At 35.9% G+C, this 243,793-nt stretch overlaps 1 protein-coding gene across 1 annotated transcript; it reads left to right on the plus strand.

Annotated features, from left to right (window-relative positions):
* Positions 1 to 121,914: 121,914 nt before the first annotated feature.
* Positions 121,915 to 225,252, plus strand: LOC103052535 (N-deacetylase and N-sulfotransferase 4). Its single transcript, XM_007433780.2, has 13 exons — positions 121,915 to 122,895; positions 153,551 to 153,638; positions 170,019 to 170,173; positions 182,060 to 182,245; positions 185,362 to 185,490; positions 210,096 to 210,278; positions 215,788 to 215,884; positions 216,398 to 216,521; positions 218,100 to 218,274; positions 219,515 to 219,685; positions 221,672 to 221,781; positions 222,985 to 223,087; positions 224,840 to 225,252. The coding sequence occupies exons 1-13, from the start codon at positions 121,915 to 121,917 to the stop codon at positions 224,957 to 224,959; spliced, it is 2,622 nt and encodes an 873-aa protein (XP_007433842.1). The 3' UTR covers positions 224,960 to 225,252.
* Positions 225,253 to 243,793: the final 18,541 nt, after the last annotated feature.

Genomic DNA, 243,793 nt, shown 5'->3' on the forward strand with positions numbered 1-243,793 from the left:
GAAGAAGAACTAAAGAGCCTCTTGATGAGGGTGAAAGAGGAGAGTGCGAAAGCTGGCTTGAAACTCAGCATTAAAAAACTAAAATCATGGCATCTGGACCCATCAATTCCTGGCAAATAGAAGGGGTAGAAATGGAAGCAGTAACAGACTTCATTTATTTGGGCTCCAAGATCACTGCAGACGGAGACTGCAGCCATGAAATTAAAAGATGCTTGCTCCTTGGGAGGAAAGCTATGGCAAACCTAGATAGCATATTAAAAAGCAGAGACGTCACCTTGCCGACAAAGATCCGCATAGTCAAAACTATGGTTTTTCCAGTAGTAATGTATGGCTGTGAGAGCTGGACCATAAAGAAGGCTGAGCGCCGAAGAATTGATGCCTTTGAACTGTGGTGCTGGAGAAGACTCTTAAGAGTCCCCTGGACTGCTAGGAGGTCAAACCAGTCAATCTTAAAGGAAATCAACCCTGATTGCTCATTGGAAGGATTGATAATGAAGCTCAAGCTCAGATACTTTGGTCACCTAATGCGAAGAGAGGACTCTTTGGAAAAGAGCCTGATGCTGGGAAAGACTGAAGGCAAAAGGAGAAGAGGATGGCAGAGGATGAGATGGTTAGATAGCATCACTGAAGCAATGAGCATGAAACTGAGCAAACTCAGGGAGGCAGTGAAGGACAGGAAGGCCTGGCGCAATATGGTTCATGGGGTCATGAAGAGTCGGACATGACTTAACGACTGAACAACAACATTCCTTTTGTATAGCAATAGTATCATGGTGGTAAATAAATTGAGGTAGCAGCACAGTTATCTACAGTTCCAGGTTTTCTGAAAGTCTGCATATTCTTGCCAGATCAACAGTATAATCAATAAACACTGGTTAACACTGGAACCCTTTGAAAATCTAGAAGCCTAAATATTTTCTATATGAATTAACCAGGACAATTCTTTCCTTCACAGAAAAGGAACAATGTAAGCATCATCCCAAGGCTGAAGGAAAAATATATATTGTGTTGCCTGTTTGTTTTAAATTTAAGAGTCTATAAGGTGAAAGAGAAACCATATTATTTTAAGTGAGAACGCCTCTGATTTCTGCCAAAAATTTTCCTCAAGTGCATCCTGCTTGCTGGATTTCCTCTGGATTTTCAGCAGGGTTGACGGGGATATCTTGACACTTCTTTCTTCTTTTTAACCTGGTTAATTTCCAGCTTCAAATTTTCTGCATGTTCCTCAGGATGGTACTTTGAAAGTTCTGCTTTTCCAGCATTCTTCTATTCCTTGGCAGGCTTTTTTCTTTCTAAGGTTTCTGAAGCAGCTTGTTGTGGCAATAGAACATTCCTTTGATTACTTTTTAGAAGCATCCACTTTTTCTCTTACAAAGAAATAAATTTTGCATCTTAGGAAACTGAAGCAAAAGTGTTTTACAAGCTCCCGCCTACAGCCCTAGTACCACTAAGCTATAACCAAGTCCAGGTGCAATTCAACCCCCTATAAAGCCCTTTATGACACTGGGCTAGTTTACTTGCAGGCCCTCATATCTCCAGCTGACTCTGCCTGTCTCACAAGATCTGACATGGTAGGCATGCTCCAAGTCCTCTCCATCAAACAGTGGTATCTGGCAGGACAGATGAAGCATGCCTTCTCTTTCATAGTGCTCTCCCTCTGGAACAGCACACTCTCCAAGATTCAGATAACCCTAACCCCATTGGTCTTTAATATAGACCTTGAAGACCTGGCTTTGTGGCATTTGGCCAGGGTATTGGGTGACTCTGTCTGCAATGGTTGGAAAGTGAATTATTGTAAGTTGGCTTCAGTTATGGTATGCTATGTTTCCATTTGTTGTTGTTGTTTTATCTTGTTTGTTTATGTTTTGGATCTTCATCCTATGTTAGCCACCTAGAGCAGTATTTCTCAATGCTGGCTGGGGAATTCTGGGAGTTGAAGTTCACACATCTTAAAGTTGCCAAGGTTGAGAAACACTGACCTAGAGTCATTATTTGATTCCCCTGCTCTGATTTCTGCCCCTGGCATGTTATCGAAGGCCCCCAAGACCCGAGACGGTGCAACTACGGTGCTCTAAACCCCAGCGTGGCTTTCCTCTTAGCTTCAGCATGCTGCATTTTCTCCTCTCTAGTATTTCCTCCTCTTTTCAAAGCCAAAGGTCATTTTACGATGCATGAACATGGCCGTATTCAGAAGAAATGAATGCTTTCTTGCCAGGCCAGACTGACCCACTAGTTTAATTCAGCCCATATCCATTTCCTACCCTAACCTAGAGTCATAATTTGTGAGTTGGGTGGCCATAGAAATCAGATAAATAAATAAAGCAACGCACCATCTCTTCCTATCGTCTCCATTGCTGGTTAATCTCAGGCCCACATTCTTCATCATTTTCTTCAACTTCAGCAGTTACCCCCCTCTATTCCTAATATGAGCTACATTGCTATTCCCATGACAGAAATAAGAATGACCTCCTGAAGGATTTCCTATTGTGATGAAAATTAACTATTATACATTAGACTTTTAGTTTAAGCAAACCATAACTATCTTAGATTAGCATAGTGCACAGCTAAGGTGATGAGTCACACATTGATCATGAACTTGTGTACAGGGCCACTACTATTGCTTAAATGTCACAGAGTGAATTAGCTAACAGTCATTACCAAACACGTTTTCTGCCTGTATGGAACAATTATATATGATACTATTAGCAGCATCAATTAAGGCAGATAAAGTAATAGTTTAATTGAATGCTTGAGGAGTTTAATGGGTTTTGCTTTCCCTTGAAATGGATTGCACTCTATATTCATGGACTTTAAGCTAAGCAAAGGATCAATATTTTCTTCTCCTTAGAAAACCTTGTACCCTGGAGGATAACCGATATCTAATTTAGGAGTCTTTGTTGAGACTTTGTTCAGTTAATCAGGGAACAATACATCATGGCATAAAAAAGTACTTTTTTTGAAGGGGTAATTTTCTTATCATTACTTTTGGGGGAATGTGGAATTAAATTTACATTTTCTTCTTAGGTTCCACTAATATATTAGTGCCTATTAAAGTAAGAATCTACGTGTATATGAGACCCAATTTGTGCAAAATTGTTTTGGGATTATGTGTACATCTATGCCCTTCACAATCTGTAGCTGCTGTTTTCAAATAGTCACTAAGGTGAATACTTTTTTTTTATTTTTGCAGTGTTTGAAAGTTCATATCATACATGGGCAGGAAATGAACATCAGCATGAACACTAAATGGAAAATTAATTCTCTGAGTATAGAGCATTACAAAGGCTTAAAGGAAACCAAGCACACCTGAGAGGTATAGCAACAGGTTTGTAGAAGTATCTTCTCAAGGTTTGCAGAGGGGAGGGGGAGACTCAATGAGGTCTTAATATGGTCAGTTGTTAAACATCTGTATGTTGCAAGATGAGGAGCAAGCATATGGAGAAAGTATTAAATGAAATGTATTTATTTATTCATTCATTCATTCATACATACATACATACATACATACATACATACATACATAGACTTATCCCTGCCCATCTCCCCGCAATGGGGGACTCTGGGCACTTTACATCAATTTAAAACAATAAATACATAATTAAAATTTATAAAAGACACATCTACACAAATGGAAAGAAGAGAGAGAAAAAAATCCAAGAGGCCGATGGAAGCCACACTAGGCCTCTAGGTGGCTAGCCAACCCCATTTCTGACAACCTCCCTCCCCGCCCAAGACCAGGCAGAGCCAGGTCTTCAAATCCCTCCAAAAGGCCGGGAGTGAGGGGGCCTGTCTCACCTCGGGGGGCAAGATGTTCCAAAGGGCAGGGGCTACAGCAGAGAAGCCCTGCCTTCTGGACCCCGGTAGTCGGAGTTCTTTTGCCAAGGAGGTCTGGAGCATGCCCTCTCTGTGAGATCGGGTGCGACGGGTTGAAATCGTGGGGGCGAGGCGGTCCCTCAGGTAGCCTAGCTCCATGCCATGTAGGGCTTTAAAGGTGATTACCCACACCTTGAATTGGACCCAGAAGCAAACTGGTACCCAATGCAGCTCACGGAGAAAAGCTGTTATATGGGTCCTTCTTCGGACCCCAAAAATAGCTCGCGCGGCTGCATTCTGGACCAGCTGAAGCTTCCGGATACTCTTCAAGGGTAGCCCCATGTACAGTGCATTGCAGTAGTCTATCTGGGAGGTAGCAAGGGCATGAGTGACTGCTCAAAGGGCATCCCGATCCAGGAAGGGCGTAACTGGTGCACAACCCGAAGCTGTGCAAAAGCCCTCCTGGCCATGGCTGCCACCTGCTCTTCGAGCAGGAGCTGTGAGTCCAGGAGGACCCCCAAATTATGCACTGGGTCTGTCTGGGGTAGTCCTACCCCATCCCGCACCAACAATGACAACGTCCCGGATACAGAGGAGCCATTAACCCACAGCCACTCCATCTTACCAGGGTTCAGCTGGAGCCTGTTGTTCCCCATCCAGACCCTCGCAGCCTCCATGCACTGCGAGAGGGTGGTCACGGCATCACTTACCTCACCAGGGATGGAGAATTGAGTATCATCAGCATACTGATAATACCTCATCCCATGATGGCGGATGATCTCACCCAGCAGTTTCATGTAGATGTTGAAAAGGAGCGGAGAGAGAACCGAACCCTCCAGTACCCCACAGAGGAGGGGCCGAGGATGGGACCTCTCGTTCCCTATCACCACTGACTGGGACTAGCCCCGAAGAAAGGAGGTGAACCTGCACAAAACTGTGCCACCCACCCCCAGATCCCTAAGCCGTCCCAATAGGATACTGTGGTCGACAGTATCGAAAGCCGCTGAGAGATCAAGGAGAGCAAGGATGGTCACACTTCCACCATCCCGCTCCCACCAGAGATCATCCATAATCCGACCAATGCCATTTCCGTTCCATAACCAGGCCTGAAACCTGACTGATAAGGGTCCAGATAATCTGTTTCCTCCAGGACCTTTTGGAGCTGTGATGCCACCACTTTCTCAACCACCTTCCCCAAGAAGGGGAGGTGGGAGACTGGACGAAAATTGTCCAGTACAATAGGATCCAGGGAGGACTTCTTGAGGAGGGGGTGCACCAACACCTCTTTAAAGGGTGCTGGAAACACTCCCTCCTGCAAGGATGCATTAACCATCACCTGGATCCAATCACATGTTACCTCCCGAGCTGCTTTCACCAGTCAGGAGGGACATGGGTCCAAGTGACAAGTGGTGGCCCTCACAGTCTGGAGGATCCTGTCCACTTCCTCAGGAACAACAGGATCAAACCATTCCCAGATAACTGGGCAAGAACGATCCCCTGGTATCTCCCTAGACCCTGCGCCATGCTCGGAGTCCAACTTGGAACAAATCCGCAACATTTATATAATCCGCAACATTTTTAGAAGCTCTCCTTATGTTCTATAAATTATTCTGTAAATTAGAACTGGAGAACCCAGTTGTTGCTTTGTATAAATGTTTATTGGCTTCACTCAAAAAGAGGCAAGACCAGACACAATAGTTTCATTCAAATTGCACCTGATTGCCAAAGGTTCCCTTCCCTATAGTAAGCAGACAGTCCCCAAATATTGTATTTTAGCTCTAAAAAAGAGAATTTGATAAAACAGTGAGGAAAATGTATTGCTAATTTATATATGTTTATTTGTATATCATATTTTCCAAAATCAACTGGTGCTCAGAGAAATTAATACCACACAGGAATTACAGTCTCCATTTATTTATTGCAGCGCAGTATTAACACACTTAGAATTAATTTAATGCTATCAAAAATGTGAAGCAATTTAAGGCACTTGTAGGAAAGAGGAAGGAGGTGAATTTCCTTCTTTGAGACATGAGCAACTTTGCATTTAACCCCCAAGTTTTCACATTAACTGCAGAATTTACTTTATGGGCATGCTACTTGATAGGGAAGTTATTAGTCCAGTTTGCATTTTAATGTCAAAATCCCCAATTCACAATTTTAAACATGGATTTAAAATGCAGTTAGTCTCAATGATTTGCCATTCTCTGAGTATTCTGAGTAAGTTTTTCTATTGTAAAAATGTGCAAAAAATATAATATATAATATATTAAATATATACATGTAGATATTATAGAAGATTGCTTCCAAGCCTGTGAATTAGGGAAAGGGAATGCAAATATACATATATATTTCAGCCATCAAGCTAACACATGATTTCATTTCAATAATCTTAAAGAAAATACATTTAATTTTCCAAACATTTCTTTTCTCACTAGGAACAACTAAGAAAACTGCTCAGCTTAAGCAGTGATGGGTGCCAGAAAATTTGCCTGTGTAACATCTCTGTTTCAAAGGCTGCACTGGTTATCAGTTTGTTTCCAGGTACAATTCAAGGTGCTGACTGTCACCTTAAAGATGTTCATGCTTCAAGACCTTGGTATCTATACTACTGCCTTTTCCTAACAGTCTCTGCCCTTCATTTGAGATCTGGAAGAAAATACTGTCTCTAGTCCTACCCTTAAGGAACATCATCTTCAGGGAACCCAGGATTGGATCTCCTTAGTTCCTGCTCCATTGCTCTGGAACAGCTTTCCTTGGATATCAGATGGGCCCCAATTCTGCTGGCTTTTTGTAAAAACCTGACTTTTTCAGCAGAGTTTGATATCTACGTTGTTCTTATCTATTCTGGAGAGGATTATGGACAAGGCAGATCAAAGAGAAAAGTGATATCTCTGGACTACCTGCCAGAAATTAATGGATTCCAAGTCTCCCAGCATCAGTGATATCCAATATTTTTTTCCAGCTGCTGCCAGGCCGCACTGGATCTTTCTCACCAGGGTTACCTGGACCCAGTGAAGATGGTACAGAAAACACATACCAGTAAGTTCATAAATATTTTCATTATAATTTCTAAAGGACATTATAATTGTCCTGGCATGATAAAAGACAAGGTAAAGAAGAAAAATATATACTGGAGAAAGAAGATACAAGAAGAAAAAGTGTGACCATACAGAAGAAATGTACAAAAGCACTATAGACTGCTTATACTACTGCTGAGTTAGGGCCAGACATCCTGGAAAAACAAAGTTAAATGGGGCTTAGAAGATATTCCTAACAAAGCTGAAGGAGTTGATGAAATACCAGCAGAATTGATTAAAACTTTGCAAGATGTGCATTTTAACTGTTACTTGCAATTTGTTACTTGCATTTCGAGCGTTGCTTGCAATTTAATACAGAAAACAGCAATGGCAAAGGGACTGGAAAAGATCAACTTATATTCCACCACCCAAAAAGGGCAATCCAACTATCAACGATTGCACTCACCTCACATTATAGTACAGTGTTTCTCAACCCTGGCAACTTTAAGATATGTGGACTTCAGCTCCCAGAATACCCCAGCCAGCCATGCTGGCCAGGGAACTCTGGGAGCTGAAGTCCACATATCTCAAAGTTGCTAATGTTGAGAAACACTATGATAGTAAGATAAGGCTCAGGTTTTTGCAGCCCATACTTCAACAGTATAAAGAACAATCACCACCAAATGTACAAACTTGATTCAAAAAAGGAAGAGGTACCTAAGATCGCACTGTGAACATAAAGGGATAATTTTTGGAATTTTTGGAAAGTCAAGGAAGTTCCAAAAGTCACTTATTTTCGCTTTGGTAATTGCATCTGACTGAGTAGGCCACAACAAATTGTGTATAATCCTTTAAAAGATAGGTAACTGGGCTTCCTCGTCTGCCTACTGAAGAATTTGTATGAAGATAAAAAAGCCAAAACAAAAAAGTCAGAACAAATTTGGTGCAACAAAATGGATTAACATTAGGAGACTTGCATGCTGTCATCTTATTTGTTTAAGACTTATGCAGATTATATCATGAGAAAACCCGAAGTACAAGAAATAGAAACTGGAATTAAAATACATTGGTATTTTGATGTCTGCGAGTAAGGAATCTGCAAGTAACCCTAAGGAATCTGTTGTAGGTAAAAAGAGTAAAAAGTCCTCTACTCAGTATTAATGCCAACCCAAAGCAGCAAGAGGAAAAGAAGTTGAAGTGCAGGTTGTAATACATTTCAAAACACCGCAATTATGCTGCTCTTCATATGACATTGCATGACACAATATAGATTTGAATACTTGTTATACATACCATCCAGGAAAAGCAATATTTTAGATACAGCTTCAATAACATCAAGGATTTTGTCCTAACATTTAATGGGTACTTCTATGGCTATTTGATTCACATGTGGCTAACTTCCCACTTGTACCACATTTACTGGACACTTACAGGACAGCCTCAGTTTGATAAATGTGATATACGTTTAACAGATGCTAACAGATTTTAGCTCATGGCAATTTGGTGGAGTGCCTAAATCAAGTGACTTTCTATAATTAATGTTTTACTAAAATATCCTATTAATTTAAATGTATATCCACAACACTTCTTTTTTCTTCAGACCCTGTCAAATGTGATGGGATGCTTATTCAAATGTAGGTGGAGAACTTACTTACTTTTACATTGAAATGTTGCCAAGCCCTGTAGGCTTGAAAATAGTCTACTTTTAACTTGTATTTTTAAGCATGCATATACAACCCAGCATTGTACTGGATGTTCACATTCATTCAACTATCCTCTCATATAGAACTTTGAAAAGGTAAGGTAGTTTGAGTTGAAATCAACTTTCGGTAAATGCATTCATGCAGTTTTCTTATCAGTGTTATGGAATAGTTTGCTTCATATACAGACTAGACCATATTGCTAGAATTTCCCAGTATGCCCCATCCATATACTAACCAACACTTAACTTCTCAGATTAGCAAAAATTAAAAAAAAAAAAAAAAAGAAACCAAGTGGCTCCTGGAAGTGACAGTGCTCACATAATTAATCATTGAAATTATGTTTCCAAGTTAAATTGAGCATTACTTACACATGGCTAAAATTAACCTAAGCTCCACGTTGTATTATATTTAGTAGAGAGCTCTTCCCACAAAACCTAGCCATTATGTTTAGCTGTTACATTTCCTTTTTTCCCCAAAAATAACTGAGGGCAGAAAAGTCGCTGCTTTATGAACATGCTAATCAAGTAAAAGTGTCAGATAGATAATTGTGGAAGAGCAAGATATCTGGTCTTTTAATCTACGAAAATTACTTGAGAATTCTTGACTAGGCTATACAGTGGTACCTCGGTTCACTAACGCTTCTGTTCATGAACAATTCGGTTTACGAACAGCTCCGTTCGCAAAATTTTGCCTCTGTTCACGAACGCCGGATCGGGTTACGAACAGAATCCGTGGCCATTTTCCCTCCCTTGACACGTGGTTGCGGCTTCCTGTAGGGAGGGGGACTCTCCCTCCAAGCAATATCCGCCTCCCTACCCTCCTTCCTGTCCTCCACGCCAGAAGTCGCATCGAGCAAGGTTAGCTCTCTCTCTCTTTGTGCTGTTTTTTTTTTTTAATCTGCGCTCAGTCATTACCGACTCTGCAGTGACTGCTTGGACGAGGCCTTGCAGTTTTCAAGGCAAGTGTTTCGGAAGTGGTTTTCCAGAGCCTCCTTCCTAGAGCAGAGCCCAGCTGGCGTGCGCAGGAGGCAGGGTTTCCGTTGCTTCGTGCCCTTTTCGGGCGAGCGCGGTTTCACGCTTACCGGCAACTGCTCCCAGCTCCTTTTTGCAAGGCGCCGCCAGCATTTTTCCTCCCACCGGAGTGAGAGTCCCCATTTATCTACTCAAGTGAGTTTTCGAACTGTTGGGTTGACAGGAACTGGGGAGGAAACAGGAGCTCACCCTGCTAACGCGAAGGCTGGACTCGAACCGCTGAAGCGTCGACCATTTCTGGCCAGCAACTTTCAGCGTCATTAAGCCGCTGCGCCACTGCGTCCCCTCTTCGTGCTGTACTTTGTGTCATATTTTTGCGGTTTTAAAAAACAACAACATATGGTTCAGAACAGATTAACCGTAATTACATTGAACCTTATGGGGAAATTTGATTTGGTTCACGGCCAATTTGGTTCACGACCAGAGTCACGGAACAAATTAAGTTCATGAACCGAGGTACCACTGTATATTGCATAATTTCTTCTCCATTTCTTTTCATAGACAGGAAATTTAACTGGAGTGTTTGATTTTATTCCTGTTACTTTTGTTACATTATTCATATTTAGAATTCACAGCACACTATATTAATTAACAACATGCGTGTATTCTTTAAAAAATGCTGTTATCTGTTCTCATACCAAACATTTTAAATGTTTTATTTATACTATAATGTATTCATTTATCTATTTCAATTGTTATGATGTTTGCTTAATTTGTGCATTATACATATAATAATGAATGTATTTATTGGTTTATTTTACCACTATAGAACTTATTTTGGGATAAGCAATATCTAAATGATTAAATAGCATATCCTGAGGATTGCTAAAATCAAATCCACTGCTTGTAAAACTAGTTCTGAAAATTATATATTTCCATGCAATTTGAAGGTTAACTGGCCTACCTTGCATACTGTATCAAGTTCTGGGCACCACATATTGAGAAGTGCTAAGAAAAAAGTGGATGGAGGTTCAGAAAAGGATAACAAGGATTACTAGGAATACTAATTCTGTGAAAAGTGATTGCTGAAACATGGCTTATTTAGAATTGAGAAGAGTAAACTGAGAGAGCATATTATAGCACTTTCAGATACCTGAAGGTAACCCAGAGAAGAAAGTCAGCTTCTATTCTCTATAATTCCAGGGTGCAGGATATAGAAAATTATTGTTGGTCGCACAGTCAACCAGCTGTTTAAACTGGATTTGGCATTTTTATCCACCTATCAAGTGGCATTTGGCATTTTTATCCACCCAAGGACCTGAGATAGGCACATGTTGTTTGATGGGGTTAAAGATATTGTTGCAAGATGTAAGCTGTTACAAGTAAAGCTGCCTTTTGCAATTGACTGAGGGTGATTTTGTCAATGCCAATGGTCTTCAAGTGGTGCTCCAGATATTTTAGGATTGCACCCAAGGTAACTAACTTTGGTACTAACTTTGGTAACTATTACTATTGGTACTAACGTTGCTTTCTTTTGCCACAGTCATTCTACTTCTATTTGCAAATCTTTGTATCTTGTGATTTTCTGCAGTTCTTCTATTCTGCTGTCTCCAGGTATTGAAATGTCCACTGTTCTTAAGGTTTGGTCTTGCGCAGCCAGAATTAGTGTCTCTGTCTCTTTCTTCAATTTTCTTGCTCTTTAGCCATTGCCAAGTCTTCTTGTTATCTGCTTTGCCTCTAGGTTTGTGTGTGTGTGTGTGTGTGTGTGTGTGTGAGAGAGAGAGAGAGAGAGAGAGAGAGATTATTTTATTTATTTTTATTTTTTTATTTTTCTAGTCTTCCTATCCAGGGCTTCTAGTTCTGCTTGAGTCCAGTCCACTATTCCTGTTGTGTATCTAATGACTGTAATTGCCTTGATGGTATTTCCTCCACTGAGTTTGGACTTCAAGATCTTCTTCACTCTCATGATGTATTCACTACTAACCTTCTTCTTGACTTCAATTTGCTTGATGTTGTCAGATTGAACAATGCCTAGGGATTTGTAGTGATCTTCTTCAACCAGATTCTTGATGTTATTTCCATAGGGCATCTTGATTCCTTCAGTTTTCACTCTTTTTCCTCTGCTGATGGTAAGGGTGGCACATTTGTCCAGTCCAATCTCTATTGCATTATCTTGGCTGTACATTTGTACAGTGTTGAGCAGTGATACCATTTCAGATGGTGTTTTTCCATACAATTTCAGACTGTTTATGTAAAGGAGGTGGGATAGCCTGGCAGATGTTTTTGATGTTTGATAGCCATGGCCTGACTTGTTCAGTATTGTTGATAGAGGAATCCACCAAACAGTAGTGGTGATAGTGAATCTCCTTGAAAGTTTCCTTTCTTGATATTAACTCCTCCAAGTCTATCACCATTGATCAGCGACTGTGTCTTCCATTGTGTGATTGATCTTTGCACAAAGCTTCTGATGTTTCTACTGACTCTTATTATTTCTAGGCACTTGATTATCCAATCATGTGGCAGGGAGTTGAATGCCTTCTTGTAATTAATCCAAGCTGCATAGTGAATTTGGAAATTGTCAATTTGGAGCTGATCTTTTGTTCTTCTGCTGTTCGGGCAGTTTTGTTTCTGTTCAGGTGGAAAGAGCTTGTTTTCATCTAGATGCTGTTGGACTGCATCACCTGCCACACCAGTTAGCAATTTGAAAGTTGTTGGTAACCAGGTAATTGGCCTGTAGTTGCCTGGTGCTGCCCCTTTTGTTGGATCTTTCATTATCAGGTAGGTTTTGCCAGATGTTAAGCAATCTTCAATTTCACCTCCTTGCAGTATGTTGTTTTCCAGTGAGTGGGTGCAAACCCATCAGATGTTTCAGCCAAAAACCATGCAGTTCATTTTTACTTGGTGCTAATTCTTGATCTTCCTTGCCCTTTTCTCCACCATTTCTGCTGTTATTACAGGTTCCTTCATTTCAGCTTCATTTTTATTCTTATCTATCTCCTTTATCCAAGCTGCATTCTTCTTGTATTTCTTTGGGTTGTCCCATAGCTATGCCCAGAACTGCACTGTTTCTTCTTTGTTAGGTGTTGACTGGTTCATTGTAGTCTGTTCATTGATGGATTGGTAGAAACAATTCTGCTTCAACTGAAATTGGAGATTCTGCCTATAGTGTGCAATTCAAGCTTCATATCTGCTGATCTTCTTGGCTATGGCTGTTATTTGCTGCTTTATTATTTCCAGTGCTTCTTTGATCTTCCTTGTTTCTAGCAATATTTCTTGATCAGGTATTCTTTCTTTTCTTTCACCTGTTCTAGCTTGCTTGCATCTGATCTTAGCATGCTGATCTTGTTTTCCAACCTGATCTTCCATTTTGGTGGTACATTGTTTGGTTTTTTTTCTTGTTTGTTGATTTTGCATCCAAGGTATTCAGTTATAACTGCAGCCGCACTGTACATTAGTTGGTTTGTTTCTTACAGTGAGCTGGCACTTATATCATCATCATCATCATCATCATCATCATCATCATCATCATCATCATCATCATCTTATATCATTAAGAAGTCTGATTCCACCTGAATGTTAGGAGGAATTTCCCAATGGTAAGACCATAAGAGACAGAATCAGTTATCAAAGGATATGATGGGCTTCCCCACACTAGATATGTTCATTTAGAAACTAGACAGCCATCTGTCTGGACTGGTATAATTCATTAATATAAATTAGCATAATAGGCTTATCTCTAAGCATCATACTTAAATTCCAGCTTTTGTGAATCTGATTAATGACTTTGGCCAAACTTTAAGATATTCTATTACCTGATCTAATTAAAAAATGATGTCTATTGGGACTTTTTGTGGGAAATAGAAAAAAATGAAATTATGATATATGGATTTTATGATTAGTAAAATTAACAGACTATAGAAAAAATGGATGTTAAGTTGTAATCCTAGAGTAAGAGTTTAATGTAAGTTTTATTTATATCTGCTCTAAAAGAAGTCGGAAGTAATTTTTTTTTTTTTTGTATTTCTGTTTCTTCCTTTTTTTTCTTTACCTTTCTGCACTTCTGTTCTCCTTCCTTCTCTTTATTCTTTCTTTTCTTCTACTCTTTTTCTTATTAGTTCTTGTTAGTTTTTATCTTTCTGTTTTAAAATTTAATAAAGTTATAAAAAATAGAATTGATAGCTATTAGGAATGACATGTTTATTCATACATTAAATGATTATCATTTTTCTATATGTACTGAATTCATCAGTTATCATATTGTTAATATATTGTTATATAATATGATGTAATATTACTACATCAATGATTACATTATTATTCCAAATGATATTTCTCAAATAATAACAGTAAATTTACATAATATATATATAGGGATGTTTCTCCAGGCATTGATAGATGGGAGTCATTAAACCTTATAAGGATAAACTCTCTTAAAATGAATGTAATTCCCAAAATCTTTTATATTTTGCATATAATTCTTATAGACATATGCAGAAAACATTTTGAAAAACAGAATATATTGTTTTATAAATATCTGTGTTGTTCCTCAATTCTGAAGATATTTGAAAAAGGTGGAATTTTTGGTTAAACATGGGGGTTTTGGTTTTCTGAATCTACAGTTATGCTACTATGGATATCTCTTGACTAGGAACACATTTTGGACACCTCAGCTTAATGCAAATTTTCCACTCTGAGCTTAATACCTCAGCTTAATGCAAATTTGCATTAAGCTTAATACCTCAGTTTAATGCAAATTTTCCACTCTGAGCCCTTTTTGGAATATTGCTATTTAATATCTTTAGTCAGCTGGACTTTTTTGAGATTGGCTATATCTCTTCTAACAATCATGTTGATTCAAAAACTGTGGAATATCATTTCTGTACAAACACTTTTTTATCTTTGTTCTCATGCTAAATTGAAGCTATGTGGTAATCCAGATCTCAAAACTGGTTAAATAAAATTGATTTACAGAAAATCTGGATGTTCCTGACTAAGGAACTGGAGACTCCATTTTCCCAATACTCCAATATATCCAAAATCTCGTTATATCTTTGATTGCAGCTTATACAACAAAAATACTTTACATTAAGGGATGATAATGATGAATGTTATCATTTTCTGTCTCAGAATATAATTTTTTATCTTTCAGAATATAAATACTAATTGTCAGTTGCCACCCACTGGTAGTATTTATAATTACAATATTAACTGACATAATTTGGACCAACAATATTTTCAGCCTCAGAGACATCTACATTTTTAGATGGTATCTTTAAGTTCTATGTGATCAAAAATCCCACAGTCTTTATAAATATGTGTTATCAATTAATGTAATAAACAAATTTTAAATTTGACTGAATTGACTAAGGAACTGGAGACTCCATTTTGCCTAAACAATCGGAAATGTTTTTTCCCAATACTCCAATATATCCAAACTCTCGTTATATTTTTGATTGCAGCTTATACAGCAAAAATACTTGGGCTTATTGAAAACCATTGTATTATACCAAAAAAGAATGAGTAAATCATAGTGTAGGAGATGCAATCACAATAATGCTTTATTAAAACATGTTTTTGCAATGTCCTAAAGTTACTATGTTCTGGTAAAAAGCAATCATATATACTTATTTATTACCATGAGACATAGTGCTGGCTATCAACTTGCTGGCTTCAAAAAAAGAGTTGGACCAATTCATGGAAGTCATGGGAAATCAATGGTTATTAGCCTTGATACCTCTAAAGGCTATCTGCTGGGAGGCTAGGCTAGTTTCTTTGTACAGTTAGTGGGCCACTGTGACAACAGACAGCTGGACTAGATGGGCTGGGGGTCTGACCTAACAGGGCACTGCTTATGTTCTTATATATGTTCTTATTTGATTTTGAAACAAAAATTAATGTTTTTGGATAAACATATTATTTTGAACTACATGGAAATTGACCTGGACAATAAATATGGATTCTCCATTCCCTTATAATTGCTGAGAAATTAGTTCTTCAGAAAGACTGAATAAGGGTTCAGCTTGATGGCTTAAATGACACCTTCCAACCTATCATCCCCTGCTTTGTATGGTTTTGTTTTCAGCCTTTTAGTTGCTGATAAAACTGTAGAGTGGCCTTTCTCATTTTTTAAAAGATGACAAGCATCTGTTCCATATAAGCTTTAGACATGTTTTCATAACATTTGAAAAGCTCTCAAAAAACACTGTAACTAGCTCTTAGCAATTGTGCAGTAGTTACCAAACTGCCCCATATCTTTTTAAAGGATCAGCAAAACCTCAAAACTGATTAGCATAGCAATAAAAAAGGAAGGAAGGAAGAAATGAGTTGGGAATTTTGTTATAAGCAGAACTCCAAAACCCATTGCTTCCAGGGGTAAGCCACCTTTTAGCCAACTACCATGTTCAACAAATCCCCTTTTCTTCAGATCTTGACAGATTCCAAATAACAGGGATAAAGACGAGATAGAACATGCCCATCTTGAACAACCCCTTGTTATGAGCATGAAACTCTCCAGAAAAACCAATATAAGTGCTTTTCCTTGGTTATATGAATTTACTAAATAAATTATTTCTTTATTTAGATAATTTTATTAAAGAAATCTCCCTCTGTTTATGCATGTGGTCATTATAGTCTTATTCAGTGCAGATATTTCCTCCTTATATCTTACATGCAGCTAAAAGAAGCAACCTGGAACTTTGGTGGTCATTTGAAAAGATGACTTAGTAAACTGGACCATTAGTCATACTGAATAAGAGTGAGAAGGGTGGGAGAAATGAATAATTTTATCATCTCTTTCTGTGAGTAATTATTCTTTTACGCATTTCTGATTGCCATAGTCTTTTTGCAGAAGCACCGTCTGTCTCACTCAGTAAATAAACCCTATTTATGTCCTTAACACATTTGGCACAGCTGTATAACAGTGTTTATACTCTGATAAATAGTTTATTGCACTTAATGACTGGGTTTCTGCACTACTTAGTAAATTACTGTTTAATTTTTGGTGGAAAACAATTTTGAAATGAGCATTCCTTGTTTGTATATTGTGTGTGTAGTGTGTGTATTTTTAAGAAGCAGCTTTTATATAATCTATGAAACTAATTAACAAAGCAGCTTGGGTTTTAATGATAGGCTATTAAAAGCATGCATAGCTCTAAAATAAAGGCTCTTTAGAAAGCCTCAAGAAAAATGACAAGTTTGGAGCAACTTAGTGCTTTATCTTAACAATCACTTCCCCATCCTTACCAGCTCCACCATTTTCATCTTCAGTTTTTCCTACCATTTAAACATTCTTTCAAGTTATTGTTTCTTTTGCCATCTACTGGTAATGGCATGGCATTACTTTTAAGACACAGCTAAAAGATATCAGGGAGCTTCATACAGTATTCCAGCTTTGGCCTGTTCAGGGTATTTTAATAAAATCTGTTAGTGAAACTTCTTGTAGAAGCTTCAGTTTCAAATGCTGTGGCACAAATACAATTCCTGTCTGTGTTATTGTACTGGCATGAGTGAAGCAGTCCTCTTTCATGCACAGAAGCAACTATGTCCTTGGGAAGGATTAGCATGATTGTTTCAAGGTCTTTTCTAGGCTGCTTGAGTGCACATGTGCAGACAGTGTTTCCACTGGGACTATTGATAAAGTGCAGTGGCTTTGCATGAACAAACATACAGAAACACACTGAAAAGCCTCCAAAACAACTGCACTGAATCTTCTGGAGAACATGACTGCCTTGAATCTTTAAGGAAGGGAAGGAGGAGGAGGAGGAGGAGGAGGAGGAGGAGGAGGAGGAGGAGGAGGAGGAGGAGGAGGAGGAGGATTTTTAGAATTTTTTTTTCTCCTCCTTTCTTGTTTTTACAAATAACTCAAGGTGGCAAATACGACCAATTACTCATTCCTCTTCCTATTTTCCCAACAACAACAACCCTGAGAGAGAATGACTGGCCCAAAGTCACCCAGGCAGCTTTCATGCCTAAGGTGGGACTAGAATTCACAGTCTTCTGTTTTCTAGCCTGGTGCTTTAACCACTATGCCAAACATCAGTGTACTTTGTGCAATATTCCTTCAGAGTCTTTATGTAGCCCTATTATGGAGAAAGTGACCATCTCTTGATATGTTATCTATACTCAGAACAACATGCTTTACCCCCACTACTGATTCACCAAGGTCCAATTTCTTTTCTCAACATGCTGCATCCTCTCTAGCCAATCATCTGACATCAGAATAGACTTTAGGAAGCCAAATTTGTCAAACAGACTGTTTACAGCTGATTGACACATCACCCAAGGAAACACATTGCAAGTTGTATATTTTTAACTATGCAAAATGTCATTTGCTACCCAAATGTTGTCCAATGTGAAGTGTGACAGTTTTGGGGTTTTATTTTAAAGAAAAGTGCCATTTTTCTTGATCACATATTTATTTTGATTGCATGCACTGGAATACATATTAGAACACATTCCTATAATGAACCTTAAAAGCTTCAACATGCATTTTAAACTGTTAAAGTTCCTAAATATAACTGCCTGTTTAATACTATTAGTTAGCAAGCCAAGGAAAGCGGATGTCATTCCAAACATCATGTATATTTTATTTCATAAAAGTTAAAAATAATTATCTCTTTCTAAAAAGAGCTATAAATGAAACTGTAGCATATGTTATTTTCCTTCCCACCATGGCCTGCTTATTCTCTTTTTATATGAAAGATTCTTTCATATTGTTGTGGTATCCTTCTCTCCTTTTTCCATAGAGAAACTCATGGCCAAATTTCTGCTTGGACATGAAGATAATTTGCTGAGAGCAGCCCAGTTATTATATTGTAGCAAATCCAAATGAAAGGAGAACTACCATATACACTGTTATGAGTAGATTAGATTAGATAATTTTATTTTGATCAGTTACCAGCTTAAAACAAGTTAGAACAAATTCAGCCATCGAAATGAAATGGTTTTAAGTAAAATTATATAGCAAGGCACTCTATTGGCACTAAGACTAGAAACTAAAAGCTAATACTTAAGATTAGATCAGAACTGTAAAATTAATTATAAATCAATTCTACATACTCAGTACACTGTACAGTAAATTAACAATGAAAGAGAAACTGTACTGTGAAATGTAATAATCTAATTTATTAATGATAACTTAAAATTGATAGTTGATTCATACATGACCAAGGATTGATGGAGCAAATATGAAGATTACTAATGTAGACATGGAGTCTGTTGCTTGTGCATACTCACAGCTGCTGTGGAGAACTTAGCTATATTATACATATCATGGTTTTTCTACATTATGTGTGAAAAGGATTGGCTACAGTACATTATACATGCTAAGGAAATTAGCATAGGATTCCTCAAACTGGCTTGGAGATTGTTCAGAATATACACTTTGTCATGCTAAACTAATTAAGAAAATAAAACTGTACATGCATGAAACAGTTAATGAAATAATGTAACTTCAAACTTAACAATTACAATTTTCAAAATAAGCAAAAAAGGAAGAAAAAGAAAAAAAACATCTTGCAAAATATTTTATAACGAGAACAAGTCCAAACACACTATCTTGCCTGAAATTTTTCTTTGCTGCTGCTTTTTTGGGAAAAAAAAAGTTAATTCAGATGTTTACAGAGAACATGCATCAACAGTCCACTGCTGTAGATTAGGTATAGATTTCTATTTCCAGTGCTATATCATCATCACCACCACCACCACCAGCAACCATTCCTGCTGTCCAAATTATCTACAGTTCTTAATAGGTTTCCAATACTGGGGGTATAGTGAAGAAGAACATACTGTACATCCTGTGATTCATCCAAAGCCGTATTAACAATTCTATTTACATTGGTCCAAAATGTGGTGCTAATAGGACAAAACCAATCTATATCAGTTAATGTCCCATCTCTTGGAAGAGCAATGTCATATGAAGTTTAATAAATATAACTTGCTGAAATTAGTCTTCCAGTTTCTACAAATTTTCTTTTCCTATGGAACAGGGTTTTGCTTTTTTCCCCTCAATTCCAGAATACATTAGAATTTTTTCCAAATTATGTTTCCAGTTTTTTGGGGGGGGTTTGTAACATGGCAGAGGATGCTGCTGTTGTTTATTTTTTGGTACTCATCTCCATGTCACTCTAAGCCTTCCTGAATTCATTGCTCTTTCTGATCTCAGAAAGCCCAATGAAAGAATTTCTCTCTTAAGACTAGTAATGAATTCTACTAATAAAAGGCCTTTATACCACTTGTTATTGACTTACTTGAACAAGCAACTAAGTCCTATGAAGCCATCCAGTTGAAAACACTTTCTTAAATCTTACATTTAACGATGTGGAAAAAAGTATTCCCTCCCTCCCTCCCTCCCTTCCTTCCTCAGCTTACACCAGAGCACTTCGACAGCACAGAAGTTTGCTGTGTTTCCCCCAAAAATTCACATTAATATTTGGAAATACTAAGTCATTTTACATTTTAAAATTTCACTTTTAAAACTAACTTTAAAGTAATTATATAGAAAAGTAATATACATTTGCCATATAATGTTGTTTGTTGATTTCTAAATACACTGAGGAAAAAGTGTATTTCACCTGCTGGAAGTGAGGTCTATAAAATTAAATTGAATATAGCAGTATTATGAATATTATGAATATAAAGGCAAAGAAAGGTATTTCCTATAACTAGTTATGATTTCTCATTATAGAAATGTGCCATGAAGAGTCATATTCCTACAGGGTTATTACACCCAATAACTATTGATCACTGGGTCACAAATTAAAATCAGCCATATCTACAGCTCCATTTAAATTATAATACCCCTTGTATTTCAGGAAAGAATCTCATCATGAAGACCCTAATTGCAGATTGCCAACCTCATACATGCATCAGACAAGTTGGATTCAGTTTAAATTAAAAGTAGCACTTCTTTCATCCCAATCACATGATGTAAGTTTGTTCATTAAAATATATTTCACTACCACTAGTGCTCAAAAGCGCATTTAAACCAGAATGTTTCATAGCTTTATGAAAAATCAGCAGGATGAGGCTGAACAAACTTCAGGATGTAAGCTACTCCAAAATATTTTTGGGACACTACTGAGAAAGTCAACTTCTATCCCTCATCCCCTATAGATGGGACCTTAAGTATTCTCTGCTGGGTATGGTCATCTTAAACAAAGCTACCAGATGAGAATCTGCAAACACAGTATCAACAGACTACTGTATAAACTCTTTGTTGTCATATAGCCACGGCATAGGCCTGGACATGAAACACATAATTGTGTTTAGTCACATTCACTCTTTGCCTTTTTTGTCACTCTGAGCACATTCTAAACTTTCTATCATATGGATTTTTTGTTGTTTTTCTTTTTTAAAAATTTTGGCCTTATAATGATGTAAAACAGGTATACTAAGTCTTCACAAGACCTAATAGACCTTGCAGTCTTTTAACATCCCCAAATCCTCTAAAGGGTTGAAATATTTTACCCCACCTACACACAGATTGACTTATTCGGTATGCCACCATGGTCCCTGCAGAGGGACAATCATTCATAGATGGATGGATGGATGGATGGATGGATGGATGGATGGATGGATGGATGGATGGATGGATGGAGAGATAGAGAGATAGAGAGATAGAGAGATAGAGAGATAGAGAGATAGAGAGATAGAGAGATAGAGAGATAGAGAGATAGAATAACAGTAAGCTTGATTTTAATGTTTTTTATCTCATATAAGTGGTAATATGCAGAATAGAATATGTAATCCAAAAAGCTCAAAGATCTGCTCTCCAAACTTTCTTCTATACCAAAATGGTACCATATATTCCTGCTGCACTCCAAGTATATTCAGCCCAAATCTGGTCACAATTATTATTTGGTGCACAGATAGATCCATACAAGTCATTTGCCTCCCTGGAAAGGGTACAGACCAAGTTTCTCAGGATCTTATCCCAAGTCCTGTGCTGAGTCTCAAATACAGTTGCTGTGAAGCTGGCATTAGTAAGTTTGAAGCTAGTGCCTGGATGTATATTTTCACATACTGGACTAAACTGCTCTTCTCCCTGGCAGGTCTAACCCCTCAGGTCCTTTCTGACAAATTTGCTCCCTCCTGGGCTATGGCGATATATATTAAAAAAAGAAACTTTTGGGTTTTTCCCAAAGTGAACATGGTGGTGCAAGAATGAACAGTAGAGGCAATTAAGCAGCGTCTCAAGGACACTGATATTGAAATAGGCTTGATGTCTCTCCCCAAAGACATATTTTTAAATAGCTCTTGCACTCCTTACAGACCTGCTAGGTATTTAAACCAAATCACTGTTTCTAAACTAAGGAGAGCCCTAACCTTAGCACAGTTCAACACACTTCCATCAGCGGTTTTAGAGAGGAGATACAAAAGGATTCCATTTAAATCCAGACTCTGCCCATGTGGTGAAGAAGCTATAAAAACGTCCAAACATGCCTTATTGTACTGCCCATTTTATGCCAACACTTGTCATGAGCTGCTAATTCCATACCTAATTAAACATCCTGGCCACTCTGATCAGTTCTATTTAAACCTCTTACTCTCAGATTCAGATAACTCTATTTCCTTAAGTGTGGCCAAATTCTGTCACATAATATGTAAGATGTGCAGCAGTTTCACTGATTAATATGTAACTTAACTGGCTAATCAATATCAATTTTATGTATCCAAGTGTTTTATGGACTAGTCATTGACCACAATAAAGACTCTGATGCATATGTAGAATAAATTATGCCCTCCCCGAAAAGTGTCTAGCATCAACCTTACAAATTTTTGATGCTGAAGAAAAATATTTTTATTCACCAGAACATTTTAAATGCTCTAGTAAATAAAAATAATATATCTTTGAAAGCCTGAAAATGTGTTTTGGTGTTTTTGTTTGTTTTTGTTATTTGTTTTCGCTTTTCGTTTGTTGTTTGCTGTATCATTATATATAGCTAACAGACTTCAATTAGGATTAAGGCCAGAACAGAAAGAAATGGATGAATAATCACATGTAGAAATTAGGTACCATACTAGCTTCAAGTGGAATCCAACACCATCTTACTGTTTTTTTTAGAATAACTTTTTTTAACTTAGGCCCTCAAGACATATGGACATTAGTAATATCCAGAGTGATCTGCATTAGGAATGTCAGCTGGGAATTCTTAAACTTGTATCAATTTGTGTGGAGGGCACCTGGAAGTGGGGAAGATTTTGTTTCAAGACAGGTGTATGTAACTGAATCTAGCCTATCAACTTTCATTTTCCTTTTTACCAGCTAAGTAATGCCTGCCAAGACTGAGTGACTGTAGGTTCTGCGGTCCCCTTGTCCCCAAACTGGAATTCATCTATATTTAGCTGGGGTGGTGGAGGCACTCCCTCATTCACATCAAGTGCACAGTTTAGAGGTCCTCTTTGACTTCTAGATCTTACTCAATAAGCAGGTGGAAGCTGTGGCCAGGAAACCCTTTGCACAACTCCATCAATTCTAGATGCTGGTTATAACCTATAATGCTCTTTATGGTGCAGGACTGAGTTATCTGAAGTTGTTTCTGCCTATCCCACACACGCCAAGGTGTCTTCTCTGAAATAATTCTATTTATTGGGACCTAGGAAGTGTGCCTTTTCTTTTTTCTTTTTATAATATTTTTGTTAAAGTTTTACATATATGAAAGTTAATACAGAATTAAAAAGATGTACAAACAAAAAAGAAAAAAAAGAAATATTAAGAAAGAGAAAAAGAAAGAGGAAAGAGAAAGACATATAAAAAGTGACTTCCCCCTCCCTCCAAACAAGTATAACCATTTACAGTAACTTAACACCTTCTCTAATATTACAGAAAAAAAATTCTCTTCTTCCCATTTCTCAACCCTAAACAATAGCCAAATGACTGATAAAAATATTCATCAGTCAGCAAAAGCATTAAGAGTACCAGTAATAATAAACTATATATTTTAAGCTTAAACAAAGAAATCTATTTTGCATTTTAACTTATAACTTTTTCTAACAAGTAAAACATAGAAGATCTATCCTCCATAGGCATAAGGAATACCAATAATAGTAACATGTATATTTTAAACTAAATCAAATAAATCCCTTTTGCATCTGTAAATCATTGTCTTACAATCCTGGTTAAAAAAAATCAAATAACAACAACCTAAAAGCAGAACTTATACAATTTAACCATGATCAGATAAGTCCACTTTCCATTCCTTTTTTTTCTTTTTAAGAGGCTCAATCTTCAGTTGCTTCTTCAAATAAGGTCCCAAATAATAATCTCTATCATTTTCTCTCTGTTTTCAGAAGCAACTTCAGAGATTTAGTGTTTCCCTTCTGTGGATCCAAAGTAAAATAGCTGTCAAAGTCACTCTTCTGATTTATGATCCCTTTGTTGTTGTTGTTGTTGTTGTTCAGTCATTAAGTCATGTCCGACTCTTCGTGACCCCATGAACCATATCGCACCAGGCCTTCCTGTCCTTCACTGCCTCCCTGAGTTTGCTCAGTTTCATGCTGATTGCTTCAGTGATGCTATCTAACCATCCCATCCTCTGCTGTCCCCTTCACCTTTTGCCTTCAATCTTTCCCAGCATCAGGGTCTTTTCCAAAGAGTCCTCTCTTTGCATTAGGTGGCCAAAATATCTGAGCTTGAGCTTCAGTATCAATCCTTCCAATGAGCAGTCAGGGTTGATTTCCTTTAGGATTGACTGGTCTGTCCTCCTAGCAGTCCAAGGGACTTTTAAGAGTCTTCTCTAGCACCACAATTCAAAGGCATCAATTCTTCAGCATTCAGCCTTCTTTATGGTCCAGCTCTCACAGACATACATTGCTACTGGAAAAACCATAGCTTTGATTATGTGGATCTTCGTCGGCAAGGTGATATCTCTGCTTTTTAATATGCTGTCTAGGTTTGCCATAGCTTTCCTTCCAAGGAGCAAGCGTCTTTTAATTTCATGGCTGCAGTCTCTGTTTGCAGTGACCTTGAAGCCCAAATGAATCAACTGTTACTGCTTCCATTTCTACCCCTTCTATTCGCCAGGAATTGATGGGTCCAGATGCCATGATCTTAGTTTTTTTAATGTTGAGATTCAAGCCAGCTTTTGCACTTTTCTCTTTCACCCTCATCAAGAGGCTCTTTAGTTCTTCACTTTCTGCCATTAGGGTGGTATTATCTGCATATCTGAGGTTATTGATGTTTCTCCCTGCAATCTTAATTCCGGCTTGTTATTCTTCCAGCCCGGAATTTCTCATGAGGTACTCTGCATATAAGTTAAATAAGCAGGGTGACAATATACAGCCTTGTCGTACTCCTTTCCCTATTTTGAACCAATCAGTTGTTCCATGACCGGTTTTAACTGTTGCTTCTTGGCCCACATGCAGATTTCTCAGGAAAATGATCCCTTTAATTATTATTAATTATACAAACTTTCCTGGTTGATGGTTTAATAAATAATGATCCCTTTAGTAATTATTTATTAAAATATCAGCCAGGAAAGTTTGTATATCCATTACAAATTCTTTCTCTTTGTAGTTAAACATTTTTAAATCCAGTTTCACATCCATAGCATCTTTTTCCATATCTTCCATATCTCTTTTATAGTCTGAGAATGTTTTAAAGTCCATTTTAAAATCCCTATTCAAACCATTATCAGCTTCTGTTTTATCCAGTGGAATCTTTTTTTTTTTTCCTATAACTTCTGTTAGATCCAGTTTTAAGAATAGGTCCTAAACACATTGTTCCCAAACAAATTTTAATTCTTCTATACAGTAGTAAGACAATATTTCTCCATTATGTTAACAAGTAACTTTTCCTTTAATTGTTTTCTTGTTTCCTCTAGTTAACCCTCAAAGCCCAGTCTTATCTTTTATTTATTTTCAGAATGGAAACTTTCCCACCATAAAGTTTCTTAGAGTTAATTCCAAAATCATCACCTATATTTTTATAAAATTCAAAACAATCCATAAAAACTATTCTTTCAGATCCATCTGGCCCCTTAACTATCCACAGTCAATATTCTTAGCTCACTTTCACTGTTTTCTAAAATTTAAAAATTTTATTTTTCAGCTTAAAACTTACTTAAATCTTCTTTCTTCCAGGATAGAAGGAAATTCTCCCAGTGTGCAGCAACTTGCCTTTCAGAAAGGTTTTATTTTCAAAATAAAGCTGTAATAAGTAGTTTCTGAGAGTAATTAAAAGAGGCATTGAAAGCAAATCTAGTGTCCTTTTGCAAGCTTAGCATCCTGGCTTGGGCTCAGTATTTCCCTCAACTCCCAGAGCACTCAACCTTCTGGGGATTGCAAATTTGCAATCTCTTCACAGGTAGCCTCTATAAGGAGTGCTTCTGGATGATCCAGACATCCCCTTTATCCAGAGATGGTTCTGAAGAGCCAGGCCTTTTGTCAGCTTCTCTTAACTGCCATGGCCATCAGCTCCATGGAAACAGAGTTGTCCTCAATCTGCTATTACTTTCTCTTTTCAACTGTCTACCCTGTGGAATTATCCCCCCCCCCCCCCCCAAGATTTGACTGGCCCTGATCCTGCTGGTCTTCAAGAAGGCTTTAAAGACCTGGATGATCCCTCAGATGTTGGGGCCAGAATGTGAGGTGGATTTGTTCTGGGAGATTGAGTTTATGTGGTTATGTCCTGACTGTGTGATTTGTTTTTGTTTATTTCTTATTAAATCAATTTATATAGCTGCCCATCTCACCACAGGCAACTCTGGGCAGCATACAACAAAGCTAAAAACAGTAAAATACATTAAAAATATATAAAACAAAATAAAACAGAGAATAAAAGGAAGTTGTTATTTATTTATTAAATAAATAAATTTATTTATATATTAATAAATATGTGTGTGTGTGTGTGTGTGTGTGTGTATATATATATATATATATACATACATACATATATACATATATACACACACACACACAAATAAAAATTTGTTGCTAATGATGAGGATTCTTGACGTTGTCATTGGGATATTGTGATTTGTTTATGGTTGTACATGGCCCAGAATCACATTTTTGCAAGTTGGGTGTCATATAAATCTTTAAATAAATAAATCCTACATTCATGAGTCCATATTTTGAGTCTCATGCTAATTAATCAACAAGCTCCTTAACTTTTCACAATGCAGATTAAAACTGAAAAATATGATAAAATTATCTTTTTAGTACTTTGATGAAGATAAGAGTGGGAAAATATATTAGACTACAAATATTCCATTATCGGCCTTGCCAATCTGACAATCTGATAATGTGTGGCCCACTTCACTCATAAAAAGCAGACAGCATATTGGGACAGCAATGTGTACCTTGGTAGCCATTAATAAAAGAGAGAATATCCAAAATCTGAAAGCTGAGTATACACAGAGGTGAGTGAATCTGTTTCAAGTAAGCCTTTATGTGCTATTTGGTCAGCTTTCTGATATTCAGATTTCCCATAGAGTTGTTGCAGATATCTTTCCTCAGAACAAGAAATATTTAGGTTTATAAAGTTGCTTAGACTAATTTGTTTTAACTTTCACCCATACTTTACAAGGATAATATGTAATTAATGATATTAACTGATGTAGTCTGCCTTGTAAAAGAGTGTCATTGAGAGAGTTATTTATAAGGCTTTTAGGGTTTTTAGTGCTATTAGTATCTTATCTGAAAAAAATTGCCAAAATGTGCTCTTTTACTAGTAAAAAGCATGGCTTCAGACTTGATTGCACCCTTAAAGTACATCACTAAGGTATTTTCCTGCAGGCACAGAAGAGCATGATGAAACAGTGTAAATTACAGACTCAGGATACTTATACCAAAATACAGTTCTGAAAAAAGCAGCATATTTTTCAGTGGAAGTGTCACTAAAACAGAGTTATGAGTAGAGTTGAGCAAAATGCTTGATAATTGCTTATAATTTTCAGTGTTTGGAAAACAATTTCCTGGCCAGATGATTTTTCATTGTGCTCAATGTTCACTCTCTGCCAAGTGCTGTACATTTATTTTAGTTTATGGTTCAAGGTGTTAATCATATTCAGTCTTTCAGAATGATTACCTGGTAACATTAACATACAAATGTATAATGATTATCTCTGCTCTTCAATTTTTTTTCTTTTTTGCATTTTCAGGAAATAAAGGGAAATAAAAGAAATAAATCAGTCTTCTTCAGCTAGCACGTCATCAGGTGAAAGAAACAGAAAATAAACTTATCCTGAATTCTGGGTTGTGAAAATTAATGAGTCATCAAAATGAAGCTTCTGAACTTTTTTTCTGTCAAACTTTGTGGTGTTAAAGAATCAGCTCAGCATATGGCTTTATCTTCATATTGCCCATGTTTTTATATAGCTTTATTACATTAACAACTTTAAATTGGTAATAGAATAAACTGCATTGTAAGACTATGCTGATCTTCAAATGGGTATTTCAATAGGTCAGAGTTTTGATCAAAATATGAAGCTGTGAATTAAATCAGCCCAACTTTTATTACAGCAGGGTCATCTAACCACTTCGTCTTGTTCAATAATAGCGGTTTCTGGGTAGGCACAACCCATGTACTTTCAAAGCAAAGTAACTGATTGATGCACGTATGTAACTGCAGGATTTGCATGATAATGTCACTGCATATGTGTCTTCATATTGTTGTCCTCAAAGTTTGATGCAGATGTTGCTGCACCAGGCTGTACTTTGTGTTGTTGTTGCTGCTGTTATTTAAATTTATTGGTGGTCCACTCCAATGGACTGTGCAATGCTTTGCAATGAAAGCTTAATGGAACTACAAGAATCTACATGATGGCATTCCTGTAACAATTATACTTTTCAGGTCCTTTTGAGAAGTGACCCTAATCTTTACTCAGTATATTAAAATTCAGCAGAGCCTGCTATCTCTGGATTAAAAAAGCAGAATACATACAAGAACTTTAGTGCTTACTTTTCTATCTGTTTTTCTCATTAGACTGATACCTGCTCTAGAAAACAGCAAATGGCTGCTCTTATCAGGCAGAAAGCAGGATGCCTAAATGCAAGCTTACTAAGTGTTATTCAAAAGTTCTATTTTCAGAGGAATTTGATTGATAATATCAAAAGAAGGCATACATAAAACAGGTTTTATAATTTGTTTATAAATTTAATTTTTTTGCAGATTTTTACCACTTGACATAAATATTTCTAAATTGTGTGTCTATGCTTAATTAGCCTTTGCTAGACTATGATAGAGGATATATTTCAAAAATTTCCATTCACTAGTTATATGCTTTTATTCTGAACAGTACTCTTTCTATCAGCAATTTGAATTACTAAATTATGTAGAATGTGGCTTTTAACATGAATTATTCCTCCAGAGGAAGGTCATTTTCGACAACCTGAAGAGAATCTCCACATTTTGAAGTTCCAATTCTCTATAACGATGCTGAAATATTACACAGTTTGCTTAATTAACTTTTAACTAGTGCACACCTAAAATTACTCACAGTTTTGTTGATATCAAGTCTGCAGTGTATCTGCTGGGCCAGGAGCTATTGCCCATGGAAGAGAACAGTCTCTGGATAATGGCCTTTTGTCTTTTCAGAACTGGAGGGGGTTGGAGGGAAGATCAAATATTCTTTATTCTGGAATTAAGTTTGCAGTCTCCATTTTGAGATAGATTTAGCTGAAACAGGTGGTCCAGTTTTGGAGCTTTCTTTCATCTTTCCTTGCTTTCCATAATAGGCTCCTTAATTAAGCATTTTGCAAAACATGAATTCTTGCATGCTTTATGAGACCATTTTGGTTAGTCCTTATAAAGATATCACCAAGCGATGGTTTTGCCTGTTTGTCACATTTACCCAGTTTAATCCATTCAGTTTTCTTCCATCCTTACCTCCTTTCCTTTCCTTTCCTTTCCTTTCCTTTCCTTTCCTTTCCTTTCCTTTCCTTTCCTTTCCTTTCCTCTCCTCTCCTCTCCTCTCCTCTCCTCTCCTCTCCTCTCCTCTCCCTCCCCTCCCCTCCCCTCCCCTCCCCTCTCTCCCCCTTCCCTCTCCCATCCTTTTCTTTCCCTCATCTGATCGGATTCCCCCCTTTCTTCCCCCCCCTCCATTTCTCCTGGAAGAAGGGAGCAAAAGTAAACAAGTACTTGCTTGTTTCTGCTTGTGTGTGTGTGACAGAAAATGCTTTGCATAAACAGATGAAAAATTCATTTTCTGATGGTGTCCTGTTTTGGATGGAGGGATCATACATGTGCACGTTTGGCACATTATACCTTTATTGTTTGTGATGGAGAGGGAAATCTGTAGAATTGGATTCAGCTACATAAGGTAATATTACATTTCTATAGTAGGGAAATGAGACATTGCATATATTTTTTTGTATTTATAACTGTTTGTCTTTGGAGGTTGCCATCTTAAAAGGTTTCCTTTGGGGTAAATGCAGTGTTTGTTATTTTTTACCATCTATCTCTCATTTCTACATTGAAAGTAACATTGAAAGAAATCACAAATAATAAAAAGTAAAAATTTCAGACTCTTCAAAACAACCTCTTCTAAATCCAGTTTAGAATGCATCTGTGATGTTTTCACTATTTTCAGATTTATTTGCAGACCCTTTGGAATCTACAGCTAGTCCAAAATGCAGTGACATGAGCAGTAACAGGTACTTCTCACACCCATGTGTCATCACTTGTATGTGAGCCACATTGGCTATCAGTTGGCCTCCAGGTGTAATTAGTGCTCAACTGTTGAATAATCCTGAGTACTTCAAACTACTCCTGTGCACTGTAATGACAAACTACTGCTGCTTTCCAAACACTTCATCCTAATATGTCAATAATTCTGTATTGGGGTTCCTTCATTTAATGATACTAGCATATTGCTACAACTGGATTCCAGGAGTAGGGAGGTGCAGGAAAGCAATAATCTCTTCAATGAGAGCACAGGCCACTCTTCAAGTACATAGCAATGATACCTTCTGTTTCTACAGCAATGTCTGCTATCTTGAAATGGCATTTCCCTATCTATAGATACATCACTGTAACAGGGAGAGTTTGAAATTGCTAGCAATTTTGCCAACACTCAGTTATGACATGATGTGATCCTCACAGACTCATTTTGATCTACTGCTGGAACTGTATTTTCATCTAGAAGATCTCTTCTATCCAATAAATGGTTTGATATTCCTTTTAATCTCCAGCAACTATTTTTTTTTCTTCTCACCATCTCATCATTGCAGTAAGAAATACATAGGTCCAGACTGTCAGCAAAGTAGAACCCTTATCTATGAATCTTGCAAAATTTCACAAGGATAGTTGTGCAATTCTTTGCAGAAAGAAGCCTTCAGATTTTTTTCTTTTTTGGGGAGGGAGGGGGATGCAGCGCTAGTCAGTGAGATGATGATGATGATGATGATGATGATGATGATGATTCAATTTGCATGAAAATAACATATAGCATAGAAATATCTCTAAGCAAGAAACCTGCAAAATGTCAGTAGAAGTAGAAGCTAAGGAGTTAAGAGAAAAAAATCAGTCTAATTTTCTGTGTGCCCTGCTCAAACAGCACCAAAATTGTAGAATTTTCAATAGGACAGGAGTAGGTAACAAATATAAAATTAGCAGTAGCAGACTCAGAAAGACTTGGATATCCAGCATATTATAAGCTGGATAACCTCGTACCCAATGCTTACATTCACATTGGTTCAATGGTCTCATGCAATATTTCTGCTTCCAGGTGATTAGGAAATAACGCTGTGCATATAGTTTTGCGATATATAGTCCCAAAATCTCTTCTCCAAAGCACTATAGTTGAAGAGCCTTTATAAATCCATTCACTATAAGTAAAAATTAGCAGTATTAATAAAACAAATAAACAAAAATGGTGTCCTCTTCCCTCTCTCATTCTGGAGTTACATGGAAAATGCAAGTAAAAATGCAGTAATCTGTCCAGTGATAATTAATTTGTATTTGGTTATTTGCATTTTTATTCTGGCTTTTCTCTAGGAGCTCAAGGAAAGCTAAAGAGACAGAGTGGCCAACTGAGTCAACTGAACTTTGTAACTGAATGTAGGCTTAGTTGAATCTGATTTTAAGCAGACCATGAAGATGGGTGCCATTGTGAGAACTGCAACATGGAATACCCTTTAACATATTTACATTTTTTTTAGATGACATTATTATTATTATTATTATTATTATTATTATTATTATTATTATTATTATTATTACTACATCCTTCTTTCTGGCAAAAGTTCAGTTTAAGGATTGTGGACAAAGTCTGCCCATAGTGCCAACTTATTAACATTGATTGCAATGTATCCTGTGAGCAGTCATTGTAGTTTTGGCAAGAATAAGCAACCTTGTTCCTGCCAGTTACACACAGGTGTTAAGATGCATCACCTGGAAGATTCAGTGGGCTGAAGCTTAACAGCTTCAGTGGGAAACATTTAACAACTGTTCCTTTGGCGTCTCTGTCCAGTGAAGCAGATTTTAGTAAAATTTATGTAGTTATCTTATTTCTCAGACAAGAAACATGAAATTGCTCTAGTTTTTGTAAATATTAATAGTAATAAATGAGACGTTTTGGCAGTATGTCATTATCGTGCCAGAGGATTTCTGCACTATTCTGAGAGACTAAATCAGGACACTATATCAGAACCTTGTTCACTTATTGCCCTGATGTATAGCAACCAGCAATCATCCTTTAGGTAGAAGTTGGAAAGGAACTGAAGACTGAAAAGGCTTCTACTGAATGTAATATTAAGAGGAAAGATCAGCAAATAATGTGCAGACTGGCACACTGCCTATGACAACAATTAGGTCTTGGGTTGGTGAATCATTTGGCAGTCTCTTTCACTTCTTTGCTGGCATCAGAAAGGGAAATTATATCTACTACTAGAATAAAGTGTTATGATCCTTAGGCATGGCTGGTAGCATGGAAGTGTGAGATTACCTCCCAAGTTTGCATTCTTTTTTAAATTACACCACTTTGCTTATCAGGTAATGCAAAAGAGACTCTGGTAGCTTCAACAACAGGCATATTATTATTACTTCCAAACAAAATCCTTAAGCATCTCAATTCCTTTCAACCCAAATGGGAAAGGCGCTGAATGCTAGTTGGTACATGCTTCAAAAATGATTAGGAATATCTTGCATGAACTTAGCACAACCCTGATATTTATTAAAGAAGCCACTTATTTTTTCAAGCTTCCATACAAGCCTGAAAAAAGATGCCACTATTTTAAGATTTGCTTGAATTAAGTAAATTCTTTAATGCAGCAACATCTTTTTTCCAACCCATATAGACTAAAAAAAAAAGTCATGGCTGCTAGAATTTATAGCAGAGAGTCTATGCTTACATGGTAATACAAAGCACGTCTTCCTTTCTTAATGTACTATTGGCTGCTACATCGTTTTGAAATTTTATAAAACTGCCTATTTTATTATTTTTGATCCTGTATAATTCAGTTCTGAAAGGGTTCGAATTTCACAGCCATCAGATGTTTGTAAGAAATTATGTTACAGGTTTTTGGCTATCTTCATACTGTTGCCTATTAAAAGCCACTGACAGCTGTTAAAACAAACTAGTGCATCACTGACGGGTTCTTCACTATTAGAAGTCAATCCAATTGACCAGCAGGGCTTATCCTTAAGTAAATGTGCACTACCACAGCTATGCTGTTTCTCAAATCTGTTATGTTCCAAGTCTTAAGGAATCATGTAACATATCTCCAAACACTAGAGTTAATTAAATAGAAAAACAGGAGACTGTAATTTGTCTTCTGTGTCTTGGTTGCTGCAGGTAGGCATGCAGCTTTCTATTATCGGAACAAGCAGGTTTTTCAAACATCCCTTCTACTGAATCCATCTGTAGGAACACGACTTGAGCATGGTTAAAAAGTACTGATCAGTAATTTCCAGGAAACAAAGTATCACATTTTCAGTAGCCACCTATATATCTTCCTTTTCCAGGGAAGAAATAGTTTTGCTTTGTACTGAACTTTCATCCATTAAGATTTTTCAACTAGACTAATCTTTACAAAGCCAACGACTATTGAAAGACTATTGGAAGACTATTCAATGACTTGAAACAGTCTTCCAAGTTCTTGCTGCTGTTGTTATGTGAAAAGTTTACATGTCTCTTGCATTGCTACATTTTTCCTTTGGGTGGATAAATCTGAAATTTTGCATAGGAGTTATTTCTATCCTTATGATAAAGAATTTTAGTATGCTCTTATTTTTAAAAAGTGAGTGAAATTGTTATCCTATCTGTGTTGGCCAAATTCATTATGTGCAATTTTCTCAGCATGGAGAAGATAAGCAGTAGCTTGCTTTTAAAGATGAGAAGCCTAGAATTCAACAAATGGCTATCCAAACCTTTGGAGGCCATAGGTTCCTAAGTCCTGGCATAGAAGTAAGGATTTATCTGTTTCCATATTTTTCACCTTCAATTAAAAAAAGGGTGGGGAAAATATTATTTTTATCCTGAGAAAGATTTGCAAATGCTTAAAAATCTGTATTTTTTTTTAAACTATTTAAAATTTCACATATTCCTAGCTGTCCCATTTAGTTCATTGAGTCTTACCCCCTCCCCCCCAGTAAGTGAGGCTTTAGTCTCTTTCATTATGGATATCTAAACTAGAAAAGTATAGTTTAAAACATGCAACAGCTATTTAGCAATTGTACTTCAAAATTAATTCATAGTTTGGTAGGAAATCTGGGGAATAATTGAGAAATGAAGTAGTTACTGAGATTCATTGTTAAGAGATACACATTTCAGACTGTAAAACAGTCTGTTGCCTATTTCCACTGCCAACCTATAGCTGCTATTTGTAGGTGTGATTTAGAAATGGAACGAGTTGCTGTCTTCTAGGCTTCAATTTGAAGGTCCAGTTCAAAGAATTGACTGAATCATTACTTTGAATTAAATGGAACTGGCACTTCAATAGATTTTAACTTGAATTGTATTAACACACACACACACACACACATTTCAAATTGAATCAAAGCTTTGAATTTATTCAAGCTGACAAGTTGAATCCAGTTGATTAACTGAATTGGATCAAATCAACAATTCATGTGGGATGATGCCTGATTCCCACAGCCCTATTGCTTCATGCCTTTGCTTTTTCAAAGAACTTTCTCCATCTGTAGTTCCAATGTGTAAGAAGGAACTAATGCTGATTTTTTTTTATTTAAAAAATTCACATAAGTAAAAGATAAACATGAAATTATATAGAGTGAAATTAAGGGGGAAAAGGGAGATAAAAGATAAAAGAATAAATGGAAAAGACAGTGAAAGTAGAAAAGGAAAGGAAAGGAAAGGAAAGGAAAGGAAAGAAAAGAAAAGAAAAGAAAAGAAAAGAAAAGAAAAGAAAAGAAAAGACTTCTGATCTTCTTTATATCAGTTACAAACAAATTCATTCTTTCTCCTGCCTCTTTAAAGTTACAACATGGTTCTATTCTTCCCATATTCAGCCCTTTTTACTCAGAAAATCCATAAATCACCAATTCATTTTTTCCCATTTTCATCAAAAAGTCTACAAGAGGTTTCCAGTCTTTTATAAAAGTACTTGTTATCTTATTTCTGATCAAACAGGCCAATTTTTCCATTTCCACAAGTTCTGCCATCTTCACAATCCACTCCTCCATAGTGGCTATTTCAGTGTTTTTCCATCAGAACGAATACTGATTTTTCACTCTAGTAGTCATGTGGCATTCAGTGGCTCTGAACCAAGCTAAATATAAGAAAGAATTGACTTTTCAGAGAAGTTGACAGAATCTGCAAGTTCTGATGTGAATTAATCTGATCTGTATTTCCTAGAATATACAAACTGAAACATAACTTGCATTTGTTTTTTTTTCCCCTTTTCTGAAGTTTACAGTTATTATTTGAACTCCTTATGAGGATAAAATGAGTTGGAGACCTCTGTATGTATTGCCTTAATTCCTTGAGAAAGATGGGATATGAGTGAACATAATAGCAACAGTACTATATAATTAAAAGAAATGCATAATTACTGAACACACATCTTCATGACATTGCTTCTATCTGACTGTCAGCCCACTGCTTGGGCAACCCAAAAAGGCTTTAGGTATTCTGGTGTGCAAGTATTTTTGTCCATGCTGTGTACAAGATACTCCATGCCAACAGTCTAGGCTGCATGGAGAAAGCAGTTTGAAATGATACAGTTAAAGTCAGCAATCTGCTCAGCCCCAATTGGTCCACAGGTCCAGTCACTGTGCACTGCATCTGTTCTTCAGTGCTGTTTTGGCTGTAAGGGAACCACAACCTGTGTTCTACAGGCTTCCCCTATCCCACCTCCACTTACAATTAGGTTAGCCAACCAACCTAAAAGTAGTTGCTGCCTTGATCAAAGACTGGACAATCCAAAGCATCTGATAGATGGACACTGCACACACATCTCTCCTGCTCTTGAAGATCTACTTAAACAGCAGCAGCAGTCCTTGGGAAAAACAATTACAAACAAATCTGATTGGGTGGAGCATCCAGACTGTAAAAGCACTAGCCCATTCCACATTCTGTTCAGTGACTAGTGGCAGCTTTTCCTGTGATTACTGACATTTAAATTTCAGTCAAGGGAAGCTGTCAGTCACTGCTCTTCTGTGGTACAGCTGTACAGACAGCAGCACAGCAGACCTGTGTTCCAGATGATTAGTAAGAGGGTGCTGGCAGGAGATTTAGGGTGACATGAGTCATTTCTGGCTCCAGGATTGGAAGAAAACATGCAAAAGCAGATGAGTGGATGATCCTTAAGACATGAGCCAACTTTTTGACCTTCTGTCCTAGTGTTGCCATGAGGTGGGTCACTGATTTACATCTTTCACCATCAGCTTAAAATTACTATTCCAGACCTCTTTATTTGCCTTGGTAGTGTAGCTAGGTTTTTAGACATGGGATGGGTAAAAAAAAATAGTTCAAATTTCAATAATGAGACTAAATTCAACATTTTACCAGTAACATTAAATTCAAACATTTAATTTTAAATGAAAAGCTGTACTTCAGATCAGCCTTAAAGAAAAAATATATGGGAGGGGTGAATCCAATTATTTAACATCATTACTTGCATTTCCCCAAATTTAGAATATATAGAGCAGCCAACTTTATTCCTGCTGTTAACTCTACAGCTTTCTTTTAGAGAATTTTTCAGTTCATACCTTTTAGAATCTATTACCATTGATGTCAACCCTTTTTTCTTTTCAGTTTATTCTGTTCGCATTATATATTATTCTATTAATTTTTATCTCCTTCTCATAGACTTTATGGCCTTTTAATCTTCTGCTCAAACTCTTCCCTATTCATTTTTGCCCAATTCTTAAATCAGTTTTGGTAAGGGGTGATCCTTTTCCAACCAATTATACACATTTATGTTTCCATGACTATCCTTTGGCACCACTATGCCTATCTATACTATTAATCTTAGATGAAAAAAGTTGCTCCTTTAAAATTTCTAGTTACATCTTTAACTTCTGCAAGTTTGACCTTAAGAGCCCTTTTAGAAGACTATATTATTCACCTAATATCCATACATGAGAAAAGTTTCATAGTTTGGGTATTATCTCTCATGACAGTAACTGCAGGGATGGTCAAAAAAGGCTAGATGGACAACCCTGTGCATTTTTCATGTACATTAACTTCACACACACATACAATTAGGTGGGGTGTCAAGCATACAGTTGTGATCCCCATCTTGAATTTTTTGATCCCCAGATCTTCCACCTTTCAAGTCAAATATTTTATGCATTCCAATACCCAGTATAATCCAGATGAGTGAAAATGTGAGTATTGCTGAATCCATTGTACATGATTTATTATAATATGATTGGGTTACATAAAATACATTCATTTGCTAGTTTACGTAATGCCACCAAATGCAAGGGAACCTTTATAATATAAACATGGATTGCCATAGTTTTATGTGGGGAGGGGAGAAGATATGATAATATAATATAATGTATGCCGCCCAGTCACCCGTTGGGGGAGATGGGTGGCATACAAATTTAATAAATAAATAAATAAATAAATAAATAAATAAATTCTGTATTTATCATTAGGAAATGAAAAAGTTTACTATATATTATTTACTATTTACGCTATTTTTCAAGACTGATTTGAAGGCATCAATACCTAGTCTACTTTACAGCTCTGATTATGTCCCAGCACCAGAACTAGGCCCAATCGTGCTTGGCTTCTGAGACCAGACAAAGTTGGTTATATGGTACCATCAGCTGAACTTGGTTTGGGATATACCACCATGTCCCAGATGAAAATGAAGTGCTTATACCAGCACCAGATTGAATAATGAATAAGTGTTAAGTTTTCTGTTACTGCAAAAACCTTGCTTTTCATAGCAAATAAAAAAATGCACATTTACTAACATCTGGACTGATATTGACTGATTATGTGTCATCGTGTTGGTGTCGATATTTTCCAGGATCTAGACTGTTTATTTTGCGGGTTTTTTAATAATTAGTTTAATATTATTTTAAAAGAGGAATGTATGAAGTAGACTTGATTCATTAAATCAACACAAGTGGGTACCACCTTCTGAGGACTTGTTAGAGATGAGCTGTGCAAAAGTTGTGATCAGATGAACTTGGTTACTGATCAGCACTTCTAAGGTAATTAGACCTCCTCAAAATTGCGCTTTTCCAAAGCAGTGTGAAACATATTCTCAAGAGCCTTCCAAGCTCTGTATGGTATTGTGGTAACTGTCAAAACCCACAACTATTCCATTAGACCAGATTTAGTCCATGTTCTGTCCACATATGGAGGTAGTTGTCAAAGAAAGAAATAAAATCTGGAAATATGTGGAGCAGAATTTCCATTCCCTGATCAAGCATCATTTCAAGCAAAGGGTTCTCACTGGTAAAGTAGGCTTTATTCTTTTCATAAAAATACTGGTTTTGTATTTTGAAAGGTATACCTTTTATCCCCCACCTCATAAGACAAGTCAATAGAAATAATGTAGTTTCATTAATATGGGTTGGGAACAATTAAGATTGACACACTTAAATGGCTAGTAGAACCTGCTGAAAGCAAAAATATGATCTTTGACTTCTGCCTTTGTAAAATTCTTTAGAGCAGCCCCTGTTTACACTACCAATGGCAGCTATCATTTAGTCAGTCAGATGTTCTGAAATTAATGGGGAAGTGTATAAACTTTGGGGTATTAAACTAATCCTGATGCAAAGGAAAAGGGTGAAAAAACTGAAGTGAGGTTTTGTCTTAGACAAAAGAGATCTTGTCCAAATTATACAGAAGATTACAAAGCATTTTTCCCTTATACATATCTTTTACATGCTACTAAGCTACAACTCAAGTGAACAGCGTTTTGTTTTGTTTTTCTCTGCATTCTTACTGACAAGGGGAAAGGAACATACTAAAATGGTTGCAGAACCCACTAGATCTATGAAAAGGATATGGTTTGTTTTACATAGCCTGTTTTCTCTGACTAAATCAAGCTTAAAATATTTCATATGTTGCTTATTAAAGCATATGCTTTGGAGACTGAAGGGTTTCATAACAAAATGGCTACTAACTTATTGCATAACTGCTCCAAAGCAAGAAAAAAAAGTATTATTTTTCCTATTTTATTGCTTCTTTTTCTCATCTTTACAATTCTTACTTTAGAGCAAATGTAGGGAATATTTCAGGGGTTGGAGGCACAACACCCTGTCTTAACTTTTTGGAGAGCTGCAGGAAACTATGATGACATCACAGAAAGGGGTTGGACTAAGTGTTTTTCTACACACATTTCATTTGTCTGGAGTTTTTTAAAAAGTGAGAAGGGAGCTATGAGGCCTTTAGGAGCCAAACTGTTCTGTTCCCCCCCCCCCCCCCCGCAAATAAAAACCATGGAAAAATAACCCAAATTCATGCCACTGATTTGGGGAAGAGGAGAAAAAAATGCAATATTTGGCCCCAAGATTTTAAGCCATTTTTGCATTTTTGTGGTGTTTCAAGAATGGGACTAAAATGGTTTTCCTCCTAGAATTCAACCAGTTCTATTTTGCTCTTGAATTTGCAAATAAAAACTATATAAAACAAAATAAAAATACTGATGAATATCAGATGTTTTGCCACAGCCAATTTCAGTAAGCAGTCTTAGAATGATTGTGGCCAATAAGTGTAAATACACTTCCAAGCAAAGAGTAGTTGTGTGTATTTCGCAGCTGCAGATCTGCTCTAGAATTATAACTGCATCTTTTAACACTTATTGGTAGTTGATTCATCTAGCTTGGATGCTGTACAAGTAGTGAAACATCATTCTTTTTGATAAGCCTGATGGCTGACTCATGGAAATTTATCTTGGGTCTAGAAAGAGTTATTGTGTTTGAGTTTCACTTGTAGTTACTGAACAGTACATTTGCAAAATATAATGACATTGGCTTAGAACAATACTTTTGGCTATAAACCCAAGAATACCAAGAAACAATATAATGTGATTGGAGGATAAGACAACAGTACCAGGGGCTTGATACCATTCAGAATATGAAGCCGTATTATTAGCAATATATGATGGATAAGTGGTATCAGGGTGCATTCTGAGTGCACACAGATTTGTACACATTCAAGGGTCTCTAATTTTTCTGTCTGCTACAGAATATGCATGGTAAGAGGATCACTTACTCCCATTACTTCATCCTCTTTCCTGACTCTCTCATAAATTTGGTCCTCAAAACCATGGCATGTTAAACTGGATATCATAAGTCTGCAGTCTAGTATTTTCTGTGATTATCATAATTTTAAAATTCTGGAATATTCTAAGTTGGTAAAGTTGATTGAATGTAACAGCTGGTAGCTCAGAGTTCCTGACTGGTGTCAAGTTAACTTGAAATGTTAGTGTTTTGCTAGATTAGCACTGAGCACCAAAAAAGCTCAGCAGAATTGTAAATACTTTGATAAGGTATTATCCCACCAGGTAATCAAGGGCTATAGGCAAGACTAAGGGGGAAAAAAACTATGTATCTCAGAAGAAGGCAATGGCAAGCCACTTCTATATTGCTACCAAACAACTACATGAATGTGTTTTTACTGTCAGTAGGAAGAATCATGATAAAGGGAAATTATACCTTAGCCTTAAAACATTTAGAGAGCACAAAGATAAAAAAAAAAAAGATTACAGCTTAAGGGAATGATATTGCAATTTTTTCCTCCCTGCAAAGAAGCAATCAGCTTCTTTCCTTAATCCATCTATTCTGGGTGGTTTTGTAACTACTGTATACCTTTAAGTATGACAAGACAAAACCCCTCCAACTTTAGTGTGTGTGTGTGTGTGTGTGTGTGTGTGCCATTTATTATAACAGACCAGCCAGATAAGATGCTTTAGTGTGTGGCATTCCTCTGGTACCTCTGTGCTCAGCAACATTATCCTTTCTTGATCCAGACTGAACATCCACTCCCGTTCTCTGCCTCTCCTGCAGCACATATTTAGGAACGCCTTCATCATGTTACCATAAATCTACTTCCCCACAAACAGCAGGGATTTGCTGAGCCTCTGAATGCAGGAGCATCCTCTGTGTGAGCTCTGCAAACTGCTCCCCAACTCCTACTCCTAATGCTTATGTTTGGACTCTAAATTAAATCTTTCATATATCAGTGTCACCTATAAAATTGGAAAATCTGCAGAAGTTGTTGTGCTGTGATTTCTTTATTATCTCTGAGTAATGCAAATATATTTCAAGGAAAGAGAAGCAAAACAGTCTAAAATGACTATTGTTCCAATCAGAAACTCCTACATGATTGTTATAATCCCCTCTCCTCCTGTATAAGAAGGAATTAGTTTCTGCATTTAAAGAATTGCCAGTCTAGTGTCCTCATTTTCTTAGTTATCCATTCTGTATTATGCTCAGGTGAGAAGTCCTTCAACCTCAAAGGTCACGGTGCTAAGACAGTTGTTAATAGTGTCCGTGTGGTAGAATGTGCTTCTTCCACACCACTAGCTGCATATTGTACAATGGGGATTAACCATATTAAGGATCTAAAGTATCAAGCCTTTCCAGTCTTCAGCATTAATTGACATTAATAGGGAACTAGAGAAGATGGCTTCAGAAGTAGGAATCAGTGCAACAAGTTGTCTTAAACTAGAAAATGGAAACTTTATTGTGTTGTAAATTATACTTTATTTTAAATATATGCTGTATATCAAATGGTGCCAGAAGCTATTATCAGAGCCAGCAGCATATTTGGGGCTCATTTAGTTTACCTGTTTTCAGTGGTGTTTGAGAGAAAGGATCAAAAAAATCAAGATGGTCAACATTTTTTCCATTCTTTACATGCATGGATGAAGTCATGTTTCAGACAGCTCTTTTATCAAACACAGACTAATTCTGGTCTACCAGTGATCCAGCTCCAGGCCCCCAGGCAGAGAGTGGCCCAGAAATGGAAATGTCCACCAAATTGCTGGTCCCCTTCTGCTGTTACAAATTCTTACCATAGTCCCTCTGCCCATTACCATAGAAATTTTGTGCCCTATATCTGCTTACACCGTTTCTTTTATCATCAACTTCATTCTACCAACCAGCTACCACAACATAACAATAATGATTAACCAACCACGCCAGTGGGAGGAGGTTGCTTTGACAAGGATTCTAGTATACCCACCTTTTATTCTAAGAATCCCATCCAACCTTCGATTTGTCCCATGAATGATAAGAACAGAAATTGAGTCCTTCTACCAAAAACCCAGACACCCCCCTCTTGTAGACTTTCTCTCACAAGACCAGCCCTGGAAATGGGGAAGCCTTCATCCTTCTGTTCTGTTATTTCAGAGGAAGGGGTCACACAGTGTCTGTTTCCTAGTCTCTCATTTAGGGAACTGGATGATCCAAATCTGCCTCTTCCAGCACAATCCTTTCATTTTCAGAGCCAAGTCCTAAAGACCCTCATCGTTTCACTGCTCAACCACTGGACAGTTTGATCAAACTGACTTTTAACATCAAGAAGTTGCTTTAGGCTTCTCCACCAACCAGTACAACTTTTACCAAATGTCCATCTACACTGGCCTAACCCCAGCCATCCGTCCTGTCCAATCCTATTCCTCAACTGACTCTTTTTTCTCAGCCACTCCATTAAAAATGGTAGCTGCCACTTTGCTTACTCATGAACAACTGCTGTAGCTTCAAAGGGAGATATAGGATCTCCCATATTACACCACTGTTGTGTGAGCTGCACTGGCTCCCAGTCTCTTTCTGGGTAAAATTCAAGGTGCTGGTTACCACTTTTAAAGCCCTATATGGCACACGGCCAGGTTATTTGAGGGACTACTTCTCTCTGCCTCTTCCACAAATACTATCTCTTTATTCATTCTCCTAACTTTCTTCCATCTGTCTCCATTCTAGACCAAAAATAATTTTACTTAATCCATTTCCTTTTTACATTCTTCCTCAAAACATTCTTCCAACTTTCTTCCCTAATATGCCCCAAGATATACACCAACAGACTCTGAACAAAAATAACTGACTACTGTGCATTATCTTCAAACAACGACAAGGAAATATCCTATATTTTTTCCTCTTTTTTAATGTTATGGATACTATGAATGTACCCCTTGCTCTTAGACTACAAGTAGGAATTGCCATCCTCTGCCAATTAGTTCAGGAAACAATATCTTTGTCTTTATCTCAGTACATAGAGAGTATGCTGGGCTAGTAGTTTTCATTTCAGAAAATGCAATATCAATATCAGAACCTACCACATACTTGTAGCCTTTTTAGTATAGTAGGTTTTGTTGGTTTTCATATTCACCATCCTGTTTTGGCAACTTCTATTGGATAGACAGGAAAATGGCAAAGCTATCACTGAAACTGAAATGAAGGGCCCAAACAATTGAACTAACATTAGCCAGTTGGAAATGCTAGCTTCTGGCCTTCAAGAAATATAATATGATGTAATTCATTGTCATTTAATAGCAATAATTCAAGCTGTTGGTTATCATCTTTAAAGCCCTACATGGCATGGGTCCAGGTTACCTGAGAGACTGCCTCACTCCCATTACATGAACCTGTTCCACCTGGTCAGGCAGAAAGGGCATGTTGCGGACCCCGTCAGTGAGAGCATGTCAGCTGGCAGAGCCCAGGAGGAGAACCTTCTCTGCCATTGCCCCTGCCCTTTGGAATATCCCCCCCAGAGGTGCAGCAGGCCCCTACCCTCCTGGTTTTCCGGAAAGGACTTAAGATCTGGCTCTGCCAGCTTGCATGGGGCAAGAAGACTTGTAATCAATCATGGGGGTGGCTGGAGCCCTGATGACACTCCCCAAGCTGTTCGCCAAATTTTATCATCCCTTGGAATTTATTTATTAATTATTTAATATTGTTTTATATTGTATTTTAATTGATTTTATCTCTTCTGTAAACTGCCCAGAGTCGCTTTTTAACAAGATGGGTGGTGACAAATTTGATATATTAAATAAATAAATAAATAAATAAATAAATAAATAAATAAATAAAACTACTAACTGGGTTTGTATGTCATATTATGTTAATGTTAAGCCTCAAATTCTGATTCATATGTGATACATGGCTGGATTTATATATTGTGCTATGCCAAAATCAAATGAATAACTTCTTAGTCTAGTGTGATCTGTGTGCTCAGAAATGAACTACTGCTATCCCTTTGGTTTATATATCTGGCTGCTCATTTAATGAAACATTTCTTTGGATGGTTTCACACATGCATTTTGGAAAGGGATGATGTTCTACAGCTGAAAGAGTAACAGAATTGTGGATACCATAGATATGTTTGACTACAACCTATTTTAGGTTTTTGGGATTTTTTTATGCCTCCATTAACATCAGTGGAAAAAAATAAGTGGTGCAATGTAGATACAATGTAGGTGCAATGTATATTCCATGACATTTCGTCTCTATCTTTAGGACCATCAGACAGCAAAAAATAAAGCTGATCATATAACAGCCCATATGCCAGATGATGCTTCTTTCAAACCTATCATTAGAGTATCCACATTTCACCAAGCCGCAGATCAAGAGCAGCTTTTGGTTCACCTTAAATCGACTTTTTATTTTCTCTTCTTACTGATCACCTAATTCTAGAAAACTAAGAAGCCCTGGAGAGCTCAGAAATGGACTACTGCTATCCCTTTGGTTAAAAGGGTATTAAAGAGCAAGAAAGGAAGCATAAGTTGGTCTATTCTGAATTCCATCCTGTTTCTCTCATCACATATACTATAATAAAGACATCTGAAGAATTTTAGGAAAACACATTTTACAAGAAGCACGCACATTTGGTACAGTAATATTGATTATGTTCCTTATGTAAGGAAACAATATAATAGGAAGATTTTGAGTCATTAGATTCCCCACCTAGACCATCTCAAAAATAGATAATATCACCCATAAGTTTGAAAACTTCTCCCTTTGAAAAATAAACTACATCCACATATTCCTGGGGATAAATGGAAAAATTACGATTTCTAACAAACGGCACGCCTTTTCTTCTTCTCAAAAAAGGAATGTACCCAAAATAGTATAGAAAGAAAGGACAGCCTTCACAAAGAAAAGGAACAATCCAGGATGTCACTGGGCGGAAAGGATGTATATAAGCACCATTCAAATATGGCTACAAATTGGCAATGTAGTAGTCATGCATTATTGTTGTTATTATTATTATTATTTTGATTTATATGTCTACGCATCTCACATGCATGTCTATGGGCAGCTTACAATAAAATAGATTTAAAAAATACATAATATAAAGTAAAAACAGAGCAGCCAAGCATCATAAGATAACCATAAACAAAGCCAAGAAACATTTTAAACACACACACACACACACACAGATATAGATATAGATATAGATATAGATATAGATATAGATATAGATATAGATATAGATATAGATATAGATATAGATATAGATATAGATATAGATATAGATTAAAAAGGAGATAAAAACTAATGCAAGCTAATATAAAGTAAGGAAGAAAAAAGGAAAAAGAAATAAATAAAAAAGGTAAAAGTTCAAGAAAGGGAAAAATGTAAAAGGAAAATAGAAAAGAAAGAAAAAAGATACAAAGAAGTGGCTTCCAATCCTCTTTACAGCAGTTATAAATACAATTATAAATTTACCTCTTACTTTAAAGTTACAACATGTCACCTTTACCTGTTTTAAACGTTCTTACATCCACTCCTTATTAAGCTTTTTGCCAAAAGTTTTTAAATCTTTACAACTTTTTTTTTCCTTTTTAGTCCAGAAAGAATGTTAATTCACCAAGTGGAATTCTCTTATCCTGCCACTCACAAAATCTCTCTTTAGTTGTAAATTAATTACATCCAAAAGTGTTTAAGAAAGTGAGCTTGTGAGAACCTTGTGTCCATACGTACTGTATAGGCTGCATCACAGCTGTAGCCTATTCACAAGAAGCAGCTGTCTGGAGTGCAAGTGGGGGATCTCATGATCTTTCCTTTATCTAGAAAGACAGCACTGGCCATAATTCATCATCTGGACGCCGATCTCTGCTGAGGTGCCATCGCCGCTCCTTCAGAGATGTCTAGTCCACCATAGATCTTCACCTGGAAGCCCACAAAGCCAAAAGACAGGCTCTATCACACATCTAGGTCCCGAGGCCTGGGCACAAAACCAAGTTTTTAGGGCAAAAGACCAGTAGGGTTGGGGCTAAGCTAATCTCAGGTGGAATGATGTTCTACAGGGTGGGTGCCACAGTTGAAACGGCTCTTCTCCTGGCCCCACCAGCTAACACTCCTTAGCCAACAACAGCCAGAGCATGCCCCTCCTGCCAGGTTGGGTGGGACAGGTAGAAACAATTGGGGAGAGGCGGTCCCTTAGGTAGCCCAGTCCTAAGCCATGAAGAGCTTTAAAGATGAGTGCTAGAACCTTGAATTGCAACTGAAAGAATACTGGAAGCCCATGCAGTTCTTGGTGGTATCACATGTGCTGAAAAACCAATGTCCTTAATTGCCCATGTTGCCACATTCTGCACCAGCTGAAGTTTCTTTATAATAAAATGTACAGGGCCTGAATTGAAAATTAGTACCTCAATCCCAGGCTTTTCTCAGTTTTGACTAAATGAGATAAGAGTATGTTACTCTTCAGACAAGAACATCAGACAAGTTCAGATAAATGAAAAATGCTATTTCATTCAACCTTCTCCAGCCCGAAACCTTCGAAATGCATTGGACCACTCAGTGATTTATAGAAGAATTGTAACAGAAGTCTTATAGCCCAATATTTTTAAGATACTAGGCTAGGAAATGATGTCATTAATGCCTCGTTAATAAGGAAAAATGGCAAGCTTATACATTCGTATATAAACATAACCCTGAAAATTTAGGGTTGTGGCCCTAAAATATAAAATAATAAGGATTATTGACTTCAAGAATTTGGCAATAGCCTTGGATGCCCTAGTCTTGGCCTCACCAGAGTAGTTAACAGTAGTGCAGGAAGCCATCTTATCCCAGGCCTTACTGTTTTCCCATTTAGCTAGACTGTACCTGAATCCAATGTAATCTGGAGATGTCTGAGTTTGAGAGTGGGGCTGTCAGTGTATCAAATATCTTCTCTGCCAGATGAAAAGCCTTTTGTCTGTTGACCCTTTCATTGCCGTGGGTGTCATGTTGGTACTTTGCCAATAGCTTTTCATGGATCAGATGACATAAAGGTCTAATAGGATGGACTGGATTCTATACAGTTATTGGCTAACCTTGCTTCCTAAAAGCTAGATCAAACCGCCCCCCCCAACACCCCCAAAAAGAAGATGCAAAGTTAATCAATTTCAGACCACAAGTTTTAGGTTAAATTAAGGGACACTTACAGCTCTGGAAGAATTGATAGCAACATGGCAACAATAAAAGAAAAGAAGTGAGTGAGTGAGTGGAATACCAAGAGAAGCTTATGAAATGTTAATTGGATATTTGATTTAGATTGCCTTAAAATGGAATATACCTGAAAACACATAATTATCAAAGTGAATTAATTCTCCATTGAATCCATTTCTTTGCATCCTACCCACTTATGTTTGCTTGGAGATTTCCATAGAAGTTTCAGTAAAGGGGTTAAAGGGGTCTTGTGGCTAAACCTGTTCACCTGCCCTTCTGCAATAACAGGTATCTTGCATCGTATGTTTCTTTTACTTTCCCAGCTTTTCCAATTTTTCCAGCATTTTGAATAATTAAACATTTTCTGATGACATTTTTATTTAATGTATCAGTTTGTCAGAATCCTCGCAAGATTTAATAGTAGATTTTAGTGTTGGCTAGTTGGTATTTGCTTTTTACATGCTGTGGTTCTGCCATTGTAAAAGGTGGGAAAAATGGATGAAGCAGTTAGAGGCAGATGGCTCCTTATCACAGGCGCTGGAATGCTCAAGGCCATATCAGCGGGAAAATCAGGAGACTAAGGAGGCAAGGGGGGTGAAGGAGGGAAAAAGTAAAAAAACAACTTTTGGCGCCCACAGGCTTAGTCTCAGCAATGCTTTGGAACTGTACACTTGTTCTCAATAAATGAACTTTCTTTTGAATCAATATTGGTTGCAAGAGAAGTTACTGGACTTGGGAGTAGCGGGTGACAGATCATTACACAGTTCTTTATAAAAAGGAAAATGCCAGATATTTTTATCTCCTCCTCCTCCATAGTTTCAGGTCTATTCCTTTCTTGTCTATCGAAAAAGTATTTGTAGCTGGCTCCACTAAACTTGTATCAGCAAAGTTCATTTACCTGAAACTCAATAATTCCAAGTACTCCTTCATTCAATATACGTTGACTTGCTTGTTAAATATGAATGATATGTTTTACTGAAGTCTGTTGATCTAGAATTTAAATATAACAGTAAGTTAGCAAAATCTCCTGGCTTTGGAGGATATTAAATCAGTCATGCACTTCTTCAGATTAAAAATAGTGCCAGGAGTAATGAGCTAATTTCACCTAAACATTTTTTTAAAAGTACAAGTTGGAAAAAAAGTAATCTGTCTTGCTTTTGATAGGATTCACATTTTATCTAGCATATTTGCTTGTTCCATCTGTTTTTATATTGGTTTACATTAAAAAAAAATCCTCTGTACAATATTTCATAGTTATTTTCATGCACACAGAGATGTGTATACATTACTGCCTGAAATTTTCCTCGTATGCTCACTTTTTGCAAACATTCTCTCCTGATATATGCTTTTCAAATATTATTTCCCTAAATGGCAGATTTTTGTACATATTATTCCCTTATGTAGGCATCGTATGTATTATTTTAATGAGAGAATTGAATTAAAGAACTGAATGAAATACATAAAAAAACCCTAAAAGATCATTTGTCTTTTGATTTATATGTTACTTTGTAATTCACAAAGTATAGGTTAATTTTAAATGTAAGCCAAACAAATCCATCCATCTTCTTAGGAGATTCTTATTGATAATTTGAAAAAAATCAGGAGAGCATTTGGGGGGGATGAAAAAATCATTTCAACAATATTTGTGAAAGTTCTCCACACATGCCTTTAAAATAACAATATCAGCAAAAAAGCGAACTGCACATTCAGTAGACAATATTTATGAAAATTAATTTCACACTTATAAAACCATTTCTTAAAGTTCTAACACCCAATAAATTTAATTATAGAAAATAAAATGCTATGAATCAGATAATCTAATGACACCATACACCATACACCATACTTTGGATTCAACAGCAAAGAGACAGCTTATAGTGCACTGGCCATGAATGTAACTGCAACTCCTTAAAGCAGCCGTACCATTTCTGTATGTCATGCAGAGGCCTTATGCCAGTGTTGTCCAAACTTGGGCACTTTAAGATGAGTGGACTTCAACTCCCAGAATTCCCCAGCCAGCATGGCTGGCTGGGGAATTCTGGGAGTTGAAGTCCACTCATCTTAAAGTGCCCAAGTTTGGACAACACTGCCTTATGCAGATTCCACTTGGTTCCCAAGAAAGACCTGTGTGATTTTAAAGAGTTACAGAGAGGTGCTAAGCTCCAAAGTACCACACAACACAATAGCCTAAAAGTAGTAGGAATATCATGTGTAAATGTAAATAGATATCAGGAGTATAAAACAATTAAACAAAAATAGAGGCTAAGCCATGCAGAATGATTTCTAAACATCAAACAAGAAAACTAAGTGTTAAAAACTAAAGCTCAGTTACCAATCCTCTGAAAGTGTCCTTCCCCTGAAAAAGGAAACTTCAGGTTTCCTAACTCATTGTCAATTTGCTTCAGATTTTGTTGTTGTTGTTTGTCTATTTTTTTCATAATGACAGTATCGGTGTTATTTTTTCATCACTCTGTAGCCTCCCCACCAGACTAGCTTCCCAATATAAAGTGTTCTCATCATATCCAACATAAGTGTTGGAAACCTGGGAGGCAACAGGATGCTGAAAGACAGGATATTTAAAAATTTCCCTTGACCATGTTATATCTTATATAACTTTAATGTTATATCCATTAAAATTTCACCAAACTATTCTTCTCCTTAGAAAAGAAAAATAGAAAACGAATTTGTTCCCATCAGATTCAATGAAAATGGTCAAAACGGTGAAGAATAAATCTTTGACACAGGACTATTAAGAACCTAGTATGCTGAGCTCGACAACTGTATTCTCACACTTTCCTTAATCCCTTTAGTTGCAGCTGAAACACAGCACAAGCAGCAAATCTTTGTTATGTTCAGTATGCATTATGGGGCACCCACTGTGAAACCATATGTCAAATCTGTGACTAACGCATCACAATTTTAGTTTAAACTCACCAGGAGGTCTCTGTTGGTATCTGGCTCACTGCTAGCTGGGATAAGACATCTCTAATAGTAATAATATTGATAAAGGAAATTTTTGGGGAAGTTGGCTTAGTTTTATATGAACTATTTAACTATTTACCTTCTCTTAAGCTTAATTAGATTTTATTTACATCAATGTGTTACTTATTTAGTTACTTACCTGAAGGACTATCTGTTCTGGAACAGCTTTCTTATTACTTATATGTCACCAAATCTAGAGGTCAGGTCAGGCTTATCTATTTATCTTTCTGCTCTGAGTTAAGAAAATTAAACCAATCTACACAATATTAATCTACAATATATAGGAGATGAGTAGAGTTGTAGAAAGTTCTCAGTCCCACTGAAACTCTTCTGGCTTCTCTATAAATTATGCAGACTGTGTATTAAACGTTGGTAGAAAACACTTTGAAAGTCAGGATGTGCATCTGTACTTGTTTGTTTTTAGCTTCTAGGTTAGGGGCATTTTGTTTTATGGCAGTACATTTAAAATAATAGCATAATTTCTGAGCAGATGCTTCTCTGTTATTGTTCGCAAACACAGGCAAGTATAAAAGTTGCTTGGGACTTCAAACACGTTAGCCTCAGACTGTATTTGCTCTGAATGGTACCTTAATACTCTGTGCCAGGGCTTCTCAACCTTGGCAACTTTAAGACAGGTGGACTTCAACTCCCAGAATTCCCTGGCCAGCAATGCTGGCCGGGGAATTCTGGGAGTTGAAGTCCACACATCTTAAAGTTGCCAAGGTTGTAGACCATAAAAGCCAAGAAATGCACAGTTTGAAACCTGTGACTAGTGGAAATACTGATATTTGTAACCTAAAAACAATATTCCAGTTGACAGGATTTTTAAAAAAGGCTAATGAGGTTAGAAAAAAAAGAAAGAAAGAAAGAAAGAAAGAAAACCAAACAAGAATAAAAGAGATTCAGCTTTAATATGAATTAAAAAGAATATGGAGAAAAATAGAAATCAGACAATATTTTCTGAATAAAGCCATTCTGCTAATAGTTTCCACATATTTACTTACAATAAGCTACACTGAATGGAATTTATCATTAAATTCCTATTTAATAGTAGCTACTTGAAAAAAATGAAATGTGTTTACAAAGATGTTAAGTCATGGATATAATACATATATATAATAGAACCGGTGTATTCTAATTCCTAATTATAATCCCCAGAAACATTAAGTAGAACCCTAACCCTAACCTTAATAAGGTCCTTGGCTCAATGAGGTCTTGAACCTGGTTCTTTCAAATTCCAGTACAACTTTTCTTTTCATTAGATTTCACTTTTGTTGGTATTCAATATCTGTATACTTCTTTTGGGGAAAATGAGTAGAAAAGTAATGAAAAAGATGTCAAAATAAGTTGTGAGTGTGTGTGTGTGTATACACATACATGTTTGCACACATATGTCATAGGTTATCCAATCTCCAATCCATATGCAGCATTTGATTTATAATCTACCAAATGATTCATCCCTTGGGAGTGAAAATGTAGCCCAACTTGGTTTATAAGTAAGCCAGTTTAGAAAGGTTTTGGAAAAAGAGATAAAACCTAAAATGTGCTTAGCTGGTTTCTCACCAGCATTTGACCTAAATAGACTCTCCAGCAGGCTTAGCTTTAACAAAAATACAACACGCCCAACCACTGTGCTGAAATATATTCCTTCTTCCTCACCATCACACATGAACCTAATTCAGTTCTTATGGGTTGGTGGCTAGTCCTGTAATTTTCATTCCAACTCCCTACCATATAAAATCATAACAGGAAATAACTGAGGAATGTAACTAAGAATCTCAGCTTCATTGCTCTTTTAAATATATTTATTTTGACTTAAAAAACCTCCACATTTCCAAGGCAAGATCAAAACTTCACTACAGAAGGCAATAAAACAGAGGCACATGGGGTCTCCCTTTTAAAGATTAGTCACCTTGGATTCTATGCCGATTTTTCAAAACAGTTTACAAACAGCTAATGCAAGTTGTAGAGCTCTGAATACATTCTTGATTGTGTATAGCAAATCTTACAAAGAGCTACGCTGGTTCAGGCAATTATTTCTCAGGTATAAATTTGGCACAGAAAATACTGCATTGCTACTAGAAAAATATCGAGCTTATTTAAGTTAAAAAGTGTGGTTATGTAATGTTACCAGACTTCTGCAATAGCACGGGAAGGTGAAAACAGTGTAAATTACTTTCTTATCATATCAATCAGTCTACCTTCCACCAAGCAGTATCATGTACATGCTGTGTTGGCTTATTACTGATGCAGAAGAATTTGATTATACATCCCTGCATGTCTTTTTTAATAAAGTTGTTCATATGAATTTTTTTTTCTCCCTTTGAGGGTGGGAAAGCAAGTCTGTTTCATGAGGTTTCAGAAAAAAACGTTCCTAGTCAATGTTCACAATATCAATATCAGAGACTGTAAAAAGGAAGCTTTTAGATGGTGTTCTGGGGAGAGATGCTGGGAAAGTGGTTACTTTGCCTGTCAGTAAACCTCAGATGCTCCAGGAATGAAGGGAAATCTAATCTGGTGTCGAACATTCATTTCGCATGTGAAGTTAAAAATGGAAGGCAAGGACTTTAAAAAAAGAGAACACATAGGAAAGGATAAAAGTATGGCATAGTGATTAAGGCGAGAAAGTAGGTCTACAATGACTCAGGTTCAAATCCATCTGCTGCTATGGAAACTCACTGGATGTCAGGGAATGAAGAGTTTAATTAATTAATTAATTAATTAATTTTAGGATAGGGATAGGGAATGGGGAAAAGATTACCTACTCCTATGCATGAAAACTAAATTCAAAAGAACCCTTGGTTTTGTTTAGTACTAAGCAACCCGTGACTCATTGGCTCATTGTTTCAGAGGTATTTCCTTATCTAAACAGAGAAACTTACTTCCTTCCTTCCTTCCTTCCTTCCTTCCTTCCTTCCTTCCTTCCTTCCTTCCTTCCTTCCTTCCTTCCTTCCCACATATAATATAGGCTTGTGCAATTTGCCCTCTCCTCACAACCCTCAGGAGAGGCTGGTGAAGCTGCCTCCTCCTCCTTGGCTGACCTGCAGAACTGTCTGCTACTTTTCTGGGGAGAGGTGGAACAAAGTGAGCCATGGACTGCATCCATGCTCCTCATTCTGGCATGTCCCCAAGGGCCCCTTCCCATGAGGGAGGAAGAGGGCTCACCCATCGACCACAGGTGCCCTCCAGGCAGCCCTACCTTGCCAGCAGGCATCCAAGTCACTCCTACATCCTTCCCTCAATGCCCACCGCCATTAAGAGATTTCAGATTTCTGCCTTGTTTCCAAAGCAGCCAATCGCCACTCATCTGTCATGCTTTGCCACCAGCCAATTGGGCGCAGGGGACAGAGGGAAGTGGGAAAGTGGTTGGGGATATGCCCATGAAGATCACATGACCTGGGCTGACCGCAGCGGTGTGGCAGCATAGCGGTGCTGAAACAGCCACAAATTTCCCAAATTTCAATCTCAAGGGAATAATGGATCCCAGATTTTGAATGCATTCTGAAAGTTAGCCCATTTGAGATACCTCAGTTCAAATATTGTTGCCATATGACACACTGTTTCACCCACTTGAAAGGTACAGACACAGATTTTGATAGTACATAGATAAGATAGGATAGAGGAAAAACTTTCAAGATACTGTTATTCTACTTTACTAGAATAACAATTACTCATGGAATTCCAATCAAGAATTCCATTCTTGACCTGACCTACCTCAAAGGGCTGGCGCTAGGTATCTTTGGGCCACCCCAACCTATCCTACAGGGTTGTTGTTCCTATGTGGATAAAGTGAAGGATAAAGCTGCTAAGGCAGCTTATGCAAGCTGCCTTGAGCAGCTCAAGGAAAGGCAAGTTATAAATCTAAAAAATAAATAAATGAAAAAGAGAAAAAAGTGAAAAAGAAAGTAGAGCTTTAGAATGCTTTTTTAAGATATGAGAGTTTCATTCTATTCCAAAGATTAAGCTTTGTTTTAGTTTAGTTTTAAAGAATAACCTGAGACTATTCACATATAGATTAGGGCAGGCCCAGGATTTTTGAACATGTTTGTTTCATATTTCACAAATGACATTGTACAAGCCCTAGCATATATGTATATAAATTTGTACACAATTCACACATTTCCAGCCAGAAGATTGCAAGCAAAATGTTGCAGCCTTTTACTGATGGCAGATCCTTTAAAGAATGGGGTGTGAAAGAACTCCTGATTCCCATATCACCTCTATCATGAGATGTGATATGGGAAGCCTGAAGCAAAGAGAATTGGGTGAAGTAGGTGGGGGAATGTGGGAAATAATATCTTGGATGAGTAGAGCAGAAATTATGACCAATTCAAAAATGGCACTTATGTGACATATTCATTATCACTTTTCTTGGTATTCTGTTCAGAGAAGGAATTGTCTTTCTGTCTTTCACATTCTTCTGCTGTCACTATTATTTATTCTTCTCTTGCTATTCATCATCTTTAAATAGAATGCTTTAATTTCTTTCTAAAACAAAATGATAAAAGATGAGTGGAGAATTTCTATCTGAGCCATAGAAATGGCTCCACAAATGCCCATTGTAGCAAACTGTGTAATATAGGAATAGTTCTTCCAGAAATAATTTCATGTAAAAGCTATGTAGTAATTTATTTAAAAATGAAACCAGGTAATGATATATTTTTTAAAAAAACATAGGTATTACATGAATTTCTTTGTCAAAATTTCAGTATCATTTGGTTCAATAGATTCTAGAAATTTGATATAATCCATTCACTATGTCACCAATCCTTTCCCCCCATTACCTCTGCAGTAACATTTAATGATTTGCATATATTCAACAAAGACATAAACATATTGATTCTACTGCATTCTTCTGATTTATGTGACTTCTGTGAGATTCTGTGATTTTAACTGATTTTGCTGCCAATGTTTATGACATCTGATTTTTTTTGAAAAAAAAAAACCTGTTGCATTGAGGAAGAAACTTATAATGACACCAATTGTTAATATAAACATTTTCAAATGCCTTTATCAGAAAAGTCCATGTTACTTCATTAAACTAACAAATTGGTTTGTATTTTATTTTCATGTTGTACTCTGGGAAGGACCCAATACTTTATTTTTAATTGATTTAAGATGCATCATACAGTATTACTTTTTCTTAATGTGGTGCATGAGAGCTTAAAAACCAAAGTCAATTAAGTCTCCTCAAACCCACTGGCATTCAAAATTATGGCCATTAATTTTCAATCACAATTTTGGCTTCCATTCCATGACAGCACTGGTTGACAATAGTTTGGGAAAGATTAATCCTTGGTTCTCTCCAGGATGGAACATAAATTTAACAAACTTTATTTGAGTCCCATGGAAATAACTAACCATAAGAGAGAGAAACCACTTCCTACTGCAGACTGAGATTTAGGCTTGCAATAATTATTCTTCTCTGTATGGGATCCATTATAATGCCCCACCCTGGAGAGAAAAATGAACCTCAAAAGAAGCCTGAATATGCACCTTTATCTATCAGTCCCTTTATTTGTGTCTGATATGCTTCTGTATTATCCATAGTCTTCTTGTTCCCTTCGACCTTTTAGACTAGCCCTTTGTATTCTGATTCATCTCCTTCCTCAAGCTGGCTAACTCCTTGAAGCTAGGCTATCTTTATGTAAATAGAGTCATAGCTGGCATACCAGTAGATATGGAGAGAAATTGGGTGGAACAACTTTTTATACGAACCCAGCTGATGTTTTTAGAATGTATACGAACATGTGAATGAAGTTAATTAATCATCAGGAAAACTCCTAGAGTCAGGCTTTGAACTTGGTTCAGGAAAAAAATTAGGAAAAAAATTAGGAAAATAGCTGCATTTTATGTAGTCTGAATCCTCAGCTCCAGTTAAATCTCATATGCCTGGTTAAGGTAAAGTCATTTTATCAGCAAGCAGCATTTTCTTTCTGTTACATAGAGTTTAGGGAGCAAAAGAGAGCTACCTTCAAAGGCTCTCTCTTTTCCCCTGGGGGAATGTCAATATTCAGACTGACATCAAAACATTATAGACAACTATTATTAGGGAGATGTTGCATAGAACCCCTATTTTTATAGTTACACAGAAACAGAATTCATTCTATATTAGAAATGTAGCCCAGAGAATTAATAGCAACTTCCACTATCCATATTCACTAGGTAGCTCAACATCAGATTTAGAATTTCAAAGTTTTATTCTGAATCTGTGCTAAACACAAACTGAAGCTCCCTTCACAATTACACATGAATGTGTATTTCTTATATTTTAAAAGTTTATATAGATTGTAAAATGTGGAACTTTCTTTGATATGAAAATCAGTTGTGATTTGATTGGAATAATCAGTCTGATATAGATTGTCAATTTGATTTTATTTGAATCATTAATTTGATTAAGAAAATTGAATCGGATTGATTTGGAAAGTCAATTTGATTTGGAAATTTGATCAAATTGGATGTGTGTCAGACCACTGAGCGGAATGTTTGCATAGTCCTAAAAATGGCATTACTGTTAAAGAAGCTTTGGATGTCATTGTGCTTTCTAATGAGATTCAGAAACTTCTAAAATCAAGCTACACTGTGCCAGCCATTCTGAAACAATATATCTATACAGATCGCTGGCTCTGCTTTCTGCAAGAGTCCTGCTGTTTCTATTTTAAATGGAGATAAAAAAGCATGGAACTTCAATAGCTGGCAAGCCTTTTGTGCAGCAGTATTACAGCTGCATCCTGTGAGCCACTCTGGGGACACTGAAAGGGTGAAAACTGGAGTGTATCAGGAAACTGGCAAAAGTCAAGCCTTTCTAGCCACTCCAGAATGGCTTGATTGCTTCTCATCTGCTTTAATTTTTCCCTGATGACAAGCCGTGCTTCAGAGTAATAACTATGCCACAAACTAAATACCTCACAATTGGCTGTATGCATAATGGCTTTGGTGGAAAAAAAATCAAATGGATTAAGCTTCATCAACTTACAGCTACTGATTTCCCTGCCAGCAGACAAGTGTGTCCAAAAAAAATCTTACTTTCTTTGTTTTCTTTGTTTTTGCTTTCAAAAAGATTCTCTAATCTTTTCCAGTATCTAATATTTTTGTAGCATTAAAATGTTTTACATGATTTAATTATTTAATGATATAAACAATTAAAATATTTAAATTATTTAATTATTCATAAACATAAATTAATTGGGACCCAGTTTGGTGCAGTGGTGAAGGTATCAGGCTAGAAACCATGAGACTAGGAGTTCTAGTCCTGCCTTAGGCACAAAATCAGCTGGGTAACCTTGGGCCAGTCACTCTCTCTCAGCCCTATGAAGGAGGCAATGGCAAACTACTTCTGAAAAACCTTGCCAAGAAAATTGCAGGGACTTATTCATGCAGTTTCCAAGAATCAGACACAACGGAATGGATTAAAAAAAAAAAAAAACACTTTTTGCAGTTAATAAGCATGATTATACAAGATATTGCTAGCTCCAAAAATGAGAGAGAGAGAGAGAGAGAGAGAGAGATCTGTCTCAATAGTGTGATTGCTTATGCATATAGACATAAATTTTATAATATTTGGCTACTTTGTGAGATATTGGCCATTTCAAACAGAATTAATTATTATGGAAGTCAATGGGAATTAGCTAGTCTCTTTTGGGGAGGTGCCTTGACACTGACTAGTGCTATATTGCTGAGCCCTAAAACGATGCAATCAATTATAAAGTAAGCAATAGTATTGATAGACAGAGGATATATACTCATCCCAGAGCTTCATATATCTAAAGGGGTTATATCTAAGGGGTTAAAGTTGACCTTTAAAAACAACAACAATAAAGTGATAAACAGAGAAAGAGGCATAGTATGTTGGGCTCCTTTGTAAAATAACAATTTAGAAAATATTTGATTTTACATAAAATCTAGTGTTATTGTTATCATTGTTTGATTGTATCTTGATTGTTGTGATGTATCTCATGGTTAATTTACTTGTTTCTTTAAATAAGTTATTTTATGTGTAAGCCACTCACCAACTGTAATTATTGTGCAACATCCAAGTATAGCATCTAGAAAATGTACCAAGAAACACAATTAGCTCAACATTGGCTCTATAAAAGTTGAAAACCATTTAGTCTGTGCTTAATTCAGAGTCCCATTTCAGCCTCACCACCATTCTGACAGTTCTGTGTTTGGTCGTGGGATGGGTTCCAGTTTCCTCCTCCACTTCCCAAACACATTATAGGGGTTTTCATTTGGCCTGCAACACATTCTTCACTTTACAAATATCTATGGAGGAAGTAGGAAAAGCCAAGGAGATCTAACTTTCTAAGCAGTTTTCAAATGCTACAAGGACCTTATGGGGTGAACAGTGGGAGTTTTCTATAGTCTACTTCACATCAACACTATCCCAATAATTTTAGAAAAAATTAAGAATGAACAAGTATCTGAAATCCCTTTTGTTATCATGTAAAAAGAACTTAGCATATGCTAGCCAGCAGAGTATCATTGTTAATATTCCCACACCACCAGTATCCCTGAAAATATTAATAAAGCTTGGGACCTATTATTCCCACAAAGAAACACTATGAAAACTTCATGGTTAGCTTATGTAATAATTTAAGCAAGACAGGAATGTTTAAAGCACCACTGTCACCAAATATGAAATATTCCACCAAATCTTTATGGCCTTTAAACTGAAGGGAAAATCATTTTCATAGAATCAAGGGGGAAAAAAACTTCTTTTCTTTATGTTATCTTACTGCTTATAGTCAATAGGGGGTGCTTGTTAACAGGAGATAATAAAATTTGCCTATTTTGGCAACGTTTGAAGGTTTATCTGGCAGGGTTTAAAAGGGAAAAAACTGAACAAATTTGCCTGTTTTGTGAGTATATTTTAGTTGAGTGGTGTTCAAAAACTGTATGACAGTGTGGGAATTGATGCTTCCCACTGCTGTCCATGGCTATTACTTTTTAAATGTATTTTTCACCCTTTTCTATTTTCACCAGTGTAGTGGTACCCTCAGAATGTACAGAGAAATGCCATTTATCTGTTTCAAGCTTATCATTAAGAATTAAGCACCAGAATCTGCATAATTAGGAGTAACCTCAACCTGGAAAATATCATAATGACATTGTCCTTGAAATCAATGGAGGTGAAAGCTGTATGTTACAGCACATTTCTATAAGCTTTAATGTAACTCTGATTAGGATTTTATCTCAGCATTATAACAAAGAAGTAATGTTAATTTTAGTAAATTTATTTCAAACACTGTATGATCTTACATAAAACATTCACTGAAAACAATGAAATACCATGCATTTTGCTCAGCCTTTTCTTGATTTAGGTACTTTTAACAAATAATTATTCTGGCCAATTAACTATTTCTGTGATTTTAGTAAGAATAAGATTTGCAATGTATTTTGCATTCATAAGGACTCTAAAGCATAAGGACTCTAAAGATTGCCAAAAACCTTAACAGAGTTAATAGAGTTTGGCAAAGTCTATGCACTAGGTCTATATGCAATAGACCTTCCGTACTGGATGAGTTGTGTACAAATTCAAAAATATTTTCTTATTTATTTATTTTATCAGGTTTAAACATCATTCCAAATTATTCCTGACTCTGAGCAACATACTACATATCTATAGATAGATAGATAGATAGATAGATAGATAGATAGATAGATAGATAGATAGATAGATAGATTATATAATATATATGAATAAGGTAAAAACAAAAACTGGTAAACAATTACAATAAAAGATAATGAAAATAAATACAACTGCAATGCAATGATATAATCATAATAACATCTCCCTTCACCAATAATCCCATAAATTTGGTTTATAAAAGGAAACTTAGTTCATTCAGATGGAGATTCAATGAAATGCTGCCACAGAAAGAAGTGATGGTGAAGGATTGTAAAAATAAATTAAAAGAATTCTTTGAAAATAATCTTAATAAAGGCACAGATGTAAGAATGGTTTGCGATGCAAGTAAAGCTTTCATTAGAGATTGTATTGTCGAAGGCTTTCACAGCTGACATACGATGGCTGGTGTGGGTCTTCCAGGCTCTGTGGCTGTGTTCTGGAAGTTTTGTTTCCTAACGTTTCGCCAGCACCTGTGACCGGCATCTTCAGAGTGCAAGAGCACAGACAGGAGCAGTTCTCTCTGTGCCCAGGGTGATGTGGCCCTTTTGTGGGTATTTATAGAGATCTGGGGGGGAAGGGGGACTTGGGGGAAGGGGCTTGGGTTACTGAGTGGCTGCTTGTTTTGGTGTCAATTTCTGTGTGTATCTTCCTGGGGATTAGGCAGGGTTTTTTCTTCTATTGAATTGCTAACAAGGGGCTGCTGGGGGTGATTAGCAAGTTCATTGTGTGAACTGTTCACACGTCCTGGTGGTTGAGCTGAGTTCGTTGACCTTTTGCAGGCTGTATTTTTCAGGATTGGTAGCCAGGTTTTGTTGATTTTTAGACTCTCCTCTTTTTTATTGAAACTGTGCTGGTGTTTGTGAATCTCAATGGCTTCCCGATAAAAGACATTTATCTGGAAAAATAGACAAACACTTAAAGAAACAAAATCTACCCAGGATTACAGAGGAACAGAAACAAATTATAAATGGACCTATAACAATAGAATTTTGTGAAGCTACAACAAACATTAAAACAGAAAACCAGATGGATTACCAGGATCTTATTATAAATGTTTTGAGGATGAACTTTTACAACTTTTACAAAATACGACGAACCCTATCCTACAGGGAGGAAAGATCCCAGAGAGTTGGAACGAGGCCAATATAGAAAGAGGCCAATATAGCATTAATACCTAAAGAGGAACAAGATTTGACTTTAACAAGAAACTAGCAGCCAATACCATTACTGAATAATGACTGTAAGTTGTTTACAACAATTTTGGCTAAGAAGTTGAAAATAATTTTGCAAGAATTTATACATGAGGAACAATGTGGGTTTTTATCTAAAAGACAGTTAAAGGACAACCTTAGGAATGTGTTGAACATTTTGGAGTATTTGGAGCAACATAATGAAAAAAAGCCACATTGATTTTCTTAGACTCAGAAAAGGCCTTTGACAATTTGAATTGAGCCCTCCTGTTCAAAGCTGTGGAAGATATGAACTTTGGAGAAAAATTTATTACATGGGTAAGATCGATTTATATGTCACAGACAATGCAAATAAGTTAATGGAGATCTAACAAAACCTTGTGAGACACAAAAAGGAATAAGCCCGCTGTCCCCTCTCTTGCTTATTTTAGTTCTTGAAACATTGAATAGAGATATAAGACAAGATGAGAAATTGTGGGACTAAACATTAAAAAATAAACCTATACATTAAGGGCATTTGGTGTTGGTTTTAGAGGATCCTTTAAAGGTAATTGAAATAATAATGGGAAAATTAAAAGAATGTGGTACATTAACAGGTTTTAAGATTAATAAACAGAAGATGATATTAACAAAAAAACATAAAAATAGAACATCAAACAGAATTGATGAAGAAAATGGGTTTTAAGACTGAGAGTTAGATATTTGGGTATCACCATGACAAATATGAATTGTATGTTATTTCAAAATAATTATGTTAAGACATGGAATGTAGTTTAAAAAGACATGTTAAGGTGGAAAAAATTACAACTGTCATTGTTGGGGAGAATTTCTGCAATAAAAATGAATGTTTTTGAATAATGTTTTTGTTTCAGACAATACCAGTTTTGACACCACTTAAATGCACCATTTGATGCGCCATTTAAACAGTGGCAAAAGGATATATCTAAGTTTGTATGGGAAGGGAAAAAACCATGAGTTAAATATAAGGTGTTACAAGATGCAAAGGAAACTGGAAGATTGGGTTTTCTTGATTTAAAATTGTATTTTGCAGCTTGCTGTTTGGTTTGGATGAAAGAATGGTTATTAGTGAGAAACAAAAGGCTTTTGGAGCTAGAAGATCATTACCTGAGATTTGGTTGGCATGGATATTTGTGGTATGATAAAGTCAAGGTCAATGTAGATTTTAAAAATCATTATGTTAGACATGCCTTATTTAGAATATGGAATAGATACAAATCCAGGTTATGCCTGAAAATACCTTTATGGTTCTCAGCACAAGAAGCATTTTATATATCAGAAATAATAGGCAAATACAAATGGTTAACATACCATGAGATATTACAATTCTGTCAAGAGGAATACAAAATAAAATCAAGAGAACAACTCATGGCAGAGAGACATAGTTGTCAATGGTTTTCCTATTTACAGTTATCAGGAAGATTTAAAGTAGTCCGAATAATTAATGATATTGAATATTCTAAGAATGACTAAGAAATGGAATTGTGTATAAATGATGAACATGTGATTGCTAAAAAGTATAAACTTTTATTAAAATTTGAAACAAAAGAACAAGTGGAATAATGTATGATAAAGTGGGCTAAAATTTTTGGTTACAATATACAGATGGAACAATGGGAAAATATGTGGTTGAAAGGATTGAAATTTACACTATTATTTTTACCTTATGAAAATAATATACCATTGGTATATGACACCAGAAAAATTATCTAGAATGTATAAAGGTACTTCAAACCTATGTTGGAAATATGTACAACAAGAAGGGTCATTTTATCATGCTTGGTGAATGTGTAAAAAAGAAGATTTGGGGTTCAAATGCATACCCTGATTCAGACAATTTTAAAGATTAATATACAATTGAAACCAGAAGTTTTCCTCTTGGGACTGGTATACAAATGTTGGAAAAATGTCATGGGATTTTATTTTATATATTATAATCACAGTAAGATTATTGCATGCACAAAGATGGAAAGACTTGCAATACCTACAATAGAAATGGTTGGTGAAGATGATGCAACTCTCTGAGATGGCCAAATTGACTTCTTTAATTATAGAAAAGACAATATCTACATTTATTGCTGACTGGAAACCCCTTATGGACTTTTTGCGTAAAGCAAAAAAAAAAAAAGAACTTATGATATACGGTTTTGATGATTAGACAGGATAGATTATAGAAAGAAGAGAGTCATGTTGTAACCGTAGAGTAACAGGTAAGTTTATAATTGCTCTTATAGCTGCTGTGAAGAAGATTGGAAGCCACTTCTTTTTATCTTTTTTCTTTCTTTTCTATTTTTTCTTTCTTTTCTTCATTTTCCACTTTAGCTTTCTCTTATTTCTTACTTTTTCTTTTTTTCCTTCTTACTCTATTTTAATTTGCATTAATTTTATTCCTGTTTTTAAAACTTTCAATAAAATTATATTTTTAAAAAAGGAAACTTATTTCTGCCAGAAAGTGTTGCAAAATAAAAGGGTTTGGACATCCTTCTAAAAGGGTGTCCAAAGTTCTGAATATGTCATATTTACTGTTTTCTCATGTTGAATCTGTAACCAAGTGCACTTAAATATGTCATGTTTAACTTTGGTTACAATATCACCTTTGGTTGATATTGACATTGATATTTGACATTAGGGATGCCTAAATTTGTCCATGCAATTGTATAAGATGCCATGGTATCCCATGATAGGATGAATAACCAGCCAGTTTTCTTAACAGTATCAGTCTCATATTCGTAGGTCTCCACAGATGTTAAGAGTCTGCTTGAGGTCATGATTTTCATGTATGTTTGTTCTGATATTTATGTTTTGGAAAGTAATGGTGGAATCCAGAGATTGGAGAATTCAGTAATAGGAGAATAATTTTCTGTGCTGATATGTAGATATGAAGTGTTTACATAAAAGGATCTAGGACCAGTGTAAACATAAGATGCTCTCAAGCATTGATCTGTAAGAGCGAATCTTGTGGACATTATCTGGCTGTAACATGAACAAAATCCATTTTTAATCTTGATTTTTCTAAAATTGTTAAATGGGAAAAATAGAGCCCAGTTCAAACTAGTGAAAAATGAATTTAAATTTTTTGAAGCAGATTGGAGGGAGTGGTATGGATTATCAAATATCCTTGATTTTATTTCCCAATGAAGCCTTAACCACAATCCAGAAACCATTTCTTAACTGCCAGATCTTACTCAAATAAAGTGAATGGGTATGAAATCAGTGATTTCAATGCAGTTGTTCTTGCTGATTACCTGTAACTGATTATTTGTAAAACAAAATCATTGCAGATGAGCTATACAATAATTATTATGATATATATTCTTACCTTTGAGAAGGCCTCATTCAGAATACATAAAAATGCTAGGAAATCAAATGGGAAATTCTTCAGAAACTTCATCTTATGCCATTTTGTTACAAATGTAACTTCCCAAAAGTCAAACAGAAGAGTCAATGTAGTTTCACACTTCATTTGTGATTGCAGCTAGAAATATATACAATATTCATCTTGCAATATAGCAACAAAGTCACATCATGACTTAGAAAATGAACAGCTCTGTTTTGTCCAGTGCAATGGAGCCTCTTGACTTCTTCTGGACATCTGTGATTAATTATCAGGGGTTGTTTTCCACTTACATTGTTTGCAATCTGCTCTCTAGCTGTCACAAGACATTTCTTTGAAAAATTGAAATATGTCTTTATATTTCAGGTAAAATCTTAGATCAGACATAACATGTCACAACTGACTAGAATTGGCTAATAATAGCAAAGCCCCTGTGAATAATGGAACTTTAGAGTAGCTCTCTCCCTCTCCACTTCAATCTTTTTTTTTTTTCCACATATCCAAACCTGTTTTCCAAGTTCTCTAACTGAACCTATTCCATCCATTGAATTATCAAATATATATAGATATTTCTATCCATCTCGAAGAGGGCAATACTTAAAATACAAAAACTAGTGATTGTTTTAAAGTATTCATTTCCAACAAATAATTATGCTGTTCAAAAGAGTTACCTACCTTCTACAAAACCCTTTATATAATAGAACATAAAATTGGTGAAGTTCATGTATATGCCTATCTCTTCTCTCACTAAAATCAATAAATTTACATTTAAATGTGGCTACTCAACCCGTGATTAAAATTTGGGAAATTCTATACATTTCTAAAGAATTCCATTATTGGTAGATGGATTAGGTATTAAGTGCTTATTTCTGACAAAATGATAGAACTGAAGAAATGTGTTCATTCCTGTGTATTTCTCAAGGGATGCCTCAAGAAATAAGGGTTTTATGCCAGGTTTAATTTAGGTCAGTTCAAAAAGTTTCTTTCCAGGTCTACAACTCCACTTTGCTGCAAAAGTAAGAAGAAACTTTTTGCATATATTAAATTAGACTAAAGAAATTTGGATTACTTTCTTGGATTGAGGATTTACATCATTTTAGCAATAAAAAAGTGCTTTCTCTCTCAACTTGTTAAACTTCTACCTTCTTTTTTCTTTCCTGCCCTAAATATTTTTCATTTTAATTTCTTAAATTATATTTAATCCTTGCCATAAAGGACAATCTATATCAGAAAGGAAGCTATTCATAATCAGTGGGGGCTCCGAACACACCAACCAACCAAACAACCAACCAAAACAAGATAGGACAAAAACTCAAAGGGTACATTTCTGGGTAAGTGAACATCAACCTGTGTATTAAGATTTTTGAAACAAAATAGTAACATAATTTGCATTAATATCAAGGTCCTATAAATGGGGATCCTGGGAGAAAATACTTCCCTGCCTTTGCCCTTTTCTTTGCCAACCCCTACACATGGCTAACTTCTTTAGATGCCTCAGAGAATGAGAGGAACCTTATTGGAGAAAATTTGCTGACACCACAGGAATATAGCAAAAGTATGTAGAGTAAGCAAGAAAGGAAGGGGGGGGGGGAGAGAAAAAGAAAATGATCCTACTTGCTATCACATTATCTTGCTGAATAAGAAAAAAGTGACTTCCCCACTCCAGGAAGTGCCCCAAAGTGTTAAAAGTTTTTCATTCCAGTAGCCCCCCTCCCCCCCCACACCTTTTCACCCTCTCACCCTTTCAAAATATGCTGAAAAAGTTATCTTGAGGATGTTCAGCACAGGCTGACCTTAATGTTTACCCACATTAAAGTGATGCCTAAATCTCTTCCTCAGCAGAACATATACCACCCAACGTTAATATTGCCCTCAGGTTTTGGTAACATCTGACTCACAATAGGAATTTAGCTAGCTTCCAGTATGCAAATAAATTTTGACAGGGCAAGCTCCCTTGCCCATTAAGATGGTCTGTTGCTTGTAATTAAATCAAAATTGTGATGAGGTCATGGACCTATTTTATTTTTGCACAGTCTGGACTTCTTATGCTAGGTTGCTATGCATGTTGGTTGGTTGGCAGAAAGAACTGGACCATTTTTTTCCCCAGTCCTATGCTTTGAGTAATATTACTACATCACTGCCACACCCTTGACCTCCTCAGTCACAGATGAGAAGAAAGCTGGCAAGTCTTTCTTTGGGAGACACCATCGCCACCTAAAACTTGCCCAAAGTGAGTTCTTCATTATTAAGAGAGGGAGTCAAAGTGCTCAGCTGCCTTTCCTATTATGTATATAAGATGCATATTATATGCATGTGCTTCTATTAGCCCAATCTGAATCAGAAATACCATATCCACAGAAAGAACTTCTAAACCTTCTCTCTTTCCTATAGACATTTAATTGTGTAATTTAAAAAAAAAAAAAAAATTATTACAGGACTTAAACTTTAAATTCCATCAAAGATCAAGTTATTAAACTTGCTTTGGTTTCTTAATATGATGCTAAAATAGTCCCAAACAATACTGCAGTCAAATGACATGAACTTGTAAAGCTTAACTATTGCAAGATAAACTGGATGTAGTTTCACTGTGATTCCATCATGCTTAAAAACAGAAGTATAACATGAGAGTAATTTGTGGCATTTGGGGAAGCTATAATTCAAGAGACTTCTCATGTAGTTGAAGCAGGAACTGCCAGTACTTCAAAGGATATTGTAATGTGTAAAATATGTCTGGCTCTATAAGTACCTTTTGGGAATTTAAATGAGCCTGCATCATAAAATGCTCATTTCTGCTGGCGAATTCTTCTTCCAGTTCTACAGCTAAAAGTCCCTTTACAGTCTTAGTAAAATTAAATGTATTTTAAATGTAATTGTTTCCATGCAACTTCTTTTTCAGACCTGAGTTTAGATGAGGTAGCTCTAACCGCCGACTCTTTTATAGGAGAGCATTTAATTTAGCATCATTTTACCTTGAAAAATTGGCAAGATACTGTATTAGGTATGAAACAGTAATGTAATAGGTTTGACTATAAACCTGATTTTTAATGTATTTTAAATTCATGCAATGGCTAGAAATCTCAGCTTTTCTGAATTACTTTGTACTGAAGTAAAAAGAACATCAAAAGTGAAAATATGTAGTTGCCATAATAACAAAAATAATGATGTAGAAATAAATAAAATATAAAACCTAAGTAAAAACCTAATTTTAAAAAACTTCTATGCAGAAAAGCATTTTTATAAATTAATATAGCTTACTATTAAACATTCTAGTATAGCTAAAATGGAGAATAAATATAATTAAAGGGTTTTCAAGACTATTGTGTTTATTTTTCAGCCAAAGCTATTTTTGCACACTCAGTATTTTGTACAATAGTCAGATAGACAAATTTATCATTAAAAAGAACCCACATTGTGGTCAGGCATTGGAGTGGGAAACACACTTGAGCACAATGAATGGGAATGAATTTCAGTGAGTTCACACTCATAGAACAACTAAGTAAAATCCTCATTTTAAAAACTAATAGGGAACTGGAATTCATTAACATGCCACCCAGAGTTGTGTTTTAAAATGGGTAGCCATGCAATTCTTTTAAATAAATTAATTAATATAAATTAACATTTGCATTTTTCAGAATTCAGCAATGAGGTCATTGAAAAATGTCTGCCCACAAAAAGTATATTAAGGGAAACTATTGGAAAAAAAATTATGTGGTAGACAAAAGACTTACAGTACAACATGTTTACATTTGGGGGAAAAGTGCACAAAAACACATGCTAATTTCCATGTGGATGGTTGCTTAACTGAAGTTGCCACTGAAATTGCTAACTTTGTTGCCAGGAGTATCTGGGAACACTTTAAAAGAGTTGTAAAACTGAGTCTAGGAGTCTGTGTGTAATCCCACCTATTGATTTTCCCCTTATGTATACATCTCCTTAGTCCAAACCTCTCCATAGTCAGAAGAGCATATGCCTTGTGTTTGTTTAATCTAGAAAGTGCCCAACTCCATAAAGACTCTGGGCAACATACAACATAAAAACAGTAAGCACAAGAAAATAAGAAAAGAATGGTGTAAATCCAGAAGAGAAGCATTCAAACTAACAGTTGAACGTGATTAGAATATGTAGTTTTAGTTCTGATTACCGTATTTGTCCATGTTCTTAGATACAATCCCAGCAAATATGAGCAGAACTGAGTTCAGCCTTGCCAGTCAAATCAAGATCTGGGCTGAGAATAAGACTTCCCTCTGACTGGGAATATGGGAATAATACGGGAATAAGGCTTCCTCTACTGACTTAGTGCCCTCAAATTTTCTAGTACAAAATAATAGGGCTTTAAATTAACTGAATTTTTTCCCTACTTAATAAACATCTCTGTTGTTTAAACTAGACTTAACAGTGTACTTAGAAATCATATTAACAGCTATCTCAGTTTTCAAAATGCTATTCCTTAGACAAGGAAGTGGTGCTTCTAATATACAACAGAAGGGTATCAACAAACTAAGGGGAAAAAGAAGCATGAAAGAAAAAACAACTACCGTTTCAAGAAAATATATCTTTCAAGACTAAATTTAACTCAAGTGAACTTACTTAGGAGGCTTGTGCTTTTAGTTAGTACCTGCTATTCAGTGAACAAGGAGACATACTTCCATTTTTGACAGTTAGGTACCAATACTGTATGTCAAGTAGCTAGAGTAACATCATTACTGGATGTTCATGATGCCTTCTCTTGGGATTTGATGGAAATGTGGGAAGCAATGAAGACAGCAGTCTATGGAGACATTATTATACAATGAAAGACAGAACAAACATTTTCATTCACATTCCTTGACCATCTAGTCTGTAAATAAATATAAAAGCAAACAACCATGATAACTTATAGAAAATTATTTTCTGCTTTGAAAGATTTTCTAACAATTTCTCTTTCACTAAATTTAATAAGAAATGGGATTGAAAAAAAGTAAGAAAATTTATCGGCCTGACACTAATACAATATGCTGTTAGTGTTGTGTAAACTTAAGGACAAAAGCTTACACAATAATTATGGAAAGGTCTTTTCTTATTCTAAAGAAGTATCTTTAGGTGTGTTAAAAGAGTATACAGATCCAGTTAAGGATTATCTTGGCCCCTTCCCTTAATCAGTGTGAAAATTCAGTGAAAATAAGCCTACATAAAAATTAATATAGCTATTATTAGGCTCCTTCAACAACTGGACTTCCATTATTTTTAGGTTTGTTTCATTCGGGGGGGCGGGGGAACTATTAGAAAGTTTATATGCTTAAAATAAAATGCCAACATATAGCATCAACTTCATTTTGGCCTTAAGTTGTTGGTATACAAGCCAGGATCCTGGAAGGCTACCGAAAGCATTGCTGGTGTTCAGTGATTGGTTGTTCTGTTTGATTTTTTTCCCAGTGAAACAAATGAAAGTCAGGTTGCTGAAACAGCCTAATTTTTGAACAGGCAACCCCCTGTGGTAGCTGTTTATGAGGACCAAGAACATGTTCTCCCACTCTGAGATTTATACAATAGCCTAAAATAGCCACTTACTTCTGGCAAGAGTAATGAAGTTTCTATTAAAATGTTGATTCCTGGTGTGTCGTTCTTAGGAAATCTGGCTCTATGTCCAACTTACCATTTCGAAAATAAACTTCCTGAGAATGTGTTTTAATTAATGACTTGAAATGATTATGGAGGCCCAACTGCTAGAATTATTTTCAAAAACTCAGTTGGGAGAAATCAGGTAAAATTAGACATCCTGGTCGGTCATAGTTACTTCTCCCAATCCAGATAAATTGCTATTCACATAACTTCAGGATTTATGAAACTCTGTATAGTTCAGGCTGTATGTGTCTGTCTGTAGTCTGTGTGTATGTGTGTGTGTGTGTAGAGAGAGAAAGAGAGTTAAGATAAAGCATTGGTAAATCCTAATAAAACTCTAAATGAATTTTGCATTCAAAATTATATCAAATAGTATTAAAATGTGTTTGGGGTTTTTTTGTGTGTGTGTGCTCTCAGGTAAGTTTTTAACTCCTGGCGACTGCTGAACAAGTCCCTGCAGTTTTTTTGGCAAGGTTTCAGAAGTGGTTGGCCATTGCCCCCTTCTTCGAGCTGAGAGACAGTGACTGGCCCAAGGTCACCCAGCTGGCTTTGTGCCTATGATGGGACTAGAACTCACAGTCTCTCGGTTTCTGGCCTGGCATCTTAACTACTACACCAAACTGGTTCTCTATTAAAACATTACAAAATTAAAACAAACACTATATAGCTCTATAGTTCCATATAGAGCTATGAAAGAAGTAGGTGGGCCTTTCAATTACGACACTTATTGTTTACTTTGCCAATCTTTCCTCATTACAGTTTGATATATGCTTTCAGCCAGGCATTTAAGTTTGTATTACTGTTGTTATTTACAAGTGAAACTGAAATTGGAATTTTTATTATTTTTTTATTTCTTTTTATTTATTTGTCATATGTATATAGCTGCCCATCTCACATAAGTGACTCTGTTAGATATCTGTGTCATTATGACTGTTACATATCTGTGTCATTGGGCCACATTTGTTTTTATAAAAGAATATATTATTCCTATTGTACACCATCCAGATCCAGTAGTAATGTAGGGCTGTGAGAGCTGGACCATAAAGAAGGCTGAGCAAATTGATGCCTTTGAACTGTGGTGCTGGAGAAGACTCTTAAGAGTCCCCTGGACTGCTAGGAGGTCAAACCAGTCAATCTTAAAGGAAATCAACCCTGACTGCTCATTAGAAGAATTGATAATAAAGCTCAAGCTCAGATACTTTGGTCACCTAATGTGAAGAGAGGATTCTTTGGAAAAGACCCTGATGCTGGGAAAGATTGAAGATTGAAGGCAAAAGGAGAAGGGGACGGCAGAGAATGAGATGATTAGATAGCATCACTGACGCAATGAGCATGAAACTGAACAAACTCAGGGAGGTAGTGAAGGACAGGAAGGCCTGGCATGATATGGTTCATGGGGTCAGAAAGAGTCGGACACGACTTAATGACTGAACAACAACAACACCATCCAGAAATCTCATAAATCAAAGGACAAGCCTTCAGCTTCACTGGGTTAATATTAGTATGAGAATCGGTTGCAATATGGTTCTTCCTTTGTGTTTCCAGATTCCTGATTTAGCCAAAGGAATGGAAGAAAAATTGGCACTAATCATCATAAAAGTTACTACAATAATGTGAATGTTGAATGGGTCTTAGTCACATTTCTAAAGTAAAATTTCTATTCTCCAACAATATGCTTTATTTATATATATTTATATTTAAATAAATATATATTTATTTAAATATTTCTCCAAACAAATATGTTTTATTTACTATGTAATCTGATTTACATTTTAAAAAGCATCTGAAGCTACTAGATCTAGGCTGCAAAAATCCAGTTGGAGTTTTCTGTAACTCTTTGCTGCCATCTAGTAGTCATCCAGATTTTTGAAGACTAGATCTGGGGCCCCTAATCATAGTAAAGCATAATCCTGATTTTTATCAGGAAAGTAGAATTATCCATATTGACCTGTAATAAGTTCCAGCCATGTTTGGAGATCCCAGGGGTTAAAGCTGGAATTTTGGGATCTAACAATTAGAATGCAGATTAGGAAAGACCCAATTCAGATCCACACATAGTCAGAGAATCTCACTGAATCACTTTAAGTTTGTCACTGTCTTTCAGTCCAACCTAGCTCACAAGATTTTTGCTGTAGGAAATAAATTGAAATAGGGAATAATAATATGCCACTTTGAGCACTTGGAGTAAGGTAGAATAGAGATGTAATGAATGAATAAACAGAAAGAATAGTCTTCATAAGCAGCTGCTGAACACAGTATTTTTTTTCTTTAGAAAAGCCATAGTAACAAATTAACGTCTGGATGTGGGGACAGATAATGTACCTAATGCTTGGGGTAGATCCAGAAGTGTAGCCCACTTTCTAGTATGCAATAATATTCCAGTCACATGAAAGACAGATTGTTTTTATCTAAAATACATTCTAAGATATTTACAAACCAAAAACTATTCTGAAGCATTGGGGTATTGAAGTATAGAACATATAGTGGAGTGACAATAGATGATGTTTAAATTGGATAGGGGAAGGAGGGGATAAAACAGGGTGGTTGTGCAAATAGAGGTTAGATGTAAGACAGGTTGCAAGTACCTTATCAATTATCAGTTACAATGTGTTAAAAATCCACTTTGTTTGTTGACTATCTGGCCAACTCATACATCAGAATTCACAAAGGCTGAATTCATTATTCCACTACATCCTTGTTTCAGGGTAAAACTGTTCCTTATTGCCTAAGGCTGTGATTACTGTGATGTTATGGACCCATTAGGGCAGAAAGCAGCCACAATGAATGCTTTAATTTGTTTTGTTTTAAAGGAGAACACTAATTACATTTGATACCATGATTGTACAATAAGTAGCAGCTGTCACGTGTATGTGCTATTGGTGACAACAGTCTTAGGTATGAAGTGCTCTCTATTTCCTTCACACCTGCTGAAAATCACTCTGAAGTCATGCTGGGAAGAACCTAACTCTTTCAGAAAATGGTTGGAGACTGGGGCCCTTCCATGATTTAGTTACATTAAACGTGTCAGGCATGAATTATGAAAAGATAGGGGTTTTTTTTAATGTTTTATTGTCTTATAAGATGCAATAAATACATTATATTATTTGGGTGCAGTGGTATTTATACAATATTAACTAAAGATAATTAACAGTATGATGATTTAGGTAACTTAAAATTTTAAAGATAAGGAAAAAGTTTATATCAGTATTAACCATGGTTTCTAAAATGTTAATGTTAATAAACAAGGTTGCTTAAATTGTACATCTAGAGCTGAGTGTAGCATTAATAAACAGGTGCAAAGTACATTAAATTATTTTGTTATATAATAAAGGTTCCTATATTAAGCTTAATACTTAATACTAAGGCCCTCGCTGTATTGCTACTTCTTGTTTATACATCTTAGAAGAGGGGGAAAAAATGAAAAAAGTAAAGAAACTGCTCAAAAAAGTAAATAGGTACTTGGTTTCTAACTTCCCCCTTCTTTATTCCTTGACCAATTTGCAGTATTTATAAACATTTAAGTGTCCTTAGAAACCATACTGTGTTTATATTTACCTTGCTGCATAATATATATCATATACATAGGAGCCATTCTTGCTTGAATTCGGTTAAGTTTCTGTTGTGAATATATGCTGTTAATTTTGTCATTGCTGCATATTCTCCATATGCATTCAATAAAGTTTAAGTTCCCAGTCAGATGTCATTGGAATTGTGTTTTTTTCCAGTGTTGACCAAAATTTATTCTAACTGCTATTAACATATATCAATAAATTATGATGTTTCTTGTCATATATATGTTGATATATTCTGGAATTATACCTAGTTAAAAATTGTGATTTCATAATTTAATTTCCAGTATTTAGTGAATAGTACTATGTATACCTTTCCAATATTTTTTAGTTTTTTACCATGTCTACTTCATGGGATAAAATCTGTTTCATGACATTTTCAACATTTACTACTGTATGATTTGGAGATCATTGATGTAGTTATGTGCCATCTGTAAAGCATTTTGTACAAGTTTTTTTTTTTAGATTGTAACTCAGAGTAAATTTTATGGATTATGTCCATAATTCTCCCCATTGTTGTTGTGATGGTTTCTTTAAAGTTTTGTGTACATTTTATCATGCAATTTTCTATTTGTTCTGTCTCTGCATTATAACTAAGTAGGAGTTTGTATATGCGCCCTAACAGATGTATTGGGAAAAAGGCAAGTTTGAGCTTGTACCAATTTGTTCCCCAGTTTTATCACATGTAAACTAAAGGAGGAGTTTCATGCAAGACATGACAACTGACCCAAAAATAAATGAATTGCTTTAAGTTAATTTCTTTAGTGAAAATAAAAGGAAAGAAGCAATAGATTTTCTCTTTATCTCCCGCAGCAAGTTAGATTTGCATACATATTTGTTATTATATACTGTACAAATGTAAAGTTAATCTTCTTCCCAAAGTCATTCCATGTGGATAATACTCAGTTACCATTGCAATTATTGCTCTCATTTTCCTTCCAGAATATTCTGTTTTATTCAATTGCTCTAAAGCCTACATTTTCATTCCTCTTTACAGGATTTAATTTCTTAATTAAATCCATTATATTGGGAAAAAAAAGTCTCCCAGTGTAGTTACTGATTTGGTTAAATTGAATCCAATCCAATGCTATCAGGAAAAAAAAAAAAATCTGGGTTCTGCAAATTCTCTAGAAGAGCAATTATGTAAGGTGGGAATGGTGAAATCCAAGAAGAAGGATTTCTCTGCCTCTGCCTATCCTGTGGGCTTATGTCATCAGATAAGCCTAAGAATACAACACAAGTGCTCCTGAATCAGGCCAATACCTTAGATCTTTGTCCATAATCTGGTTCCTGTGAAATTAACCAATGCCTCTGAGTGTTCACAACAGAAAGTAGAAACATTCCCCTTCCGTCATTGTTCATATGGTATCTGGAGGTATCAGCGAGTTCTCAAGGCTCATAGCATTTGAAACACCTATCCTGCATTTATCAAATTTCCTTCCAAAGCTGTCTAAGTTAGTTGCCTTTATCATAATTGATTTCTTTTTCTTTCTTTTTTTTCTTACTTTATATTAGTTTGTATTAGTTTTTAATCTTCTTTTTTAAAACTTTTAATAAAATTATATATTAAAAAAATAAAGAAACTTTTCCCAGAGTCTCAGAGAACAACATAAAGTATTCCAAGCTTTAGAATCCCCTTCTGAGTGCTACATGATTTCAGCTAAGGGCTTTTTCTTAGTTTAACCCCCAATTTAAATTTCTGGGTCACAAATTTTCCAGGTTGATTCTACTTCCCCAGACGAATTACTAGCCTCTTTCGAGCAGGAAGGTGTAGAGCAAGGCATCCTGTTTCCATGAAGTTTTGTTTGAGTGACTCTTTTTCATGTTTTATACTTGTGATCTCGTGTTTGGTGCTAGCTTTTTGTCCATTTCTGATTTGGGGGTATTTCTTTGTTACTGATTGATAGTTTGTACTGGAATTTTATTATGGCCTCTCAATAGAATACAATAAAACCTACATCTGAAGTATTAACTGGACTTCCATATTAACAGCAATATAAGAACAGATTGCAACCATTATTAGTTTCATCTGCTGGCTTATTTTCCATGTTTGCTTTCTGTTTTGCTCTTTGATCTTGCCTGCTTAACTTCTCAATTCTGATTTTTATCATCTTGCTTAAAAGGTTAGTTCTTAATCATTCTTCAGTCTTGAGTCCTAATTCAGAGCTTCCAACTTTCTCCATAACATTACCCATGGTTCAACCTTGATGTCTCTTGTCTATGAATACACATATACATATATAAACATGCACACAAACTATATATATATATATATATACACACACACACACACATACACACATATACATATACATATATATACACACACACACACACACACACATATATATATATATATATATATATATATATATATATATATATATATATATATATATATATTTATATATATATATATATATCTGTATATATATATATATATACATACACATATATATATATATACAAATACATATATGTATTCTGTAGGGTTAAATGTGCATGCCATTTTCTAACATTGTTACAAATGGTTCCCAACCTTCTCAAGCACATTTTGATGGGACTTGGGGCTGTCAACTTGTGCAAAAGGCAATCATGACAGTCAAATTTGGGGCGGGGTGGGGATATTCCTCCTTCAGTATTACTCTGTGTGCATGTGATTGACTATATTAGAAATATAATGCTATTACATCTAATAAACCACATGTGTACCTCACACACACTCTTTTACATTCAAGTATAAGTACATATACATATGTGATTTAAACAATTATATGTTATGGATTCCTACACTGTATAGGACATATGCTAGATGATCTTAAGGTTCATTCCAAGCCTCATATTCTCTGATTCTCTCAATATAAAATATTCATGATATATATATAAAATATAAATATTTAATATTAATTTTAATTTTAATTGTTAATCTTAAAATAAATATAAATATTCCCATAATATATTAAATCTGATGTAGTACATGTGTTATAATGTCTAACCCCTGGATTATTGATAGAAAAAGGTTCCAACAACTCCAAATATGGTAAAATGAAACTGTTCTACCAGATGACAAAGCACTGATGGAAAGCAAGGAAGTTAGATCAATCTTTGGTCTAAATATTCAAGGGAATCATGAATTGGAGTTGCTGCTGAAGAGGAACATTTGGAGAGAACTTTATGGAATCCTTGTTGTTGTTTCTATTTTTGTATATCTATTGGGTTGTACTACCTTAAATCTTACTGATTGCAGTGGGTTAACTCAGAATACAACTTAACATTGGATATATTCAATAGTTTTATGTAATAAAATGAAAGAAATGGGACACAGTCTGCTAAGCCTTCCTTGTTGCATTTGAGATCCTGTATATTTGCAAGACAACCAGGGACAGAAACATGCTTAGTTTTTCCAGAATAAAATATGAACTAGTAACAAAATGGTTGGTTATTTACCACTTAATGCTTGTCTTTGACCTAAGGATATTTGGCCAAATTTAATAGTTCCTTAATTTAATATGAAGTGCAATATGCAAAAAAGCTCCTGGATTTAAAAGGAACTCTGGAAAAACTGCTTTTGAATTTTTGAAAAGTTATTGCTACTCAGATAGGATATTTTTGAAAAAGAATAATGCATTGTTTTTCCCATTATAAAATGGCTTTCCAAATGTACACAGAACAATTGCATTTCCTCTATTTTATGTCTCAAGTGGATCAGTGCAGTGCAAGAAGATTGCAATGGAAGACTCCTTACATTATTCTTTTCTTTGAATTAAAATATAGGAGATGAATGGTAGTTGCATCTTAACCAAAGTATGAGGGAACGTTTTTGCATATTTTTGATATGTGATCTTATCAACAAACAGCATTTCCCCCTGCTGTACAATAAATCCCTATAATTCCCCAGTATGGAAACTTGACAGTACAGAAAGTAATTTTTATCATCACTACAAGTCTTTGAGTGGTATGTATTGCATATTACAACATCTGCTTATTAAGAGCATAATCATTACAGAATATTAATTTACTTCTGGACAGTGAATAGCAGTAGGTAATATGGGAAAATGATGAGAACACCTTTCCTTAACTGCCAGTTACTTTTTAGTATTCCAGGAAAGATACAATATTTTCTTTGCTATGCATTAGGGATCTTTTAAGAAATTACGAACTGCAGAGACCAACATATAGATCTTGTGATTCAACTAGTTAAATCTGCCTACCATAGGAGTTTAAGATACTAGACTTTTTAAGCAGATATTTTATCATTGCAAGATGGCTCCCTAAAGACTATCTTGTAGTACTTGTATGCCTTATAATATTTTCCCACTTTTTATTTCTAATTTTCACTTCATTGCCTCCATGTGTAATGATCTCATTTACTTCCCTGGTTAAATTATTCCATTACCCGACTGACCTTAAGATTAACAATTTTTTTCACTAATGTTCAATGTGATTCTTTTATTTCTTACCTGCAAGCCATTACATCCTTTAAGTACCCAATCATTCCTTACCATCATTAAGCTTCTTGTGTTTAGACACTGATGGGACCTGCTTCTTGTGAAAAATCACAAAAAAGTTGTGCAATTTTGAAGTAAGGTATCCAGTAAAGTTTATCACACAATTTTTCAATAATTGCATATCTTCTTCTCTTTTCTTTGTTTTTCCCTTTGAATGAACACCTCTATTTTGCTGTTTTGAACAAACATACTTTTAATGCAGCTGACATGGACTCTTAATTCATAGATATGTTGAAAAATAATAAAGGATTACAGAATAATTGCAAGGCTCTACAACATTTAAAAAATTGGGTTTGGATTGATTATGTCATCACATTAAGATATTCCTGGGCATTGTAAACCATAAAGTTGCATTATGCTGGCTAATCTTTGCTACCATTAATGATGTTGTCACTTAAAATGATACCCCTTTACCAAGTCACATTTATGCACATACTTTTGGCAATCAGTATACACAGCTTGATTGACCCATTCATGAAGCTACAGTGTGAATTATTTGTCTTCCATATGTTCTGTGATAATCCAGCTGTTGCAGCTTGTAAACCATGCTTTATAGATTAGCATGATATGAACAAGTCAAATGTGGTTTATTCAATAAATCATGATTAAATAGACCATATCCATCTAGCACAAGAAGAATAAACAGTAGATTGTATAACATAGATAATGCTGAGAAGATTCTCTGGGAAGGCTGTATCAATGAAACTTATCTAGGAAGATATTAAGAAAACGCTGTTAGCTGTTGGTCTAGAGACATTCCCAACCTATATCAACAATATTCAACATGATAATCCATGATGGCAATGTGAATGTTAAACATTTTATTTGTTTTGATGTCTCAATATTTTAGTTATCAGGTACAATCACAAAATTCTGCTTTCTCTGCTTCTGCTGGCTCCTCCTATTTCATCCTTCAATCTTACAAGCGATATCCTTCAGTACAGGTAGTCCTCAGGTTAAGAATGCCTGGCTTACAGGCCACCCATAGTTAAGAACAGAGCTTGTTATAGCAAAGTTCAAGTTAAATGCACAATGATTCAAGTTAAATACACAATGGTTCAAGTTAATTGCACAATACTACTTATACAGTATTATTGTATAATACTGTTTCAGCTTACATACAAATTCAACTTAAGGACAGACCTTGGGAATGGAACTCGTTAAACTGGAGACTACCTGTACAAAAAAAAAACTTATGTGCATGCTAATTTTAAGGTGTCTTCTGTTACATAGTTTCATAAATTCTTGTAACCTAATTTTATTTTTGATTAAGCTTTCAGTTCTATTACATTTATTTATTTTCTAAAGATTAACAACTACTATCCCTTTACAAAATGCATGTTTATGCTATTTATTTCCTACTTTCCTAACCAAAAAAAAAGAAGAGCACCCAATGTTATTAAACAATTCAGTACAAATTGGGTAACAAGTCATTAAACCTCAAAATGGAACAATTAAAAAGTAATCAAATATATATTAAAAAAATAAACAACACTTACCAGGTTAAAACTTGGTTTCAGCAATCATCAGTTTCATTTATAAAGACTGATGAAAGGGTAGCAGCCACAAAGCTGGCTGAATCTTTCCTGCTGAGAATACTAAGGCCTGGAAGAGTCTCTGTAAAGGCCAATCCTCACTTCACCATCAGATACGGTCAGGGTGGTTGGAAGGCATTTCCTGGGCAGGCTCATAGGTAGCTAGTAAAGCTATAGCAATAGAGAATTGCATACACTGTATAGCCACTTACATTCAATAATCTGGCTATCGTAATCGGGACTAGCTGAAATTTCATTTTCAAAGACAGACCCCCAAAATCATAGCCAATGTTAGACAGATCCGTTAGATCATTGTAGCAGTGAAAGACATTTTTTCAGGAGTATCTGAAGAAAAGCCTGCATAGACATTAGTTTAGGGAAGGGCTCCACCTCAACATTTTTTTAACAGGATGATCCATGATGGCAGTTGGGATGCAGCTAAGTAATGTATCACATGGTGGGAGCTGATGTCTTAGAAATAGGCACTGCTGATACCGTAACTTAGACTTTGTAATCACATTCTTGGCCATCAGTGAAATCTAGGCATCCATGTTAATGGATGAATTCAGGGAAAACTGCAGACCTGAGTAGTCAAGGTGATGCAATCTCACCCAGCACAGCTTGAATCCATATTTTTAATATAAGTTGTCTGGAGGCAGTCATGCAATAATCAATCAATACATGAATATCCCTTGATAAGTCTTGTGCTTGTTGCAGAACACCTCTGACCACATGAACTTTCAAACTATAAATTTCTCAAGAGTGAAACTGGGAGTCCAGAGAACAATAAAAACATGGCATAAAGTGAAACACTGAAAATACTCAGATGGTCTAAAAAGGAGAAAACAGCAAGTTTGTCAGTAAAATCAGATAAAGAATGAAAGGGCCTGGATCAATAACTTGATATGAAATGCCAAAGTACATTTTGTATAGAGACTTCTCCAGGAAATGCATTTCTTTCATACCCTTAGTTTATGCTAAAGAAGTGTGCACCGGAACAACTTCTGCAGAACACAACTGCAGAATTCAGGCAGAATTAAGCGGAAGCCCTAGTTTAACAGTTCCTAACTATAGTATGTTATTGTTAGCAACAGTGCAGTATGCAAATGCTTCAGACTTACCAACTGATAGAGGAAAGCAATGTTTATTTTATGTGTGTACACACACACATACACACACACAAACACACACTCAAATATGAATTAGATGTCATGTTTCCAGATTACCCCACTCCATTGCATTGGTTAGGAGCCCTAGAGTGCTTTTGACAGGCCTCAAATCAATCTTGCACTTTGCTGTTATTATCAAATGACTGGAGTTTTGAAGCATGAATTTTGGAATCTCTTTAAGTGGCACAGATGTAAACAACAAGACTCTTTCCTGGGAATAGTTCTTGCAATCTGTTCTTGAACCTGACGGTGGAATTTGATTTCTTTGGGCTGAAGTCCTTCTCATCTTTACATTTCCCCTTTGGTTAACAGCAGGAGCAGTCCTTTATTTTCAGCCTGCATACACCCTAATACAAAACTGGAAAATAACCAATTGCAAATTCCAAACCATTTCACTGATGCTAATTTCAGTTACTCATTGGCTAGTCTCAAGATACGGTATTTGTAATGCAAACCAATATATAAAATATCACTGAACTGTTAAAAACAAAACAGGCTTATTCTGGTTTAAAACTAGCAAGTTAATCGACACCTTGTTATTATAAAACTAATGGAACTGCTTTCCATGCCTCTCTCCCCACCCCACTTTCATATTTGACTCTCTTTAGCCAGTTGCTGGTTGTTGTAAGAGACAGCTAAACTGTGCATGCAACTTCACCATAGCTTTCAAATGATACTAGTTGCTGGATTTGAATACTTTTATTTGTACTGCTAGAACAGCACTCAGTATATAGAAAATTTAAAACCTGAGAACAGTATAGTATAGTATAGTATAGTATAGTATAGTATAGTATAGTATAGTATAGTATAGTATAGTATAGAATAGTATAGTATAGTATAGTATAGTATAGTATAGTATAGTATAGTATAGTATAGTATAGTACAGTATAGTTGAAGTAAGCTTCAACCATAAAAAATTCCTAACCAGCATGGCAATTATTGAGAATTCTGGAGGTTGACTAGTCTGGGGTATGATACTGTATATGGGATCTTTCCAAAGCTAGCCACACTTAAGTTCTAGTGAAACCAAGGAAACTCACTAGTGACTAATAGTCCCATTAATGATTTTTAAAAACATGACAAACTGCTTGTTAATTTGCGACCAAGCCCTGTAATAACTATAAGTTGCCTCTTTTATTGCCAAATATACAGGACATGTCATTGCCAATAGAGCTTTGGCATGACGGCCACAATTATTTTTCCATTGCAAGAATGATGGGATACGTAATTCATATGAGCATCAGTATCAATAATCCACTTCAGAAAGGGCCAAACAACATGGTACACGGAATATATTTTGTGAAATTGAACCTTTCTTTTTCTTACTTGAAAATAGCCATGTATGATCCCAGAATCATCATTCATAAGAAGAAGAGATGCAAAGCTCATAGATTTGAAATTTGCAGTTCCTGTAGCAACTTTTTGAAAAGTTGTAAAGTTCCTCCCCCTATGTATGGAAGTTCAAACATGAATCAATAATACACACATTTACCACAGGTGTGTTATGTACACATGAACCATATAGAAGCTTCATTACATTCTTCAGGTCAGAGGATCTGAAAATAACTCTACAGAATTCTCAGCATGTTGAGCTTAACACTTTTATGTAACAGGGATCCCTGAAAAGGTAAAGCTCCAGTCTTAAGTGTTCTGTAAGCCATGTCATCCATCACTCCCCAAAAGATCACCTGTATCATCATCATCATCATCATCATCCCCCAGTGAGGCACTATCTTGATGTGGTTGTGGGGCTTGCATGCTCTGAGGAGGATGAGAGCTATGTCAGAGGTTGAACCAAACTGGACAGATCTCATCAGAAGAGCCAGATGAAGAATGTATAATATACACTCTTGTAATGTTATAACTATAATAATTATAATGGGTATAATGATACCTATGGTTGGAACTCACTTACAGAGCATAGTCAGTGGCCCCTACTCAATTGTCAGTTTTATCTATCCATTCTCTGAATTACTTAGATAAAGAGCAAGATATGAACGTGTCATATATATACAATTCCATAATAAGTCTTTCTTTATCGCCTGTACAGCATTATGTAAAAAATCTGTCTAAAATGCTATATAATGAATCTTGAACATGGATAGATCTTCACATTACAAATGATTCACAAAATGCCATTTTATGTAATTCCTTATTAGTTTGAGCAGTTAACTTTAATAATGATGCTATCTTTGTATTTATGGCCATTTATCTGATGAAAAACTAAAGTTAACAAGTGATTGTTTATTCTCTATAGTCTGCTTGTGAGTAGTCTAAAAATTAATTTCCTTCACCTTTAATGAAGCACTATTACGTGGTTTTCTATATATTATTATATGTATTAGTCATAGCTTCACTAAGTGGAAATGCAGCATCCAATTTATTGTCACAGACATTTTCTTTAATGTACATTAAAAGACAAATTGATACATAGCTAGTTCATTTGCGGAAGCCAATATCTGATGCAAGATTGCCCTCTATGGGAGCACCAGATATTTTCTAGATCAGTCATAAACTCCCTGTCTCTATTTGTGCAGTTGCATTTGCCAAATCGCTCTTATTGTTAACACCTGCTTGGGGAAAGAAGCCAATTGTTCTTTTAGCTGATTTCTTTCAAAAAATGTCTCTTCCAAAACAATCATACTGCAGCAGAAATTCATATTGCATTTTAGAAACAAGGGAAGAATAGGCAGGTACTGGGAAGAAAATGCAACCAAATTCCATTTTGTGTATTTCAAACTCATTTGCAGACATGCATTAAGATTAAGAGGAGAAGCCATAGGCTTGGAGCAGTAGTTGGGAAAAATGCGGGCACTTTTCATCTTATTTTTCAGAACTAGTACTCAGAAGTGTCTAAGAAAGAAGTTGCAGAAAGGCTAAGTATTGCAGGCACGTACAAAATGGATGGGTCTTGCATCATGATGGGACAATGAAAGCTTCAGATCCTACTGGTGCCTCTATTTTTTTTCTTTCCATAATAACTGTTAATACCCCTGATTTCTGATGATAGCACAAACCATAAATTATACTGTATGTCCAGCAACAAAATTGGTATTTCTGTAAGGGATGCGTGTGTTAAAAACAACTCCACTAGTGGAAATAAGAAGCTTTATGAATGTGAATAGAGTTGCCAATGGGATGTGTGTCTGTGTCTGTGTGTGTCTGTGTGTGTGCCTTTGTTTTTCAGAAAAAGATGCTTCATCAGAAAAAGGCAAATCACAAGATATGTCCCATCACTGGTTCATTTCTGGAAAGCTCACAAATTCGTGCTTCAGTTTAGCTCATATTTTACAAATTACATAATGAGGAAAAGTGGAAGAATGCAACAGAATGATTTGAAAAATGGAAGCCATTGTCTGAGCGTAGTACATTTAATGATATGGAGACATATTCTAGGAGGCATATTGTGATGAAAATTGTATACACATCTTTGTGTGATAGTCATTAGTCATAGGCTATTTTTTCAAGGAAAAATATATATTATTTTATATATGAATAGATTTAATCATTATCGCCATCTCTTTTTCCAAGTATCCCAGTTTTTCTCCTTCAGGTGAATAAATTATGTGACAATAATGACTTCAACAGCTGCATCTTTGAATCCATATCTAGGCTTCACACACATTTATACGTTGAGCCAGTCTTTTTTCTTTTAATTGCACTTCCATGATTTTAATGTAATATAGTATATGCTTTGGGTGGATTTTCTTTTTCCCTGAATGTCAACATAGATAGATTTAGGTCATTATGACCATTATAGCCTGGGGGAAAAAACCAAAATAAGTGGATTATCTTAGAGTTCCTAAAAGAATATGGCCATTGAAAAGTTTTAAATGTTGAATGGGATGGTGTCACAATTGCATTATGTAAGAATTCTCTGGCTTTGTTTTTGAGAAAGACAGAATTTGCAGATGCTGACTGATAATCCTTAGTGAATGTGCAGATCAGAGCCAAGACCTTCTGTTGCTCACAGTGAAGTTTTTTTTAAAAAAGTTGTCTATATATGAATGTCTTTGTATGTGTATGTGTGTGTGTGTTATATTTGAAAGTGTATCTGTAAACACACAGAGCCAGTCAGAAAAACTTTGCTGTTCAATAAATTTACAAATTGTATTGCTCTGTTTCCACCCAAGAAATCACCAAACTTTGATGAATCACAGATTGTTCACACTGTGCAGTATTCTTCATTTTCACTACCTCTACACAGAACAACAAAAACAAGTTAATAAAGTCTGTGTTGTGTGAGGAGTGGGGAGAGGGAGCCTAGTTTAACTGATAGGATGAAATAAGTAACATAAATTCTTTTGGGTGGCTGAAAGGGCAGTTATATGGAAGGTATTTTTTCCTAAGTTTCAAATTAGATTCCTTAGTAAAGCCATCCTTGTAAGAGCCAATGCAGAATGAAATGATCAATAAAATGCAGTGGAAGCTTGAGATCTGAATTGCAGTGAAAGGAAAAGGAACAGATAAATGCTTTTGTAGTTTCACCTTTGAAAAAATGCCGTTTGTAGATATACTTTTATTCAGAAGTAGCCTAAGTTATTGAAAGATCTTCCTCCCAAATTCCTTTGGGATTTCTATAATCTAATTAAGGCTATTTCTAAGTTCTTCAACATATTTGAATAATTTAGGTAGAAGGAGGGAGAAATAGAATGAATCACTTAATCACTTAAACCAAGAACTCTTAGGGTAAAGCCATTTGATTTTTGAACCATCAAGGCACAATAAAACTTCCCAGATTGTAATTACATTCCACTATTTGGGTTACAGAAAACTTCTGTTTGATGTGAAAACTGGTTTGCCAAAAGCTTCTTTTGATTTCTGTTTATTACAAACGATGTGCCTTTAGGCAAGTTGTGACCACACTAGGCTTCAGTTCTTTAGACCATTTGTTCTCTTGTGTGAGCTTTTGACTGTTTGCTCTTCAAAGAACACATCTAAAGTATTGCCATGTGCTTTACCCACTTATGGAACAATGCTCTATAGTGATACAAGCAGTTGGTTTCTCGGTTTCTCTCTTCCTGTTCTTACATGGCTCTTCTGATGGACATGTAACTGCTGAATATATCAGTGAATGATGTTTAGCTTTTCTATTTATTTTCCACACTCCTAAACACTCTGATATCAGTAGGATAGGAATGGCAACCACTCTTTGTTTCATCTTAGTTCTCAGCGGTTGTGTGTGTGTGTGTGTGTTTTAAAATAAGGGTTAGGATTATTCTCTTCTATTTTGTTCTGTGATCCTATGCACATTTATATGATCTCATTGACATCAATGGAACTTCCAAGTAAGATTAGAATAAGGTTTTATTTATATTTATTTAGTAAATGTATAAGCTGCCCATCTCATATGCACGACTCTGTATATCACTTTTCATGCAATAGGCTCTGAAACAAAGAACGGCATATTAAAATACAATAAAAATAAAATGTAATAAAGTATGTTATACATATATACACTATCAAAGCCCAATTTTTTTTATTAAAAAAATTGCATTATCACAGGTCAAGAATGAAAGTGAAAAGATTTCACTTTCCAAAGTAAAACAATTAAGAATTGCTCATACCATCTCACCATCCCATCCATATATGGATAGACATGTGATAGTTCAGGAAGGTTAAAAGAATCAGTAACAGCCAATTCCCCAAAAGAAACCTATTTTGCAGTGTTAAAATGCATGTAACAAAATGCAAATATAAGTCTTTGGGATACAAGAAAGGATAGATTCCAGATTGTAATGTTATCCATATTGTGGAGCCAGTTTTCAGACTTACACAAGAGGAGGCTTTCTGGATGACTGACTCTCCTGTTGGTACAAGAATATTCAACTATTTCTCAGACAGCTACAAATACTATTTTCTGTTTTTCCATCCATGCATTCTTACATGCATATGCTGTAAAACAGAACTTTGACATCATTTCAATATCTTGGTAATTATGGAAAGTTAATACAATGGCAATGTTAGTATAGTGATTTAACTAAACCCCAAGGTATCTCTCAATATTATCAATACCATTGAGCATTCACTAAAAAAGAAAGAAAGAAATCCTCAGCATCTAAGGCAGAAGGAATCTTATCATCAATGATTATTATATTAAGCATTAGAATTGGGAGAAAAGTTTTCAGACACTTTAATATTACATAACATGAAAGCCTTTTGTGGTTTATAGGTCTCTTTACATTTTAAAAGAAGGGGGATTTGTACTGACATCTTACAAAAGAGAATGTGTCCAGGGAGGGAGGGAATCATGAACATAAATGTAAAAGACCCAATGGCATTTATTTAAAAAAGAAGTTACCAGACTATTTTGTAAAAGTAGCCTATATCCAAAGACAACCTGAGCTAAGTGAATTAAACAGCAATATAAAGTTTTGCCAATGAACAGGCACAGGGAGCAGAATCACATAATTTGTAGCATCACTAAGTATTGTCCCTGTCCATCTTCAATCCATGAAAACGAAGTGGTTTTCTTGCAGAACATTCTTTTACTCTTTCTGTAAAAAAATAGAGAGTAAAATTTCAAAAAAAAAAATAATGAAAAAAGACAGTCTTCCTGTACTAGGAGGTCTTGTTATTTTTTGATATTTTATATCTTATTCTTAAAATACTTATTGTGTTCAATAGCTACAGTATGTAATATTTTTGGAAGCTGGCAGGATGTAAGTTAAGGAGCTATAACCAGGCCTTTCTCCTTCCTAAGTTTTAAAATAACATTCCCTTTCACTACACATTTAGGTCAGTTTTATAATTTCTCTATGGGACAGAGGAAATGGGGTAGGGAGGAACTGGAAGACTAGATTTGCAGATTTCTTCTGCCTCTTATAATTCCCACCAGCATACATGTTGGGTCTTTCCAGAGTATCCCAACAATCAGTAGGAAAGAAAGCAACAAGGGGGATCTGATGCTGTAATTGCTCATCTGAGGTTGGAACCCTCCTAAATTTGGTGCAGAAAATCTAATCAAACCTATGATTTTGTCCTTGAGACACTGTGTGGTTTAAAGATGAGCATATTTTCCCATTTCATTCATTTATTCCTCAGCCCCAGCCCCAGCCCCAGCCCCAGCCCCACCCCCAGCCCCACTTAGTTTATTCTGCATTCTACTTTTCCTGAATTCTGGTATGAAAGAGAATAATTGATTACATGAGCACTTTGTTACAGCTTCCTTCATTTACATTAATCATATACATGTTTGGGGGAGGGGTGAAATGTAATAAAAGCCATTGCTACGTGTCAATACTGAGCAATATAAATAAAGATAGAGATAGATAAGAGCCAGTTATAATGGTTAAGGTGCTGGACCAGGACTGGAAAAACTCAGACACTAATCCTTGATTAAGCATGGAAGCCAACTGGATGACTTTGGGCCAGTCTTTGAGCCCTAGATTGGGGGATTGAAAAATATCTATTTACAAACTTTTAATAGACCAGCATGATAGATTATAGTTATAACTTTCAATAAAGTGGCTTTCATCCTGTAGTATACTGAGTTTGGCTAATAATAATATATAATTGCATTACATTTTTTCTAAAATATTAATAATGGATGAAATCATGACATAGAGCACATTAGAAAATATATACAACGTTAATTTTTATTTTAACAAAATCAATATGTCCCCCCCCCACCTTGCACTCTTTTATTAATGGACTTTTTATTGATAAAGAATAAGTGAGGGAAAGGTGCTTATGAAAAACTAAAAGCTGTGGTATTATGTTTATATACACTCTCTAATGTTCTGAATATACTTACTATATGTATTAATAGGATAATGATGTTCCTCATACATCACTTCTACTTCTGAATCAATAGTATTATGAAGGATACATTTGGATTTGAAAAAACATCAGAAGGTGTTAGAAAGGTTAATGCTCTGAATGAGCTCTGTTTGGCAAAGGTTGTTAAAAACAAGAAAAACAGCTTTTCTGTATATATTCAATAGAAAAAGAAAAGAAAAAAAAAGAATTAAACTGCTCAATAAAGATAGCAAAATGCTAGAAGGTTAACAAAGAGATAACAGATCCTCTCAAAATCAATTTTGGCCCAGTCTTACCCACAAGAGAGTATATATTCCATCATGAAATTGTGAAGAGAAGTATGAGGGCAGGATTGAATCCTGAGATTGACAGATACATGGCCAGGGAATACCTCTTTACTCTGAATGAGTTTAAATCTCAGGGCCAAATGGTCTGATCAAAACTTTACATATTATCTTTGAGAAATTCTGAAGAACTGGAAAAGTACCAAATGGTAAATATTGTCCCTATCTTCAAACAAAAAAGAAGAAACTAGGGAACTACATATCAGTTAGACTGGCATAAATACCTAGAAAAATTCTAGAATATATCCTATTCAGATTGACCTATAAGGACCTTGAAAACAATGTGGTAATTACTAGAAGTCAGTATGAATTTGTCAAGAACAAGTGCTGCCAGAATAAGCTTACCTCTTTTTAAAACTGAGTAGCTTTCCTAAGAAATTGTGGGAATGTTGTAGGCATAATGTTTCTTGATTTTAGCAAAACATTTGACAAACTACCCCATGACATGCTGATTAGCAAGCTAGCTAAGCATGTCCTGGATGGCATGATAATTAAGTAGATATACAGCTTGCTTGAAAATCATGTTCAAAGAGCACTCATCAACAGACCCTCATAAAACTGGAAGAAGGTACCAAGTAGCCTATCACAAGGTTCAGTCTGAAACCATATACCATTCAACATATTTATGGGAATTCTTACACGAATAAGCAAATTCTAATCACATTTGCAGAAGACCAAAAATTGTAAGGAAGAAATTTAAAAATGATATTGTTAGGTTAGATAAATTAGATAAAAGAACAGAATGAAATTTAATAGACAGAAATGTAAAGTTATTTAGTTAGGAAATCAGGTATGCACATACAGAAAGGAAGATATATGGTTTGATAATAGTACTTATGGAAAAAAAAACCTTGGAATTGTAGCTGAATGTGCAGCTTGATTCAGCTGCAAACACACAAATAAATGCACACATACACATATACACACACAACTATCATTTCCAAATAGTAGAAAATTATAGTTCCATTCTTCTTTGCTTTGGTCAGACTCCAGCTTAGGTTTTATGCTTAATTATGAACACCACATCAAGAAGGATCTGATAAAATGTGTCAGAGAAGGATGACAGAGCTGATCCGTGGGCATCCAGGATAGGAATGTACAGAAGTGGCAGGCTTTGACTGCAATATAGAGCCTGCCCCTCCTCTTCCCACATGCTGTTAGGCTAATCAGAGGATTAGAAAGCAAGCCCACTGAAAACAGATTGAAGGAACTGAGTGTGTTTTAACTTTGAGAAAATAAAACTGAAAGAGAATAGTGTTCTTCAAATATCAGAAAACATCATACAGAAGAAGGTTATGTCTTGATTTTCATCAATTCAGAATTCAATATGTGGAATAATTAATGATCAATATGTGGAGTTATGGTCACATTAATGATCAATTAGAAGAATAATGTTATAAATATCCCAGAAGAAGGGAATGACAAACTACCTCCATATTATTCCCAAGAAACCTGCATGGACATGTCTTCACTAGGAATAGAGTTCAGCTCGAGGGAATCTATCTCTTCTACAATCAGGGGATTGGACTACTTCCAACTCTATTATTTTAAGATTCTCTTGAGTGTGTGCGCATGTGTGTGTAATGTCTGTTTCTATGCAATGGGTTACACTATCTTTAAGCTTTTAGGTTCTTCATCCTGTCAGACAGTTAGTGCATGACTGTTGGTCTGTAACACTCCTCCTTCTGTATATGGAAGATTATATATAGAATACATTTTTTCCAAAACTAATTTGATGGATTGCATAATATTGTAGGTTTTCAAAAAGGATTTACAAGGAACCTGGACATAAGAACTGTTATACAACAGTCAATTGTGTTGTGAAAGGCCATCTCTGAGAAGCTCATAAAAGAAAAATAATTATATTAGTATTTCCAACTACTTCTTTTCCAAAATGCCATCATGAAATCAATGTTAGGAGCTGTTCTCCCTCTCTTTCAAGGCTTGAATATGTGTACTATTTTTCTTTGGATTTAAATAATGAACAATAATGAAACTATCTAAAGTTGCTTTCCCCTGCCTGGTGTTTTCCAGTGGTTTTATGCCTATAATTCTCAGCCAACATGCTCATAGTCTATGCTGGCTGAAGACTGTAGGGATCTAACACTTAGGAAGGGCACCAGATTGGGAAAAACTGATCTACATTAGGTATAAACCAATAAACCGGGGGATCTTAGGTTCAAATAAGCAAATAAAAAAAGAAGATGAAAAACTGAAGTTCTAAAAGCCAGTTCAAGCCATTTGTGAAATAGTGCCTGGAATCAATTTTGGAAATTATTATTTTTTAAATCTATAGAATCTACAAGACTTCATTAAAAGATACATTATTGCCTGGTGCAGATACATAAGCATTGTGATTATCAGAAATCTCATAACTTTCCTATTAATGGAACCAAAATAATTGAGGAAAATAATGAGCAAATTGACAAAAATCCAATGACTATAGATTACATCCTAGCTAATCAGGAAATGCATAATCTATCTGACATCTACAATAGTATAATCATAAGCTTATTTATTGGTACTTTCTGATTCTTTTATGTTTGTTTTTGTTCTAAATGACTTCTGTATGTTTTTGTGAAATCTGTATGTTTTTATGAAATCTCTATAATAAATTGCAAATAATGATTTTTAATTATTTTTTATCATTGAAATTGCCTTGCATGATTACAAAATTGTTACCAGCAGTGTTATACTTTAAAAAGAAAGGAAATTGTTCAACATACAACCTAGTGTGATTTTTGTGCCCTGACTCCAAACTGTAAAGCAACCTGACAAAAGTGTTAGATAGTTGATTTTAACTATTATATATGCAAACATTCATAGTTATTAAAGAAAAACAGACCTTGTATACATTTACTACACACTTATATTAATATTGTGAGTATTATATTATATTGGTTTAAAAATAGCTAGATTTATCTGGAAGTGTCCATGCCCTCAAGTGACTAAATCAGTTTCAAACATTCTGATTACGATGATCAATGCATATTCATTGTGGCTGTTAAATCTATTCTTTCAGTCGTAGGCATTAACAAGTAACTGATGGAGAAGAAATTACAGCATGCACACAGTATTGTAACCTTCACCCTTTCATGCCTGTATCTTCAATCTACATGATTTCATTTCCACATCTGAATGGAACTAGATGTATGCCACTGCACACTGATCCTTTACAGACATAGAAACAAATATGTATAGATCAGGGTGGAATCTGTAGCCACAAAGTACATTACATATGCTAAACTGGAGGTTAAAGCTATGTCTTATGAAAATTATGTAGATAACCCTCCCCTCCTATTTATTTTTACTTTCAACTAAGCATGTGAAATTGCAATCTAGATCTGAATTCCTAAATAAGAAATGAGGAATTCCAAATCTTACTTCCTATTTATTCTGAAGAACTCCTATCTCAGTGGCCACTTAAAAGAGAGAGGAAGAGAAAGTGTGCATAACACTTGCAGGATTAGTGAGTCTGTTCAAATGGATCTGCCAGCCATGGTTATATTTGTATCCTGTTTCTGGCCATGCGATCACAATGCCTTTTCAGCTTCACACTGTTTACATCCTAAACAGGCTATATAAATAGAGTTCTCTTTACTGAATTTAGTTCTAAACCATTCGAGCAGGGAGCAGTATACTGGGAAAAGCTAGAAAGCATCATGGGTTTTATGCAATGAGCTTTTTGCTTTTGGGCTATGTTGCTAGACCTGGCTACATAAGTCTGTTGTTCTGGAATTGGGCTAGCAGAGATCAGCATGCCAGCCTGTAATCAGATATACCATTTTTCTCATTCTTAAATATGTTTATATGTATGTATACTGTTGCTTACTCTGAACTGCCTCAAATTACTGCTGACCAGCTTGCTATTTTGCACAGCACAGTCAGTTGCCCAAAAGACCAAAGAATATCATATACCCATTTTCCATCTGATAAATCAGGCTTCACAGTTGAATTCATCACTGAACAATATGAGACTTTTTCATTTTCTTTTTAAATCAGGTTTATTGTCTTTATAGTCTAATGTATGCATATTTTCAGAAATGTGTTGTTTTAATGCTTTATCGTTCTCTACAACTAATGAAATATAATTTTAATGTTGACTTTTAATACTGCTCATATTCATTGCATCCCTTCTTGTGTTATTGTGGTATTCCTTAATCCTCCATCTGGAATTCTTATATATGAATGTGTATGTTTGTGTTTCACATATGTATAGTTTAGGCCAACCATCCCTAATGTGGAACCAGAATATCAGTGGTGCAACTCCTTAGCCAGCTAAAAATTCCAGATTGAGGCAAACTGCTTTTGATTTTATTCCTTCATTATTCAAAAGCCAGATTCTTAATTAAACTATGGTATCAAGTTGGTCTTAGGTTGGTATGATGCAACCTTTAAAATAAAATTAATTAATAAATTATTAGTTTATTTTATTAAAAACATTTAAAAATACTGAAATTACTATGGAGTAATAATTAATCTCTACTTCTGTTTCTTTTTCTTCCAGAGAGTTCTGAAAAGAAGGCATATTATTATCTTTTTTTTTTATAAAAATCTACTCATGCCAGTGGATTGCAGTGTGGCATACAGCAACAACAATAAAATACAATAAAAAATAACATTGTATTAGACATAAATCTAAATGGCAGCAAAACTATAAAATTGCAGAAAGGGCAGCAAAACCAATGTTAAGAAAATATTCAATGTCAGTCAGATTTTTTCAAAGGAAATTGTTCTAAAGTTGGAATGCTAACTCATGACAAGTCTTTTCTTCAACCATGCACAACGCAGCTCTGTAATGAACTCATAGAATAGTACAATCAGCTAGAGATTCTCATTAGATGACAGCTCACACTATTGACCCATAGACTAATTTCTTCTATTTCTAGTGAGTTAAGTCATCAGGAATGGTTGGCCAAATCCCACAGTAATAACAACACCTGTTTTCTTGAGGTTAAATAGTGAGGAAGGAAGTTGCTGGAGGTTCTTGTTGCTGGCTGTGGAGAAGGAAAAAGCAAGAATCTAAGCTTCAGCCTCTGAACTGTGTGGCGAAATCTTTCAGCACACAGGAAAGAATCTACCCAGACTTGATAGTGAGTAACTAGATAGAGTGACATTAGAGTTTGGTTTTGTTTTGTTTGTTTTCAAGGTGAGCATCTACTTTCAAAATAATTTTTAGTATTGTTAGTTCTTAGTTACCTCTATTTTAAACAGATTTTTTGTGGCAATTTATGTTTGGTTGCATGCTTGACCTCTTCAGGTTGTTTAACAGGGAGTGGCATAAACTGCTCTTGCATCTTATTTCTTCTTTTGATTGTACCCCTCTAACTCTGGTTGTGGTAGGAGCAAATACCAGCTGAAGGAAATAACTGCTGCATCAGGTGGGCTGTCCTGGGTGAATTAGGCAGACTCAGTAGTAAAGGCACCCTTTTAAAGTTCCTGTTTTGATGTTCTTCAGAAAACAGCTTTTTCTGAAAGTTGCAAGGGCAGGGTAATATAAGAGAAGGTGCTCCTTCAGGTTATTTTAGCCTTAAATTGCTTAGAACTTAAAAGACAAGTATAGCCCCTTGCACTGGTCCTGGAAATAACTTAGCATTTAATGTAATTCTTTAAAAACTAAAGCTAACCAAGTTAGAATGTTGTTCTTCCTCAATGTCAGCCCTTCATATAATGCATTATAGTAATCCAGCCAAAAGTTTTAAAGATGTAGACCAGGGTATCCAAGACTTTCTGTCCAGGAACAGCCATAGTTGGGCCTCCAATGGCGATGCTGGTTCAAAGTGTATCCCCAGATTTTGTAGATCCTTCCTGAAAGTAGATTCTGTAAAGCATTGATACAATGTCTTTTATCCCATTATAAGTTACTTATAAGGTCCTGGACACCATTAGTACAATTTATCAGACAAGCTGCTTTATGTAAGTTTTTTTTTCTCCCAATATTGTAGGCTATTCTGCTAAGGAACAAAGCTTAGGGACAGACTAAAAGTATTGATTTTAGTATCTAAATTAAAATAAATTTCATAGAACAAGCTTAGCCATTTGGCTGAAATCCCTCAGCAGGAGCATCTGTGCTATTGCATTCTATTGATGTCCTATTAAATTCAAAGGAATAGCATGGTTTGTGTCTAACAAAACTTGGCTGAAAAGCAGGACAACCTTGCCAGATCTTGGAATCTTGTTTTCCATACCAAATGAAAAATGTTGATCTGCATAAAGGTGTGCGAAATTCAGATTTCAGTGGAAAGTGACAAGGGATTGCAGCTGGGAGACAGATAAGATTCAGGACAGTCAAAAATTTAATTGATCTGCAATACATTTTGACTTGCCAGAAAGGAAAGGGAAAAAAAGAAAAGAAATATATTTAGAATATTTCCCTTAATATTGTTGTTATTGTTAAACCTAATAAATTTAAAGTTACAAATATGAGAAAGTCTATGCCATTTTACTCTCCTCTCACTCAGATACCAGTCCTTTTTTAAAAAAACAGCCAACCAGTTTGTGTTCATAGGCCTATTTCAATATTTTGCAACAACACTTTTCCAGGTCACATTAATATGTTTGTCAAGGAAACAAAACATTAAGACAATAAAACTAAGGAGATAACATAGACCTCTTCTCCAGTCTTGCCCCTTCTGGTTCATCTCCAAAATTTGTTTGTGTGACTAAAGATGAAAAGAAGGATAAGCATGAGTGGAAGATTCCTCACTACAAGGCATTGTCTTTGAAACAAGTTGTTACTTTGCCTATGATAGTTTCATAACTGAGTTCCCCTGCCCCAAGTTCCTGTTTCTCAAATGATTTTTTTGCTAACAAGAACAAAAAGTTCAAGGCAAATTCTGTGTATTGGAAATAGATTTGTAAAGTTCATGAATAAATATTTAATAAAGGTATAAAGATAATCAATTCATATCCTATATTTTCACAGGTAGGATGGGACAATGCTAATTACTTTTGTTCAGTTTCTCATTTTTTCAAACCTTACTTGAATTTGATTGGTTTCTGCAACAATTTGGATTAAAACCAAAAATCTGTACAAAAGCTTTCATTTATCAATTTTGCCAAACAATTTTCCTCACTATAATCTTATTACATAATACATAATTTTATACATCTGCATTTTTGTGAATTATTTTTTCCTAATAAATCCATATGTATTATACATTACAATACACATCACAAAATTTGGAAAAATGCAGACAGTGAAGTATGAATGTAACTTAGTTGCCATATTTTTCAAAAAGTTATGTATTCATGAGAATTTTTAGGAAAACCTACTTCATATTATTTCAGAACGTGTAGCAGAAAGACAAGATGTAAACTTACCACTAAAGAAACATTTTTTTAATTTTTAAAAGAAATTATCTCTTATATTTCAAAATATCAAATCTTCCACATTTATACAACAACAATTAAAATTAATCCATCAGGTTTGTGTGTGTTTATGTTTGTGTTTGTGTATATGTGTGCATGGTTGTTTGTTTTTGGTGTAATTGAGAATTTCTGAACATATGTGGTAAGGTTTGTAAGCACAGTCATATAAATACATGTGGCGTTCTGAACATGTGTTTATGTGACTGTGCTTACAAACCTCACCACATATAGTAACCTTGATAATAGAGGAGTCCCAATTATAGAGAAGCTTGTACATGCATTTAGCTGAATGTCTGGCACTATAGACATTTATTTAAAAAACAATTTAAATAAATATGAATATATTTGGCACCAGTGTAGATACACACATCTCAAATGGCTGTTGTTCCTCCAATTGAGCTGTGTTACAGTTTTTATATACCATAAAAATTGAGCATATAATCTTGTGTTCGCACATAGCATATCAACAGTTCGTTCATGGCAAATACAAATATTCCCTGATGTATATTGTGCATGTTCATTCAGCCATTTGAAATGTTCAATCTTTTTTTTTTAAGTATCTAAGCAGTTTTAGTTAAAAGTGTTTAGGCCACATCAGCTCTAAGGAAGACAGACAAATATCTGACCTGCATTTCTAATGGTCCAGGTGCTAAATTTCTGCATAATGTTTGATTCGTGCCATGGACAGTACAAATCTTATGTGTATAGTCTTGTTCTCTGTAGTAAGATTGTAGAGAATGGCAGACTAATAGTAGCAGAATGATAATGAATGCCACTATTTTTACTAACTATTTTAGAGCCAAGTTACAGAGACATTGTAGGAGGACAGCTGTGTTAGACTACAGTGGCAAAATATCAGGAGTTTGGTAGCACCTTTTCTGATTAACAATTTTTATTAAAAAGCAGAAGCTTTCGTGAGCTGCAGCTCACTTCATTAGAAAAGCTTCTGCCTGTTAATGAAATTTGTTAGTCAGAAAAGGTGCCACCAGGTTCCTTCTAAAGTTAAGAACAGTTCGTGTCTTTCCTCTACCACCAAGCATCACAGGTTGGCATGAAAACAATCACCAATAACTCTCTCTAAAGTGGGGATGAAAAGGGGTGGGACAGATTTAGATGAGGCTTAGAATGGAAGGTTTAGTGATCTGCCAAGTTGCATAACAGATGGCAAGCACTAAGGGGAGGGAGGGGGAACAGGGAGACATAGGAAGGATTTCTCCCAATGCCCTTGCTAGGGCAACTGCTCCTCTGGCCTTTTCTGAAAAAGCACTAAACCCATGTTCAGAAATAGCCCAACGGATGCTGGGACGAGGTCATAAGGTGAAACAGAAAGGGGCAATGAAGAGAAAGTGAGCTTTGTCCGTAACTAGTGCTACAAGGGCATGGTTGTGAAAGTCACCAATAAGCTTCAGTTCTGACCTCATGCCCAGGAGCACCCAGGAGCAGCTGCTGGTGCTACCAAAGGAGGAATGGAATAAGCAAAATTGTGCTGATCCTCCCATGACAACATACGTAACTATGCTGCATTGCACAAAGAACCAAGAGAACTGGACTTGACAGTGTCAACCAGTCAGGGCATCAGTTGTGGTGTGGAAAAATGTATAAAAGTAGTAAAAACAGTAAAAGATATATATGGCTCTAAGAAACTCATTGTCATCCAAAGCATCAGAAAACCTGTAATGCACTGAGTGATGGCAGAATTAGAAACACGTAGCTGGCAGAAGCCAGCTTTCCTTCCAGTTTAAAGTGACCTTTTGTGCAGCACAGGATTCACACCCTCTTTCAAAAGAATATTAAACTGGTGTTGAAATAACACATTTAATGCTCGTTCTGAAGGCCACAAAACCCACATTTAAAAGGAGCATGACAAGAAGTACAGAAAGCCCCAGTGAGGCTTACACAGACAGACACCTCTGTGAAAGCCGGATGTCTGGTCCTGTCTGCCACTCCAGCCAAAAGGACCTTGGAAAGCATGCCCAGACATCAAAGGGGACAGACATTAGTTTGAGAAGCTAACAGGAACTGGGCAGATCCCCACTACTGACTATGTCATCAATAAAGTGAATGAGCCAGATCCTATCAGAAGTGGGAAATAGTGGAATATCTGAGGATGACTTTAGGCTGCATCAGGTATTAGCTGGGATGTGACAAAGATAATGCCACCGGGACATTGCATTAAAAAGCAGTTTCCATGTTTATTAGGGGAAAGTGAGGAAGACCCCTGTATGAACCAGTACATGCCTGGTATTTAAACTTGAAGGATTTATAATGTGTAGATCAAAGGAGTGGCAATCCTTTGAATACTGTGCAAGATCAGTAAGATCTTGTCAATCTCAGCCAAGTAGAATTCTTCCGCTCTGTTCCAGCCCCACCCCCATGCTTTGCATTTGTCTTTTTGATGACAGGAAAATCACTCTTCAAACTTTTCATCTCCCTCTTTAAAAAAAATAATAAAAATTAAAATAAACAACGCTTCAGCTCCCCAAGCCTGCAAGTAGCATTTTCACTCCAGGACCGAACGCAGGTGGGTCCAATGTACAATGACAGATTATGCAAATCCTGCAGGGACGGCTAATCAATCACCGGGCGGGGTGTGAGCGGAATATAGTTGATCTCTGAATTAGCTTCTGTCGGAATGTGTGTTGCGCGTGTAACTCCACGCTCGCCCGGAGAGTCGGAATGACATCACAGCGGCTCCTAGTCCTTGAAAACCTTGAGGGTGATTAGCTGAAGAAACGGGCTGCTTCTGCCCGTCATCCTCCTCCAGAGCCGCCTCTATAATTCTATGTAGACATGAGGAGGGGGGAAGAGGCAGAGAAAAAAGCAGAGCTAGGCAAGGCGAAAGAAAACAGCCGCCGCCGCAGCAGCAGCAGCAGCAGCTGTTAGACGGGTGATTAAGTAATTCTCCTAGCCTTTTCTTTCCGCTCTCGCTTCTTCTTGCTGTGCCGAGACTGCTCCCTGGTGTAATTCCGAGGTCCGAAAAGAAAACGGCATTTTTCACGGCGTGCTGGAGTGAGTGAATGAGCGGGAGGGAGGGAGGGCGGCTCGACTCATTCCAGGCTGGCTTGTTTTGAAAAGAGCAGGGCATGTCAATAAAATGTGACTGTTCTGGAAGAGTTCAGCGGAGAAAAGATGGAGCAGAGAGGACCTTCCAGGAATAGCATTTAAGCCGAGGTGGGCAAAGGTTGATTGGAAGAAAGCATACGGAGCAAGCGAAGAGAAAAAAGAAAAATTACATTACTTGAAGTCAAGGGAAGGTATCGCATCCTCTTTGGACCATTACTTTAAAAGACAATCTCTGTGGGTAAGTTTATTCCATAGTTTGCACAGGACGTGGCTTAAGACAAGTTGCAACATTCTACTTGGGATGGATTTATTTGGACCCACCCGGCTTTCAACTTCAAGGATAACGCAAGTAAAGCAGGAAGCTTTTTGAACGAAAATAAGTCAATCAATAAAAAAAATCTGGGGGACCTGGCATGGGGGAGGGGTTGGGAACCCTAAAGCTCTGCATTTAAGTTTCAGAGCTGGAGTTTTCCCATGCAGTCGACATAATAATGGTGAGCATAAATTAAATATGCTTATTTTTCCCATTGATTACTCTGTCTGCGTGTCTCCGAGCTCAAAAATGTAGACTTATTTATGTTAGCAGTAAACTAAAGAGCGAGACAGAGATTGCGGGGGGGGGGGGGGGAGCCTTGAGAACATTGAATAAAGTTGTATTTTATGCTGCTTACCCTATCACTCTTTCACGTAAATGACCCACATCCCTGCCCAATCTGAACAAGCAGGTTAAAAGAAAAAAAGTTATGTTTACCTGGGACAATAACTATTTAAATCTGTTTGCCTTGACAACTGAGCTAGTAGGAAGGCAAAACAAGCATCTTTGTTTGGTTCCACAGGTTATGTAGCTGAACAATGACTGTATGGGATGTTAAGAGAAACTGATTGTTCCATGTTTGTAACTTAGCACCAAATGTTTAGACTGTAAGAGAAGAATGCAACAAGATCTTAACAGAAAGTACATTCCTCTCATTATGCAAGAAAGCAGGTATTGTAGCAGCCTGATCTTCTAGTTTCAAATTGCTGCTGCTGCCAGAAATTAAAAAAAAAAAAAAATCACATGTTCCTAGAAGGGAGTCATGTTCTTCTTGCTAGCCAGAAGTCAGTCTTGCTGTAGGAAGACCACTACAGCAATTTCTGTTATATTTCCTTGTATGTCAGCCTCTCATTCTTCCAGAGAAACTGCTGTGCAAATGCAAAATCCAGACAATATAATAGCTTTTAATCCTCCAGTTCCTGTTGCACGTTGCATGTTAGTCAGATGTTAAGTTTCAATGTTTCCCAAATAATGGGACTTATTTGTAGCTGACTGGATACAAGGATGGTTTAGAATGGTTTTCCCCTCCCCCCACCCCTCAAAATATCATTTTCTTGAGAAGAAGTGGATTCTGAGAAGATGATCCAGGACTCTGAGAGTTACTGTTTCTCTGTGTTGAAGTAACCAGTTCAGAATGCAGACTGTGGCAGATTAATCTCTCACCCTAAAGCAGTTCTACTGTGTTAGAGGAGGACTGTAGCCCAAGTCCCACCAAAGTGAAAAGCAATCTTTAGCTTTCCAGTTGCTATGAATGACTTTCAAATTGCTATGAATGATTTTGCAGGGATCCTGTCTAAATGTTCTTTTTAGTTTGCCTTCAACATTTCTATCCAGAGCTAATGTTGTAGCACACTCTGCCACCACTTCTTAGATTGAGAGCCATGCTTAGAACTATTCTTAGATCCCCAACACAAGTTTATAGTCATCAGAAAGCCAAACATTCACATTTTAACACCCACCTGACACAGACGGAGTGCATCCTGTAATGCTGCTGAATTGTTCTCCCTATCTCATCACTATGACAGAATTAAACAAAGCATGCGAATTAGTTTTAAACATAAATAGTACTGGCTGAGTCATGCACTACTTGTTTGCTATTAACTCCCATCTCTCTTTATAAAAATTATATCTTAACATGTGCTTATTAAAGCATACAACTCATAACATCAGCAGTTCCAATAAGCACTTCCGGGCTGCCTAGACACTGTCATACCTGCTGGATGGTTTGATAAAGTGATCCTCAGTTTCCTTCATTTACATTGTGATGCAATTTCTGGAAAATCTTAGATGGTGGGTTTTAAAAATGTATGCAAGACTCTAACAATCTCTTGACATAAGCAAAACTAAAATATTATCCTTGTTGCATGATTTACCTGCAGGAGACCTTCTCAGTCACTATTGCTGTGGCAAAATGTCTACTCTGATAAATAAGTGTTTACCAGTTGGAAGTCCCATAACTTTTCACTATGAGTCTCTTAGGTAGTTATATGCAACAAAGGTCATAGTAGAAAGATGTCCAGCTTAATGTTCTACTCAGTAAATAGATTTGTTTCATAAGGTTAGTGTTTGTATTGTTTCACTATATTGATTTTGTTATATACAGGTTAACTTATTGTTGTGGCTGTAGTCTTAGGCATGTTTGCCTGGGAGTAAGTTTCAGTGAACTTGATGTGACTTCCTTCAAATATCATGGCCCGAGTTATACCATAGGCTACTTAATGCTCTTTCAACATGGAACCATTAGGATTGTGCTGTTGGACTGTGCAGACTTTCTTTAGCAAACATCCAATATTCTTAAAATGATTTTTCCCCTTGGGTAATTCATCCTAACTTCTGAAAAGTTTTCCAAATTAAGTAAGAATTTGTACAAGGCAAGTATTTCTATCTCTATAGAAAATTAACAGCAAATTATTTCTTTCCGATTTTTGTGTCCTCCTTGTTTGCAATTAAGATACAAAAATAAGACATCTGAGTATTATTTTTTATTTGAGCAAGTGTAGTCATACTGCTCATAAGAAGTATTTGATCAACAGTTATCCCACTGGACACTATTACTGAGTTCAACCTTGGTAGGGCTAAGTAAGTTGATCTTTTCAAAATTTAACCAGACTTTTAAATGCTGAATTATATGCTATAATGAAAATTTAGTCCCTATGGGGGAAAGAGGAACCTTCATTAGTATAAATATATTTTGAATAATATTCTAAAAATAAATCATTATCGGTAAATAAAGATATGGCTGAATAGCATATATCCTTATATACATACATACACACACACACACACACACACATACTAAGCTACTATGGCTTGCTCACAAACTATAGTTAAAACAAACCATGTCTTAGCACAATGTGCAAACGTAGTCATTTTCTCAACAGAATGAATCTCTCTGTAGGAAAATACAAATGAATTGTAATATGTAAGTTTGGCCTGAGGGTCTTTTTTTTTCTGCCATTGCAAATGCAGAGATTAGACAGTTTATACAGCTGGATTTCATTTAGCTTGTCAATTTGTAGATATCATTATCTTTTCTTCCAATTGGTAGTTTAGTTACATAGTATGTGAAGTTGCTAGTAAAGTGTAATTGTGTGTTTATAGATAATATAAACCAATGCTCCTGTTGGATTTCTGAAATACAACAGAGAGTTGAACTTTTATATAGCTCAGGAAAACATAGGTTGTCATTTCCTATTTCCAAATTCGGTAGAGCCTCAACTAACAAAATCAAATTCTTAATGGCTGGCTGGGAGCCAGACCAGGCAGATATTGCTGCTGGAAAGAATGATTTCTGGGCAGAATTTCATTAAAACATTATGTAAAAGCATGCTATTGTACCTGAGCTTTGTCTCGGAAGAGTTTTCATTTCATATTGGCAAATCCACCATTTCTGCTAATGAGAAGCTAGCATGGTTTTATTCAATAGGGGAGGGGGAAAAGATTCTCCTTCACACAAAAGACATTCACAACAGTATATGCCCATGAAAAGGAAAGGAAGAGCAAATGTCTTAGTATCATTGTATACAAAAGTAGAATTTAATCGATAAAAAGAGACAGTAAAGAGAATGAATATTATGCATTCTAAAACAAACAAGAGAAAAGTTTTCAGCAGCTATTAGAACACAGCCACAGGCCCCATGCTTTAAAGTTGCCTTACGTTCAAAAATATTAACATTCAGTTAGGTTATTTTATGTCATATGTTTCCCAAGAGAACATGTTTAGATGAGGGCATTGCACGTAGGCTCCTCCTGCTTCATTGGCTGTGTTGTCTGTAATTATGAGTATGGGCAATGTATGGGGAATCTTGAGTTCAGATCTCAGTTTCTGTAATAGACAGTTGGGTTGGACATGCACTTGTCTCTTTCTTTTTTAACCCATCCTATTAAGCCCTCTTCGGATGTTCTCAAGAATAAGGTCTACAGGTATGGAAGAGTAATAGGGAGAAAGTTCTCATCAAAAATGCTGTCCTCTTTTTTGTATGAAATTCATTCCCTTTTATGGAAAATCATAAGGAGGTTAATTGGGAATACCACTATGGTAAGATTAAACTTAATTTCTATATAATTATTAATCCACCCTTTTTCTGTCTGCATGCAGTTCATCCTGAGTTCTGTTTCTTGGACACAGAAAGTGGAACTGACTATTATGTTAAGTAGAAGTACCTTAGAAAGGAAGGAATCTTATCACATTGGGCTTTTATGCAACAATGAGCCACATAACCTGTACCAACTCAACTACCCTCAACTAAGCTATTTATATTACTCCTGTAGAGCTTGAGCTATTTCCACATATGCATTTCCAATAGCCTGGGAACCATTTTTTTAAATGGTAGTACATTAATAACTTGCCTGTAAATACAGTTCCTAAAGAGTAAGAAAGACCTATTCAATTATCATATTTATGGAAAGTTCTGTACTTTTATGTATTTCTTCATGCACAAGTAGATTCTATACCACTTTGAATATGAGGAAACAAGGCTTTGTATAGGATCAGTTGTAAGGGGACGCGGTGGCGCAGCAGCTTAATGACACTGAAAGTTGCCGGCCAGAAATGGTCGACGCTTCAGCGGTTCGAGTCCAGCCTTCGCGTTAGCAGGGTGAGCTCCTGTTTCCTCCCCAGTTCCTGTCAACCCAACAGTTTGAAAACTCACGTGAGTAGATAAATGGGTACTCTCACTCCGATGGGAGGAAAATTGCTGGCGGCGCCTTGCAAAAAGGAGCCGGGAGCAGTTGCCGGTAAGCGTGAAACCACGCTCGCCCGAAAAGGGCACAAAGCAACGGAAACCCCGCCTCCTGCGCTTGCCAGCTGGGCTCTGCTCTAGAAAGGAGGCACTGGCAAACCACTTCCGAAACACCTTGCCTTGAAAAACTGCAAGGACTTGTCCAAGCAGTCACTGCAGAGTCAGTAACGACTGAGCACAGATTAAAAAAAAAAAAAAATAGGATCAGTTGTACTGAATTTGCTTACCAAATCTGTGATTCCAACCTAATGATCAATATTAATTGTGTTGTTACTATAATTTAAGTTGTAGGCCACATATTATATGGCAGGCCATATATTCTTCAGAACAATCACTCTAAAAATTATAGGGCATCCTTGCCTAGAAGGATTTGAGGCACCTGATACTGAGTACAGAGTTCTAAGGAGAGTAACAAACCTGCATTTGGTAGTTTCAGACATTTATACTGTAGAACTTTAACATTGCAGGCATGTCTGCTGGCCATGGAAAAGAGGTAGAGATGTTTTTGTAATGCCACTATTGTTTCCTGGTCATAGAGCCTTATGCATACAGACAGATCAACTAATAAACAACTGAGTGCAAATATTCTGTACAATAACTGATGAATTTGAAGTCCAGTTGCTGAAATCATCTTAGAACATCTTAATATTGATTTCCCAGTTGTTATCGCCCTCAACTCCTATTTATCACAGTTGGGATTTATGGGACCTGTAGTCCAAACTCCTCTAGGAAGCTGAGATTGGGAACCAGAACTTGGAAGGAGAAATCCTGGATTTTAACAGATTATTAGGTAAAATGGTCCATTAATTGATGTCAGTAATAGATCGTGACCATAGATCCATCTGATGAGGATTCTTCACTAGGTTACATCTGTAAGAAATTATAGCTTTTAGTGTCTGTCTACCCTTTAATATCTAACTGCCCTCGATTCCTTGAAAAATCAGAGTGACAGTTTCTTCTCCAGGTGATGCCATATTTCTCTCTTATGTGATTCTCATTGTTTTAAGAGATGGTTATGTCTGCAACTTTCTCTTGTCAAAGTAGTTCTCAAAGCTTCCTGACTATTTTTATGTTGCCTAATTCATCTGAAATAGACCGGGACATATCCTAAAAGTGTTCAGCCTTAGGCTAGGCCTGTTTTTTGTCTTTGAACAGAACAGTGATCGTGATAAATAAGGATGTTCACAACTTTGTACATAAGCCCAAAATAGGGTTTTTCTCATCCATCCAATTCAAAATGCCTAACTGCCAATGATACATTGTACATGAGTAGATATACATCTGAAAGTGTAAATAGTTTGAAATCCAAAATCAGATGTCTGAAATGGGCTTCTTTCTCTCCCTAGTGGTGGGAATGGCCATTCAAATCTGTTCCCTATTATGTAGCTAATATGTCTGGCAATGTACTGGAATATCACTTCTGTATTTAGAAGCAGTTAGTAGCAAAATGTTTGCGTAAGCTTCACTAATGGGAGAATGAAAGATGCACTATCTCCTTCAATTGTTTTTATACAGTTTTGTGGTCATAATATGGATTGGCTTCTTCAGCTTAGCTAAAGATGTTTAGTCTAAAGTGAAAAGCAACATCCAATGTGCTGTTTTTCCACTTTAAGCAAATCCTAATGGAAAAGAGATGGAGAACAAAGTATCCGATCTTGAATGCCATGAAATGTGTGAAGGAGAACATTTGGCATCCTTTAATAGCACCCAAGAGTGTGCTGGAAAATGCAGCAATCCAACACAGTGTTGATGCACTGAGAATGACTTTATCATTCAAGAAGTTGAAAATGTAATAGGGTGTGGTGAACACAATCAGTGGCAGAAGCAGTGTGCAGTAGCCAGAAACTGAGTAACATAACTCTCAAAGCTCAGGATGGCAAAATAGGTGTGAGACATTCTGATTTACTTGGGATGATGTTTCTTGTCCTAGAGAGATAATTTAAGTATATGTTTACCCTTCAACTCAGCCAGTTCTCTATTGCGAGAATTGGTTTTTAGCACTGAAAGGGCAAATAGTACTGTACTGTTTTGTTAATCACAAGATTTAATACAATATATAAAGCCATAAAACTGGAGAAGAGCTTGTATGGTTCCAGGATGGTTTAGGAAGTCGAGAGATGTTCCTTACCAGTTGTTGTCCAGCCTTTGTTTTTTGTAAGCTAGCAAAGGAGAGCCAACCATACCTATTGAAAATGGGTTCCACAGTCAAATTGCTTGACTTTATTATTGTTCGAACAAAATCTATTCTCTGTAATTTCAGCCCTTTAGAAAAAGGCCGTTCCCTTTTCTGTCTTACATGTCATAGATCTTCAGATATTTGAAGGGCCCTATTTAACCTCTGGGTTAAATATTCTTTGAAATATATCTCTTAGGTGTTATTGATCTTCTCTCTTCCTCTCCTTTGAACCTATTACAGTTTGTTAACTTTTTAAACTGTAGTTCCACAACTGAACAAAATATTTTAGATAGGGTCTGTCCTAGTGCATAATGAAGTAGAACTATTATTTTTGTGGCTTGTAAATTGTGCTAATGTTGAAGAAATCTAAAACTGTATATGTCTTTGAAATAACTGCATTATATTACTTATTCATATTCAACTTCATGCAATAAACAGTACCTGAAAATTAGTAGTTACAATCTCAAGTCCTTTTTTATATACACTGCTGCCAGCTCTGGTACAATGCATCTGTTCATTTGATTATTATTATTTTCCTAAATGTAGAACTTTGCATTAGACTCTATTGATTTTCATTTCAGTTCACTCTCAGACCAGTTTCCTGTTTGGAAATAAAAAGTTGTTTCTTCCTGGAGGTAATCAATATGTTCCATATCAGGAAAGTGCGAGTTTATACATCTCATGCTGAAGTATTCAGGTTATAATTTTACCAGACTGTACATTATTGCAGACCAGCTCACCTTATGATATATTCAAATGAAACGAAGTCAGCCTTTAATCATAAATCAAGGTTGGGATGATGGAACGTTATGCTAGGATTTATCATATTGCTGCCTTAGGAGATGAGACATTTTTTGATGAAAACCAAATACCTTGATTTGATATGTAGTACTTTGGATCAAATGTACAAATGTACATTTGAGCACATGGATCATACATCTTATTTTCCCATTCAAGTTAGGAGAGAGACAGTTTTAGACATGGAAAGAAACAGCTTTGGATCACAGTGTTTTTGTAGAGTGATTTTTTTTTTTCACAAGAGTGACAAGCTTGGGTGCACAATGAGCTCTGGGTCACACCAAAACACAGTAATGAGCAACTAATGTCTTCAGGGACACATATTTTACAAAACCCTCCTTTAGCAGCCTCCAGAGCCATTTCTGACCTGGAGTATAGTGTCCATGCCATTTTGACATGGGAATCATTCAAAAACTCTAATCTAAGCTAAAAAACAGAAAATCCAGCCTTTGTCCATTTTGGCCTTTTTTTTTTTTTCAACCGCTGTGAGACACACACACACACACTCACACACACATAATTTTTCAGTACAACCCTGGTGATCAAAATTTTGCATACTCCTGCACAAGTGTGAAAACACAATTTTAAACATATTTCTTAAGAGAGCAGAATTTCAGAAATACGTAGAGATGCTATGATGTTGTGCTGATTTTATCTGATTTTTTTTTTTTCACTAGAGAAGAAATTAGTAACTGGTGTCATTGGAAGCCTGGTCTTCTGGAGGCCAGGGAGACAAGAGAAAAAGCAAAGGTAAAATGTGGCTGCAAACACACATCTCTCTATCAGTCCTGCAAGGCACTCACTGAGATGTGCATGCATACAAATGCCAAATCTGATCCACAACTACTCAACATTCAGCTGCCAGTGCAACTGTACCATATCCATACTCATGGCAATTAGTCTGCAAAATGGAATTTTCTAGAAGGAAAAGACAACCATCAATGAATTTATATGGATTTTAATTTTAGATGAAATATTTTATAGATGTTTCTTCTATTAGATTTTTTTTTCAAAAAGTGATATTTACTGCTAAACTTCAGAACCAGATTTTCCCAAGATTTAAAGTTATTTATTCTCTTGTTATTAAACAAAATTTGACGACAAATAAGCAGTAATTTGGGGATTTGATTTAATTAGGAACAGACCTTAGCCCAGTGACAACTCAAGCTGTCATTCCAAGATAGAAGTCCCAAACAGCTTTCAAAATTTGAAATACAACAAAACGTAATTATTTTTTTTAGACATTCAGGAAACTTTATGTAATAAAGGGAAATTCAGTCTTTTTGTAACTATAAAGTAATTAGTGGATTATGTAGTATTGCAATCATAGTGCCTTCATATTTTTAGAGTATTATGAGCTTATTTTTTAATATATTCATGGGCCCCTTTCTTTGCAAGCCATGGTAATGATAAACATATACAATATATGCATTGTAATATTCTAGTGCACTCTACTAGTGATAGGCAATAGGATTCATGAATGATTCACATATGTATATATATTTATATTCTGTACAATATAAAGGTCTGCAGGTTTTTATAGTCACTATGATGATGCAGACTATTTTGAATCTGAAACATTCTGAGTCCAAAAACCCCTTGAGCTGGAAAAAGATGTTCCAACCATGCCACAAATATAATCAGCTTAGAACAACCCCACTTTGAGGTCAACACAGCTAAAAGAGGGGCATTCTGATTTCTGGGATAGTCAGGACAATGAGAACAACCTGTTTCAGATTGTTTTGAGATCAAAAGTGTTCAAATCCAAAATGTTTTGCAATCCCCTAACAATTTCTAAGAGATGAAATAGGGACAAATTTAGTTTCAAGCCTAGCAACCTGAATCTCAGGAATCACTACTACCCTTAGAACTTTTTTTCCCCAAGACATTCTAAATTACAGTACTAGGGATCAGTTTAGATGTTGGGTAGCAGTGGCATGAAAAAAACATTTTCCTTTTTATGTCTCTCATTCTAAATTTCTAAGGGGTATGCAGTATGCAGAATATAGATAAAGTCTGCCGAACATATGGCCTTCCAAATTTTGGACACCAACTTCCAGCAACCTTGATCATGGGCTATGTTGGCTAAACTAATAGTTGTTTGGGTCTAGACATCTAGAAATCTGCAGCTTTGCCATTCTTGGGAAACAGGAATTTAATCAAATCCTTGTTCAACTTGCAGATTATCTTAATGTATAAAGCTCTACTGTTGCATTTTTTTTAAAACAAAGAAACTATTCATCTGGGAATACTGTAGTGAGTGTGGACCTAAACCATGCTAAATTCTTCTGTTTCTTTCTTTTTTTAATAGTAATTTTATTAAAAATTACAATAACAAAGATAAAAACTAATACTAAAAAACGAAAAAAGAAAAATAGAAGGTGCAGAAAAGAAAAAAATGGAAAGAAAAATAGAAAAGAAAGAAAAAAGAATATAGTAAAGAAAAATATATATATAAAGAAATGACTTCCCCCTTCATCACAACAATTTTATTAACTTATCCTCTCTTAAAATATAACAATTTATCTCTTCTTCCCATATGCCATCTTTTATCTATAAACAAATCCTTAAAGCCTCGTAGTTTCAGTCTTGATCAGCAAAAGTCCATTGAGTTACCAGAGATAACACCATATCTATTTTAACCTTGATCAAATAAACCAGCTTAATATTCTTTCCTCTGACTTTTAACAGTCTTGATCTTTAGTCCCTTCAAGTCCTAGAATTTGATTTCTTTTCATTTTTTCTTTGTCACAAAATTCTTCAAAACCTTAACAAGCCTCTGTTGTAAATCCAGTATTGGAAAATTATCCAGGTTGCTCTCTTTCTTTGATATTTGTATATCTCTTTTAATTATTAAGATATCAGCCAGTTTCTTTTATATGTTCAGCGTAGCATCTTTTTCCATTTCATTTGTGTAGTCTGTCATTTTTCAGATCACTCTCAATCTTGTCAGGTAAAACTTGTTCCTCTTCCATACCATCTTTTAAACACAGTCTATCTGTAGAGACAGACACTCTTAAAATTAACTTCTAGATCAATTGTTCAAAAATATACCTCAATATGTCCATTGTTAAAATATTTTGCTTCATTCTGTATTAACAAGTCAAATTTAAGTCTTCTCCTTTAATTATAATCTTTAGTTCCTTCTGGTTCCCTCTAGTGTCCAACCTTCAAAGTCTCATTCTATCACTTTTTTAAAAAAGAATATAAAACAAAAGCATTATGCCATGGGAAGGATTCTTATAATTAATTTCAAATCTTATTTCAAATCCATTTGGACCCTTTCCATTTGTAATTTTCCAAAATCAAACTTCTAATCACCGTTTTGCTGCTTATTCCAAAAAAAAAAAAAATGAAGTCCTTAAACCTGTATTTAATACTTCTTTCACTAAGGATTGAAGGAAAGTCACCTGGTTTTTTAGACTTGTCAATCTAAAGTGAAAGTGATTAGAAAAGGAGCAAGATGGATATCCCCCATCTTCCAGAGCTATAAGCCCACCACAGACTTGCAGTCTCCTCGTGAGCAGCAACTGTCTGAAAGACTTGTGGGTGATCTCAAGTCCTCTTCTTATCCGGAGAGGAATTACAAAGAGCCGGTCTACTCGCCCGCTCTTCATTCTGCCCTGGTCATTGGCTCCGGTTTTAGTGGAGCTGTCTTCAGTTTACCATTTCTTCCCCAGAAGTGAGCTAAAATTCTACTGTTTCTAATAATGCTCTGTGCTATCCAGATTCTATGAATTGGAGAATACTGTGCCCAATGAGACGATCTCTAGAAAAATATCCCCCAGCTTTTACGAAATAATGTTGAGTTGTTTGTACATCTTGGATTGGTATGTCTCTCACTTTCACTCACTGTAGCTGTAGGATATCCAGATCTTATGCTTTCTTGTCCAGCGACATGCAAGGAGCTTGCAAAATGAAAGGAATTTATATGATGTCACAACAAGCACTACATGGTATCATATATCTTGTTCTGGGAGATTGTAGTATAATGAGGTAAATTCTTCTCCATATGTTATTGTCCATTTTATTGATAATGCATAATAAAAGGATGTTGTCCTTATTTTGAAAAATAGAAATTTAAGAGAAAAGAGACAATAAGAACCAAAGTAGTATTTATCAGAGGTATTTTTCCTCCTGTTTTACTTTGATTTACCAAAGTCGTTCAGTTGTCCACTGTGCTCCATAAAATCCATTGAGAATGTGTGCAAACGAATGCTGCTGTTTGAGACTCTGCATTTCCAATGCCTGCCCCCTTTTATTTTTAACAGAGCAACCTTAATGTTGCATTAATGCAGGTCTCTTGGCTGCAAGCGGAAAGCAAATAATACCTCAGAAACTTGATTGTGTTGTTGGCAGCCATACAAAAACAGCAGTAAATGTAATATATATGGACTTCACAGAAGCATTTGATAGTGTCTCACAAAAACTTACTTGCAAAATTCAATTAAATCAAATTGGCTCAGAGCAATGGCTTGACACATGGTCCAGAATGGAGCCAAAACCCATTTTCAAATCCCAATGATACATTTTAATGTATTGACTTGTAATATCTTGGGATTTGTCTAGGTGCTTGGCCACAGTTTTGTTTAGTGATTCAGCCTATGTCTTTATTACTTATGAGGGGAGAAATGGTTCAGAACAGAATTATTAGATTTGCAGATTTTAGAAATATGAGCATAGACATTAAAAGGAATCATGGGACTGAGTCTTTTTGATAATAAAAGCAATAAAAGAATTGTATATTGTGCCAAATTTTGCTCATCAGTTATTGATCTCTTGCAATAAACTTCAACCAATTCACTGGCACAATTATTCAACTACTTCAGAAGGTGCAATCCAAAAAGAGTTCAATGCAGTTAAACTCTTAACAGCATTGTGGTATTTGAGAGTATAATTTTATATATAGTTTTCTATATGTAATGAGAGGAAGTTCTATAGAATACAACTAGATTATTATCCTATTGGCTAGGCCAAATATCCTATCCAAAAGGATATTTCAAAAGGTGCAGTCCAAAAAGAGTTAAATGCAATTAAATTCTTAACAGCATTGTGGTTTGGGAGTATAATTTTATACAGAATATCATTTTATATATATAATGAGAGGAACTTCTGTGGAACATTATTATTATCCTATTGGGCTAGGCCAAATATCCTATTATTTGTGAAGTGGCTACTCTTTCAAATATAGAAAGAAGAGCAGAATTGTAATCTTTAGCCCAGTTTTTCAATTCAACCTCAGAGTGCAGAAGATGGATACAGCAAAACAAAAAAGTTTGCTTTTTTGGATACCACTATATGTATTTGGGCTCTGTGCAGTTAGGAAGCTGAGTTTATCATGCATGGTAGACATGTAAAAAAGTCAAAAAAAAATGGGATCCAAATACATACATTAATTCAGAAGATTTTAAAGATTAATATTTGATTGATTGATTGATTGATTGATTGATTAAATTTCTCCCCCACCCATCTCCCCCCAATGGGGGACTCTGGGCGACTCACACAAAACATTAAAACCATAAATACATATAAATACATAAAACATCAAAATTTAAAAACATTACTAAAAAAGAGGAAAAAGAGAGTCCAAGAAGATGAAGAATCTGGGGCCAAAGACAACAGGCCTCTATGGGACTAGCCATCCCCACACTTGAAGTATAATATACAGTATATATAGTATAACTGAAGCCAGAGATGTTTCTTTTGATGTTTCAGAGATGTTTCTTTTGGGACTGATTGACAAAGAATTGGAAAAAAACTCATGGAACTTTGTTTTTATATACGATAACAGCAGTGAGACTTTTATATGCACAATGGTGGAAAGTTTTGACATTACCCACAGTGAAAGAATGGATCATAAAGATAATGGAGTTTGTTGAGATGGCTAAATTGACAGCTTTAATTAGAGAAAAGACACTGATTACGTTCAATGCTGATTGAAAACCCCTTTTGGACTTTTTCTGTGAAACAGAAAAAATTGAAATTATGATATATGGGTTTGAAGGTTCTAAAAAATATTAGATGATAGAAAAAAATGAAAGTTATGTTGTAACCCTAGAGTAAGAGTTCAGTTTAAATTTATACCTATAACTGTTGTAAAGGAAAATCAAAAGTCATTTCTTTATATTTCTTTTTTCTTTCTTTTCTTTCTGCACTTTTGGCTTTGTTCTCTCTTTCTTTTATCTCAAATATTAGTTCTTGTTAGTTTTTATCTTTCTTGTTTAAAAATGTAATGAAGTTATTACCAAAAAAAAGGAAGCTGCATTGTGATTAATTCCTTTATTTATTTATTTATTTATTTATTTATTTATTTATTTATTTTTATTTAATCAATTCATTAGCCACTTCACTCACAAATGCACTTCTAGGCAGCATGTAGGGAACAAAGATTAGAAACAGGAATGCAATAATAGAAAGCAGCAGATATGTCAGCCTTGGTTGAGGAACAACATCACAAAAACAGTAACTAAGAAGTAAACTTACACATAGTTCTCTTCAGAGGCTGCTGGAAAAGTCAGATCTTGAAAGCTCTTCTAAATCTCAGCAGGGTACACGGACTAATTGGTTGGCGAATCTCCATACATGTATAGGCAGAACTCTTAAGATACTTTTGTACTTACATGTTTGTTTCTTCGTGGCCTACATTTCCATTAAAAACCATGAATACTATAGCTACATAAGTATCAACCAGAACAATATTAATCAAATGTGTATATCTTAAGACAGGACTAGTGATTATTGCTGGTGGATTTGGTTCTATATTCCCTTCCGTGGGATCGTTGTATGACTTGAATGGATTTTTATTTTAAAAAAAGGTTCAATTATGCCAAATGACTAATTTAGAAATTACTATTTAATCAATGTTCAGAGAACCAAAAGTGGTATGTGTTAAAAAAAAAAAAAAAAAAAAGTCTAGCCATATATTTTGCAGTGTTCTTCATGTCTTTGTGAACTAGATTTTAGTTTTTCTTTTTTATAAGTTCAAGACACCAATACTATTTGTCTCCACAAAGAAGCCATTTTCATTATGCAAGAAAAGGCCCACGTGTGTCTGTGGATTTTATTTTTTGATAATAAATTAGAAAGCCTTTAGAAATCCAGTGTAAGTCCATTATTACAGTTGCTAAGAAGGAACTTACATGATCAATTCTTGAAGAAAGTGGGGCTTTCTCCAAGGATGGAATATATTCATGAGATCATAGGTTAGGAAGAGACTTTGAGAGTTGTTGAGGCTCACAACTTCAATATCCTTGAAAAATGGCTATGATAGCAGTCTAGTGAAAGCAATCTGGTTCCTTATCCTGTTGCACATAAATGCTGGAGAAGGCAATATTGCCAAGAGCGATTCAAAATTTATTCTAGTGCAGAGCTGTAACACCGTTGTGTGTTTTCATTTGGAGGGGAACATCTTCTGAACTTCCAGTTCATGTAAATAGACTGTGCAAGGTGCAAAGAACAAACCCTAACAGCTTGGTTTGCAGAGTATCCTAAGCACAGTTAAATAAATCGTATTATCATGAACAAGTTATGTGAACTAAATAAATATCAGGGTCCATACTAGGTTCAGAACCATTATGTCCTGTATTTCCTGACCCAGTACTTTCTCATTCTGCTCCCTTTCTTTATCCTGACAACTGCTTTGACTTGGTACATGATAGCTAAGATGAATAAAGAAAGCTTATCTAAAGTAATTATCTATATTGTGCAGCCTTAGAGACGCCACCCTTGAATCTTTAAGTTGCCATTGCTAAAATGGTCTCTCTTCATTTGAGTTGAACTGCTTCTGGTTAAAAAAACAACAACAACACAACACTGAAGGCAGCTATTCCACTTTTGAGCCTCTTACCTTTTGTTGTAAGAGGAAAGAATTTAACGACTTATACTCTCCCTTTTCAAGCTTAGCCCTGTATTAAAGTAATGTGTAGTTTATTCATTGTGTCCTTGGTTGTTTGCCCAGATCTTGACTTACTGTTGTGTATAGAATTATGCTAGGCAAGGATGGGACCAATACCCTGAGGAGAATAATGTTTTTTTAGTTGTTGTAGAATTAGCATCTAAACTACAGCCATTTGCTAGTATCCATTAAAATGAGAACTAAGTGAACAGTGGTCCCTTGGTCTAAAAATCCTCAAACTTTTAACATGCACAGGAAGTTTATAAATAGAGTGTGGATCACATAACTTACTGAAAATAGCTAAAACAGTTTTCCATCTTGCATGTGAAAGAATGATTCCTTCCTCAACAGATGTGAAATCAATGAGACAGAGAGGCCTGTTTAAGATTCTTTTCCCAAGTACAGGTAGTCCTCACTGTCTGAACACAATTGGGGCTGGAATTTAGGTGGCTAAGTGATGCTGCCGTTAAGTGAATTATCACATGACCACGATTCTCGCTTAGCAGCAGCAGCTGGGAGTGCTGGGATTGTGAAGCGTCCCATAACTTCTGCAAGCTGGCATCCCATTCTCTGGATCCTTCAGAAACCTTCCGGTCTTCCCCAGGTCTCACAAGAATGGGACGCTGGCTTTAGGGAAGGAAGGAGAGGCGTGGCTTGTAGAAAGTATGGAACTTGTGGCTTTGGGAAGGAACGGTACAATGGGATGCCGGCTTGCAGAAGTTATGGGATGCTTCAGGAAGAAACAGGATGATAGGATGCCAGCTTTACGGAAGGAAGGAGAGGCGTGGTTTGCAGACGGTATGGGATGCATGGCTTCAGGAAGGAAAGGATGACAGGATGCCAGTTATAGGGAAGGAGGGAGAGGTGTGGCTGGGGAATGGCAAGAGGTGGTGAAGGCCAGCAGTGTGGGGTGTAAGGCAGCATTTCTCAGTGGCAGTGGTGACACTGGGGCTGAAGTCAAGGCCTGGGGGCAATGGCAGCTGGCTGAGACTTCTGATGGCATCAGGTATCTATTTCAGGCCCACCCCCAATGCTGCCACCAACAAGTGCCTCTGTGCAGGGTGGCCAAAACGGCATAGATGGGGGGGAGATAGGCAAGTGGGGGGAGTTGCAGTGCCCCTACGGTCATAAGTGTAGGCGGGATGCCAAGCACCCAAATTTTGATCACACAACCATGGGCTATATCTTTGGGCACAGGTTATAAATCCATTTTTTTCCGTGCTGATGTAATTTCAAAAGGTTGCTGAATGAATAGTCGTTAAGTGAGGACTAGTGTAAAGGAAATGTTCTTGACCTTGTGTGGCGATAAAGGGATAGTTTCATTGTGTCTCATAACAGTTTTACCTTTTCCTAGTTTGATTATGCGCCATCAAGTCCTGACAATCTGTCACTAACCTGGGCTTTCAGGTTTTCTAATGGTACCCATTGCCACTGTAACTACGTCCATACACCTTGCTGCTGGTCAACCTTTTCTTCTCTTTTCTTCCATCTTTCCCACTTCTCCAGAGAGCTGGGTCTTTGAATAATGTGTCCAAAGTAGAATAATTTGAGTCTTCCATTTGTGCCTCAAGTGACAACTCTGGGTTGACTTGCTCAATGATCCATCAGATTGTTTTCTTGGCTGTACATGACATTCTCAGGAATCTTCTCCAACACCAAAGTTCAAAAGTGTCAATGCTCTTCCTATCCTGCTTCTTCAAAGTCCAACTTTCACTCCCACAAATTGCCACATATCATGGCTTGCACAATTCTGATATTAGAAGGTATTGACACATGATATTTCAACATCTTTTCCAAGGCCTTCATGGCTCCTTTACCAAGTGGTAGACTGTAGTGTATTTCTTGTCTGCTTGTTCCTTTCCTGTTGATGATTGATCAACAGTAGTTAGGCAGAAGCTATCCACCACTTTGATACCTTCACTGCCTTTAGTGTCAATTCTAAGTCTGATTATTCTACCTGTTGTCATTAGTTTGGTCTTCTTTATATTTAATTTTGGTCCCATTTTTTCACCATTCTCCTTGACTTTTATTACTAGAGCTTGAAGATCCTATGCAGTTTTGGCTCTTAGGGTAGTGTCATCACCATAGTGCAGGTTATTGACGTTTCTTCTTCCAGTTTTAAAACCATGCTCATCTTCTTCCAACTACCCTTAATATATATTCAGCATAAAGTTTGAATAATTAAAGGGACAGCCTTGTTGCACTCCTTTGCCAACCTGGAATCCCTCTATTTTACCATGTTTTTCTCATTTTAACAAAGTTATTATGCAATGGGTAAGATTGGTTGTGGAGAACTCATTGGTTGTAGAGGTGAACCATTAAAGCAGCAGTCCCCAACCTTTTTGGGACCAGGGACCGGTTTTGTGGAAGACAATTTTTCCATGGACCAGGTGGGGGGATGGTTTCAGGATGATTCAAGCGCATTACATTTATTGTGCATTTTATTTCTACTACTACTACTACTACTACTACTACTATTATTATTATTATTATTATTATTATTATTATTATTATTTCTGTTGTTATTTTGGTGGGAAGAAACGCTGGCGGCGCTTTGCACGGGGATAGGAATCGGTTGCTGGTCCCGCCTAGATGTGAATGTCAGAACGATCCGACTCCCCTGCGACTGACAGCTGGGCTCAGTCCTAGGAAAGAAGAAATGGCAAACCACTTCTGAAAACACCTTGCCAGGAAAACTGCAGGGACTTGTCCAAGCAGTCTCCAAAGAATCTGATTGAACAGATTAAAAAAAAAAACTTGTGGGCTTACCAAAACTGTGACTGAGACAAGTGTGCAGTGTGGGTAAGAGGCACAGACAGAACTGTTCGATAAAATAATGGGCAGGCCACACGCGGAGTAAAATAAGTGTCAGATTCTGAGCGTGCAACCTAGATACCTCGCATGCGCAGTTCACCGTAGGGTTCACGCTCCTATGAGAATCTAATGCCACCGCTGATCTGACAGGAGGCGGAGCTCAGGTGGTAACATGAGTGATGGAGAGCAGCTGTTTTCGTTCGCCCTCCCACTGCTCACCTCCTGCTCTGCAGCCTGGTCCCTAACAGGCCACAGACTCGTACTGGTCTGTGGCCCAGGGGTTGGGGACCCCTGCATTAAAGGACTTCCTTAATGTCTTTTCAGCTTCACTTTCAGATAAAGGGATTTGGGGAGTTTTGATGTTTTACTGGAAGCAAGCATGTCACTTTTACTGTCTTTCTTTACAATTTGTGCTAAAATCTTTGGAGATATTACAAATAATCAGGAGCTGTGTGGCCTCTCATGCAAACAAGAGAGAAAGGAAATATATGTTGATGAAAGTGGATATAGAAAAGTAGAACAAAGAACAAATTATATATGTGTTCATAATTCAAGAGTTATGTTTTCAGACCTGTTGTCATTATTTTCAACTTTATATATCAGTTCTGTATCATAGCTTAAGGCTACCCAAAGTGAGACCATTGAAATTTCATTTATTTTAATGAGAAACACATTCATTTTATAGTTAATTCAGATTCCAGGTTGTTTTGAAATACTTTATAAACCTAGAAATCAGTCTTCTTCATTTTCATTATTTCTAAATTACATAATGAAACTTCAATCTGTCAAAGTGGAAGTTTAATCCTAAAACAGATTTCTTTTTCTTTCTTTCATAAATTAGTACAAAACTGTATGAAAGAAAGGAAAAGATAACCTATTAATGTCATGGTCTTCACCTCTTTTACAGGCCAAGAGTAAGAAATACTGTAAGTATGAAAATGCTTGTGACATCATTTATGAACAGTAAAATTATATTGATTTAGCAATGAATTCTAGTATGGGTATCTTACCTTTTGCTTTAGACTGTTGTGATCTCTTTGATTATTACATATCTATTTGTTTTATAGCCAGTCCTTCTAGATAAACAGGTGATACTCTGATACCTATTCTTGTTTGGAAAGAAGCAGGAATATATTGCCCTCTAGTGCTGAAAAAAAAATCTGCTATGAAAACCAAATGGGGTTTAATTTAAAAATTCAGGATGTTTTCCTTAACAAATATGCAAAAGATTTGTTGTTATTGTTGCTGCTGTTCCTGCAAGGACAATTGATCGGTTTATTCCGGGCAGCACATATCCCTAATGTGATTGTCAACGCCAAGACTTGCATGTGATTTGATAAACTTCAGGAGTTAAGTTGCAGTTATTTATCATTGTCACCACTGAAATGCATGCTTGTGTTTTGCTTTCTTTATTTATCTATAATTCAGTATAAACAAAGCATTTGAAACAGTAGTATTCAGTAAACAATTTATAAGGAGTTTGGAATAATCAGGCTAATGCTATTGACTGTGGACTAATTAAAAAGTTACTACCATCAGTAGAAGTGTCTATATCTATTTATGATCATATATTCTTTATTTCCTCACAAAAATAGAAAATTGGAAATGATATCTTAAATATGAACAGGATTGAGCACCCAGTGCAAAGCTGCCTCAGAAACGGTGCTCAAAGAGTGCTCAACAAAATGGTATGTCAAGTGGCAGGTAATAAGTAGTCCTGGGCCCTCTACCCTTCAAATATTTTTATTAATGACTCCTGAACAGAGTAGAGGATTAAAATGAGTAGCCTAAATGTCCCCTTCCAAATCTACAGTTCTACAGTTGAGTATGTAAAATAGTTTGAAAATAGTAGAATACAAATAGTAACATTTTGACTCTTGTTAGTAAGCAATCATGTTTATCCATTTAAATAACAATATATTTGAAGCAATTAAAATATTCTATTTATAATTTTATGTTGTAAAATAGTTAGAATTACTTCAATCCATACCCTATAGAACTGGAGACTAGGATATAGTGCTTTTTCACAAGATATTCTGAAAATCAGCATTAGTTAATGAAGGCATGAGAACAGAGGTTAAGGAATGACACTAATACCACAGGAACTAAGTCCAAGCTTCTGATATTTGATAACAATAAGCCAAGCATGATTAGGTTTAATCACCAAAGCTAAAGAGAATACTATGGAGAAAGTTATTCCTATAGCCTGAGTATGAATCACATATGAAGGTGATATGAAAGTTTTCTGTAATGGTTAAGGTGCTGGTCTAGAAATCAGGAGATTGTGAGTTCTAGGCCTGCCTTAGGCATGAAAACTGACTAGATGACTTTGAGTCACTCTCTCTCAGACCAACACAACTCATAGGGTGGCGGTTGTGAGGAAAATAGGAGGCAGGAGTAGTAGGTCTGTTTGCCACCTTATGTTGACCAAGGTGGATAAAAATATAATAATAATAATAATATTCATATAATAATAATATTCATATAGCACTATCTGACTACAAATCACACAAATACATAAATGCTTACCACTTAACTTCTGCAGTTCTTTTTTATTCCAGTTCTCATTCAATATGATGCTATTTTGCTTTAAAACTATTTCAGAGAAATTCTGTTATGTAGAGTGGGGTAGTTTTGCATTGATTTAATTATGAGCTGGCCAAGGATGTAAGTGTGAATGTTCCTATTTCATTGTAGAAATTCTTTTTTGATGGTCTGCAGCCTCTTTAGCTTCCCACACTTCAATTACATCTAAGGAAAAGTCTCATGGGCAACTCCTCCCTTGGGGTTTTCTAGTAGTTGTCCTACTGACCCTGCCAAGAGAGCATCTCACCCTAGGGAAATAATTGGGGAATTTCTCCTTCTCTTTTAAAAAAAAAAAATCTGTCACTCAATTTCTCTGCCAACAAACTGAATGGGGTATTTCAACAGGCCATTTGTGAGAAGTTGTTTATAGCATTTTCTGATGTACAAGAACATAGGTCACATGGTATAAGTAATTTCACAATTCTCTAACCTGATGCATTCCAGGTGAATTGGAAATAATCTCCTGTAACTCCAGCAGAGCTAATGGCTGATTAAATTTGATTAGTCTGGCCAGTAGATTCAGAAATGGCAGCATAAGAGAAGTTGAAGGACCAGTTGTAAACCAAAATGAGAATTGTCTTGTTGCCTGGGTCTTGATAAAATGAATTTCTGAGACCTGGAAATATAAATTAATATACAAATAAAAATCCTTACCAGCTGTTGCTGCTTTCTAGTGTGTCTCATAGAATATGAGAATTATCAATAATTGTGCTTTTATGTAGCATGATAGATATATGCTTGAAGTAAATAATAAATGATTTGGATAACAATTGTAAATGACAAGCATGTTCTTCACACATACATTTTACCAAGAAAACATCCCATTGTCATTTTCTCTCTTGGAATTAATAAAAGTGTTCATACATGGGATTTCTTTTTCTTCTAATAGAAGTTAGTAGCTTATTTAATTAACACATTTTAATTGCTGTATGGATTTTCTTAACCTACTCTAATTTCTCACTTTGTTGCAGATAATGCTAAGTGTCTCCTCCATTGATTATTGGCAACTGGCGCATTCAGAGAACACTGCTTTCAATATAGATTTCCATCCCTTTGGACTTCCAGTACTTGGAATTTCATAGTCTTCGCCTTTTCCCCAATAAATGCATTGCAATGGTCACATGAATATTTGGAGAGTGGTATTAGTACCATCTTGTGGTCTATTTATGATGGCACTTTAAAAGGAAGAAGCCAATTGTCAGAAGTTTTGGGGAGGATTAAACAAAAGGAATACATTGCTGCAAAAAACCAAAACAAAACAAAGATGAATTTGATCATGAAACTTCGTAGGAATTTCCAAACACTTGTAATTCTGTTAGCCACCTTCTGTTTAGTGAGCATAGTCATTTCTGCTTATTATTTGTATACAGGTCACAAGCAAGAAATTGCCCTCACTGATGCCACAGGAGAAATAGAGTGTGAGGATCTTAAACTTTTGCCCTACAGAACAATAGAACTTAAAACAGTGAAGCCAATCAATCCAACTAGGACTGATGCTACAGTGTTGCTCTTTGTTGAAAGCCAATACTCTCAACTTGGACAAGACATCATTGCCATCCTGGAGTCTAGTCGGTTTCAGTATCATATGGTGATTGCATCTGGGAAAGGGGATATTCCACCCCTGGCTGATAATGGCAAAGGGAAATACATCCTTGTAGTATATGAAAATATTTTGAAATACACATCCATGGATTCATGGAACAGAGAGCTCCTGGAAAAATACTGTGTGGAATACAGTGTTAGTATAATTGGTTTTCATAAAGCCAATGAGAATAGCTTGTCAAGTACTAAGCTCAAAGGATTCCCATTACATCTTTACAATAATATAGCTTTGCAGGATTGCTTAGTAAACCCCCAGTCCCCTCTACTACATATAACCAAAGCCCCAAGGGTTAAGAAAGGCCCATTACCTGGTGATGACTGGACTGTTTTCCAATATAACCACTCTACTTATCAACCAGTGCTTTTAACAGAATTTCAGGCTTCCAAACCATTCCCAGCATCACTTCCAAAGCTTAATCTCTATGCTACAGTGATTCAGGACCTGGGACTTCATGATGGAATTCAAAGAGTCCTTTTTGGAAACAACTTGAACTTTTGGCTGCACAAACTCATTTTTATAGATGCCATCTCCTTCTTGACAGGGAAAAGACTTACATTGTCCTTGGAAAGATACATTCTTGTTGACATCGATGACATTTTTGTTGGAAAAGAAGGAACAAGGATGAATGTAAAAGATGTGAAGGTAAGATGAGAATTAATGAGATCTCTTCTCTGACAAATTTGTAACAAAGCATCAGAGTCCTAGAAGACCTCTCAATTCTGTGTCCTTAATTCATCCACAAACTTCCTCCTTACAAGTATTTAAAGAATGGAAGCCAGGTTTTTAAATTATTATTTGATTGCCTTTAAAAAAAAATCCCAGTTTTTTAGGGTTTCATCTCCCCCATTTATGCTCAGAACTTTCTTTTAAGGGATCCTAGACTGAATTATTTTGATTAGCCTGAAATTATCCACCATGTTTCATGATGTGTTGAAACCTGATCTCATCAGTACAGTGTGGTCCACTCTACCATATTGGCTCTCTATTGTTACTGTACTTCTTGCATTCATAGTTAAGCTAACTGGTTTATTTGTACTCAGGTACCTGGTTTCCTAAGATAATTGAGACAGATGGATTTGATAAAACAATCTATTATGTCTCTTGATCTTCAACATTTTAGCATTAAGCCACCATCAGATTGGTGAACTTTGAGTGAACTCTGGATTTCATAGGCCTCAGTAGATCTATTGGTTATAGAAGAAACAGTTAACTAACTGACCTTATAGCATTAGAGTCACTAGAGTTTGCCTTGTGCTAAGTTCTAATTATTAAAATGAAATAAAATTATTTCGGATACTATCTTCAGGGATACCAGAAAAGAAACCGAGAAAGACTTAGATATCATTTGAAGATTAAAAATTAACAAGTAGCACAAGCAGGATGTGCAATTAAATCCTCCTTTGGAATTATCTAAATATGAGCAAATATCTAGTGAATTATCATTATTAATTTAACTACATCAACTATTTTTCCAATTCAGGATGAACACTTTTTATGGGAAACATTTCCATTGAAAATACTTAGATTATACTCTAAAATATCATTAAAAATTGCTTTCCTATCTATGTGTGTAATTTATGTATGCAACCTGGCTTCTTCCTGTTTATCATTTGATTTATTTTGTATCTTGACCAGGACAACAGCTGGGAAACATACATTTCAAAGTTCAGTTGTTTTTTCATGAAACCAAACATTAATACTAATAAAAATCATAGGATTGTATATTAAACAGTCCATTGTTGAATAATCAATGTATGCTTTGGGATGTGTAAAACATGGCTCTGGGTACTTTCATGTAAGGATTATGTTCTAGTTCAGAACATGATTGCATGATATTTTCACAGCAGTCTTCTGTCCCTTGGTCTTGGTTATTCTTTTGGACAAACTGGATCCCATGGATTTCTGACTTAAATATGATACTCATACAAATTCAGATAGCATTGTTTTCAGAGAGATATTAGTTTAGTTGCTATCAGAATGTATACATGGTTAACCTTCCCCTGAGCTCAAAGCAGAGAGATACAGATAATACATTACATCATGCTCCCATGTGCAGGGTTTTACATGACTTCCACTATTATCCCCCTTTTGGAGAGTGGGGAAATTTCTCTATTTTTACACAGTATAAATAGTATGGTATTACTCTGACCACCAGAAAACAGCCACTATGTGAGTATTTCATCTTATTTGGTTTCTATATAGTAGTGCTTTCCTTTGGAGATTCTGCTAAATCTCTTTCTAAACAGGAAGTAAATTAAATAGAATCATACAAACTCAGAGAATCTAAAGGATCAAAGCCTCCTTCAGGAACTTGCAAACTTTTTATAAACTGACATTAGGCAAGTGATTAGATTGGGGAATTTGTGATAGTCATTTCCATTATAATACTCTCTCTGAAGGCCTATTTTCCTAGCATCTTTGTGGCCTTAGAAATGACAGGCAAAAATCTATCATCTGCTTTCCTACTTTAAGTCAGATTAAAAAACTTCAGAGTATTTTAACTATAGTTTTTAGCTATTGGTTGCTATTTTGAATTTTGAGTGATACTATATTTTAATACACTTTAGTATTGTAGTCTTAAACAATTTAAGGTAAAAATAGGGAGGAGGAAATGTGCACACGCGCGTGCACACACACACACACACACACACACGTGTCATGGAGAAGCTTTTAGTTGTATGCAGTATTATATCACACATCTTATTCATTTTGCCATAACGCTAGACTTGTAGTTTGACTGTAAATATGTTTATTAGTTAGTCTTAGTAAGATGTTATAAAAGTATCTAGGAATCACCCAAGTGGGGCCAACAGTTGCACCGTAAAGAAGTGCATAATCCCTGTTCTGTTAAACCAAGGCTTTATCTGGACTGTAGGAGGATACAACTGGAAGTGAAAAGCCCAATAAGTCAAATCAGAGTGAATTTCCCTCCTCAACAATGGGGTAAACCTATCCAGTAGAGTAAGGTGAACCAGGGACACTCATTCTTGCTCCCTTATTGTTTAATTTCTATATTATCTTCTGGAAGATATTATTATTTGCATATTCTTATTCTATTTTAATTAATATTTATTGTTTTATTGTGAACCACCCAGAGTCACTTCTTCATGAGATGGGCAGTATCTAAATTTGAAAAATAAATAAATAAATAAATAAATAAATATTAATGTTATTGTTGCAGTCCTTGCTAAGCCAGAGCTCCATCATCTAAATCTTGCCAATCAACCTATTTCCATTCTTCTTTATGCAGATGATGTGGCCATACTATCTGTAACTCAGGTCAGCCTTTGTAGACACCGAGTTGCATTACCAATTCACTGCTTTTGAAATTAACTTTAATTAAGGTTTTTGTCTTCTCTAGAAAGCATTTTAAGTCCTCTGTTAGATGGAATATTAATAAAAGACCAGTTGACCAGCTGAAGACTTTAAGTATCTAGGTATACATGTCCAAATTTCCACCTGCTAGAATAATCAATTGAGCAACTATAAGTCTATAAGAGACTCAAAAGCCTCCAACATGATCCTTAAATATGTGTACCATCAGGGCAATAACTACATTGCTGCTGCAATTAAATTATACAAAGCCAAAGTTTTGGACTTGCTGTTATATTGTGATCAGCTCTGCCTATAAGGATCCTTGTACTCTGGAAGCTGTTCAGTCTCAATTTCTAAAATATATACTCCATGCTACTTGCCCAACCTCAAATGCCCTTACTCAGAGTTTAGCTGATCTCTCTTGGGGCCTCCTAAGAATTTGCCCTCACAGATTTTGGCTGGGATTGGATTTATTTTTTATATTTAAAAAGTGACTGAGATATTACTGAAACATTGCTTCTACTAATGGGTTTGGCTGTTTCGTTCTTCTAGTTACACACAGCTATAAGTATATAGAGGACTGGCTGAGCCCACAGGGTAAGGCTGGAGATCAGACATGTTTTTAGTGAGAAGTCCTCTTCTGAGTCTTAGCCCTAGCTCCTGCTTTAGAATTCTAGTTTGGTAGTCCCTGCTGCCACCCTTGTCTTCCAGGCGGTGCCTCACTGGGTATCTACCCACTAATTCCAGTGTATATGAGAGGACTCTTGCAATCTGTATTACCTTTCAAGTAATTAAAAGGACAGATGCAAATTATTTCAAATTCCTGGCTATGTAATATAGTGACACATTGTTAGAGCACTTCTTCTCTCTTGGGAGATAAACCAATCTCACAAGCGATAAACAAAATCAAGCTTTATTTTTAAAAATGTAAAAAATGAACCATTGCTTTTGAAGTATAAATATTAAATTTTATTTATTTAGTTATGTGGCCACCCGTTTGGCAAGTAATTCTGGGTGGCTGACAAAGCCCTGAAAAATACATCCATCAAAAAACCACATATAAAAAGACATAATGTCAGGATCACTTATTTATAAAATACACTAACATCCTGGCCCAGTCTCAAGGAAAATGCCAAGTCTTCAGGGCCTTTGTAAATATCAACAGAGTTGTGGCCGTCCAAAGGCAAATATTCAAGCTATAGAAATTACAGTGCTGCCCAAATCAGAGGAAAAAAAGCTGGTAACTTATTGAACAAAAGAAAAATCTCCAAAGAAAATACAGCGCTCTGGGTAAATCACAAGAGGCCTTTGCTACAAATGAAGCAAGTGCTATCTGTCTAAAATGTTAAAGATTACAAAGCAAGAGTACAAAATATTAGTGATCCCAAAAATATTCTAGAAGAGGGGGGGAATGTACCTTTCTGTATTTGTCTTTAGCGTGCACAAATGCAGGAGTTACACAAAGTTCCTTAATTTGAATACAGATAAATAAAGAATGTTTAGATGTTAGCACAACACAGAAACAGAAATAAAGAACATACAATTTCCTAGTTAAATGTTTTACCTATTTGTACGTAATGCAACATCCTGAAGTAAAATGATCCACTCCTGAACTTTAATTAAAAGGTATGGGGAAATAATAAAGCCCACTTTTTCCTAGCCTTGATTTCCCAGTATGTTTTAAAATGGCCAGAGTTTTTCAGCATCCAACAGGGGGAAGGCTTGGATAATCCCAATGAATGGGATTTATCCCCAAATGTAGCCATAAGGATTCGCTACTGTTCTAATACTGTTACTAGTATATTGTCTCTGACTTCCTAATCACAAAGGCATAGGGCAGATTCATCGATTGTACTAACCCACAATGACCTATGTTTTGATTTTGGCTTAGTGTAATCTGTGAACTACTGTCATTGTAAACCATAACTTTTTTGTAAATCTTATGTGGAAATTTTACCAATTGTTTTGTGGAAATCTTGCTAATTGTTGTTTTAGCTGCAGCAAATCTAGATTTAGACTGACGCATGAATCTAGTTGTTGTCATTGATAAATGCAATGATTGATAAGTAGTTGATTAATATCATTAATTATATTGATTATCCCTGACCTATATGATTGTACAGAAGAAAGCAATTGTGAGGAATAAGAATTGCAGCCCCTAATATAACACAACACAAACTGATCCTGCATTTGAAGCCCTGATTTCCCCATCAACCTCTCAGCAAGATCCCCTTTTTTTGTAAAATCACTTTAAACAAAAGCCTGCTGTCAAAATATTCCACCAGTAGTGGCGGTGGGCCTCTAAGGAGTGATTTCCACTCTCCCTCCTAGGGTTTTCAATAGCAAAATGTTCAACCTCTAATTATGAACAGCTGAGAACAATTTTACTATTCGCCTTAGAAAAACAATAACATTGTAGATATATAGGCAGTATTGCATAGTACAATTCTTGAGGTTGGATACATCATCCCCATCCACCAAATTGTATAATAGTGCAGAAGAGAAGATGGCTCACCTGGTACCCCACTTCCCATATCTATTCTACCATTAGGTACAAATAAGGGTTAAAGCTGGAATAATCAAAGGTCATTCCCTTTGGGACTTTCCATACTAATTACCCACAGTATTATGTCCAGGGGCTCTGAAAAGTTCCACGCCTCTTGCTGTCTAGATATAGATGATGTAGATGTTATTATTAAGTCTTCTGCCCTTTTATCTATTGCTTGTTTATTATTTATTAACAAGATTCATAAGGTGACCCAGCTCAACAGCATGACTCTGGGTAGTGTACAGCATAAAAAACAAACAATAAACAACAACCCTCTATCATCTCCTAGGCTACCAAGCAACATAACAAAACAACCAAAATTGATCACTCAGCTGGTCCCTAATGCTTGGGGGGATTACCAGTTGTTCATGTTTCTTTCTCTTTTCTTGCTTTTGCTTGCCTTTTGTCCCGTTTTGCTAGTTAAGTGTTATTGATGTTTAATGAATAAACACCTATCTATCTATCTATCTATCTATCTATCTATCTATCTATCTATCAGGTATTGGGATTGACTGGGAGCATGCTGGGTGTAGACTAAACTGCAAATCACCCATAATAATGTTCCAGCATTTGTAGCCTATGAAGAGGCTTGCTGAGAGCTTGCAGTCCATACGCAGCAGGCTCAACTGTCTCCTTAAAAGTGTAGCATACCTAAAAAGCACATACATACTTAAACATACACACTCCCCTCACTGCCCTTGGCAAAATGCTCACTGCAAAAGCCTCTGGTAGCAATTTATGTGCTTGTCTGACCCGTTCTTCTGGGTCAGGACTCCAGCCGCCGCCTTCTCCTCCTCCAGCTGATTTATTAATAGTCTTCATAGCTGGGGAAACTGACCGTATCTCTCCACTGTGGCTGAGGTTGCCAACCCATTTCCTGATTCCTTTGCACCTCACAAACTGACCTTATTGTCTTCATAGGCCCAGGGAATGGAATCCCAGCTGGGAAAATGCTGCAGGAAGAAAGCCTTATGCTTCCTCCCCTTTTACTTCTTATTCAGTCATGGGCAGTCTTCCTCTTTGCCTTAGTATAAGTTATTATCTTTCATCCATTTTATCTCCTTGGGCTGCCCATCCTCTTTCTTGCAGGCTAAAGTTCTGTTCCCTTCTCTTGTTCTCACTGTACGTGTGCACCCGCAGCTCCCAAGCTTTTCATTCCTTCCCTAACTCTGAGTTTTCATGCTTCCCTTTCTACTCTTTGGGACAGGGCACTTGCCTTCTACCGATGTCCAGTTTTGATTTCCTTCCTGACTCCAAGGTGTGTATCAGAAGATACTTTATCACCTCCCATATTCTTGGTCTCTGCTTACCTTAGCACCTCTGAGGGCCTGATTTCTTCTGGTATCTGGTTACAGGACTGGGCAGTCAGTGAGCTGCACGTTAACCTTGTTCCCTGGCAACCTTCTGCCAGTGTGCACTAGATTTACTTATTTCTTGACTCTTCTGCAACCCAAGGGCCATGCAGTAAAAGAATAGAAACCAAGGCATTGATTATTTTAAATACTCTTATAACAGGTGCACCAATCAAATCTCTTGTTGTACTTTTCCGTTTCTTGCATCACTTACAAAGTAGGATCAGGAGTAAAAAACATTACCGTCATTGCCACTTCTATTCCACTGAGTGGGGATTCAAGCATGGAGCTGCCTGGAGGCACATCTTTAATATTCTTTGCTCCTTGTGATCAATATCTCCTTATTGGAAAAAAAGAAAAAAAAAAGATGTTTGCTCTAAGCAGAGATGATACCTGTGTATAAAGCACTTTAAGATTAATCATAGATATTTTGGATTTAGTTTTTAGCAAAACTTTCAGGACTTTAGGCTTTCATTTTATTTGCTTTCATATGAGATTGATTCCTCCAAGTATTTGTTGTTTAAAGGCTGTAGAATGTTTAGAAGCCATTAGAATCCAGGCTGAGGGTTTGTTTGTTTATTTTTTCCCTCCTTTGCCAAAGAACACAATCCTTGAAAAAAGTGACTGGCTTACAATAAGAGAACACTACTGAGACTTAGAGAAAGATCTGTGAACACTTGGGCCCAATGGAAAATCAATAGATATAACCTTTCCCAATGAGTTAAAGTACCCTCTTCAGCAAGTGAAAGAGGAGTTCAAAAGGAGATGAGGGAATGGATTTTTCTAAGGAATATTGTATGATTATGGGTTATATATTTCAAGATGTCCAATGATTTTGAGATAATGGTTTTCTGTTGTACGGGATCATTAATACCTGACTGAAATGTTTAGGAACAGCCCTGATACAATTTTCAGAGGTTCCATTATCTTAGAAAACGTTTGGGAAGATTGTTTATTTGAATGTACTTTCCCCAAATCTCGCTAACAAGGGAGAAAAATAGGGAAAAGAGTGATCTTTATCTTGACCTTGTTCAAGGGGATTACTTCCAAGCTAGTAGTTAGTCATATACCTGCAGACAATTACAAGAATATTTAAAAAGTGACTGCAAACAATGTATTAGACAGCAGAAAAACAAATCTAGTCTGTGACAGAGACACAAACAGTATAACAGCCTTCATGGTTTGGATCCAGATTAAGTTATTTGATCTTACTGTAGTTCCTACTGAAATCACTGAATGATATATTTGTCATATTGATTGAATGGCAACTAAGTAACATTAACTCTCTGGGGTAACATATCTTGCATCATTGTTTGACCTTGTATGTAGAAATGCAGGACGGATCATTTTATTCATTAATTTTATACACTCCTACTTCTTAGCATTTGTCCTACATGTTTGCAGGGTCCACTGTTTTTGCATTACACTTACCTAATTATTCCAGTGAATGTATTGATGAATGATTCAGTGATGGGTTTTAATTATCAGCCAGCTTGTAGAGAGACATACACAGGTTTGTTTGTTTGTTTGTTTGAAACGTTGGATGCTCTCCTAGAAGATGGTAGAGTAGCAAACATCTTAAAGAACAGTATCAATATTCAGAAGGATTTTGACAAGCTGAAGCAAAGGGCAGAAACCAGCAAGATGAATTTCAGCAGGAAGAAATGCAATGTCCTAGTGTGGATACAAAAAATCAAGCATAGGATAGGGGGATCATGCTAGACAGCAATAAATGCAATATTATTTGTGATATCCTTGTGGATCACAAGTTGAACATGATCCAATTCTGTGCTGCAGCTGGAAGAAAGTAAATGAAATCGTAGGCTATCAACAAAAGTAAGATAAAAAGAAATTGTTCCTTTCTATTCTGCACTGACCAAATTGTATCTGGAATATCTCATCTGGAGATGAGATGATAGATAGATAGATAGATAGATAGATAGATAGATAGATAGATAGATAGATAGATAGATAGATAGATTACATGTTGCCATGTAAGAAATGGATCCTAGTTTGTTTGTTTTTTTAAGCCAGTATTTAAGAAGCTGTTCTTTAAAAAAGGAGAACGGTGTACAGGGTTTTTTTCCTTAATTATTTTTTAAATTTCACTTAAGTATTACATTTATAACTATTGTTAATGCATTCTAAAATTACAGGAATGAATATCTATATAATTGGAGAGAAACTATAAAAGGTATCTGAGATTTTCAGTTACTATTTTATTTTGAAATGATGGGAAATTTAAAAAAAAGCCATCTTATTCTTAAAAGCAGCTTTGAGAAGGATGCTGCCCTCCATAACATTGGATGCTAAGAGGTGATATAGCACAGTTTGGGCATACCCTATTTGTATTTATTCCTTTTCCCTATGGATTTCATGACCTTGAAGCATTCAGTCTGGTTCACATGTTCCAAGCATTGATCTCCTTTTCTTGCTTTTCAAATGATATAAAACGCCATTAGTCTTTTGACGCCTTTTGGATATTTGAAGGCCACTATTTTATTTTATTTTTTTACTTTCTCACCTGATCTTTGGTGTTAAAAAGCACTTTGTACTCTGAAAGCATGCTTTCATTTTAGTGCCAAAAAGACATAAATACATATAAGAGTCTCAGAGCTCTTTTGATTATACAGAATGAAGTAAAACCATAACATCAGGGGATTGTATTCTACACGTGCTTGAGGGAATGTGGTAGGTGTGATAAACTTAATTATACAGCCTCCATTTGCTAAGTTCTGTGATCTTTTCAACAGAACTCAACAAATTATTGATTTGCTACATAAAGGATGACAGGAAAGAAATCATATTCCAGTCCTCTATCTGTGGCCAAAGTTTTTGAAATACAGGTAAAAACTGATTTGCAGAAATGGTACAAAATCTACCTGTCAAAAAAATACATTTGGGTACCCCAGTACAAAATACACCAGGAATATTGAGTGAACATTTAAATCTAATAAAAGCCCCTTAGATTTTCAAATTGAGTATAATAATATGGGTAGGGACTACAAGGCAAGAAATAGTATTATGTACTTTGTTTGAATGCCTAGAAGCCTTTTTAGTGTTAAAAAAAAAATCAAAATAGATGTGATAATTCCAAGTATGCAATAAATTCATTGGAAACAAGGCCTTTTTTGAGCAGGGAAGGAAGGAGGACAACATTTTGCTTGATTAAGAGTTCTGAAGAAGTTTGAAGCTTACACATCATACAGGATTTTTTTCCCATGGTACAGTTTCATAATGAATGCTACCAGAGATGTCATATTAGGGACTTTAAATGCTTAGCTTTCTCTGTGAATTGCTTGGGTGGGTTAGGAAACATGAAGTCTATTGGGAGGACCTAATCAGGAATGCCAACCTTGGTTTTGATTATTTTGTTTTTCTTTCTGAGCTTGAAAATGAATAAATTATAACTGCATGTATGCTTCAAAGAAGTGGAACTAAGTTGATAGGTCTATTTTATACAGAATACCAAACAGTAACTTCTGCTTAGACTTCTCCAATTTCTTATTCCTTTTTATGGGGGGGGGGGGGGAGGAAATCTTTAACAGACCATGGGTTCCACCCCACGCTCCTTTTTTTCCTAAATAATTTTATTAAGAATTGTGAATGAAAAGAATAAAAGCCAATACAGGCTACAAAAAATACAAACAGAAAAATACAAAGAAAAAGAAAAAGAAGTGTGGAAAAGAAAAAAAAAGAGAAAAGAGAAAAGGAAAAGGAAAAGGAAAAGGAAAGAAGCAATTTATCCCTTAATTACAGCAAGTAAAGACAAACTTAATAGCTTAGCACTATCTCTAAATACAACATAATCTCTCTCATATCTCGTCTACTGAATAAAAAAAAAACCAAACTCAAATGCTTCATCAGTTGTTTTTTGCCAGCAAAATTCCAGTAAGGGCAATGAGATGTAACTATTTTTCTCCTTTATCCCTGATTGAATAAGCCAACCTTGTATTCCTTCACTGAGTTTTTAAAAATATCTTTTAAACTTTCAAAAAGAGTCTCAGAGCTAGCCCCTCGGGAGTACAAGGGCAGCAGTTTCTGATGATGGTGTCTGAAAAGTGAGAAACATGAAAAGCAACTCTTCCCCTTTTATGCAGCAATCCCACATCATCCCCCTACCCCCACCCCATGGATTCCTGCCCTTACCTCTGTGCTTGTTGGGAGCACCACACCACGTCAAGGATGACTGCACTGCTGTCCAGCAAGCATGAAGGTAAAGGCAGGAACATTGATGGTGGGCAGTGCCAGAGGTTACCAGTAGGAATATCAACCTTGTGGAATACCTTCTGTGAAGTTGTATTCCTACTGGATCCAAAAAGACAGAAAGAAAAAACTTTGTCAACTGAATGAGGCTCTGTTCTCTCCGGCAACTAAAGGACAAATGGCCATGTATGGCCCTGAAGCTGGATGGGAGGAGATGTTCTCCAGAAGGCCCAGTTGGAACTCTGCAGTCCTCTTACTTCATCAGCATAAGAATGTTTGCATAAAATGGGGCATGGACTGTTTTTAACTAGTTTCCTAGTTAAAGAGAAATGCTAGTTTCCTGTTAAGTCACCTTCATCCAGCTTCAACCTGCCCAGGAACTAGGCAGGCCTCAAGATAGAAGTTCTGGTGCAAGAACTTGTCCTTGGTGATAAGTAAGCAGACCATCTTAGAGCAGGATAGAAAACTTTACAACATTTAACAGTATGCTTTCTTTCTTTCTTTCTTTCTTTCTTTCTTTCTTTCTTTCTTTCTTTCTTTCTTTCTTTCTTTCTTTCTTTCTTTCTTTCTTTCCTGGCTTTGATTTTGTTCTTATTGATTTACTAATTTGTTATATTAGGACCTGCTAGGAATGACATGCCTTAAGAAAAAGCACATATGGACACAGAAATTAAATCAAGTTGGCTATTTGGTCAATTGTCCTTTTAATCATATTCAATTTGATGGCAGACACCTTAAGTGCCCACTGGGTAGAAAGAAGGGATACAAATGGAATAAATAAATAAAACTTTATGCCCCTCTCTAAGTATCCACTGATGATATTGGGCACATTTTCAATTCCTATATCATAAGCAGGAAGTGCATGCCATTAATTATGTTTTTATGCAATCACCTGATCATTGATCAAAATAAAATGGATTGGTTGATATGCCAGAATTTGGCTTTCCTGTTGTCATACTCTGTAAAGGTCTGTGTTCACCTTTGTTTAAAATGTAGTGTGTGTTATTCAACAAGAATAACAAGAAAATAAAATGAAAACCAACTACTTCTTGCACAAGGCAGTAAGTGCATTAAGACTCATGGCAGAAAGACTGTCTAATCCAAGATGAAAATAATATTATTTTGAAAGCACTTGATGGGATAATAAATGCTTCAGAACAAATGTCACATATAATGCACTTCTGCTAGTAACAGCATTACTTAAGTTAATTTTCCTTAACTTTGTCATCCAAATGCATGGAAAAGAAAAAGTTCTCAGGCCAAAAATATCTCTTAGCATTGTTAATGTTATACAAGAATTTCTAAGTAATCCAATTCAGATCAAGCATTATTAATTCACTAAGTGCATGCAGTGATACTTGGATAGAGAGAGGCGAAAGATGGCTATAGAACAAACTGCCTTAACAATTTACTGTCTGAATTGCTTCTATAGGATCTGCAGTACTTAGTGCTAGGTGGAGAGTCTAATTCAACCTTTGGAATCAACTACTTATATTTAAATACATTGTTTTTGCTTAAAATTTAGGACTTATTTAACTTTTCCTTAAATGCAACAATACCATTTGCCATATTTCCAATATATCCAATATATATCCCAGAGTTGCTGGGAGTTGAGTGGCATACATCATCATTATCATCATCATCGACAAAATCACACCAGTCAATTGCAAAAGGCAGCTTTTACCTGGAACAGCTTACGTCCTGCAGTGATACTTTAACACCATCAAACAACCACATCTGCCTATCCCAGGTACTTGGGAAGGACTCAATAGATGGATAAAAATGCCAAATTCAGTTTAAACATCTGGCTGACTGTGTGGCCAACAACAACAACAACAACAACAGCTTTCCTTTGTGCAAAGATCAATGGCACAATGGAAGACACAATTGCTGGTCAATGGGGATAGACTGGGAGAAGTTAATATCAAGAGAGCACTCTTTCAAGGAGACTCACTATCACCACTACTGTTTGTCATTGCATTGATTCTTCTGTCAACAATACTGAACAACTCATGCCATGGCTATCAAACATCAAAAACATCTACCAGGCTATCCCACCTCCTTTACATGGACAATCTGAAGCTGTATGGAAAAACACCGTCTGCAATAGAATCGCTGCTCAACACTGTCTGAATATACAGCAATGGAGCTTGGACCGGATAAATGTGCCACCCTTACAAGTGAAAAATAGTGAAAACTGAAGGAATCAAGATGCCCTGCCCTATGGAAATAACATCAAGAGTCTGGATAAAGAAGATCACTACAAATACCTGGGCATCCTTCAGGCTGACAACATCAAGCACACTGAAGTCAAGAAGAAGGTTAGTAGTGAATACATCAAAAGAGTGAAGAAGATCTTAAAGTCCAAACTCAGTGGTGGAAATACAATCAAGACAATTAAGACCTGGGCAATTCCACTCATTAGATATACAGCTGGAATAGTGGACTAGACTCAAGCTGAACTAAAAGCCCTGGATAGGAAGACCAGAAAAATAATGGCAATGAATCATGTCCTTCATCCATGCAGCAATGTTGGCAGACTCTACTTACCAAGGAGCATAAGTGGGCATGGAATGTTACAAGTACACCAGACAGTTGAAGAAGAAAAAAGGGCATTGGAAGAATATCTGAAGAACAGTGAAGAAGATGCAGTGAAGCTGGTATACCATGAAGGCTTACTAAATACCAAAGAAACCAAACTGGCCTGTAAGAAAGACCAAATGAAGAATAGAAAAGAGACATGGCAAGGCAAAGTATTACATGGCCAATACACAAAAAAACTAGCAGGCAAAGCAGATAACAGCAAGACCTGGCAATGGCTAAGAGCAGGAAAGTTGCAGAAAGAGACAGAGGGGCCAATTCTGGCTGCACAAGACCAAGCCTTAAGAACAAATCCATATAAAGCCAGAATTGAGAAGACAGCAACAGACAGCAAATGCCACCTCTGCAAAGAAGCTGAAGAAACAGTGGATCACCTAGTTAGCTGCTGCAAGAAAATCACACAGACTGACTACAAACAATGGCACGACAAAGTAGCAACGATGGTGGATTGGAATATCTGCAAGAAATACCATTTGCCCGCAAGCAACAACTGGTTGCACCACAGAACAGACAAAGTAATAGAAAATGAAGAAGCTAAAATGTTCTGAGTCTTTAATAAGCACCTTCAGTACAACTCTAAAACAGCTGGAGCACCACTTGAACACCATCAGTATTGACAAAATCACCATCAGTTCATTGCAAAAGGCAGCTTTACTTGGAACAGCTTATATCCTGCGATGATACCTTTAACACCATCAAACAACAATATCTGCCTTTCCCAGGTCCTTGGGAAGGACTCGATAGATGGACAAAAATGCCAAATTCAGTCTAAACATCTGGCTGACTGTGCAACCAACAATAATAAATCATCTTAGTAAGAAGCATTTTTAATGAAATTCAGTGGTGTTTGCCACAAAAAGTGGACAAAAATATACTGTTTTGCTTAATCCATTATTGTACTAAAAGAAGGAGCAGACGCTTAGAAAAAGCATAGGAACAAAAGCAGTACAGGGTCCTGTAAATGTTTTCATTGCAAATTAGAAAGATAGTCTAGCCTAATTAAAAGAGCAGTAGAAGGTGAGTAGGAAGAAAAAGATCTGAATCAAATAATCAATTCCCGAGGAGAAAAGGAAAGCACTTGCCAGTGATCTGCAGAAAGTTCTACTACCTGAGACTTCAAGATGGCATTTTTAATGGGGTAGAGGGGGAAAATTCTGTGAATTTAGTTGAATTATAATGGGCTTTGTTTTATGGAAGTGGGATTAATAAAAGTTAGTTCTTGTTCTGGGCCTATCTACTATTGACGCTTGACAAGTGTTGGAATGCCACTCAAAAGCTGAGTTGGCCCTCAGAATAGGAAAAAAAAAACCTTGTTAGAGAAGGAATAAGGAGGAATTCTGATGAATTGAATTTACTAGAGAAAATAAGCTCCCAAGTGGGAAGCTATTGAACAAAAGATCTAACAGTGAATCTTAACATAATAGAAATTGCAGAGGTTTTTTTATTATCTATCCATACATCCATCTTATTAATTGTCTCCTACATCAATCAAGTTCTCAAATACATGATTCTGGGCAGCTCATAGCAATTAAAATGATATTTAAAAATACAAAAACATGTATATAAAAACAATATTAAAACAATATTAAAAATCATACAACAATACAGTCTGAGCCAAGATATACTAAAAAGCAACAACAATCAACATACTGTAGCCACTGTGCAGGCTCTACCACACACCCAGCCCCCCAAACCTGATGGCAAAACCAAATCTTTAAGGTCTGATGGAAAACCAGTAAGTTTGGGGCCAATCTGACCTGTGGGCAAAAGATGTTCCAAAGGGTCTCCTCCTGGGCCCTCCCAGAGAAGCACTCCCTAGCAGATGGGACCTGGTGCATGCTTCTGCTGCCAGATATAATGGGACAGGTAGATGTAATTGGGGAGAGATGGTTCATGAAGGGCTTTATAAGTCATCACCAGCACCTTGGATTGAACCTGGAAGCATATTGGTAACCAATGCAGCTTACATATTTCTGCTTAAAGGACTGCCTGTTTCCAGTAGCACGGAGGGATCTAAACTTAAAGGGTTTAGAATCCTGACTTGCTGAATTTCACAAAGTCTTCACAAAATGTTTTCTATTTCTTGTCACAGAAGAATACACACACACACACACACACACACACACACTTTCAGCCAATACATTATTTATTAGCTCAATCCATTTATTTATGGCTCTATGCATACTGCTAGCAACACATCTGCTGGCAGATTAAATTCTTGCTTTTTTATTACAAGTCTTTTTTTGATTCAATAGTTTGACACCAATATCAGTTTTAGCATGGACTTCACTTTCTGTTCGTATGCTTTACATCTTATTAATGGATTTAATAGCTCTGTTATCTACATGTCCTTTGTGTGGATACAATTCCAGTCGTGTACTTCTGAATTATCGTGTCTTATGATACATTCTGGAATTGTATAGTAGAAAACTATGTTATATGGAATGCAAACCCAAACATTATTCTCTATCATAGGAAAAATCAGAGTCTAATAGTGTCTTACAGTTATTAGGAAATTAATTTCTTTCATTCTACATTTTATCAATGTTTTCTCCGTGTATTAATTAGCATACCTATGCCAGGATGTTTGTGTTATGACTGGCTCTTATCTTACTATTTAGGATTGTTTGTTTTGAATTTTATCTCTTGCAGATTTCTCTCCATCTTCCCTGCTATCATCTTCCCTGCTGCCATTCCTCTTAATGACTGAGGCTAGGAGCGTTAGACTAATTCACTTTAGACATGTTTTCATCACAAGGGAGAACATGTAAATCTCCCTCACTCTCTGCACTGTTTCATAAGAAGTTCCTCCTCAAACTGGAGAGTAGCATCGTGTTTTTTGTAAGTCGCCCAGAGTCCCCTGTTGTGGGGGAGATGGGCGGGGGAGAAATCCAACAAACAAACAAATAAAATTTATTGTGCCCCAAAGTTCAGTCCTGGGTTTTCGGTTCTTCAACATTGTCATTTATAAGTTAGCTGATTGGAAGGAATCCTGATCAAATTTATGGGTTGCATAGGACAGCTAATACTTAAGACAAATTAAAATAAGCTTGACAGGCTAGAGAAATCGGTTAAAAGTAACAGAATAAAATTTAACAGACAAGTGCAAAGTTATCCATTTAGGAAACAAAAACTACACACACAGATATAGCATGCAGGAATCCTGGACTGATAATAGTGCTTGTGAAAAAGATATTGGAACGGTATTTTATTTTAAAGTGAATGTTCTGCTTTAATTATATGCAGTATGTGCAGGTTGGACATCATACTTTAAGAAATATTCAAGAAATTAAAACAGATTCAGAAACATTCAGTGAGGGGGATCAGGGCACTAGAAACAAAGTTCCATGAAAAGCAGTGCTAGAGAACTGTAGGGACTGGTTATTTGAGCTCTGAGAAGAGAATACTTAAGGGGGATGATAGCATTCTTTAAAGGATGTCTCAGAGAAGAACTCAAGATCTGCTGTATAGCTTTCCAGAATGCAGGGCATGGAATAACTGATTTAAGATAAAGGAAGGCAGATTCCAATTGAACGTTAGAAAACTTTCCTAATGGTAAGAGCAGTTTGACAGCTGATTGAATCAATTAACTAGAGAACTGGTGGGTTTCCCTTCAAGCAGACGTTTGGCGAGGTACTGCCACTGACAGTGACATGATATCAGTTCTTCAGGACTTATACTTAGCTGTCTTTTCTTTGAGTTGTTTCTATTTTAATTCTTTCCTCCTCAAAGTGGCATACTTTTCAGTGCATTAGCAGTAATAAAATACTATACTCTCCATGCAAAGTAAGTTTTGCATTCAGGCTCTCTGACTTGTCTATAAAGAAATATTCAGCCAAGTTGTACATTCTGTTTTGGAATAGTTCCACCTAGACCACCAGTCAACTTCAGTTCAAAATGTTCAGATACAAGTTAGGTGGGCCTGTTCAGCTTAGAAATAATTTATCATTTACTAATGTATAAAGCTGAATTTAGTTTTACCAAACTCTGCAACACAATTCTTAGCAGTTTACAACTGGTGTGCAAATGGCCTTTCAAAAGTCTGTTCATGGCAGAATAATGGAGGAGGAAGATAAATTTACTAAATGTATCCAGTAGAGTGAGAACTTTTCCAAAATGTACAGAAGTGAAGCTTGTAATTAGTAATAACACTATTTTTTAAAAAATGGATCCAAGTTAATAAATACAATGAAAATTAATACAATTTTAGAAAATGTTTGCCATGATAATAGAAATTGCAAAATGTACAATAAATATCTGTAACACACTTTTTTTTTTTTTTTTCCTGGCATGAATAACTTCTCCCATCCTCCTCCTTGGTGGACTCCCACTGATTTTGCTTTTTTACAGTAAGCTTCTTCTAATATTACTGCTAATAATTTCCCTCCTTTTAAAATAATTTAAAATAACTGCAGAGTGTGAGTTCTTCGACATTACAGCAACTTTGTATATGTTTGCTTCACAATACATGTCAAGATTCAAGAGAGCTATAAACACAAGTCCATAGTATTATGAAGTATAATTTCACTGTATTTGTTATTAGGAAAGGGAATAAGGTTTCCCATATGTTTTCATCATTATTTTTGCTGTAACTGGAAACATGCAGCTAGTACATTAGCTAGAAATAAAAGCAACCCATAGGTACTGTAAATAATTCTAGGAGGCCACTTTAGATTGGATATCCATTAACGGCTGGCAGAAGTTTCCTCTAAAAGCAGAGAAGAAGCTTTCATATCCAGAGCAGGAGAAAGCATGTAAATCCTATGACTAATGAAATTCACAATTTCTTTATGTGGTGCAGAAGAACATTTTGAATTCATAGTCTAGGAATTGGTTTCAAAGGCAGTTAATGTTGCCCATTGAAAATGTAGGTGTTGCAAAGCACAGAATTATCTGGCAGAAAGCTAGGTGGAAAAAAATGACAAAAAGGGAAATGCTGGACTGTTTTTTTATGATTCCTTAAGAAAAAAAAAATGTTCCGTGCATCCAAGGTTTTAATATTAAAACTACTTCAGAAATAAAGCAATACACCAAGGAAGTAAAGTTTAGCAGCAAGATATTTTTTTTCTTTTTGAAGGCCAGTTTTCATATTATAGTAAGGGATTCAGTCAGAAGACTGGTGTGCAAACTTATAGGTACAGAAAAGTATGCAAAGATTAAAATTCCAGGCCATTTTATTTTTAGTGTTAGTAAAGCAATATTTAGGTTTAATTCTTTTCAGGCTTTTGTAAATTATCAATTTGGAAGTGTACATCATTTTTGTTTGTGATTTTCCTTAACATACTAAGCTTTGTAAAGATGTTTTCTTAATGTATCTAGTTTTATAATCAATTTCTTGGGAAACTTTATAATGCAGATTTCATTAATATCATTAATGGCTGCATACATTTTCCCAATACATGCTTCTAAAATACAAATTTGCTTGATATAAACTCTTCTTCCCTACACTTGCCCCTTTTTTATTATACTCTCAGAAGCCTGAATTTATTTTTTGATCACATCTCTCACAAGAAATGGTTTTATTATGCAGATTTTGACCAAAGACAGACACGAGGAATCTCAATTCAATATTGCAATAAGGTCCATTTGGGGAATCATTCAAATCTTCCTCCATAGCAATTTATGATCAGTTTCTTTAGATCCCTAACTACAAACCATCTTACAGAATGCAACAAGTAGCTCCAACAATAGCAATGTTATTAGATTTTTTTAATCCGGCCTTTTTTACATATAACTCAAGGCTGCAAACATACCTAATACTCCTGCCTCCTATTTTCCACACAACAAGAACCCTGTTGGGCTGAGAGAGAGTGACTGGCCCAAAGTCACCCAACCAGCTTTCATGCCTAAGGTGGGACTAGAACTTCCAGTCTTCTGGTTTCTAGGCCAGCACTTTAACCGCTATACCAAACTGGCTCTCTCTATATGATATAGCAAAAGGGGAAACCAATTTACCCTGACCTACCTGACTAGAGGTGTCCTCAGGCTGTGGCCTAAAAAGTCAAAATGGTGGTTGCAATGGTGCCACCACATTTTTATGTGTGTTGCAGCCACCATCTTGATTTTTTTTTTTTTTTACCATACTGTGCAGACACCCCTATAATAGACTGTACTGCTATTGAATAACTCTCTAGATATGAAACTGGACTTTAGCCCAGGAAGGATGGCCTGTTGCTACTAATGGGTGTTTGTTTACCACTGGCAAATATTAACTAAGAGAGACAATTTTAATGGGAACTGCTACCATTAGGAATTTTTCTACAGTCTCAGTCCTGAGTGGGTGTCTCAATGGGTACAATTTAAGTTGTAAATAAATTAATGCAGTGCCATCTATTTAGGCTACTTAACCTAATGCATAATTGTTTTATTACAGGGCCTATGATCTGGAAAAACTAACTTTTCCTACAGCCAGACCATACGTTGAAATTTTGAAGTACAGTAGTATTCTACTGAATATTAATCTTTAACATTCTTTGTCTCACTGTGTGTATTTGGACCCAACATTTTCTGGCATTTTTGCAAGTCTACCAAGCATGAAAAAATTACCCTTCATGTTTTCCACATTTTCAACATAGATTTGAAGCAACTTTATACAATTGAGGTAGTTTTTCTGATGCCATATACCAAAGTATATGACAGTAGTACTCTGACTTTTATTACTTAGTATGAATCATGAGGTCAATCCCTTGTTTTACATACAATAGCTAGTCTAAACCTGCCAATCATTTTATAATCTAAATTTAATGTTGTAAAAAAGGTAAAGTTAAGGTGCCTTCAAGTTAACCTTGGATGCCAGTGACTACATGGACACAGCCATGTAGTTTTCTTGGTGGTGGCATGGAAGTGTTTGCTATTGCAGTTACCTGCTGAGATTTAAAAAAAAAAAAAGGTAGAAGCAACTTTTAAACACATTTTTAATTACCTAGTTAAGTAATATTTTAGCAGCATCTGTTGCAAGCCACAACATTAGCACTATGATAGCAATCATGGTATTATCATCACACAAATACCAGCCTTATGTACTTGTATCCCCGTATCTGAAGCAAGTACATAAATTGGGACATTTGCATACTAACAAAAAGCTCAGTAATATTGGGCTTCTTCATTATTTGGATGCAATATTTCCAGTCTATACCCGGACTGTAGAGTAGACTGAAAAGTTGAAAAGATGCTGCAAAAGATGACAAGGGCCAGTCACTTCCATCTTATTGTTAAGAAAGCAACATGGATGCATCAATGAAATATAGCTCCACTTTACTTACTTAAGAGCTTTTCTTATAATTCATTATATCAGGTCACATCAAGTTCATGAAAGAATTTTCAACAGAAAAATAGATGCAAAGCCACATTCCACGCAATGAACCACTTCAGGACTGAGTATGATAGCTTTATTTCTAAAATAAGTAAGAAAAGGTTAAGCACACTATAGTTTATCTCATGCTCCCAAATAACTTTGTAGATTTCAACATTGCACATTGTTGTAGTTCATACAGCAGTCCAGGTCATGTTTACTTGAAAGGAAGTCCTGTCATGCTAAATTGGTAAATGCACCCTGAATAACTCCACATGTGAACTTGGACATGGAATGCAATGGGGCTAATTCCTAGGTAAGTTTGCATAGGATTGAAGCATGAAGAACACAATTAAACTATATTTACTGTAAATATCGTATCAAGATTGGTGGTTTCATTTTATCAATTTAAAGATGTAAATACAATTCTAATTTTAGTGGGGATACCTTCATATTGCCCTTTTAGAAAGTTATCACTGACTCTGTATTTAAAAATTGCACTTAAAACTACTTGACCCAACATTTTGGAAGTTGTGAGAAGACTTTGGCTGATGAGGGATTTTTTACATAGCACTTACAGTTCCTGTCAGTTACATTAGAGAGCGTCACATATTATGCCAGTGTAAGGAAATAATTCTGAAAATGCATACTTCACTGAAAAAAAAAATATGTAGGGGATAAAAAGCACTTAGCCTAGTTATAGGAAAAGGAATATTCTGTGGTTTAACAACTCCCTGAAGGCTAATTGCAGTTTCCAACATTAATCTTTATACAATATTTAAACAAAAACAAAAACCTTGCATCCAACAACTGGATCCATTTGCAGTATTTTGTGTCTTACACAAGACATAGAATATTTTAATGGATTATAAGTGGGTAGTAAAAATAGGCTCCAGTACTAAAAAAGTTAAACATTGCTTTTTAAAAAGTGTTATTTTTGACTCAGGCTGAACCATTATTTTATTTTTTAAATAAACTATGAACATATTGGTTACGGAAAACTGTGTTGTAAAAATGAAAAAACCTTCAAGAAAAGAGTTTTATTTTTAAATGCTCATTCAAAATCATTCATATTGGATCAAAGAGATACTCCCAAGTTTCCTTTTTATGCTACATTTCCTCAACCCTTCTTTAGCAGTTTCCACAACTGCTGTTTACTTTTGACTTCCATTATTCTTTTCAAATGGTGTCTCCTGCACTCAGTTAGGAATAAATCTAACTCTGTCCCTGGCAAATAATCTATCTTGGTCAAGGATATGTTTTATCTCCCCTAATACTAAGTGTAGTGTGTGGTGCCAATTTTCAAGGAAATCACAATTGGAAGGAAAGGATATTAGCTATTCTCCTCACATAAATAAATAAAACAGCCCAGGTATGATTGCCAGCCATACATTTAGCACTACATACAATTAGATGCTTAGTCTTAGTTCTTCACATGATGAAGAAGATTTTGGCCTTTGGGAACTTTAATGTTCATGCTGAAGTCTCAAAGTTGATCTGGCCCAGAATAGGCAAATCCTATTTAGGGATTATAAAAAAGGGAGAACTCACCAACTGCAAATATCTGTTGACCCATGCTCTTAATGATCTTGTACAAATGACAGGAATTCCTTCAGTCATCCAAAGATACAATGGAGATGTTTGCAGAGAGAAAACCATTGTGTATGCAATTTTATTTGTTTGATTTCTGGTTGAAGTGGAACTAATTCACATACAGTCGCACAAGTGAAGGCTTTCTTCCTGCAAACATCTGTCTGAAGACAGGCTTAAGTAGTTCTCATGTGGTAGGTTCTCTTTGATGTTTGAATAACAAATAAAATACTGTTTTCACTCACTGATCTATTTATAAGGTTACTATTTGATCAGATGCATGTGAATGAAGAAAATGGAAGAGCTCTTAATTGGAAAAACTGTTTGATCTGGATGGAAACCAGATATACAGGTTTGAGTTCTTCTGGACTTGCATGTAACTCCTATGGCTGATCTTTTTTTTAAAAAACCAGATTCCTTTAGTCTGCCACCTGCAATCTTATCCTGAGAGAGCTGACCTTGCCACAGTATCATATGTCCTGGTTACATTCAAGGCTTGATTACTATAATGCAGTTTATGTGCAGTTGCCATTAAAGATGTTTCAGAAAGTAACATTATTATGGATTGCAGTAGACACATTCTTATAGGACCTAGGAATTCAGACCATCTCTTATTCATTTCCAAGCTCAATTTAAGGTAGTAATATTACTCTTTAAGGCCTAAATATTTTTAGACCTAGGTATCTGAAACCAGATAACTATTTGTACCAGGGAAAATAAAGCTAAGGTTTAAGATCAATATTTGAAATCCATCAGTAAGTGCTGAAAGATTGGTGAATAAACATTTTACTATGCCTCCTATATCTTCAGAATGCTGGATATTGAGATATTTTAAAAATTATTTATTCCTAGTTTTAGTGTGCTGTGTTTTTAAATATTGAGTTTTATATTACTGCCATTTCCTATGATTGATGATTTCATATTAGCCTTTATGTTTTATACATAAACATTTTAATATTTTTCCCACAGGTTAATTGAACATTATCAATTACATGATCCATGGTATTTTATCATGAATATTAAACATTATATTAGCGTTTTTTCCCCCAAGGCCAAAACTTGAATGGATCTCTGTTAAAATGTTTAAAACTATGAGTATAAAACTGTTTCTCTTACTTTTTTAAAAATGGCATTTTGATTTGGACACATTTAAGCACTATGACTGTGAGAATGCTATGGGTAGTATATATTTGCTCAGTACATTTTGTCTGGTTTATGATTTTTTAAATATTTACCTGTGTAACACATATGAAATTTTAAGGGAGTTAGAGAGGGAGAAATACAGAGGAAAAATCACAGAAAGAAAAAAAAAATCCTAGATCATTTTTGTACGTAATTAAAATGTGCAGCAGGAACAGGTAGATATATAGGTATACTTTGCCTAACACCATGCTGATTTCACCACCTTAAACATTTGATAATCTGCTATTTTAAATCTTTTTTTTTAGACAAATCTAATGCAGAGCAGTCCTATACAACCGAAAGATGGCTTTTAAAATTTGGAGATGTCATCATTGCTCTAATCCCTACCCCTAAATAATAGATGGTAGTGTGACAGTAGTGAAGTGCTAAAAGGCTTATTGTTGCTATAGGCCACATATCTTCCATTGTGTCTGATTTGTGGGTAGTACATTTTAACCCCAGATTTAAAATTTCTGAGTTCAAAAGTCTGAAATAAATGCTGCAGAAGATGAAGAGATTTTAAAGGGATTTTTGTGAACTACGTTAACCCCATAAATCACTTTCAGGGCTAAAACAGAATTGAGGGAAGAGCTCTAATTATAAATGTTTATATTTTAAAAGTTTTTTTTTTTAATCTATTGGGTCTAGGAAGGGACTTACAAGGTAATTTTTAAAAAAGATTAAAATGTTATTACATAAATCAGTAACACATTCGTATTCATATTTGTTTACAGAGCTGAAAATTAAGCAGATGACAAGCTAAAAACAGCAGAGTGTGATATATATAAAGTCAGAAAGGATTTCTTATTACTTTAGTCATTAAATATAATGAACAGATAGTAGGCATTCTCATTATCTTTTAAATTATCTTTATAAAATATAGTCAATATTTACTTTGTTAATATTACAACTTGATTCCTGGGGCACTATATCATTTTCTAGAATGAATAATATAACAATTCTTTCCCTTAAAAAGATATACTTATTTTCAGTTTCTAAACAATAAATAGATTTGTTGCCTACAGCTCTGGAATAGTCTTGTTAGAATATATCAAGATAAATATTTGCTAATGGTGGGATTCTGTTTTGGGAAATTTATGTATCAATATCCCTATAATTTATAAAACAGCTGCATCAGGGATCACATTGCCTGCTTTGAGATTATGTTTATCCATATGAGCACCATGGATGCACAGGACAAATACAATCTGACAGGCATAGATTGATAAATACACGCAATATGTATTAATGTTTTGAGGACAAATTACAATGTTTCCTGGAGGTATTCACTTGTCTGTCTTACAAACAATGGTGGATTTAATAGGGCATATCTAAAAGTTGGTTGCTATATAGTGTTATACCTTAAAAATATTGTCATGATATTATCTTCCCTTTCATATTAATTGGGAGAAGGGAGGAATGATGGCACCTGAAAAATGCATTCTTTTGAAAATAGCAGCGTGGAAGAGCTTTTCTTTGACTCCTTGATTAGAGCAAAAGTGACATCATGGTCATGAAAAGTATGCTGGACATTATAGCTCTTCGTTGAACTAACAGAAACTTTGTTATATAAAAGCATGAGAAATCTGAACTAGCATAGTCAGAAAGACTCATATAGATCAGTTAAGAGGATATGAACCTTCTCTCTGAACTCTCTGAAAAAGTAGATTTTCTCAGTAGCCTAGCGCAAACAGCCTAATCATACAGGTACATGTATTTACATGAAAATGCCTGGTGTAGCCTTAGTAATTTGTAGAACATCACCTTGTATATGTCCATAAGAATTATTATTCCAAAGTTGAAATTGGAATAATCTCAGCCTTGGAATAAGGTTATTATGAAAAGCATTCTAACAATTTCTTATTGTTAGAATGCTTTTCATAATATCTAAATTTAAAGCTTCCTACCTTGTTTAAGCTATTGCAACTGACCGTAAAGGAATGAATATGAGAATTTATTATCCATCCATCCATTTGTACCATAATTTATTTTGCTACTTGGCAATCATGTACATTTTCCAATGTTCTCAGAAGCATCATAGATCAGAGCCATAATCACTAAATTGTTTTGACTTATGAATTATTTGATGACTTTCATCAAATAGTTTTTAGTATTTAGATAGTAAATATTTTTTATTATCCATTGCTGGCACTACAAAGAAATTGGTCCCATCTTGTTGGGTCAATTTCTTTAACAGAACAAAATGGCACCAGAATGTATTCATAAAACTAGCAATCCAGTAACAAGATCTGAACACTCCTTCCATCTTGCCCATTCTGTAGAATATAAAAGAGCATTCAAGTAGCCAGGCACTATGAAATCAATGTGAGAAGTACTGGAATGTGTTTTTCATCACCCATCCCTTCTTATATGTTTCTTTTCCTTTCTTTTGCACCCTGCCTATATAGGTACATATTTTATTTCATTAACAAAAGGTCTATGTGAACTTATTACCAGGTAAAAATGTCAGTCACAGATACATGGGATAATATCACAAATTACGAGTTTCCAGTAAGCTGTAGTTTCTACGAGAGCCACATTATATCTTGATTTAATGGACTATTTACATGGAAGGACTGTCTGTAAAATCAATATGCCTGGTAAATCAAGTGTACATAAAGGATAACATTTACATATGTTGTGTGATTACATTAATGTATAATTTGCATAAATGTATGTAATTTGAGCCACTTGTGTCATTTATAAAACACCAGTCACGTACTGGTTGGGGGTTTTTTTGTTTGTTTGTTTTGTTTAACAGAATAACCATTTGAGAGAAAGTGAGTCAGAAAAAACAGACCTCTCCATTACAAAACTTGCTACCAAATATTCTGATTTTACTGTCAGAATCACCTTCAAGGAGAATAGATTTGGTTAGTGGCCAGCTAGCTTACCTGTGGCACTGGAACACAAGGCCAATGTCTGAGGCTTGTTTTTGTAATGCACATTGGAAACAGTTGCCTGGAAATGCACTACCAGGAAAAGAAAAATTCCCCAGGTGTCAAACACCTGTATAGTGTAGGCTTAAAATGGAATTCATGCAAATGACATAAAGCATCTATTAAATAATGTCACAAATTTATGCAAATCATATATATTGCATGAATTCTATGGACTGCTTCAGAAGCAACTGGTTTTGCCTTTTGATTTCAGCTAAATCTGAAGTTCTACTCCTTGTATGCAAATTTCACTGAATGGAAATGCAGAGAATCAAGCTTTTACTCTGCCATACACTGACTTTTTTCAAAAGAAGTACAGAATACCTTCTCCAATAAATGTATCTCTAAATATAGTGGGAGGACCACAACTTTCAAAATTTCTCATAACATGGCTATCATAATCGTGATACAGATCTGTCCATATATTAATGTGTGCATATTAGTATACAAGCATAGAGAGAAAGTGTTCACTTAATCATAGCTATGCATATCACTGACACTGCTCCAGTTATTGATTATGCTTGCCTCTCTTTTTCTAGCTAAGAAATATGAGTGTTAACTAAATTAAGCTGGCATTTCTCATGTAAACAAGGGGTCCTGCTTTAACTGGGATATTGATCCATGTGGACTTTTGGGTTAGGAGTAAAGCTTTAATTACTTTGGTTGACGTTTGTTTTTTATCCTGTCTTGAGATTTCTAGTTCCAGAATTTAGAGTTATTCTCACTTAGCTTATATTTAGAGCTTTATCCTCCCCCCAACGCTGTGCAAGTAATAATGGCTGTGCCATTATTTGGCACGGAAATAAAGAAGAGGGGAAAAAAAGCTTTTCCTTCAGTTTCTCAAAGGATTTGATAACCTCTTCACTCTCCTCAGCTAGAGGTGTTTTGACCTTTAATTAAAAGGCAAATTTGTTGTCTTCCATTTGGAGACAGCAAATAATGATCTCATTAAAATGAGGTTAGTATTCAGGCCTTAGAGCAATAAGAGCTGAGGTCTCATTAGTAGCTAACAATCCAGAACACAGCATATAAATAAAGCTAATATGGCAGAGCAAAATGCCTTGGTGCATTAATTTGAGCAGAATCAAATGTTTACAGTCAATGATGTCTGGGGCATGAAGTTTTAATGTACTTAATAAAGGAAAGCAAATTGCTTCCTATTAGCCATGAAATGTTCCTGGAGAACTAGCCTCCAAAAAAAGTTTATTATGCAAATAGTTGTAATTAACAAGAACATTGTGAGAAAATATCATGCCTGCTTAATAGATACAGCAGTCATGAAGAATAAAGAGAAGGCAACTCAAAATAATAATAATAATAATAATAATAATAATAATAATAATAATAATAATAATAGTGTTGAAATTCAAATCCTGTTGAGTACAGGCACAATATAAAGACTTATCCTATAGATGCTAAAACATATGCTTATAAGAAGCAATAAATATAATATTGGTCCTACTATAATTAATATAACAGAACCAACAATTTAGAAAGATCCTGAACAACTTAAATTCTAGTGTGATTACATTGTAGAATACAAATAGCTAAACTGGGCATTCCTGATTTGAAACTTTTGGAATGCAAGATTTCTGGTTACAGTTTTCTTGTGAGCCGGTATTTAATTTACCAGGGTTTAAATACATCTGTGGTCAGATTCATGGTGTTTTGCAATAATTGCCTTCATCCTGAACTTTCAGACAAGTTCATAAAGCCATGTGTAATGCATTAAAAATAAGATAACCATTATTTCAACTTTTAAGGTAAACTATAATATGTATTGTATTGTATTTGCCCCAGTTCCTCTGAGAAGGTGATTACTATTGCCATTACTATTGTAACTATTGCTGTTATTATGATATTTTCATAATGCCCTTCCCTCCTGAAGGATGCCAGAGCAATATACAAAAAAACCCCTATAAACTCAATCATCAATTTTAAAAGAACACTTGAATAAAATAACAACAAAGCCATATCTAATAAAGCAATATGACAACAATTAAAACCAAATTTGTTTTAAAAAGACAGTCTTTGGGCGGGTTTTTCCCTCCATCAATCCTTGAGTTAACAAAAAACAATACTGAACTAGCATACACTGCCCCCACTGAAGACTCTTTCCCACTTCACTTGCCTCTATTCTGATTCACTGCCAAATGCTGCTGTCCTGATTTTCCATGCGCAGCACATAAGTTAATAGATGATTCTTCCAAGTTTGATTCCCTCCTGGTTCTGTCCTCCTGCCTTGGCTGTCTTCACTAGCTAGTGGACAAAACTTCTACTAATCATGGTGCTGGAGCAGAAACTGTGAATCTGACTGTAGGGCTCCCCATTATTAGGTGGCCTCCAGGTTCTGCCCATCCTCCTAAATCCCATCCTCCTATACCCTGAATAAAGTAAACAAACAAACAAAAAAAGATTGGAGTATGGGAGCTGAATCACATAGAGCATTTTTCTCTTTTCTTTCTGTATATAATCAGTGAACATTGACATTTCTGCATGCACAGTTAGGGAAGAAGAGGAGGGGTCTGGTCCCATCATTTTGGAATTACATTGTTTCAGCCTAACAGCTATTTCACTATTGAACCTGTTCACTATAATTTGATTTCAAAGTACATCAGCTAGCTTTCTGTACCTTTCAGACATCCCTCTGCTTTTTTGGAGAGACAGCAGTTAAATGGTATTTAGACAAGACTGACATCAGACTATGTAGAAGGGGCCATGACCATATCACTTGAAATGTCTAATAAGTACCTTTCTGACCCACCTTCTACTGGTCACTTGGCTTTACCACTCACATTATGAGTGATAATAACAAATTTTACACAGCTGAAAGGTGACACTAAAAGTTGTTCTGACATATTATCTAATACTTAATGTGGCTACTATTTTGGTCTTTGGTTCTTGCTGTTTTTCATTATTGATGCGTATTACCGTATGAAAAAAGTTCTGACGCAAATCCTTAAGTTATGAATCTCTGCCCCATGCATTTAAACAGATGTGATTATATCATAGGGTTGATTGGTAGACAATGGACTTATTGGTAAGTTTGGAGTGGAAACTAGATTTAAATATGTGTAGCATTCAGTAAGTTTAAAATGCTTACATTTTTATTAGTAATTATGCAGTAATGGCCCAAAAGTATGCCCATTGTTTGGAATGGTCTAGGTTCAGGTCGTTGAGTTAAAGTCCTAGTGGATTCCTCAAATGTCCTTGAGTAAATTCTCAGCTTATATGAAGATCAATTCATTAGCAGTTGTATAAATAAGATCCTGTGGAATGCAGACATTTTCACTATATACAAGGATGCCTTTCTATGAATGTATATACTACTAAAACTCTCATTGTGTTTATCTGCTTGTCTGTATACCCTCAAGTGAGCCCAAACGGTGCATTATACCACAACAATTTTTGAATCAAGATACCTAAAATCCGCTAACTTAAAGAATGCGTAAAAAATCCAGGACCCATTACTCCTGTGGAATTGAAATTTCCACAATGTTCAGACCCATTTTATTCACAATGTTGGGGTCATTGTTGCACCCCGACGGTCACATGATCATATTTCCAATGCTCCCTGCCAGCTTCCCATAAGCAAAGTCAATGGGGAAGCCGGTAGGAAGTCAGAAGTCATTCTGGCTCTCACTGCTTCTTTGCCCGCCCGTGGTCATTCTGTTTATCTGTTTAGGTAAGTAAATATTGACTTATTATTGAAGTTTGTTTGCCACTACAATTTATGATATATACTCTTCTTAGATGATCATGAGACCATCCAGCATTGGGGTTAAAAAAAATACCTTCAGCCTAAAATGTAATGTTCATTCTGGTCACATCACACTGCACTACCTTTCTCTCAAAGGATGACCCAATGGGTCACAGGTTGTCTAGTTGATATTAAATCCCTAACATATGAGGGCAGGGCTGCTTATCAATGTTCAGGTAATTAATTTTGTCAGTTTTCATAATATCTGCACAGAGCATAATTTTGCAAATGAAAAATACAGGAACTGAATTAGATTTACTGTATAATCCTAAACACTTTAACTAGTACTGAACATAGTCTTCTCTATAAAAATGCATAGTACCATACAGGCTATCATGATAGCATTCCTTAACATTAATCTTACATCTATGACCATTTTCAGTTCTACTGACAAAATAACAATTGTTTTGTTTTGTTTTTTGACTTCCTATAGTTGATTTTTCAAAAATATAAATAAGCTTCTTTTTTCCCCTTAAATGAATGCTATTTCCTTTCTTTTCTTTGTTTTTTCAGGCCTTACTAGAGACTCAAGTATTACTACGCACTCAGGTTGCAAATTTTACCTTCAACCTTGGATTTTCAGGAAAGTTTTACCATACAGGTAAGCAGGAACGTACAGTGGCCGTTAAAAGCATATGAAAAATATTAGAAGCATTGTTTTCATCATATAGCAAATACTTTAAAAGAAATGGTAATTTTCAAATTAAAGTTAAAATGTAAGAATGTCCCACACTTATTCTAAATAAATCCTGTTTAAGAATCAGCTACTAGAGAACTGTTCATAGTCATTAACTCTGGTTTATAATTTTTCAGTTTTACTGCCTTGAACACTTGGTGTCCAAGCAAGGAATACAAGTATATTTTCCTGAATATTTGTTTTGAAAATAATATTTCTTTTGACAAGTAAAAGAAAATTATTTTAAAATTGCCAAACTAACTCACCTTATTTTTAAATTAGTCACTATCTTAGCAGATATCAAAAACTACACAGTTATCACATGAGAATTCACTATGAATCTATATCCAATTAAATCAATTTATGTTCATCAATGTCTCTGAATTACATAATTATTTTTTTTAACATGCATATTTCAATTTTGAGAATTTCAATTTTCCAAAACCTTTGATGGAAACTGGAAAGTTTATTTCAAAATCATACTAAAAGTACATAGAAAAATAGCTCTGATCATTTTCTTAAGCAGATAATGTTAACAAAAGGATTATAAAGAATAAATAGGACCACCAGGTATTTATGTCAGCACAAGACAAGGCATGATTGATGCCATATTTGACTTTTTCATTCTGTCAAGTAGAATAAGATAGAAAATGTAGAATATGAGAGCTCTTGTCTTTTTAAACAAAAGTCATATCTGTGTGATACACACCCTGCTGTGACTTCACATGGATGCAAATTAGGCTTACCAAAATACTGTCACATAAGTGAGAAGGCATCCTGGAAGGATTTGTTCTGCCCAAGGGAAAAGATGTGAATTAAAAAGAATTTAAATTAAATGAAAAGAGGATTACTTCACATTTTGAGTCCTAAGTAATTAATTGATTTTGCCCCCACCTACTGATTCTGCAGATTAGCATTACCTGCTTCCAGTCACATTTTTTACAATTCTTCTCCCTGCCTGCAGTTTCTTTTTAAAGCCTGTTTAAACTTTATTCATTTGCTGTCCTTTCTCTAACTATATTTTTTCATTAAAAGGCAGCTTTAAAGGTAAGCAGAGATTAAAGGCTACACAGTGGTCAGTGCTGTCTTCATAAATCCAGTCTGCTTCTCACCATCTAGACTTCATTATTGACCTACTTACTTCTCAAAAATTGATAGAAAAGATTAGTTAGGATTTGGCATTACTGTACAAATACGTTATATTTTCAGCATGCTTTAAGGGAAGAAAAGGAAATTAGAATTCATTGCAGTAGATGGAGTTCATTGCTTAGTCCTACTGAACAATGCATATATAAAACAATCAACAGTTGGTGTTGCTATTATTTGAATTGAAATTGCACAGCACTGGAATATACTTAATAATTTGCCATATAGCTAAAACCCAGTTAGTCATATGGTGATGAAATGGGGCCATAACTGCTGTCACATCATGCGCTACCAAGAAAGGCTAGTATATTGGCATATCTAACACTGCATTTCTTTACTGAATATTGAATAATACTGTAGCCTTTGGAAGTTTATACTAACATGTTAAATTTTATTTGCATTCAGCCTGTGGGAGCTGCATATGGCAGAAATATTTGAAAATATAAAATAACTCCTCCAAATTATAGTTTGTTATTGGAACAAGAGTCGTTATCTTGAGTAATAAAGGCAAGCCTTTTGTGTGTTTGTTGCCTGTTTGAAAGCCAACTCAATTTTATTCTATATGCGAGAGAAGAAATACCCTATTAAACACAGAGAAAGGGGGGGGGGAGAGAGAAACACATACACACACCTCTCAGTGGCAGATAACAAAGCAAAGATCCAAGCAACAATAGCAGGTACCTGCACTTTATTGCTCCTCTTGTCATTATTTGGACTTACTAAGAAATATGCATAGCTACTTCAAGGAGATGAAAGAGGGGTGGCTACTAATCTTTAAAAAGGAACCCTTACAGTGTGTGAATTAATCAACAAAAAAGGCCTTTGAGCATTGCCTTGAGTTCCCCACTGTGTGATTAGCCTCTGTATGGTTGGATTAACCATAACACGACTTCCTAGTTATATGGTGCTTTTTCAGGAATAAGTGAAGGCTGAATTAGGTCTTAGTTTCTCAATTATTTTTCAGTAATTTGAGTTCTGTACTTCATTAATAGCATTATGATGAAAGTATAATGAATACTCTTTGCATTATTTCTTTGCTATCCATGTCGTCAGATTAAGGTAAGGAAAGAAGGAAAGAATTCAAAGGAAATATATTAGCTGCTCAAATAAATTTCAACTCTAAATCTTTTCTACTGGCAACCAGCTAAAATGTCTGAAATCTCTTTCCTTTGTTATATTATTGCATGGAAGTATTTGAAATGTAAGGCCTATTTTCCATGTACTTCACCTTCTATCCATTGATTTCTCTAGACACCTCAAAAGTATATTTTTTTTCCAATATTAAAAGGACAAGCCTTAGTAGTGAAGGAAAGTTCCAAAATTTAAATACCAGTTCAGTGAAGTAAAGTACAAATACTGAATCAAGTACTTATATCTCTGAGTCATAAATAATGAAAAAAAAGATTGCAGTTGATTAACTAAATGGCTGTTTCAAATGTTATGATTCTATATTATTTACATCAATCTTTTCATATTTTAGAGAGTAAATTCAGAGCTCTGTACACAACCTAACTGTTATCTGCTTCCCTTAATTCTCCAGAATTCTCTGGAATGAAATAGGACTCCATTCTGAAGGAAATTCTGAGGAAAGCAAAAAATTGCAGTATGAAGTTAAAAACAAGCAGAATGATTTGTTGTACACAGCAATGATTTCTGCTTGCAGAAAGCTCTCACTTGCCCAAAGTAGGGTGCCAATTTTTTCCTAATCTCCCCTGTCCACTGTATTTCCTCATATCCCCCAAATAAATTTCTTGAGGGCTGAGGAATGCACTAGAACCACACATAATGTTGCATGGAAGGGAGATATAAGTGAAGGGATTGGCTAAAAACGGGTGCAAAAGAGGTACAATTCATGATTTTAATACATGGAAGTTTCCTCTGAGCCACGTCCATAACGGCTTAATTCTAGTTTTTTTTTTTCCAGGATTATTCCTGCAATATGAAAAATAATAAATGAGATAATGAATTTAACATACAAGTTCAGGGAAAGTATTTTCTATCAAAGTGAAGAGGAAATATATACAGGTAGTACCTGGGATAAGAACGCCCAGTCTAAGGATGACCCATAATTCAGAACAGAGCCTATTGTAGCAAAATTCAAGTTAAATACACAATGACTTGAGTTAAATACACAATGGTTCAAGTTCATTATACAATACTACTTATACACTATTATACAAGAATACTGTTCTGGCTTACAGTATATACAAATTTGACTTAAGGACAGACCCTGGGAACGGAACTCGTTCTTAAACTGGGGACTGCCTGTAGTGGCAGAGCCAAATAAAAGACTATGTTTTAAGTTTCAAGTTATTTTCTGAAGATAAATAAGGTCAATTAATCTCCTGTGAGAGGTGCCACTTATTTCAGGGCATATCTGCATTACATAGCTGTACCTGTTCTGTACTAATGTTGGCTTGACCCTAAGCCAACTTGAGAAAACCTTGTCTGAACTGAAATACCTTGGCAACAGCTTACAGGGTTCAATCCAGCCTGCAGGTTACCATTCCTCTGATTTGACAATACCCCAGGAAATGTCTCTTCCCACCTCTCAGTTCCAGAAAGGCAATTGCCAGATGCTTTCTTCCTTGTGGACAATCTTCCTTAACACACATATATAGTTTTGTGTGTATATGTTCATGTGGGTGTATTGCCTATACATACATATATATACACATGCATATATACATACAGAAATTTGAATTTATATATATAAAATTAAAGCATCAAGATGCATATATAAGCTGACACAGTAAACAGGATTTTTTTTAAAATGGCCTATTGTTTCTAAAATATTTTAGAGCTGTTTTATTATAAAATGTTGTAAAAGCACAATGTGTAACATTTACTTTGTAAGTGGAAGGTTGCTGGACCATTGATTATTTGGAGGTAGGGCAGAACCCTTCTACTATGAGTGACTGGAAAAACATGTTTCAAGTGACTGGAAAAACAGTGAAATGGTATACACCCTGGATTTTTTTAAAAAAAGTATAAGGAAAAGTAATAAGGTCAGGAAAACTAAAATAGCAATTATACAAACTTGTGTTAGGTTTCAAATCAGCAGCCTTCTATTTACATAGCAAGTGTAATGACCCTCATGTTATCATAGCAATCATGGTAAAAATAGCTCTAAATGGTATTACAGACTACAGGAAGTCCTCAAGTTACGACAGCAATTGGGACTGGAATTTCCTTCGCTAAGTGATGCAGTCATAAAGAACGATGTCACATGACTACATTGCTTAGCACTGGCAATCCTGGCACTTCCCATTGCCATTGTTAACCAAATCCCAAGGATCCACCCCAATCTAAGCCGTTTCTGGCTTGGTCTGTCCCAGCCCCGAGCCTCAGTCTTTACAAAGTATGGGACTGCCTCCCTTTCAACTCCCCCCAACCACCTTTTCCTATCCCAACTCTTCCCTCTTGGCCACCCTGCACTGTGTCTTGTGGGGCAGCGAGCAGACCAGAACCTCACAGCTCTGGGGCTGCAAGAAGCCCCTGAGCAGCAACAAAGTGCAAAACTGCAGCTGCCCCAACCCACCCCCACAGTGTGAAGCCACAGCCAGCCCAGCCCAGCCCAGCACCATGGCACAAAGCCACAGCTGCCCCAGGGAGGCCTAGCTACCCTAGACCAGACCAGTACCACAGCACGAAGCCCCAGCCCAGCCCAGCAGTGCACACAAAGCCCCAGTTACAGCTGCCCTCGCCACTCTTTACTCTAAGGCCTCTGCACTCCACTGCCCCAGCTGACCTTTGCCATCTTCTTGCTCCTGCTGCTGATGAAGTGTGCCTGGCCTAGCCCTTTGCGAGGCATTTGATGGCCATGTGAGGCTTTCTTCCCAAGCTCTCATGAGGAAACTGCCACACATGACCTCGGGAAGAAGGCCTCACATGGCCAGCAGCTACCTCATGAAGGACCAGGCCAAGTATGCTTGGTCAGCAGTGGGAACAAGAAGATCCCAGTCAGCTGGGGTGGTGGAGCATAGGCAGCAGGGACTGCGGAGTGCAGGGTGCCAAAAGGGCAGAGATGGTGGGAGAAAGGCAGGTGGGGGGAGTTGAAGTGCTCCTGTGGTCATAAGTGTGGGCGGCTGCCAAGTGCCCGAATCTTGATCATGTGACCATGGGATCACTGCAACTGCCATAACTTCAGGGGACCGGTTGTAACTTCAAACAGTTGCTAAACAAATAGTTGTAACTACCAGTATGGTAAACACTGACTTCTTTGAAGGGGTGTTTCTGCCTGTGTGAAGTAGCTAATGAACTGCTTGGGTTAGCATGCAACAAACTGATGTATACTATTCAAAATAGACAGATGTCTCAAAGCAACATAACATGGAGAAACGTAGAGCAGAAAAATGAAACTTGAGGGTGCAGTCACATTGAGTTAGAGGTTAATAGAGGGCAGTGTCATCTATTTTTGTCCTCCAGAAATGGTTGCCATCTTGTTGCAACATATCAACTGAGAAATACAAGTAAGTCCCCATTATTGGATATATCACTCTGAGGATAACGTAAGTAATAGAATATCACTTTTCCAACCTCTTCAAGGATATCCATATTTAAACAATTGCACAACTATAAAAATATTGAGAAAACATTTTTTAAAAAGGTGTTCCAAGTTCCTAATAAAGATTTTGCTCATGGAGACACCAACTTTCAACTTTTTGATGTGGTTATATTAATGTTTTTAATTACTCCAATCTGTCCTAATCTCCTATAGGAATGTACTGACAAAATATATATCATATGCCACATTTTTTTATTTCCCAATTGGTTTGAATACTATCAATATGGAATGTTTAATGGTACCAAGATTTAAATAGGGTGAACATGCCTGTGATTATGTATTCTACAGAGGCTTTTAAGACTGACTAAAATAGCACAAAACTATGAGGTAGGTCTGTGATTTCCATTAAAGCACTTGCTGCAGTATCTACTCAGTTAAGCAAGCCCTACTTTTTAGGTTGGTATTGTTGTTTGTCACATCAGCTTAGAGGCAGCATGTCATTTTCCATACAAACATATCCTTTATTGCCCAATTATAAATAAAACATAGGGAGTGTTCTTTAATTAATATAAATGTGGCCTGTTTATCTAAGCAAGCTTTTAAGGTAGGATGGTGAACATGTTTTATTAGCACATGGAAACTTCTGTGCTTTATTGACTTGTTCCCTAATGCACACTTCTGGTTCCTAAACACACACTGAATGTACGATTTCAAAAAGGAAAAAAAGATTATGGATCTGCCAGAGGTTTATAGGTTAAAGAAATGGGATCCAAGAGCATTGTACCATGATAGCATTCTATTTTACTTTGATACCATTATGATATCATGTTCAGAGCCAGAATGCACAAACAACCAATCTCAGTTATATTCCCAGCAGGAAAATATACTCTTTTTGGGATATATTATAATCCATCATCTGCGCCTTCTTTTACTCCTAAATAAACCATTGATGTGATACTGCTGGACTGAATCTGGAAGGTTCTATTCACAGATATGGTTATTTGTATTCTGCTTGTGTCCATTTGAATTGGAATGTTTACTTCTGGGAATACCTCTCCATTTAATTGTCATAACTTTTCTTGTTCAGAGTAACCATTTCACTCAACTGCAATTGATAGACAATAAGACAATAATAAGAAAGGATAATTGCTGTCATGAGGGAGCTTTCCAAAGCAACTGATCTATCACTATGAGGGGGAAAGAATGGATTAGATGACCTTTGCTTTAATCCTGAAAACTATTAAGTCCTTAATTTAAGAATTATGGTGATATGGAAATGCCATTTAAATTAAGGAAATTCTAATGAGGTTTTAAGATACTATACCAAATGTATAGTATATTTCATGGTCAAAAAAGTTGATACTGAAGCAAAATAAATAAGTTGCTTCCTAACCTAAAGAGGGTGCAAAAGAGGATTTCTAATACCAAAAAGAAAGAACATATTTGTTTAAAACTACTTAAAATTGTACTCTGAGGGTAGGACCTCGAGACACAGCTCTGCAACGGTGTTTCTCTTATGTCCCAAAGCTGTTCATTGAAACCTAAATACATCATAGAGGCATTCAAAAAAGAATGAAAATAAAAGAAACTTTAACATGAGGAAAATTATTTCTCCTGTGCATTTCCCCTGTCTTCTAAGTTCTGTTACCATTCCATAGTTTGGATTTGGGCTCAAGAATTTCTAAAAACAATCCTGATTCATACATTATCTACCACATTTTTACTTTTTATTGAATTCTCAGAAATAAATTATTATCATTGTTGCTTTGGGAGCAGGAGATGTACCATATCCATTAAATAAAAGTTTTGTTATGATAAAGGAGGCATGTTTCTCCCAATAGTCTTGCGCAGTTGTTTGGATTCAATTCTCCAAAAGTTGCTTCATAGCACTTGAGGGTCCCAACATACATGAGGCTGCCAACATAGCACCTTTAGCAAATGAAAGCCAAAGAGCTGCACACATTTTGGATAAAGTAGAGGAGGGCATGCTTGCTAAATTTCTGTACAGCACACAAAGAATACAAACAAAATCCAAAACAATATTGATAGGTTAGAGAAATAACTTAAAACAACAGAAAAAAAATGCAGAGTTCTTCACATACAGATCAGAAACCTGATGTATCGGGATGGAATGGACAATCAAACTGGCTCTCAATGGGAACTAAGTGGTTCCTTGCTATTCTGCCTTGGTCAGATCCCATTTTAACAGACAATATTTATTTATGTATTTATTTATTTCTCATATTTATATGCCATCCATCTCACAAAAACATATGGGAGATGTGTAGCTTGGTAACTGTACTTGTAAAAAAAAAGTTCTTCGAATGGTACTTGGTCACAAACTGAGTGAATCTGTCTATCTATTTATCATCTGTCATCATCTTCTGCCTCCTATTTTCTCCACAACAACAAATCCTATGAGGGGGGTTGGGCTGAGTCACACAGCTGGCTTTAATGCTTAAAGGAGGCCTAGAACTCACAGTGTCCTGATTTCTAGGCCAGCACCTTTTTTTTTTTTTTAATATTTTTTTATTTTTACAACAAACACAAAACATACATGGACAAACAAAACCATAAAAAGGCATTAAAAAAAAGCATCTTCCATTTTATAGCGTGTGTCAACCAGTTACCAACTCGTTGGTGCCCCTTTCATAATCTTAAATTCTCATATCATCTATTCAAAATATACTTGTATACTTATCAATTAACAATTATTAATCATTCATAGCTAATCTATAAAATCATTTATTACAAGAAATTTTAACTTTCAATAGGATTAGTAATACGTTTTCATCTATCGATTATATGTGTATATATATAATAATTAATATCAAATTTCTATTATAAAGTTTCCTAATCCATTACATTACTATATTTTCTCATCCAATCATTAATAAAAACAAGTTACTTATCTTCTTACTCTAATTTCAAATCTCAATTTAACTCATCTCTGCACATTTCATAATTTTCAATAACTTCCTCCTGCATAAGTAATTTTTAATTTTTCCAATTCTTAAAAGTTACAGTTCTAACCAGTATCAGTTACAATATCAGTTACAGTTCTAACCGGGTTACAGTTCTAACCAGATTCTTCACTACATATTTCAACAAAAAAATCTCTAGTTTAAAATCTATATGTTACTATATTCAACCATATATAAATGTCTAATCTCTTAGAACATTTAGAATCAAATACAATTTTTAACTATATATCTCAGATTTATACTTTATTCCAGCGCTTGCATAATTTTGAGTTCACCCTTTTCATTCAATATCCCAAAATATCTAGCTGTTTATTCCTTTTTCTATATTATTGGATAAGAGAAAGCAATAATAAATGTCCTTTCAAACATTCTGCTTTTTGAAGCTTCTGTCAGTTCCATCATTGTTGTATTCCCCTCGTTTTTCTTTAAACATCTGAAGTAGTTTCTTTCAATATTGTTTTACTTCTTCTTTTTGTGCATTCTTTTAGTACGATTTTCCATTATAATCTTGTATAATCTTTTTCTCACCCTCAGTGCCAAGAACAAGTCTGTCCCTCTTCATTTATCAGTTGATTAACCCTTTTAATTCTCAGTTTATAAGCCTCACAATAATTCTGGTTAATGTTTCTGATTTCTTGTACTATTTCTTCCTTTTCCATTGATCCCGTTTTATGTTTAATTAAGTCCATTTTAGCTTTAGTATCTTTTTTTCTTTTCTTTTTTTTGCGGGAATTTCTACAGCTCTTCTTCCAGTTTTTTATAGTCATCCTCAATAGTTTAAAGATCTTTTTCTGCATTGTGTTTCTCGTATAGTTTATTATCTTGATAAACCTTCATTGAATCAAAGGATTCTTTATCTTTGTTCTTGCCAAAAATAAAAAAAAGAGAAAAAAAAACAAGAGAAAAAAAAGAGAAAAAAAAGAGAAAAAAAAAAAGAAGAGGAGGGAAAAGACTAAGTCTCTTTAAAAAAAATCCAACTGAGGGGGGAATGGAGAGCAAAGCAGAGCTTCTAGCAGAAAGAAGAGCTACTGCCACTAATCAGGGCTCTTGTGACTAGCTCAAACTTTCCATCTTGATATTTTCAAAATCGCTTTCAACTCCACTTTCTTGTTTATAGTTACGGATGGCACCTGTATAAACATGCACATCCCACTATCTTTTTAGAAAGCACAGGGTCCTTGAGCATGCGTCACAATAGAAGAAGAAAAGCACTATGTTGAGCCTCTAGATGGTAGTGTAACTTTCTTTCATTTACTTTCTCTTAACTCCACTTTCCCCATTTCAAAATCAAAAAGTATAAATTTCTTACAACAATAAAGAAATCTTAGTCAAAAAAAAAGGCTTAAGATAAAGAGTTATTGAGTATTAAAAAGAAAAAGCCAATCCAGTTAAAAATATATATTTTTTTAAGAAAAAAACATCTTGCCAATTCCACTAAAAAGGGAAAGTTGAAAAGAAAAAAAAAATTCCCCCCTTTTTTTATAAGGCTCGATCTCGCCGCTTATTCCACTTTTCTTCACTTTTAAAAATCTCTTTAAGTTACTTAAGGTGTTCTCTAAGAATAGTTAAATAGTAAAAGTCCATCTCACCCAGTTGACACCCTTCTCTTCCTTCTTCCTTTGGAGCTGCCCCGGCTTTCGCAGCCATTTTGGCTGGCTCTCCTCCACCGGCTTCAAGAGCTTCTCCCCGGATCAATCTGGGACTTGCGGCGTCCCTGAGATCCGCGGGACATGCCCTTTGCAATCGCCATCTCTACGGGACGGCTTAGGTCCATCGGGACCGTCCGGGGGAGGAGATATCGGCTGCCATCCTGGGAGCCCAGGATCGCCCGCCGTATCGCCGCGACGCCAGCTCCGCCCTCCGCCAGCACCTTTTTTTTAAATAATAATTTTATTTTAAAAAATTAAAAATAACAATAAAAAACTAACAAAAACTAGTATTAAGAGAAGACGAAATTTCAGATATAAGAGATATAAAAGATTAGAAGGTCTAAGGGACAAAAAAAGAGAAGAAAAGAAATAGAAAGAAAAAGAAAAAGAAAAAAAAAATTACTTCCAACCTCCTCACAGCATATATAAGTAACAATATACATCCAACTCTTACTCTAAGTTTAAAACATAACTTCCATTATTTCTATTAATCCATATTATTTCTATTCATCAAATCCATAAAACAAAATTTCTTTTTTTTCCATATCTCACAAAAAGTCCAAAAAAGGTTTCCAAGTAATATTAAACTTACACAATGCCTTATCTTGAATCAAAGCCATCAGTTTTGCATCTCAGCTAACTCCATCAACTTCACCATCCATTCTTCCACTATAGGTAGTGTCTAGTCCTTCCACCTCTGTCCATATAAAAGTCTTGCTGCTATTGTCATATATAAGAACAAAGTTCCATAATTTTTTTCCAATTGTTTGTCCATCAAACATAAAAGAAAAGTCTCTGGTTTTTAATCTTTAGAATCTTCTGTATACAAATATGATTCCAAATTTTTGTTGTTGTGTATTTTTACAAGTCCACCAAAGATGAAAAAATGTACCTTCATGTTGTTTATATTTCCAACATACATTCGATGTACTTTATACATTTTAGGGTATAAATACCAATGATACATGGAGAAAAATTCTCTTAACATAAATTTTAATCCTTTCTGCCACATATTTTCCCATTCTTCCAACTGTACATTGTAACCAAAAATTTTAGCCCATTTTATCATACACTCTTTAACTTGTTCATCTTCTGTCGCAAATCTCAATAAAAGTTTATACATCTTTGCAATAACAAGTTCATCATTAGTACATAATTCTACATCAAACTCAGTCTTAGCGTATTTAAAACCATAAACCTTTTCATCTATTTTAAACCTTTCTTGTAATTGAACATAAGAAAACCATTGACACACGTGTCCTCTCTTGTTTTCAATTTAAAATCCCTTTGAGAGAATTCCAATACATCACCATAGGTTAACCATTTGTTTTTCATTATCATTTCTCCTCTATAAAAAGCTTCTTGTGGAGACAACCACAAAGGAACTTTTGGAGACAACCTAAGTTTATATCTGTTCCATATTCTCAAGATAGCACACCTAATAAAATAATTTTTAAAATCTACATTAACTAACTTTATCATACTATAAATAGCCATGCCACCCAAATCTTAAATCATGTCCCTCTAGTTCCAGTAACCTTCTATGTCTCAAAGTCATCCACTCTTTCATCCAGACTGAACAGCAAGCTGCAAAATAAACTTTCAAATTTGGAAAACCTAAACTTCCTCTCTCTTTAGCATTCTGTAGTACTTTATACTTAATTCTTATTTTTTTACCTTGCTGCACAAATTTGGATATATCTTTATGCCATTGCTTAAGTGGAAAATCAGTTGTCATCACAAGTATTGTTTGAAACAGAAATAACAGTCTAGGCAAAACATTCATTTTAATTACTGAAATTCTACCCAACAATGACAGTTATAATTTTTCCATCTTGACATATCTTTTTTAATATCATTCCAAGTCTTAACATAATTGTTTTGAAATAGCATACAATTACTATTTGTCAGATGCACCCCCAGATACTTAACCTTCTTTTTCACCTTAAAACCAATTTTATTCATCAACTCTTCTTGTTCCTGTATCTCCATATTTTTTATTAACATTTAGTCTTTTGTTTATTAATTTTAAAACCCACCAATGCACCAAATTCTTTCAACTTTTTCACTAACTCTTCAATCCTCTTCAGTGGATCCTCCATCACCAATACCAAATCAGCCGCAAAGACTCTCAACTTATATGATTCTTTTTTGATTTGTATGCCCTTTATCTTCTTATCACTCCTTATATCTCTATTCTAAACTCCAAAACTAAAATAAACAACAGGGAAAACAGTGGACTTGTTTCCTTTTGTATCTCACATGGTTTGATTAAATCTCCATTCACAATAATTTGCACTTTCTGTGATGTATAAATCAATTTCACTCCTGTTATAAAAGTCTCTCCAAAGATCATATCTTCCAAAATTTTAAACATAAAAGGCCAGTTTAAATTATCAAAAGCTTTCTCTGCATCCAAAAAGATTAATGCAGCTTGTTTTTCATTATGTTGCTCCTGATATTCAATTATATCCAACACTGTCCTGACATAACCCTTTAATTGTCTTTTGGGTAAAAAACCAAAAAAACATTGATCTTCATAGATAAATTCTAGGCCAGCACTTTAACCACTATGCCAAACTTGTTGTCATGGGAACTAAGTGGTTCCTTGCTATTCTGGCTTGGTCAGACCCCATTTTAAGTAATGTGTTCATTTCTGGGCCCCACATTTTAAAAAATAACAGACAAGATTTATTTATTTATTTATCATATTTATATGCCGCTAATCTCACAAAAACATGTATCCAGGTAGTATACAATAAAACCATAAAAATAGTAATTACAAAAACACTGTACAATTAAAACATTAATATTATTATTATAAAGATTGGAATAGGGTCAGAGAATGGCAGTCAGAATTAACTGGAGACTGGAAACTAATTCAGGCAAAGAGGTATTGGGCATTTTAGTTTTAAGAAAACAAAATAGGAAATATAGGTCTTTGGTTCTCTGAAAGGTATCTCACACAAAAGACCAAACCCACTTTTTATTAACCTGTAGTGCTGGATACAGGCTAACAGATTTTATTTACAGGAAGGGAGATTCTGCTTAAAAGTTGCAAAATATATACTACAGATACTCCTTGGTTAACAATGGTGATTAGGACCACCAACTCCATTGCTAAGCAATGCGGTTATACTAAATATGCACTTCCAATTCTGATTTTATTAAACATATAACCAGATCTAATTGCTTCTTCATTAGCACCATCATCATTGTTTCTTATAGTCTTTCTTCTATTGAAAGCAGGCATAGCATCCCAATTACACATGAAAAAAAAGTATTTGAACGAATTGCTGTTCATTCATAACTTTACAGAAGAAGACTGTTTTTATAACAGCTGACATCTATAAAACATTTATATCCTACTTCTCCATGTAGCTAAAATGTCTAAGAGCAATTCTGCAGAGCAATTTACTTGTCCCCCATGCTCCTCTTCCTGAAGCTGACTTAAGTAATTCCTTCCTGGACTGTGGTTGTTTGACAACAGGCCCAGGTTGGTGCTGATCCTGCAAGGTGGCCACTGCAGGCCCTGATTGGTCATTTCCTTGCTGCTTGCACTTCCCATTTGTGCAGGAAAGGCAAGCATTACTGGTGACCCTTGTGTGGGTGGGTCAACCACTGCCTGTCTTATCTTTTGGGGATTGCTCCTTCCTCCACGTTCTTTTCTTATGCTTTCCCAGATGTTTATCCAGAGGGATGCCCATCCCCTTCTGGCTTTATCTCACTTGTGCCTCACCTAAAAGGAAAATCCTTTATTTTTCTTTTTACTTTTTTCCTTGTTGAACCATCATAGCCACAATGCTACAGTGACTGCAAGAAGAGATAATAATAATAACACCTGGCACACAACACCACAGACTTAACAGCTGTTGATAAGAAAGACAAAAAAGTCTGGATAGTGGACATTGCAATACCTGGAGACAGCAGGATAGAAGAGAAAGAACTGGAGAAAATCACAAAATATAAAGACCTGCAAATAGAAGTGGAACGACTATGGCAAAAGAAAGCAAAGGTAGTACCAATAGTAATAGGTGCCTTGGGTGCAATCCCAAAACATCTGAAGCACCACTCGAAGACCATCAGCATTGACAAAATCACCATCAGTCAATTGCAAATGGCAGCTTTACTTGGAACAGCTTATATCCTGAGACAATACCTTTTAACACCATCAAACAACAACATCTGCCTATCCCAGGTCCTTGGGAAGGACTCAATAGTTGGATAAAAATGCCAAATCCAGGCTTAACATCTGGCTGACTATGCAGCCAACCATAATAATTTATTAAACCTGTATGCTGCCCAATTTCCAATTATTTTCAGTGGCTCACCACAATCAAACAAAGAAATTACAATAAAATTAATAAAACATAAAAGATTAAGTGAAAGGGTAGCAAGCTTGACAGACCAGATGGAATGAAGCGAGGGCCCTCACTCTTCCTCACCAAAGGCCTGAGTGAAGAGCCAAGCCTTCACAGCAATTCTAAACAACAGCATGGGGGAACCTCGTCCCAGAGAGCAGTCACTGCTACAGAGAAGGTGCACCTCCAGGGTCCCAATAGATGACATTGATTAATCGAAGGAACCTGAAGCATGCCAAGCCTGGAGGTTGTCATACCTTTGAAAGATCAGACACATTTTTTTTTCAACATGCTGTTTCATTTCCTCTATTCAACCGTTCCACACTCTGCAGGATCCTAGTATGCCTCCAATATTCTGTCACTATCACCAATGTCACCAAGCTGATATTAGAATCAAAAGAATTTTGTTGAAGCTTTGTAGCATCATGCCAATACTGCAGCATCTTTTAAATTTTTTGTCACTGCGAAACCAATGGGAAATAGGACTGTTATAGTTCTGTGGGAAGGGGGTGGAAGAGGAAGGGAGCATGCTTCACTCATTTTGAACAGAAACCAAAGAGTGCTCTTTGAGAATTACAAGGAGTAAATGAAGTGACGAGCTTCTAGAGTGGAAAGTTCACTGACAGGCCATAATTGGAGCAAGTACAAGAAATAAAAAATGGCAGCTGTCACCCAGCTAAGAACACACAGCCCAGGAGCCCAGCTGGAAAGCATGAGTTTAGGATACATTTGTGGTGGGCTGGGAGTGAGTGGAGGAAGGCATCATGTCTTCTTGACACTCAAGAAGTGATGATGTTTCTTATGGGCAATGGATTAAGAAAGTATAGATTAGGTCTAAGTCATCCTACATCACATTTTAATCCATACAGACAATAAAAAGACAGGACACAAAATAAGGCAAAGCAAGAGTTTTAACAAAATAACAGTGGTAAAGAAATAACTGAGAGATGAAGGAGAAGGATGAGGAGTAATAACAGTAGCAGTAATTTTGTACCTTTAGATATTCAAAGTGTTTTATCTAATTTTAAACATCACCATAACCTGTAAGATATAAATATTATTATTTTAGCCTCTAAACTGCACTTGATCTTGACAGAGAGAGAATGAAAAATAAAATGGACTTGGAGGGACATGGAATTACACAAATTGGACTGTGGAAAAGAAAAAGGCCTTCTGCATTCCCACCGATCACACTTCAGATGGTGGGGAATGCATAAAGACAGCTCTCTTTTCATCTGATTGCAGCCCAATCTCCAACATGCATATAGATTCCAGTGATGCACATTTCCTATTAGGCAGGACCTTACATATGGTTTCAACATAATATTCAATGCATAAAAACATTGCTCTCTTTGATTCTGCCAAATCCAGTACTTATACTTTTAGCCCAGAATTTCTGGTGTTTTAATGCATTACATACAGGTACCCCAAACCCATTGAAGATATATGGGCTAAGCACATGAGTTCCTGCATGAAAGCATTTTGGTTACAATTCTTTTTTGTTATTGCTTTTAAATTTTATATGAGCTTTTATTAAACATTCAACTACATAAAAAAGACTCCTAAAAGACTGTAGTTTATACTGTTACTGATCTGAAAATAAATCCTAGTGGCATCGTCGTATCTTTACAATGTAATATTTGCCTTTCATTTCTTAGGAACCATTGAAGAGGATGAAGGAGATGACTTATTGTTGAGGTCTGTAGATGAATTCTGGTGGTTTCCTCACATGTGGAGCCACATGCAACCTCACCTGTTCCATAATGAGTCATCGCTAGTGGAGCAGATGAGTCTGAACAAGGAATTTGCACTAGTGAGTATCTCTAAAATATATCTAGGTTGCAAAATAGACTCTCACTTAACATTTACAATAATTATTGTTCAAGTAAAATGAGGATAAGTGAGTATAATAGATCTGAATCACTATAAAAATATAGAAGTCTTCAGTTTGGTAAATTGTAGGAAACACTCCTAGTCATTCTGGTCACTTTAGTTACCAGATCCTGGGAATGTAGTGGTGATTCTAGGAGCATGTCATAACAGAGGGCTTGTTATGAATCAGATATTTCCAGTGACTTATGCCTCTGTACCATCTCTGACCAGATGACTTTTCTCTCATGGTTCTTTACTTTGAAATAAAATTTGGATTGGACAGTCCTTCAAGTAGAGGAGTCTATCAACAATCATAGACAAAGTAGAATATGACACTCCTATAGCCCTATATTTCAAATCTCATCACACCAAATACTGCTTTATTTTAGATAAAAGCATCTGTACTGAATCTTAGATTATCCTTTTATATATTAGGATAATTTACACAGAATGGGTAGGGTGAATATTGTAAAAACAGACGAGTGTGGTCACACAGCTGGATTTTGATTCCTTTTTTCATATTCTGAAAATCATCTCATTTCCCTTTGCTTTTGAACATATTTTGAGGCATCTTAGAGTATTCCAGAAAGAAGCAATTCCATCACCAGAAACAGACCTCTGGATTCATCTCAGTCGCTGCCAGCTCCACAATATATTAGAAATGCATTATTGTTGCTATTATTATCATTTAGTAAATATACTGTTGCTAGAGGAAATGAGGTTACAATATTTAAATTTTTAAACATATTGTTTATTGTTACCACTAAGTTTTGGAAACCACAGAAAAGAAGGGGTATCTGAAAAGCCTTCTATGCTGGTCTATAACTTCTTCTCTTTTGATTCAAGCACAGATGATAGTCTTAGAATTAAAAATGCTTTTCCCAACCTGATACCATTTAATTATGTTGAGACTACAGTTCCCAGAATTCACATCCAAGACAGCCAAAGACCATGATGGCTGAGAATTATGGGAATTGTATTTCTGACACATTTGGAGGAAATATTTTCTTAAATATCTATGAGTAGTTGCAAATCTGAAAACTTCTCTACACTATGAACTTAGAGTAATTTAATGATTTTAATATTGTCCATGAAAATTTACCCATCAATATCAAGGAAAATTTATTTTACTTTTTTACCAATATAAGGTTAAAACATAGAGACTAAGAAATTAACAATTGTCACATAAAAAAATCTATATCTAAAAACTGTAAGGACAATAATTATAGAATTAAAAGATGGAGAGATAAAATATGTAAGTCTGTATTCTATTTTTTCAAAAACTAATAGAATAAGCTGTGGCAACCAAAACTGTAAAAGTGCTGAACTTGAAATTAATGGTAACAATGTAATAGTTAGACATTAACCATGTTGAGTCAGATTGGCTTTAGCTGGCATCAGTTCTCAGTAGATTTTGCCTACTACCAAGCAAAATTTGGCAATGTTATATGTTATAAAGTGGTTGGAGTTATACAGTAGTAGAGAGATATAACATTGATCTGTGTGGCTTGGTAAGCTGATGCACACTAGTAGAATAAGGGTACTGCTGATGTATATGTAACATGAATGGGAGAGAAGAGCGTGTTTTGTGGTTTCAGTTTGCCCAATGTTGCAGGGGCACAGATGTTCCAGGAAGGGGTTATTCTTATACATTCCTTCTAACACAGCTAAGGGAAGAGCACTGTAGTTAGCCAGAGGTTAGGACCTTTTATCTAGATAAGATATATAGCTAGTATTGCAATGTACCTTAGGCTTCCAGAGGTTGGGAGATATAGAGCTTTGACTATCTGGAGCTGGTCATCTGCATCCATTATAGCCTGTTGGAGTGAACTGGCTTGCTTGTAACCAAGGGGGAGTAAACAGATGTGGTGATAGCTCAAGTGATGATAATTTAGCCAGCAGGGTTTGCTTCTAGGTTGATTAATATTGATTCTACAGTGAAGGAATGGTCATATGCCTGTTGGGAAAAAGGGGAAGCTTAGCTTTAAAAAATTAGTATGGACAACTGTACTCTGGACTTTGTTTTTACCAAGCCTTCCTCACTGTTAGAGACATAATAGGAACACTTCTGTTAGGAACCTGATATTTCTCCTTTTTGTAGTTTAATTTTTTTAGCATGGCACCATTATTTTAGCCATCTAAATAGGAGATTTTTGGCATGGTATTACCATCACTATCTGCTCAAGATGATCCCAAGCACTTCCTCCATTCCTATTTTCAAGCAACCTTTTTATTCCAGAATATAAAGATTTTTTTACAATTGAGCAATTTTAAATACTATTTAATGATATTATTCTCTCTTAAGGTTCCTTAGCTTCCCTGAAAAGCCTTCCTAGAGAAAGAAGTTACTGTTAATCTAGTTTCTATTCTCACAATCACTCCTCAAATAGATCTGCTATTTTTACATACTTCCTGAATTATTACATTTAAAAAAAAATAAAATGTCTTCAAGACTGTTCTGAAGAACCATAGCTTCACATTTCCACTTGGTGCAAATTCAAACAACCAGATAATATCCTGGTTAATTTCCTATTCGGTCTGCAGTTCTTTTCCACATGCAATGGTATTTCTTTAATTAGAAAAATACAGCCCTTTTTTCTACACAGTCTTCCTAATGGAATTGGGATAACATGGGTTAACCTGGAATGCTTTGGCACAGAACCTCTTGTGGAAATGGGATAAAATAAAAGCTGGGGAAAATGACAAATCAGAATTGACAGATACATTCATCCTACTTATGAATAGACATGTATATGATTGCACTTTCAGGCTATCATGTTAGCACATTTACTTGAAAGTAAGCTTCACTGAGCTGAATGAACTTATTTTTGAATAAACATGTCCCCAGAGGAGAGTCTGAAATTGTTTCAGTTATGTCCAGGGTGTGTATTTTTTCTCTGAATCATTCTGAAATTGTTATGCTCATCAGTAAGCCAACAGATAATGATAATAGTTATTTCTCATCCCGAACAGATAAAATGCTCTTCAAATTATTGCCCCAAAAGGTGAATGCATGGTCCTAACAGTCTTCTATAAATATATCATTTTGAAGAAAAATTGTCAGAATGTAAAGCTACCGTTTATATGAAAACTGCCATATATACTGGATGAAGGCAAGATGTTTCTGATACGCAGCAGTATAATTGCAAGCACCCCATTCTTTTGTGGGAAGATTATCAAACTCAGCCTAGACACAAAATAATATTTACACTTACATCACTGTCAAAAGCTTCTTGGCTTCCGCTGTAGCCTCTCAATCCTGTCAAATGGTTTTCTTCTCAATAACCAGTAGGGAAATGAGAATTCGAATGCAATAATGCCAGGAAATGAACTGCTGCTATCAGTCAAAATGGATTAATGCAATTCTACCTGGATTTGTAGATGTCTGAGACAACATTCTGAACTCGGCATTCAAAAAAAAAAAAAAGACTTCCTTTTCCTCTTGTCTCCTGGAAACCTCATATTTTCCCCAAATCAGTTCCAAAGCAAATTTTTAGGATATGCAAGTTATAGGGAAAATCTTCACAGAATCATAGACTCTCCTGGCCTTCCAGGAAAGTGTGAAAACATGGCTATGCCAGATGGCCTTGGTGCCTGATGGGGACTCGCATTGTTGGAATTGGCTGATGGGAGGATCAATACTATCCTCCCCCCCCCCATCATCTTGAATTGTACATAGTCTTTTTGTATGGAATTGTTATTAGTTAATTTTAATATGGATATTTATATTTTTATTGTGTTTACTGTCTTGGATTTTAATTATGAGCCAACCATAGTCTCCCTCTGGGGGAGATGGACAGCATATAAATAAATAAATAAATAAATAAATAAATAAATAAATAAAGCCATTATTGTGGAACTTATCTAGTCCAATCCCCTGTTCAATGCAGGCTCCACCAGAGGATCTCTAACAGATGGCCATCCATCCTTTTTGGAGACTTGTAACAAAGGGGAGCTTCCCATATCATGTAGCACCATATCATGTGACAGTTCATACAGTCAGGATTTCCTTCTGATGACTAACCTGAGACCCCTTCTTCGTAGACCTGTTATTATCTTTGTAAATGAAGTGTGCTTAAATCCCTTCTGCAGTCCATAATTTTCCTTTAACAAGAAAAAAAATGGAAGCGGGGAAAAGAGAATAAATAATAAAGAAGATGGAGAGATTAGAAATGGATGGAGGGGTTTCTGAAAGCACTCTGTTCTGCCACATTTCGTTGCAAGGCTTCGTTATCCAGAGTATATTACAGAAGGTAAAATCCTGTCCTTTTATAATGGAGAAAATGTAGTGGCAAGCAGCTACATCAACAACCTTACTTTTTTTCCTATATTTAAAAAAGAAACATAAGAAAAATGTATAAAGACTTAAGCAACATTTTAAGTGTGTGACTTTTAGCATTATGAATATATTATTTTAAAAGCTCAAAGAAACTGGACAACTATCAATACCTTTCTCAGACTTATTAATAGGTTTATTGTTTGAAGATTTTTTTCCCCATATTTATGTTCCTGTCTTGTTCATAACTTTTTGTTATGGCTTCTGGCCAAAAGAAATAAATGAAACTGAACCAAATAAGAGCCCAATCAATCCACTGTATTGACAATATACCCACTTTTTATATCTTGGCTGTGAAGCCATAGATTTTGTCCCTGATGAGTCTAGCATTGTATTCTGATCTTCTAAATTACTTGAAGGCAGCTTCACTAGATTTTAAAAATAACTGTTGCTTCACTGAAAGGCACATCAGAAACTGTTCACAGTATATAAAAAAATCCATTTAAACATGAACTGTGCTCACATCTAATTAAAAAAATATACCAGGGTATAATCTGCTCCAGATCTTTCTTTTACCAAAAGCCACAAGGAAATGCCTTTAATGTCCCTTTTAGAATTACTCTGTACAGTGTCTTATTCTGTTTACAATAAAATGCAGACATTTATTGCAAAGATTACCAAAAATCCTGACTACTATGTGCCATATAAACTGGCTCAGCTTTACTTGTAGCATGAAACCTATGTAACATAGACTGCCATGCAGACAAAATGTTTTGGATTAATTGGAGACTAAAGTAATCCAAGTGAACCTATTTTAGTTTTCCATTGCAGAATCTTCAGAAAAATAGCACAGTATCTATTGGCATTTCCAACCACATCTTAATTTACTTTCTGTCATGGAGTTTAACCCAATAAAACAGCCTTCCTTAACTTGCAACATTCCAGATGTGTTCAGACAAAATCACCCAGTATTTCCATTTGGCAAACCCAAATGTGAATTCTGGGTGACGTAGTAGTGCAACATATCTGAATGTACCAATTTGGGGATCCCACTGGCAGATGTTTCAACAGATTAAGTAATGTTATGCTCTACAATTAATAGCTTTATGGAGGCTATTAATATGGTAATCATTTCCAAAATTTTTCATGCGATCATTAACAATCATTAACCTGCATTCTCCAGTTGTATACATCAGGATACAAAATAAATTTAATATTTTAAAAGACTGAGAATTTGCAGTGGGATGAATTGCTAGAAAACAGCAAAACACTTCCCTCTCCCCAATACCTTTGCACAAATAAAATAAAATAAAGCATAAAGCTGACACAGTAAGAATGAAATAAAGTAAAATAATCTCCTAGGGAACCTCTTTGCCTGCCTGAGAAACAGTACTTGAAAAAAAAGTGTCCTTGTGTTAAAAGTAGAAAGAGCTTATGTAAATCTTTAATTCAGCAAGGTGACAGCTGAGAGCCAACATTTCACCTCTCTCCTTTTTGACAAGACTCACAGCAATTCAGCCGGGATCGCCTTGTTATGCCGACAGAGGGCAAAAGTATTTTATTTCCCTTAGATTGTTAGAAGCATAAATTTGCTGTGCTAGAACTGTTATTGCACTTGCTATGCTAAAACTGTAGCCATATGGAGTGCACTGTTTTGTGGGTGAGCCTCACGGAGGGATATTCCAACCTTGGCCCTTTTTCATTTTCATTCCCTTATTTTAAAAAAGGGAAACTTTTACTCATGGGATAAAAGAGGGCAGCCGCCAGTGGCCTATCCAACTGCTGACTCAAAATTAAACTTGCTTGTTCATTTGAGTCTTTTATCCAGTCAGAATAAAAACAGAATTTGCCCAAGCCACACATTTTTAAATTATATAAAATATAAGGGTGCTTGGAAGTATGTAAATATTTAGCATTTAGGATTTTTTTTCACCTCTCATCACAAATCTCCCCAGATATACAGTATGCACCAGTTTTATGAGCCTAGATTTGAAATTTGTCATACCAAGATGTGTATTTATAGAAAGAAGACTTTACAGAACATACTGGACTTGTTACTTAGAACTGAGTCCAGATCTACGGAGAAGTAATTTAGCCACAGTTTATTATGGCTTTAAAAAAAAAATGTTTGATTGATCGACTGATGAGATTTTGAGGCCATCTGGCTCCAAAAAGTTTCAGGGCAGCTTATATATTTTAAAAGAATATGTATGTAAGTATGTAAGTATGTAAGTATGTAAGTATGTAAGTATGTAAGTATGTATGTAGGTAGGTAGGTAGGTAGGTAGGTAGGTAGGTAGAAAGAAAGAAAGAAAGAAAGAAAGAAAGAAAGAAAGAAAGAAAGAAAGAAAGAAAGAAAGAAAGAAAGAAAGAAAGAAAGATATAGAACATGGCTGCTCATAGAAAACCACATAAATAACTTTCCTCCACCCCACCCCCTCAAAAATAATATTTGCCAGGGGCTCCATGAACATCTTTATCTCAAGCTTGGCAACACTGCCAGATTTTAAGACATTTCTGGAACATGTAAAGGGTGGGAGCTATACATATTTCTGGAGAATGCTGTTCCAGAGGACATGCACCACAACAGAGAATACATGCAAAATGTCCTGCAAAATGACAACGTTTAACATATACATATTAGTAGGACAACTACTAAGGATTTTTATAACATTGTTTTATTCTAGACTTGTGCAAACTATTGTTCCAGCAAAGGACATCATATTTCTCCCCAGGTAATGCTACATATATATACACACATACACACACACAGACACACACATACATACAGTACTTTTCAAAAGTTTTAGGCAGGTGTGAAAAAATGCTGTAAAGTAAGAATGCTTTCAAAAATATATATTGTAATTGTATATGTTTATCAATTTACAAAATGCAAAGTGAGCCAACAGAAGAGAAATCTAAATCAAATCAATATTTGGTGGGACTACCCTTTGCCTTCAAACCAGCATCAATTCTTACACTTGCACACTTTGTACACTTGCACAAAGTCAGGGATCTTGCAGGATTAGAGTCAGGTGTATGATTAACCAATTACACCAAACAGGTGCTAATGATCATCAATTTCATATGTAGGTTGAAACACAGTCATTAACTGAAACAGAAACAGCTGTGTGGGAGGCTTAAAACTGGGTGAGGAACAGCCAAACTCTGCTACTAAGGTGAGGCTGTGGAAGACAGTTTCATGTCACAGGTCATACACCATGGCAAGACTGAGCACAGCAACAAGACACAAGGTAGTTATACTGCATCAGCAAGGTCTCCCCCAGGCAAAAATTTCAAAGCAGACTGGGGTTTCAAGATGTGCTGTTCAAGCTCTTTTGAAGAAGCACAAAGAAATGGGTAATGCTGAGGACTGTAGATGCAGTGGTCGGCCAAGGAAACTTAATGCAGCAGATAAAAGACACATCATGCTTACTTCCCTTTGACATCAGAAGATGCTCAGCAGTGCCATCAGCACAGAACTGGTGGAAGCCAGTGGGACCCAGGAACACCCATCTACTGTCTGGAGAAGTCTGGACAGAAGTGGTCGTCATGGAAGAATTGTGGCCAAAAAGCCATACCTCTGACGTGGAAACAAGATTTGGTCAGTATCAGTGGTGTCCTCAATGCTGACAAATACAGGCAGATACTTATCCATCATGCCATACCATCAAGAAGACATGTGATTGGCCTCAAATTTATTCTGCAGCAGGACAATGACCCCAAACATACAGCCAATGTCATTAAGAACTATCTTCAGCGTAAAGAAGAGCAAGGAGTCCTGGAAGTGATGGTTTGGCCCCCACAGAGCCCTGATCTCAACATCATCAAGTCTGTCTGGGATTACATGAAGAGACAGAAGGATTTGAGGCAGCCTACATTCACGGAAGATCTGTGGTTAGTTCTCCAAGATGTTTGGAACAACCTACCTGCCGAGTTCCTTCAAAAACTGTGTGCAAGTGTACCTAGAAGAATTGATGCTAGAATTGAAGGCAAAGGGTGGTCACACCAAATTTTGATTTGATTTGGATTTCTCTTCTGTTCACTCACATTTTGCTGAAGTCAAGATGTACTATGTCTACCACATTCCAAGGATTAACTAAACTTGTTACTAAATCAAAAAAGATCAAGTTGGTTTGACATAACATGCTCTTGATTCAACCGTACTGGCTTTCCTACCAATCAATGCATTTTAAAAAAAGGGTCACAAACCAATTGTTTAATAATCTATTTTGGAGTTTTGTCCAGGAGAATCAGAGTCAGGTAGACTACTCTGTAATTACTCATCCCCCCCTTTTTTTTTTGAAGTTAGGAATAATATTTGCATTTTCCAGTGAAAAGGCCCTTTGACCCTATACCCTATACCAGTGTTTTTCAAATTTGGTAACTTTAAGATGTGTGGGTTTCAACATGCTTGCTAGGGAATTCTGGGAGTTGTAGTCCACACATCTTAAAGTTGCCAATTTTGAAAAACACTGCTCTATACCCATCTGTCATGATTTCTCAATATTCTCAAAAAAATTATATCCTCAAGATCCCTGAAGACCCTTGGAAGTAATTAATCTGGACCTAGAGACTTGTTTATACTAGCCAGGTATTTCCTAACAATCACTTTACTTACCCTGTCTCCTTATGTCACTCGTTTGGTTAAGATCCATTTGAACACAGTTACCCTTTGAGGAGTTGAAGCATTTTATCCTTTCCCCATTACCTCTATTCTGTCCTATATTTTCCAAACCGTGGGTCCACTTCCTTTTTATTATTCTTATTACTGACATAGTGAAACGTTATTTTTATTTCTTTAGCTTCTTTTGCAAGGTTACATTTCTTTTATACCTTAGCCTTTCTCCTTTATTCTGTTATTAGCTGATCTTGGCAATTTCACTATCTTCTATTTCTCCGGTATATTCCTTTCAATACTTGGTCAGCTGAAATGAGCTACACATTCACTGGAATAGTGTGTAATTGTACATTTAGTATATTTAGTATACCCCTTAGTTGTACATCTACAAAGATGCTCCAATTCCATTTCTGCAGGGTCACTTCTTCCCAAAGTCCCCACTGCTTTTACCTCTTCAGTTAGCTTTTTTTAATTGGTTAGGATAAGATTTAGGAATGCTGTTACCCTTGTCTTTTCTTCAATCTTCTTTAAAATGAAGCAGTCAACAAGACCATTAAGACTCTGAGGGACATTGCAATTTTAACTGAATTGATTTTCCAATAGTTCTTTGGATATTAGAAATGTGCTATTATTACTATGTGTTTCCTCCCTCAAAGCTCTGTAATCTGCTCCAGAAATGCATTATTGTGATGGAATGGAATTATGAAGGCCAAGCTCAGGCAGATAAACATTTTCTTAGCTCGCCAGAACCACGTGGGAGGAACAAGAGGATGAGACTGGCACCTCCCTGAGGAATTCACACTGTTGTGGCTGGAGGACTTTGGGAACTGGGGTTTTAGTCTGGGAAGATTCTTGCTAGAGGTTGTAGCTAATAAACATAGCTGGATTGAATTGGCATTGTCTCTTGGAGTTCCTTGGGCTAGGCCTGACATCAATCAAAATGTTTATCTGCCTGAGCTTGGCCTTCATAATTCCATTCCATCACAATTATCCAGATCACATGTCTACAACACATTCCCCACAATAATATCATTATTGTTTCCCCTTCCTAATATTTTTATCCAAATGCTTTTGATTGGACGGTCATGCTCATATTCCTGGATTTCTACAGATGTATACATTTCTTTGATAAAGACACTCATTCTCTCCTTTTGTCTGATGTATTTGTTTTGAATAAGTTATTCTTATCAATACTTGCATTCCATTAATATGTTTCATCCCATCAGACTTCAGTAATGTCCACTAAATCTTGTTTCCCATCCTGCATTAAAATTTGTAATTCTTTCTGTTGGTTCTCCATACTCCATACTTTTGTACACATAATTTGGTTTTCATCCTTAAAACCCAAAGTTACCAAAAGCCACTGTTCTTTGAGAATTGGCTGATTGTGCATAAAAACCAAATGGACTTTGTACACATTTAACAGTGCTCTTCATTTTACAGTGTGATATTCAAACTGTTTCAAGCTCAAAGTAGTTTCACATTCCAAACAGGCCGTTAAATCATTCTGGAAGTGTTTCACATTTAAAGTTACTAATTTAAACATTCATACTGAAGTACTGAAGTTCAAGGGATACTGAGAATACTGTCTGGAAAAAAATATTAATATTGAACAAAATCCAGATATAACTCTGAATTCCTTTACATCATTGTCTAAAGCCAGCAGTATTAAGTCTTTACTTTGCAAGGACACTATTGCAGTTTTTAGCAATTCTGGCTTATAAAAGAGCAGTACAACATAAGAGATGAATATTTATTATGCTTCTGATATTGCTTGGTGGTGGGAAATTAGAGTGATCAAATATCATCTGTTCTGTTTATTTTACATTTTCAATATGGACTATCAAGCCTTCCCTCTTTAAAAAAATACACCACTTTGATATATATTGAATGTCATTTCAAACAACTATAAAGATGATATTTAAAAAGTTCAATTATATGTTACCTTTTGTCTACTTTCTTTGACTTTATCCTGCTAATTTGTCAATCTAATATATAAATGGGGCTGTTTTGTTTGTTCAGACAGTAACAGGCAGTGTTCTCCTACAGAATCTTAATGTATCTTCTTGTGAATCTTCCATATATCATCAAAAAACCCTGACATCTAATTGTCTTTCCAAGGGTTCTTATAATTAGCACCTTTATTACTTGATATCTCTCTTCCACCTTTTGTTATGTTTCTCACATTTCAAATGGAGAAGGAGCATTCTAGCAAATCGAATGACAAGAAGTAATTCTTTGATTATAAAATATGGTCATTGGTGGTAGTGGTGGTTGCTAATAAAGTAATATTTTTTAACACCAAAAGCTAACTGAGATTTGGGAAAGCTGAAAAAATCAGGAGCCAATAAACTATACCAAGATGCATTTAATATAATGTAAAACCTGGATCTAGTTACTCCCTACCTGTCTTAGGAAAGCTAAGATGTTTGTTATCTAGTTTTTATTACTACAGATGGGGGAGCTGCTAGTCATGATGGCTATAGAGTATATCCAGCATCATAAGCACAGTGTCACTCAGTACCATTTATTTATTTTATTTATTTATTTTATTGGATTTCTCCGCTGCCAATCTCCCCCACAATAGGGGACTCTGGGCGACTTACAAAAAGTTTGAAAGTACAAAAGAATCCCCCATTTGCTGGGGATTATTAGTTTCCAGACCCACTTAGTAGCCTTCCATTGCAGAAATAAAATGTTGCACTAGAGATCATCTTTCCAACATGGTTTTTATAAAGTTCTTATGACCTTTACCCAAAGATATGCCTAGAAATCAATCTCTTTTATTTTCCCATATAGTATTTGCTTGTCTAAGGGTTTTAATTACTGTAATTGTTCTTTCTATATTTGATGATATTCAAAAACCTCAGCAAATTTTGGGTTTTTTTTTTTATGTACATGTGCCTTCCACCTCTTTTGCCCACTCTCAGGAACATGGTATTCCGACTGACATTGGCTATGCAGTGGCTCCACATCATTCTGGTGTCTACCCTGTTCATATTCAGCTTTATGAAGCATGGAAGAAGGTCTGGGATATTAAAGTGACCAGCACTGAAGAGTATCCTCATCTGAAACCTGCACGGTACAGACGGGGCTTCATCCACAATGGCATCATGGTACATTGCATTTCCATTATTTCATAATTGTTCCTGTGCAAAAATGATTAAAATAGTGCTGTTTCTCACATTGCTTCAATTCTGAACGTGTTTTGAATTGAACTGTCATATTGGCTATCACAACTGGGCATAAATTTTCTTATATGAATTTAGTGAAAGCTGGAAGTATAGTTAGAAGGTATATCCAACTGGTAAGTTTGTTTAATTAATAGGTGCACATTCTTCTTCATGTTAATCCTTTTATAAATATCAAGTATGGGCAAATTTAGTAATTCATTCTGCATCATATCTAAAATACAATTAGAGCTTTAAAAAAATGATTAAGCAAATTATCTACCAGCCTATAACCGTTCCTCTAGCTACATCTCTGAAGGTACAACATGCTTTATTTATTTTTCAACCAAGTCAGACAAGTTTGCATATTTCTCCTACCAGTTGTAAGATCTCAGTACTCAACATAACCAAAGAGGTAAAATTTCCAGCTAACATAAAGAGAGGGCAGCTGCTTATATGATCCCCTGAATGTCATGGCACAAGGTCAGAGCAGTTGGTTTGAGGTCATATCCTCATAGGATTAAGTTGGACCATCAGTTAGATAAAAAAGACTAGCTAGCTGGCAGCTATAATAACCATGTAGTGAGAGGGAACAGATTGGAACAAAAGAACAGATGAACATTATCTCCAAAAGAAATGTCAAGGGAGTTTTAGGCAGATGAGAATCAGAAATAATTATTAGAGTCCATCACTACTCTATCAATAGAAAAGTTGCTCAAGATGTTTAAATTGAATCTCATGATTACAAAGATTACTTCAGAAAAGTTTGGGTGGGCACAAAAGCCTACATTAATGCTTCCAGGAACATTTCATGTGAATAAATATTTTGAATGAAGAAATGGTTTCAAGTCTTTCTGCAAATGTGAAGATTGTTTTTCACATAGTCACTCATATTTACATGATTTATGGTTGGCTGCAGAAGTGATGAGGCCAATTGTGTATTTATTTTTTTTAAATAACTTCATATATTTTGAGAAGATGATTGTTTAGAGAATCCAATCTCTAATATTATAAACTAGCATAGATTGTTTTGGGCTCAGACATACTATAGTAGTAATCTGCTGCTACATGAATATGGACAAAAATGATGATAAACAAGCATTTCTCTAGACTTCTTTAAACAGATTTAAAGATAAATTTGAATAAATGAATTGAGGAGATATAACTACTAGTCAAAATAATTCTACACAGGGTCAGTATTGGGAGTAGACCTCATTTGGCTTCTTCCAAGTTCTGTACTTCTTCAGTGGGTCCATTATACATTTTTACATCTCATCACTGTCCTTCCTGTTACCCATTCCCTATGAAAATGCAAGTTATGACAAGAGTGAGGAGATAAAACAGCATTCCAATAGAAGTGGATATGTATAGCTCAGGGTTGAACTGTAGAGTCCTTGGGGTTCTCTGAGCTTGGCTGTTTTCTTGCAAACGTTTCATTACCCAGCTAGGTAACATCTTTGTTGCTAGAATGGAATGGGGTTTGCTCTCTGTTTATATAATGTGACATGCCCTGCCAGTGTTGGTGGGGGTGTGGGTTTTGTTTTATTTTTTTCCCTCTGTAAGTTCCTTGATTAGGGTATTGTTTACTGCTGATTGTATGTCTGATGATAACCTTGCTGTTAATCTCTGCTTATCTGGGTGATGATTGCTGGTGAGGAGATGGTCTGGTCTTTTGTTTTCCTTTTTATTGTCTCTTTTTAATAGTGTGTAGATGTTGTTTATCTCTATGTGCCTGTTGATGGCTGTCTTGTCTGAATACCAAGCTTCCAGGAATTCCCTCGCATTTTTGGATTTAGCTTGGTCTAAGTTTCCCAGTTTCCCAGCTGAAACTATGGTTAAGTCTGTCCATGTGTTGTGAGATTAAAGAGTTTTCATCATGTTTTCTGACTGCTAGTTGGTGTTCATGGATGCATTCTCCTAGCCTTCTGCCTGCCTGTTCTACATAGAGGCTGTTACAGTCCATACACTGTATGTTGTAGATGACTCCTGTTTTTTCTTCTTGTGCTATTGGGTCTTTTGCTTTGCTTAAGATGTTTTGGAGGGCTTTAGTTGGTTTGCGTGCTATGGAGATGCAATGCGGTTGTAATAGTCTGTTCGTAGTTTCTGAGATGTTTCTGATGTATGGCAGTGTTACCCTTTTCATAGCTTGTGTTGGTTGTGTTGTAGTAGGCTGAGTGGTGAGGCACTTTTTGATAAAGTTGTGTGGATATCCATTTAGAAGATGTTACCTAGCTGGGTAACAAAACATTTGCAAGAAAACAGCCAAGCTCAGAGAACCCCAAGGATTCCACAAAACAGCATTCTTCACAAGCTTTGAATTCACTTTCTAATGAAAACCAGCTATATGGAACCTCAGTGAGAAGAAGAAATATTGCACTAAATGTCTGTTGCTTGGAATAAAACAAGACAGTGTCCTTGTGAGCTTCCCAAAGGCTGGCCACTGTGATAATCCAAATTCTGGACTGGATAGATCTCCCATCTGTCCAACGGCATTTGTCTTATATTCTCACATTTTGTGTTTCTTAGTACTGCATGTATGCAAGTACCATACTTAAAACATGTTTTCCCTCTGAGAAAGACAAAAAGGAGAAATATTTTAAGATACACTTATCATCTGTAGTTTCATAAGTACTTATATTAAAAATAATTAAAATTAAAATATTCTTGAATCTGGTTAAACTTTGTCAACGTTTTCTTTAAATAAAGATTTTTATAATTAGCCAGTTAATCTAGTCTATTAATCAGTCCCTATAAATCATATATTACTGTATTCATGTTTAAAGCAAGAATGATTCAAATCAGCAGTTAATGGTCTTAAGAATTTAAGGGGCTGGTTGCACAATTACTACCATATGTTATGACACAGCCCTCAACTGACCTTGAACTTGCTGTGTCCTATGGCAGGAAAAAGAAAGACATCTTTTGAAAACAGCAGAGGTTCAGCTATCAGAAGGTTACAGCTGATGGAATCACACGCCGATGCCTCATACATCAGTGCATGCATATATAAGCACATATCCATACCAAAAGTTTGCTTGTTGCTGTTGTTTTATCTTACTTAGGTACTCCCCCGACAGACATGTGGACTTTTCACGCATACAATTTTTTACAAAGAATATCCTGGTGGGCCTCAAGAATTAGACAAAAGTATCCAAGGAGGTGAACTGTTTCTTACCATCCTTCTTAACCCTGTAGGTACTTTTTGTGTTTAAAGAATAATAATACTTGCTGTATTATGATAGCAATATATGCTATAGTAACATAATGCATGAGAGTGTTTTAGGAAGCAGCAATTATTTCTTTCCAAATAAAATCTTGTCTGAGATGAATATCAACTATTCTATAAAGAAAAGATTCAATTGGAAAATTTACTATCATGTTGAATAATAATTCAGTATATAATAATGGTGGTAATGACTTTTAAAATATAATACTTACATTACATAATATGTAGGGCTTTCCAAAAATACTTTTATTCAACTATCCTATGAGACCAGGTTAGTATACTGTATCTTCATATTGTAGACATAGAGAAGAAAATAAGCATTCCTTATATAAAGCCATCTAATGGCAGGATATTCAAAGCAAGAATTTTCTGATTTGTAGCTTCAGTGTTTTCAGCTCTGTTCTATACTGCAAACATTTCAGGTTGATAAGTAATCCTGGATTTGTTTTATTCAAGTTTTTTGAGCAGCAAATAATAATAATAATAATCACCACCACCACCACCACCATATGATAAACTTTTTCTGGAATTTTGTCTCCAATCAACCCAAACTCTGACTAGATCAGATGCTGATAACCACCTATTTCAAATTTAATCCAAAACTGTGTCTCCTACTTGATAGAAAGTGCCTAGTCTTGTCAACCCTACTCAGTAAACCAGACCAAGAAATCAACTCCACAGGAGGGCTAAAATTACTTTTACTGAGGTTGGCTATAATAATAGAATCTTGCAAGTCTTGTACCTCCTTCCCTTTTTCCTTATAAGCTCAATGAATTAGAGAGGTGTCTCTCTAGGCCACTTCTGAATATTATCTATCTGTAGTGGACCTAAAATGAGCCCCCACCCCCACCCCTGGTAACAGGTCTTACATATCTCCATCAAGGTAATTTTCCTTACTCTCTAAACTTTTTAATTCTCAGTGGGATAAATTAGCTACTAGAACTAGACTGCAAAGGTACAGATGACTTTGTTCTAAATACCAAGGCTTTCTAACCTAACACATTATTCTCCATTATAGATAACAACGTATCATACTATTCCTGTTTGGAGTGATCAAAATTAAGAAATGTTATTAAAAAAAATAAATATAGCTAAACTAAATTTTTATGAACACTATTCACTCTACTGCTCTGAATTATTCAGTCCATGAAAACCATCCTTGTTTCCTTCATGACCATGTACTACTTCATTTGGTCATCCTGGACAAACCAATAGGAAAGTTAGAATTTTCAACCGTCACTGCTATAAAGTGCAAATATTAATCCAGAATATGTGTGGAATGAGAAATGAGTGCTCCAATTTCACAAGAATACCACATTTCAGGGATCCTGCAAAAGTAAGCAGGCTTATCCTTCCCATGATTTGATTGTTTTCTTGCTGGTTTCCAATGAAAAAAAATATTTTAATGCATAAAATTGCAAGTTTCCAACATTGTTTTATTTGATATATAGATTCAATTTTAATGATAGTGATATATTTATTTATTGCCCAAGCCTAACCTCTCATTTTAGAGAGTTGTGGCCCTGCAAAATTTGAGATCTCCTGCTTTACACAAGTAACACTAATCTGCCTTGTCAATACGCTATTAACTTTTTAACATTTCCCAAAACACAGACATATCTCTGGATTTATGTATTATTATCTTATCTCATTTCCTTATGCTTAGAGTTATCTCATGGAATTTAAGTCTGAATTTTCATGTTGTTTTTATTAATAAGTGTTTAGTGGCAGTTGAATAATAATTCTCATTAATTGTAATCTATCAAGCACTCGTGTACTTTCACATCTAAACCTAAATTGTGCCAGGGAATTTACTTTTCTTCACCACCTCATTATTGTTCTGTAAGTCAACGACCAATTCTTCATTTTTGCCGTGCTCTACAAATGTTTGGATTATCAATATTCAGTTCATTCCAGATGCTAACAAAAACACTGGGTTTTGTTATGGACTAACCCAAAGAAGTAGTCTGCTTTGCACTGTAATTGTCCATGTTTAGTCTTACTGCTGCATTCTTACATATTTAAAGACCATGAATAAATGTTAATAAGTGTTTTTTTTTTTAATATGGCTTTTAAATATTTTTGTCTTGCATAGCTACATAGATAAATTATTTTATTGCAATGTTTATTTCTAATTTCTGCCATGATCTTTTTGTCTGTGCTATGTCTTGTAAGTTGGAGATGTTTTATTATAAGACAATTTATTATAAGACAAGTTATTTCTAGACAAGTAGAATCTTACCAGAGAAACAAAAGTATAGCTCTGAAAAACAAGTGGGTCATTATGTTTTAAGCTTCCTAAATATGGGTTGTGAAATTTACTTTTAAACAGTTGTGTAATAAAATAATTGCTTCTGTGCCACAGGAGTGAAATATTACTTGACTTCAAAGAGTTTGGAGAAGATTTAAATATATGGAACACCGGTATTTAAAAATTATTAAATGTATAATATGGCCTACATTTCAGGCTAAAGAGAACTTTAATGATACCTTTATTATTTAGAAAATTTCTGTCTCCAGACTTGCTTATCATTGCCTCTACAGTGTGATTAGGAAATGTTCTGTTCCTGCCTTTGCTTCACTTTAATCCTCTCCTACATACTTCCACTTCTGCTTAAGCTTCTTATGATTTCCCTGAACGACCACTTGCTAAAATTTATGATGTTTTGAACTCTGAAACTAAATATTCTTCTTATTTTGCGTCGCAAGCTACTGAAATCATTGACTGATAACCATTTCAAGCAGTGTATTCTATGCATATCAACACATAAGTGTTCAAGCAGTATGCTCCTAAGTGGCAAGTTTATTTATATCCTGCCTGTCCTCCCAGGAGATGGAAGCAGTGGTGTCCTATCAAACACTGACAAAACCAAAGCTTGCATAGCTTCACCAGTATTTCTTAGTATATGTTTTTAAGCTGAACTTTGGGCCTTGCCGTGTTGCTTCCTAAGTTCACAGAGAGAGGAGCAAAGATCCTCCTGAATGCCAAAAATGCTGTCTCTTTGGAAGTCAAGCAGAATACTCACATTTTTTTTTCTTTCTTTCTGGGGTAATATGGCAGATTACATTGCAACAGGGTGCTTCCTACATCTTCTCCTCAGTTCAATATCATGACATGGCCAGTCTCCACAAACTTTTTTTCATCTATATCCTATCCATACCTCCTTTTGGTATTTCTCTAGGTTCTCCTTTAGTTTGTTATGACAGCCGTTTTGTGCCCTGAACATTTTTTTTAAGTAACTAGATGCATTTAGACAGATCACTTTTTAAATCATTACTTTCATACCATCCTTTAAAATTGGAAGAATAGGGTAATTGAAATTAGAATGTCCATGTACTTTGGCATTAACAATTAAGGTGTTAAAACTTCTATATAAAGGTGAAGGAATGTGAGGGTGACCTTGGAAGATGGGGGGAAGAGGTCAGGGAACAATCAGATAAGAGAGAAAGAAGCCTACAACAGAGTAATGGCCAGAGAAAGAAACTTAGGAAGGACCCACCCTAACTACTCAGGCAGTAAATAGGGAGGGTGGGACATTTGTACTTCCATATTTGCAAGATTTTATTAATGTAGCCTTACAATAAAGTAGAATTAGATCATCTAGTCAAGTTTCTTGCCTTGTTTGCCTGGGAGGGCTGACATCAAAGCCTGGAAGCGGGGGGTGGCCCTTTCCAAGATAGCTGGGTTTGGGGTATGACATCAGCTGAGACCTCAGGGCAGGGGTGGAACTGTGGCAATTGTCGTCAGGGAATCACTTATGGCCTTCAAGGGTACTGTACCACTGGTCATCGGAAGTGAGACCCTGTTCATTAAGTTGGGCTCTAGGGATCAGTTGGGATTGTTGCTGTTGTACCAGCCTCCCTGCTGCATAGCAACCTTCCTGTTTCATTTCCTTGGTTCCATCTCTGAGTTGGCAGTGGAGTTCCCCAGATTTATGGACTTGGGGGACTTCAGTCTACCTTCTCTGGGAGTGGGGTCTGAGATGGCTCAGGAGTTTATGGCCATCAAGACAGCCATGAGAATATCTCAAGTCATCCAGAGCCTGAGGCAGGACAGTGGTCACACACCAGATCTAGTGTCCCTGTCAGAACAGTGACTATGTGATCTGAAATTAAGGGAGGTTTTTGTGTCCCTATTGTCATGGTCAGATCATGCCCTGATTACCATGGGATTCTCTGGAGCCATCATCCACTGCAGAGAGGCCAGACCCATTAGATAGGTCTGCCATCAGCAACTGATGGACCCTGATGGGTTTCAAAGGGAGCTGGGGGTTCTTCCTGCTGGTCTGCTGCATGGTCCATCTGAAGACTTGGTCACTGCTTGGAATAAGAAGGCAGCTGAGGTTTTGGATCAGATCACTGGGTGAGTTCATCTGTTGCCATGGGGTCAGGTATCATCATTGCGCTGATGATATCCAATTATACATCTCTGCCCCTGGCGAATTAAATGGTGCTGTGGATAACCTGGTGTCTGGAGGCTGTGAGGATCTGGATGGGGAACAACAGGCTTCAACCGAACCCTGGCAAGACGGAGTGGCTTTGGGTTTTGGGGGCTATGATTCTAGGACCATGCTATGTTTGGTGCTAGATGGTGTTGCACTGCCCCAAACAGATCTGTTTGTATGCAATCTGGGGGGTTCCCTAGACTTACGACTCCTGCTCAAGGAGCAGGTGGCAGTTGTGGCTAGGAGGGCCTTTGCTCAACTTCATATTGTGTGTTAATTGCACCTGTTTCTAGATTGAGGAGCTCTACTCACAGTCACTCATGCCCTAGTAACCTCCTGATTGGACTACCGTAATGTGCTGTACATGGGGCTGCCCTTGAAGAGTATCCGGAAGCTTCAGCTGGTGCAGAATGCAGCAATGCGAGAAGTCATGTATGTTTCAAGAACAACACACATTATACCTCTGCTCCGCAAGCTGTGTTGGCTACCAGTCTGTTTCTGGGTCTAATTCAAGGGGCTGTTTTTGACCTTTAAAACCCCACATGGCATGGACCAGGTTGTTTGAGGGACTGCCTCTCCCTAGTTACATGTGCCCATCCCACCAGATCTAGCAGAAAGGGTACGCTGCAGGTCCCATCAGCTAGGGAGCTTCACTTGGCGGGTCTAGGCAACAGGCTTTTTCTGCCCTGGCCCCTGGAACATTCTTCTCCTGGAAGTGAGGCTGGCCTCATCCCTTTTAACTGTCCAGAAGTTCCTCAAGATCTGGTTGTCTCACAGGCCCTGGGGACTCCGGGGATTAACAAAATATTGAGATGGCTCCAGTGTAATTAACACCCGCTCTTCTCCCAATATATATATTTTTATCTTTTTAGTTTTGTGTCTTTTATGATGTTATGATTTTTAATAATAATATTAATATTTGTTTGTATATATTGTTTTTAGCTTTGTTGTAAGCTGCCCAGTGTCACTTGTCTGTGAGATGGTCAGCCATATAAATATGACTAAATAAATATTTCCATCATGTGCCTTATGATGAGAGGCTATGTCTCTGTGGGGACCCAGCTATAGAAGATATTGGCCATGTTTTGTTCGACTGCAAACTTTATGACTCACTCAGGCTTAATCATCTGTCTCCTCTGTTGAAAAGAACAGTCCATTGGGACTCCAAATACAGATTATCCTATTTTCTCTCAGGCACAAATATCTTTATTGTGTATAGGACTGCCAAGTTTGTGGACAAGGCAGCTCAGTTGAGAGCCCGATATATAGAAGAGATTGGAGTATCATGTAGGGGGGATGGTCTCACATGAATCTGGCTTATGATTTTAGTGATACATAACTATTTTATAGTAGTATTAAACTCAGTACTATCCCATTTTACTATTATATATTTTAATCTATTATGGATTTCATGTATTAGATATTTGTTTTGCTTTTGCTGATGTTTCTCCTCCTGGTTGATATGGTTGCAAGACTAATCAATAAAGCTGATTGATTGATTGATTGATTAATTGATTGATTGATTGATTGACTAAATAAATAAGTAAATATTTTAATTTTTGCCCTGGATAATAAGTGAGCAGTAAGTTCTATGTTGCAAAGAAAGAGTTTTATGTCTCTTTTTGCTGCCATGTAATTATCTAGATTTTGCAGCCCAGACATGATAGCCTTATCGATAAGTCACAATCCCAGTCAGGCAATACATTAAGAAATCTTTCCTAGTTTGTTCAGTGGGCACACGGTAGGCATAAACAAAGCAGGAACATGGGACTTGTTTACAATAATGTAGGATTCCCCAGAATTCTGGCAAAACCTTCTATGGGAGGATGACTAGCAGCTGTTTAATTTCTATGAACATTTGTAGTTATTTTTCACAGCATCTGTTTGGGTAGGCGGGAACAAAAGGAGGCAAACAATAACCCACGCATCATGCAATCATCACTCAGGTATGACATGCTTGTGTCTAAGATCATGAAGCAACTCAGCAAAGTAGATAATCATATCATTCTGCAATGAAATGATACATATATCATCAATGTAACAGGTGCCTATGATGTCACTTCTTCGGAGTGGCACCTCTTGTAAGATTCACATAAAAGCCTAAAAAAAGACTTGGCATTAATTAATAGTAGAGACATACTGCACTTGTAGAATATCTAAATCACTTCTAATTCATTTTTGAAGCATGCAAAGCCCTATTATTCCTAGCCTATATCCACAGTATGATTATTTGGGGGCAGGGGGATGTTAATGAAAATATAAGGCAGCGCTGTTCAAATCTTTCAGTGTCGGGGCCCACTTGTGACACTAATACAAGCACAAGTTCCATTTTAAATGTTTGGATCCAATATCTCTCAAGTGACAGGAGAAGGGAGCCCCTATGGTCTAAGCTGCAATCATTTTGGTGATCCGCTGTGATTTCCTATTTCTACAGCTGACCAAATTGCAATATAGATTTTTCATAAAAAGTCTTGCAAAGGTGTTTGCATATGTCTTTCTTATCCATGAGATACCCTTACCAACGTGCAAGTGTTCTGCTTTTATTATTGCCTATTTGTTCCTACCCTGTGAGGGAAATAACAAAATAGGATTCTATACTCAGATAAACTAAGGGATTAATTTCAACTTTAGATTCAAACATAATAGCAAATTCTCAGCTAATGGTTTGCAGTTTAAGATTTAATTGTAATATCAGCAATCATTATTATACAAAGAGAAACACAATCTAAAAGTCATTAAGTGTAGCGGATAATAATATGATGAACGCAGAACAGATTTTTTATTAAGATTGATATCAAGTATTATTTTGTTTTTCTGAGAAATAGCAATTATGTATCCAGTAAATTACAGTAGAATTAGGAGTAAGGAAGGCCTGGCTTGCATGCATTATTCTTAAAGGATAGCATTTCTTAGTTAATTTAACTAATTGATTTACACACAGTATAAATAAAACCACCAAGAGCAGTATGTCCTAAGATACTGTCCAAGCTAAACTCCCTTATTTGTCATTGGAAGACAGCACAATGCAAAAGAATTGAGCAAAGCACATATAATTGCAACAAGTCATTGGGCAATTATCTTTAAGCAACAAACACTGATGGAAGATGGGACAACACTCAGTGGAATTTAAAAAGTTATGGTTCTGTTCAGTGAACAGGGATACCTCTAGCATGCAATGGAAAATTATTGGGTTGGATGCTTTAGAATATATGTTTTCAAAGTACAAACTAATGCCTTGATTTATAGTTATGTCTTAAGAGAATTTTGAAGAATCAGCAGTGCAAAATATAAAAGGGAACCAAGTGAAATATCTAGTCTTCTAAAACTGCTATTACAACCAGTTAAACTCTGTGTGAATCTCCCAAATGGAGTGCAAATAAAAATGCTGCCTATGTGGAAATCTCTACTGCTTTCAGATCTCTTTACCATTATCCAGCAGAAACTTGGGACTTCATTGATTTTTCTAGATTTGTCCTCCTTGTTGTTCCCGGATATACAAGTCGATTTAGCCCTACGAATGTATTAATTTCTACACTTTCTATTTTCCAATCTGAACTTTAATTTTTAACAAATGTTCAGAGTAAAGGTATGAAAATATATATGCACTGGTGTTTATTTCTTGCAATATAAATATTTTTATAAGTACTTACACATTTTTTTCTAAGAAATCTTCTCCAATATGAAGCATCAGTGTTGTGCAGACTGTGCCCTAAGATATGCATTCATTGGCACTCTTACAGTTGTTAACTGCCTTGCAAATGCAGAACTCAACATATATTGATGAGTTCCAGTTCACAGGTGTTCAGAAAGTGCGAATTCAGTAAATTTGTATTCGCCTATGGACAAATTACTCACCTTTGCTAGCCTGATAAATGTAGGCTTAATGATTTAACAAAGGAACAATGTTAGCAACCAGAACTGTTTAATGCTTAGGATTCAAAGGCAAAACGTGCTGCAGATCATGTGGGGGCTGCAATTCCTTAAATTCATGCATCTTTTCTTGGTATCATACCATGTTAAGAAATTGCAAACCAGTGCTACATAAGCCCTCTTACATGCTCCAAAGTAGATTTTTCCCTTTGAATCTAAAATGTTGCACAGCCCTTTTAATGCTTCTTTACCAGATGATAGTTTACTACAGTGTACATAGAACATTTGATAAGATGGGCAATTTGCTAACTATGTGTTGCTCTTTTTTCAGCATAATCAAAAGAAGCTTTTCAACAGGAGCTTTGAAAAATCAGAACCATTTGGCATTTTGTTTATCTTACTATTTGATATAATGACAAGAAATCTATTGAATATGTAGCCATTTTTTTATTATTATTCCTTTTTGCGTTTTTTTTTTTGTTTGTTTGCTTGTTTGGGGTTTTTTTTTTTTTTGGTATAACATTGGAAAAAGTAGCAGGATTGCTTAGTCTTCTTTGATTTTTAAATATAGAAAGTGGCACCTAAATGCTAGTATACATCAGTGAACAATATTTGTTGCACTACTGTTATATTTACATAAATACATAAATCCACTAATTCTTTCCAAGCTTAAGCAGTGTTATATCTTTCTTTAAAAAGAAGAAAAATGTAATTAAACATATGCAACCTCCGTTTTTCCTAAGGTTGCTCAGGTCAGTATAATTGTCATTGCATCTGTACAAGTCCTGCTTCCTCAAACTCTTTCCATTTGAGTCCCCGTAATGAACCCTGCTATTTTCTTTAACTGTATATGTATATCTCTTTGTGCAATCCTTTTGTTTTGAAGCTTTACCCATGGAGGGTTTAAAATAAGGTCTTTATAATATCTCCAGTGCTGCTTGCTGTTCTTATGTATCCTGAGACTGAGGACACAGAGAAGCAAATGCAGGTTGACAGCTTTCATTCACTTTCTGAACTAAAAGTTTCACTCAGTCACATATGAACACATTCATGCATATATACTCAACTAGAGTCAAGCTGGCCAGGTACATTTCAGTTCCAGGAGGAATCCAGGCAAGTATGGTTCATCACTGATAACTAACAATAAGGCTTGGCTGTAGCAGCTTTGTATTCTTCTCACACCTCCTTTCCCTTTGAGAGCCATTGCCTCATCCAGTTTGCATGAGAATTATCTCTTATTTGAGGATCATCTTTGCAGTGTCTTCACTGGGGTAGCTTTCTACATATTACAAAAGTTGAAATATTCAAGAACAAACTTTTCTGTCTCTATGGCTTGTTCTGAGGGGGTCTCAGAAATACCATATTTCATATATATCCATTACTATATAGATGTACAGCCCAAGGTGTACACACACAAACGCATGCAGTTGTACACACAGGTATCAGCATGATAACTAACAAAAAACTCAGTACAGCTACTATAAGAAAATTTATTTCCACTTATCCTGTTAGGTTGGTTAAGAAATAATTTTGAAAGCTTCTATCAAAGTTGGTCATTTTATTTTATTTTATTTGTGGGATGTATAGGTCATCCCAATGTCTCTGGAAAGTTTACAGAACACAATAAAAATAAATTAAAGAAAATAATTACATCATCAATAAAATGATCAGTTATTCTGGACTTTTTCCAAAGAAGGTCTGGGAAAAAACAACAATCATTCAAAAGACCAAAACATTACACAAAGATGTATCTTGCACTCTGACCCAAAGCCTGGGGATAGACGCAGATTTTAAGGGCTGATTTAAATAGCACCAGTGTGGAAGCCATGTGAATTCAGGGAGGAACAGTACTCCAGAGGGCAAGTTCCATGAAGAAGGCCTACTTCAGTGGTCCAACCAGGTGATAGTTTAGATACAAAAGTATCTTGTAGGATAGCAACTTTCAGTTTATTATATAATTGCATTTCAATATTTTTCCTACTAATAATTTTAATTTCACACTGAAAAATGACTTCCATCTTTTTATCTTTCAACAAGTTTCATATAGTTATAGCAGAGATCAATGTTCAACATTGCAAAATTATTTCTTGGATATCCAGGATATTTAATACACCCAAGCTGGAATAAAATATTGTTTAAACTTGCAGTAGATGGTTTATGTGCACAACAATCTCAGAGATTTAACAACTCATTATTTACCCATTCTGCCCATAACAATAACATGATTACAAGATCCTAGAAGATGGCACAAAAAGAAACAGATCAACATAATTAGGATTCTATTTGAAGGTTGCATTAAGAAGACAACCCCCCCTTATTTTTTTTAGATTAAAACTGTTTATAAATATATCCCGCAGGATATATGGGGATAATCTTGATTTAGATAACAATCTTCACCTATTATAAAATTTCGATTTGCAGCTCCTGACTCTTTCATTTGCTAAGATATGCAATTTTATTTCTCTCTCATTTTGTAGTTTTATTCAGATGCATACATACAAAACAAATGCACACATACTCTCTCACCTGCCCCTTTCAGAAATGGAAATCATTTTTTCCCCCTGTAATTGAGATTGTTCTATTAATTGCATCCATATAGACACAGTTATAAAATTGCAACAGAATCAATTCTCCTTTTTCAAGGTGGAATTATATGAGCATCATATCTTCCTAAACCATTGCCATTATGGTTACACATTTGTATTGGAAGCGATGTTTTCTAATACTGTGGAATGAGACTTAATGTCATGTTCAGTTAGGAGCATAGAGATAGGAGGAGGAGGAGGAGGAGGAGGATTTAATCAGAAGGTAGAATACATAAATAAAAAATTATGTATCATTTTTTATATTCTCTCTTACTTTCTATAAACTATAACCTGGAAAAACATTCTGACAAAGAGTACAGAAGTATAATGAGGTTTTTCTGTTAGTTAAATATTATAATTTTGTCAGCAAGAATCAGAATACAACTCCCCCCCAAAAATGGGTTTTTCCTCCTGATACTGGTCATACATAAATAATTTTTAAAACTTATTATTATTATTATTATTATTATTATTATTATTATTATTATTATTATTATCATTATCATTATTATTATTATTATTATTATTATTATTATTAGGAATTGAATATGGGCAACTGGGCATATAATTATAGACTAATAGTTTTTATGAAACTATGCAGGAACAGTTTTCTATAATCTTTGGCTAGCACACATTAAAAGTAAGGGGACTATCCAAATGCTTTTTCATCAGTACTCTTGATTCAGTCTGGCATATGTAAAGCGTCTCCTGAGATGAGGCTATACATTACATACATTCATTGTCTACAAGGCCTCATATGATGTGTTTCTCAATTCATCTCCCTTGTTCCAAAGACTATAAAGAACAAGCTCATAAAAGTTTTTTTTTTAAAGATAAGCTAATAAAAACACCTCTAAAATTATCTTCTTGCAGTGAAGAACAAGATTTTTATTTGTCATGAAATTATCCTTGCAGTGTTTTAGCTGCAGTAATAATCAGAGGCCTAATCATCCAATGAGTGGATGGTGGCCAGAAATATGTTTGTTTGAAAAGAATATATGATATCTCCTTGGCTGTTTATTGTATTTATAGATAAACATGTAAGGAACGCTTATGGTGATATTAGAGTTGTGGTGGCTAGGAACAAGAATATATGTATACTTTTGTATGTAAATGATGTGGTGGTGTTGGCTGAAAGCTTGAATAATTTGCAACAAATTTCAGATGGATTGTATAAAGCACATCAAGATTAATATGGATCTGAAAATCAACCTGTAAGAGACCAAGTTGTATATGTTACGTAAAACAAAACAAATAATTGCAAATGGTAAAGACAAGACTAATAGATACCTTTGAATATCTTGCTAGAATGTTTACTAAAGATGGAAATGGATAGAAGATAGAGGAATGTTAAGCCATGCAAATACTGGTAGAGGGGATTAGATATATGTGGTCTCGTGAGGAATGAACATTCATAAAAATAAGCAAAACTAGCAATGTATTAAGAGCATGCTTCCATTTCTTGTTATATGGAAGGGAGAATTGGATATGTTTTTAAAAACATAAAAATAAGTTGTATGCAGTGGGAATGGGTTATTTAAAAAGAGTATCTGGGGAAAAAAGAAGAAATAGGTTGAAAAATATGGGGATGCTGAATGAATGTGGACTAAATACAAAAGTGAGTGAGTGTTATGAAAAAAGTATGTTGGTGGTTTGGCCTTATAGAAAGAACGAAGGGTTTCACAACAAATATAAGTAGTAAAAGTGAATGGGATGAGAGAAAGAAGATAAAGTTGGAAGGAGGTCTCACCCCAGAAAGAGAGAGGTGAGAATATTAAACAACAAAAGGTAGTGCATGAATGAAAGCTGAAGTATCTTTTAAAACATTTTCTATATTCTTACTAAATGCCACAATTTACTGAATTTTAGGGCTTCAGTATTGTTCTCTCATTATCGATGAGGTCTCATTACCCTGGGCAGCATGTCATAGGCCCTCTTCATTCCCTTCTATGTTTACTGCTCACCAATAAAAGGTGGAAACATTTCCCTTTTCTGAAATTGTTTCTCTGAGACTGAGACATGCTGCCACCAGTCATAAAGTAACATTGGTACTTATGAATTTATCCAATCCCTTTTAAGTTATCCAGGTTAGTGATTAACAACAATTAAGCATAATGAGAATAAGTGCTTTCTTTCATCTGTTCTAAACTAAACATTCTCCCTGTCTACTTTTGCCATGTAATGCATGACTTTATCCACAAGCATATTCTCTGTCTTGTGGAAATAGACCATCCAAAATATAAAAATTATTTTAAAGTAAACCCTTAATTTTAAATTTCTTGTGTAATTTATTGTACTGCAACAATGTCTTCAAATGGCTCAATCAGCATGTTATTGTTCGTTTAATTTTTAATATTAATTCTAATCCCACTCCAGTTTATTAGAGTGGGAAAAATGTGTTTTTCAGGTTTATCTGTGTCAGGAATTGCATGAAAACTCAACACATCAGTGCTGACTTAGGACATATGAAAAGTGTCCTGCATTTGTCTTCAAAATTGAAATTGCCTTCTCAAAACACCACTATTTTGGGGGAGCATTTCTTATGTTTCTATTTTTAATTCTCACATGAGATATACCAAGTTTATCCATTCTACCTGTACTTGATTGGTAAAAGAATATTGTACTTATAGTATATTTTAAGTATTACACTTCCTACATTCAGTAGCACAGTTCCAATAGCTTAAGTAGTTTTTTAAAAATTGTACATTTTCTGGTGTCCATTCTGTCTTGCAAAAATTTCTGAAAAGTTCAGATGCTGGAGACTTGTGTTTGGAAAACTTGCAAATCAACATCTCTCATTATAGGAAAATAAAATTGTATCCTTTTCCCAACACTAAACATGAGTTTCACTATGATTTTAAAATTAATATTTCTGAGATGATGCTTCGTATATTTTGTACATGTCTTCCTTTAACCTGGTGTCTCAGTAAAAAGGCTTATTATTAATATAATTCCCTGACATCAGATTCACCTACAAAAGTTCTCCTCAGGGTTAAACTAATATAGAAATTATTGGTTTTATATATGCAGTATTAACAAAGCTAAGTTAGGAAATTAAAATGCCATTCCTTATATTATAACGATAACCAAAGCAATATTTCTTGCTTTTTCACAGAACTAACACCAGCCTAATAATTCAACTACAAAAGTATTAAATTCTCTTGAACATTGTCATGAATTTCCCTTACCAAACTGAATTTATGCTTTTCTTCAAGACAACATGTAATTGCATTATATTCACAAATTTGAAATACAGAATATATTTTTAAAATCAATCTTTAGGTAGCTAGCTTGGAATCTATTCCAAGAAACACTAGGTGTTGACATTTTCATTAATCACATATAAAAAGGAGAGCTTTGCACCTTTTTCAGCCTTGAAAACAGAAAGCTGGTCCCTATTTGGCCTGGTGTCACTATTTTCAACAGGAATTGCCCAAGCAAATCCATAAATTATCTTCAGGCCACAAACTGATGGGTGGCATTTAATGGAAAGAGGTCATTGCATTGGAAAGCTTCTGCAGTAAAGAGATCTATTGCTATTTGACAGAAGTCTTCATTTCCCCTGCTGAGTGACATCTGGAATTCATACACTTATATAAGATATTGTTATCTCTCCATCTTGATGCATCAAAAGATTGGATTAAGGTACATAAAGAAAATGACACCTCAAAATGTTTTAGCATGAAATATTGTTGGTTACAGTTTACCTAACAGCAGATAGGTGGCAAAGAAGGAAGGAAGGAAGGAAGGAAGGAAGGAAGGAAGGAAGGAAGGAAGGAAGGAAGGAAGGAAGGAAGGAAGGAAGGAAGGAAGGAAGGAAGGAAGGAAGGAAGGAAGGAAGGAAGGAAGGAAGGAAAGTTTTTTTGGGAGAAACTTAGTATTTATTGAGGGAGGTGAGAATTTTTCATTTATATAGTGCTAAAGATCTTTTGACTTATAGCTGTTTTCTAACTTCTTTGAATAATTATGAAAGTGATTTTTCTATGAACAATGCTATATGTACATGTTTTAGGGTTAGTAACATATTTGGACAAATAAAGAGAGAAGATATAACTATTTATTGAAAATTAATGCAATTCTATGTGGATAATCCATACATATTTTAAATTACATTGAAATATAAAATAGATGACCTGATCTAAATGTGGAGGAAGAGTCTATACATCAGAAAGTTTCAGACAGGTGATTACATGCCAACTGGTGTTTTTATCCCAGTTGAGATTCAAATTGGAGAATACATGATACAAAGCTCTGTCTTTTAAGATACCATGTTAATAAGATAAAATACAAAATCTTTGTATTACTTGTGTTATGCTAGAGATGTATGAATACCCGTACAATCCTTTTAAAACTAAGATCATTCCCTGTATTCCAGAGTGTTCTAACACACCAAATTAAAAAAAAAGAAGAAGCAGCTGACCAAAATAGTGGAGAGTTAAATTTAACTAGTCAAAAAAATCATATCCATGCAAGAGAGTGAATTCTAACCTCCATACAAACCACTGGTATTGACTTAAGAGACATCATTTAAAGCCAGGGGTCTTAATTTGGTAAACTGAACCATGATCCACAGCTTTTAATGCTGTATGTAACTGAGAAGCAACTTTATGGGTGAAGGAAATAGAGAGCATGTTGGAAGTTTAATTAGAGTTAGGGTCAACTTGAAGGTCCCTTGATTTAACCATACTTGGAGCCAACCTGTGGGCAATTCATATGTCACATTCCTTCACATTGCTGAAGAATTTTTTTAAAAAAAGAATGTGAGAATAAAAGTAAAAGTGTACCTTGAACCCCTTGAATGGGGTTTTCTGATTGTTTCCCATAGAAGAACTAACCAGATGAGACTATATTTAGCTGAGATTGTCTAGGTGCTACCCCCCATTGTAGGTTAATTGAGACAAGGATGTTCAAAATGGTTTGAAGAATTGAACCCTAGTAAATCTTAACCTGTGCTGGCAGACTAGTTCAAGTCCCCAGTTCTGACTTTACAAAATTAAACCCTGGAATTGAATATTCATTTGATAGTCCTACATGAAGCTTTCTTCTAAATGAAAAATGATTTAGGATCCCATAATAGATTAGATAGTTCTCTCTTTCTCTATGCAACCAAGTGCTACATATCTAAGAAGTTTGGTCTAAGATTAATTGTATGGTATTTAGTATGTATTGCTTTTTTAATAAATCAAGACTGTGTTGGAAAGGAAAGAAAAACGGATTGTCAAGCATGAGCTGATTAAAATACAGCAAGCACCTTCTGTTCTTTGTTCAAACAGATGCCTCTTAGAGCTGCCGTAATGAACTCATTGCTCAGCCTCTCTTTTTTTTTCCTCAGTAAGATCACTATTTACAAGCTCATCTGTGTCAAGTCAACACAATTTCCATTTGTTAATAATTCACTAACAAATCATTGTGAATGATATTCTAAGGAGTATTAACTAACTAGACACAGAATGTATTTTTTGTAGCATGTTACTGAATGATCATGGGAAAGATTAGTCACAAGTTTAGAGGTAGATGTTACCAAGAAGCTATTGATATTCAGCTATATTACTTCTTTCCTGTGAGTTTAAATGTAAATGTATCAGGGCCTCACTCTTTCTCCTAACCATAAATAACTAGATGTGGGAGAATAAGCTGAAACTAAACTTGGATTAGTTACTGATTCCAGGGACTAAAGTTCAGGATTGAAGAGATATCCTTAAGGAAGAGGCTTATAAAGCAGTGGTCGTCCTGGATCCAGCATTGACACTTCAATGGCAAGGAAGGCCTTTTACCAGCTTCAGCTCACCTGGGAAGACAGATTTGGCTTGGGAAGACAGATTTGTAGATTGTACCCTCTACATTGGGTTATTGCTGTGCAATCTTGCATTGCCATGAAGGAAAGGATCTGAAACTGGGAGCTGTCCCAGAATATGGCAGCTAGGAATTGGCTTCACTGATTACTCATTGCTTTCCAGGGCCAGTTCATGGTGTTCATATCTTAGGACCAAATAGTTACAGGAATGCCTATTCCTGAAATTTTATCCCTAGATTTTAAATTTATCAGTGGATCACCATTTGTAGATCCTGCCACAAATGCTTTTGATATCATCATTTTTTTTTTCATAGCAAAGGCCCATAAGGCAGAACAAACTGCAACAGAAGTTGAAGCAAGCTCATCCTTGCCATAGTTAATAGGTAGCATAAAATAACTTATTTAACCAGGAATTTTAATGTAATTGTAGTTTTATAGTTTTATCTTTAAACCTTTTCAATAATGGTTATTATGAATGTTTTAATAGATTATTGAAATTCATATAGGCAGTAGATAGCATCAATAAGTAAAATAAATTCAAAATTTCATGAAAAACAGCAAATACAAATTTAATAAAATAGGAATATCAGATTAAATATACTGGTAGTATAAAAGATTCTGTAATATGTAGCCCCTGCTGTAACATAGAAAACAGTCTCTATCTATCTATCTATCTATCTGTCTGTCTGTCTATCTATCTATCTATTTATCTATCTGTCTACCTACCTACCTATATAATTTTATTAAGAATTTTGATTATAATAGTAAAATACAATACAAACTAAACTTAAAGAAAGAAAAGAGAATAGAAAAAGGAGTAAAAATGCAAGAAAAAAGAGGGAGGGAGGGAGGAAGGGAGGAAGGAAAAGAAAGAAAGAAAGAAAGAAAGAAAGAAAGAAAGAAAGAAAGAAAGAAAGAAAGAAAGAAAGAAAGAAAGAAAGAGGAAAAGTAAGACTATAATACTCCAACTTTTAGTAAAGTTACTACATCTGGATATATAATTTTTTTTAAGAATTTTGATTATAACAATAAAATCTAATATGAACTAAACCCAAAGAAAGAAAAGATAAGAGAAAGAAAGGATAAAAGGTGCAAGGAAAAAGACAAAAAAGAGAAGAAAGAAAAAAGTAAGAATATAATAAAGAAAGAGAGAAGAAATATGTAGAGAAATTTTGTGTGAGTCGCCCAGAGTTCCCCCATTGGGGGGAAATGGGCGGGGGAGAAATTAAACAAACAAACAAACAAACAAATAAATAAGTGACTTCTAACCTTCATCACAAGTATAAACAAATTTAGTGACTTTTCACTCCCCTAAGGCTGCAAACATTTATCTCTTAATCCCATATCCCATATCTTCCCTGGTAGTTTTTCTGCCAGGGAAAGGGGACTCTCACTTTTCAGTTTTCAAACATCCTTCATTTTGTTCCTCTCTTCCTCTTTTCCCTGACATGCCCTAAATATTGGGTTTTATCTACTTCTGAGCAATCTTTCTTGTCACAAATTATCTTTTTTTTCTCTTCATTTTATCCCTACTTTGGCTATTGGTCTATTTTCAAATTAATGTTGTTACCATTCATTAGTACAGTGAACAAAGGCTTATAGAATGAAATCCTGTGTCAAGGGCCTTTAACCTACATCTGAAAAGCAATACATCTAGAAATAACTTATCAGTCTTGAATTGGGACATTGATTGCTCACTCTACTTTTATGAAGTTACAGAGCAGTCCCCTTCAGTGAATAGATGCAAGGTAGACATTTAGGCTTTTTGTCTTCAAACTGTCAACCACTTTTAACAAGTCAAATCTAATCAAACTTTTATTATGTTCATAGACCAACATAACCATTTTTAACTTTTTTTTTTTACTGAGTTACAACCTGCTATTGATCTCTTCATTCTCTTTTTTCATTCATGCTTGCAAAATAGCTCTTTGTCATTTATCTCTCCTCAGCCTTGACTCATTTTCAGCAATCCCTATAAATCTAGCTAAAAATTGCTAATTTTGATGAACTGTGCATCTTTCCATTTTTGCACATTGGAAAGATTTTATATTTTATATTTTCCTCATTTCTAATAATGTGTGTGTGCATTTGAAATCTCCAGTCTTTCTCATTGTATTTGTTTTTGTTTTCTTAGTAGATTATTTTCACAAAAACTTTACTTTTTAGTTTGCATATTCTATTTAGTATTCTTCATTGCTTAATAAAATTTGACTTTCCTGAATCTCTCGCTCTCTCGCTCTCTCTCCAATTTTCTATGCAAATTTTTGTGTGATTTAATGCTACTTTGCAGATTCTGAGCAATAGTTTCTTCAGAAGAGACAGCTCTACTGAGAAACTGAGAGAAAGTGTCCTGTGTTGTGTCTTTGTTCCTTTTCCTAGTGGAACTTCAAAAATCATCTTCTGCTAAATAAAGAATGGAAAAATTTGAGATTTGGAATTGCTGCTGATCACAGACTAAGTATGATTAGCAGTATGATGTGGCTGCCAAATGCAATTTTAAACTGTGTCAGCAGAAATATAGGTTCTAAATCATGGAAAGTATTGGTTCCATTTTACTGTTTGTTGCTCAGACCCCACCTTAACTACTGTGTTGTGCTCTGGGCATCCCTCTTCGAGAAGAATTCAGACAAAATGGAATACATTCAGAGAAGAGCAGTAAAGATAATTGGCAGATTGGAAACCAAGTCCTATGTAAAGAGATTGATGAAACTGTGAAGAGTAAATTGAAAGAAGATATGATAGCCCTCACCAATTCTTGATGAGATGTCAAAGAGAAGACTACGTCCATGAATACAGGACATGGAATAATTGATTTCAGTTACAGGAGACAGATTCTATATAAATGTTAAGGAAAAACTTTCTAATGTTGAGAGAAATAGAGTGGTAGAATAATTACCCAAAGAGGAGGTGACTACCCCTTATTAGATTTATTCAAGTTTAGAGAAGAAAATTGGATTTGATGGCCCACATTGCCATTAACTCTATGATTATTTGATTTTATGCTGTTTCCTCAAAAACAAGATGAGCTACAAACAGCCATAAATTCTACCTATTTAAAAGTTTTCTAACAGTTGTTTTGAATAACGTAATAGTAGGTGAATATTACCAAAGATTGCCTTTATATTGTAGCATGAGCTACAATATATTAAATTATATTTATATTATAGCATGAGCTCCAGCAACTCGGTAACAGGGAAAAATGGGTTTCTAGTTTAAGGATGGATAGAATCATTAGTATTTAATGACTGTTTTCTTTTCTGCCACTATCTTTGTTAAGGTTGGCCAGAAGTATTCCTTAAAATCTTGGCAGGAAGGAGCCACCATCCAAATACCAAACTCTAATTGTCTGTACTGCCTTGTCCTGAAGCCAAACAAATTTGAATGCATAAGGGACTCACAAAGACAGCTCAGAATGAAGGCAGAAAGAACTATCCCTAAAACAAGGAAGCAGATCTGAAAAGGAAAGAAGAAACTAACAGAAAATATTACAAGTATAATTGTTTTATGTCTTTTTGAGTCTTGTGTAAAACGTGAGGGCAGCATATCCTGAAAGTGTGTTGAAATATGACTGATAGACAAAGACACAAATATAGGTATATACCTTTATAGATATTTTCATTGTAACATTGTTTTGAGATGATGGGCAGAAAGAGAAAACTTACATGAATACTTTGGGTTTGTTTATAAAAAATATGTGAGTTAGAAAATAAATAAAATATTTCAATTATTACCTAAGGACTATTTCCTTGACAATTTCTAAAATGCATTTTAGAAATATTTTCATTTTCTATTAGTTCGATTAGTTATAAGAAGCTAGAACTAAAATGACCCTAATATGATTACATGGATAGTCATGATACTCTTATTCTTTCAAGTGATTTTACTCCAAGTAGTAATGTTTCACCCAATTGATTAAAAAAAAAAAAAGACTGTAAGCTCATTAAATATTGCTCATAAGAGGGTCAAAGAAGCAAGATGAAAACAGTCTGAATGACCTTTTGTGAAATAAAGTACATTTAGCACTAATAGAGCTAAGGATAGGTCATGAGGGAAATTCCTCCTAAGTTCCCTCCATCTTTACCTTATGGATGTATTAAAAGCTTTATAAATAATTTAGCAAACTAATGGACATGTTTTTAACCACTATTAAACCCAATGTTAAAGAAGTGGCACATTGGCAGGAAGTATAGGGGTGAAAATAGAAAGCACATGGCTTCTATCTTGTGGTTATTCTAGAAAGCAGAAGAGGATGGTGTAAATACTACTCTTTAGGTTACAGCAGGCTGGCCAGACTCCAGTTTAGCTTTCTGTCCAAGAAACACTTAGAGCAGAACTATACATTAGGACTGTGCAATTAAATTCAAAACCAGAAAGGGACTTCAGTGTGAGAAGACATGAAGCTAGACTGTCTGGAACTCCTTAAAACAGCCATGGCTTTTCCCATGAGCATACAGTTATCCTGTTCAAGTACTACCTAATCATAGCAGAAAGATTATTTGGCTTCAGGAGTTTAAGAGATGTGCTAGGTTGGGCCCTCATATGCTGCAGAGCTCTGGAATTTGAAGCACTACACAATCCAACTACCTATTATGTTAAATTTAAAACGGAACTGTTACAAAAGCCCTTTAATTGCTTTCTTGCTAATGCTGGTGGGACTAGAAAAATGTATGAATGAAACGGTACACATGAATTCCCACCCACTAGAAGAAAAGCATGTGAGTGGCGCATACTTTTTTTCACTTCCCTCCACAATTGCGCACAATAATGTAACAATTATCTTTGTGCTGAAAAACAGTTTCCCACTGCCCAGGAATCCCTATGCGCATGAAGCTACATGCTTACAGAACTTTTCAATCATGCTTTGGAAAGCTGTACATGCATACACAGTGAGACTACTTTCTTGTATTTTCTGAATATGCACTACAGTGGAAGAATGTTTATAGTGTTGAAAAAAGGGCAGAGTGAATTTTTTCACTTGAATCATTAATGCTAAATGTTGGAAACACCTAATGATTGGTTAGTTGTAAGGGAAAGTGGAGGAAAAAGTGCCACAGGATGTATTCCAATTGCATATCCAAAGGAAAAGGTTATAAATGTAAATATATAAAAAGGACAGGCAGCTACATATACTGCTTGCTTTAAAATTTATTTGTAAATAATTTTTTTTTTACATAGAGAGTCTTCTTGCTGAGGAATAGTACTGTAGTTATGTTATTTATAGGTTTCCTAAAATCATCCAGATGTAATCATGCTAGAAATAAGATCTGTACCAACTAAGCAAATGTTCTTATACAGTACTTGGTTATGATCATGAATGCAGCACCATCAGGGATAATTCAAGCAAGTTCAATGTGAAAGACTGAGTTCATCAGGTATTGGTCCTTCAAGCACGCTAATGCTCAAAAAATCCATATTTCCCCACCCCTGAGAAATTTCCTAAACAGTTTGTAAAATTTAAGGTAATTATAAAAAAAGGAAGGGGCTTGCCTAACATTACTAGCTTTCATACAAATCACTAATGTTATTTTCTTTTCCTAATCATCAATAGAATATCCTTAATCCTTCAGTACAGTTATTTATAAACTGGGAAAGATGGCTACTGTGGACACACTGAGTCTGAGACAAACAAAAATTGTCCTTGTTCAAAAATGTTGAATACATGGAGAGAGATAGCTGTGTTCCTTTATTCTGCATGTTGAGACTCCATTAGCACATTAGAGCAAAATGCAATACCAGGGAATTCACTGTATGCCTTATAGTTCCTATATCTGAAAGGGAGAAATGGTTCCCACAATAACTTTCCTTCTATATAGGAGTTTCCAAACAATGCCTTAACATCTACAATTTTTAACTCTACTTTTCTCTGATTGCAAAGGTGGCATTAGTTGATTTACATTTCCATTAAAAATGCATATTTCTGCTTAACCAGAAGTGAATGAAACAAAGCAGAGTCTTATAATTAGATCCTGCTCTTTTTATCTTACAATAACTGTATGATTTGTTCATTTTCCATGTATATCCTAACATTGGTGAATCTTATAACCAATCCTTAAACTAGATAAGGAACATTTTTTGATAAAGCAGTGACTTTGCATTGATGAAAGTTATTTTTCCATTATGCTTTTTATATTTGAATCTATCTGTCCCTTTCAGAAAAGCCATAATCATCCAAAAGGAAATAAAATAACACTGTAGAAAAGATAGGAGAAAACATATTTCCTTCAAACAAAAGTTCATGCATCATACAAACCCCAAAGACTACCTATCAGTTACTATGAGTTTTAAAAGAGTAAATCAACTTTGAGAAAATTAGATAGACCTTCACTTTAGGGTCAAACCAAATATTAATACAAGTGTGTGCATGCTTACTTTTAACTGAATAATAGCCCTTTTTTCCCTATGAGGGGTTATAGTAGGAAACAATTCTGTCAAAATCCACTCATTCTTTTCACTGCTTTTCATAATCTTTATGAGAATGTAGTATAAACAAAGAGATAATGTCTGAATCAGTATAAAAATGAAAGAACTTCATTTTCTCATTCTGACTTCTTGCAGTAGCCAAAAAACCGGGGGGAGGGGATTGTTCTTCCATGACACTTTTAATTTCAGTTCCAATATTTAAATATTTTACATATAACGTATATGTTCTGAACTATGACCTCTTTCCAGGAGTCTTCTCTTGTATTGTTGCTACCCTTATGACTGTTGCAGACAAATCTATGGAGTCCTTGGTGCTCTCTGAGCTTGTTTGTTTCTTTGCACACATTTCATTACCCAACTAGGCAACATCATCAGTGCTGATGATGTTACCTAATTGGGTAATGAAATGTCTGCAAGGAAACAACCGAGTTCAGAGGGCACCAAGGACTCCACAGTTCAACCCAAAGCTACAGATATTCTCTTCCGTTGACAAATCTAGGGATAGCCAACCCAGGCATGTTAATATTAGTGAAACAAAGAACCCATCTTCCATGTAAAGTATAAATAATTTGATAAATACAGAACTCATCTCAGACTCAAAATTATCTGTCTACTTGCTTGACCGATTTACTGCATTCCTGCCTGTTTCCTAACTCAGTTACATGCCTAGCTGGTAACTGCTTTTTTGATTACCACTATCTCTAAAAAGGAGAGCCAGTTTGTAGTAGTGGTTAAAGGCACTAGGCTGCAGACCATGAGTTCTAGTCCTGCCTCAGGCATGAAATCTCCCTGTCAGCCCTTACAAGAAGGTAACGGCAAACCACTCCCAAAAAATGTTGCCAAGAAAACTGCCTGGACTTGTCCATGTAGCCACCAGGAGTCAAGAGCGACTCAAAGCCACCATAAACAAAAGAATAGAATAACCCACTTTAAAAATATATCTGAGCAAAAGGGAAACTTTTTGTATACAAATTATACTTTTCAGGGGTGTAAATAAATTCTATGAGTTTCTATTACTCATAACTATCATCACACACAAAAATGTGGAAAGTGAATACATCAGAATTACATTACAGCTTGCTGTTTGGATTGACTGTGACATCCCATTATGAGAATAGATTAAAAATTGAAATTGTGAGAAATGTGGATTCTTAAGGGGTGAGGGCAGGGACAGAAGACAATTTCCTTGAGGTCCAAGCCACATGTGCCAACATAAAGCTACATATAAAGATGGCATATTAATTGCTATTCTCTTTTGTTACTTGATTCATATTTTTAACAGAATATATCTGTTAAGATATACACAACATATCCTTGAACAGCAATTAAAGTAGATTGCTAGTAGAACCCTTTAAAAACAGGCAACTATACACATCCGGATCTGAAATACACCTCCTGCCACACAGTGATATCCTCCTGCAATTACAAGTCACTAACATTTTGTGTTTATTTTCAGATCAGTATCTTCATGACTCACTTGTCTAACTATGGGAATGACCGACTAGGTTTATACACCTTTGTCCACCTGGCCAGTTTTGTTCAAAGCTGGACCAACCTGAAGCTGCAGACGCTACGTCCACTTCAGTTGGCTCACAAGTATTTTGAGCTCTTTCCTGAGCAAAAGGACCCACTCTGGCAGGTAATATCTACTTGTCTGAACAGCATGGCCCCAATATTTATTTGCAGGGAAGACTGCTGGGCAAAAAATTAGAAAAGCACAATTTAACAACAAAGACATTTTAATCTGTTTTAGATGGCTTGGTAGATTCGTTTCATTTCCTTTTCAAAATCAGCACGTTTTTCTAAGGGCACATTGCCCAGCAGAGAAGAAACTAGCGGTTACATTACCTTCATTAACACCTACCTGAAGCCAGGCTGTAAAGTATCAGCTCTCAGCTTGGTTGATATTGATGAGAGAAAAAAGACAGCAAGGAGAGAGGAGAAAAAAGCTTTTTATTTTCCTGGTGAATTGCTTTGCAGTAACTTGTTTTGATGAATTAGCTATGAGGCGAAGTAATGATGAGACAAACTAGGTTATGGAATAATTAGACTTTAAGCACTGCATGAGAGGAAGGGGCCTGACACCTTTTCATATTCCATTTTTTGCAAATAATAAGAAACAGTCTAGAAGTCATTTGACAACAAAGGGGGAACTTCACCCCTTTGTACCAAAAGGAAGGATATTGTAATGGAGGGTACATGGATGTAAATATGGTGGATTGACTCCTCTGCTCTCTGAAAAGTGGATCCCCAACACTAGGCATTATCCCCATAATCCCTAGTGTTGCACATAAACACACTCATACCATAATCCTAGAGAGGCTCTGGTATGCTCTCACCACTCCTTATTTTACAGAGAAACTTCTGCTTTACACTTTTAATCAGGAGGAACAAGGTAGAAAATCTCCCATTCCCAGTTTTGATGGCTTAGCAGTTGGTTAAGATTTTTTTTCCAAGATGATACCTAGTGGGAATTGGATGTTAGAGTTGACAATGACTTGATGACATGCAATCAATCAATAAAAACCCTTACTAAATGTTGGGTGAATGGGGGAGGGAACTAGAGAGATTGTTTGTTATGTTTGGTGGGTGCATGGAGTGGGAACGATGGAGTTGTGATTGAAATTACCATGAAGATGATGTCATGGGAAGAAGCTCCATTGGGGAGCATTCACATACTGCAGAGCCAGAATGGAGGTTGGAACAGAGAGGCCTACTATGTGCAGGCATTGGGAGCCAAACGTAGGCCTGCTGATTGCACTGAGGTGATCTCTTGTAACTCTAGTGTCAATGACTGTATTCAAAGTTGTATTATTATTATTATTAGTATTATTATTATTATTATTATTATTTTAATTTATCCCCACCCATCTCCCCACAACGGGGGACTCTGGGCAGCTCACAACACACCAAAAAACATAAATACAGTTAAAAGTTATGAAACCAAACATTAAAAAGATTAAAAAGCTAAGAAATCCAAGAGACCGCTGGGGCCACAGCATACCACTAAGGGACCAGCCAACCCCAATTCTGATTTCTTCCCTCCCTGCCCCAGGCCAGATGGCATAGCCATGTCTTTAAGTCCCTCCAAAAGGCCTGGAGTGAGGGGGCCTGTCTCACCTCCGGGGGCAAGATGTTCCAAAGGGTGGGGGCCACAGCAGAGAAGGCCCGCCGTCTGGACCCCGCTAATCAGAATTCTTTTACCGCGGGGATACGAAGCATGCCCTCTCTGCGAGATCGGGTGGGACGGGTAGAGATTGTGGGGGCGAGACGGTCCTTCAGGTAGCCTGGCCCCATGCCATGTAGGGCTTTAAAGGTGATAACCAACACCTTGAATTGGACCCAGAAGCAAACTGGTACCCAATGCAACTCACGGAGCAGAGGTGTTATATGGGTCCTTCTTCGGGCCCCAAAAATCGCCCGCGCGGCCGCATTCTGGACCAGCTGCAAGTTCCGGATATTCTTCAAGGGTAGCCCCATGTAGAGCGCATTGCAGTAGTCTATCTGGGAGATAACAAGGGCATGAGTGACCGTTCGCAAGGCATCCCGATCCAGGAGAGGGCGTAACTGGTGCACAACCCAAAGCTGTCCAAAAGCCCTCCTGGCCACGGCTGCCACCTGCTCTTTGAGCAGGAGTCGTGAGTCCAGGAGGACTCCCAAGTTACGCACTGGGTCTGTCTGGGGCAGTGCTACCCCATCCAGAACCAACGATGACAACGTCCCAGATACAGAAGAGCCATTAACCCACAGCCACTCCGTCTTGCCAGGGTTCAGCTGGAGCCTGTTGTTCCCCATCCAGACCCTTATCCTGGAATATACATTCTCCATAGCCACCCTGGTTCATTGGATCAGCCTTCCACCTGTGATTCAGGGGTGGGGGGATTACCCTTTTAACCTTCTGGAAGGCTGTGAAGACCTGGCTCTTCCCCAGGCATTGGGCTAGGATGGGGGGTTGATTTGGGGATTACCAGTATGGGTGGTTCTGGCATCTTGGTGGGAAGGGTACATTTTTTTTTTATGCCATTGTTTTTATTGGTTGCTATGAGTTTCCTGAGATCACTCTTTGAAATAGGCAGCCATGTAAGTTGTTTAAATAATTAAATAAATGTGTCATATGAAGAAGGGCTATACTTCCACCCCAATATCTTGAAAATTTGTCTTCTTGCCTTTAATCCTGGAATTATAATGGCTGTTATGGCTGAAATTTTTCAGTTGTGGCTGAAAATAGAGCCAGGGTTCTGCCATGATGTCAAATGAGTCTCACTAATAGTGTATGTGTGTGTGTTTTTACCTTGTTCACTTGTATTCCATAACAAAACTGAAGTTAAAAAGAAAGTCTGTCAGGTTAAATCTCATAATAATAAGTGTGTCCTTCCCACAAAAAAGTATTTAATAATTTCTCCATCTGCTTAAAATAAGGAAATTACCATAGGAATATTTCTAAACATCAATCTTGAAGTAATATTGTATTTTGTAACATTTATATTTCTCAGTGAATTCAATGAGATTTTTGATCATCTATTTATGTGAATTTTTACTTGAGGTAAAAATAAAATATAAAATTCAATATTTTTACATCTGTAGATGAAGTTTCCATGAAGTAACTATATATAATATTTTATAATTATATTATCTTATATATAACTATATATAATGTAATATAAGTGTCTTTATGTTATATTATATTATATATAACTATATATATAACTATATATAATATAATATAAGAATCTATAGGAAGTATATGAGACTTTCCCCAAATAATCAAATAATGTGATTAATAAGGAAACTATGAATTTTATATCAATAAATTTTAGCATACAGAATTCATAATTATCAATTACATAATATATCATTGGCATATAACAGTTCGTGTACAACTCCTGCCACTGTTATACCTGAAATGTTCTCCCTTTGTCTAATAAACCAGGCCAGTGATTCCAATATCAAATAAGCAAAGATTAAGAACATTATTGATTCATTTTGTGAGACAACTTGATAGATAAAGAGATAATTCCATTTGTAATACCTCTAGTAAAGAGGGAAAAGTACTGCATCTTGATCCAATTAAAACAAACGGCATACCAAATTATACACTGGTTAAATAAAAGTGCTCCCAATAATACTCAAAAACTAAAAAAAGATAATGGATAGCAATCAATTCCAATTGCCATATTTTATCATTGTTCTGCATTATTTTTCTGTGTTATCATTCTCTATTATTAGTATTTTCAAAAAGCTGGGCAAAACAAGACTTGCAAACAATGACTGTGCTGTGATGTACACTCTCATCCATCCTACGTAGAACTGCTACATTTTGTATTGCATTAATCACATTAGTCTATGCATACTCTTAAGTATTTCCATGTCAGTCTGGCATGCTCAAAATAGAGTATGCCATATTATTATGAATACATCATGTTAGATAGTTTCATGCCTCAAGACAAGTGTTTTTATACAGCATTGTTTTGAGGTCAGTGTATTTACAGGAGTTAAGCAAATTTAAAGCAAATAAGGATTTGAACTTTTACACCTCAGAGAGATATCTTGAATGTTCTAATTTAAATTAACTTGTTCAATTGTATCTTATAAAATTATGTGACTTTATAATTCACTAATCGCATCAGTCAAAACAAACATTTTAAATTTAGAGTTTCTCCATGTGTGAAATTTAATTTCCTTTGTTTTCAGATTTTATTAATGGACAGTGTTTCATTTAAAAAAAAACAAGAGATGGAAAATGAATTCTTGAAATCTAATGGAAATATTTTGTGTGTGTGTTTTGAAATAATACTCTTTATTTAGAGCAGGAGGGTACAACTTTTCTGAGAAGGTCCTACTTGGCAGTTAGGTGATGTACCAGAGACTGAAGAAAGGAAGCAATTGAACCAGGACTAAATTTATTTTTAATTTAATTTTAACTTAATTAAAAACAGAGTAATATAATTATTCTCTAGTAATGTGTTTAATAATCCATTGTTCTATATCATTAAACAGTTTAGGTTAGTAATTACTTTTGAAAGTCTTTGGGGACATTACTAAGAGTTAGGGACTACTTTTAGCCATGGGGCCATACACTGTGCTTTCCTACTTTAGAAGTAAAATGTTAATTCCTGTAATGTTAGCAACAAATGTGAAGAATATTTGCTTTGTAAAACTAGGCATATATTTCTTCTTCCATTTACTTTTCCCTTCTCTTCTCATCCCCCATGCTACCTCACAGACCCAACGGCCTGCCAATCAGATTTAGCAGAGTCCATGGTCAGACAATCATATCTATCTGAAGAACAGAGAACTTTACAGCGTCTCACAGTCTAGATGGATTATCAGAAGTGCTTTAGCAGTATAGTGCTATAACAGTGAGGTGCTACACTGTTGTAATGCTATAGTAGAGCGTTTAGCCACTTGATCACTTTAATGCATGTCCCCCTTAGCATAAGGGGAGAGAGACAGATGTCTTTTCCAACTGTATGTCTATGAATGTGTGTGCATTTGTGTGTGTATGTATGTGTGTAATTACATATGCATATTCATACAACATGAAACCTAGCATAACAGCCCTGGAGATTAAAAGTTTGTCCAGTTTTCTTTTTGTATGTGTTGGAGTTCAGATTGCTATTCAAGGTGAGAGCCTGATGGGCCATTGGCTTCTCACGCTGAAGCATCTTATTGTAGTTCTTTGCATATTGGACTTCTACTTTGTTCATTTTAACTACTGTGGTTTTTTAAAAAAAAGTGTTATTTTGTTACATCCTTTCACTTTATAAATGCCATATGGAGATTTTTGCTTCAGGTTGTGGGACATATATAGGCTGGCTTTTTACTTTATTTTTGATATTTTTGCTGAATTCCCCAAATAATGTACAAATTCCCCAAATAATGTACAAAATAAAGTACAAAACAAAATTAGAAGCATTAACATGCAAATAATAACAACAGTGAAATACAAATCTGTTGCAGTAAAATAAAATAGATTTCAATCTGGGTTTGCTTTAGACCTCAATTCGGGAATGCACTCTGAAGCAGAATATCTTTGATTTTTCTGCAAAAAACAAAACAAAACACCATTTGCTACAAAGGACTTTTCAACTGGACAGAATACTAAATATTTTAATATTCTCCAGAAGTAATTTATTTTTTATTCTCAGAATCCATGTGATGACAGGCGCCATCGTGATATCTGGTCTAGAGACAAAACTTGTGGCCACCTACCAAAATTTCTTGTGATTGGACCCCAGAAAACAGGTAAGAGAATTATATAGTAAATAACAACAACAATAACAACAATAATAATAACAACAACAATAATAACTTCTTTTCCAAATAGTGAAACAATATTTTTTAGGATGTAGTAATTTTGTAAGTCTGCTGAACTGGAGAAGCTATGAGAAACAATTTAGGGTCTTTTTCTCTGGACCCTCAAACTATCATTGGTTTGCAAATATTATGGCTCTTTTCCTGTAATAATAGTAATAACAGTTTTATAATAATCAATGTAAGACATTTCCTAATAAAATGTAATGAATATAAATTCCTAATATTAGCACAACCTTAGTATAGATGTATAGCAAATTTTAAGAAAAAAAATTAACTAAATTCTTTGGCATAAACTTATATAATATTAATATATAATTCCATAAGTGGGATTTTCTTTTTCCTCTGGGAATATATTTCTTGAAAACCATTCTTTATTTTTTTATATCTCTTGCTTTTTTCTGCATTGTTATATAATCCTGATTATTTTCATTTTCCCTGTAGGAACAACAGCACTTTATTTATTTCTCCTTATGCATCCTTCCATCATTAGTAATCTTCCTAGCCCAAAAACCTTTGAGGAAGTTCAGTTCTTTAATGGAAACAACTATCACAAGGGAATTGATTGGTAAGAATAATAAAACAAAAGTACATTTTTAGCATATACTGAATCACGGAGGACTCATTATAGAAGTATTTGCGATACTGAAATAATTTTCAGTTTCTGTGTGTGATGCCATATGTATCAGTTAGAAATTAGGTCACACTGATGAGATAATTATCTAAGTATGATTTTTTTTTATTTGACATTATCATGCCAATATTTATATTCTTTGTAATCAAATGCCATTTGGGAAAGAGCTGGATTACATGTTCTGTTTGTTTTTCATCTCTTTCCCTTTGTTTTTAATTGGGTGTCCTAAATACCATATAAATTAACAGCAATAAAGAAAAAAGTTCTAGGCTGAGAATGTTCAAGAAAGGAAAGGAAAATTAATCAGAATTATCATAACAATCTAAGTTGATGAAGCATCTATATTTAGAATACACTGTCTAGTCTTGTGCCCCAATTGTTATCACATAGCTGAGAAGGATAACAGGACCAGGAAACCTAAATTATTACAATGTTATTTTTTTTTCACATGAAACGAGGATAAAAGAGAATAATGAAAAAGGCTATTTTAAAGAAGCTATTTTATGTCTACTTAGAAGTAAATCCCAATGAATGTATTAAATACATCAATGAATGTATCAGAAGGAGAGAACCAGCTCCAGAGACAGTAGGACAAGAAAACTGAAAATAAAACTCCCAATATTTCAGTATTTACAGTGGGGCAAAAAAGTATTTAGTCAGCCACCAATTGTGCAAGTTCTCCCACTTAAAAAGATGAGAGAGGCCTGTAATTTTCATCATAGGTATACCTCAACTATGAGAGACAAAATGGGGGGGGGAATCCAGAAAATCACATTGTCTGATTTTTAAAGAATTTATTTGCAAATCATGGTGGAAAATAAGTATTTGGTCACCTACAAACAAGCAAGATGTCTGGCTCTCACAGACCTGTAACTACTTCTTTAAGAGGCTCCTCTGTCCTCCACTCGTTACCTGTAGTAATGGCACCTGTTTGACCTTGTTGTCAGTATAAAAGACACCTGTCCACAACCTCAAACAGTCACACTCCAAACTCCATTATGGCCACGACTAAAGAGCTGTCAAAGGACACCAGAAACAAAATTGTAGACCTGCACCAGGCTGGGAAGACTGAATCTGCAATAGGCAAGCAGCTTGGTGCGAAGAAATCAACTGTGGGAGCAATAATTAGAAAATGGAAGACATACAAGACCACTGATAATCTCCCTCGATCTGGGGCTCCATGCAAGTTCTACTCACTGCACCTCAAAAAGTCATTACATAAATAATAGAAAAGGCCAACCAACATACTCAAAAGCCTAGAACTACTCCAATATGTGAAAAGTGGCAAGTCTAGGGCATTTTAGTTTAGAATAAGGAGAGATAAATTGTATGCTATACTGTACATTGATAAGGACTTCTCCCTCTCAAAATAGTAGCACCTGAGATCATTCAATTATATCTACTATTATTCAGATACATACACCTCTTACTTATGTTTTTAAAAGTTTCTTTTGGCAAGATGAAAAATGTTCTTTACTCTCATAATTGCTGATGTTGCATTTTTACTTGCAGGTATATGGATTTTTTTCCTACCCCTTCAAATATCACTACTGATATTTTGTTTGAGAAAAGTGCCAACTATTTCCATTCTGAAGATGCTCCCAAACGTGCAGTGTCCTTGATACCCAAAGCAAAAATCATCACCATCCTCATTGATCCATCCGACCGAGCATATTCTTGGTATCAGGTATGATTCTTGGAACGAAAAAAAGTGAGTTTACAACTATAAGGCATCCAATCAAAGCCATTGCTTTGATAGCAAGGGAACTATTTCTGGTGCTCTATTTAATGTAATCTAATTGCTACATAGATAAATTACACAGGTGAGGCAAATAATATGTCCTTTTCTCTGCTATCATTGCCATCAGAAGGCCCTAGGAAGAAACCATTAACAATGGGCTCTACATCACTCAACAAAATATTGCACAGTTATATCCTCACAGCATAGCTTTTGTTGCAATCTCCTGCTCTATTGTAGTATTAATTTATAATACAAGGGAACCTCAGATGATGAAATTTGGGTTTATGATAATCTGAAACCTACAACTTAGTGCAATTCCCAGTTCTTTAGGTTTTTTTTTTTTTAATCCTACTCACTTAGTGTCCATATTACTGAGGATAATGGCTTCTGTTGAGGCACCGTGTGATAATCAGTTGCCACAACTCAATTAAAACAACATTATTTAAAACTTATAAAAGCCTTAATAAAATTGTTCTATGGGTTCCCTTATGTGTGACTGTATGATCTTTATAGAATCATAGAACTGTAGAGATTGAAGGGACCACAAGAATTGTTTCATCCAGTCCTCTGCAAGGAAAACCAGAAGGAGAGTAGGAAGAATAAATTGAGTTCTTAGGAGAACGCATTTCAGAACTCCAGAAAAGTTCCTATACCTTAACTCATAATTATATCTCTCTAGAAAAAGAAACATGGAAGACAGCTTCATTCACACGCCTTAAGGGAGGTTTTACAGAAAGAGGATTTTTTTTTTTTTGAGATATTTGGAATTGAATCAATGTAGGGCTTTAAAAGCCAAAATCAGCATTTTATATTCAGTTTGTCACTGAACAACAATAGGTACTACAGAACAGGTATAACTGTTGGTGGGGAGGGGTGCTGATCAAGCTCTACAAAATGGTAGGCATAGCCTCACAATCTACCTTTGATTATAACTTTATTGCAGGAAAAATAAGACTTTAGGGAATCTAAAGACTGACCATTTATGATAGCATCATTTTTATGGAACATATGCCATAATAAACTTGTTAGTTTTCCAGGTGCTGCAAGATACTTTATTATCTTTCATTAGAGAGGGCAACTGACAAATCAACCAGAGTTGGTAAAGGGCACTTGTGAAAATGATTAGGAAACTCTCAGCTACTCTTTCTAACTTGTGGTTATTTAACATTGCATTTTCCTCAATTAGCATCAGCGTTCTCATGAGGACTCCACTGCTCTAAAGTTCAATTTCTATGAAGTAATTACTTCAAATGATGGGGCACCGCCTGAACTAAAGGCCCTACAGAAAAAATGTTTGATTCCTGGCTGGTATGCTGTCCATATAGAAAGGTGGCTAAAATATTTCTCCTCTTCACAGGTAATTGCCCTTTCACCAAATAATTTTCTGTGATAAACGTTCATCATCACTTTATAACTTGTTTAATATTTAACATGTTTAATAATGGATTGTAACATGCTTAACAATGAGCTGATAAACCTCTTGTGCTTTTTCTTAAAACACAAAGCACTTTAGACACAGAAATCATTATGTCCTCAGTTCTAAAATGTGAAATTATTTTCAGAAGAACTGGGATCTCTTACCAATTAAATACTGGAGATTCATACTGAGGAAATTAGAAATATTTTTGTAGAATAAAGCTAGAAGTTTCAAGGGAGGAGAGTTAGGTGAGCATCGGATTTCACCCCAAATCCAATGTTTCTAAGTAGTAACTTGGTAATTTTATGCTAACCAGTCTCATTACTATTGAGAAATAAAAGAAGTCTGTCTCAGTGGTGATAGAAGATAAAGAAGACATTCAAGAAAATGAACTATTCAATGAACTTCAAAAGAAGAATAACGCGTATGTGCATATCTAATTTCTAGTATTGTTAATCTGTCTGGCTAGGGAAGCATAACATATCTTGAGTTAGGAAGACTGGCAGGCAGACCAAGGCAATTTGGTATCAGTGGTGATAGAAGAGGGATATATTTACTATTATTTGCATTTTGGTACCACCAAAAAGGAAGTCCTAAATGAAATTAATGGTTTCAAATCAATTAAACTCAATCTGCAACTGTTTGTGACACATGGGTTTTACCTGGCTTTATGAAGACTGTTCCTTGATCTTCAATTTGTGGTACATGAGTTGCAATAAAGAGTGAGCTGCTGTCAGCCAGTTGGGCTATTTACCTGCCTAGTTCTCACTTTGCCAGACCAGCAGCCAGATCAGTTGGCTGGCCAGTTTTGGACTCTTTTCACTTTGTGTAATAAACTTGTTTAATCTTTGTGCCAAAAGTGAGGGAGTCCAGACTGTATTATATATCTGTTCAGATCTACTGAACTTCTAAGCAGACATGTACAGCACTATCCTATTATTCAGACAAACATAACTTTTTAAAATGGGCATAAATGTCTTCACTCTCCACTCATGATAAGCTTAATTTGAATAATACTATTTTAACTGGGAGAAATGTTCAGGTGTGGGATTGACATTGACGTTAGGGATTTTAAGGGGAAAGTCTTATTGATCACCTGTAAAACTCATAATTTTATTATTGCTTTCAGTCAGCAAAATGACTTTTTAGACTGAAATCCCCAAAGCAATTGTGTATTCAGAGTTCCCAGCTCCATCTCTGAGCTCAAGCTAAGTTCTCAATATTTGGTTCATCTATCACTGATCCCATTTCTGATTCCATTTACTGAATTTATTACACAAAGCTTTGTGGAACAAATCTGTAATTGGCTTTATCCAGAGCTGTCTAGAGTATGGATTCTGCTCCAGATTGTGGAGCAGCCTGTCTGATGTCTTAAATAAGAATTATTTTATGTGTTTTTTAATGCATTTTCAGAAGTTCAGTGTACTATTCCAGGGACTTATTTGGAAAACTTTAATTATTTACTTAGGAAAATTTAATTCATAAAGAAGGAAGTTTTAATTTTCTCAGTTAAAGTCTATGCCATTAGGTATATCTTCTTTTTCAGGTTAATAAATGCAAAGTTTTTCCTATTGCACATTTGCCTCATGGACTACCTTGAGATTGTCCTATTTGGTCCTTCTTTTAAGTTGGAGGGTGGAATTCTCCTAGTGTTTAAGAAACAAGGGAAGCACAGTGATCAGTAGCACTCTTACTCCAGTTTGATCACTATGATCAGGCTAAATTACCAGTATAGGAGAAACCAAATTTGAAAATAGCAAGGCAGTCCAAAGAGATCCTGAAGCCTCACAACAGATGTGTTTGTTTTGCCATGCCATGGAAAATGAGACAATCCCATCCTTTCTCTAAATGCATAAATGATGTTGCAATGCTTCACACTTCCTTTGAGTTTTATATTTAAATAAACAATTTACCTTATCTCTACAGTTATTAATTGTTGATGGACAGCAACTAAGAAGTGACCCAGCTACTGTAATGGATGTAGTTCAGAAGTTTCTAGGTGTTTCTCCTCATTATAATTATTCTGAAGCTTTAACGTGAGTTACATTTCTTCTCCCCCCCCTTATCCTATACATCTCTATTTTGCATTAGTATCATAGCTATATTTCTAGTATTATTTTACTTTTTAAAAACATCTGTTATTAACATACTGCAGATGTAAAGATAAGGGATTGTCTAGTTCTAGTTGCTCTTTCTGTGGCATCTTCACATTTTTCTTACCTCAAGATGCATTTAGAGATGGACTTTAAAATGAGAAAGAGTATAGTTGATGTTTTCTGCATCAAGAAAAACCCACTTTAGCAGGTAATATTCCAGAGTTATGTAATTGTGACCAAAGAATTCTATAGAGCGTAATGTAGTCAACATTGAGTTCCTTTTAATGGCTTCATAGTGTGTTAGCCCAATGCCTAGTGAAACCCAAGATACAGAAATGCCTAATTGATGCTGGATTCCATCTACGTTCTTCAGCACAAGGAATCTACCACAGACATAATTATGGCAAATTAACATTTTCTTCGGTAGTAAATTTCCTTCCAAGTATATTTCCTTGGAAACAAATATATTGTTTGCAACATAATTCTACAGCTTCATTTCTTTTCTCATGCACAGCAAGCAATATTGTTTCTCCTCCTGGGAAATTACTGAAAACCAGCGAAAGGACTTTGCTAGGCACAAAGGAGAGTGAGAAATCCAAGCTAGAAGTGAACTCCTCTCAGTATATCCATTTAATCAATGATTTATTTAATTTTAATTGATACCACCACTAAATATGATTTGGGCAATGAGGATTAATGTAGTAATAGACTGAGCTGGAAAAGTAATTTCTCTTTGTCTGAAATGTGCTGTGTATGTGGATATATTGCTATTATTGGAAAAAGCCCAGAGCAAAAAAAAAAAAAAAAAAAATGGGGGGAAGCTCATTATTGCTATATTCCAACCAATAATACATTGGCCTTCCAAGTCAACTGCCAAATTTAATTAAACTTTTCAGTGTTTTTTACAGCTGCCTTTTCACTGTTCTAAGTATGTCACAGGTCCCAAAACAATATATTCAACAGCAAGAACTGTCTTTGGTTTATTCCCTAGTGTGCATTCTGAAATCCACTAAAATGTATCCATCCCCAACTTTGAAGAGTAAATTAACAAATCTATGCCAAGATTGTTTTTTGCAGTGAATAGGTTGTTGTGGGATGTTGTCATCTCCCAAGCCCACCGCATTTACCTAAGCAATATTTTAGGTTTGATCCTCAGAAAGGATTTTGGTGCCAGCTGCTGGAGGGAGGAAAGATAAAATGTCTGGGGAAAAGCAAAGGCCGAAAATACCCTCCCATGGATCAAGAGGTATTATTTTATTTTAATTGAGTTTTTATTGTTATTTACTGTAATGTTTAGTATGGCCTGAAGAAAAATGAAATTGTTATTAAGACTTTGCATGCTTCCAAATCATTCGAAAGAGGTGCTTCTGATTGTGAGGCAGTGCAAATGCAGCACCTCTTCACATCAGCTGCTGAAAGCCTGAAAAAGATTCATTCGATTTAAAGAGGTGCTCCACTCAGGCATTCAGGCATTGGGAAGCATCATTTTCAAGTCATTTTCAAAACATGTTCAGCCCTAATAGAATCCATATCATCGCTGGCAGCAGTCTGGGCTCCACATTTTTGATGCTTGACAAGGATCCTTCTTTCCTCTTTTCTTACTATTGTTGCTGCTCTTCTTTTATTTGTACTCTTCCTCCAGACCTAATCTGTACAGTTGTCACAGGGAAAAGTTAATGCCATTACTTATTCTTGCTCCTTTAATTGCTCAAGTGACCAAATAAATGGCAGAGAAGACCATTAGGCCCAGAAGATTTGAAGGCTAGGAATTGCCCTCCTGCCTGAAGAAGCTTCTGGTGGAAGTGGAGGATTTCCAACTTTCAATGTTGAGCCTACTGTCAAATTAATGTTACTTTTATTGTAAATATATAACACCTATTATTCTTTTCATACTTTGTTTACTATAAGTACAAACCGAAAATAATTATTTGAACAACTGGTAATGTTAGATCCCAGATCAGCCTCCTTTTTCAGTAAGTTGTATGGATTCAGATAACTGATATATCACATATACTCACATACAAGCCCATCCGTGGCTAAGCCAACCCTTTAATTTTTAACCAAAATACCATGAAAAATGCACTATCCATGACCCACATTTTTCATAGTATTTAGGTTAAAAATTCAAGGGTCGACTTATCCACAGATGGCTTATATGCGAGTATATACAGGAAATACAGCTACTTAAAAAAAAAGTATTGCCATATATATTCATGGGTAAGTTCATCTGCAGATAAACCAAACCTCATTTTTTGGGTGCATTTTGGTACCTAAAATTCTTGGCTTATCCACGAGTATATACGGTAATGGATCAGCTCATACCATTGTACAGGTGTTAGGAAGTGATCTAGATTTTGACACTAGTAGCCAAACTGTCTTTTTTTTTTTCCTTGCCTTTTCACTGGCATGGGAAGATTTCCCATTTGATCAACATCCTTGGTAGTTCCATAAGACTATAGAAGTCATAAAGATGCACCATTCCCTATTACAAACACTAAGATTAGATATTCCCATCCTTTCTGAATCATGTGGTTATGCAATATGATTATTATTTGTTAGCTTTATATCCTGCTTTTCCTCTTAAGAGTTCTAAACAATAGAGAATGCCATCTTCTATTTGTGTGGCAACAAGAACCTGTGAATTAGATTGGGCTGAGAGTCTTTGATTGATCCAAAGTCACATAATGAACTTCCATGACTGAATATGAACTTAAACCTGGGTCTTCCCACTTGTAATCCAATACTTTAACTATTACAATCACACTTATTCTTACATTCAATTGATCTACAAGATCAGACAATTAATCTGTGATTCAAATTATAGTTACTTAATTAATGAATCAATGAATAGTTTAAGAAATGCATTTCTCAATCTTTGTGAATCTTCTGCATAACTTGGAATTATCTTATTTGTCAGGGGATTTTTTAAACAAATCCTCACCAGGAAACTAAAGCATTGTTAATTATCTTAAAGTTTCTTTCTTTCCCTTATTCTCAGTCTAGGGCATTCCTTTCAAATTACTACAGAGATCACAATGTGGAACTATCCAAATTGCTGCACAGACTGGGACAACCTTTGCCATCTTGGCTAAGACAAGAGCTCCAGAAATTGAGATAGCACAGAAGAGAAGTGAAAGCGCTTTCTTGTTCTGTCCTTCACTTCCTAGCTCAGCTGTCAATTGAAGATCTGATATTATTCTTAAAGTTATTTTAAAAAATGCTGCACCAAAAAAAAACAAGCAAATAAAACAATCAGAGCTTTGAAGTATTATCCTTTATCCATTCTGGGGTTCACATATATTCTGTATACCCAGAAACTGTACATATATGACTATATGATCTATAGTTATCACCATATATGACAAATTACAATCTGTCAGGATAGTAGCAAAGGATGGTTGCATCTCACCATGGATAGCAAGGTTTGTAATTTTCTTGATAACTCAATTTTAGTAATTTTCCAATTCCATACCTTCGTTGTTATTTGGGGACTGTTCTTGCAGACAGATGGATATTTTCAATAAAATAAAGTGGTTTATTCTCCAAGGGTATACTATCTTTTAAAGGCAGATTTGCTTGTTGCTTGCTTTCTTGTTCCTCCTTAACAATACTGAAAATACTTCAACCAGAAAAGAGCATAATGTTTGGCCAGGAGTTTCCCAGCTCTTCAGGTAACTTCTTAGTATGGTACAGTAAAACCATGCTATATTTAGCTTCTAGTGTACTGATTAAAAGATATCTTTCAAATCCCTGCAGTTACATGGAGAAAGAGAGAGTCTGTGGTTACAACAGATTTCTTAAGAAGCCACCACTGATGAGTGAAACACTTTTGATGGTTTAATATGCAGGGTACAAGCAGTCATCAATCACCCCATCCAGGAATATCTTTCCTTAAAACAGAGCTAATTAAATCACTCAAGGTATAGAATGGAACCAGATAGTTTCAGCCCCATTGAATCACCATATCTAATTAATCTGCTAAGTAATATTCCACATCTCCCATTCAAATAAATAAAGAAACAAATATTTATTTAAATGTCCCCCACATGCATGCACCCTACAAACACCTCCCCATGCTGCAAACATCCATAGTAAAAAAAAAAAAAGAGTATTTCTCAGTGTATACTGTAGGTGCCATAATAAACCTTCTCACAGAGTTGTTCTGCAGAAAAAAATGAGATACCTGAAAACATGTAGGACATTTCAAGTCCTGTATAAATGCTAATTGTGGATTGAGTTGACTGTTATCCTTCCAATGGAAACTTCTTTATTCTGCCCCAGCAAAACATTTCTGTGGAAGAAGGAGAGAGAGGCTCGGTGTACATCTTCTGCGGAACTCCAGTTATTGCTGCTGCTGCAGCTGCTGCTTCTGTTAGTTGATCCAAAAAATCATGGAATTGCCTGAGAGCTACCAGGAATCAGCACGTCTCAGCTATCCTGCCTTCTGCAAGTGGAACCCTTCCATTCTAAGTTAAAACACAGAATACCTAGATTTAGTCACAGCTATTTTAAAAGAAGATCAACATACAAAAATAATTATTAAAAGGGGAAAAACAGCTCAACGATGCACGTGGAATTCAAAGGATCTCAATCTCTTTGTTCATAGGTATTACCTACAGTCCATCTAATTCCTCAAGGTGCTCAGATATGCAACTGGAGAAGTTCTCAGCTATTAAAAGCAACACTACTAATAAAGATGAGCACAATTTAACAACTATAAAGCAGTAATTTAAAATACCTCTAATAAGTACTTACAGAAACACAGTTTGCCAGTCCCATAAATTGAATCTTTAAGACTTGGAAATAGTGTTAAACCTGATGAAGGCTGGATCAGGAGAAGGGCAGTGCAGAAGTGCTGCTCATTATTCATGTTGCCTCTGAGATGTCCATGGAACACTCTGTGGCCTTGCAGTACTAGTGGATTGGACCTGTTAACTTAGCCATCTTGAAACCAGCAGAGTTCATTCCCTCCCTTGGCTGACTTCAACAATAGACTAAAAAAAAAAAAAACTACAGAAAGCCTAGTTAGGAAAAAAAAAAAGGGAGGAAAAGCCACTGACCCCCACCTCCTAACTTGTGTGCCATGGGCTAATAGTGCTCCAGGCTCCAGAGCATCCACAGGGAGGATCAAAAAAGTCAGGGTAATAGCTGCAACAATGCAGTTGAAGCCCTGTGCCTTTTTTGCATGCATAACATTAAAAAGGGGCAGGGTTTCAGTCGCAAGATTGCAGCTACCATCTTGACTTTTTTTAATCCTTTCAGATGCCTCACTAGAGCCCACTGTAGATCCCTGTCTGGCGTTGCCCCACCCCCACCAATCCAGACTTCAAGGTTTCTTTTTAGCTTGCCATTTAAAAGATAGCTTTGAAATATATAAAGTTCCCAACTGTATTGTTAGCATAGTCCACAACCATGTTGAAGTCATGGTGAAAAAGAGCTCAGAAGTTGTTCTCTCCACTTCCATTCATGTTCGCATGGAAGGAGGATGGTTTCAGATAACCCAGACCCAGAACCTTAAAATAAAAAATAAGATTTTTAACTGTGTCCCAAAGTATACTGTGATTCAATTATTTTTTATATACTGGGAAAAACGTATTCCACACAGCCATTCTTTGTTGTCAATTTTGATGTCTTATTCTGGACAAGTTGAAATTTATGAATTCTGCTCAGTGGTAGCTTAATGTATATTGATCGTTACAATAATCAAAACATGTTTGTTCTGAGTTTATTAGAAGCTTCATTGTGTTAATATAAGCATTTAAACTACTGAGAAAGCGTTTCCCTCTGCTTAACTGAGATTTGATTGTTCTGTGAACTACCTCAACATAAAATGAGTTTATTTTATGCCTTATTTCTGTAGCCCATAGCAGAATATAGCAGCAAATGTTATCGCCAAAGCAGTTTTGTTATGAGGAACCTTTCTGCTAGAACTATAACACATTTTGTACAGGGGAATTACTGGCTATACTTTTTTGCATATTGGCTCTCCATATTGGATCCTTACAGAGAATAAACTGAGATCCTACTAAAGCTTTTTAGTTGGGGTGGGAGAATAATTATGGCTGGTTGTCTCCTCCCCCCTCCATCCTAAATTCCCTACATTGTCTCACATGCCTCTCTGAAGGATCTACCAACCTTTTTAAGCAGAGTTTCCTAACATTAGTACATCACTGTAACCAATATGCCTGTCTCCAATTCATTTAGTTCTGCATGAAAAGATTTTTACATTATGTGTGGGTTCCCTCCAGAAATGTTGTTGAAAAATTACCTTTGCTGCTAACATCCATACCTCCCTTTCTTTCATGATTTCCTAAAAACTCTCACATGATTTCACAATGACTTGCAAGCTTTCTTAATATTCTCATCCTTTTCCTCTCACCACTTTTGAACACATAAGCAACAGCTCAGCTGTTGGGGAAACCTTTCATCTCAAAGCATACAGTATCTACACTCAGAAAAAAGTAGGATGGGATTACCCTTTTATGGAATTATGGGTCCCAGAAGCCTATGAAGGAAAGGAAACCATAGTAGTTAAATTGGAATCAATCGAATGACAGTTTCTAATGTCAAAATGCTATCAAAGGGAATAATTATTGTCTACATTTTTAAAAAAATGCTTTCTTTTTTTCTGCATCCAGTGTATCCATCCTGTGCAGTTTCAAAAATGGGGATCCCCGGACTTGATGTTTCCCAGTATTGCTGCAACTACAGTGATGAATAAAGATTCACAAGTGACAACAACTCTTCTATCTGCCGAAGTTGGATTTTGTAGAAATAGATACAGAGACAGAAAATATAGTCTTCCCACTGGAAACTAATTCTGATACTTTCATATTAACTGCCTTGAAAAGAATTATTTTCTATCTAGCCACTGCAAATCCCATTTCTCTCCATATATATTTGATGCTGAAACTACAGGAGACATAATTTTCCATCTCTAGATTTATTTGGGGTTTATTTTATTTATTTGTTTAGGGGATGGTATCGAACTTGTGCCTCACTTTTTTTCTTCTTCATACTTCTATGGAATAAACACTTCTATGGCAATTTTCTGAAGGGACTTTCCATCATTTCACAGGATTTCTAGATATTTGGATGGGAGCATCCTCTCTTCATCCCACTGGCTCTCTCTTTCCAATTGCAGCTTCTCCATTGACCATTTTTCTTGTTCTTATCTGTTCACAAGGTCACGCAGCACTGAAGAATAAGAGGCTCAGCATTTAAGGATTCATCTTCCATTCCCAGCATCATGCATAAACAAGCAACCTAGCCATAATCTAACAGCTGCTGTACCGAGCATGTCAATCTTTAGTTTCAATCTGAATCATGTTAATCATGTTTAATTAATGTTAATCATGTTTAGTTAATTAATTAAACATGATTAACCTATCACTACCCCATTTTGCCTTTGACCAATCATGCTGCATACCCAGATTCAAAGAAAATTGCATCAGCTCCAGGGTAGAAACATTAATGAGGTATAATACAGCTTCAGAAGGAAAGAGGATAGATTCTGTGCTATTTAGAGTGTGTGAATGTAGCTTCTAATCAGACAGTTCATTCTGAAGTTCACAGGTAAAGCCCATCTGGAGAGACCTTGGCTTCATTTTGAAACACAACAGATCTAAATTTTAGACAAGATAATGGGAATGTTTCTTCTTTCTTCCTGCTTACTCCAAGTACAACATACACATGATTCTGATGCCTGCTGGTGGCATGATCAGGAAATATAACATACAATTGTATTGCATCACAATAACATTGGAAACTACTTATGGCCACTGGAAGACTTAAACTATTCAATTTCACTCCTAAACTTTCCTCCCTTCCCCACCATCTAAGAGGTCCCTATGGTATTTGTGCAACCAAATGCCCCCACTTTTTCATTTTCTCTAAGGAGGAAAGTCAGATGAAGATATTTGTCTTGAATTCTAGAACATAGGAAGCAGCAGTAAGAACCAATCATTTTCTCTACTGAGGGAAGCAGGTCTCAAAATGTATCGAATTGCTATTTTTTATTTAAATATATTCAAAGAATATCACACTTTATTTTTCCTATCCTGTCAATTAAGGGGATCAAGAGCTGGCAGTGGCCTAAAGCTCTCTAAATCTCTGAAGATTGGAGTGGCTGGGAAGGCTATGTTTGGCTTCTGGAGTAGGCTTACCATGCATTCTAGTTTGACCAGCACTGTCTTGGTTTTGTCATCTACACCAAGCATTCCAGTTAGATCACAAAAAATAGCATTATACACAACTGCAGAGCTGGAGTACAGATTTAGCAAGAGGAGACAGCTTTAAATGGCTAATTAACTCATACTTCCTTCTTGCCTAGGCAGTCTCAGGTTTGGCTATGTGTCAAATTCATTCTGTCCTTTCCTGTGCAAGCTTTTCAGGTGAAGCCCAGGCTCCCTAGCTTTATATGCACAAGCCTGAAGATTATGACCTTTGTCTCAAGTCCAAGTTTAACTGCTTAAAATTGCTAAGTCTACTTATTTATCTAATAAATCTCTAGCCTGCTCCATTCCAGATGACTCTGGGCAGCTGCAACATTTAAAGTAGGTTTCTTCCCTTTGGTTTGTTTTTTGCCAACTGCTAGCATCTGCCATCGCTCTAGTCCTTCCTCTCCAACCACTTTCCCTTTCTCCTCTATCAAAGCAGACTTAAAGCACAACAAGCCCAGTCTAGAAACATTCATTCCCTGCTGATGTGGCTTACTCACAAGGAGGCTGGAGGTTTTCCTTCACCACATTTAAAATTCACAGGCACATTCATTCATCTCAATCCAAGGCCTGAGGGAACAGCCCTCAGAATGTTTCTAAACAGGCAGACCCATCTTCTAAACATTTCAGATTAACCTCTCCCCTCCAGCACAGAGAAGTTGTAAACTCTTTTTGAGATGGATCCTGCATCTATTGGACCTGGGACCACATTAGAACTATTTCATCTCATGTCAGCAAGATTTCAGAGACCTCTTGTAAATTTGGGCTTCTAGGGAGTAATAGAAAGGAAGCATTGTACAGGTAGTTCTCATATAGCGACTGCCTTGGACAGTGACTGTTCGCAGTTACAACTGTGATGAAAAAGTAACTTTGCGACCAATGCCTGCATTTACGACCTTTGCAGCATCTCTCTTTCAGTCACATGTTCACCATTATAGTCAGTCAGTATGCATTGCCTTGTGCCTGACCTGTATTTTTTTCTAACTCCCCACCCCCTTGCAGAGTGGACAGATTGCTTAAACAAGCTATCTCTCCCTGAGCTGCTTTTCTCCACAGCACAGCAGTCCCTCAAAAGTGCTAAGTTCAAGCTAACAAGCCAAGCTGTGACCTTAATTAGTTGGTTAGAACCCTCCTGCCAGCTGCTGCCTGACACTGACAAGACCCTAATCAGTTTCACACTAAAGGCTTTTGTTTGCCTTCTAAGTGACTCATGGCTCACAGCCCTGAGTGTGCTAGGCAAACAGGTGGTGCTAGCGCATTCCTTTCAATGCACATTCCCCAATATCTGCCTGCTTACTCTCTTGCAATCCCTTCCTCTATAATGAATGCAAATACAAATGTTTGTTCTCTTCTTGCTAATTATTCCACTGCTGGGGTGAGCATTTCAGAGGGCAGGAGAGTGGGGAAAAAAGGACTATAAGTTTTGCCCTTTTACCCAGCTTCTTCATGAGTCAAGTTCTGGGAACCTTTGCCACTATTTGGGCTCACCAGCTGTTTGTGGTCATATCCTTCTGATACTGTAAATCAAATCAGCGTAAAATTGTAAGCACAGTCAAAATCACATGATTTTCACTTACCGACCACTTCAGTTAACAACCAAGTCTCCAGAACCAATTGCAGTCACTAAACAAGGACTACCTGTAATTTCACATTGTATGGACTGCTGAGATCAGGCAATATATTCCATATTTTGAACCAGTTCTTCAAAGGACTAATCAATTGCTTAATTTAATTAGCAAACATAGAAGAATATAATATGGCAACCTATGGTGAAACCCTGTTCTGCAGAACACATAACAGGCATTGAAGAGGCAAAGTTGTTGTTCCACACTGAGTGTGATTTCTTAGTAAATGCTATGTATAGTTTATGCTTCACTTTTTCCTTGTAAACTAGATCTAGCTTACAATAATACACTGCACCAAATCCTATTCATAATGCAGGCAAGGAGAGTTAAAATCACATTTATTTATTTACATTTAGACACCACCTACCCCAAAACAGCTCTGGGCAGTTCACAATACCAAACAAGAAACAAATTAAAAGCACAATGCAGTATAATATAGCAGATCTGCAGAAGCTATACATTTCATGTGCCTTCTTCCTGAAATAAACATATATATTTCCAAGACTCAGCTTCTCACATCTTTAAGACAGATTTGGAGGCATATATTTTCACTAAAGGCAAGGTGTGTTTTTAAAGCATAACCCCTAAGCATTTCCCATCATTTACTAATTTTAAATTAATATTCTTTGCTAGTATTTCTTGCATAGATTTTATTATAATATCCTCTTTGTTTTGCATTAACCAAAATGGTGTCTCATTTTAGAATGCTGATAAAAAGGAGAGAGAAAAAATAATCACTCTATTTCACTGTATAAAATTCAGCTTATGCATTAAGCTGCATTTGTAGTCTTCTTAGGAAGTTCTCTGAAAACATATAAATTATGTCTCACTTTGTTTCTCTGTTTTGCATATATAACTAATATAAGAGTGCACTGTTCCACCAACATAATTTAATCTAAGCATGAATCAGAAATGTTACATTACCTCTCTTATAGGGCTTCAAACAAGCATTTTTTTTTATCCTTCACCAACCAAGATGTGACTCTCATTATTTCATTCCTTTTTAAAAGGCTAGCCCCAGATCACAACAACAGGCACTGAAGGAAATTGAGATTGCTAGAGAGATTTACAGGAAGTCCTCGGGTTATGCCAGCAATTGAGACTGGGATTGCCATCACAAAGCAATGCAGTCATAAAGCACGATGTCACATGACCGCATCATTTAGTGACAACAATCCCAGCAATCCTGGTTGCTCTTATAACCTCATGACATGAGGGTCATTAAGTGGGAAGAGGCAGGAGTCCCAGGTAAGGAGAACGGGGATGCTATGTGAAGTAGGAGAGGCCAGGGGAGGGCTGAGAAGACCGGCACTGGTGGTGACGGTGCTGTGGGTAGGAGAAAACATGGGAGCAACTTACCAGAGTGACTTGCAACTTTCCTGCCAGCTTACCCATTGATTTTGTTTGTAGGAAGCCAGCAAGGTAGGTCATATAGGTAATCACATGACTGCAGCTCCCTGCAACATTGTAATTGCGAGCTGGGCCCAGATTGCGATCACGTGACCACGGGTGTGCTGTGACGGCTGGAACTTCAAGGATCCATCCATTTTTTCAGTGCCACTGTAACTTTGAATGATCGCTGAATGAGTGGACGTAAGCCAAGGACTACCTGTACAGCAATATTTGCTGTAACTTTCTCCAAATCAAAATCCTACTAAAGAAGGAGTTTTGTCTAAATATTCATGTGGCTAAATGCTGACTGAATTAGAAGCCTTACTTGGGTAATGGGGTCTTTTTTTACTGGACCTATCATTATAAGAAAATGAAACATTCTGGTAAAGATGCAATTAAAATATTTATTTTAAGAAAGGATTTTTTGCTAAGATATATCCTCAGCCTGGAATGTAATAAAGTCTATATATAGTGTAATAAAACTGTGTTTAATTTGGGTGCTGGTCACATTCAGTCCAGATTGACTTCCTCAGGTGAGCTAATTCTGAACTGAGAATAGAAAAGCTCATTTCTCATTCTTTCTTATTACAGTAAAGAAATTCCCTAAAGTTAAGACAGTCTAGTTTTAAATATAAAAAAGCACATAGAAAAAGCAAAGGTAGTTATAGAAGGAGTTTATACTATGGCTTAGATTTGTAGGTTGTCTTCTGCTTTTAATTCGTTTTGACTGATTAAATTATCAGCAGCTATTTTCTCCACTTCCTATTACAAATCCATGCATGCATGCACACACACACACACTAGAAATACAAATATATTGCTCTAAGTTACTGGAGAGATCTGAGCCCAAAGATGTACTTCCAATATTTAGCAGGGTGTGTGCAAAATGAAGTCTTTAATTTCTGCTTTTATAATGTCTCAATTGGATTATTATAATCCCTTTTCTCCTTGTTTCTTGAATTTCTTTGTCAAACTTGTCTTTCATTTAATTAAAATGCAAGTCATGAAGCTAAACTGATGAAATTGAAGCTGACACAAGGGGAAAATTTTGCATCTGGCAAATCTTACTTTTAACCTCCGAAGTTTCATTCTCAGGAGATGTTCATGGATAAATTTTCCTATTAATGTAAGAAACCCTGACCTGAAACCTGAACAAATAAATTCTGTTGACATTACCTTAAGGAGAGAGGTGAGATACCTTCTACCCTAAATAAAATCATTTTGTACATACATTTTGCTGCAGAATCTGCTTCTAAAGCATAACAATGGATGTTCCTGAAAGCACAAAAGTACTTCTTAAAGGGGACAAGAAAAGATAAGACTGGTGGATTGTTAAACTATAAAAATGTATGTATTTTATTTTTGTAGTGTAACTTCTCCATCAAAAATAGTCTCACCTGGTGTTTAGCAGTCTAAAAAGTCCTGGTTTCAGCTAGGTTTCTTTCCAATAGTATCACTGCTCTAGAACAGAGAAGGCTCCCTTACTTTGAGGGGCAGCACTTTTAATTTTTAAATCTCCAAGGATGAAATTAATGTAGGAGGCAGGGATGCAACTAATTCCCCCCCTTTTTTTTTTTTAATTTGGGAGCGGGGTTGGGGTTAATCTTCTAATTTTTCAAAAGTTTTCTTTCCCTGAAAATAAAAAAAAAGAGTTTTTTATCTATCCTTATTCTCAGGGTGCTGGAGAATCTCTATCAAATTTATTTTGGGGGTTTGAGCTTATTTTATTGTTGGAAATGAAAAAGGATTTTACCATGAACCTGTTTTAGTTTATGCCACTTCCAATCATCCTGAAGTCTCTCTGGCAGCCCACACTACCCAGTCTGAAAGGGAGAAAACAAGAGTTCTTGAGATTTCCATAACGTGTGAGAAATAAGGGATCCTGCAGAGATATCAGTATATCATGACATATAGGATATTCTCACACATCCTTGGGCCACATCCCAAGGGCAAGGGCATCACACCCCATGCTCTTCCCTTGAAATACAGCACTATGCAAAAGTTTTAGGCAGGTGTGAAAAAATGCTGTAAAGTAAGAATGCTTTCAAAAATATATATTGTTTATGTTTATCAATTTACAAAATGCAAAGTGAGCCAACAGAAGAGAAATCTAAATCAAATCAATATTTGGTGGGACTACCCTTTGCCTTCAAACCAGCATCAATTCTTACACTTGCACACTTTGTACACTTGCACAAAGTCAGGGATCTTGCAGGATTAGAGTCAGGTGTATGGTTAACCAATTATACCAAGCAGGTGCTAATGATCATCAATTTCATATGTAGGTTGAAACATGGCCATTAACTGAAACAGAAACAGCTGTGTAGGAGGCTTAAAACTGGGTGAGGAACAGTCAAACTCTGCTACTAAGGTGAGGTTATGGAAGACAGTTTCATGTCACAGGTCATACACCATGGCAAGACTGAGCACAGCAACAAGACACAAGGTAGTTATACTGCATCAGCAAGGTCTCCCCCAGGCAAAAATTTCAAAGCAAGTGCTGTTCAAGCTCTTTCAAAGAAGCACAAAGAAACAGGCAACACTGAGGACTGTAGATGCAGTGGTTGGCCAAGGAAACTTAATGCAGCAGATGGAAGACACATCATGCTTGCTTCCCTTTGACATTGGAAGATGTCCAGCAGTGCCATCAGCACAGAACTGGCGGAAAACAGTTGGGCTGGAGAGCGGTACAATAATGAGTGTCTGCAGGCAACAGTGAAGCATGGTGGAAGTTCCTTGCAAGTTTGGGGCTGCATTTCTGCAAATGGAGTTGGAGATTTGGTCAGGATCAATGGTGTCCTCAGTGCTGACAAATAGTACAGGCAGATACTTATCCATCATGCCATACCATCAGGGAGGTGTGTGATTGGCCCCAAATTTATTCTGCAGCAGGACAATGACCCCAAACATACAGCCAATGTCATTAAGAACTGTCTTCAGTGTCAAGAAGAACAAGAAGGAGTCCTGGAAGTGATGGTTTGGCCCCCACAGATCTGTAATGTCATCTGGGATTACATGAAGAGACAGAAGGATTTGAGGCAGCCTACATCCGCAGGAGATTGGTGGTTAGTTCTCCAAGATGTTTGGAACAACCTACCTGCCAAGTTCCTTCAAAAATTCTGTGTAAGTGTACCTAGAAGAATTGATGCTGTTCTGAAGGCAAAGGGTACAAATGACTTATACATCTGATACTAGTTCTAAGCCCTGAATTCAAAAAGTCCAGCCGATTTTAGAGGAAGTCATTTCAATAGTTTTCTGTCAACATCTCTACAAAATCAATCTTGTGTGAGGCTCAACTAGAGAGGAAAAAGTGGTTGCTATGCTACTTCCCAACCTTCCAATAAATACAGATGGGTAGATTTTAGGTATAGGCCTTCCTCAGAGAAAATATTATTTTATGTTTAATAGTTATTGAATTAGAAAGTAATAAAAAAAATCTAAAAGTCATTTCGAATGTGGCATTATTTTGGCTGAAATGCTTTAAGCAAGTTTAGTCAAGAGAAAAAGGAAAACATCTTTATGCATTATTTATAATTAAAGCTTATGCCTATAGTTGTCAAAGCATTTATTTGAGGTCGCATTATAATTGGCTGCTTAGTTAGTCCTTGTTAATTATAGGATGAAACACTGTTGGCTTACTTTTTCCAGATCCAATGCACGTTTGATTCAGATATGGGACTCGTGGGTATATATACACATATTATGATACACATATAATCATAATTTCTGCAAACCATATTAGGCAAGCATTTGTTTCAAACACTGTAATTGTTCTTCTTTATGAACTAATGACTGTGATCCTTCATGAGCAAGGGATATGATTAAACATAAAATCAACTTTAGGTTTAAATTTATGATTCTTTAATAAAAGGTTAGGGCCAATATTTGGTGGTGTTCAAGTGGAATGTGAGTCACCCGATGGATTTTCATCCAAGAACCTGCAACCCGCTCCACTGCCCCAATTTTATTTTGCTCCAGACAATCCCTCAATCTACAAAACAGGGGTTAATTGTGTCTAAGAACTGTAGTAGGTAAGGGAACTGACAATTCCTAATTCCACTGAAGAAAGACATGTCCTTTGTCATTTTTTGAGCATACAGAATGAATGTAGACTCAGTTAGTACAGTTCAAGTATACCTTATGAACTTGAAGTTCATAAAGAAGAACAATTACAGTGTTTGAAACAAATGCTTGCCTAATATGGTTTGCAGAAATTATGATAATATGTGTGAATGCCTACGAGTCCCATATCTGAATCAAACGTGCTTTGGATCTGGAAAAAGTAAGCCAACAGTGTTTCATCCTATAATTAACAAGGACTAACTAAGCAGCCAATTATAATGCGACCTCAAATAAATGCTTTGACAACTATAGGCATAAGCTTTAATTATAGGATAGCTGGTTAAATAGAGGAATGATGTTGAGTATGGCCACATTTCTTCCATTCTATTATAATTTTTGGTAGATCCATCCTCCTTTGATGATCTAAACTGAAATTTGAAATTTTGACCAGTAATGCTATACTTAATATCCAAGCATCAGTATCCTACTCTCTACTCTCCCCCTGCCCCCCAATTTTTATTTTTCTTTAATATTGCCATGAATATTGAAAGAACTATTTATAAAGCTTATCAAATATTTTGGGCTTCTACTCACAAATGCTTTGCTAATTCATTTTTAAGTTTATAGTCAAAATAGCAGCAGTGCATTTAACTTTCATTTTCATGAAGGACCTTGTAGTATGATTTGCTGAATTGCCAATGGTCAGTGTTGCATCTAGGAGAATTAATCAAAATACTTTATGCTAGTATTAAGTCTTTTAAGTAAGAACAGAAAAAGGTCAGAGGAATACTAAGAGTGGCTTTTTGACACATCAATTTGATAAGTTTTTATAATTGCACAAGCCCATTGAAAAGAGAAAGAATGTGTAGGATAGAGACAAAGTAAGAAACTGTTAGTTTGTTAATATGGTCCCACAATGACCAAAAAAAAAAAAAAATTGAAGTTGGGAGAGGAGGGGTTGGACAGAGGGAATAAAGTTAAGTTGGCATTTATGATCATTTATTACCCTATAGTTTATGTTATAACTAACCAATTCATCTTCATGCCTGAATATTTCTCAATGAGAAAAGAATTAAAGAGGACCAGTGGCTTTATTCAGGGACTGATGATTTATCAGAATGGAATCACAAATATATCTCTTTCTAAGAAGCCTCTATTTATAAAGCTGGCTTTATTTATCAAGGATAATTACTGTGATTCAGTACCTATCAAACAACAACCTGTTGGAAATGCTTTAGGTCTGGATTTCCTTCATCAAGCAGGAAATTTGATTAGATAGTCTATAAGATGTCCTTTAGCTCTATTTCTAGAATAAATCACCACCCCTTTTGTGTTCAGGTTAGTTAAATCCATATTAAACCATTTCATGTGAATTGAAATATCTATCACTTTTCAGGAGTAAACCCTCTCCACATATCTCTGGAAGTTAAACCTCTGAATGGATGGGGGATTTGGCCTCCTATGTATGCATGAATCATCACAACTGTTTGGAATTTTCTTCCCTCCTTCATATCTAAGAAGAGATGTTTATCATGGTGTAATTACTTATCTCTTCACCAGAGCCATCCCTGTCTGAATCTTGTGTTTGAGCTGGGGTTTTTTTCCTTTTTTTCTACCACTTTTACATAGTTTTAATGAATTCTGAAAATAAAGTATTATGCAAATTAACAGGCAAGACTTTTCTATCCTGCCCACATCAGGCCTTCAGGGGCCTAACTGCAAATCTAATACATGAATCAAAGGGTTTTGCTTACTCTCTACCTTTCGGTTCATCTCAAAGCATTCCAACATCTTTTCTCATGGTCTATTAGAATAAGAATGAGAGAAAAATATATAATGGAATGTAATTTATCAAGCATGAAGATGTCCAAGTGGCATGTGGAAGAGTAATCAGCAGTGATTCACCCAGACCTCATCAAATTAATCATTAAGCAAAATCTCTAACTACATGAACAGCATTAACAGTAATAGCTTGACTATACATACTCTAGCAAATGACATTTTGATAGACTACCTTTTTGCAGTTAGGGAGCTACCCCCAAATTGGACTGCATAATTTACATTGCTAACAAAGGATTGCTTCATAGTTACATAAACACCACGGCCTGTGCCTTGCTAGATGTGATTAATTGGAGTTCTTCCCACATGGCATCCCTGCCTTTGATGGAGCAGGTTGTCTCAAACAAATGATGCAGCCTATCAGTCACTGTCACAGTCTTTATAGCTTAGTTATTTATGCTGATTCATCCTCCTCTTGGAAATGGAAACTGTAAGGCAAGATGGTTCTGGAAGTATAAAGGCACTAAGCCATTAGCAGATCTCAAATAATAAGATAACAAATTGTCTAAACACTTACAAATAATGGCAAAGGACATTTGCTGTTACATTTGGATTATATTTCATGAAAGAAACAGAGTATCAGTAGGAAAAGAATTATCTGTGATCGGAAAATGTTGTGAGTGATTAGTAGTTCCCATGACACCCTGGGATTGTTTCCTTTTGAGGACAATGTAATCTTTGGAGATGGATTTTTCTTGTAATATATACTTGCTTTTAAATATATTTTACTGGAGTCTTCCCCAAGCTAGCACTTTGCAGAGAAATTAGACTGTAATTTCATCACCTCCAAGAATTGTATCCCAACATACCTACAATACAGTCAATTCCCCTTAGACGCTTTACCCCCAAACAAATCACTTTTAGCTGATATGATTTGTTTTAAAGAAATTGGTTATCAAGAAATTGGGTAGTGAGGAAGGAAATCTGCTATGTTTGATCAAGCTATTTTTAGCACAAGCCTCTGTAATACTTTGCAAATATGCAGCTTACTAAGCAATAACAAAGAAACAAGATTATCAGGAGGCGCTGAGTGCCTTTGGAACTCTTGATCCAGTACCAATTTCTCCTGCTAGACAATGTTCCACAGTCTCCTGAGGAAACCTTTTTACAGAACTGTGGAAAACAATTAGGTTCCCATGAATCAAAGAACCCCAAGAGACATCTTGGAAAAGAAAAGGTGTGTTTTGGTGGTAGGTATTCCCTGTTGAGAGGAAACAAGGCAGCTGTGTCTAGATCCAATATGATATCATGGGAGATATGTTGTTTTACAGGTGCCTATGTCCAGAACATGATGAAGAGGTTACCAAGACTATTCAAACCCATTGTCCTGCTCTTTTGATTCATGTGGGAATGAATTACAGAGCCAAAAGAGATTTTTCAAGAACTTTTCAAGATGCCTTGAGCAATAAGGTGAAGAAACTAGAAGTACAAATAGTTTTTTTCATCAGTCTTTCCAGATGAGGATCACAGTTCAAAAAGAAGGGGAAGGGGGAACAGGATTCCAGAAGTCAACAACTGGCTATGTAGTTGTCATCACTGAGAAGTGTTTGGATTTGGTGACAATGGAATGTGTTACCTTCACAAAGGACTCCTGGGGAGATAAGCTACCACTTATAAAATCTGAGAAGGAAGTGTTTGGAAGCTGGGAATTCAGTTTGCAGGAATACAACAGAAAGGCTGCTAGGTAGTCCCATTCAAGACCTCAGATATTTCTACATCAATACACAGAGTGTAGTACATACATAAGAACTAGACGTTTTTACTCAGAAAGACAAATATGGTATGATAGGCATCAGTAAAATGTGATGGGAAGATAATCATGTTTGGTACTAGCACTGAAAGGCTACAAATTATTCAAAAGAAACAGTTCCAAGAAAAAAAGTAAGTCTATTGCCCTACGTAAGATTTTTTTTTTTTATTTATGTATTTATTTAATAGACTTGTCCCCGCCCATCTCCGCACAGCGGGGGACTCTGGGTGGCTTACAACAAACTAAAATCAGAAATACATAATTAAAAGTTATAAAAACCAGACTTACAAAGATAAAAAGGCTAAAAAATCCAAGAGGCCGATAGAGGCCACACCAGGCCACTAAGGGGCCAGCCAACCCCATTTCTGATATCCTCCCTCCCCGCCCCAGGCCAGATGGCAGAGCCAGGTCTTCAAATCCCTCTGAAAGGCCTGGAGTGAGGGGGCCTGTCTCACCTCCGGGGGCAAGATGTTCCAAAGGGCGGGGGCCACAGTAGAGAAGGCCCGCCTTCTGGACCCCACTAATCGAAGTTCTTTTACCGCAGGGATCTGGAGCATGCCCTCTCTGTGAGATCGGGTGGCATGGGTTGAAATTGTGGGGGCGAGGCGGTCCTTCAGGTAACCTGGCCCCATGCCATGTAGGGCTTTAAAGGGCTTTAAACCAACACCTTGAATTGGACCCAGAAGCAAACCGGTACCCAATGCAGCTCATGAAGCAAAGGTGTTATATGGGTCCTTCGGGCCCCAAAAATTGCTCACGTGGCCGCATTCTGGACCAGCTGAAGCTTCCGGATACTCTTCAAGGGTAGCCCCATGTAGAGCGCATTGCAGTAGTCTATCTGGGAGATAACAAGGGCATGAGTGACTGTTCACAGGGCATCCCAATCCAGGAAAGGGCGTAACTGGTGCACAACCCGAAGCTGTGCAAAAGCCCTCCTGGCCACAGCTGCCACTTGCTCTTCGAGCAGGAGCCGTGAGTCCAGGAGGACCCCCAAATTACGCACTGGGTCTGTCTGGGGCAATGCTACCCCATCCAGGACCAACGATGACAACGTCCCAGATACAGAGGAGGATATATGTCTGTCTGTCTGTCTATCCATGAACATTCAGGAATTGGACCATAGAAATCATGGTGAAAGTGTTTGGGTATAAAATGAGAGAGAAACAAAAGTGTTACCATCATAGGAGTTTATTGTGTCCTGCCTGGGCAGGCAGAAGATAGAGATGATGCCTTTCAGTATCAGATAACCAGTCTTTCCAAGAGACATGCAATACTAATAATGTGAGAGTCCAATTATCCTGACATCTGCTGGGAATCTAACTCTTCCAAGAGTCAGAACGTAACAAATCATTCTTTTTCTGGCAACTTCATTTGTCAGTAGGTGGAAGGAAGAACAAAAGAGGTTGCTACTCTGGATAGAATTCTCACCAACAGCAAAAAAAAAAAAAATGGTTAGTAAGTACATGTGACCTTTGGGGGGAAATTATCATATTATTCTTAAATTTGTGATATTCAAGGGGGGAGGAACTGAGAAGAGTCAGACCTTCATATTAAAGTACAGAAACTCCAAAGGAAGGTAAGACTTTTAATCCTGAAGGACAAAATGTCTAGGAAGAACAGGAAATCCTATAAAACAAGATACTAAAGATGACATTTGTGGTGAAGGGAAAGATGATGATGATGTAGATCATCATCAAGAAACAAAAGCCAACTAATGTGTAGGTTTGTTGAAAGAAGAAAGTGGCAAATTGTTAATGGGTAAGGGTGGGAAGGCAGAACTTCTTATTGGAGCCAGGACTGGTTTGTTTATTTGTTTGTTTTTTCCCAAACCAATCCCCTTCTTTATTATCGTTATTAGCATAATAAATCGGAGGAATGTCATGGTCAGGCCTAGGGTCTCAGCAAAGCCTCTCACCACATTTTCATCAATAAAATGGCAAGATGCAGACTACATACATTACTATTAGAGGAATCCAGAACTGGCTGAATAATTATCCCCAAAGATTGCTTGTTAATGGCTTTACTTCAACTTGGAGGGAAGTATTAAGAGGAGTGTGACAGGACTCTGTGTTGGGCTCTCTGTTGTTCAATATTTTATCAGTGACTTGGAAGATGGAATATAGAGGACACTTAAAAGCCTGCAGATGACAAATCTGGGATTTTAAATAAAGAGAGAAGATTCAGAAAGATATAGACTCAAGCAGTGAATTGAAATTAATAAGATGGACTTTAACAGAGATAAATGTAAACTTCTGCATCTGGATAGAAAAAATATAACACACAAGAACAAGTTGAGGGAGATCTGGCTTGGCAATAAAATGTGTGAAAAGGATCTGGGTGTCCTTGTCAGTCAGAAATTCAACATGACCCAGACTTCTGGGGAAGAAATGGTGAACTGAAGATAGCTCCACTAAAAGCGGAGCCACGTGGAATGAAGAGCTGGGGAGTAGACCACCTCTTTGTAATTCTTCTCTGGAGAAGGAAAGGACTTGAAATCAACCACAATTGTTCCAGACAGTTGCTCCTTATGAGAAGACTGCAAGACAGGGATCTCCAGCAGGTTTAGAGTTCTGGGAGATAAGGGAATGGCCATCTTACTCAAAGGACACTAGGTTTACATACTTCCTTTTCTAATCACTTTCAGAAATTGCTTGTTAACTGGTTATCAGCTATCAGGAACCTTTGGATTGACAAGTCTGAAAACACCGGGTGAGTTTCCTTCAATCCTTAATGAAAGAAGTCTTAACTACAAGTTTAACAACTTTTTTTTTTGAATAAACAGCAAAAGGATTATTAAAATTTTGATTTTAAAGACTTACAAATGGACTAAGAGTCCATATAAATTTGAAATAAGATTTTGGAACTATTTATAGAGAATCCTTCCCATGGGAAAATGCTTTTGGTTTGAATTTTTTTTTAAAAAAATAGTAAGATAAGACTCTAAAAACACTAGAGAAAACTAGAGGGAACTAAAGATTATAATTAAAGGAGAAGAACACTTAAATTTGACTTACAATTACAGAATAAAGCAAAATATTTTAACATTGGACATATTGAAGAATATA

This window comes from Python bivittatus, unplaced genomic scaffold, assembly GCF_059951505.1.
Source record: "Python bivittatus isolate LINGU-HERP-01145 unplaced genomic scaffold, Pbiv_v1 ctg000070_np1212, whole genome shotgun sequence".
Classification (NCBI taxonomy): domain Eukaryota; kingdom Metazoa; phylum Chordata; class Lepidosauria; order Squamata; family Pythonidae; genus Python; species Python bivittatus.

What these genes read in the sequence shown, in the direction of transcription:
- LOC103052535 (XM_007433780.2), top strand. Translation starts at nt 121,915, where the DNA reads ATGAATTTGATCATGAAACTTCGTAGGAATTTCCAAACACTTGTAATT. An exon ending in TGAATGTAAAAGATGTGAAG is followed by an intron (nt 122,896 to 153,550) that starts GTAAGATGAGAA and finishes TTGTTTTTTCAG; the next exon opens with GCCTTACTAGAGACTCAAGT. An exon ending in AATATTTCTCCTCTTCACAG is followed by an intron (nt 219,686 to 221,671) that starts GTAATTGCCCTT and finishes TTATCTCTACAG; the next exon opens with TTATTAATTGTTGATGGACA.